Source organism: Poecilia mexicana, unplaced genomic scaffold, assembly GCF_051168715.1.
Source record: "Poecilia mexicana isolate PSO_F unplaced genomic scaffold, ASM5116871v1 scaffold_6, whole genome shotgun sequence".
Lineage (NCBI taxonomy): Eukaryota > Metazoa > Chordata > Actinopteri > Cyprinodontiformes > Poeciliidae > Poecilia > Poecilia mexicana.
Window position 1 is genome coordinate 15,353,230 of NW_028263375.1, and position 288,358 is coordinate 15,641,587.

Below are 288,358 nucleotides of genomic sequence, written 5' to 3' on the forward strand. Positions count from 1 at the left end.
ACAAATGTAGCTGGCGGCACCGAGGGAGAGTTAGCGAGGCAGGGGGAGAGAGATAAGCTAAAGGATGTAGAGAGAAAGGTAGAGAAGAGAGAGACCCTTTATGGACATTGCACATTAACAGCACAGGGGTTTTCAGGGTAGGATCACACATTTACTGACAGGTTGGAGATAGAGAGAGAAGCAACAGGAGTTTCTCACTGCCCTCTCGCCTCCTGCTTCAAGCTGCGTGTGTTTGTGTGTGTGTGTGTGTGTGTGTGGATGTGTGGGTGCATATATGCCTGCACACACTCCCACATTGCACACAGACTCTCTGTGTGCCTGTCAGTGTGCTGGGCTCTCTGGGTGGGTAGAGAGCTGTAGCTGAAGAAGAGATGCTCGCTCAGAGGATGAGACAGCGTTTCTAACAGGATCTATTTGCGGATTGGGATAATACACCGACACAGCTGAGGGGGCCCCGCAAGCCCACCGGAACCAAACGAATCAGCTATGGAGGGACTGCTGTCTCCAATGAGGACGAGGGTGAGTTAGCACGGGAATTTCAGAAAACGGCAACTATTGTTTCATCCATAAAAATCCACCATCGGAAAGACTAATGTTAGACATCATGTCTGGAGAGATGCAAAAGGTAGTACGTTTGCAGTGCGTGGGAGACAGAGATCCAAAATGCAGTTTACAAGCAGTGAGTGATTGCGTGTGTGTGTGTGTGTGGGGGGGGGTGTGCGTGTGTGTGTGTGTGCAAAGATTAACGAGGCAATGCTCTGAAAGAATGACTCAGTGTTTCAAAGTGGTGCCCATCTCCAGTCAGCACAAACTGCTGGCCTCTGGATTTAGGCAAGTGACAAAAAGGAGTGGAGACAAGGGTGCAAGGGAGGAACTGGCTGCTGATTGTCCAGTGATTTGCATGAATTTCTGAAAGTGAGGATTCACTATTGTTCTTGTACAACATGACCTTCCTCTGTATTAGGGACTCGCGTCTCATCCAAAATGGTGTAAGTGGGATGATGTGTTCAGCGTCAAGAGCTCAACAGTAAGGGTTGCAAAGGAAGTAAAACAACTGGAGATGTACCAGTCAATCAGAAAATAAAAAAAAAAGATTGGATTTGGACATTTTCACACGATCTGTTCTGATTACTGAATAGTATGTAAAATACTTTAATTGGCAGGCCAGTCCTAATAGAAAATTGGAAATAGGTTTCAAGCCAAAAATCCAGAAAATAGTCTGACAATACATTTATCTTTTCAATTTAATTCAGTTTGAACAGCGCCAATTCACAACTTGTCATCTCAAAGCACTTTACAAAAATTGAGCTTTACAATGCAATTACAAGTACATTCCAACTGATTAGGTATATAAAGCAGCGAATTAAGTTCAGTTCATTAATAAAATTGGTTTCAAAGCTTTCCATCTTTCCATCTAAGGGTTGTATTGAGTCACATGTTTGCAGCATTCACTCCTCCTGGATGAGCATGACAATCACTTGCTTTGTACCGTTGACTTTGCAGCAATCCCTCATGTCAACCATGCATGTAGCAGCAGTGGAGAGGAAAAACTCCCCCTTTAACCGGAAGAAAGCTGTTTATTTACTTGATATGCTAAATATTAAGTAATTTAAGAAGGTCTCCTTCTTTCTACTGCAAGAGCTGCTGTGTTTAATGATTTATGAATCTAATCTAAACCTCACTGTAAAGAATTAGCTTTTCATTTTACAGTATTTCTTTTATTATACTCCTTTTCTTTCAGCCACCTTATTCTTGCCCAAAATAAGACATTCTAAGTTTGCTTTATTTTTCGTGTATCTCTCTTCCTGTTTACCATTCATGTGTTATTCCTCCATTCACTGCTTCTGACAAAAAATTCTAACAAAAATTTAAATGTGAAAAATCACCTTTATTAGTTTATTAGCTCAGATTTTATTCTTGAAATCCTAAATATGCAGCCTTAGCCTCGTCTTTGTGAGTTTTTAAACCATTGATGGTGTCATCATGCATGACCACCATCTGCATCATCTCTCCTCTTTCACCTCTACAACTCGTGTTCCTTTTCCTTTCTTTTGTTTGTTTTAATCTCATTTTTTTTTCCTTTACTCCTGTGCTGTACATGCTACTCATTTCCTTTTTGCATTCAAGCCAAGAGTTGAGCTTGTCTGCCCACCTGTCTGTCATGTGGAGTGGGTTGGTGGTGGTGAGGAGAGACGCAGAGACCCAGGTTGTAGAAGAAAATGATGAATTTAATGAAGAGTGTAGCTCAAAGGCAGTCCAGATCTCAGGCAGCACAGCAGAGCGGAAACACAGAGGCTCAGCCTGACACGACGAGCTAATCCCGACACAGGACTACTTAACAGTTCAACTGTGCCGGCAGACGAACTATCATAGACAAGGACCCAACAAGAGACAAAGACAACAGGTGGGTTTAAATACACAGGGAGGGTAATCAGGTAACTAGACACACCTGGGAAGCAATCAACGGGGAAGACGCAGAGACAACAGAGACTCACAGGACAGAAACTGAACACAGAAAACCATTAAAAGTAAAAGCACAGAAACACGGATCAATACACTGTCTGTCTCTCCTTCTGCCTGTCTGCCCTTTGCCCTGCTTTTGGCAGGTAATATGAGCATTATAATTGGTGTTTGCAGATCGGCTCGTCATCTAATCCAAACAGAAGCGCTAGCAGGGTTTTTTTTTTTTTTTTTTGAAGATAGACTTGGCTTCTGTAATATGGCGCAGAATCAAGACTGTGCCGTCTGCGACTCTGGCCAGATTTTGCTCCCTGGCAAATCTGTCCGAGTCATTTTTAATAAGTAAATGACTTTTTTTTATTCATCTTCATCAGCTAGAATGAACTTCCCATAACCGGTAGATGATGTACGCGTATCTCGGCCTTAGCATCAAAGTGAGTTTAGCAGCTTTGCGAATAGGGGAATGATGATCAAGCAGAGGAGTCTGTCAAACTTTGCCCTGCGTAATCTTCTGTTAATGCCTTTTCACTTGGCTTCAGAGATGAAAGAAAGTATCAAGCGTGGACATGAATTTTAATTTTGGCGCTCCTCTGTTTCATCAAATTCATGGCGGCTACAAAGTTTTACAACATCATATTGGTTTATTTGCATTTAAGACAGAGTAACGTTTTGTCTTTGTGGAATAGTGAGGTGCAGGTAGTCAAAGAGCAAAACTGCTGTACATTAAATTTGTACTGTATTTAACAAAAAAGTGCAGCAGTGTGTTTTTTGGAACCAAAGGACTAACAAAAAGGCGTCTTTAGACCACACTTGACTTTTTCCTCAAATTGACAATAGAAAAATAAGCTCTTGCTGAGTTTTTGTTTTGTTTTATTTTGTTTTTATGGATCAATCCTGAGTCTTTTTTGCTTTTAGTAAATTTATTATTATCATTTCTGTGACTTTCTTTTACTTGCTTTTCTTTTCCTATTCCCTATTTGATTATTTACATGTTTGATGTCGCTTTTATCATCACATTTATCCATTTAGCAAAAGCAACAGTAAGGAGTAATAAGAACCTTTCTTTAAAAATTACATCACATACATTATTAACTTCTCTCTTCCTAACTTCACGCACTTTTCACTTTTATTGTAAACATGAAGGACTTGTTTACATCTCAGAACTGTAGATCTAAACAAACAGAACATCTAAAGACTCTTAAAAAAGAAAAGGCCCCCGGTGGGAACCCCTCTTGTGTCTTATTTATGCATATAGGTCAGTAGGACAAGGATCTGAAGCTTCAGAAAAGTCTTCTCTGGAGACCATGTAGGCTGTGAGTGAGTGTGCTGTGTATCAATTCTCTAATCGGCTCGTGTGTGTGTGCGCGCTAATCAATAAGGGAGTTGTTATCTAGAGATTAACCCTGTCAGTGTTCTATCAGTCCAATCAGAGAGATTCAGCAGCTTCTCTTTTGCTTCTGTTGCTCTGAGTCTCTGTCAGCACCTCTTGTTTTGTCTTCTGGTGTCTGTCACAAACCTTTCCATTACAAAAGAGGGTTTTTTTTTTAAACTATAAACTCTACATCTTCATGCATCTCTCATCTGCATATGCAGGTCATAATCACCATAACTCCTCCTCTCTTCTTTCATTATAATGAAATACAAATTTTATTCATTACTTCTCTTTTTCTACCTGCATCAAACCCTCCATGTGGTTCATTTCCAAAGTAGGCAGCTTGTCCTGAGACTTAAGGTCAAACTGAGCGACAAGGAGAGTGACCAGACCCACGGCCTTGAATCCCAGCCGCCTCGCTGCTCAGATGAAAATAATTATAGGAGAAAGGTAGAGATGGTGGGCTGGGGTGGGGGGGGGGGTGTCTGTCGCAGAAGGTGGAATCGTCTTTGGCAATGCACTCAGACACCAAGACACACACATTCACTATTTGCCGATGCACAGCAGGTTATCTGGCAACATTTAAAGGCCAAAGAAAACAGCAGAAGGATGTCTGGTGGCTGGAACCACATGGGCAAACAAACACACACACGCACGCACGCACGCAGTCACAGACACGGACACACACACTAATGCGCACACATATGCTTATTGAATATAGAGCTTCATGTCCCCAGCTGTCATCTCAGACACTAGCCTGTTAATTGTAGAGGTCAGTTTTGGATTCAGTTTCCTCTCTGAAAAGTTGTAGTTGTATTTCTGTTGCAGGTTATTTGCTGAGCATCTTCTGGCTGCTGTTTGTTGACCAATGTTTTCTAGCAAAAGCTCTGCGGCATTGTCAAAACAGGAAGGTTTATATAGAAAGTGATTACAAACAGGTGGAATCTATTTGCTAATTCAATAAACTCTGAGGGCAGCTTGTTACAGTGAATTTTACTTAGTATCCAAATAAACAGGACTGAATACAAATGAACTCTGCACTTTTGGGACTCTTGTACAGCTCATTAGGGTGAAAAAAAAAATATTTTTCTGATTACAATTTCACCCTACAATTCTGAGTAAAATACTTTTAAGTCATGGCAGTTTTCCATAACTGGAGCTGATTTTCTTAATATATATTTTTTAAATATCGTACCCCATTTTCTACCAATACTGACAAAAGAAGCAAAGGAAAAAAAAAACAAAAAAAAAAAAAAAAAACAATCGTCTTCCACATTTCATTCACATTGTTTGAAATTGTGTTGTGTTGTCCACACTCCCTCTCTCATCATGTCTGCGTGTGTATGTGTGTGCACCTTGCTGGGTCAAGCATGTCGAATGTTCTTTTGTCCCCTTGAAGCGGCATAAAATGTACGATCAACCAGGATAGAATTGAGCCCATGAAGGACGGCAACGATGGAAATTGTAAGAGTGCAAATGTTCCACTTCGTTTGCTGCAGTCAGTCTTCAGGCAATTGTAAATAATTTCCGGTAAGGAAGCAAACAAATGAATAGCAATGATAACTTCTCCCCATGCGAGCATTAAAGCATTTATTTTAGTGTATCACTGTTATACCCAGTGTTAAAAGGGCCTTCAACAATCCCATTATGTACATTGGCTCTATCTGTGTAATTGCATCAAATAGATTGTCCCAAGGGAGAGTTTTATAGGGCGGCCATGAGAGAATGGAAATTGCAAAGTTATTTCTTTTGTGCTGGAATGCTATTATAATAATGTCACATTCACACACAGAAATTTACAAGAAAAGTGACATAAATATAAATGTTGGTCAAATAGAAGACCAGGGTACAGTGATGCAAAAAATAATTTGTATGTTTTCATACTCTTATCATACTCTTTGAATATTTCCACATTTTGTTACATTAGATCCACAAATGTTAATGTATCTTACATTAATCACTCAAAAATGTGACACATATACTTATATGTGATCCCTCAGAGTCGATATCTTGTAGTTTGTTTGCTGCAAACGCAGCTGCATGACTTTTGGATCATTTTATTGGCCAGCTTTTTATATCTTTACATCCGTTCAGAAACTGCAGAACCTCAGTCAGTTTGGATGCAGAGCATCTGCAAAGAGCAAATCCAGGAAATTGTGAGAACTTTTGTCTGAAGTCCTCCAAGACATATGAATACATTTTGATCTGATCTCTGTCAGTGTAGCCCCGGCTGTATTGTAGGGTTGCTGCTCTGCTAGAATGTGATCATTTGTTCTTTTAGTGTGTTGTTTTTAGCTCTGTCCTTCTTCTCACCAGTCCAGACCAGCTTTCATGTCCCTACTGAAGAAAATCATCCCCACAGCATGATGCTACCAATACCAACACAGTCAGAATGATCCAGTCAGATTGATGCATGCAGAATTTTGCAATTTGGCCAAAAATGTCAATTTTCATTTTTAACTGTCCCCTGTGCATTGCTTATTCCACACAGGAAAAGACAAACTCCTTCTATCCACTGATTTCCCTTTTCCTTATCTTATTGGTCAACTGAATTTCCATTTTATTGCTTTTCTCTCATTCCAAACACAGATTCTATATTTTCTGGCTAGTATGTTCCACAATGTGAATGCCACCTTTAAACAACAAGTTTAGCAGCCGTTAGCACGCTGCCTACTTGTTAATGTTTTCTCAAAGAAGTGAATTTGAGAAAGAAAAGACGAAGATGGACCCATAACAGCTTCCTTTATCCTGGAACAGCACGCCGAGGAAACCTTCATCATTTGAAACACAACATGTAGCTACATTCGGTGTCCTGCGGCCACTGCTTTGTTCCACTTCTGACCTGATCACATGAAGCGAGGTATACTATTATGATTACAAACGCAGCCTGCAGCGCAAACTTGCCATCACTCTTCCCACACCATAGAGACTCAGGTTCAGTCCCTGGCTGCAGTGTTTCTAGCTCCCGGCTTTCGTGTTCTTTTGAGCGTAATGAGTAAAGTAGGAGACTTAAAGCCGCAAAGGAGTAGGTTTTTTTTTGTACTAATGGCCTCCACTAGTTGGATATAGGCATTAATGTGCGGTTTTACTGCCTCCAGGTGAAGCTTCTACCTGAAAGATGAAGTTACTTACCATGTCATTTTTATTACAGCTATTTTCAGATATACAGAGGGAGCGTGTTGCAGCAAAAACTGCAGTTCAGAGGAGAATAAGCTTGGATTAGTAAATGCATTAATATCAAAATAAGCTTTATGTTTGAAAGTACATTCATCTTTGTTTGTGTCCCATTTTTTTCCTTAACATCTTCCACATATACTGATACAGGTTGATGCAGTAATTCATGTAAAAGGAGACATGATCAGTTATTCTGACATTTCTGTTTGCACTCCCTTCTTATGGTAATGTAAATATTGGTTTAATTTTCTGAGAAACTGAATTTGGGGTTTTGACTATCTTATCTGTCACTCTATGTGTAATGAGTATCAGTTTTATGTTCTGAAATGAATGAAAAATATTGAACTTTTTCACAATATTCTACTTTGTTTTAAGAGCTTTGTTTCATTAAAAACGTCTTTAGCTAAAGCATCACATTCCCTTTTTGCATTTACAATTTTTATGCTCTGGTGCGCTAATGACTAATTTATGGCTTCCATACATGACTGGTCATGGAGACACTGAACACTGTACAGACGCATGGCATATTCAAATTATCTGCATCCAGAAAACACGGTGTGCATGTTGCTGCTTCGTTTGCATGCTCTGCTGTCTACAGGCTCAGCCCTCAGACATATGGACCCATATGCTCCCATCACACAACTTATCAATGTCGATTTTTCAGCTGCAGACTGGGTTGAGTGTATTCGGGGAGGTTAGAAGGATGGATTGATGGAGTAGAAAAAAAATCTGATTGCAGCTGAGAAGAGAAATAATCATTTTTCTTTATGAAAAATGCAATAGTAACTCTGGGACTTTCAGAGAAAATAACGGGGAACAAAAAACTAAAATTTCCTGTGCAAGTGCATAGCAAATGATTAATTTCATTTCAGAAAAACACTTTGCATCCTCTGGATAAATTTGGTATGTTTGCAGACTTGCTGCCTGATAGTATTTTACCTCTCTGGCAACACTTCATGTTTTGCTTTTTTTTTTTTTTTTTTTTTTTTTACATTAGGGAAGTGCTGCCACATATCCTGTTACCACCTCCCTCCCATGTGTAGACAGCTGCCATTTCGCTGAATTAAACCCAAATATGAAATCACAGTTGCCAGACGGATGCTCATCCATCCTCCCAGGGATACTTACATCATCCTAAATGTGTCTCTGACCCTCTGTGCTCTCGTTATGGCTTGTTAAAACAATTAAAGGTGACGTGTGTCAGATTTATAGCTCGTGCTCGTGTGTCTCTGGCTTTGCACATGTATGCGTGTGGGTTTTATTCTGAACAGATGTGAGCATCTGTCACTGCTGCTAAGGCTATTAATACATGTCTAGAGGTGTTTGCATGTTTACTGCTGCAGCTGTTGTTGTGTGATGCACTCTGATTATATGTACCTTGTCTTTCCAAGTTGTCTGACATCCCAGTTTTTAAATATACATTTAACGTTGCGGGACACAGACCGTTGGTGTCGAAATGTTATTTCACCTTGGAACTGGTTTAGAGATCTTCTCCTGAAGTAGTTTGCAAGTATTAAAGCTCTATCTTATAAACTGATCAAAAAGTTAAAAAATTTATTTGCAGATGATAATAAAAAGTGCCAAGCAGAATTTTTTTTTGTTTGTTTTTGCATGTTAAAGCCTCAAACTTCAATGAATATATGGATATTTTAGTGATTGAGCAAGAGGAAGTGGTGTCTAATGGTGAAGTAGAAGAAAAAACACATAGTTTTCACTTGCGCAAATAAAAATCTAATAAATTTGGTTTGCTGTCATGTCTTACCCTCTTAATACCCCTACAGAAAATCCCTTGAAACCACTTACTAGTCACTTAAGACAAAAATATTATTTCATGGTTTACCTGCAATATGCCATGTCTGAGGAATCCAAACACTGCAAATCACTCTGAAAATTTCATGCTCACAAAGAAAGATGAGCCTTACGCTTTAGAAATGTCTGTTATCACCAGGGACAAGTAGCCCTCTTATAAGCTGTAAAAGACTGACCTGCAGATTCACTTTAATCCAAGACTTACAAAACTATACAGTCAGAGCTACAGTTCATGGAATGATTTCGATCAAAGCAATTTCATTTAATTGATGGCCTATTCAAAGTCCTGACCTGAATCCAAATAAAAACCTGCTACAATAATCGACAAGAATTATTTACAGACATTCTCCCTTCAATAATTGAGCTTAAGCTACTTTGTGTGGAACAATGGACTAAAAACATCCTTGATACAAAGCACTGAAATGCCCAGTGACATATATTAGACACAACAAATTCTTGTAACAATCCGTCAAATAAAAATAAAAGATTGTGAAGCCTAGATAGAAGCTTGTGTCCTTTTATGTTAACAGCCCTTAAATGCATTTATCTGTTTAAATGGCAAAGCTGCCTGCCACTTGAACTCATTCCCCTTTTCAAGAATATTCTGTCAGCTGTTGTTTCCTCTCAGACCGCCAGAGGGCGCTGCAAGATGTCATTATTTGCTTTGCCTGAGGGTCCCGTGAATAATGAGTTTTAGCGCTTGAATGACCAGCTGATGCAGATCAGGTCCTTCGGAGCCTGTGGCGAAAGTGGCGTTTGTTTTCCTGCAGCTTCTCCTGTAAGGACAAAGCTGTAAGAGTCACCTCATGGCTGCAGTGAGAAGGTCGAAATGGGGGAGAGGGGGATCCTCATATTGGTTAAGATTTGCTACCGTCAGGTGCAGCCTGCCTTCTCTTTATTGTATCCTTTGTGATAAATGAAGACAATAAACTAGACCTTTGGCTCTAATGGGCAGTTGTCCGCTGCTTTGTTTGAGTGCTGGCTGTTTGGCCCCAGAAGACCCAGACAGCAGCAGAGTTTCTCCCATTCGTCATCGGAGCTCTCGCACATACAAGCAGAGGGATCAGGCGACAGAAAGAAGTGCGAGTGGCGACCAGGGATCTGGTGGGTATATAATTAATGACCTCATCCTGCTCCTCCGGCTGTCCAAGACACACACAAAGAGCAGCAAGCGAAGGTTTGAAATAAAGGGAAGGAGAGAAAAAGAGGGGCTAATACGTTGAATGGGGGAGCATATGTTAAAAGCTGAGCTTGATTAATAATTACGAGTTGTGTCAGTGACTGAGTGGCCTTCCTATTGTTCCTGCTGTCGACTTAAGGGGCAATTAAGGGGGCTATACCCCCCATGCTCCCACCTCCAGACATCATCCACCGCTCTTTCATTTTTTATGAAACTGCTTTAGCTCATTTGTTTTTGTTTTTTTTTGTTTGTTTGTTTTTTTAAAGAAATAGTTCTGTTCCAGTCATTAGAGGTGTACAATAAGAAAAAGAATATTTCACCCTTGCTGCAGATCGAGTCCGTTTGTTCTTTTCGTCTCGCATAAATTTTTCAGATCAAATGATTTTTCACATCAAGCAAGTGTAAGTGAAGTAAATACAAAAATCTGCTTTTAAGTCATGATAAAGTGCAAGTGAAGCTGTAGGAGTACATCATGTGGCAAACAACTGAGCAGGCAGCGAAGATATATTACAGGTTACAGTTACTTAAGATAACTTGTTATTTTTGAAGCAAAAAAAAGTCATTAAAACCTTATCCTAACCCAATGGAAGAGGGTCAGTGTACCTAATAAACCTAATAACTGCTTGGGCCACCCAAACCCTGCAGAGCTTTATGTGTTCTGACCTCGAGGTTGAGCCATCAGATCCCTCCTGGAGTAATTTCCCACAACTAAGAAGGCTCACCACTGTTGTACATTCTGTCCATTTGTGGATAATGGCGCCTAGTGTGGTTTGTTGGATCCCCAGCGCCTTTTAAAATGGCTTTGTAATGATTTCCAAATGGTTAAATGTCTCCCATTTATTAGGTTCAGAGTGCAATGACTTTTTCACATTTAGCTGGGATTCTTATCTGTTTTTCTATTGATTTGATCTTTCAGCATTCTTCATTTTATCAGACTCATACTATTAAAGTGATTTCTTGATTCTACATCATTGACAGTATTCAGGACCGGGTGTGGCTACTGAGCTAAAATATGTGGTTGATCATCACAATTAGTATTTGATTTATGAAAGGGGTCACGAGGGCAATTACTGTTTTTAAAATGGGGAAGCTAACTTTTCTTCCTTAATAATTTAAATGACTTTTTTGATCAATCAGCCAATCAATCAAAACTATGTTCCATAGTACTTTTGCAAACCACTGTAAATATTTGGTAAAATGTGTGAAGAGGCAAGATTTTAACGTGGAGGTGTTCCAACCTCGTCAGTCACTGCATCTCTTTGTTGTGCTGTCGTGAAAAAGGCACAGAAAGGACAAAGACAAGAGAAGGGTGGAAGGTAGATGGTCTGTCGAGTGGACAGGGACCGGCTCCTCAGGGGGTCCGCCAGCCCTCCATCCCAAACTCGATACAGTTCGACATCCTGCATTATTCAATCTATTTTACCTACAAGGTACAGAGACACAAATGAGACCAAAGTGATGGCTTGAAATGCACAGAATAGTGGCGAACTGTCAGTTTCAATTTAGAAAAAAAAAAAAACTTCATGTAAGGGCAAAAATAATGGCCTGAGGTAGTGTCAAGAGGTAGAGATGCACCGCTCAAATTACCTCTCCCTTTCCTTGAACCCCAGAGGCTCTCCTCCCCCTTCCACTTCCCTTCTCAGCAAGTCAACAAAGACAATAAGCTTGAGTGGGTTCAACCTTGGTTTGTGTGGCAGCTAAGGAGCTGCCGCACCTGTCCAAGGTGTGGGGCCCATCTGTACAGTAACAAGCAGATTAGCCTTCCGCCTCAAGCAGGAGGTGGAGCTACAGCAGTCTGGCTAGGGTTACCCCACCCCAGGGAGAAAGTGCGCATATGTGTTAAAGGTTAGAAAGAGTATTTCATGTTGTCTTGGTCAAAGATGGAGGGAATGTGAGTCTGAGTGAGTGTTGGGGGATGTGTGCAGGTGCAACCTCTTAATTGTGCTTGTTTGTTTTTGGAAGACGAGATCATATCGATTCTTTGTCTGTAAAAGGGAGCGTTCACAAACAACTGTCATAAAGACAGCTGCATCCTGCTTGCAGCACAGTATGAGACAAAAATCTTAAAAATGTGAACTATTCACCATATGAGGAAACGGTTACCTAGCACTAATATTGTTGTATAAGTTCAAATAAAAACCTTTGACCTGATTGACATGAAAAATAGCGGTCTTGGTCCACAAATGTCTAACAAATTTAGCATTTTGTAGGAGATTCAATCCATAATAATAAAACACGAAAATGTAAGCAAAGCTCAGGATCATGTATAAGTCATTTTCTACTATCATCTGGTCTGTAGGGTTTTAATATGTAACAGTACCATCAAATATTCATGGTTCACACTGCTACAAATCAGATTTCCTGTCTTGTGTGAAAAGTCCAGGATTCACATGCATTGTGCGTAAGCTGCTTACACGCTATTGTCAGTCCTAAAAGTTGTGAAGACTTGCTTGCAGCCATTAGAGTCTTTTTAACATAGTTCTTGACATTCTGGGTTTTTTTCCTTTCAGAAATAGATTCTATGCTGTGTCTATTTCTGGGCATGTTGTAGGCTGGGAAGCCTCCTCAGCACAGGATAAAGTGGGCTAGGTTTACTGGGGCAGAAAATGCTGGAGCGTGACTCAATCCAGTGCCTCCACACAACCAGTCTCTGAAATATGCCTCTGTCGCATTCAGTGTGCTCAGTACCTTTCAAACATGCACTCATTCTGCTGAAAGAGGCTTGTGCAGCATAGGGGAGATAAGGATAAGGTTAAAGCAACGCAAGTCGTATGCATATTTGTATTTTCAAGGCCGTGTTTACGTATTTAAATTTAAACTTTTCTCATTTACTGCCCTGATTTTTAAAGCTACTAGCTCTATTTTTTTTTTACTGTAAAATCAGTGAAACTCAATATGCAGTTTTTCACATATAGAACAACATACCATTGTCAGTTTTCACATGGTTTTTGCTTTTTTATTGTAAAAGCAGATCCCTCGTTAAGAAAGGTTTCAATGCTTAAATGCCTTTGGTTGCACAATACAACACAACAAATCAACAATGCATCCATTTGTAGGTAATGCGGGACACTTCCTGCTTTCGGTAGAAAACAAGTCCTACTGTGAAAACAGCAAGTGGCCATAAAACTGATTAACGGTGCACAACTAACTTGATGGAAAAATATCTTAAACGTCTTTATATCACATGGTAATTTGACCAAAATGAATCCTGACCAAGCTTGATCTTTGTCAAGGTTTGCATATGCTGTGGCATACTATTATAGGCTGACCAGACAAATACTCAATCTGTCACAATTCACTTGATGTGATCAGAATGTGAAGTAAAATGAAAGCAAAATAATAAAAAAAACAAATAGAAAAATATCATAGAAATTCTAAACAAATATTTAATGAATGAGACAAGAACTGTTTTTATTAGCTGTGCACCTTTGCTAATGAAAAGAAGTATTAGTAGGTATGTTTTTAAACTTTGTATGAACTTGTCTTTTAAAATCCCAAGGAAGGATGACGTTAAATGGAAGAGTGCACCTGTGGCCATCTCTTTGCATGGCTTTGTAAAAAAAAAAAAAAAAAAAAAAAAACTGGTCTCACACATGCACCCGATGACACTCATATTGCACAGCACCATTCACCAGTAATCAGGAGTGACAGATCTGGGATGCAGGGTGACACAGCAAACTTCAAATTACAAAGAGCACCGCAGAGAATGACTAAGCAGAATCTTTTTCATCCCCACATGATGTCCTACAACCTATAAGGCAAACAAAGATGGTATTTGAAAACTGGAAAAAAAAATATATAGAATAACAGCTGATAGTAGATCAGATTTATTTCTTCATCTTAGAAAAATGTTTGCCAAAGATACTACAGTATTCCGCCCAATGGGTCTCATAAAGCTTTTCTATGTCAAGTTTGCAAGAGTAGCATTTTTAGCACCAGCATTTCCATTTTGAAGACCGACAGTAAACCTTTTCACAGTTGGACGTGAACAGGTGCTTAAGAGGATTTATCAACATGTCTTGAGTCGATACAATCTTCAAGCATCTATGTGTGTGTGAGCCATGTGGTTGGGTGTGTGCAAGCTGAAATCACTTGGAAGACGTCCAAGAATTTGATTAACACACATCCCTACTTTCCACACCAGGTGGACATCACGATCAATCAGACTCTTAAAGATCTGCGCACCCCTCTCTTGCTGAAAATTAGATTTAAGGGGGAAAAGTGCCCAAGGAGCTTTTAGTATGAATCACAATCAGAGAAGCTTGTTGAGGCGATAACACCGCTGACATGCACTGCATGAGCTGCTGTGATGGTCACAGTTCTCATGTTCTCAGACCTGTTTGGATTACTGGGACAGTCGGCTTTCAGGAGGAATCTGGTGACGGCAAACAATGGAAATACGTCTCAGACCTCGACTTCTTCAGCATGATTGAACCCAAGGCGTTGAATCCAGTAAGATCATTTTAAGCTAATGCAAGTTGATACAGGGTAGTTGTTTTATGTGTACAAATAACATGAGGTGATGACGATCAAGTGTGGATTCCTGATGCTAAACGTTCAGCTGTATCAAAAATATCTAACAGCAAGTAAGCAATTTTTCAACCACAACTGTGCCAACACAGTTGCCACATTATAAATATAAATTGTTTGGTCCGAGGATTTCAGCTCATGATTGTGAAGTGGAAGAAAAAATAGATTCATGGTTAAAACGAGTTGTGCCTTTTACTCTGATATAAGAGTGTCAAGAAGAAGGTTGCTGTCATAAAAAATGTTCCTTTTGCCCCAAGCCATATAGGAGATCCAACAAATTATGAAAGAACCACCTCTGGTCAGCTGGATGCAAAAAATTAAGCTTTTTGGCTAATATAGAAAACAGCATAATTTTCTATGTGAAGTACTTAACACCATCCCCAATAGAAAAAAATATGCTGGGAGCAACTAACGACTAACATTGCTGAAGAGACACTTCTTTTTGGCAACGTCAGGGAAGCTATTCAGAGTAGTGGGACGTTAAATCGATATGAATCCTGTGAGAACATTAGAGGTTTCAAAAAAGACATATGAGGCTCACCTTCCACACTTCAGAATTTTATCTGGGTTGTCCATGTTTGCTGTACTTTGTGATGGTTAATTACATAAAGAGTTGCAAGGTGACAGTACCAATAGTTTTACAAGGATTCTCATTTATTCTGCATTAATATACGGCCACACAAATGCAGTTTAAGTATTTTGTAATTCAAGCTGCCTCTAAAATAATCGGGCTCATTTTTCATTTCCACTTTCTTTCCCTATCACCATATAAACTGTTTGGATTACAGACAGAAATCTGGGTTAACCCTCACCACTCCAACACAGGAGTCACACTGGGACATGCTGTCCTATCTTGGAGCTCTGTTGGGGGTTAAGCTCTTCACTACGGTTGGGATAAGCTACCTGCGGCTCCCAGTGCTCCTGTCTGCTTTCATGATCCACACGCTGTCCCCCGTACAAGTCTTAGTGGCCGCATACTGTCCATCTTCACGACGTAAAACACGGTATTAACAATGCATGAGCAACGTGCTTATGAGAATTAGAGGGATATTTCCCAGTGGTTAATGGCTGGTTGTTACATATTCACACAGCAGGCAGCAATAAGAGCAGCATAAGGAAGACGGGAAAGCCTCCTGAGGGCAACAATAAACTGATGGATGTATTCTCGTTAACACCAAATGGTGTGCGTTACAGTGTCAGTGTGTACATGCGTGTCCTAAAGGGTGCAGTGAGTCATGGCTGCGCAGAAGCTTCTGATACACCTCTCTGCTCTGAGTGCCAAGAACTGATCTGAGGACTGATGAGTGGCTGTTGACCTCACAGCTGTAAGGGGTGGGAGGCCAAAGGTCGCTGCCAGATAAGGCCTGTGCTGGGAAAAGAATAAGGTTGACATGAGATGAAACAGAAGGAGCAGACTGAAGGAGTTTTAAAAAAAATGTTAAACTAGGAATACAATGAATAATATGTTAGCTGTTAATCACTTTTCTGTACATGTTTTGTTGCTTTTGTTGCTACAGGAAATGCTGAAGTATATTAAAAAAAAAAAAAAACCTTTTGGGTTTATGGTAGGGGTAGCAGAGTCCCTAAAAAATTTTGTAATTGGGAAAAATAGTTTCCCTTTGCAGTGATTCAATACTTTGTGTTTATTTACTGCATAAAATACAGTGAACAATATTTAAGCTCGGACTTGTACATCACAAAATGTGAAAATGTGGTATGAATCATATTTTAAGTCACTGTGCAATGAAAAATCAGAGAATCCATTTTCTGATTTCCCCTCTGAATTGTTGGAATCTTGCATGCATGCAGTCACTCAGTTCCTCTCTCTTTACTCTCATATCCTGTTTTCTGCTTCAGCCCAGCTAGACTTCAGCCAGTCTGTTTCTTCCCCTTTGTATGTCATGTTAGTTGAGGGGGGGGGGTCACATTCCACCAGCACTTTCCAGAAAAACAAAAACAAGCCCTCTCTATAGACGTCCTGTCAACATCCTTCGTCCCCCTGCTTCCTTCTTCTTCCCCTTCTTCTTCTGTCCTCCCATTTAGCCAAAGCCCCTCCGTAGTGCATCATCATCCTCTTTGCCTAGCACTCTTCTTTCTCCCAATCGCTCCTCTACTCCACATGCCCTGTCTAGCACCCCTTCCCTGTCCCTCCCTGCTACTGTTACATAAGCTTCCAGTCATCGATTCAGGCCATATCGCTTTTGTTCTCTCTGTATTGGTGTGTTTGTGGGAGCCTCAGCAACCAGGGCCAAGCCTTAATGAGCCTGCCACAAAGGCCCATTGATGAGGGGCCCAGTGTTGGAGAGGATGACCCCAGCCAAGAGAACCCAGAACTGTGCATGAGCTGCCTCAGGCTCACCCTCAAAACAAAGAAGTGCACTGTGGACAGAGACCCGAAAAAGGCAAAGGGACATGAGGGAGACAGATAGAAGGAAAGAGGGGTGGGCATAACTGTGTAAGCAAGTCAAAAAATGTAAGACTAAAAGATGTTGGAAAAAAACCTAATGAGACACGTGACTTCAGGAAGTTGCTTCTCAGAATATTCCTTTCCCTCCGTTATCTATGCTCTTCCATCAGTCTCGTTCCACCGTGCATCCTAACAGGAACAGAGAGATCTGCCCTTTCTCTGCCAGGAACATGTGCGTGTCTTCATCTCAGTCATGGATCACAGATCAGATTTAGAAGTTTAAAAAGTAACCTAGGTTGACTTCTTTCTTCATCGTTACTCGTAAGTTGTTCAGGAAGCGGACCAAGCATTGTGACGGGAACCCTCACCCAGCTTTGGAGCGCCGACCGAAACACAGCCAGGTCCTGGAGCCAACATTGCAGGAGACAGATATGTTTCGCTGATCGCATTTGGTTTGGAGCAGCTGCATTTGGGAATCTGTCCTGGAGCAGAGAAAGAAAGAAAGAAAGCAGAGATAGTTAGAAGCCGACATGGCACAATTCTTTGGAGAAATTGAATTTTGTGACTGAAATAGTTTAACATTTAGGACTAATTTCAAGCTCAAATTTTTAGTTTTTTTAGCAAAAGAGTAATAGGTCAGACAGTTCTTTAAAGTTGAAAGGAGAGCTTTTTGCAAAATCAGCTGCTAAAACGGTACAAAGATGACTCTAGCAGCTCGTCTCGAAGACCTAGAAGTGACCCTGGAACACATGCTGTTGGACGTTTTTGTAAGTTAACCCTCGTTTCCTTTTAACGTCCTTTACTGTTTTATTAACTTTGAACAAGTGATATTTGATTAAATTTGCCATCCTTCCTCCAGCTTCTCTCTGTACTTCATCAGTATAATCTCTCCAGCTCCTAATTGTAACTAGAGACCAGAGGCCAACATATGTTCGTGCCTCATCCAGATGTTTGCTCAATAATTGGCATGGAAGAAAAAAAAATTCAGATGGTTAATCATGCAGCTCCTGTGCATAAGAAGGAGATCTGGGGTGAAACCAGCAATCCAGCCTGCAAAGAATGTCCTAACGAACACATGACTCAGCATAGGATTGGTCCTGCAAGTTCAAAACTGTGTGAGGAAATATGAAATTTATGATAAAAGATCAATGAAACTGAATGTGAGAGTCATGGTTAGAGGGAGATTGTTCTTTCCCCGGAGCTTCCTGAAACATTTGGGCACGCCAAGTGCACCTTCCCATCCCTTCATATCCAGAAACATATGTTTGTAGAGCCTTGCGTGGTTTACCTCTGCTCAGGCACATTTGCGGGCTTGGTAACAGCGGAGCCCCCGCTCGCTTTGATGTACCCGGCTGCTGTAATGAGTTTGGTCATTAAGCTGCTGTTTCCCTTTAACATTGTTTACAGGGACCGGCATCTGTTGGAAGCAACCATAATCTACCCTTATTCCTCAGATATGCTGAGCCTCTGGTGCGCATTAGCAAGCATTCAATCCTCTGCTGCAGGGGACTGAAATCTCACCGTTTCATGTATGCATATATAAGTACAGATCTGATGCTCCAATCCATCAACCTATTTTGGAGATTTGGCCATTTTCTCACATTTAACAGGCGATTTACGACCAAGGCGATAAAGATTAGCATTTACAGGCCACAACTGGATTTGGATTATTCGTGCTTTGCTTGTGACATGGAAAGAACGGAAAATGCTTCCTTTTTTCTGCTTTTCCTCTCCACTAATTAAATTGCTTATTTATTTATTTGTTTTAATTGTTGAAAAAGGCTGGAAAACAGATGCTTATCTGCCCACTTTGCATACTTAAATTAGAAATATTCAAATTTCACGTAACCTTTCCAGTCTGGTGGATGAACATACACGCATATGGCAGACACACACACACACACACACACACACACACCCACCCCTACATACACACACACACACACACACACACGGATGAAGAGATGAGCTCATTTTACTGAACCATCAAATTAAGGCAGGGAAAATTAACAACCATTATGGGAAAGCTTACCAGCAGACCATTTCTTGATGCAGACATCTAATTTTCATGAAAATGTTAACATTTTGGGGAGTTTTAAGGGACAATTACCCTTCCCCCAATATGTACTGTATATACAGGGGGAGAAAAAAAATCAGATTAGAGTATCTGTGACTCTAACTGTGTGAAACCGAGGAATATTAAGGGTCATTAGAATAATGACAGCGATTCTCCATCCTCCAGCGGAGAGGAACCCCCAAAGCCCTACATCTCTCCTCCTGCTGCTCATTGGCTCAGAGCAGCAGCAGCAGCACATGGCTATATCCAAGGGTGCACAGCAATTTTCATTAGCACACCATTGCATATGAATGATTCAGGAGTGCTGAGAGGTTGAGAGCGAAAGAATTTCCTTTGCAGCAAGAAAAGCGTGTCACTGATGTGTTGTCTCAGTAGGAATTTGTAGTAAATCTATTTTTATCTCGAGACAGACATTTTTTTTATGGACTCTATTACATCCCTGTAAAATTTTAAATGCTTCACTAATGGAATACTTAAGAGAGAAAATCCACCAGCTCTGGTATGATTAAGTTATGTTTGATTGCATTGATTGAATCTATCTGTCTCATCATCTATCAAAAAATGTAAATTTTGTAACTTCAGTATCAGACTGAAGGCTGTTTCCCACATCTTCATACCAAAATATGCAAATGTAGCATAAAAATCAGATAATAATAAAAAACTGACAGGTTTATTCAAGCAAGTGAGGAAAGTCTCTTGGTGAGTCAATCAGAAGCAGGTTTGGGGCAACATGGGACATACGTTATGTTTGATACTAAAAAATGTAAAAAAAATAACAAAATAAAAAAAAAGAAAGAAAAAAGAAAAGTGGTTTCATGTTTTTTTTTCCATAAATATTTATAGCTATACCTGATTATGGATTTTTTTTCACATTTCTAACTTGATGTCTTATTGCTGTACCAAATTTTCACACATTTAAATGTGGAAAAATACAACTTTTAATATCAATAGGGGAAGAAATGACATTAAGAAAAATGTTTTTGCTTTGAACCGACTCAAAAGTGATTTTACTGGCAGGAATTTTAATGGAATAAATGTAACTGAAGAATTTTTCATCCATCCATGGACATAGCCATTGGAAAGAACTGCTTCCCAGAGAGAAGCAGTTTTTTCCAGGTGAAAGGTCAGATCTGTGTGTTCTGTACAGCAAAGTTAAAATGAAATGGCATGTTTCAAGAAACATTACCCACCAAATGACATGAAAGCATCCTTTGACCTGAGTGAATAATGACAGTATCTGTCTCCGCTGATTGGATCGTTTGCCATAAAATGCCAGTAGGTGACGTCATCTCGCCCTCTGCCAAAGCCGCTTTGTGTTGTGTTGCCGATCCGCAGAGCTGTGAGGGCACGACAAACGGAGAAACGGGGAGGTGGCACCTCCTTTTTCCGAACACGCCTCACAGTCGCGCACAAAGGCTGACAGTCACACCGGGAAATGAAGCAGCTCTATTAAAGATGCATTCATTCCGTGTGTAGTTTAATTGAATCCCCTCCTCGCACCCCCAACAAACGTTGCAGCCTCCCAGTCATCTTCCTGTACATCTCCTCTGAGATGAAGGCCTGGGGGTGGGGGGGGCGACTCTGAACACGGCTTCTCTCGCTCATTCCCATCCCCCTGGAAAAAGACCTCAGCTGGATGGGATTGTTGCCATCACAGCTGTACTGCTCTGCTCTTTGCCTCGCTGTTCCTTCTTTTTCAGCGTCTCTGGAGCTTGCATCTCTGCGAGAGATTGTAAGAGCCTGTGGTGTTAAGAGAGAATTCAGTATGTCAGACGTTAAAACAGTGTGGAGGTCTGAGCTGTATTTTGCAACCCATATGTGTAAAGCACTTAATTATACTGATTTTACCATACTGCTATTCATGTGGTGTAGTGGCTATTGACTTTGGGACTTGTGTAGGAAAATTAGGTTATGTAATAGATTTGTTCTGCCAATAACTATAGTGCGGCGATCCTTCGCTGCCTTACTTTCTCACTTTCTCTGGTGACCAGTTGTCATATTTTTTAAATAAATAATAATAAAATTTATTTTCCTGGCTCAAATGTCTGTGAAATAAATGTAACTCAAGCATTTGTTTATTTATTCGTTGATCTTTTGAGCATAGTGTTTAAGAACTTTTGGCTAGAAATCCACTAATCAACATAGGAAAGACAAGAACACATGACATTTAAGTCAAGCTTATTTGAACAATATTATAAGCCTGTTGTATAAATAACAACAGGCATGCATGTAGATATATAATAGGAGAAGTTCCAGGGTTAAACCTTGGGGGTACATGACTTAATAAAGGACAATTGTGACGATATGTTGAAGGGGGAGCGTCAGAAAGAGCAGGAGCTTCTTAAAGAGACGGAAGCCAATTTTAAGGCGTCAAATTTCTTTTTGGTTATATTTGATATATGCAGCATTTTTATAACAACTGAAGGTGACATAGTTACTTGATTGTGCTATAAAATGGCACAATGTGCCTGGAAAATACATAATACTACCCCTTCAGTCATTCTGTTTTTGTATTGTGACACCGTTCTGTGAATTAACTTGAAGTGAAAATGCGTGGTCTGTGACATGGAAACAGAGAACAGAGTAGTGAAAAACATTACCATCGTCATCTGGTTTCTCAGAATGATGTCCGTCTCTTGTTTTAAATCTGATTTTTGTTTTGTTACAAAAACATTTTGCCAGATTTGTAATCCACTTAACCGTAATTATTATCATTCTAAGAAAAAGACCCAAAACATTTTTTGCCAAAAGTGATTTTTAGTTTTTTTTTTTTGTCTAAATTATCTTTTGACTAGCTTAAATTACAATATGTGAATGCATTAAATATGATTAAGTACCGTTACTTTTAATATTGAAAAGGGAGGGATGGTCATAGAATCAATCAGATTTGACTTTAGTGAAAAGAGAATAACGGTCAGCTTCATCTCTTTTTTTTTCACGTGCGCATCCAGAAACCATTTGGCTATGATCATTAATCTTTTAATTTTTATTACCTGCATAGTTTATATTCTGAAGAACTGTGTATATTCTCTATTTAACTGCCCCAACACACACAGCAGCTTTACAGTAAGCTGATATGAATAATTCAGAAGCTATGAATTCTATTCAATGGGGCAAAAGCACATCTAGCACCCCATTCAAATCTGCAGCTACCGACATAATAGACTGCTGATTTTCCCATTGGAATGATGTATTCTAATTCCAATATAAGGCATAGATGGCTGCATGATTGTGGAGTGTGAGTCAAGGTCCTATAAAACCATATCAAAGTTATAAACACAGTACATTCAGTATCAGTTCATTTTGTTGGTGCCAGTGTCTAACATGTTAATCAGCAGCAAAAATGCAAACCCTGATCCTCAGCCACACATGCGTCTCGATGTGTGGGGGAGCAGATGTGAGCCGCGAGCGGCAGAATTTGACCAGGACAACCTGTCCCAGAGATGCAGCAAATCTCCAAAAAATAAAAAAATTGTCCTAGATTTTTGCAGTTAGTCACACACATGTCCCTGATTCCTCGCGGCCTATCCGCAACCGTTTCTGAGCTTGTAAACTCCTTTCCGATGCCTTCGTATGCAGACGGTGCTTCTAGGACGGTAATTGAAGTGGAAGCACCCCTGCGGAGAAGTCACATTGATTGGTTCTGGACTGATAAAAGGGTGGCAGGCCCCCTCTTTCTGCTCATCTTGGTCTGTGGAGACGGAGGGGGAAAAAAACAACAACATGGAGCTAAAGAGCACAAATGGAGATGTACAGTGAACACGAATTGAATTACACTCTTGGGGTGGAACTGTTAAGACTGAGCTGTTTATCTCTTACCCTCGCAATGTTGCCGTAACACAATACCTTGCAATTTGTGGAGCTTCGAAATGCAAACATTTAGCTCAGCCCCCCTTTCCTTCCCTGATTGTGATGGGCAGAGTCTAACTATAGGGCAATTCCATAAACACACGCACTCTCTCCCACACACACACGCAATCAGGAGCTGGATGAGTCAGGCAGCCGTGGGCAGAGGCAGGCAGAGTTATCAGGGTAAATTAATGCAGAACAATGCCAGAATGGCACAATTTAGAACCATTGCGTCTTGTTATTACAGCTACAAACAAAGACTCAGCAGATACAAGGCAGAAATAAAACCCAAACAATCCAGCAGCTTTTTCCCCCCCTCGTTAACAAGTCTCATATTCAGGGAGTAATTCCTTTGTTTTCTTTTATTGTCTGTATCTGTATGTTATCTTTCTATTATTAGCTCAAGGTTCATTTTGAGGACAGCTGCAAGGCAAATGAAGACTCTGCAGCTTTTGGACGTTTTTCTGTTACACCACCAGGGTGAAACTAGTTTGCTTATTTTTTTTATTTATTTATTTTTTTTGTATATAAACTACGCAGACCTGTGTCGTCCTATGATCTCTGTGGAACAGCAGCAGGAACTGATCTTTGTTGAGATCTTTTTTAACTTCTTCCACAAACAGTTTTTCCACAAAGAATCAGAAATGACTCATTGTTTTAAGTTTGTTTGTTTTTGTTCCAATCTCCTCCACTTCAGTTTGTCTTTTCTGAGTTCTGTCTGTGTGCAGACCGAGTTTATAAATATCCCGTCAGATATTTTTCATGTAGGCCACAGTCACTCACTCACAGATGTAGGACATGGGTGTTGAATAAATAATGCTTACTGGGGATTACCACTGCAGATTATTTTATTCCTATCTGTTTGTCGCTACACCTTGGCAAAATGTGTGTTTGAGCCCCTGTTTGACACGCATAAAAGCATGTAGCCGTAGAGCCTCGGGCTTCTTATTTAGAGGAAGGAAACATGGGTGGCTTCGATCTGAGATCCAGCGGTCAGTCTTCTGCAACCAACCAAACTTTTGCATTCTGCAGTAATAGAATATATTCATTCTTCCTTATGTTTTGCCACAATACAAAGACAAAACTTTCATGTATTTGAATGGGATATTAAGAAACGGACTAACACACGGAAGCACAATAATGAAGAGGAAGGACATGGTTTTCAATTTCATTTTTAGAAATAATAAAAAATAAAAAAATCATACATTTTCAGAACTTTAACGCCATGTCTTAAACAGCAGCTATTACAGCTGCAGTTTTTCATGCAGCTCTAACTGCACATCTAAAAACAAGAAGTTATTTTGACTCTGCAAATGAGCACAAGCTCATTTGAACTGAACAGCATTTGTGAACATCAGTTTTCAAGTCTTGCTGCAATTGGCAATTGGATTTGGGTCTGGGCTTTGACTGGGACACTCTGGATGTAGCCTTAAGGCTTTTGTGCCACTGCATGGTTAGCCTCCACTCCTGTCTCAAGTCTTCTGCATCCTGTAGCAGATGACATCCATCCATTTTCCCCTCTGCTCTGACCCACTTCTGTGCCTCTGCTGAAGAAAAGTCACCTCACAGTATGATGCCACCTTCATCCCATTTCACTGTGGGGAGGGTGTCTTCAGGACTTTAGAACAGTGTCACTTTTTGACCTGTGTGTAGGCCAGTAAAGATAATTGGTTGCACTGGATTCCACGTAGGCAAATCAAGGAAAGGGAGTTTAAAACTCAGGCACACAGATGCAGATTTGAAAATCTCGTGTTGCTCTTCATCCACTTTACAGTTATGAACAAGCATGAGTTTGTCTCTAAAATATTCAAAAGTACAGTGAAGTCAGTGGAGTTCATGTGACGAGGTGAGAGAATTTAAGTTGTGAATACTTTTTTGTTCATACCATGCATTTGTTCCCCAGCTGTACATGCAAGTCAGCATCCAACATCATTGCCTCTGTGTAAGGTGTGTATCAATACTCGACTGTCAGCTGACTGAGTTTGGTTAATCAGCTGACAGCTGAGTATTGATGTCCTCAGGCGAACAGAGCCCACCAGTGAGTGATGATGGGAATATGACAGTAAGTCACTTGGAGTGGCTGTAACTCATGACTCCAATAGCTTTGATGGACCTGTACAGAGTACGGTGATGGATACAGGAGACTGACTCAGCTGAATGGGGTGCTGACGCTCCCTGCGGCTACCTGTGACCGGACGTACCCTGAAGCAAAACTACCGTCACTGCTCTTTGGAGAGCAACATACGGAAAATGTCTCAGTTTTTCCCTGAACAAATTCATTCTAGGGTCTGGTTCTGCTTTCATGAGTAATGGGCATGGTTCACTGCAGGGATGTGTGTTTGTCTGTATGTGGCATATTCCCCCATTGTGTCCAATAGCCTAGACAGTGCAGGGAGCGAAAGCTGGATGTGGGATTTCAGAGATAATCTCCCCTCCAGATGGCAAAACATCCCATATTCCTTTTGAGGTTCCCCACGTGATTTCCCTGTGTAAGGGTTGGGTGTGTGTGTGTGTGTGTGTGTGAGAGAGAGAGAGTAGTGGGGGTGTTTTTTTTTTTTGCTCCAAAAATTATTATGGTGTCATGTGACACAAGTGCGTATGCTAATAAGAGCTATAACGTCACATTAATCCAGTGACCTGGTTAAGCCCCCATCTGAAGGAAGTGAGTCTGAGTGGGAGGGAGGGGAGCTGTCGGAGCAGGAGAAAGAGAGAGGAGAAGGGAGACAAAGCGCGCTCCCTCTCCCTCCCCTGCAACACACTCTTACACACACTCATTCACCTCGTAAACGGCAGACTGAAGCAGAGCCGGAGACGGAGGAGAATGGCCAGTGTTTTGACACGAAGGGGAGCCGGAGCAGAGAGGGGCTCTCACTAGGACCAGAGTTGAGAGTTCTGCACATCCCACACTTTCCTTCTTGTCGCACACACACCCACGCGTAAAAACTCGCGTGAAGCACGGCTGTCAGGCTGGACGGGACGGCGAGGACACCCACTTCGTACACGCACACACATGCTCGCACTCCCACAGAGACGCAGACTCTGGAGCGTACCATGGTGGTCCAGGGAGCTGTGACACCCGGGAGGACCCGCCGGCTGATGCTGAAGCTGCCGGTGGGGACTCTCCGGAGGAACAGCGGAGAGAGGGTAAGAGGTTCATCTGATGTCCTTTCAACCTTCAGCCTTAACTTTGCTTAAGGGTTAAAGGTCCGTCTGTGTGACAGTGCTTGCTTGTGCTGCTTTGTGTTTGAAACGGGATTTGAAAAAGGTTCTTGGCTAATCCAGGGAACCGTATTAGATCTGAGTTGGTGGAAGGCAAGTGAAGAGCAAAGCTTTTAATCTCTGCTATGGACAATACTTCTCGGTGTTCCCTTCCTGTCAGGATGAGCCTGTCAGTCTGTGCAGCTTTCAGCCACTGCAAATACAACTGCTGTCCTCGGATTCAAGGTTACAGGGAACTCTCTCGGAGGGGAAGCCACCTCTGACAGTGCATATAAACAGGCTTGAGACATGAGATTGTTTCTTTTTTTTTTATCAACCTAAACCACACATAGCCTGAAGTGCAGCATGGCTCCGAGTGCTGAGCGCATTACATGCTGGAAGTCAGCTTGTTTCTGCTGTAGAAGAGAAGCTTCAGTGTTCAGGGGCTTTTTGTGTGTCTGGTGGGCGTGCTCTAAAGGCCAAAGATAATAGTTAAGCTTAGATACGGAATGTGCATTCACGGTTACCCTTTATGTCAGTTTCAAAAGACAGGTTGCAACGTGCAGTGGCTTTAGCTCTTTAGAAAACGTGTTTACTCCAGCAGAGAGCTAACTATGAGTGAGGAGAAGAAAAGTTTGCAGCTGTATGAGCGTGTTACCCCCAAAAAGGGTTCATTCTGTGATGCACACTAGTGCTCTTTCATGTTGTAAAAGCTGGTATTAAGTGAATCATAGTTAAATAGGGCTTGCGTCCAGGTGATGAGCGATTCGGGCTTAAGTTATACCAGACAGCTAGCTCTAAATCATGAGGTGCCTGGAGGATCAAGCAGAGAAGAACAGTGCCTTTCTTTTGTAATCCAAGTCTCTTGATGCATTGTAATGTGAGTTTGTTCATGTTTGAAGAAGTTCTGACTCCAACTAGCATTTTGAGGTCTGCAGTGTTTCACTTTGTGGTTCACACAAAGAATACAGTGGTACACACAAGAGCACACACCCACACACACACACTGTACATGTGATTATAAAATTTACTTTCATTTTAATAAGCACAGACTCGCATTCCCCTAACTTGCCTGCTTTCCTTCTTTGACACAAACGGCACTAAAGCAGTTATTCATCCATGAGCTGTGCTAAAGTAATTCAAGTTTTATACATAAATTATTCTTTTTTTTCTAAGAGTTACTGGTGAAGGAAGGAATAATGATTTGAACCAATCTGACCACAAATTTGATTGAAGTTGATTATTCTGTTTGATTCAATTGCATTTTCCATTTTAATGCAACTCAGCTTGTGCCTATAATGTTGTTAAAAATATCAGCATTTATAAATTAATTAATGATGCAAAAAAAATAAAAATGTTTGAAATTCTAATTTGCATAAAAACAATACACACTGAGTGTCTTCACCATCTGTGGCAGCAGTTTACCTGAACAGTGATGGTCAACAATCCAAACAGTGAGCTGGTGCAGGAGGTTACAAACTCTTTTACCATTGCAAGTGTGTGAACAGAAGATCGTTTGCAATTCTTTCAATTTTTTTAATCAAAAAGGAAAAACAAAAAAAAAGAAACATTAATAAGTAAAAAAAAAGTAAAGTTATGTAAAACACTTTATAATGTATGTGCTACATTTATTAACAAGAATAAATGTTTGCTTAGAGAGTCGAGCTGACAAAAACTGTCCAGAAATCACTTACTCTAATTGATCACCAAATAAAATGCGACACAAATGACCAGAAACAGAAATTGGACAGATCAATACAATTGCATTGACAAGGTCATTGTTTGCACTGTTGAGAAATCTGCTTTCCAATTACACTTTTAGCTGAATCTAAGGCAAATGTTTCCATGATGGACATTAACAGTGATCTTGTCTACAGTTTAGTTTTTATAACGTGAAGCCGCACACTTCAGTAAATTCCTTAATCTTAATAACTGCTGACTTTTCTACTACATATTTGGACTAACTAGAGTAATAGATTCAAGATGTTTATGAGAGAACAATAATGCTTGAAACAAATTTGGCTGTACTGCAAATGGTTCAACATTTCTGAATGCTGGTGCTGCAGTCGCTCTATTGAATATCGTCCACTCTGTCCAGTCATGTCACCTTAATGACCAGTCGGAACTGCTCAACATTTGAGTTGAGTAGCAGTAGCCATTGGCAATCACCTTAATTAAAAGAGAAAAGCAGATCTCCACATACTGAGAGGAAGGGTCTCCGTTGCTCTTTCACTGATTGCATTCCCTTTTTCTGCCTCCTATTATTCTTGTAACCAGCTGTGTGCTGACAGGTTGAAGACTTGGGTTATTTGCAATGATTTACATAAATATGTTTCTTTTTGTTTTTGTGCCAGAAGTGAAACTATGTTCTAGGAAGCATTTGCTTTTATAAACGGTAAACACTCAACTGACTATCTATATATTTTTAAATCGGCTCACACATGAAGCAAATTGTCCAATAAATTGATAAAGAGGTTCTTTCTTTGTTCTGCAGTGGCAAATAGCCTATGTGCTATGATGCACCATTCTGAGAGACAAGGAGGCACTATGTCTTTACTGAGTCACTTGAATACTTTCACTTTTATGCTTCACTTCAGCTTTGTCCTGCTCTGACTTGTCATGTTTGGTAACTTTGTTCGTTTTTGCCTAATCTCTGCCAATCTCGGACGTGTCCAAGTGCAATATGAGCAGTTTGTGGAGTGTTAAGTTGTATGTATATTACAACTTAACAACTTAACATGTATGTAATGTATGTATGTCTTTCTGTAAAGCAGTTGACTTGGCAGGGTGGGTGGTTGTGAAGGAAACATTAAACTCCAAGCTTCTCGATCATCAAATTAAGCTTTGTTTTTCATGTCCTTGAGCATTTTTCTATGAACATGCATGACGTTTTTCTCGGTGCTCATCCCTCTGGCTAAATACTTTGCTCTATCTCTCTAGCTTATTGGCATCTACTAGCTTGTTCAAACAACATTTAAAACCAAATCTTCAAGATTGATTTTATCTCCCAGACTGCAGGGAGAAATGCTGTGTTTGTCTTGTTATTTTGCTAATTCAAATAAATTGCCTCATGTTTCGGTCAGCATAGTTTGTGGTGGATGTTGGCTTCAAGAGATTTAATTGAGTTGTATATGCTCTGAAGAGCAACATTGTTCATAGTAGAGCTACGACACACTTCAGAAAAACATAGTTACCTCTGACTATAAGAGATTACCATCATTTTATTCCCCACATCATATTTTACAAAGCATCTTTTCAGCTTACATTTCATAAAATGTTCTTCAATCTCAAAGCCATTCATTTTTTTATGTGAAGTTATTATAATCAATAGCTCTCTTATATCACTTTAAAGCTAGTATATGTATACTATGTATAAAGTCAGATTTTTTTTTTAGTTCAGTTTAGAAAAGACAACAAAAACACACCTGAAGTCGGAATCCCCACTGGAAAAGGGGTCACCAATCAACTCTGAGTTCACTAATCAAAAGGCTGAATATAGTCAGTGTTGCAGTTATAAACTATTCATTAGCCAAGCTGACGTTTGTGTTGAATTATGCCAGGGTGTCACAAAGTTTTGTACAATTACGAAGCTTTTGTGTTCATCTATTGGACTAATCCAGTCGGAAGCCCCTGATAGCGTAACTCTAGAGTAGTAACAGGGCACAACACCATTTGTCACTCATTGATTGAACCAGCAGACTGGCTGGGTGTGGATGGCACAGCATCTCCAATGAAGCATCATTTGGACCAGTTCTGATCCACAAAACGCATTGTGTTAAATGAACTGGCAGGATTGGACAAATTCCAAGCTGTGTGTGTGATTACTAGCGTAATACATTTCCTCAGTAAATATTTGCAGTGGTTGATGAAATTATAAACTTAAACAGCCCTGAGACGTGATCTCTGACCTTGCTTTACTCTTCATTTCAGGACTAATTTCCTCCTATGACACCTTATCACTTCTTCCTGATCCTGACGTTAAGGAATGCACTCACACAAAAGTAAACAAACTGGCTGCTAGCTGGCAGGCGTCCACTGCTCCCAGAATTTACGTACGCTCCTACAAATTTGCAATATTTTCACAAAATCTCTCGCTGTAAAAAAGCATAGCTATTCCTTTAATTTTGCAGCATACAGACATTCAAGTAAAACTCTAACAAAAGCGACTTAACATCAACAAATATAGTGTTACATAATAATTCAGCATTATAATAAACATCTGCCAAAATGGTTGCAGCTCTATGACTAACCCATGTTACATAAACTCACGCAGGACATTTGTCAACTACAGACTGACAAGGACCTTTCAGAACCTTTAAGTAAGAGTGGCAACAGAAGAGCTAAAAGTGCTTAGATATTGTACTTGAAAAGCCCTAAGTGTTTAATATAATGACAAATTGTGCAGTTAGTGTTGACAGTTTAAAACAGCTCCTTTTAAGGGGGATGTTTTGTGTTTAGATTGCCTTTGAGCAGTTAGAATTAGGATTATCTCCCGCCTTTGTTATCCTGGTATCATGTTAAGCGTCTCAACTCTTTTTTTTGGGCAAATTAAGCTGAAAACAAAACAAACAAAGGGAAGCGGGGCTGCGATTAAGTCAGGCATGTGCGTTTTTATGTGCGTGTTTTTGTGTTGGTTTAAATTTTAGGATCAACTGCTCTCCATGGAAACATGTTGTTGTCAGGGCACCGAAGTAGCGGCATTGAGGGTAGAAAGGTGGGAGTTCCCTCACATACACATGTTTACGAGGCTCCCTTTTAGCTGGACAAATGCAGCAGACAAATGTGATTTAGCATTATCCAGAAGCAGACAGACAGGTGATGAGGCAGGAATACCAATCAATCCTTGTTACCTTAAAACGTGTTTTCTGCACCAATCGCAGAGAAGGTCAGCGCTGGACTCCGGCAATCCGCGGGTCAAGCCACTGATGTTATTGTCTCGACATTAGTCAGAATGCATCGAAGCTCCTGTAAAGTTAATGTGTCAGCTAACGCTCTGCAACAACGAGCTGCATAAGTTTAGGTTTAATTCATTTATCGCTCTCCCCACCCCCGTTAGTGTGGATCAGTTTCGAGCTGTTGGCCCTGCAGCTCTGCTTTGCCTTGCTACAGTATTGATTTCCTGGGATTTCAAAATGCCCGCAGGACTGTAGATGAGGGCCGTGGTCAGTCGGTCCAATTAAAAACAAAAAGAGAAGGCGGAGAGATTGTGGAGGAGAGAAAGAGAAACACCTCCTGAAGGTCTTGTACCACACCCTGTTTGGCATGAAAAGGGACCCCCCTTTTCTCCCCAAGGCTCAGAGGAAGGAATGTTATTGAGTCAGTGAGGGCAAAAAAAGAGGGGGGAATGGGATAGCGGGGACTCTCACCCTCTTGTCTTTCATCACTGTGAGGTAATGTTAATTCCCCCCCCATCCAAAACCAGCCCACAGACCTATAGGGACATGACACAGCTGCGTGCAAGTTCAAAGTAAACCCAAATGCTGCTCTAATAAATGTGGAGATGATCTCCTACTGACTGTGGGCACAGGCTGAAGGCGGTGAACTGCTGATAATGTGTTTTCTCTATGGAGACAGACTGCCAGCAGGGTAGCCATGGTGAGGTAGGACTCTTGTGTCCACTGCCAAAACATCCCCCAATGGATGGATGGATGGATGGACGGATGGATGGAAAGATGGCTGTTTTTGTGTGTTCTCAGTCACTGTCACCTTCATGCAGAGCTCAGAACAATCCCATCATTATCTCTGCTTTTATGTCCTCACACATGACAGCATGGGATCCTCTGAGCAAGAAGCCAAAAAAATTCGAAAGAGGAGAATTTGACGGGTTGATGGGAAAGAATCTGAATTCCATCTGTCCCGAAACAGGATGTGGAGAACCCGAAATGTTCCTTAAATATCCCCGGCACAATCTGTGCCCTTTGTTCCACAGAGATAACATGTCTCTGTGAGAACGAAGGCACTGTCTGTGACTCACCCACATGAAGGAGTTTATTCATAGTTGGAGTGTGTGTCAATCCTGCAATGACAGTGTACGGGGGATAAGAAAGAATAGGTGGAGAGGGGTGTCTGAAGAAAAAAAATATATTTTTATAAAGATTGCTCAGACTCAGCTGAAGATGGTGGAGGCAGCAGGAGTGTGTGCGTGCGCACGCGTGTGTGTGTGTGTGTGTATGGAGGGAACTGATTGGGTGACAAAGAGAAACAGAGCGGGGAAACGGTTGCAGTCTGTTGTTTTCCAGTGGGTGTACTGCAGTAACACGGTAATCCTCATTAATATTTATCTGCCAGGCAAAGTGGAGAGAATGATTAGCTCGTGAGGGAGAGTTTGCGTACGTCCGTGCAAGCATTTTCCTGAGTGAACCCCCTTCTGGGCGTGCTTGTGTTATATTAAAGACTGAAACACATAAACTAGGTCATCTCTGACACTTAGGAGGCAAACAACTCCCAATTCTTCAAAGGTTTTATGTCATCATGGGTGTGCTTTCTTACTCAAATTACTACAACCTGAAGCCGGTAGAAAATATTTCCTAAAAAATAAACACACAGAGTCCCCCCCTCCCCCGCCCCGCTGTCATGTTTCTCTTCAGCTGCATTATGTCATCGATTTCCCTGCTTGCACCTCTAATACGATCACATTTAACAAGACTGATTGGAATTGAATTTCAGCCCTGGCTCCGTGTCACTTGCAATCTTTCTTTACTTGACAGCTAACACGGCGTGGGCTGAGAACAAACTTATAACAAATTAAACCTGCTCAAGCCGGAGCCGTGCTGTCGCAGATAAAAGAAAGACAACTGTTCTGGTGGATGTGTGCATCTCTGCTGATAATTTTCTGTGTAGATGACCCATTTCCCTCTGCCGCTCTCCGGCGTTCGCCCCCCGTCTCTGACTCTCCTGCACTCCAGTGTAGCATGCATGAGTGGAGATCAGAGCAGGAGGAAGATTGAGAGATAGGGAGAGACGAGAGGGCCAGATTAAAGAGGCAAAGAGAGAGAGAGAGAGAGAGCACGGCAACGTAGGAGGCACGGGGAGATTACACAGTGAAAGTTAGCTCCTGGTTCTCCTGTGTCCTGTTTGTCATTCATCATAAAAGCCCAGATGTCACTGCTGTGTAACCCTGTACAATATGTTGCATGTTTTAAATACCATTCTGACTGTTTAATTGAAAAGAAAATATATGTACTCAGGATTTCAAAATATTTTTTCATTCAAACAAGAAATTTATCTCTAATTGGAGAATATGTTGATAAAATTTTAAAAAAGTACTTCCAAGGACAAGAAAACAAAACAAAGCAACAGACTCAATAAATCCAATTAATTTATCCAACCTCCAAAAATAAACAACTCAAGATAAAAAAAAAAAAACTAAACATAAAAAAAAAAAAACAAAGTATAGCGATAAAGCACAGACCATACTTATTACTAAATGGAGAGCAGCTGGTCTGTTATTGGACAGTGTGCATCAGTTTCTTCAGCTCATGTGCAAAACTTACTAAAATATTCCAGCTTCTGTGTTCTGAATATCCTCAACTGGTCTTCAAGCTGACATTAACTGTGTTCCCATCAACAATTTTTTATGTGCATTTTGAAGTATTACAATGCCACTTTTTAACGTGTTTGTTAAAGACAAAATTGATTTCTGTCAGCCACAACACTGGGCCATTCTAAAGCCCCAATAGTTGCCTTCTGCTCTTCATTTTGTTTCTATGGTCATAGTCAGTCAGCTGACACGCTGTCGCTTTAAGTCCCAGCCCTGTTTTGACCTTTCCCAGGATTCAGCAGGACACTGTAAACACATAGAATCATGGGAACGTTGCACTGTCATGCCTAAGCCCTCGTCTCCCTCCCCATCAGGGCAAATATTTACACCCTATTGTAAATTATAGCAGCCCAAAAGCATCTCCAGTCAAGGCCCGCTTCATTTTGGAAAATTCACACCGTAGGGTTAGGTCACATTCCTCATAGGCTTCTCAAGACCCTAATGATGGTGCAACAGAAAACAAGCCCCTAGGTGGTTAAATAAAAACATTAACTTTATAATTCTTTAAAATATACTGAAAAATATGAAGGAACCAAAAAAAAAAAAAAAAAACATCTAAAGCTATGTAGAGTCAGACTGGGTTTTATGAAAGAGCAAAAAATTACTTTATGGTACATTTAAAGTGAAATCTCTATAAAATCTTTCCTATAATACTATAGCAGAAGAGATAAAATAAATTCCTTGTTTGTCTTTTCTTTTTCTTATTTTAAAGGTTACAGCTGAAATAAAATAGATCCTACTGGCTTTCAGGACACGAATCCTGAGTTTGAACTCAGCTCTCAGTATTTCAGCCTTTTCACCACTCATAAAACAGAAACCATTTATAATTCAGGACATATTTTTTTAGCTGCACCATCAAGTCAGAGTTTACAACAGACTGGGAACAAATTTCACACATTACACAGGACCACCGATGTTCTGAGCACAGATCGTATATTGGGGTTTGTATTGCCTCCATGTGGCCATTGTTGCAAAATGGTGTGTGTAAGCTCATTTCTGTCCCAATAAACACAGTAATTATATAAGCCTTTTTCTCTTGGCTGAGATAATATACTTTCCTATTAAATAGGTCAGATGAGGATATTCAGTCCTGGGAATACTGACTGAGAGGGGAAGAAAAAACAAGTCCATTTTATGTTGCAAACATCCTGACGAAACTCCCAGTGCTGTCAGAAGCAACATGTTCTTGTGTTTGAGACTGGTAAGACATTGTTTGGGATTTTTTTTTTTTCCATTCGGCCTGCGTGAAGGGTTATGTTAAAATAGTTATACCTTTAAACATTTAAAATTCTCATAGATCTGTTGAAGTACTACAGCCTGAGCCGCTCCTGTTACACTAGCGCCATCATATGCTTGAGCAATGCGTTTCTCCTTGTCATCATTGAAAAACGATTATTCAGACGTTCCAAAAGCATGGTATCTATTAAATCACACACTGCACTTGCAAGAAAGAAAAACGGTCTTGGACTCCAGGCTGCAAATCAAAATATCTTAACACATAGACCAGCTGTGTCTGTGTTGAAACAACAGTGGTCTGTCTCATCGGCTTGGATGGCGACACATTTGGCAGTACTGGACTCATTCGATATATGTCCCCTGCTGACCGCCATCATGCACTCCAGCAGCAAATTCTGCACAGCTTTGACATGCCATTAAAAACAGCAGCAGTTTCCAGGTGCTCCTCAAATACTCCATGTACTGAGGCTAGAAAACCCACTAAGCCACAGAAAACACCAGAGCCCTCATCTTCATCTTTTTATTGCATGGCTAACACAAACACTCCACAGAACTTCACAAGGCTTGTAAGATGGGCAAGAATGTGACACTTTCAGCTCACCTGATCATTCTGCTGCCAAAGTGCTAGCCTATAACTTTAATCCAACAATGTGGCCACATTTACCTGCCCAAACTTTGAAAAATTTCACACAACTGTCAATATGGATCTTGGACGACCAGCGTCTCTACACCCTTTAGAAAAGGTGGTCCATACTGGTGGCTCCTTCTGTTCTCCAGGCTGTGTTATCTTTGTTACCATCAGAGTAAAACAAAATTTAGGGGAAGCAGCTTAAGGCACTTACAACCTCACAGTTTACCAGTCATAGCAACTCTGTGAAAATCCTTGAAAATATGCCCCTGGTGAAGAAACTGTTTGATATTTAATTTTGGTCTTGGTTTTCTTCATCGCCTAAACGATAAAATCAAAATTTGTTTGATGATACTATTGAGTTTCTCCAAGCATCATCTAGATTGACATTAAATGTGATTATGTGCACAATTACTGTTCAGACGTAACTGTATGACGTAATTATGTGGGTAGAGGTCGCCCTCTGGAACCTAAAAGTAATGTGTTTCTGTGTTTGAAAGGTGACAATAAATTGCATTAAAGTCATTCAGAAGGTCTGGGGTGATGAGGACTTTGACCTCTGCTGTCCATAAAGGGTGGGACTTTGCAGCGCAGGGTGTTACACTGACTGGACAATGACACTCCTCTTGAGTTGCTTGTTGCCCAGTGAACGAAACACGCATGCATAAAATCCTAATAGAATACTCTAATACTTGTAGCACTAACGCAAAACATAATCAAAAAGATGAAATAATGTGGATACTTTTTCAAAGACACTGTATGCCTGAGCTTGAAAATTTGTGAGTCCAATTGCGAATGTGTGTCACCATCGTAGTCTGAGAATGATGAACAAACAGTTATTGTCCAGTTGGAGCAGGTGCGTGAGAGGTGTTCAGCTTGTAAGCACATCCCTTTGCTCTGGAAAACAAACACCGTGAGAGAGAAAGTGAGAGGACCGCTCGCTCTCTGCAGTTTGACGGAGTGCATGTCACTTTAAAACCAAGTGCCCGTCAGAGAAAAACTGAGCGAGGAACCGCACTTCCTTAGTGGGAATGTTTGTGTTTGTGGCGGTGAGGCCAACGGGCAAAAGCTGCTTTGCTTCAGTTTAAGGAAGAAAGAAGAGAAAGAGGAGAGAGACAGCAATGACCACTAACTGTGTGAGACTGGGACTGTGGGAATAACTGGGTTTGACCTTGAGGACACATCAAATAATTCCCAGGGAGACGGAAGACCAAGAAGGACAGAGATGACCAATATTAATTTTGTTTCTAGGGTGGACGGAAAGACTATCTACTGGAGTTAAATGGCACCAGGAGGACACTGAAAACTGCTGTTACACTTATTTCATTGCCTGGTCCTCAGTGTATTTTACTTTGAGTTGCTCGCCTGGGAAAATAAAGCTCTGATATCTGGATTCCTCTCTGCCATAAACTCATCGTGTCATAAATGTCGCAGAGTTAGTTTGACAATGGAGGCTGTTTTATTGGGTCTAGACGACATGGTCTGTACGCGTCGAGGTCTGCTGTGGACTCTCACCTCCACAGCTGTCCAGCGAGTTTGTGTGCATGCCAGGAATCTTCCGGGGGCCCTGCATCTATTTCATGCACACAGATGTGTTTCAAGACCTCTTTACCAGGTAAATACCTCCAATACACAAGAAACATGGGCTTCCTCGTGGTTTCAAGTTGGCATCTCTCAGTACCCATCCACTGCCAATACATTTTTAATCAGTTTTCTCTTGGAAAGTGGTAAAATGACGATTACATTTGCTACAGTGGCACCTGGAAAACAAACTATTATTAATAGATGATGTGTCATTCTTGAGTGTCAATACTTGAGACAGAAGAAAACAGCAACAGAGGAATCAGAAAACTGAAGGCTAAGTTTATTCTTCAAGAAACTTGAAGAAATCAAACTTGGTTTGACTGAAGGACAGAGCCGGGTTCGAACTGTTTTTACTTGTGTCCATCTGCAACCCTGGAATCAGCTTTTGCTTTGCAAATACTGTCTGCAGAGTTCTTTTGTTGTTTGGCTAACAGGAAGTTGTGTTACCAGGCTCTTCATAAAGGAGCTTGTAACCAAGCTGTTAAGCTTGAATGTGTAACTATGGTCGTTAAAACAGTAGATACTTAACAATTGCATGGTTTTCTTGCCCGAAGTTCTTCTCCTCCCTGAAAACTTTGGATTCTTATTTTGCCTGTTTTCCTAAGTTTCTTCATAGCTTTTTCATTATTCTAATTTCATTTCTTGGAGTGACAATGTCTCCTAGTTTTTAGTTATTTCAAGCTATGATTCAGCAAAATGGCTGATCAGCATTCACTTCAGCATGTTCAAATCGGTACTTGCTGCTTTCATGGAGCAATTAGTATTCCCTGGGCATCCTAGCTGCCCTCTATGCAGATGGCACCACTAGAACAAACCCAGCAGACTGAGAGAGAGGCACTCTCTGGGTCTGTGTGAGGACAAGGTTGCACTGCTTTGGTCAGTCTGGTCATTAGAACATAAAGTTTAACCAGACATCTCAATACATCATGTATAAAAATACATATTTTTTCCCCACTGCCTGACATCAAATCACACCAAACTTGTTATAAAAATTTGTTGTTTGGTCAGTTAGAATTACTTAAATTATTTATTTTCAGTAAATGCAAGAATAATAGAAGCTTTTTCTCTTTTTCAATTCATTTGCTTGGTGTTTGAAGGAATTTTGAACATCAGCTCAGGTATGCAGGCCTACATTTCTTTACATGTTTTCTTTGGAACTGGGATCAGGGCTTGGTCATGGCCACTCAAAAAACACTGACTTCATTGTCCTTCAGTCACTTTCTGGCAAGATACTTTTGGTCATCAGAGACCCATTGGTGCCAAAATCTTAACCTTCAGGCTTACGACTAAAATATGATGCTTGGGTATTTACAAATAATGTCTATTTCACATGATACCATCTGCTTTGTTAATTGTGCCAGACCCTCCTGTAGCAAAACATCCACACAACAGGATTCTGTCACCCCTATATTTCACAGTTGGTTTGACGTCGTCAGGCTAGGGAGCTTATCCCTTATACTTCCAAATCTTCCAATTGTCATTTCATCCAAATATTTTAATTTTAGTTCTATCAGACCACTGGACATGTCTTTGAAGGTCTTTGTCTTCCTTGCTGAGTGACCTTTCAGTCCACGTTAGTACAAGACATGCTAACCAAAAAAACCTGAAGTTGAACCTAATTTAATGTCAAACAGTGAGGGAAAAAAATTGATTCTGTGCACAGTGTTTGTACATGTCTGGTTTCAACTGTACATGCACTCTAAGATAAACACACTCACACACGCACCCCCACCATGTGGGCTTTCCTGCTTTTTTCCTATGCATTCTTCTTTGCTCTCGAGAGAGGAGTAGCTGAGTTGTTGTTTTGACTTTTGCGTTTAAATGTGGTCCGATGTAGCTCCTTAGACTAAGCGTCCTGAGGGAGGAGAACACAATCAGAGGAAGCTGCAATTATTTTAAACATCATCCTTAGTTAACACCCCCTCCTACTTTAGAGACACGGCCAATCGGTAAATCGGCTTCCAGCTGCTCTTTTTGGACTAATTCCACTGAAGCGTTTTGACAAGTTACCCGCCTTTAATACAGAGAGATATATTCCAAGGTGGAGCGATTAATAGTGAAAAAAGTTGCATAGGTGGAGAGGGAGGGGGTCAATGCGTCAGGAAACAGGATGGAGATCCTCCTGCCTTCTATATAACAGTTAATGAGAAACACAGCCTTACAAAATCAAGACACACAGGAGAGACAGACTGGCATAAACTGAGAGGAGTTTAACTTTGTCAATTTTCACTCTGTCTTCTTCTCTTGTTCCTTTGAAGTGATCAGAGTCTTTCCATATTTGTCGTAATTCCTCCCAACAACAAACTTTCTGTTTTTCCTTCCTAAATTCTTTCACTTTTTTAGTCCAGACTGCCAGATAAATCCATCTCCGGCATCCAAGTAGCCCAGTCCATGTCCCTGGTCAAGATATTTTACTACACCTAAGGGTGTGCGTTACACCTGCAGTGCTTTGCATCTTTGTGTGAAGCAGCATCCCGTGTGATGAAGCTGCAGTGCTACACCAACCAGCAGATTTGTACCATTTGTAAAATGTTATTTGTTCGCACAGACATGCACTTATTTCCCTTTTGAGAGCTCGGCCGTGTGTTTACACTTTCATACATCAGACTGAGTAATATTGACTCAACAGCCTCCAGTCACACATTTTCCTCTTGTGTTGTGACCCTGTAAAGAGGGTTAGGACCAGCAGGCGTGCCAGGACGGTGTTCTGCTGTGCTGTGCTAGACAATGTCTCTAGGTACTTATTTGTCATTTCTCGTGTTGTTTGGACTCACACTGATCTCAGCTGTGTGCATTGTATCTGTCCTTTGTCTCGCTCCCTCCCCTTCTCCTTGCAACGCACCCCCCACAACCCACAGTCCCAAAGGAAGGATATCCTGCAAGCAGCAAGTGCAAGAACTATAACAAACACAGGTGGTTGGGCTTCCTTTGACTTGCAAGGATCATATTTACAGTGGCTGGCAAAAGTATTCATATCCGTTAATACATTTTTGTCAGGTTGCATGCTCCAACCTCTTTTCAATTTTTGAGACAGAGCAACACAACGTAGGGCATCATTTTAAAATGGAAGAAGGATACAAAGCTTTTTTTTTTGTTTGTTTAAACATTTTGGACCTTTTATGCTAATACACAGACAAAGAAGTTGAACAAGGTGCTATGAAGATAAATGGAGATGATGAGCAATCTTTCAGGAACACCTTGTACAAGCTGCAATTTTTAGCAACATGCAGACAACTGGTTTAGATCAATAGACTGCTCCAGTCAAATGTCAGACCTAAACATAACTTGTGCTAAGACTAGACAATTAATGGTAACAAATGCTCCTCCAGTCTGGCAGAGCTGGATCTATTTTGCAAAGAAGATTTGCAAATCAATTCAAACTGGTGAAAGACTTGCAGCTGCAACTGATTCTAAGCAAAACATGAAAAACCATGTGGGATTTTCTTTTTTTCCATTTGACAGTTATGTACTACTTTGTGTTGGTCTAAAACATAAAACATGAAGTTTGTGAATGTACTTAAATAGATGAAAAAGTGTGAATACCTTTGTAAGGTGCCGTACCTCAACGTTATCTTCCAGCTTACATGACCATTTTGTTCTTAATAAATTGAAGTGACGTGAACAAGCTCTAGAGGGTTCGTCATCCCCCTTTTTTTTAACTCAACAAGATAAACATCCTACTTACACTCATTTATTTCCTGTCACAACAATTACTAATAAGAAGAGCTGGCAGGAAGCTGGTTCTCCTAGAGGCCAAACAACAAACTTTGAGCCTATCTGTTTCCTAGCAACGGTACCCCAGTGGAAAGTTTTATACATATTTAAAGTCTCAAATCATGTCCCACTGATCATGCATATTCATTATTCCCTGCCGCTTGCTTGTAGGCTGGCCTGCATGACGTGCACATTGAAAAGCAGGCCAGTTAACTCCCACTGAACTCATCTGGTCTGGTTTCCTTTGAGAACAGCTCTGTCATAAATCATATTCCAAATCCCATTGATGTGCGCCACTACGATACAAACCAGAGACAAACAGACACTAAGCATCTGAGTTGCTCAATTTTTCTTCTGTCATGGTCTCAGCTCACTTGTAGCTGTTCAATTAAGTCCTTTGTTTTGTGGTCTGGCGAGCTCTGGGCTCTCAGTCAAACCACGGTGGGTTTTTCTCTAAGCAAGTGGATTTCTTTAATGTTGGGTGGTTGTCAGCAACCTTTACTCAGTTATTTTTATGTAGTCCATCTGCCTCTCATGTTCACTTTATCATTCCTTTGTTCCCATATTCCACTGAAGCAATGGCCAGTAAATGCCCCAGTGAGAGGTAAGTAAATACCCAGAATGGGGGAATCTGTGTTAATTCCCAGCTTTCCTCTGTTTTTTTTTTTTCCATGCTTCCCATCCAAGTAACTGTTGGACGAAGAATGACACTGAACTTGTGACTTCCTACTGAGGCATTTTGATCGTTACTGCCGTCTCCCAGCAGTCTTTACTCGCTCTGCCAGAGTCATGATCTGAATGTGAGAAAATTTTTTCCCAGAACCAGCAGTGGGAACTTTTCAAAAGGGAGGCCATTTCCCTCTGCTTTGTTTATTTTATCTGCAATTTTCTAATTTGTTGGCAACTACCTTGAGGCATGTTTGTGTTTGATATCCTTGCACATACAGACACACATACATGCCTGAAGCCCAGCTGATGGTTAAAGCCGTTTACAGTGTCCCCCCGGGGATACGGCTCTATTTGCATAGTTTGTCTGAAAAATATTTCCACTGGTCCATTCCCAGATTTATCACATGTTTAGTGTGTGACTGTAATTGTGAGAGATCGTGTGTGAAATTGAAGCCAAGGTTTACTGGCATCTGAAAACAGGGTAAAGAAAATGTCTCCTGTGGAGATTCCTCAAAAGCTAAATTGTGCGCTTTACTTTTTACAGGCCACTCAATAAATCATAAATTGTGATCAAACATTAATCTTTCATACATATTTTGTTGATATGAACTTGTTTTATGAATAGCCTGCCGATTTACAGCATCTCAGCATTTTAAATATTAAAGCAGCAGCAGCCCTTCAGTATAAATAGCTCACTGAGTCAACATAGTGGCTTCGTACTGTAAGCTTCTTAGTCATCACAGACTTTAATTTCTCTGGCAATGTGACAGTTTGTCAGATTGCTTGATGAGATGGCAACTCGTTTGATTAATTGCATGCTTGTGCACTTAAATCCATGGTGTGCAACCAGAATCAGACTTCTCATTCTCCAAGTTACACAACGAGTGCAGTCTACACAGACTGCACTGTGCTTTTGCTGGAGTGGTATACAACCAGACTTTACAGAGCATCCAAATTTCCGCATTTGTCTCTGCTTGACTTGAACTAGTCCCGTACTTTCAACCACTAGAATAAACATGTATAACCTTGCTCAGGTATTACTGAACCAGACTTTTTGTGTGCCGTGTTTGTTTTGAATCTGCTGTTTAAACAGGGATGACCAATGACGTCAAATTTGGTGTCAAATTTGGCGGACCTGTGCAATGAGCACTGAAGCTCTTGCAGTCTGCAGCCAGAAACCGTGTTTGATTCTGTTCGCATTTTAACATGATTTATTTGATTCACTATAAACCAGGTTAACATTGAGCAGCCTAGATGGTACATCTGGCAGGCACCCGTTTAAATCTTCTAAGCGTGTCTCAATCTTAGCCAAAGTGAATATAATATGAGGTTTCTTGAGGGTGGTCATCTCCTGTTGAATGATCTGATAGATTTAACTATGGCGTTATTTGTGGGGATGTAAGAGCTTACAATGTTTTAAGTTCAGAGGTTAGGGACTCAGTGTAGAATGGTAATCCCAGAGGATTACCATGGGAATCTGGTAAATATCTGAGGAAATCCCTCTGAGGGACTCCCAGATCCTTTATTTCCATTGATATCATGCCAACCAATGTTGGGTCTATGTGTGTTTGCCAAGTAGAAGTTTGGTCGGCTTTGAAAGATTGGGCAGCAAATTTTGGTATCTACATCTATAGGTCAGAAAAACACAATATGTACATGTGCACATTTTGTCAAAACCTGTGTAAGTTAAACATTTATTCATAATTTTAAGCTTTAAATAAACAGTTTGAAAAATGACAACCTGAAATGCCACTACTTGCATAAGAATAGAAAAAAAGTCAACCCCCTTCACATCTGCGACTGTGATTGATGGATTGTGTGTTTTTATTTACTGAGCTGACATTTTCTACCTATACCTTCAGACTCTGGCTCTCCTCGAGGCCAAATGGCCAAATGGAAGATATTTAATACCCTTACTGGTGACGAGATTCCCCTTAGACTGGAGAAATTGCGCCCACACTCGCACAGAGAACACACACAGCTGCCAAAGGGCTCTCCCTGCAGATGAGCCGGGTCATTTTTCATTGCCCCACCTCAGAGGAATCAGGCGTGCAGAAATGGAGCTCAGCTGCAACGAGCCAACACTATGGATTGATAAATCTTGACTGCAGAGCGCTGTGGATGGGATAACAGTTCCTTTTGGCTCCACTGTTAGTCAATACTTCAAAATAGATGCTGGAGGAAGAAGAAGAAAAGTCTCAGTCTGCACTCTGCTCACTTTGTCACATCAGATTTCTCATCACCAGCTGCTTTTTAATATTACTATTATTTATGATGTTCCCTCTATATGTCTGCCTACTTTATCTTCATTTTTTTTCTCTTTTGTTCTCTTCTACCCTCCTCAGACACTCCCCCTGTGAATTTCTTCTCTCTTTGTTTTATTGCTGAAACATGCATTTGTGTGGAGTAGGTGGAATGAGCAGAAGGGAGTTTATTTATTTATTTTTTAAATGTAATTTCAAGTGTCTATCGACAATCTAGACCAAGATTCTCTTTGCTATCCTGGGATTGTGATACTGTCATGAGCTTCTTTGTATTATATTGCGAGGGAATACTTTTCTGGGTACTTCTACTTTTTGTGTTACAGTGCCTCCTCCTGCAAGCGTCCTACATTTCTGGCACAGTGTGCATGCAGAGTTGGCTGGGCCTTCTGAAACATTGTCATGACAACTTTTGTTTGCCTTCGGGGGAGAGGCTGGCACTCGGTACATATTTGAACATCCCAGTGTGGATGGACTGATAGGTACTGTTGTTTGTAAATTCAGTGATTTCTATGTGACCCAGCGAAAGTAAGGCTCTTTGAAAGCATAAAAATGTTACAAGAGTTAAGGTTTAAAAACGCTGTACAAAGTCAGTGCATTGAGCAGTTTTGGCTTTTAATTATTCTAGTCATATGTGTAAGTTAAGATACCATATTCAATATTTTTGTTTTATGGAAAATTGTTCACATACTTGTGTCTTCTATGTTTTATTTTTGGCAACAAAAATTATGTCATGTCCATGGAACAACAAAAATTAACCTTGTAACCTTGAAGCCTTGAAAAAAATATTTATTCCATGAAGAACTTAGCACATCCTACACCTTAAAGGCCAACATTACCTCCTTTGGATGAAATAACTTCTTTGTTGTTTCAATTAAGTAGTGGAATGCATTAAAACTGTGACAGACAATTTAGATAGTGTCTACAATGATTTTTCACCATCTAGCAGTCACTAACGTCAGTCTAAGGAAAGCTTGACACAGTCCTCACTTTTAGCTGTGAGATGTTTGAGGGGTTTCTTGCATGTCACCGGTAAGGTTAAATCAAATCGGGTCAGTTCCGAAGCACTAGCATATTCCTCTGTGAATATCTGATTATTACCACCCACGTACATGCATATATACATTTAATCACACATGATGACAAAATCAGCCAAGAACAAAGCATGTCAGGATATTTTTCGCCTGTGCTTTTCTGCTATTTAGACCCCAGGGTACATGTTTAATTGGGTAGTGGAATGCATTAAAGCTGTGACAGACAATTTAGATAGGAGTATGCAGACAGTTGTATTTATTATTCAACAAGATAAATGAGTAGAGTGTTTGGTATTCTATTCAGTCAAAGGGTAGAAAACAGAGGCTGTCATAGCTTGACTGCTCGACTTCAGTCAGTGCCCTTGAGTTTGTGCCACAGGCTTTGTGTCCAACTTTGAGGGTGCAAGTGTGGGAGTAGGTCTATGTTGATGTATGAAAACAAGCTAAGACAGAAAACATTACAGTGAAGCAGAGGTCAAGAAGGAAGATTGTCCAAAGCTTCAGGTTTTTGTCTATCCTAAGAGAAAAGCATAGACATTTTACTGATTTATGTGTGACAATCAAAGATAGTCTACATCACCGTCTCTGTGCATGCATTGCCGGTGGTATCAGTGAACACCGGGTCACTGGGGTCTACAGTGATTTCTCCCTGTATGAATTATAGATGAAGAGAGGAGGTGTAGGGGTAAGAGATCCTTCCCCTGTGAACGGCTCAAACAGCCCGTCTACATCCGTGCAGATCAGCCCCAATAATCACTGAAGACTGTGTTTCATTTAGATAAAAGTCCAGAGTACATGACATCACTGGTACATGCTTGTCACAAAACACTGTGCTCACCTCATTAGTCTGTCTGGAGTGTGTTCACCCCTGCTACCTCAGCATCACTTCAGTACCCTCTCTCGGGTTCCCAGGTCTGCTCAGATCTATTTAATAAAAAAAAAAACACAGAGGATGGAGGATATATTATAATAGGAATGCCTATGTAGGCATTTAAAGAATGTGTAAGAGAAGAGACAAGATCAGGAGAGACAAAGTAACATCATAACACGACGTGTTCTCATGAAAATATAATTAAATTGAAGGAGACGTGGGTGGTGCTCATGTGCAGATCCTTAAAATTACAACAAGCTGCAGAGTCTGTGTGTGCACCAAAGTAGTGATTTTCACTTAGATGGACACACTGTGGCGCTGTGTCATAACGCTGTGCTCATGAAAGGCTTTTATGGGCTTGGATATCATCTCAGGAGACGTATGCTGTGGACTTGTTTGAATTTTTTTTTTCTCTATTTTAAAAATAAATCCAGGCACTGCATGAGTGTTTGTGCACATCTATGTGACCCAGTATTTGCTTTACCTTAGTGAAAGCAACAGAAACCATAGTCAAAACAAGATTATGGAACAGATACAGAATAAAATAGAGCATCTGTAGACATGAAAACACTCATGTACAAGGACAGACTTTTCATGGATGTGGTATAGCAGTGTCATTGCAATAGGATGTTCTAAAAAAATGTATTTTACGCAGACAACATAGTTATTGTAAACTAGAATCTAAAAACACCACAATTCAGTGAGCACTTAATTAGGAGCCACTATTTAAGAGCTTAATTAAATGGCATGAATAAACCTTATGACACCAATGCATAGACTCTTTGGGGGAGTAAAATGGGTTTTCAACCTCTGTCCATCAAAGGAGAAGGTGGATTAGGAAAAGTTGCCAACTTCATAAAAATTTCTACATGGAGGAGTGTATTTTGCAGGTAATTTATATGGAAACTGCTATTAAAAGTTCATAAAATCATAAAGATCTCAATTCACAGCAGTGTGGCCAGAGAAGAACATGAACGCCGCTAAGTGATAGCTTTTAATGAGAAATTATAATTAGCTAATATTTCATATCAGCAGGTCAAAACTTCCCAAAAATTCAGCTGGTAGTTCAGGGTCTTCTGGTTTCAAATGGCTTAAAAATATGGATCAAACAAAATCCACCGTACAAGGTGACTCCATATACCATGCTGGAGACTTCAACATTTTACAGCAGTATCCTCAGTGAAAGTGTCTGGGTAGTATTTTAAAAGGGATAATCATCTCCATCTGTCAGTTTCACTCAGTGTTGTGATTCTATGTAAAAGCTGTTGTGGGGGGTTGTGGTCGAACTCTGGGAATGGAGGTTTGTTGTAAAATGAGAACAAAGTAGAGCTGAATACAGAAATATCTCCAGTTTGTTTGAAGAGCCAGTATGTTTCTGATTTTCAAAAGGGGCCTAACTGGAACCATATTTCTGTCCAAAGGACACTCGTGGGTAAGGAAGGGTGGAGTGCAGAGACACATACACATGCATGAATGTGCACACTTGAACAAACAAAACAGATCTATCCCGGTCAGTCGTTTCTCCAGACATTCCTGGCTGCCTTTCCATGACCCTCCCTGCTCCTTTGCACTATGCCACCACCCGAAGTGCAACGTAAAGAAGGCAAGGGTTTCAAGCTCCTCTTTTTTTTATTATTATTATTAGATCCTATTGAATTGTCTTGTGCTTTTATGTGTCTTCTAATTTAATCTCACCTGCAGCACACTGGTTGTGGGAGCTGTACCATTAATAGCACTGACAAGCCTCTTCAACTCTGGAAATCTCGTTGTCATAAATTACATCATGAGACTGTGTGTATCAGACTCTGTGCTCGCTCGGAGTGTGAGGAGCTCGAAATTGTTTATTTGGCCTCCATAAATATGGACAACTGACGGCAGAGCAACTCGGAGAGCGAACAAGTGTGTCAGTCTCAGCTGCCTACCGCAGCGTCCCACAGACAGGGTTCAAGGGATTCCTCATACTGCCTCAATTAACCGTTCTGTTGTGTTTATATTATGCTTCACCGTTAAAAGTTAACTTTTCGAGGAAAGATCATGAGCCGTATTGACCCACCACGACTGCTATATGCTCCCATTGTTAATACCAGCTCACCATTCAGATCTTTCCACTCTGGACACAATCTTCTGTTGAAATATACCAGATCAGCACCTCATTACAACCGCAGTCTAGCCAAAAATAGAAGTCCACTGGCTCCATAACAAAAGTCAGTCACAACTGTTAGTCATTCACCCTAATACTGCCTGCAGGTCATGGAAAAGGCAGGCAGGGAAAAAGAAGGATAGAGGGTTAAACACTGAAAAGATTGGATTCTCAAAGTCAGAAGCATTTTTTACAGTTCCTTCCACCCGTGCTTCCTGCCTGTCTTTCCTCCTTGTTGTAGTTGCTGAATTTGCCTCCTCTCACTCAGACTCCAACTCTTATCCATTTCAAACAGGAACTACAATCCATCAGCTCACTTTGGCTTTTCCCCCTGTCCTCACAAGCCTTGTCCCATTTCCCCACAGAGAACCTTTCCCTCATTTCCCCCCCATCTTTCTCCATTTAACAACTGGGTCCTTGTCAAATAAAACCGAGGAAGCTACCAATAAAAGTGGAGATATGTATTTAGTTGGTGAATGAAAAAGAGAAGCCCAGTGTTTATATTAAAGCCAAAGAAAGAGTCATCTGGAGATGTTTAACTTGGACAGGCCAGTTTCCGGTGTCTGGAGCAGGCCAAAAATATCCAGAAACAGAAAAATCCATCAAGGGGGGGTTTGGGGGGGTGGAGGATACTCCTCCTCATTTCTCATGTGACCTGCTACATTTAGCAAACTAAGCTGAAATTTGGGATTGCAGAACGCTCTATGGCAGCGACAGCATGCCAAGAACATTAAATTTAACTGTGTCTTATTGCTTAACGTCAGAGAAGGAAATATTTCTGGTGAAGATTAAGTCCAAATTTCAGACATGTTGCAACTTTATTTGGCTGAAACGAATGAGTCTGAGAAGGCAAACAAATAAACTGGTCTCTGATGCTGCATGCTTTACATATGGCCTTGCACTGTTTTCCTAAGACAATGTCATTTTCATATATGAAAAAGACTTCTCGAGTTATTCAGACAAGCTTGTGTATTACAGGCTTAAACTTGCTTCTATCCTACACATTTCTATTTATTTGTCATACCATAAAACTGGTTGTATTTTGGCATTTTACCATCTTGTGGTTTCAACGGCTCCTGCACAGCCGTGTAAGGGGAAAACAAGTGCCCAATTTAGGCTACAGAAAAAAAAAAGAAAAAAAAAAATCTCAGACTAACGGCTGCAGTGGGATGAAGGCCAGTATTTAGCTCTAACCTGAGAGCAGGATTTGTGTTTTGGTGTAGACAGGACAAAATGAGGTTGAATTCTCAGCCAGTGAAGATGCAGACTGTGTGCATTATAAACAACTCTGATCCAGAGACTGTTTTTGAAATGGGAAACAAGGTTTTACTGAGAAAGGACAACGTTTTACTGAGAACGGCACAAGTGCTAATACGTTATCTGTCAGATGCAAGGCTAGGTTCACCACATAGTTGTACATGATATTGCTGTTGACACTGATGTTAGTGTCTGAGGTGTGTTTCCTTTTTGGCAGTAAATTAAACTTTTATTTTGCAGTTTTTTTTCATTTTTTTGATTTTCCAAGGAGATGCAGGGGAGTGTCAGGACTAAATTTGATCTAGTACCTCATATAATCAATTATACTCATTTTGCACATAGGGATTTTAGCCCATTTTGTATTTTCTATTGGGATTAAGAAAAATGTTTAAAATATTATTTTCAATTAATTATATGCAATTAGCAATGTGTGTATGTACCCTAACTCATTCCCCTTTACTAAACTTTGCTTCATACAGAGGGTCTAGACTCTCAGCTATGGAGAAACGATTGCTTCTTGAAGTTCCTGGAGGCATGGACTCTGTTGAAGTTTTAAATTTTACCCAATCGCTCATGTTTGTCTCTGAGGTATGTAAAGCGCCAGTTGGACACTATGTAGCTTACCGGAAATTGCCTGCGTTGTTAACAACCATTCTCTACTCCTGCCAAGACAGAAATGCCAATCTGAACAAGATGGCTGTTAATGTTGATTCAAAATTTGGAAGCATGGAACGGAGGTACTGAATGGCTCCGTTCACTTTTTCCACTGCCATTGCTGACTTCAGGCAGACAGCGCAGAAAATTGACGTCATCTTTCACAACTTCGGCCTCTTCGCTGATTGGCCCGGTACAAATTGTACAGGAGGGGATCCACACGACCGCCAAAAGACTGTCCTTAGAGCGGCATAGCGCAGGAAGGCAATTACCAAGCTAAGCCTCATCTAAACGGAGACATTAATCCAACAACTAATTTCACCGGAGTGAAATTAGTTAGTTTTGAAACTAACTTCACTGCGGCCAACTACCGATGTCCTTTTTAATCAATATCTTTCAAAAATACAAATGAAATTCAGTGTGGTTTAGGAGGCTACTTTTTTTGTTTCGTTTTGTTTTTTTCCAATACTACAAACTATGGAATTAAAGCTCGTTGTTATTTTAGTCATGTAAAAGACAGACTTGGTCCTCTGCAGACTCAGATGTCTGGGTGTGTGAGCACACACCTCTACACACACACACGCACACACTCCACAGAAAGGTCTGCAGTTTCTCATGGCTGAGAGCCGCTGCAGAAAATTCCCCCTCATCTCCTCCTCTCCCCGCCCCCACATCTTGCCTCCATTATTCCCGTGTTTTTGGAGCAACCTCCGGTGACAACGAGAAGCATCGCTGACAACCGCTCGCATTTTTTTCCCTAGCCACGCTCCCCCTTCCCTGCGCCCCTGCAGCTCTTTGACCGTTGGTACGGTCTCCCGGTTCTCCGGTGCGCGGTGCCGCCGCCGGTATAGCGGGGGCTGCCTGACCGGAGGAGGTGGAGGGAACTAGCAGCGTGAGGCTCTGTTTTCCGAAGGAGGGATGAGAGAGAAGCCAACCTCCTCTGCCGCGCTTAATTAGCGCCTAGTTAAAATATTTTTAAGTTGGAATGGGGAAGAATACATGAGGCAGCACTGCTATAGGACACAGCCAGCTTGTAACTAACGTTAACTAATGGGCTCAAACATGGATGCTGATGTGTCTCCTCCTCTAGGCCGGCCAGGAAAACGGATGTTTTTCGATGATTTTGTGGCTGGAACTCGACTCGTCTCTTTCTGGGATTAATACTCCAGGTTTTTCCTGTCTGTTTTGGTACAAGTGTTTCTGTTGGAACCTCGCAGGAAGCTTTTGTTAGCAAGGTAATGTGGTAATAACGTTCCTTTCTGTCGCAGATAGTCTCCAAGCAGCATCCCCAGTTTACTGTCCGTGTGTAGCTGCTATTTTGGTGTCAGCTTCAGGGAAATTATGAAACACTTCGAACATGTGTACGTTAAACGGTATTTCATGTCTATGCTCTTGTTGTCAAACGTTGCTTTTGAGGGTGAGTGTTTACTAATTTCTGTCAAGAAATGGCTGAGAAATGTACCACGAACCAGGATGAGGTGATGTAGCTTCTACATGCTTGTCACAATCCCAACAGTGACATTGCAATGTATTTTCGACCAGGATTCACAGCACATTTTGATGTGAGTAAAGTTAAGATGCTATAATCAGTGTTCAGTTAATCTAAAATTTTAAAAAAAGTCAATCTAATAATGTAATCTTTGATAGCTTTGTGGCATCAATAATTAGAAATATGCCTAATATTGTAGTTTAGTAACAGCAGAGTATTAATAAAGACTTCAATGCATTTGGTTTGGTGGTGGATAGTATATTAGGACCATGTGTCCAATACCACAAGACATTTTATTAAAGTAAAACCAGTAGGGGGGCTGTTTCTGGTAGATTGGACCCCCTAATTTAAGCCTTGGGGCAGAGAATTGTTACCTTGACATTAAGGTTTGCACTTTTCCCAGGTCCTTGGAGCTGATTGCCAGTGAGTGTGTGTGTGTGTGTGTGTGTGTGTGTGTGTGTGTGTGTGTGTGTGTGTGTGTGTGCGTGTGTCTGCCTGCATTGCAGTTTAACACACTACACTTTTCAGTCGTTTTTCAAGTAACTACTCATATTCAGTCTGATTTTGTATGCTTCTTTAATTTGATTATGACTTCTGCTTCGCCAACAGAATTGCCCTTCATTGCAGGTAGATTAGAGTGAAGCAAGGTTCAAAAATGTAAAAACAAAAATGGTGTACATGTCACTGACTGTGTGCACAGGTGCACCCAATCTAAGCCATCAAACCACATGGGAGCAGTGTGTGTGTGTGAGGGGGAGGTAGACCCAGTGGACATTTGCTCAGAGCATTCAGGACAGCTCACACTGGGCTGAGAAATAATACATCTAAATGGCAGTTCTCTCGCTACTTTTTTCCCGTCGTCTCTTTGCTAAATCTCACTCCCAAGCCTGACACTATTACGCAAGCAGAGATGAACTGTGAGAAAGTAGAAATGTGGTTTGGTTTAACTCTTACAGTAGTGGTGTTTTTGACACACCCTTACTAAATTACATATACCCCAGGTGCCCTCCTGGGGAGGAGTTACAAAGCAGTTGTACTTGTGTTTTTGAGGTCTTCTCATCAATTACTTGAGCTTTGTTGTTGTTTTTTTTTTACTTTTTCCTCATGCACTGTCCTCCACCCCACTGCATCCCCATCTTCCAGATGTGAAGGAAATGTGGGAGTAACTGGACGCTGTTTGTGGTCCTTGGGGTGCCCGCTTCCTGTTAAATCGTGGAGAAACTCCACATGTGCTGGAAGCAGCAGGATACAGATACGCATAGGCAGCAGCATGCACTTCACACTTCTTTGAGAGTTGGTTCATTTGAACTGTGGTTGCTGATTTTAAATTCTGCACAGATTTTTTTTTTTTTGTTTTAGTCTTTGGTTTTGTTTGGCTTTCAGTGTACAATGCAAACCTTTCTAGCAGCTTTGTGCAGTTGACTTTATCTACTCAAGATATTTGCTGTAAATTGTTGTTTACCACAATCGGTGGTGTCTTCTTTGCAACCTGTGTCACTGTTTACATTTGAACTTGGCACACATAGATATACAGTAGATATATTTTTGTCTCTGCAGTTCAGCAAACCTGATGTCAGCAACACAGACAAACACTCCTGTGAGCTTTGTCAGCATCACATACTTTAACTCTACAGTTTTTTAACTGTGGTTGCTAGTGTACTGATGGGTAATGGATTTCCTGCTCGCGGAGGAATGTTAAAAATGTGCGAGAAGGACAGAGAGTAGGCTACTGTCTCTGTTAGCTTATTGTGTGTAGTTCAGATAACCTTGTTAAAACTTCACTGGGACACAAAGTTTTCAGTTTGTGCCCCAGGTTGCAACATGTTGTTCTGCTTGGTGTTGAGACTGTTGATGTTTAATACACTGAAGTATGTGGACAAGTAAATCTAAAATACGTTTTTAATTCAGCGATTGGTTGATGAAATCTCTTTTGCCATGTTACACATTTTAATTCTAGTGATTTGCTGGAATCACAGTTTAATCGTACAATGTAATGTATGCAGTTTCATCAGTCCACAGTACTTACTTTGATGCACTTTTGTGACTGTTATAAGAATCAGATAGTTTGTGGGACATATGCCTTGATATGGAAATCTCTTTGCTCCATTAAGTACCATACAGCACATTTTTCTCACTGATTTAGTTTCTAGAAACTAACTCAAATCTGATGACTCCAGAAAAGGAAAGTATCCCAATTATCACACTGTTATTTTCTGAGCTAACTTAAGATATCAGTATTTTGTGCTTGAATGTCTGGATTGCTTAAATGTCTTGAAAAGTATATAATTTTGAAATGAGTAAATAGTTTATTTATAAGCAACAAAAGTAAAAGCAAACTTGTGTTTTTCTTTTTTTTTTATCTTTCCCAGATGACAGAGGGACGGCGGTGTCAGGTACATTTACTGGACGACAGGAAACTGGAGCTCCTTGTACAGGTGAGTTCCTTTTCTTTTTTACTGTTTTACAGATGCTCATTTATTTTAACACAATAGAGATGCAGTTCTCGATGTCTTAAGAGGTTTGACTATTGCTGACTAAGGGAAATTTGGTGAGCAGTAGGTGACACTGCACTTTCCTCCTGCTCATCTGATCTCTCTGTTCTTGGCAGAAGATGGACACTGCAACACAGATTCGATCCTTTGAGAGTTATTCTTCAGCTCTCATCTGTCCTGTTCTTGCATTTCTTCCCTTTCCTGAGGTTAAATTTGTGTCTTTTGTTGATTGCTAATCACTTCCATTTTCTCTTCTTACTTGCTGACTGAAAAGACTGAAGTATGTTCTGTTCTTTGGCTCGCTGTCGACTGGCTGTTACCTGATTTCTGTGGGAAGACTTAAAAAAAAATCAAAGAATTTCTCTGGAAAAACAAATGTAAGATGAATGCTAAGGAATGGAGAGAAAGGAGATGACACTAAGGGATGGAAATAGAGTGGAGAAAATGAAAGGCAGGGCTGAGGATAGGTCTGCTGACTTTCTGATTTGATTACTCTGCCAGAACTGATCCGCTCTTTTAAATTGGTAGTTTGTTCTGCTGCTCTCCCTCTTACTGTCTCTCTGTATTCCTGACTTAAGCTCTCATCACTCTCCGTCCCATACCACTACCACAGTTTGTCATTCTCATCTGATTTTCTCTGTAGTCTCTCACTGAAAATACCACTTATCTTTTATACTGTTCTCTTCTTATTCTCTTTACGATTAGAAGTTATCACTTTCTTACAAACATCATTTTTAAGTAGCATGTAAGCAGGCCCTGTTACAGATGTCTAAAGGATTAAAATGTCTTGTTTGCCTTCAGGGTATATAAAATAGCGTGGAACTACAATTAGCATTAAGAAGGAATGAGACAAAGGCCTGAAATATGGATAAAAAAAAAAACAGTTCTCCCTTTTTCTATTACTTTTGTGTCTCTTTGTTGGGTGAATGTTTTGTAGTTTGGCGCGCTGTTAGTTGGACCAAAGAGAATAATTTTCTTCTCTTCGCTTTTTAATGTACTAAGAAAACTTGGGTTAGAAACGATATTCTTACTTTACATTAGAAGCATTAAAAACAGTTGACAATCTATGCAAACCAAGAACCTCACTGACTACTTCAGAGCTGCAGTTTGTTTCTCCTACGAACGACGGGTCATCCACTTTACCAAATGTCCTGCTCCCTTAGATGCCATGTTTTGGCACACATTACACTAAAAACTGGAATGTTTCCCCATTCTGTCATAGTCATTGGCTTTTCATGCAACTCATTTTTATTTCCCTACAATGCTCTGTCTGGAATTTCTTCAATTGAGCTCAGTTTCTCAGTGGACTGACCAGGTTGAATTATGTGAATTATGCTGATGATTTTCTGTGCTGTTTTGAATTGTCGTCTGCGATGGTTGCAGTTTGTCAATAGCACTGGAGGAAATGAACAAACCCATCCAGTCCTTGTTGGCCATGGTCCTTCACGGCTGAGCTGGTGCTTTACATGCGTCACAGCCAAATGTTCGCGATTGGGTAAAATCAAAACTTCCAACAGTCACCTCAATCAAGCAGTCATTTCTCAGTAGCTCACAACAAGTAAGTTTTTAACAGGTCACTCATTCTTCTATGCAAAATTGCTAAAGCTCTATCAAGGTGTGTAGTATCTGTGTACATCATTTTATAAGTCTGGATTTTGCCTGGGCCATTCCAATGCATGAATATGCTTTGATTTAAACCCTTACATTGTAGCTGTTGTTCACTCTTTACAGTAGTTGCCCTGCAAGAATGTGAACCTCCACCACAGTGTCAAATCTTTTGCTCACTCCTTAGCTCTATCCATCTTTCCATCAGCTCTGACCAGTTATTTCACTTCTGCTGAAGAAAATAATCCCTAAAGTATATAGCTGCTCTTGCTATCTGCTACGGTGGAGATTATGTGCTCGCCTGTATGTGAAGTGTTAGTTTTGTGCTACATCGTTTTGCATGTAAGACAAAAGGTTTAATGTTGGTCTACTCTGACCGGAGCACCCTCTTCCAAATGGTTGCTGTTATTTGTTCAGAAATGTTCCCTTCACAGAACAGATGTATTTATACACACAGGTCGACTGTTTTTAACAGCTAGGCTACTTGTGAAGGCAGTGGGTTGCTATAGATTTTTATTTAGAGGTATCAGAGCAAAAGGGGATTAACAGCAACACATATCACAATATTTAGACATTTTGAATGTAAAAATTGGGAAATTATTATCTCAACATAATAACTTAAGTTAATAGATGCAACTTAACAATATTTGGAGAATTTCAAGGTGGTATGAATACTCCTGTATACAGCTTAGGACTCCAAGGATGCCACTGATAAGTAATTTCTGTTAGTGAATCATAAATCTGAGCAGCTCTGAAGGTACCAAGGGCATATAAGGCTGTTTGCTCAGACAGAGCAGCAACTTGCTGCCAATAAGGCAACTAAACTACATTTGTGCGTTGTCTGTTGTTGTCTGTTGTTGTCTGTTGGTAGTCTTGAGTGTGTCTCCTCCTCACACTCAGAGCCCTGTAATTCTCACACTGTTAATTACCCGTGATGCTGAGAAGGCACAGGCTGAATGTCTATTAGAGGTAATGCTGTCTAAGCTAGCAAGGAGATGTTCCATCTGATAAAAGGCTTCTGTGTTCGTGGGTCTGTGTTTGTGTGTGTATTGCCTGTCATTCACTGTCCATATCACTGTTGATATCTCTCACCATTACATTAAACATCTGATACGTTCAGGGCCACAAATCAAATTCAGAGCATGTTTGTGGAAAAAGATTGATATCGTCACCTTGAGAGGAACCCAAACTCAATTTAGCTGTCATGTGCTTTGGACGGGAATCCACAGCGTGCTTGGTATTTGTACCAATATGGAGACACAAAGCACCACAAAACTCAGGAGTGCTGTTGGTGCTTCTTTTCATCATTACTTATTTATTCTTCATGTTTAACAGTATAGTGGGGGGTTTTCTTCTTCTCTGTTTCATTTTTCCAACTGTGTACTCGTGTGTTTACGAATGTGGCTTTGCCTCCCTACTTGCTGGTGGCTACCATAGGGTTGGGGTTGTTTAAATGGTGCTGTTGCCAAGGCAGTCTACTGTTGTGCGGTAATGAGAGACCACCTCGATGTCTCTCAGACTGAACCAAAACATGTATTACTGCTAATACTGTAAAGATACCCTCCTTCCAAACCATAAACGTTTGAAATGTGTTGAGCCTCTCAAAGAGTATTTTGTTGATCTGCTATTTGGAGAAATAATAGTGCCAATCAAGATCTGGAGGGAAGTACCAATTTATGTTGAGTCTCACATACCAAACTTAAACCCCACAGTCAGTGCTCAGAATAAATAGCTGTTCATTTTCCTCTTTGCTTAGAAAAAGAAAAATGAAAAATGAAAGCATTGCTTCATAACCTTACTTTTAAGAAGAAGTGGAGTATGTGAAGTACTTCCAAGTATGAATTATCTTCCAGTAGACAATCAGTTGGTGTCAGAGGATCATGCTAAAATTATCTTGACAATTAAGGAAACTGCTTCTCATATCAAAGTTCATCTAGCACCAAATTTCCACCAAAGAAAATTTCCCAAATTCAGTTTAGTTTAATTGAATGCTATTATGTAAGATATTTTTGGGACCTTTCTATTTAAGTGTCATTCTCTACACTTGCTATGATCCTGGGGCTCAGAGACGAAGGGCAAACATTGTGTCAACTCCCTTGAACTTAAGTAAAGCGTTTTTCAGGCTACATCTCAAATGCCTCCCATGAACATGATGGATTTGACATATTTTGTCAATATCTGAGGATTTGAGGTTTTTCTTCATCTTTGTGTAATAAATACTCACATGTTGGACGGAATACGTTGTGTGTGGTCTTGTTAGCTTGTGGTTAGATTGAACAAATTGTAGAACTTGTTTTGACAGAGGGTGCTGTTGTGTGTTTTTGCAGTTCTAGTTTCACTCAGATACACAGTGTCAGAGGAACTGCCCACGTTAGCTGCACAATATCAGAAAATCATGCAATGCAATGCTGGTACTATAGGTAAATTGTAATAATTATATTAGTTGCGATTTCAAAATTTTCACCTTTCCTCGTTTTCCTGTGTGCCTTCAGTAGTCTATGACAATAGTTTCTTTGTCATTGTAATCTGTCAGGTATGAGGATATATTCCTTATGAGACTACATTCATCATGCTGAATATCTTCTTGGCATCCAACTAAACAAAGTTAAATGTACCTTAAATTGCATTTTAATGTATCATTATGCAATCTAATTGGAAAAGGCAAAATTTCAAGTTTCCACCTTTTAGGTTACATCTTATTGAAAGCCTTATAATATTTACCGAATATACAGTAATCATCTTCCATCGTTGTGTTACATTATGTTCAACTTTATTCTTATAATTGCATGTATAAAGGCACAATGAATGTGTATGTTATCTTCATCTTAACCTCTCTTCTTTAATTCTTATCTCTGAAGAGCCTTTATGTGTAGAAGATTAACAGTAATAACAGTAGGCATCGTTCCTTTATTGGATCTAGGTCAGTGCAGATGTTTAAGTGTGTGTGTGTGTGTGTGGGTGGGTGTGCGTGCGTGCTCGTGTGTGTGTGTTTGGGCTGTATGACATCACCTCCTTCTCTCTGAATAGCTCTTAGTAGCTTCTGACACTAAACCTAGTGGTGCAGTGAATGGATTGGAGGAGGTTATTGAAACCTCGCTCTTCTGCACTTTAATGTATTTGTATGGAATTTCTTTGATCTGTATGCATTATTTTTAGAGAGGATATATCCATCATGTTTTTTTGTTTTTTTCTCAAATATTGTAACACATGTTTTCCTTCTGTGCTTAGAGTGATGAGTGTTTGGGTTTAGATGTGTGCATGTGTATGGAGCTGTGTGTATGAATGTACTCAGCGAGGCACACCCATGGTTAACCTCAGGGTTGGGCGTACTGTTACTCAGGATGTGACAAACCAGTCAGCACATGGCATCAGTCCCACTCCTCTGCTTCACTCCAATATCATCCCGCTCCTTTTCTGTGTGATGACAAATAAATGTTTTTCTCACAAATAGCCTCGGCATCACTTCACTGGATTAGCTATTGTGCTAGCTGCAGCCATGTCTGCAACACAGTGATTCAGCTTTAAAGCATGACGCTGCAGTGGAGGTGTGGGTCAGAGAAAAGAGTAGAGAGAGGGATGGGGAGGGCATTGGTACCTGCACTGTCAGCAGCATCTACAAACTCCATCCATCTTTTTGTGCTCCCCCCTCCCTCTCCTTTACTTGTGTTCTCACACCAGCTCATTTACTGTTTCCCGTGGGTTTTTGTTTAATTGTATAGTCATTGCTCTAAATCAATAGCTGAAATGGCATCTACATTAAGGTCAGCCATGTACTTATTTCAATTAATTTATTAAGTGATAAATCACTTAATTGACACATGTGTGATGGTAAGTCATGACTGACAAAGGCAATCATAATTGAGCCCAAAATTGTGTTGTTGTTTTTTTTCTCTCTGCAGCCCAAACTGATGTCAAAGGACTTGCTGGACCTTGTGGCTTCCCACTTCAACCTCAAAGAGAAGGAATACTTTGGAATTGCATATACAGATGAAACGTAAGGCAAATTCAAAAATATCTGGCTAAGTCTTACCGTAAGTATTTTTCAGGGCTTTATTTAAATGGGAGTGTTTTTTTTTTATTGCCTCTAAGCCTGGCCACTGTAGAAACATCTGCAATAAATTCATACTGAGATCCTGCATTATACTTACAAATGTTGAGCCTTAGAAGTAGTAAAAACTCCAGACAAAATAGAATTTTGACTAATGTGCATTGACATAGAACACATCCTAATGTAATTCTGTAATGTAACTACATGTACACTTAGCTGTCTACAGTATAACTATGAAACTGTACCATTATAAAAATATTATTTTATTTATATATATATATAAATATATATATAATAAAGCCAAATGGACAATATATAATATTTATATTACAATTATTTTAGTCAAACAGAACTGATTTCTTTTTTTAAATAAGTGCATTTTTTACACTTGATGAAGAGTAAATTCCTTTTGAGATAAAACTTCTAATGTAAGCTCATATATAAAAACTGAACTCGAAGAAGATATGGAATATAGTTAGTGTATTGTTGCAATCTATGAAAAAAGTAAGTATAAAATAAAGAATTTATAAATAATATGAACAGTAATTGAATAATAAATAACTGTTATTTTCTACCAAACAAATTTATGAAGCAGACCTCCTTGTTATGAAATGCACCAATGGCATGGCATTAATGCTTTTAGGTTTTCTTTTGAATGTGGAAGATTGCTTTTGAATTGCAAAAGTGACATTCAAATTAGTTGTACTTTGGACAAAGCACAAAGGCATAGTAGCCATGCAAATATATCAGTGATTTACATACTCACAAACATCAGGTTTTTTTTTGTTGTTGTTGTTTTTCATGTTTTTTTGCTTATGTGCAAATTTTGATATCAAGTAGGATTGACCACAGTGCCCATTGACACATGTGATAGACACTGTTAGTAACGTAAGCCCAGCAAAGTAACACCAGCTGTCCACTGGAGGAATCCCATCATATGTAGATTTGTTACGTTTGTTCACAGAGAGAGAGAGCAGACAATTCAGCTCATTCTGTTCAGCTGTCAAGAAGGGTAGGGGTTGTGTTTGGTGGGAGGAGGGACCAATGACAGGAGAGAGAAGGAGGGTCGTTTGAGAGAGATGTTGCTCTGGAGACCATGTAGGGTTACCAGGGTGACAAGCCGTCACTGCAGTTTTTCTCTCAGTTGGAAACAGAAGGAGAACGTCTTACCTTCCCAACTTCCTTAACATTCTTACATTCACCTTAGCTTAAAAGTAATTGTGCACTGCATGAACCTCAAGACATGTCAGGTTGCAACTTGTTTGCTTTACTTTACATGTTGAGAAACTTGCATTCTTCAATCAGAACTTTCCAGAAGAAAAGCAAAGTTTTTACCATTTATAATGTTGCCATATTTATATAACCCTGATAATTTTAGGTGATGAATTGCTGTAAAATAAGTTTGTAAACAAGTCCTGGTTTGCCATTCTTGTCTATTGTGCCATTCTTTAAAATTCTTAAGGCACAACGTGTTGGGTAAAAGGCCAATATCGTCTTGTTCAAATATTTAAGAATATCTCTAAAAGTTGTTGTCTTAAAGCAATGACTTTACACAGGGCAATTCGTTTAATATGTTTAATCAGCTAATTACAATCCAACATGTTTTGCGTGGAAATTTTAACTTTATGAAGAGATGTTAAGGTGATTACTCTAACTGTAGTTTTTTTTTTTTTTAAGTCAGAAGGAAAGAAGTGAAAGATGCTAAAGAAAATATTCATGTTCTAAAAAGATTTGTCTGCAGCTCACTTTACTGCTGAATAACCTGGAGAATTACTGGCAGTTCATTTGTATGATTTGTTTGTATCTGCATTGAAAATAAAATTATATTCAAATACCTAGATAGGCAGACAAACCATGATATGTAGTCTTATTACAATCTGATTGATGAACACCTGTGGTTAATGGCATTGACTGGTTGTTTTTGTCTTCAGGGGCCACTTCAGTTGGCTTCAGCTGGACCGACGGGTATTGGAGCATGAATTCCCTAAAAAGTCTGGTCCTATTGTTCTCTACTTCTGTGTCAGGTGAGTCTCTCTTTCATCTTCTAATTAGCCCTGTGGAAAAAGAAGAGAAGACTGTGTGTGTTAGCATATGTGTGCGTTTGTGCATGCACATACACTAGATTCATGAATTGCAGGAACGGATTAATAAGATTAGTTATGAAATGGCTTTGACCTCGGTGCTTAACTCCCGCCACAGAGTCTCTCAGCCAATCATGAGCCTCTTAAACCTCATCAGTATGCTTTGCATGGTAATATTATGCAAATTGACTTGTGGAACCAAGGATACACTTTAAAAGAAGGCAAAAAATGTGAAATATAGGAAATTATCTAATAGATTTCATGATCAGACATAGATAAAGGCAGTTTTTTAATTATTTAGCACAGATAAGATCAGCCAAAATCAATGTTTTTCAGGCATGAATAATCTTTTTAAGGTCATGCAACAAGATCTCAGTTAAACATTCTAAAACCTTCATTATTATTTTTTTGTTGTTGTTTAGACGTAGACTTACTGGTGCGCTTTGGATCCTTGTCCTGTGGCAAAACCCAGGTGTGCTTGAGCTTAAGACCAAAAACTGAGGGGCGGATAGTCTATTTTAAAATTTTCTTGCCTCTCCTAGGAAGATTCACCACTAATCTGTTTTATCTATTTTTGGATAACCCTGACTTTGGCTTACTAGAATCTCAAAGCCTGGAAAAAGTTTTGTAGCTCCCACCAAGTTGATAGTGTTTTATTTTCCATCTTTAGATGGGGCCTGGTTTATTGTATTTTAGCCTAGTTGCTGTTGTTAGAGAGGTTTGTTTTTTTCATAACCTACAGGTGACGCAGTTAACAGCTCTGGATATGACTGTAGAAGCTGAACTTAGCTGTGTGGTTAATAACAGTTACTTTATAAGTACATATGTAACTCTGGGAAAAGGAAAACCTGAATGAATCTGGTAGGGGGCAAATACTCTCTCACAGTGCTGGATATAGAGGATATAATCTATATTGTAGGTTTTTCCAGTACAATATTTAAAACCAGAAAAGAGAAATGTTGATTGAAATATAATCACAAACAGATTATCCTGGAAAACCCTAAAAGTGAAACTGTTTGTCCTGGTATACCATTTATTTCAGAGTCTAACCCAAATAGTAGTCTTTGTTAAAAACATACCTAGTAGTAGCCTGATGCATTTTAACGACCTTGAACGGTGTTATTGTTTAGATACTTCCAGGATGACATTTACAACACAGCTAATGACACAATGAGCCTGCTGTGCACCATAGCTCCATTCTCTGCACATGCTCATATTTAGAGAACAATGGCTTTGGCACACAATGCAACTGCGATGTGGTTTAAATGTGCAGATTTCATTGATAACTGCTGACTCGAGACCCTGTCTGTATCAAATGTCAGGCACTGAATTGTTTTAAACAACCAAGTGTGTATGTGGCGGTGGCGGCTTGGGCAGGTTGAAGGATGAGGGTCTCTCTTTGTGTATTTACATAGACTAATAGGTGTTTGAGGTTGGGGTGGGGATGCTGTGAACTTTGACTCCATTTCGAGGCTGCCTCCCCTTTTCTCCTCCCAACACAGTTCAAGCCAGCCGCTAACCTCAATCTCTGAAAATGTCACACTGGGTGAAACCTCTTTCAAATACTTCCCAGCCGCATTTTTTAAATTCATTCAGTGGACATGCACACTCCAGGGATTGCTTGAAAAGCAATCATTCCAAATGTCAGACCTTTATCTATTATCGGTCTCACCATATAGTCCAATGGGCACAATTTTCCGGAATTTGTGTCTTTCTCTGTGCCTGACCGTGACACACTTTGCATGCTTATGTGGTATTTATGTTTTGTTTGCTGTAGCTTTATGTTGTTTTTCTCTTTGAAGAACCTCGAATAATGCGTTACAACAACATTTAATTTCCCTATGGGATTACTAATTCTTTTTTTTTAATTGAATAAATGTGCAGCATGCCTACCTCAGGAGGTGATCTTGTTGTGTGTCTCATTTGCACTGTGGCTTTAATTAAATGTTCACACAGAATATTGACGTAGCTCCTCTCATTCTCTCTTGCTGCTCAATAAGTAAAGCGATTCAAAACCCTCAACTATTGATGTCCACTGCAACCCTTCACACTCAATACCTATACACACTCATTCACATCTACCCACTGATTCAAAAGTACTTACAGCAATATGTGCATAGTTTTCTTCTTTTAGGGGGAGGGTGGGGAAGATCACCGCCAATTAAGTTTAGATGTTGGTCATTCTGAAACATGATTATTCTTTAATCTTAAACAAGTCAGTGGAGCTGTCACTATATGTTTGAGGTCTCTGTCCTACTGGAGAGGGAACCTTCACCCAGTCTCAAGTCTTTTGCAGCCTGTAGCAGGTTTTCCTCCAGGATTGTCCTGCATTTAGTTCCATACATTTTCCCATAAATTCAAACAAGCTTCAATGTCCCTGTTGAAGAAAATCATTCCTACAGCATAATGCTGCTACTGCCAGCTTGTCATGGGTCAAAACACCCAACCCATCTTGTCCCATTCAGTTTGCAGTACCGTATTTTCCGAACTATAAGGAGCACCTGAAAACCATCAGTTTCCTCAAAAGCGACAGTGCGCCTTATATATGGACCGATATTGAGCCACAACAGGTCTAGCATCTACGGTAAGCAGCCTCAGACTTCTTTTTCGCCCGTAGAAGAAGAAGCGTGCAGTGCATGCTGGGATAGTTGTCAGAACGTTGGTTTGTAATCTATTAATAAAGTTTGACTGACCTATCTACCTACCGACCGTCTAGAATCAGGTCGTCTGCAGGTCATTTAGCACCACATTCTCCACGAACATGCTGTGCGTGAATGGTGAAGGGTGACCATCGTCCGGCCACGCCCCAGCCCAGTCGCAGAAGGCTCTCCTCGCCGACCGGAGTTGGACTGTTTTGTTGACATTCACTTTAGTCCAGCTCCATCTAGTAGATGCATAACGTAACTCCAGCCTCTACTGTAGCGTCTATTCTATGCCCTTATAATACAGTGCCTTATATATGAAAAAAGTTTTAAAATAACCCATTCATTGAAGGTGCCCCTTATAATCCGGTGCGCCTTATAGTGCAGAAAATACGGTAAATATTTGCCAAAATTTCAAATATTGCATCACAAAAAATGCATTGAATGAGCTTCTCTAGACATTTAGAATTATGTTGGAGTTACAATGGCCGCACAAATGAGCACAAGAGAAATGCAACAATCAGGATTTCCATGTTTGTTTTCATGCTGGGTCTGTGCTCTGTCCTGCCCCCGTCATTTCTGTCCAGTGGGAGCAATGATCGGCACCCGCGTGGCTTTGTTTACAAGTTACAGTTCCCTTGCAAAAAAGCAGAATGTGAAAGCAAACTGCACTAAAAAAAGTCTACTTTTTGTCCGTACTGCCCTGGATGTATACACTCGTACATTCTTGTATTTGTTGTGTCACACCGTATTTCAAATTTTATAAGATTTCAACGCTTTTCTTTCAACAAGCCATTCTTTCATAATGCCAGATTTTGAAGCTTGTTCTCTGGTTTTGAAGTCGCTGTTTATTCACGAATGCTCCCTAACAAACCTCTTAGGCCTTCACAGAACACCTGTGTTTGTACTAAATTTCACTCGGAGGGATAACATTTACTGATTAGGTTTCTCTTAAAGGCATTTGGTTGCACTGGAATTTATTCAGGAGTGTAACATTAAGTGGGAGCCTAATACAGATGCAAACCAAATTCTGTCTTTAAAGATTCAAAAACCATGCAGTGTTATGTGAGGTTGCATAAAATTCCAATATAATTCACAGATGGTTGTATGTGCCAAAAATATGAACAAATTTAATTTATGAGTGCTTTTGCTGTGCGTGATTACTGTAGTGCACAAATTTATGCTTGTGAGAGACTTGATAATTCAAAGTGCAAAAACATGTGAAGGGGCATGCGAGAGCATCTGTAGTGCACAGAATCTTTTTGATACATTTCCACTCGAGTAGCTAACAATGTGTAGCCTCCCAGTGCACCACCCTTGCTCCCCTCTGGGTCTGCATGCATTCATGAGCTAAATTTAGTCGGCATTATTATGTTAGTACCCTGCTCACCGATCTGCCAGAAGTAGGTTACTGTGCTTCTCTCTCCAGTGTTGCTGAGAGTGTGTGTTTTTGTACTGGCTCACTCCTGGTGCTGCACAGCGGTAGAGATAATGTGCACATTTAAAGTCTATCAGCGTATGTGCAGGTGTCTCCATATTCAGATTGTGGGAATGTGCAGACGATAACAGGCTAATAGTGGATTACTGCCAACTAACATGGTGAGAGGGATACTTTGTGCAGAACAAGAGTGAAGAGATGCTTGTTGTACCGCTTTCGCCCTTGGTATGGTGTGCCCCCCTCTGGTCATTTTAATTGTTGCACTCTATCGCAATTGAATATAAAAGCCAAAGCATTTATGTTTTGTATTAGTTTTTAGAACTAATAAAGAAGAGAATGAAACTTGGAGATGTTATTCATCAACTTCACTGACATGCTTCAGAGTTTTCATGTTCAACTTTCTTTCTGTCCTTTTAGGTTTTACATTGAAAGTATTTCCTACCTGAAGGACAATGCAACAATCGAGCTGTTCTTTCTTAATGCGAAGTCCATCATATACAAGGTAAACAACACTTCACGTTGTTTTAATTTTACGTTTGAAATATCATTGACATACTATGTGGATGTGTTTATATGGGTCATCCAAACCCCTTTGTATTTAAGGTGTCATTAAAACGCTTTTGTGTACTCATCACTGACATGGCAAAACAAAAATATTTTGTTAAATATCCTTTAGCAAATTGCAGAGAAGTCACACATTTTCTGTATCTATCAACCTACATGTCTCTGTTTGTGTTTTATGAAACCTACAAATATTGCTACTCACCGTGTGAGTACCAATACAAGACTTCAGAAAATCTGTTTAAAATCCAAATTGGTATCATTAACTCATATTTTCTAAAATGATTTTTTTTGTTCTTTAATCATTCCGTCCTGAAAAGAACTATTCAAATTCATGAACAAAATTTTATTTTATTTTGGCAAGCTTAGTGTGCATTAATGTTGGACTGCAATTATTTAAAAAAAAAGTATTTGATTTAAAATGATTTTAGTCTCAGAAGTTGCTCAAGGGATGTTTTTAGGTGAAGCTTTGATGATGACATGGTGTTTTGGAGGCATGTTTCCTTTTAGTCTCATTTTTGACCTAAATGATGAGATGCCACATGAGGAAAGTTTGGCTTTTCATCCTGCATGCTGTGTTCATGGAGCAGAGAATGCGAGCAGTTTGCATCAGCTGTTAGCCATCACGCTGTGTGCTGCTCCACATTCCAGCAGCTAACGAATGACTTGACACATTTACTGCTGTATGGCACTGCTGAAGCACATTTATTCAGGCTTAGCAAATGCCAGTTGAAAATATATACTGGGGTTAACTGCGACAAAGAGCTACAAAGGTAGAAAACGTAAACTGCTGAAATCAAGTAGCAAATAAATTACTGCTCAATGTACCATGTAAATGTGGTCTGCCAAAACATCACTGCATTTATTGACAGCTGTGTCTAGCAGTTGTGTATTTTGTCCAGAAGAGGGCGTATGCAGCAGCTTCAAGACGTTATTCCTGTCACTTATTTAATTCAAAAAGAGAAATTCATAATAAATAGATTCCTTATTGCCAGAGTGATATAATGTGTTCCTGATAAGTTTTTTTTATTATTGTTTGAATCATGCATAAGACCAATTAGACAGAAGTCTTTTTTAATACAGAAATAGCAAACTAGATGGCATGACTTCCCTGATCATCACTGACTGTGGAAACATCACATTGGAGCTTGGTTTGTTTCTTTACATGTCCTCCAGATTATGGGATCTTCATTTCCAAATAAAAAGGGCAAAATATACTTGAAAATGCACAGAGAACTTTGAACCACCGAGCTGCAGTTAATTTCTTTTCCTCCTTAGGTCAGCTAAGGTGCTTCTGATGTTATCTCTGATTAAAGATTGCCTTAATAGAAAGAGTGTGAGAGTTTTTTTCAGCTTGTTATTGATCCACCCAAACTATTGAATAAAGTTCGCTTTAAAATTCACTCAAACCTCCAATTATCCCTGTTACTGTCCAGCTTTACCTACCACATTTTTTCTCCCACTCGACTTTCCAAAAAGCTGCGTGGATACAGCAGTCTGTAGAGCCTTCGTTAGTAGCAAACATTTGTGGCTTACCCACCTTGAGGAGGATATTTGTGACTTTCTGCCGGATAACTTTTAACCAGCTATCTTCATAATGTGTAGATGGCAACATAAGATTTATGTACTGAAATAGTTTTTTTTGGTCTTGTATAACACAGTAAATGTTTTTGAATTTATTTTTGTGCTTTTCTTTAACTGTTTGGCGTTAATAGCTGTAAAGTAATAGCAGTTAGTTGTGCAGCATGCACTGTATGTATTCAAAGCTGAACAGCAGCGTTCTTGCTTCCAGGTTCAGCAAAAGATTTTGATCATTCAAAACTAAAGTACTCTTAACATATACTGATCATTTTCTTCTTAGTTTTGACCATGGTAACATTTTGTTTCACCATAAAAGAATATGCACTACGGGGAAAAATGAGAAATGGGGTGATTTGTAGCCACCCTGGGTGGTACACACCACTGTGGGGTTTTCTCATTCTCGTATTTCATCAAGACTCTCTGAACTTCAAACCAATTAAGAAGTGGATTGTAAAGCAGCATTCCTAGCATGCCTCACCCACTACTCGCATCCTGTTGACCCTTATCCCTTTGTCCAGCTTTGTGTACGGAGAAGTTATCTCACACATTGTTGGTAAAAATGCTAACTAACCACAGACGGATACATTCTTTTACACTTGTACCCTTCTCACACCTCTTGGCCTGATTAGCACATTTGTCAATGTGTTTTATCAGGGCACACTTTCAAATAATGCCCACTTTACTTCTCCTCTCATCTCTGATTGCACAGATTAAAAAGGGAGAGAAATGTGGTTTGTAAAGCAAGGAGAATTTAACCATTTATCATGAATGCCAAAGTTTGCAATTGAACTGCTTTTTATCTGTCAAACAGTGCGTTACTCAACACTTCTGACTTCATCTTCTACTTTTTGCAGGAGCTCATTGAAGTGGACAGTGAGGTGGTCTTTGAATTAGCCTCCTACATCCTTCAAGTGAGATTTTGTTTTTTGTACAAGTTGATGCTGTATGTATTTGTGTAAATTTATACCATGATATTTATTTGTTTGGTTCTTTCTTAGCCCACACAGCAATTGTGGTATATTATAAAATAGCATAGTATAATATTTTACGGGATGTTGGATGAACATGAAGCAGTTCTGTTATAAGTGAAGCGTTTGTTCCCTATTCAAAATGTCTGACCTTTCATAATCTGCTAGTTTCATAATTAACAGATTGAACCCAAATTATCTAATGCGGTTGCCAATCAGTTTTTATTATGTGTGAGAGGGCGCTGTGGGCGTTCAAACTGTCTCGCCTGTAAGCTCATTTTCTTCTGACTAAATCTTTGATGTCATTTTAACGTTTCATTTATTTATTTATTTATTTTACTAAATATTACTGCATATAAAATATGCAAAGCTGACATTAAATATGTTTTTCCATTAAATACATTTCATAATGATTGGTAAAATTACACTCAGGTTCTGTCTTTAACGTCAAAACTCTTCGTCTTCCATCCTTCTCTCTCTCTTTCTTGTCGCTCCTTCAGAGTAGGTCAGTCCATTAACTGTGATTATGCAAGGTCATGTTACACAGCCTGGACTGAATGGTTTATATCTCTGTGTGTTTGAGTGGGCTCGCCTCCTGTGTGCAGGTGCAGATGTACAGTATCGGGTATCTCTTCTGCAGAGCTTCAAAGGTTCCCCTCTCAATGGATGTTTAATGTTCCCTCTTTAGTCCAGCAGTGTGGCCTTTTATTACTCATTCACTTCTACAAACAGACCATAAACAGAATTTATGGTTATTGTTCTGTTATAATTCATATGTTTCTAACATGTGTTTGTTTTGTTCCACAGGAAGCAAAAGGGGATTTTAGCAGGTAAGCTCCACTGCAGGAAGAAAATCCGTTTTGCATATCCAAACTATTCTGTTTACCCTTGTAGTTTTTATTAAGAGAGATTGGGCACTGAATACATGAAAACCCCTAAGACTAACAGTGTTTATAATAATTTTCCTGCAGTTGTAATGTCTGATTTTAAAAGTATGTGCAACAAAATGAATCTTCATCAGTGTGCTTTAGCTGGTCATTGTGTAAAAAATGTGTCAGAGAGTGTGACTCTCTGTGTGGTGAACCTGAAAGCAGAAGCCAACATGACAGTAGGGATGATGAGTTCAGCTGTTGCTCTGCTCCTCCTGCTGCGTTTTTATCACTCCTCAAGTGACTCACATCCTATGCAACTCATTTTCTTCTCAAATCGCTTAAGTTATTTAAACATTTATTTCAATATACAACAGTTTTACATTAGATTCACTCATTTTTCAGTCTTTTGTGTATCAAAAGCAAAGCTATGACTTCAAGAGTTATGTTGGAGCTAACTATTAACAGACTTCCTAATGTAAAGATAACTGTTGAAAAATGTGAAACATCATTCATTTTCCTTTAAACTTAAATTGAATTAACTCAGAAGCTGCTGAGCAATGTTTTCTGTAATATTTCATTTTGGTAGTGGCCATAAAGTGGATCCTCTTGTCACCCTAAATACACAGCATCCGTGATCCCTGCTTTGTTGTGGTGCTGATAACCGCAGTTACTCCTGTGAAAGAAGCAACTACACAGAGTATCCTACATAGGGCTGGAATGTAACACTCTGGAGACATTATTTTTGATTCGTCCCTCTTTATTCCCCGCCTCTTCCCACACACACAAATTTTACCTTTCTAAAGGTCCTTTGCAAAGCCGTACATTATCACATTTTTGTATTAGATTTTTTATAACTGGCTTTAACTGTAAATCTTTTCTAAAATGATAATTACATTACAATATCCAAATATGTCTGTGATGTTCTGTTTCTTTTTGCTGTAAAAGGGCCAAACTATGTCTTTCTTGGAACTGTAAAAATATATTTATGCATTGACTGTTTTCTTATCCATGGTCTACTGCATATTGCAGTAGACTTCTAAAAAAAAAAAAAAAGAAACCTGGCGTAGCGTTCTTTGACAAAATATTTCTGCCCCTCCAGGTTTTTCAGATTTTCTTGTCATAACTACAAACAATAAGGCATTTCATAGGGACTTTATGTAATATAAAAATGTCCAAATCCATACTGATTGTGATGGTATTATTGTACAATGTCACTTTTACCCTTTAAAAATAAAATGTCTTCCTACATAGTGACACCAACCAAATCTTTTACCTGCTGCAGCTACACTATTTTCCAACATCGTTTGGTATTTAGCTCAAACCACCTTTCGATCTGCTTTAACTGACTTCCTTTTCCCTGTGGGGATGAAGAAAGGCATTCCCACAGCATGATTCTACCTACACCATCCCCATGTCTCAGCATGATGGACAGTTTTACTTTCATGCACATTTAGACTTTTGATAAAGCCAAAAAAAAAAAAAAAGACTTCTTCCACCTTTTTCCTGTGTTTTTTGAGTGGCAAATTTTAATTGAAAATGGGACATTTATGTTTTTTTCTTGAACAATAACTTTCACCTTGCTTCTCTTTTATTGTTCCCAATTTTATTAGTGGTTTTAGCAAAGCAAATTGCGAACAAGTTCAGAGGGTATGGGTTTCTTTTCAAGGCATTGTACCTGGTAATTAGCAACACAAGCAGATATGAACAAAAGCAGACACAGCTGTTTTCACACATCGAAGAGAAGACATGCTGGGCGGATGGGATCTCTTCCAGTGCCTTAGCTCATAGGTTGTCATGTTCCCGGGGCTTTTCCCAATCTTCTGGGGCCTTTGGTGGAGGCTGGAGTGAGGCCTGGGGATTAGAGTTGAGCATTAAGAACTCTTGCCACTGGAGGTCTGAAAACTGAACCCGGGGCCAAGTGCTTGTAGTTTTCTGCATGGCTCCGTGTCTCATGTACTCTATCTGCATCCTAATCTGTTCCAGCTCATTCCCTGATCGTTTTTATCCCCTCTTATCTTTACTTATCGTTTGATTTTACATCTGTATTTCTATTTCTGTTGCTCTTTTTTCTTCCTGCAGCTGTTTAGACTTAGACCACACCCAGTGCTTAAAATAGTGCACATTTCTTGGCCATCAGCACTTATTCTTCTTTTTTGACTGGATGCAGTTCATGTACTCATTTTCACCCATGTTTCATTGAATATGATACATTTTGTATTCCTAATTGGGTGTTTGTATCTGTTGACATTTATGTGCACGTAAACTCATTTTCAACTCACTATAGAACTTGGAGAACAATAGGATGAAACAGTTTATATATATATATATATATTTCTTTTGCAGCGATGATGCAACCAGGTCTGATTTGAAAAAGCTCCCTGCTCTGCCCACTCAAGCTCTGAAGGAACACCCGTCTCTGGCTTATTGGTGAGAACCTGTTCAGTAAATCATCATGCAGACTTATTTACTATCTGTCACTGTAACAATGCCCTGTTTTCTTCTATTGCTTTCCTACAGTGAAGACCGGGTAATAGAGCATTTCAAGAAGCTCAGTGGGCAATCTAGAGGACAGGCTATTGTAAAGTGAGTATGTTTATCTGGTTGTGTTTATGTCCTGCATGTGAAAGACTTTCTTCTGTTTTTTGTTACATATCTGTCTTTCTGCTCCTTACAGTTATATGAGCATTGTGGAATCTCTGCCCACATATGGAGTGCATTACTATGCTGTAAAGGTACAGTTTTACTACGCTGCCTCGACTTCTTTTTCTCACACATGCACTGCACAGATTTTAGTTTCCTTGGGGCACGCAAGCAGATATCTGTGAAGTTTTGCTCTGTTTTTCAGGACAAACAGGGGATCCCATGGTGGCTGGGTTTGAGCTATAAAGGCATCTTTCAGTATGACTACCAGGATAAAGTCAAACCAAGGAAGGTGAGATTGTGCTTCCGTCTCTATATACTATATACTATGTGTGTGTGTTTGTGTGTGTGTGTGTGTGTATATATATATATAGTTTTTGGCCCATTCTTCCAATTGAATATGGAAAGGATGGTACTTGGTAATGAAAAACATGTAAGAACCTTGTCTGTAGCATGTTGTTTTCCCTTGTGTCCGTTTTCCAGTCAGTGAGTCTACACAATCACATTGTGTTGTGTAGACTACACAATGTGTAGGGACATAAGCAGGGATGACAGCTATCTGGAGACTCTGGTCTTTGACTGAGACATTCTGTCCTCAACTTATTTCTGCCTTTCTGAGGAAGCTTTCCTTCCAGTCAGTTTGTGTCTGGATGACGTGACTACCAGTTTATTTTACCTTTAACTTGTGGTCCTGGCCAAGGTTTTGAAGTCTTGCATTCACTAGTGTTAAGCTCATTAACATAGCTTTGCAAACTTACTGGCCGTCAAAAACTCACCAATACTAGCACTGATTACTTTGCTCAGAAACACAGGCAGGAACTTGTTGATGCGCATACACACAAGCATCAAACTAAAAGCTGAGCTCACCATCCTGAAGACCACTTCCTGTCTGCTAAATGTTTTCCTGTTTGCCTCTAACCCGCTTTGTGAGTGCGCCTGCATTTTAATTTGGACAATTTCAGTCGAAATTGTCTCATTAAAGAATCCTGATAATAGCGAGGTGTTAGATCATTGACATAATAGTGAATTTTATTCCTCTAATATTATATCCAATTTACAGACACATTAACACCAAACCCTGTTTTTTTTTTTTTTTGCTTTTCTTTTTTTGTTGTTGTTTTTTACAGAGAAATCATTGCATTCATCTTGTTCCAAAACAACACTGTAACATGATGATAACTGAGCAAGTATAGAAAGAGGACATAGCATTCCATCACAAGCGACTTGTCACGTATTGCACAGCCATGTCAACAGTCATTGTGAGTCACTGGTCCATTAAGCTTCAGAACTGACATACACAAGCTTTCACAAGCAGACGCTGGGATATTCTGTGCCTCTTCACAGCACACTGCTTCAGCATCACAAGTTCAGAACAGTCCCATTTAGAACAGTCCAGATTTGCCTTAATCAAACTGTTAGTAGCAGACTGTTCTACTTTCAGTTCTAAGAAGTGAAAGAGAGCGATGTAATCAGCTGCTTATTTTCGTTAGGCAGGTCATCACCATTAGAACTAGCAGAAAGCAGACAGTGGTCAGCACTGTGACTCAGGAAGGTGGAGTAAAATCTTTAGTCACAATAAAGTATACAGATTTAAAACACAGGATGTTTTTCTTTTTTCAAATAGTGAACTTCACATTGTCTTGTATAAAAAGTGCACATAGAAGTCATGTTTGTAATTAAATGTTTTTTGGGTTTTTTTCTTTTTACAAGAGTGTGAGCCGGTTGTTTTAAATGCACACCATCTACCACATCTATTTGAGCTGTTTTTTGTTTTACACAGGGACGTATGTTTATGCTCAGGTTTACTGCATAATCACACACTGTTCTGATGCCTCATTAGAGTCTTGTGATTCCTCTAGGCAACAATTATAGTGTTTGCAAGTTGACTAAGTACCTTTTAAAGACTTATTAAGACTAACCTGTGGGTACTGTCGGAAGGTCATCAGATGTTTCTGGTAATCACACTGAGCTAACTGTGGTTTTACTTTTTTTAAGTCCATACCCCTGGAGCTTTTTGTCATATAACTGGATGTGTATTTGGTGTATTTTATTAGGATTATATATCATAGATGAGCACAAAGTGGTTTGTAATTTTGAAGTGAAAAAAAAAATAGTAATTTTTTTTTTATTTTTTTAATCAAAATTAATAAGAATATGCAAAGTGAGCCATGGATTTTAACTGAGCTCTTTTCAGTGTGATAGCCCTAACTAAAATTCAGTGCATTCAAAAGGCACCTAGCCTGTAAGTTGAACCCGCATATTTGTAATTTAAAGAGATTTACGTTTCAACAGGGCAGGAACGCCTGAGAATACAACACAAGCTGTAATGATGCTGTTAAAAGTTCAAATACTGTTGCAAGGCATCATACTCTCTGTTTGCGTGTTAGAGGATGTAGAGCACGCTGCCTTTTAAACTGCATACTTTTTGGGGAAAAGGTGGATTGTTTTAAGTCGTAATTTATGCAAAGCCAAATTAATACATAAATAAAAGGAAATGCCTTAAGATTGATGTGAAGCTCAATCTTTGCGACGTCTAGATGCCACACAGTCGCATCCCCACCCATATACAAAGTCATTGTCTTCCTCGCTCACAGGTCCAAGTCCACAAAAGAATAATATGTTGCGTCACTGTAGCTGTCCTGACCTACGTTGTTTAAATGTTCTATTCTTCTGTAATCTCCAGGGAGTCTGCTACACCAGAGAAAGGCATTTGCACTCTATCAGAACTGACCTTTACATCTGTGATAGATGTGAGTTTGGTTGTGCTGACATTATTATGAGACAGGCGAGGGTCTGTACACTTGAGCGCTCTGTTCAGTGGTGAATCATGACCAGTCATTTCCTTTGCCTGTGTGTTTGTGCCATTGTGTAGCAGTAGTCTGCAGCCAAGAGGAAGAGGGTCGGCAGCGTGTGCACATGTACACGCACTACTCTTATAACAGAACCGCCCGGTGGCTTTTACATTAATCCTAGAGAGAAAAGTAGCTGTTAAAAAAAAAAAACACAAGGGCTACAAAGGTTTTTTTTTTAATTAAATAAATAGACTTATGTAACTTTGAAGTAGGTCAGAATTAAAAATAGATAACTACAAGCTTGTATAGGTGTACCAAAATAACACGACAGTAGTATTTGATACAACAATAATACTTCACATGTAAAACTTACATTAAAGGCTCGGCATGATAATAAACACTGCAGTATATGGAAACACTGACAAGTTGGCAGGCAGGGGAAGGTTTCCAAGTCCTGCTCTGTTGAAAGGCATTTCAGAACAGTAAAACAACACCTGGATTTGAAAAAGAGACAAAAATATGTAATCCAATGAAAATGGCACATTTGATTATGCTGTGCAGGTTAATTTGGCATTTGATTTTTACTCAAAAGTCAAAATTTCCAAATCTCAGGTTTAAACAGAAAACTATTTATTGAAGTCAGAACTCTAAGCAAGTCTCTCACAAGCCCAAAATCTCAAAAAAAGTTTCATTTGGACATTTGAGAGGATTGAATTGCTTCTCAATATCTGCTTCACATATAGCATGCTAAATCTGAATATGTTAATGAACGCATTCCTTTAGTATTTAATGAGAGGGGCTACAGCATCAGAAGATCAGACTGGGCACTACTCTGGTCAGCTAAAACCAGGATATCATGACTACAATCCATACTGAATTGCCAAAATTCAGCAATAGTAAAATGTAGGTTTAATGAGTCTCAATTTCACCTGTAACATTTAGATGTTAGGGTCAGAATTTGACGTATGCGTGGATTTATTAACAGTAAGTAAAACACGGTTAAATTAAAATTGTGTTTGTGTGGTAGTAGTTAAAAATGCTTCAGTGTCACTCTGAAGTTTTAGATTCAATTTATCCCAACTGTCTTTTGTCGGTTTGTGTGTATGAACCGTGCATCACTGCTGGTTAGTCTTGTGCACTGTAAATGGTTGATATAAAAATTTGTTTTGAGTACCACTAACTGCAATGCAAGTACCAGAATGATTAGAACCATGACTCTAGAAGACATATCTGATCTCCGCTGCTCCGGCTCATTTCTAACTAACGCACCCACACAAGCTGAATCTGCCCTGCCTGCTATTTTTAGCACCACGCTACATTAGCACTCCACACTCCACTGAATGTGTGGCAGGGGTTTTGATAAGGCAGCCGATTTTTATTTATTTATTTTTTTACCCTCAGACATTTATATCCTCATAGATGCACAGACATTCAAATTAGACATAATTGTCTTTTTTGTGCATTACTTTAGCAATTCACATCTCCTTCTGTTTATTGTTTTAATAAAGGGTTTTACCTTATATCTTTCACACTGTTTGCGACTTCTCTAATTCCTTGTGTCTCAGATGAACTGGTAGAAGCAGAAAATCCTCCTCCTTCTACTTTCTCTATTAAGAAGAATAATACCCAGAGTTCTAACTAACAAAGCAACAGCACTTCTATCACCAGGCCCAGAGAAAGCCTCACTCCTACTTTTCTAGCATACACACACACCTCACAGCCGCTACACCAACCCGTTGTTACACACACACCTCCCAACTGCAGCCTGGAGCTGAACACAGAGTCCCCGAGGGAGGGAGGAGGGGTCATGAGGAGGGGATAAACTCCCCTTCTCATTTCTAAACCCTCCCAGCAAAACTCCAGAAGAGGAGGAAACTTAACTTTACTCACTTTCTCTACACACACACGCACACATGGCTCCAGATGGTGAACACACACCACCTCAAGCCTCTCTTTTCCTCTTACGCTTGGAAGGACTGAACCTACACACTTGCTGCAGAGCTGGTCTTTAGGGAAGCTTTTCTACACAGCTGGCTTGGACTTTATTTCACAGAGCAGCAAATGGTTCGTGAAGGAGACGGAAGAGGATTAAAAAAAAAGAAAAGTCAAGACTCCTTCCGCTCACACTGTCTTACTTCAGAGTGAAGTCATCCAGTGCTGGGAGCCTTTGTGGAAAGACTGCCTGGTCTGGACCTGATCATAGACCTCCAGATTTGAGGTCTCCTTTTCCCTAACAGCTCCTTTCTTATCAGCTTTTCTTTTTCTCCCTGCTCCTCTGATTCATTTGCATGTCCCTGCCAAACAAAAAGAAGCATTCTGGGAAAGAGATCGGGCTAAAGGCTGTGAGGATTTAATGTGAAGCACGTTTCCTCCGAGCTCTTCTAAAGGCTGTCTGTTTTTCCTAAATCTCAGGTGTTTCAATGGCGTCAACTGGAGAACCTTTACTTCAGAGAGAAGAAGTTTTCAGTGGAAGTTCATGACCCCAGGAGGTAAATTTACATCACAAACTCAGTCTCTTAAAGCACTTTATTGATTTGTGTTTTTTATATTCTTTTGAGATTTTAGAGTGTCATTGAATCATCACAGTCCATTTTTTGTATCTAATTTAAATGACAGAAGTTTCCTAAGTTGTGGATACCTTCCCATGGCTTTTACTTTAAGTTAATAGTCAAACATATGGGGATATGCAGAGATCCACAGTATATTCTGTGTGGGGCAGGGAAACAGAGGTTGGAGTCGAATTTAGTCAAAGTAGTAAAAATTTGTCTTGGCAGCACAGCAGACGATGGGGATGTCATGGTGGAGCAGATTGATGGTCGGAGTCTTAAACATGTGTTCACACACACAAACACACACAGACTAAAGCACTGATAGATTATAGGAGACGGAGAGATGGATGTAGTATAGCTCTTTGTAGAGGAAGTGACCTCTCTTGTGTTTGTTTAACATGGCTGTATTTATATATGTATGGAGTGTTATTCTGCAGACAGAAAGGGAGGGAATGGGTGAAAAAGAGACAGACGGGGTGAAACAGGGAGCAGCGGTGTGTTCTTTAAAGGAAGCTGTCATTAGAGCGAGCTGGTCTGCTGCAGATGTGTGTTTAAAAAAAGGACGAGTAAACAATGTGGGACATTGTGTGTGGCTATTCTAAAATAAAAATAAAAACATCTTTATCATCGTTATTCGTTAGTTTCAGTAGCAGCAGGAGCCACTAGAGCAGTCGAACAATCTTTTGTTTTCAGTGTATATAAGGAGGCCTTGTGTCCGCTCTTACTGTAGGGCGTCGGTAACCAGAAGGACTTTTGGTCACAGCGGCATCGCCGTGCATACCTGGTACGCCTGTCCGGCTCTCATAAAGTCCATCTGGGCCATGGCCATCAGCCAGCATCAGTTCTACCTGGACCGCAAGCAAAGCAAGGTCAGTTTCAAAGCAGTAAGTCAGAGAATGCCGTCATTTAACAAGTTTGATTCCCAAGAAACAATGTTAAATTTTCTTTCATCTAAAAACTGAATTATGGACCACCGAATAACAGACCAGTTCTTTTGTCTTCAAAGACCTGATTTTATTTTATTTTTTTCATGAAGGTTCCTCTAGTATTTAGCGTAGTCCATGTCCAGGATAACTGTGTATGTGGTATCACTTGAAGAACTGACTCCAGCTGTTGTCCAAGAACTTGTGAACCCACCCAAACTCTTAAATGAAATGTATTTCTCTAATCTTCTCACAGATGTGGTTATCTCCATTGATCTACACTGTTTTCTACTATGTTTTCCTTCCATTAAACTTTCTAACATTATGCTTGGATGAGGCTCTTTGTAAAGACACCTTCTTTAACAACATTTTGGTTACCTCTCTTCTGACATTATTTGAATAAACCAGAGATTGGGTTTTTCTTTAGTTGTTATCCAGGATAAATTTAATAACTCAATGTAATAATTCTCCATAAGTTATTGATTATATCCTAATTTATCGAAATGCAACTGTATTTGTACACAATATGTTTTTACAAATCTTCCCTTTTGTTATCTTTCCAGTCAAAGATCCACGCTGCGCGGAGTCTGAGTGAGATCGCGATAGATCTTACAGAGACAGGAACTTTGAAGACATCCAAATTGGCCAACATGGGCAGCAAGGGCAAGATTATCAGTGGCAGCAGCGGCAGCCTGCTCTCCTCAGGTCTGTGTGTGTGTGTGTGTGTGTGTGTGTGTGTGCGTGTGTGTGTGTGTGTGTGTGTGCGTGTGTGTGCGTGGGTTTGAGTGGGTTTGAGTGTGTTGAGGAAAAAGAAACCAAAAGGGAAAGATTTGACGAACGCTGAAGGATTAATACGAGACTCTGGATGTGTTTGCATGCGTTGGTATAGGCAGTGAGGAGCTTTGGAAGGACAGAAGCAGCTGTCGCTGATGAATGTTCTCACGCATATACTGTACAAACACCCCACCCTGTCTTTCAGTATGCATGGGATATCACTCCCACCCTCCATGTCACAGATTCATCCTCCAGAGGCCCCTACCTCCTCTAAATTTAGGGGGTGAGAGAATGAAAGGGCGGCAGTTTGAGTACAAACTTGCCATTGCCTTTAAAACAATGCTTATCTGTGCTGAGCATGTAATGAATGGGGCAGAAGGTTTGTTTTCCAACTAAAATTAGAGTTGAAAGGAAAACGCCCTTTAGATCCCAGAAAGCCATTAGAATGTAATGAGGAACTCAAGAACAGTTATTTGTTTGGCTGCTACATCACTGCCTTCACAGTCCTGGTAAAACTTGATTGATTACTAAACCAACACAGCGGACAAAAGACTGGCAATATGGGTTTGTCTCACAAGTCACTTGTAGTTATTCATGAAGTTCTTTGTTTGAAAAAAAGTCTTCTTGTGTGAATTTTGATACTTTGTGTATAAAAACTGAATTTGGGTCATGCAAAACAACCATGTTCCAAACCACAGTAAATCTACAACGACGCATGACGAAAGCCACATGAAAGAAATGCTGGCACACTAGTGTACAGGCCAAAGTGAATTGTGCCTATACAATCACCATACGCACAAATACAAAAGGTTCAGTTTTAGATCTGTGTTCTTGGCAGTTGTTTTGAACTTTGACCTTAAAAATGATGCGCCTTAGAACTATAAGACTCTATTTTTGCTTTGCAGTTTATTTCGAACTGCAAAACGTTTTCCGTATTGGTCACGTCTGTATTGTCTGAAAGGTCAGCCACACATTGAAACACGTCAATGAGAAAGGAACAGGGTCTCTGTGTGTATGTTTGTGTTGTTTTCAACGTGGCATAGTACAAAGAAGGCTGGCACCATCTCCGGGTCTTGGCGAAGTGCGTCACTGACTTTGTCCTAAATTGCCCTTTCCTCTAAACACCCGCGTGCTCGCACAAACACAGCCCTAAAACTCAGCTCCCTTATCAAAACGTTCCATTCGCTTCCCTGTAAACATCCTGCAGGAGCATCAGGTGCACACGCAGATTTTCTGCCCCTTCCCCAATCTCCCTGACAAGACCTCTCCTGATGTTTTGTGTTGTCTGCGCCTTGCAGGCTCTCAGGAATCAGACAGTTCCCAAACTGCTAAGAAGGACATGCTGGCAGCTCTGAGGGCCAGGCAGGAAGCTCTGGAGGAAACGCTGCGACAGAGACTAGAGGAACTCAAGAGCATCTGTATCAGAGAAGCGGTATGAGAAAAATGGTCACAGAATTGGCAAATATTTTTGGAAACTTTAATACTTCCTGGAATTCCCTTTTTTTTTTTTCCAACTTTATTACTCTAATGTTTTTGCAGGAACTGACAGGGAAACTTCCAAAGGAATATCCTCTTGATCCCGGAGAGGAACCACCCACAGTGAGACGGAAGATTGGCACTGCCTTCAAACTGGACGAGCAAAAAATCTTACCAAAGGGCGAGGTAATGGCCCGATTCCCAGTTCCCCTCTCCGGCATTTTTTGTCTGTATTGTCCCGATCCTCCTCTTAACAAACAAGCACAATAAAAAATATAAGATCATAAAGTTAGGTTGGTTTGTTGAAAAAATCCTACAATCTGATACATTTTGCACCTAGAAGAAGTTTAGCTTTTTATTTTGCTTCCTTTTTGTGCCACGGGTAGTTTTTCCAGCAGAGCACAGCTTCTAAATATAGTGTGGCTGCTTTTTAACCACAGGAAGTGGTGATAGTAGGATTGTGTGCGTGCCTGAATGTGCGTGTGTTTCACTGAGTTTGTGTTCTTTGAAAAGAATCCAGGGACACAGTATCACAAAAACCGCCTTCCAAGCAGAAAGATATGTCATAATTTTACATAAGCACCTTAAACTGTGTACACAGAAATAGAAGCTACTCCAGCGGTGCTGCAAGGTCGCTGTTAGTGAGAAGGATTCTTAAGAACAGATACAGTCTAATATTAAGAGAGCCGAAAGGTAATATATCATTATCCTGTCTCTGTTGAGGTAACTGAAATCATATGTGTGTGCTCTCACACTCCAGTGCAGGAGAAAGCTGCTTTGAATCACAAGATGGCAATCCAATTTACCAGTCAGGGCTGTGCAACTCAGACTTTGCATGCACTATGTTTGCGTTTGCATTCATTTACTGTTTAGAATATGTTTTCTTTATTCAACCTGCTCTGTTCTATAAATCCCAGAGAGCTGCTGTGTAGGAGTGGATAGATTGATGCTGGACTGTTTTTATTGGGGGACACTGGGTCTTAATAGAGTGGTGAGAGACTGTGCAGCTACGGCATAGATAAATGATTTCCGCAGTGTGTTTTTACTGGCACGGATATCTCCCTGCGTGTCTGACCGAACGTGTGACATGGGAGAATTAGTATGATTTCGTGTCTGGAAGCGCGGGCTTGTTGCTTTTGGATTTTTCATTTGTTTCTGTTGCTACAACATTGAGGAAATCCAGCACCTTGTTGCTTCTTTTGTATAAAGTTTGCCCTTGTGTGTTTATGCCAGGAGGAGGAGCTTGAGCGCTTGGAGCGGGAGTTTGCCATTCAGTCGCAGATTACAGAGGCGGCCAGGCGTCTCGCCAGCGATCCTCACGTGAGCAGCAAAAAGCTGAAGAAGCAGAGGAAAACGTCTTATCTGAATGCACTTAAGAAGCTCCAGGAAATTGAAAACTCCATCAATGAGTATCGGGTCCGCTCTGGCAAGAAGCCGACGCAGAGGGCGTCACTTATCATAGAAGGTACCAATTTATGTGGAGATGTACCAGTCAGAGATTTCTTGTCTGTTTTCTGTTCATGAATTTCAATTTGTCTGAAAGAAAAACAGTTTTTTTTGTTCCTATTTTTTACATAAAAAGAATTAAGCTGTTCCAACAGTAAAATGTAAAATAAAATATTGCTTGCTGTCCCTGCATCCCCTCTTGCTCTGCATAAAACGAATCCCTACTAAATAAAAATAATAAATCAGCAGTTCACAATCTCTAGCCAATTTCTTAGTGAATCTCTGATTTTAGCCACAACACTTACATAAGTAGTATTACTCGTTTTATGTTCTGTCTCTTCTGTATAAGTAAAACACTCAACATACGTATATATATTTTTCTGTCTTTCTTTCCTGTAGAAGCCAATATATGTTCTGAAGACAGCTCACTATCTGATGCACTGGTCTTAGATGACGGTAAAACTTGATCTTTTCTTGAATGTTATACTTTTATCGTAATAATTATTAGAGTGTTGACCTCTCTTTTTTTATTTCAGATGATCCTCAAGTTACAGGTACCCCAACCTTCTCTCCTGTAGCGTCGCCTCATAAAGGCCTCCCTCCGCGACCTCCCTCTCACAGCCGGCCTCCTCCCCCGCAGTCCCTGGATGGACTGCGACACATGCACTACACTCGCTCTGACTATGATAAATCTCCCATCAAACCCAAGATGTGGAGCGAATCGTCACTGGATGAGCCTTACGAAAAAATAAAGAAGCGCTCTTCTCACTCCAGGTATTCCAACTCTCCTTTTTGTTTGGTAAGGTTTGATGAAGTGTCCACACTCCTTGAATCTTGCTATATATTTGTGAGCCGACATATTTGTGACATAGAAGGAAAAGCATCCATATTTTTTCAAGTTTTTAAAAAGTAAAAAAAAAAAAAAATAATACAATGTGTTGCAGGTAATATTTGGTCTGCTTTATTCTGATAACCCGAAACAAAATCCAATGCAAGTGGACAGAGCTAGATGCAGAGGAAGAAAACCTGTTAGGGTCTACAAAAGACTGGAGTGTGAGGTCTGCGGCTCACCTGTCAGCTGGACATTGAGCCTAAATATGGACTGGTTTAGACTAAACTAGATTCACATGTTAGATTTCACAGATGCTCTCCATTCAATTTGGCCAAGCTTGAGCTGTTAAACAATGAATAATAGGCAAGAGTTTTGGTTTCCAGATGTGAATGCAAAAGGCTTCAAACTGTAATTCCAGCAAAAGTTGGTTGAACAAAGTGTTGACTCCAGGACGGCAGAAAACTGATTACTATTTAACATTAGTTGGTAATAACGTTTTTGAAATAATTAATACTTTTTCTTTCATTTCACAATTATGTTTCTCCTATCAGAAAAAAATACCAATAAAATACAATAAGATTTGTGTCTGTGACGTCACAAAATATGCCTGTGCATGGGACTGAGTTGTGTATGTTAAATGTAAACACCTTTAAAGCAAACAGATGCACACAACCCATGCATGCGTGATATAAAATACCGTCTTTCCCTTCTGTTCAGTCACAGGCGTTTTCCAAGTTCTGGGAGTGCAGAAGCAGGGGGCAGTAACTCCCTTCAGAGCAGCCCGATCAGAAGCACACCTCACTGGAACTCTCAGTCCAGCATGCCGTCGACACCGGACCTGAGAACCAGAACTCCACACTATGTACATTCCACCAGGTCAGTCAGCATGAGTCTGAAACCTAGACAGAAAACCTCTGAACGTTGAAATGTCATTTGTGACCTTTTCTTAACCTTCGTTTCACAGGTCAGTGGACATCAGTCCCACCCGTCTGCACAGTCTCTCTCAGCACTTTAGGAACCGCAGCTCCAGCCTCGAGTCCCAGGGCAAACTGCTGGCGTCCGACCCCGATGCACATCCGCACACCCTGGGCAGTCCCGACTTTTTCCTTGGCCCGGGACGAGGCTCCAATGGCTCCGACCCACTGGATGACTGTTCATCCTGCACCAGCCAAAGCAGCTCAGAGCATTATTGTCCCTCCGGTGGACCCCCTGGCAGCAACCCCAACTACTCCACTCTGGGAGAGGACTCGCCCTCCAAAGCCAGGCAGAGGCAACGGCAAAGGCACAGGTGAGGGCCAGGCCGTTAGTTTTTATGATTATCTGTTCAGTTGATCAAACTCTGTCTTAATTAAGGCAAATGTCAATATCTTTTCCCCACAGGTCTGCTGGTCAGTTGGGTTCCTCAAACTCGGGCTCTATGCCAAATCTGGCAGCTAAGAACGGCTCCGTTGGAGGTTCGGGTGGAGGTGGGATCGGAGGTGGGCATCATGGAGTTTACCTCCACAGCCAGAGCCAGCCCTCCTCCCAGTACCGCATCAAGGAGTACCCTCTGTATGTGGAGGGCAGCTCCAACGGCGTCGTGGTGCGCAGCTTGGAGAGCGACCAGGAGGGCCACTACAGTGTGAAGGCCCAGTTTAAGACCTCCAGCTCCTACACGGCAGGCGGACTTTACAAGGAGGCCTGGGGTGGGGAGGAGGGTGGGGAGGGAAGCGGCCGACTCACGCCATCTCGGTCTCAGATCGTACGGACTCCATCGTTAGGGAGAGAGGGTGGCGGAGGAGGGGGGAGGGCAGCGGTGTCTGAGGAGCTGCGCTGTTGGTACCAGAGGTCATCAGGGAGCCTAAAAGAAAGAAGCCACTCACATTCAGGATCCACATCTTCTGATACTGGGTCACAGCAAGGCACTCTGGGACATGGACGGGGGAGCAGAGTTGGATCACTCGCCAAGGGCTCACCAGGTATGCTTTCAATTATTTTTTATTAAACTCCATATATCAGTGTTAACAGACCATCAGCTGTTTCCCATTACAGAAAAAGAGTCAGTTTTATTCAGCCTTGCTGTTAAGGACAAGTAAACATGATGAGGTATATAATAAAGACTGATCGACAAATTATGACTTGTTTTCTATTCTTCTCCTACGATTTAAAAAACCGATTTAGAGTTAGAACAAATTTATTTTAATTTGCTTTATGGGTGACTACATTTTACATTTCAAGAGAGGAAGGTCAGTTTATCCATAATCTTCTCCTCATCCTGAGCTGATCACAGGGGTAGCAGCCAAAGCAGGGAGACCCAGACTTCCCTCTTCCCAGTCCCTTGAGCCAGATCCTCATGAGGAATCGCAAGGCGTTCCCAGGCCAGCCGAGAAACATAGTCCCTCCACCTGTGTCCAATTGTCCCTGGGATTCCTCTGGATCTCCATGTGGTGCCCGGAACGCCTCACCAGGGAGGCGTCCTAACCAGATGCCCGAGTCACCTCAACTGGCTTTTCTCGAGGAGGAACAGCGGCTCTACTCTGAATCCTTCCATGATGACTGAGCTTCTCACCTTATCTCTGAAGGAGAGCTAGGACACCCTGTGCAAGAAACTCATTTCAGCCGCTTGTATCTGCAGTCTCATGTTTTCGGTCACAACCCAAAGCTCATGTCCATAGATGAGGGTAGAAACGTACATCGACCGGTAGATCGAGAGCTTCACGTTTTGGCTCAGCATCACTGCAGACGCCGCGATCTACCTGCTGATCTCCCATCGCATTTTTCCCCTTATTCATGAACAAGACCTAGAGACATGTGAACTCCTCCACTTGAGGCAGGACCTCTTCCCTAACGCAAAGAAGGCTGTCTACCATTTTCTGGCTCAACACCATGGTCTTGAATTTGGAGGCACTGATCCCCATCCCGGCCGCTTCACACTGAACTGTGAACTGCTCCACTGAAAGCGGAAAAGATGAACATTCAATGAGTAAAATATTAAATGTAACAATATTTGAACAGTTAGACTTTGAAGCTGTGACATTGTTGGCATGATACAGGAAAGCAAATAAGCAGAAATCTGGTTATTGAAACCTCACATTAGAGTCATCTGACAGTAGGGACGAAGTGAAAAACAGCATGATACAGAAAATAAAATAAAAATGCATACTTGCAATTCAACAATTATAAACTTACAAATTATTTGCTAGTACACAAACATTTGTGTACTAGCTCTAATTTTAATCTGGTTTTAAAACTTGTCTTATTGTGTAGTCTGCACATTTAAAATAAAAAAAATAAAAAACTATCAGAAGCAGCGTTAATTAGGGATGCATAATATCGAAATACAGAAATTTACCAAAAATAGCAGAATACAATTTCTCCCTTTTTCATTCCATTTTTCAGTGTCGAAAAAGTACTGAAATTCATATTTAGGTTTTTTTATAAGCCATATAAAATGTACTAAAGTTCCCAAACAAGAACCTGGCATACGATACCACAGGCCAGTAGCATGACCTCATTTAACAAGCCACAGAGATAAAGATTTTTTTACTCGAGCTGATCTAAGTTAGCGCAGATGCCCGAAATGCAGGGAAATTACCCTGTAAGACAAACAAAAAATCGGGAATTTTTTCCTCCGACCGACTCCAGAGGCAAAATGCATTTGTCACACTGAAACCACATCCCTCAGCCCCACATGTGAAGCATAGCTGGAATTCCTTTTGTCCCTCACCCCCCTTTTGTCACCTTTACTCGTGTTGCTTGACTTAACTGTCGGCTCTCCCTTCAGCTGCTTCCCCTCACAGCCAGAGGAGCCTGACGCCATCCAGTGAGCACCCAGCCACGCCCACCCCGCCCTGTAGCCCACAGCACATCATCAACTGGAAAAGCGGGTAAGAAACACTCGCAGAGTCTCAGGAGGGGACCAGAAAGATTTAGCTTCTGTGTCTTCATCTTTGTCCAAACCCGACCCGAAACACGCTCACAAGCTTTGGTTCTGTTTCTGTTTTTTTTTTTTTTTTTTTTTTTTTGTCAGCTGTTGTTGTTTTCACCTCACACTCTATGTAATTTTGGTTGTGTTTACAAAGCTTTTTCTAACTCCAGCCAATTTAATATGTCTTTTTTGGCATCTTCATTGCTACGTTTCTTTTCCTTCTCTCAATCTTTTTCATTTCTCAATCATATCCCCCTCACTCTGCTGGGCATCTCCTTTTGGACGTCCATCCCGTCACTTAATATTTGTCATCTCTCTCTTGTTTGTCTTTCTGTCTTTACTAACCCCCCTTTTCCTTATGTGTGTGTCCTCTCTCCTGGTTTAGAGGCACAGCAGACAGCTCTCCTACTGAGGACGTCTGTCAGTCTCCCCCTCAGCCCAGCTCTGATGCATAGAGGTACCGTGTAGCATTGGTAGTAAAACAGCAATAGCAAAAGAGGATTTTGGTAGTACCAAATTTTCTAAGAATCAGGCAGATAGTTTAGATCAGATATTAGAGATGCACCACTGTACATTTCGCAACCAATCTATATATATCTCTTTTTTTTAATAAAGACTTGACACACTAGTACCAAATGTAGCTGAAAAAATACTTTTTCTAGCTTAACTGCTGTATGTAGTTATTACTTAAATTCATCTTATCTATATGGAGCCTAATTAAAATTATATCCAGTTATATGGAAATATAAAATTAAATAAATCCAGTTATATAAACAGTTTTAAATTGAGATAGTTAGTCTCCATATAAATGCAGTGGTCTTAGTTAAAATACATTGTGGTCAATATAATACTCCCACTTAATATAAAATATATTGTACCTCATGCAACCGCTGACTTTAGTTTAGGACCAAAGGCAACTTCACATCCAAGCGAGTCCCCATAATCCCTACTGGGTTGACTTATTAAAATGACTTCAGCAATTTATGTTACCAGTGCTTAATTTATAATGATCCTTTAGGTATTTATTGTGATACCAATGAAGAGGATTAAAAAAAACAATTACAGTTTATTTGGCTATAAAAGCATAACTGCAACCCGTCAGAACCTCACAAAAAAGTGTTGCTCATAAAAGAAAATTGTTTCCGCTTCGCTTCTCACCAGTAAAGGCCGTTCAATGCAACACCACTTCCTGGTGCATCTCTACGTGATATACTGATAGTTAGAGTTCTGTAAACAGAGCCCTTCCTTATTACCCACAATAGGGGCTGACAATTGGAAGAGTTTACTTCTCTTGCCATGTATTGATGGTGGTAATGCATGCGTGTTGTGCTGTTTCTGTTTCTGTACTTGATCTTTGCATGTGCTCAGCTGTGCTCTGACTGTGATGCTTCACTTTGGTTAACTACTCACAGGATTTATTCATAAAATACATAATGGTGCACTGCTATCCAACATTAAACATAGAAACTCAGAAACCTGCTAGTCATTTTAGTATCTATAAAGTCATCTCTGCAGTCAGTGATCCTGTTATTTCTTCCTCTGCAGGTCTTTCAGTGACAGCTTTTTTCTCAGCAGCCCCTTGTGTTCAGAGCTGGCAGATGTGCAGTGGTACGGAAAAGACAAGACCAAACCCGGAACGTTGGTCTGAGACCTTCCCGTATGGCCTACAAACAACCTGTTCTCTACTTTGTCCCTCACTCCTACCCGTCGACAACCACACACCTCATCCAGCCCAGACCTGACTCCACGCAAGCCTCTTCTGTCCCTGCCTGAGTTTCACCGCCTGCTTTCATGGCCTACCTATCCAGAGCGTGAAAGGACAGAGCACAGAAGAATATCAGAAACACAATAAACCCAACATCAGCTTGTCCGCATCCTGTTTCATATCACATCCTGCATCGCTCCGGTGCACTGCCACTCGGTCAGAAGATACATGCTGGATTTGAACCACCGGTTTAAAAGGCATTTATAGCTCTCAATGAACTGTATTTCATTGCATTGTACCCGTAGACATTGTTTTTTTTATTTCTTTAATCATACTTACAAAAGCAGAAGATTTCAGACATGTGCAGGTTTAACTTGTAACATGATTCCCTGATGGTGTTATAACAGAAGAGTAAGTTAGCAATATGTGAGTGAACTCTTGGTAACCATATTAGATGGCTTTCCTTGACTGAGAAGGTTATAGCAATAAAGAACACTGGACAAGGTTTTTAATTGGTTTTAATCAACAGAGTGAAGCTGAAACAGGCCTTTTCCTTAAAGCCTTAGTGTTGGTAGAATTTGGAGTGGATCTTTTTTGGATATGATCTTGATCTGCAGTTCATTGGACCTGAAGTTTGGTCACAAGATTATCAACCGCAGAGCAGGAACATAGAGGTGCATCTCAATAAATTAGAATATTGTGTAAAATGGGTTTTTCCGTTCAGTAAATTTCATTTTAAAAAATTTAAACTCATCGATTTGTTACAGATCTGTTACGGTATTGTTAGTTTTGATGGGTATGGCCCACAGCTAAGGGTGCATTCACACCAGCTTTGTTTAATCCACTTCATTTGAACTCTAGTTCGTTTTTCCTGGAAAGTCCGGTTTGCTTAGGTGTGAATGTGCAGTTGAAGTCCGATGCGGACCAAAAACACAACCTGTGGTCCACCTACAAACCTAGATCTCAGTTTGATTGAAGTGAACTCTGGAGCGGCTCCGCTGTACATGTGGATGCAAGCGGACCGGAGTTTGCTCCAAAAGCAGGAAGCAGACTATCATGCCGGGCATTCTGGGTAAATACAAACAAAACAAATATCTCGTCTAACTCAAGCCGAAGAAACGGCTCATGCTCTATTGCCAAAGACACAATATAAATCCTACAACTGCTAAAATCTGACACCACCACATCTTTGTTTACATTCCACCAGGAAGGAAATTGCGCTAATGTCTTCTTCAGAGGTTTTCATGTTGTTTCCTTCATGTTCTTGGTGCAAGAACAACATGAAGGTTTTTCAAAGGGTTTGGATCATTTGACACTGCAGGGTGGAAGCGAACAGCACAAGCTGGAAACGTAACAAACGTTGCAAGTTTAGTCCCCAATCGAACCGAGTCTACCAGACTGTCAGGTGTGAACGCACCATAATGGAAACTTTGGGGTCAAAGTCAGTTGTTCATAAAATCAACTAAGAAGGGATTTTAAATACAGCACTATCAGCCAACTAAAAGGTATGTCTATTTACTGTACAGTATCTTCACTCAGTCCTTGGTTAGTTCTCATGTAGCCAGATTGCTTAAATAGGTCTTGGTTGGTGTCTGTTATCTTCAACCTTGACAATACTCCTTAGACTTTCTGTGTGGTTTAGATCCAGAGAGTTTGCTGGTGAATTAAGTATCACATTTACTAAAGCAGGTATTGGTACTTCTGGCAGGTGCCGAGTCCCACTGGACAAATGAAATCAGAAAAACAGGAGGTGCTCTGAAGTTTCCTGGTGGATGTCTGTGCCGACTTAACTCCAGCAGAAAACATGGCTCCCAAAATCATCACTGACTGTGGAAACTTCACAACAGACCCTGAGTTGGATTTCACGCTTCTCTACTCTTGCTGAAATGTAATAGCTTTTCAATAATAATATGTTTCATTGAGATGCACCTGTATGCGGTCAGAGCACAGGATTTATTGGAGACGTTGTTGTGGCTACATCCAGTCGCAGACGCTGCAGTGTTTGGTTTTAGTTCTGCTTTTTTTTTCTGGTTTTCCACCTTTTAATTTATCATCACCTCTCAGTGACGTGTAACTGTTGAAGTCTGTTTGTTCAACCTTAGAGTTTCATCTTGAAGCTGCTCAGTGACTGTGGTGAACTGTTTTTTATGCTGTTGCCTCTACTTTTTTCCACCAGTTTTAGTTCGAACCGGTTCTGCTGAGTGACCGGCAATCCCTTTACAGTGCTGTGTTTTCTGCCCATCCTCTGAGCAAGCTCCACAAAACTGGTGCTCTGCATTTGTACTGTAACATAATGAACCTATTTCAGACTTCAGACATACTCCATCCAGTCTTCACACTCTAAAGCCATTCCATTAAGCAGCAGCCAGGAAACACTCAACCAATTGAACTTGTTTATTTAAACATACTGTTGATTGAAAGCACAACATTTGCAGTATATTTAGGCTGGACCTGCAGTTACTGTGTTCTCTTTGCAAGTGTAACCATTAACAGTTTGGTCAGAAAAGGCCACACTTTTAATTGTGAAGAGGAAGATATGGCCGGAGGCCAGAGATGTTTGTAAATCCTTATAATTCTTGTCCCACATAGTCCAAATCAGACCTTCAGAATAAGGTTAGAAAAGCACACCTGGTCTTTAAACCAGTTTCCTCAAGTGTCGCCAACAAATCCCGGTGGTGCAGAATGATTCCCTCTATTGTTTGTTGTAGCACAAAATTGTAATTTATTAACTGTTTTATTTTACAAATATGACCATCACATGAATATGATTTAATCCTATTGTTCAAGTAACACTACAATAAGGATTTGTGAATGGTACGAATCCCATTGTTCCCACCATAATAACCTTTGTTATAAGTGGCCATAAGCACTTAAGAAAAACTTCTAACATTGTTTTGCAAGGAGGTGCAGCCCACTCCCTAAGTGCATGTCTACTCCTCCAAGAGTAATCCTTCCTTCGTCAATTTTAATACGTCTTTATGCAAGATTAGAACCAGCAATCTAGTTTACCATCTGATAGGAATTCATCTTAAGAGGTTTGATTTCTCCCTACTAATGTCTTAGGATTAGTTTGTGTGCTGAAGACCCGGCTCGTGCATGCAGACCCACAGACAAAAGACCTTTAAATGCCGCACCATTTTTCCTCCAGCTAAAATGAACTGTCATTGTTTAATGGAGTTGTTCAGACCCCCACAAAGAACTGATCCTATTATAATCTCTGAGCTCCTTGTAAACCAGTGTGAAAACCTTCTGTAGTCCCAAAAAGCAAACTTTTCCTGCTCCGTGATCATGTATGAAGAATTTTGTAATACTCCAACCCTGTGGAGTTTTTTTTTTTTTTTTTCATGTATGTTCAGAGGACAGCTGTTAGGGTCGATGGGATTTTTTTTTTAACTCACATTCATTGTTTTAGCAGCATTAACATTTTATATCAGCCAGTATGTCTTTTTTCCAACACTAAGAAACCCTTTCAGGTGCTACAAAACGACCAGTTACTGCTTTGTCTCGTAGGACCTCTAGACATCTCTCCGTTCTTACCGATACTTGCAAAATGAATTTATTTTAACCGGCAGTTTAATATTAGATCACCTCCTCAACCAGACAGTAGAGCATGTAACTTGAGTTGATCAGTTCTCTTCAGCTGTAATATTACATTAAAGGCGTTGTAGAGAAAAAAAAAAGTGGAATTGATTTAAAAACAATAAAAAAAAAAACTGAATTCCACAGTTAATTTATTCTTTTTTTTCTATTAAGAATTTGTATAGTAACTTTACATTTTGCAAAACTGTGTTGTTGGAAATTAATGATGAATTTTCAAGATGAGAAGCTGTGGTGGTTCTTGAGAGTAAGAAAATAAATTATTGATGAATGTTCTCAAGATGACGTCTCTGTGTGTGTCTGTTCTTTTTACTTAACGTGTATTTATAAAATATCTTCAGGGAGACCTTAACTAAAGTCGCACTTCTTAATAAAGGTGATCCCAACATGAATTCGTCCCTTCCAGTCCACCGGACACGCTCACTCTCGTGTCATCACGTCCAGGCTGGCTGCAGCCACTTCCCTCTCGCAGGATTTCCTACTGAGTCACAGGAAGAACCAACATAAAAGACGTGACTCTGCAGACCACAGAGCATTTCCACTTCACTCCCTTTTTACTCTGCTATGTGGATGTCAACAGCTTATTATCGTTAGACCTCATGTGAGCAGCAACTGCGCAGGTTTTAAAATTGTCGTCCATTATTCTTCCCGAACTTCCTGAAGCTCAGTCAGATTGAATGAAAACATCTGTGAGCATCAGATTTCCAGTGTGATTAGCACCAAGTGGCATGCAGATGAAATTATTTTTGTCTCACTGTCTGACAAATCATTTCCTGTTTTAGGCAAGTTAAAATTACCACAGTTGGTGCAATGTGCCTAATGCCATGATAATTACCAGGAACAGTTTAAGAAGGTTTTATTTGCTGACTTCAGGTATAAGTTTACCTACACTAAGACAATTAAACAATTAGAGGTTTTACCATCTGTTGATAGGTAAATTTGAAGCATTTCAGACAATAGGAGGCGCACTTGTGGACGTATTTTAAAAGGGCAGTATTTTGTGTTGATTGTGCCATTTTATAGCACAATCAACTATGTTAACTTCAGCTGTTAAAAAATTGCTACATATCAAATATAACTTAAAGGAAATTTTACTTTGTAATTTCACCTCTTGAAATTGGGCCTCTGTCACTTTAAAAACTCTTGCTCTTTCTGAAAATACAAAAATTGTAGAGTTTGTCCATAATGACCATTTGGGACAGGGGGAGGAGTCTGGGAGTAAGATGCTGTGGGACTTACTGCTGGAGGAGAAACTGGTGCATTTCACAAAATACACACAGACATAAGAGAAATGTGATCAGGAAGCAACATATCAAGACATTAGCCAGGAAGTTAAAGATTGGAAAGAAGTGGGTCTAGATGGACCATGACCCTAAGCATGACCCCTGTGACAGAGTGGCCATCAAAAAGTCCTGATTTTACTTCCATGGAGGTTTATGGGTAATTATGTGAACATTTGAATTTGAAAGTTTAACAGAATTTACCTCATTAATCACATATAAATAAATGTTGGTAATCCTACACTGGCCTAAACAAAAAGAAAAGCTTAGACTGATTTAATGTCATATAGTGAGAAAAAATGGCATTGCGTGTTTTCGAGATAGTGTGTATGAACATCTGTGTTTCTAGACTTTGACAGGGCCATTCTAAAACATGATTATCTGAACCACGCCATGGTAACTGTGGTTGCTCGAAGGTGAATCCCTGTCCCGTTCTCAAGCCATTTGTAGCCCTAAATTATTTTCTTCAGTTCTATCCGTCTTCTTATCAGATTTGACCAACTTTACCGTCTCCAGTAGAGAAAAGCATTCCCCCCATCATGATGCTGCCGCCAACATGTGGGGATTTTGTGTTCAGGATGATTTATAGAGTTAGTCTTCCCACAATTCTAAAGCAACAGGTTGATGTTGGCATTTTATTCAGATTTTTTATTTCTAAACAAAAAAAGTTTAAACCACCCACTTCACAAGTTTGAGTACACTGATGTTTGTGGTGGTAAAATGAAAAAAAAAATGACAATATGAAATTCTTTAAGGGGTATGAACACTTTTGCTGCACATCAACTCCTCATCCTGCTTTGGTTTGTACTACGGTTTTGTGTCCGTCTATGCATTAATCCCATCTTTCTCTTTGTACTCAGTGGGTTCCCATTGCAGCTCTCCCAAGCAAGCAACAGCTGGAAGCTGTTAGTCAGACATGTCGTGAGAAAGTAGCTGCACTCTGATTTTTATTTTTTTTTTCACTCATATAAGTCTGCGCATATCGCTGTGTGTATGTGGGTGTGTGTGCATACTTGCTACATGAATGGTCTGTGACCTTGTTATGTGCTCTTAATGAAATCCCCCATCACCGAAATGCTCAAGCACACCACACCCTTCACTACATCTGCAGCTTTACCAACTAATGTATCGCGAATTTCCGATGCAGATGTCTTCAAGTTTGACAAAAACATTGAGTATAAGCCCGTCCACTGGTTGTTTAGGGTTTTATTTAGAAGATTTAGACCAACTTTACCATTTTAGCTTTTGCACTTGCTCATCATTTTTTTATTCTAACACATGAATTCAGTTGAAGGTTTTGAAATAAAAGTTTAGTTTGAAAGTATGACAATGAACCTCGGCATCTACAACATCCAACATCACCAATGCTGCCCTCTAGTGTCAATATCAAATACAACGTTTCGGGAAATGAAAGCAATTTCCACACTTGCACCGTCTCAAATAATTAAACGGATATTTTAGCGACAAAATCAGCACATTTCATTTCATAACCTGTTTATGATTTGAGATGAATTTGCCTTGAAGCTTAAAGTTCTTGATTTCTTCTAGAATCCCAGAGAAGAGGTCTGAAAATATCAGACCTAAGTTAAATTTAAATTAACTTTTTTATGTCCAGATGGTACAAAAAATATAGTGCAACAATAACTTAGTTTACAAATGGTATGCACATAAAACTAATTTAAAGATATTTCATTGCATTGAGTTTTACAGATTCGGGTCTTCTTGTTCCGTCAGAAGCCCATTCGTGTCCTCTGGATCCTGTTAAGAAAATTGATCAAAACCACATTGTGATCAACGGTAAAAAGTCCAGAAGTGCAACAAATCAGCTACTTTTTAAATGAGTATTCATATGCATAACACTGAAATAAAATGAATGACTTCTTCCTCACTGAGTGGTCTGTTAGCCCATGCGGCACAGTATTCACTTCAGGTCGGAAAAGAACCTGTTAGCAGTTATCAGACTAAATGACGTAGTCAGGTTTGCGTCTTTTTACTCAGTGTTTAAACATGTCTGGTTTCCACTGTAAGTGAAACATACTTTGGTTCAGGAGACATTTGTACCTGTGAGATGCGGATGTAGGCCTTAACGTTGCGAGAGCTGTATCGGCGCAGACCTCTCCAGCACAGGAACAGGATGTAGAGTGTTCCCAGAAAACACAGGGAAGTGAACGCTATGTAGCTCGCCTTTGCAACATTTGAACCAGCCTTCTTATCACATGAAAACAGGAAGGGGACAGAGAGTGGGAAATGTCACAATCTCATTGATTACAGGAACATTAACAGTAATTCTGTAGATTTTACCTGCTGGTATGAGCTCAGGTCTGCAGCCTCCACTGATGCGAGGCTATTGGCCAGCAGAGCAGCAGATCCAAACAGCAGACTGAAAACGTTCAGCGCCATGAGAATGATGATCTGTTTGGAGTGAAAAACAAGTCAAAAAAGCTCATGATAAAAACTCTAACATATAACTAAATAATCTGTTTACCTTTACGTTACTAGCCTTCCTCTGAACCTCCACTGCCAGGCACCCAGCAGCTGCATACTGTAACGTCAACAATAGTTAGATTTGACGCCCCTCTCTCAAGTTCAGGTGCCCTTAGTGAAAACGTTGTAAAGTAGAAGCCGACTTACTGACAAGCTTGGCCAGACTGGAGTTACCATGACAACAGAACAGCCGTAACTCACACACGCATGGCTCACTGTGGTCAGAACGCTAGCCAAGGCGCTGAGGACCTGAATCACCTTAAGAAAACCAAGGAAATGAGCCAGACATTTACATACACTCATCACAGGCAGGGATTTCAAATCAATTTGAGCTTTTAAAGACATTTCTGTTCTGTTCAAAGGGATTGACGTCATTTAATACATTTAAGGCTTGCCTCTTCAATAAAAGACAATGTTGATGTGTGCTTTCAAGTCACTTTCAAGTCACACATAAGTGAATCAACTATCTAAATCAAGCAAGTAATTGTAATTGTTCATATTAATAAGGAGCAATGCAGCCATCACCCTGGTGAAAAGGCAATGCAAGATGGTGGAACAACAGTGTTACTGTCCAAAGTAAAACAAGTTTAACCCCAACATGGACAGAGAGAGTGTTGACTAAGAAAGAAGCTCCTGCTCCAAAAGGTGGAATTAAACTTCTGGCTAATTGTTTTAAGTAACGGAAGACAAAACAGATATTCGGTCACTATGAATTGAGCCAAAAGGAGGTAACATTATGCACAGCATTTGTTCTCGGTGCTAAGGTTACTGGTGCACTCCACAGATTGAATGGAGTGACGAAGATGAACAAGCTTTAAAATGTTACGCTTCCCTTCAAATCAGTGATTAAATGACTGAAACAGTAGGACAACGACCCAAGGACACATCAGGAGCATTACTATGCTGGACAAAAGCAGGTGAAAGTGGCCTGGACTGGCCTGAACTTAAACTCAGGTGAAGATGTGAGGATTATTCTTGAAAGTAGGGTCTGTGCCTTGAAACCAGACAATTGAAATGACTTCAACCGTTTTTTTTGACAAGACGAATGGGAAAATAAAAAATAAATATCTATTCAGGGGTGCTTGTTTAATTTTGACTCATAATTTAGAGTTGTGCACCGGGTTTTTATTGTTGTTGTTCAAATGCATCTTTTTAAAAACTTCAAATTAAGACGATGTCCCTGATGAACTTCTCATTTGTACTGTATTTTGGATGAGCAGAAAAAGACGACACCTTACCCCAGTGACCAAAAGTCTTGTGTTTACCACAGTCCCAAACCAACGATGAATCCTAACGTTTGTGAGCTCCTCATTATTGGTGTTACTGGTCTCAGTGGAGGGACTGGCTGGAGGAGTCTCCTTGAAGAAAACCTGGTACAACCCCTCCTGAAACATGTTCTGCATCATCTGTTGTGGATTAAAAAAACATTAACAAGGTCAAATTTTTTTAAAAAAGGTAATAAATGACACTTTTCACAGTTTTCCACACCTAATTTACCTTTTTTATTCTAACTTACCTTTGCTGAAAGTTGTTCCCTTTTATTCATTTCTTGCACAGGTCTTCATTTCAAAATAAAATACCAAATAACAAAAAAAGAATGGAGAGACAACCAAAACCTTTTCTCATTGTTTCTATAAGTCCTTGGTGTGGCACAGCGCTGAGGACTTTTGGTGTCAAAGTTCATCTGAGTTGGAAGATAATGAATGACTAAAGTTCATTCTTAAGACGGAGGTTCAGGACAATCATTGGTCAGGAATGAGGCTTGTCATCAGTATAAAGGGTGGGATTACTCAAGCATCGGAGTCTTGGTTTCAATTATGGCGTATTTTATTTATGCATCCAAATTTAAAGTACAAAGATTCAAAAATGTAGCAAAAACTTTGGTTCACATAATTCTATGAACCCAATAAAGGTCAGGATCTTGTAGGAGAAATCAAAGGAATATCTTGCAGAAGCTCAAGCTGCCATTCTTTAATCACCTGTACAAGTTAAATAATGTTATTTCTTTCGCATTTTCAGTCAACATTGGAGCCGCAGTAGAATGTCTAAAGAGGATTCAAAGCCCTGCTCTAAACTATAACATAAATCCTCATTAAACACATGGAAATTTGAAGCTGTCCTGTGGTAAAATTTAAAAAACTTCAGGGTATAAATATTTTCCCAGAAAACTTTAAATCACATTATAACTTAAAAGCAGCAAACAGGTATAAAAAAACAGCTGTAAATCAGAAGTGCATCAAAAACAATCAAATATAATTTCTGTTTAAATATTATTGTCAAATAATTCAGGAATAGCACACACAAAGCTAACAGAAAAAAAGAGTACAGCCTCTGTAAGAAATAAAACACACATGGTGGCAGAAAAAGGCCACCGATCATTCCCAGGGCAGACAGCTGTAAGTTTAGATGACCTCCACATATATTTGGGCATGTCAGACCCACTCTGATTTTCCTGGCAGTGTTTGGTTGTCATCGTCTTCCTCCTCTCTTCCCTTAGCGTACAAGTCTGCCAGTCTGCCGAAGCGTGGCCCCCACTCATTCAAACTCTGAAAATCCTGATCCTCGTCCGAATCTGAAGACTGAATGGAGCTGAGAGAATCCGCCTCAGAGCCTCCACCCTCATAGTCGAACATAAGAAGAGAGTCATAGGGAGGAGCTGCAGGGTCTCTGTTTGCCACTTGCAGGTTCTGGACAAAGCATAACAATGACAGATATAGATTCAGGACGCATTGAATGTTTTCGGGAACTATGAAGCAATTCTAATGTGCTGTATTTCGATCTTTTGATTTCTCACATGTTCAATAAAGTTGCAAACTTCCTCGTTGGCTTGGATTTGCAGACGGTACCCTGGTCGAGCCTGGACAGTGGGAAACACGTCTGTGTTGAAGACTTCAGGTCGATTGTCCAGCCCTCTGTGCAACTGGGACAAATCATAGTCCTGCAAAAAAAAAACAGGATTGGAACTTTCGTTGCTTCACATTGGGACACAAACTGCTCTTTGTAAGTCTTAAACTTAGATTAATCTGTTATAATATAAGATTTTTTTTAATGCAGAAGTCAGCTGAAATATTTAATTGTGGATAGTTAAGTAAGAATGAGCCATTCCAAACACTGTAAGTAAAAGTGGTAATACTTTTGTCACACACAGATGAAAAAATGACAACCTCTGAGGTATTATAATTCAGGGATGTCAGAGTTAAAGGAGGTTGTATGCACATGTTTGGCACACTTTAGATTGAATGTATAAAATATAATTAGAACACCATTTCCCGTTCCTTCTATCAACAATTGTGCACTATTTTGTGTCAGTCTTTCACGTCAATTTTAACTAAAGTACATTTAGGTTTGTGGATGTAAGATGACAAAATGGGGGTAAAGTTCAATGGGTGCGAATACTTTAACAAGGTCCTTTATGTATCTCAAAACATTTTGTCAACTGAAGGGCAAATGTGCACTGTTACGCTCCCTCTCCGCCTACCCTGTCGTCTTCACCTCCTCCCTCCTCGCTGTAGCAGATGACGTCATCACGGGTCAGATCTTCCAGGAGAGGGGCCTCCTTCTCCGCCCTCCTCCTTCTGCTGACCAGCAGCAACAGGAGCAGCAGGAGCAGCACTGCAATCAAATGCAAAGTAAGTCACAAACGACAAAACAGATTAAGTTATTTTAAGGATAAGATGGCCACCTACACAGAAGGCCAAAAATAGATCCCAGTAGAGGGGTTGCAAAAGAAGGGATGCTTTCACTCCTCAGCAAGCAGACATCTACTCCCCCTTTACAGTGGCACACCTCTACGGTCAGCGTACTGTCTTTGTAGAGACCCCCAACATCATAAATCCTCATGGTAACATTATAGGTCCCAGGAGATAGGTTTTGTTTGGGGTAAAGAGCTGCCACATCGCCTACGGGGAGGAAACAAAATATAAACTTCACAACACTTTAGTTTTGGATCACTAGTTAGCTGTCTGAAAACGGAGTTTATCCACATAACACTTCATCAGCCTCTCAGCCACTTTACTAGTAGAATTGGTTTTGAGAATCCAGTTCTTCTTATGTCCTCCTACAAGCTCCACGGTAAATGGCCCAGCATGACCCGGTCCATCCAGATCCACTATGTCCAGGAGTGCAGGAAAAGGGTCAGAGTTGCACAGAGTGGCAGTTGTCTGCCTGACCACCGGAAGATGGTCATTCACATCCAACAAACTCACAACCAGAGTACCGGTTCCTGTAGCTGGAATTAGATCTGTAGGAGTTAAGAAAGTTGTTTTCAATTTGTTCAGCAGAATTAACAAAGTGATGGTTCAGTAAAAACAATAAAAGCTTTAATTTACCGTCATCATAAGCCAAAACTAAGACGGTATATTTGTTATCCCTGACGTATTGCGACTCTCGGTCCATGCTGCTCACAACTTTAACTGATCTGGTGCTGTGGTTGGTGCTCAGCCACTGGGCGCTGTCGTTGTAGAGTTTGTATCTGAAATCAAGACAAACAGCTTGATTACTAAATGTATATAAAAATTTCCATTTCAAAAAGAGACCAAATATTTATGTAGGAAAAAGTGTGCAGCTTTTTCCATTTAAGACTTAAACAGGACTGAATTTTTACAATATCTAAAAAAAAAAAGCCTGAGAATATTTTTTGTCTTAATTGTAGTTTATTAACATTAACATTATTTGACATTATTGTTTAAAGTAGTCTATGAAAATTACTATACATTTCAAATATATAAAACTGAAAAACAGAAATAATTTATTATAAGGTTTGCATTTTCACCAGTGATTTACTTTTCAAGCTACTTTTACTGTATATTCATCATATAGTTCTGCTAGTTCAAGAGCTTATTTGGAATATGCATCATGTCTATTTGAATAAAAACAATAATTTCCCTTTTTTTAGTTCCGTTTTTGAAAGTACTTTATAGCTTTACAATAAAAATACGGAACACCTTTACAAAAAATACAAACATTTTATAACACCATTGGTAAAACATGAACCAACTTTCCCAAATATTAACACACACATTAAAATAACTGTACAATAAACCTTTGTAGTTTGTTGCTTCATGTCAAAGAACAAAACTAAACAAACCTCTCCTGAAAACTAAAGCGTTATTGTCTGATGTCACTGTTTGACTGGCTAAATGATGTAATCTGATTGGGCTTTTAGTTTTTATTCATTCCAGTTTCATTCCAAAACATTAGGGTGATGGGACAGAGGTCTTCCAGGCCCACCAAATGTAAGTTGTCAAAAAGCAGTAGAAACATGCAACATGCTGTTCACAGAGTTCAATCAAATGTTGAAGACACTCATAGGCAAGCGGTGTGTGTTTTGATTACTTTACGCGCTGTGCTCTGGCTCTGTCCGGGTCCCTTGCTTTGAGGTGAACCACAGGCGTGCCGACTCTCACATCCTCTGAGAGGGTTACATGGACCTCGGCTGGGCTGAAAACAGGAGGCTCGTTTCTGTCAATGACTTTTATTGTGACTGTGGCCGTAGAGGTGGACACAGGGACGGAAAACGGCGCCTCGTTTGTCACCACCACCAAGAGTTTGTACTCAGACAAGCTCTCAAAATCCAGCTCCTTGGAAAAGAAGGAGAGAAGAAAAGTAAACATGATGCTTATATGACTTGTGAATAAAACTTTAAGGGTAATTTCCTGAACCTTGGCTGTTGTGATTATTCCCTCCATCTTATTTGAACCAACAGTGACATTAAAGGCTCCACCTTCGTTGCCTTTGATGATGGAGTATTTGGTGTTTGAATTTGGAGATCCTGGCTCGTCCTTGTCAGTGACTTTGAGTCTTGCTACCTCGACTCCTATCTCGTTCTCATGGACTGTTGTGGACATCTTGGACAGAGCAAGAAACACTCCTCGGTGAGTTCAAAAGTTAAACTTTAACCACATTTTTAATTTCACCATATTACAGAGTACGTTTTGCAACTTACAGATGTGTCAGTGAAATCTGGAGCATTGTCGTTGCTGTCAGTAACGGTAATGATAGCAGTGCAGGTTGTGGGCTCCCCTTCCCCTTCCATATCAGCAGCAGTAATGATCACTTTGTATTCTGGGTGAGTCTAGAAGGATAAAACACGCAAGAAAGTTGTGGGGGAAATAAAAGATATATAAAAAAAAGGAATAATGCTCACACAGAAAGCCTCATTACCTCTCTATCCAATCCCTGTTCCTTCAGACTGATCAGTCCACTCACTGCGTTTATGGCAAACATCCCGTCTGTGGGCATTCGATACCTAACTATACCGTTGTTCGTATTTGGATCGTCCTTATCTGAAGCTGTTACGCTCAAGATGGATTTACCTGTTGAAGAAATCAAGTTACGTCTCCGAACTGAAATGAATATTTCGGTTCTGCTAGCTTGCTGTACTGACTCCTCACCAACTTTGGCACTTTCTCTCACTGTGCCGGTGAAAACTTTCTGAGTGAATTCTGGTTTGTTGTCATTTTGGTCAATGACGTTGATGATGATCTCAATGGGCTGCTCTGCGTTCTCTGACTCTTTCAGGGCATAAGCCCACAGCTGTAACAGAAACATCCAGAAGGATTTCATCTGCTCAACGCCATCAGTCTCGTATTAGGAATGACAAGAAAAAGAAGAAATGTTTAAATGTGGCTTACAGTGTAACTGGCTTGTTCCTCCCTGTCCAGTGCCTTGGTCACATTCATCGCACCAGACCAGTCATCAAGAGTAAAAATACCTTCAGGGGGCTGATCCGCACCTGGGCCACTGATCCTGTAGGTTATGGCTACTGTTTCAGCTTTACTTGACTTGAGCTTTGGGAAAAAAAAGCAAAACAAAAAAAAAAAAACAAAATAAAATCACAACTAAAACATGGAAATAAACTCCTGATTAAAATCTTAAGACCAGTCAAAACATTGCAAGAATTTGCATTTTGCACTATTGGATCTTAAGAAGGTTCTAAGTAGAGCTTCACAATGTTAAAAGAAGAAATCAGCCTAAGAGACAAAAACTTTTGAGCGGGCAATTAATTGAAAACTGCATTTACACTCAAACGTGATTTTTTCAGCTCATCAAAAGTTTAAGACTATAGTCTTTAAAAGCGAAAAGTTGTGCAAAAATCTGGATTCCACGTCATTTTCTGTCAAGTCTTTACACTGTCAAGACCTCCTAGTCTTGACAGTGCAAAATGCAAATTCTTGAAGTTTTTTAACTGGTCTTAAGATTTTGATCAGGAGTGTATTTTGAAGAGGAATATTTCAGAGCACACGTATTGACAGCAGTAAGTTTCTCAAACAAAAACTCACTCACCGTCACCAGATATTTGGGGTATGGTCCCCGGTCGTTTTCTGGAAAATTGATTTGTGGAATAACCCAGGCCCTCTTCACTCGCCTCAGACTGTCAGCCAGTGGATGCTCTGGCAGCTGCAGAACGGTGGCGGCATCATCCTGTTGGAATGACGACACCATGCTGCATTACAGGCATGATTCTCGCTCATTAAGTGATGAAAACGTTTTAAATGTACCTCATGTTTGCTTTCATTTGGACTGTTTGTATTATTGTGAATTTTGCCCAAGAACCTCAGTTGTGTCCATGCTGGATCTAGAGATACCAAACACTGTGGAGCAAACATTCAACAGTTATCCAAACACTTTAAAAGTATTTTTTAGCTGGCAGTTTTATGTGTCATTACTACACGGCAGTAATGCTCAATTTAGGGTCAGAAATGGGTGGGAAGAAATATAACAGCTATAAACTGTGTCCACGATGCATCTGTACTTGGTGACTCATCTTTGCTTTACTTTCCTCTCAGCGATGTGGTTATCAGCGTTGCCTGTGCATTACACTTTTCCTTCCACCAGACTTTCTGTTAACAGGCTTTAATAAGGTACTCTGTAAACAGCCAGGATATCTACCAATGGCCTCTTGTCACTTAAACTTCCTTGTGGAGGGTGTTGGCCGCTCAACTGTTAGGTCAGCCGTCTTTCCCATGATTGTGGAGATCAAAATATGTCTATGACATACATTTATGTAATAAAAATTCATAACGTTCAAATATTCTGAAAGTTTTGGGTGTTTGTTATGGGTGTGGTAATGAATCAATAATATATGATGCATTTCCCTTTTTTAAATTAATAATTGAAATAAAATAAACTCTGTCTATGTTATAACTCACTGATATATTCCATGCATTCATATTACATTAGTTTGTATTTCTCTGCTCTGTTTGCTCTGTCACATCTGACCCCGACTTGACCTTGCAATAACTTCTCCTCCCTTAAATTGTTTCGTTCAATGCTGTCATTGTGTTTTCCATGAAGTCTGACTATTTAGAGCATTCATCTGCAAAGAAAATATGACATCTAATTGATTTCACTTTAGTTTTAAAAAATTATTAAATCATTTGATAAATTTTTCTACATATAAATATATTAATGCAACTTAAGTGGTTTTTGAAACCTAAATGAAAGCAACCTACAACCTAAATCACAGAAAAAAGCTATTCATTTTATGAAAAAATTTACATATTAGCAAAAACAAAAACTTTTAGCTTTGAAGTTTTAAATTTTAATTTTAAATCGTCTTATTCTCAGAATGTACTGGGATAAGCTAGAAATATAAGATGGATCCAGATCGATCACTGCAGATGTTTCCAATACATCTCCAAACTCACCTAAATATTCTAACCTACAAGACAATAATATTTAATAGTAAGACAAATATTAAGTTGAGCTTATTCACCTTAAAACTGTGAGGCTCCAGGTAAACACAGCAATTATACACAAATGTAGAAAATATGGAACAACGATGAAATAAATAAATAAAAGAAAGAGTGAAACAAAAAAAATCATTTAAAATGTTATAGTAATAAAAAGTAAACAATGGGAGTAATATAAACCGCTTTTTCATGGCAACATATTTATATATATATATAATAGTTTATCGAGGAAGGCTTTTTTTTTTTACATAGTAGAGTTGCACATTTAAAATATAATCCCTTTTGTTTAGAAAAGACGGGTTTTCAAAACAACTAAACTAAATGTGAATTGCTCACCTTGAGTTGCCAGAAGATGAGAGTCACTATCAAAATCCTCCTGATTCCAGTCATGTCCTTCATTTCTGACACCCAGCGGATCTGTCCTGTCGCTGGATCCTCTCACTGTCCCCACTGCTTTGTGTGAGTCAAGTTTGTAATCTTTACCAAAGTTCCTCTAGTATTAGCACTTCCTCTAGTAGTGAACTTTCTTCTCCACCACACTACCGTGCTCTTACTGTGAAGTCAAACCGATGACCCTAACCCTGTGTTTACCGTTTAACACCAGTAATGCTGAGTTTCCGTATGACTTCATCAAGGGGGGAGACGGTTAAAAACAGAAACCAACGATGAAAGCCGGCTCAGCCAAACATAGAGGTGTGCGTATGGAGGCAAGACTTTCCACTTAATTTTTTTTCCCAAAATGTATTATCTTTCTGATATTTTATATATATATATACATACATATCTGTAAAATCTTCTGAAGTGTTTTAGTGATAGTGGTAAACTAAATTGATATTTTCCACTTGGGATTTGTTTGCAGAACAATCAAACTTGTCTGGATGAACTTTCGTCACTGAGGACAAACAGTCGTGTTTACAAAACAGCGAAGGATCGGATTTGGCTCCCATGTTCCCCAGCTCTTAAAAAACGTTCACAGTTTATTGTGAAAACTTTGAAAACTCTGCTGTTGATATGTTGAGATATCAGAGAATTGAACTGTTCTAAATTATAAACATCGAAACAAAACGTTTCTGCAAAAAAGAAATGATGTTTTTTGGTTTTCATTTATGTATTTATTTATAAAATAATATATATATATATTTTTTTCCCATTATGGAACAGATAATTTAAAAACATCAACAGTTGATTAAATCAACATGATACTCTTCATAGAAATTTTACGGTAAACTTCTTAGCCTCACATTAACACAAAGTAAACAGGGGGAAAAAAAGGCAAAGATGGATTGTCTGTGCAAGACACCAACAGGAATACTGACAAAGGTAAAAGTGCTGACATGAAACATTCTCTCCCAAAGGAAAACTGGGATTATATGTCTGAAATTTTAAAGGTAATCAACAGTGATTCATGTAAAATAATATCTGGACAGAATATGACATTGAAAAACAACCATTTCACTTCACCTCATCTGTAAAATAGCTCACGTAACACCGGTCATGACAAAATACTGACTGTACGTAACCAAGCGTAGCTCTGTGGTACGACTCACTGAGTCTGCTAACTGTGGCGGGGTCTAGCCAGGTCGTAGTTCAAATACACCACAGTAACTGTGATATCGTCCCTGTACATTCTGGCCAGGTCCTCCGGCAGAGCGAGCATTGAGGCCAGCCTCTCCTGGGACAGCTCCCCATACTCTCCAGTTCCAAGAGCGTGTCGGATCAGATGAGTGGCGGCGTTTTTATCCAGAGCCGGAGAGGCGCGAGCTCGCCGCTTCAGCAAGAGTTCGTGCATCTGACCCAGTTTCAGCTTCCGCTCCGAAGGAGAAACTGGAGCCTAAATGAGCAGAGGTTAAAAAGTCAAAAAGACATGACAAGATAGTTAGGACATGATAAATATGAATTGACTTGCTGTAAACAGTGATGTTTTCAGTCTGGCAACCTTTTAAAGGGATGGTATTATGTATTTTCCAGGCACATTGTGCCATCTTATAATTCAAATCCATACCATATTATCTTCAGTCGTTAAAAGAAAAATGCATTTGAGATTGGCTTCCTGCCTCTTTAAGAAGCTCCTACTCTGACACTCTGCCATCAGTTCAACATCACAACAATGCTTTCCGTCCTTTGTGAGAGCAAACATTTAGACACCCCCGAACGGTTGCCATGGGAGATTCAAAAATTCATCAAACACGCATGAAGAGATCAAATCAGCACTCCAGGTATGGTTTGGATGAGGGAGTAACGTTTCTGTACTGTTCTTTCTCAGTTGTTAAATTTAAATGTTTGGGATCAACAAAGAAATGTTAATATTCCTCAAAGATAACCGGAGTAAATACAAAATCTGTTTCCATTGATTTAATGAAAAAAGCTGTGTAAAGCTACCTGCACCCGTTTTAAAAAAATAGATAGAATATACCTTTTAGCTTAATTGTTTGTGCCACCCTTGGCAAAATCAGCACATTGTCCAAACACACATGGGCAGTATATAGTATTTAGGGGGTTTCCCTGAACAAACCTGTAAATGAATTCCACTCAGGTGTTCTCCAACTAGCCGCACTGCCTCCTCGCTTGAGAATTCGTCCCACAACCCGTCGGTGCCGAGGATCAGGAAGCGGTCCTGGGGTCTCAGCTTGTGATAGGTTATCTCCGGTGTCACTTCCAGGTACGGCGGTGTTAAATAGTTAGGCGGAGTGTACTGATACAAGTTCAGAGAGTCGAGATCCACTCCAGCTTCAAGGCTGGCTAAAATGCTCTGCTGCAGCTCGACGCTCCACTTGAATCTCACATCACCGAAGGCGCGTAGAGGCATGAGGACCTGAAAATGAGACAGAGAGAGAGAGAGAGAGAGAGAGAGAGAGAGAGAGAAAAAACCTAACTTATTTCATGAATCAGATTTTCTTTGTTTATAGCATTGAGGCACCAACTCACCCCCAGCAGTCTCTCTTCTGTGACCACTGTGTCTCTCTCTGAAGGTGGATGCTGTGCTCTGATACGCTCCAGCTCATCTTGGTTCTGTGAGTTGTGGTCTTTGGAAAGAGGGACAGCACTCCATGAACCGTCACTGTTCTGCACCCCTAAAACTGCGCGGCAGTCTCCTGCATTTGCCACGTGGATCCCATCGGTTCCAACGTGAGCCACACAGGCGGTGCATCCAGCAAACGCCACCTGGAAAGGAAAGTCAGAGAAGGGGAATGTACGTGTCTCTAGAACTCCCGTTTAAGGCTGCCTGATATCTGTGGATGTAAAACCACTAGAGTACTGACTGATTCCCATCAATGGGAACCTCAAAACATAGGCCCAAACACATCATGAAGAACTCAATTGAGAGGAGGAATGGCTGACTGACATTTTTCCTTGTGTATTATTCAGACTGCGTTAGCTCTAAAGCGAAAAAGACTTGTGTGTAGTTACCTGGATGGCTGTACTTTTCATAAGGTCACTGGGAAGTGGGACTTGAGCCTCCAAAGAGATGTCGGCATCAAGACGTCTAAAGGCACAACTCAGGGCCTCCTGAGGACTAGACAAAAATATTACAAAAATATCATTAAAAATATTAATATTGTCCTCAATGTTACCATTGAGGACAAAAATATTACCTCAATGAATCAATGGCTTGATTCATTGATATTCTCTCAATGAAGTTTCTTGTCAATGCATTCTAAAGGCTTATGTAAAAATTTTGTGACATAATAGATAAAAGTGTTTCATTAAAAGTTGCATATTCATGCCATCCAATTCAAGTTCAAAATTACACCAGTAATATTGTAACTCTAGTAATCCTAAAATATCTGACTTGTCATAACACAGAGAAACACTCAGATCCGGAACCAAGTTTCAAAAAAAGGCAACAAATATTTCACAAAAAAAACAGACAGGCACACATCAGAAAAAAAGCCATTTTCAAGAAAATGCAAACTGGTTAAAATAAAAAAAAAACATGCAGAGGTAATATGGAAAAAGATCAAGGACCTATGATAATTCCAATAATAATATAAATAACCTGTCAGCTGGCTGAACAAAGAATCAAATAGGTTTCCTTAGTTATAAGAAAAAGTCAAAAAAGTTAGTAAACATTAAAGATAACATTAATATAACTAAAAATTAGATCACATAGTTTTTTTTAGTAGCAGAAATATTTGGTTCTTTTCTGAAATAAAAGCAATAAGATCATGTTATACACTTGTGTTTGAAACTGTAGTATTTTCACAGAGTTTCATACCTAGCATGTCAGAACTACAAACATGTTAACCTACCTCATGCCTTCTTCATGCTCCTCATTGTCCAGTAACTCTTGCCAGAAGACTCTAAGATGTCTTATGTACAGGGGGGCGGATTCACGATAGTTAAAATCTGAATGATGTTTATACCATTGTAAGATGGGTGGGACAGGCCTGCCAAGTTCCATGCACTTATCAAGCTCTTCCAGGGTTTGCTTTGGCATCATTGCCACTGCTATATAGTACAGCAGCCGCTCGCTTACGGCCTGAGCACATGCCCAGCCCCCGTGGCCGTCAAACACTCCAAACAGCATGCCCTTTGACTGGGGATTACACACACACAAAATGTTGCATTTTAAAAATTGGGGAAAAAAATTAAAACATAAAAAGTAGATGCATACCTGTAAGCATGTGGCTGCACTACGACGATCCTCATTAGGAGTATTTGCAGGTAAATGGTTGCTGTTGAACTTTCTCACAGCGCTGAGTGCCCTCCCATCAAACTCAGGCACATTCACAGTCTGAAACCAAAAGGCACCTTCGTGATTAAAATCTCAGTCAATCTGCAGACATATAAATAAATCAGATTAGTATTTACGAAACTGCCTATTCCAAAAAAAAATTGTGCTCACGTGCACATTAAAAACATATTAAACATGTTTTCAATGGTATGATGTAATATTACGCTCTTAAATGCCATGTTTACATAAGATGGAAGCATAATATCCTTGTAATTAAGAGGAATAAAGATTTGAAGATATCTGTATGTATGTAATTATAATGCATTTCACTTAATGAATTAACTTACTGAAAAAAAAAAGTTTTCTTAATAATATTCATATTTACTGAATGTGATTCAGTAAAAATGTGAAATAAATAATAGATTAGACACCAACTTCTCAGCATTATTCAGCTGTAGGGCAAAATGCCTATTTTTATTTTATTTTTTTACAGTATTTACTCAGTGCAAAAAAAAAAAAAATCCTTCCACTAACTGGAAAACAAAAGAAAATGTGTTTTGGGAGCAAATTACATTTTTTCCCATTACGTGCTAATGACAACCCTCAAATAATGCTACCCAGGGTGGAGAGCCATATTAACCAAATAAAAAATTGCCACTGTTCCTTGTCTATCTGTGGAACCAGCTGAGCTACAGCATGTTTTGCTCCTAAATATTATTGTTATTCAGTGTGATTTCTCTTACCTGTTCATTGCTTCTTAGGATGCTATTAATCTGCACTAGGCTCTGCTGAAAGTCTAAATCCTCTCGTGTTGAGAAATGACAGCAACTTCGAGTCCAGACTCCAGATTCCTCCCCAGTGCAGAAACTTTGGTCTGATCGAGACGGACTCCAGGATGAAAAGGGACAGTTGAGGGCTGTCTGAAAGGAAACAATAACATAAGGCTACAAGTTTGGCGTCATAAACACAAAATACAAGAATTTTGATAGAATGTGCATATGAACAGTACAGTCAGACCAAGATACAAACTTGGAATGGGACTTTGCGATAAACCTTCAGCCTGTAGCTAGAAGCTCGATGGAGAATCCTGGAGTACACACGTCCATACATCGCTACAGAAACGGAGCTGGCGCTATGAGGTGCAACTTATTCAAATTATTCCGCTTTAAATCTGAGCAGAAAAGACAAACAAGTCACTATGTGCATGCATAGTTGTAACTTAAGTTATACAACATCAGATTTCTCTGTTGTCATTTAACACATGGGTTAGTCAGCTTGAAAGCTGCACGTCAGCTAACCAAAGGCTCACCTAATGACACGACCTTTGATTGTTATTACGTTTGACACACATTGTTGAGATTTGACGGTTTTACAGCTATTAGCATGCTAGCTCTTCCTCACTCTGCTAACGTTTGGTAATTTCCGAGACAACACTACCCAAGAATCCATTCTTAAAGACGCTACACACGAGCACATGTATGTAGCTTAAGAAATGTGTCAAATCCCGTGTAAGCAAAACTTACATGGTTGCGTACAAACTTTGTTACGAATGAAGCAAAGTCCGTTCACATGCAGCAAAACACCAAATATGACAAGGGGGACGTCCAGCAACGTGTGACGTAAGGATCTGACGATCACCTATTCAGATGATCAGAAAACTGTTGCTAGCGCCTCACATCCTAGTTACATCCACTTTTATGTGTTCTCCAATAACTTTCATTATTTATTTATTTGAAGTGGTTTATTTGTTTGTAAGGAATGGGCTTACAATGTCCGGTTTAGGCATAATTTTCAGGTTTTGTAGCGCAAACCAACGACAAGAGTAGTGGGGCGGGTGTTCCTCCGGGGTTTCCACGGCAACGCAGAGTTACGCTCACGAGCCTAAAAGAGCGGTTGACAGCTCGCGCGAAAACGTAATAGCAAAATATGTTCTTCACAGTTTGTGAAGTAACAACTAGAAAGTAGTTGCAGTTTTAGACAGACAATGCGATCATATTGAGAAACAGTGGGCTTTTACTGTAAGGAAATTGTTGTCTTAATGTTTTAGTTTAACTTTATAAATTACGTTACCGTTGTCAGGCTAACGCTAATCCCAAATGTAGCATGTTGGTGTAAACGTTTTTCTTTTAGTCCAGGGGTTGGTAGTACCCTACGAAATCATAATATTTAGAAAACCAGGTATAAGAAATTTCTCTGAAGAAGAGTGAAATGGATAGGGCAGGCAGTTGCAGGAACAACCGTAACAGTAAGTGATGCAAATACTAAGGATTACTGTATGTTTTTGAACATATTTTAATTCAGTTATAATATGGATTTACTTAGCTGACTTTATTTTTATTCCTTTCATTTCAGCAACAAAGACAGATCTCAGTTTGCTGCTTGAGTGTGTGAAGTTTCAGATGAAATGTCCAGATTCACAGAAGCAAGCACTTCTTACCATTCACTCCATATGTGAAAAGAGAGGTAACAATGAAACCAGAGCTTTTAGACTGTTCAAAAATATGAAGTATAAAGGCATAAATATTTTTGAATTGAATTACTAAAATAAAATTCATTTTGGTGACATTCTAGAACAGCACAGAATGTACCTCATAAACAATGCTGCAATTTCTGCTTCAGAAGGTTGTCAACATATTACACTTGTTCACAATCTAATGTTAACTCTAATTATAAGTGTATAAATTATAAGTGTGAAAAGAAATTAAGTGTGGCTCCGTATGGCATTTATCCACTGTCTGTTTTACCCGATGTTTTCTTCCTTTCAGAGGATAATGTGGATCTGCTGAGAGAACTAGGTGGTGTGTCATTTTTGTATAATTTGTCCAAATCCAGTAATGTTCATTCAGACGTTAAGGAAACTGCTCTCTTTACCCTTGGCACACTAGCTGAAGCTAATGGTGGGTACACTTGTCTCAGAGTTATTGATTTTCACATCCATCCATCCATCCATCCATCCATCCACCCACCCACCCCACCCATTCATTCATTTAAGTTGTCCTGTATTTGTGTGCACTGTAATTTCATATAAAATTAAATTGTTGACAATGCCATATATATGTTTTGTTTGGTAGTGTATTGCAAGAATTCACTGTGCAGAAAGGACATATTCATCGACATTGCTGGACATTTGCAAGAAGACAGCCCACTGAATAAGAAGAGGGTGTCTGTCTATTTGCTGTTTGTTCTGGTTGCACACAACAGTAAGATCATACCTCTTTAACTGAAAAAATAAATAAAACAAGTAAACAACAGGATTATTGCTTTATATGACATAACATATTTTTCTGACAAGTTTTAACTTGGTTTGTTTGAGAAGTATTTGCCTTTGTGGTTTTGCAGAATTGGGGCAAACTTTAGCACAAACCACAGGCTGCCTGGAAATTCTGATGGACCTTTTCAGGTACTGTGTTGTGCCATTGATGTGTAGATACATTTTTGTTTTGAAGAATACGCTCCTCTGACCTTTGTTTTTTTCTTCTTTTTTTTTTTGTAGGAGCACTTTCCCCTTCTCAACAGTAGATAATCTGAGAACTGTCAGCCAAAACTACCAACTCTGGACATCTGTGTCTAGTGCGCTGTGTGGCTCCGTCAACAATCCCCAGAATGGTAATATCATCTGACTTTGTCCCATGTAGTGATGAAACTGTTTTAAAAACATTTTCACCTCTGTTAGGTATTTATTTTTACTGTTTGACTGAAATCAAATAAATCTGATAGTGATGAAAATGAAAATGGAAATGAAAATGGTGCAGTAACCTGGCAGCACAAGTGTGGATGGATCTGTTGAAGGATAATTTGAGCCAATTCGGTCTTCATAGGTGCAAACCTGCTTTCAGTCATCGTGAAATATACTTTGGTACTGCGAAGACTATTATGAGTAATTTGAGAAAATATTCCTGTAACCAGTTTGGAAACTATGGTTTAGCCACAAGATGATTGAACAAATTTTGAGAAAATACAACTTGAACAGCTGAACTTCACTTCAGTTACATCAGATTTACAATAATTTATAGCAGAAGAATCAATTGGACACTTAACAAATCATTAGTTTAAGGGCATGGGGGGTTATGCAACCAGTTTTTTACAGTTTTTATATTTGTCATAGATAGATTTGTTTGTTTTTTAGGCTAATAATACGGTATGTGCATGCATCACACTAAAAGTTGAAAATGTTGGGAAATCAGCGGTTAATTTTTTTTACTTCTCAAAAATTTGGTATTTTAACAATGGGATGCAGACTTTTTACATCCTCTGTACCGTTACTTTAATACCGATTCTTTTCCCATGCTGGAAAATCCTTCAAACCCTCCACGAGACACAAGATCAGCTGTATTCCACCATGCCTTTGTTTTGTTTGCAGAGGAAGGTCAGCGCATTTGTGTTGCAGCCTTTCCCATCGTGAAAACATGGCTTCAGCAGATTTCTGTGCCCTCTACTGAAACGTTTCAGCCCATATGCTCCTTTATCGCCATGACAGTTTCCAACAACTGTGAGGAAACAAAACACAATGATTTCTGCTTCAAACACTGTTTGACATTTCCTAATGCCATTTAATAATTTGTAGTATTCATTATTTTTCACCTTTTACAGCTTATGTACAGGAGAGTTTTGCTGCCTGTGGAGGTTTGGAAACCCTTGCTCTGGCACTGCTTCGTGTTGTGTCTGCTGCAGGAACCAGCTTGCTGTCTCGTCAGCTGTCAGTTGTTATAGTCAAGACCTTGTCAGCTTGCATCACTGATAACCGTGAGTCCTGTTTTTAATAATGTTCAGATTACGTTTGGCAGTTTCATTTCAACAAAACCTCTCCTGCACGGTTTTCATTCCAGTCTCTTTTTTGTTTTCATTTTAGCCAATCTGGCAGCTGGTTTGGCGCAGTACGGTCTAGTCTACCACCTTTTCTTTCTGCTGACCAGCTCACACTTAGATCCTGATGACAGGCTCTCAGTTCTACTCGCCATTGGGGAGTGCACCGAAGCCTCAGGTGAGACTGCTCAGTAATGATGCAGAATTTGCTCTCAATACTTCTGTCATTTGGTTGAAATCCTCTCAATTGGCATGTTTTTGCAACTTTGTGTCTATGTTGTATTTGCAGAGGAGCACCAGTCTCAGCTGGTGGATTGTGGAGGCTTGCCGATTATGATAACTTTTCTCACAGAGGACTCAAGTGAGGACGTTAGGAAAGCAGCGACTTTCATACTACAGACTTGCAAAAAGGCCAGTGAGTGTAATTTATGTAATATTTCTTTCCACCTAATAAAAAAATATTTGGGGACTTTATGATTTAGTTTTGTTGGATGCCACACCTCTCAACTTCAAGTATATCTGCAAGTATAATGGGTTTTTTTTGACACAAGAGAAGGTCCAATATACTATTATCAAAAGTGGTTATAATGATATGCCTAATTGGAATAAGATTCCGTTAGATTCTTTGTAGGTTCACACTGTGGTCTTGGCAATATTTAATGTGTTACCAGTGTTACTATTTCACATGGTTCACTTTAAATGTATTTATTTCCCTCTAAAATGTGCAACTACTAAAAGTTATATTTTAATTAATAATACCAAGGTTTTAAAGTGACTTATTTTGTCTGTTGGCAAAGTGTTGAGCTTGGGAGTGCATGGTCTGATGGAAAAGCAAGCTGAAAATGAGGAGCCTCCTTTAAACATAGAAGAGTTTAAGAATTCAGCCAGAGAAATTATACGCAGGATTGAACTGTTAGAGAAAACACAGCTGAAGGTTAGTTGCATACACACACACACACACACACACACACATGCAATGCAGTTGTAAAATTATGGTCCATAGTGACTAATACTTACTTGTTGGTTTTTTTTTTAGGAGATTGGAGAGGAGCAAGAAGACATTCTTTGTCCAAATTCAGCTGAACTTCAGCCATTTAAGCCCCCACCTGTAAGTCTACCTGCCCAGAAACTGGAAGCCAATAAAACTACCAGCGTACTGAGGCCCATACACAAGAGCAGTGGCGACAACAGCAGCCTCCAACTTGTCAAAAGCATGGCTGAAGTAAAGAAAGTCACTTCTAGGTTGATTCCTCCAGGAGAAGAAACCAAAAGGAGTGGAGGAGATGTGATGCGTTCTGTGAAAAGTGGAGGACGAATCGGGATGTCTTCTGACGTTTGGTCATCAGAGGGAGGCAGTGAGCCACATATGGAAAACAAGTCAGTAGAGTCCACAGAAGTTACAAATCATAGGGGAAGAAAAGCTCTTTAATAACATCCTTTTCCTTTTTATTTTTGCTTAGTTCCTTGTTTAGTCATCCCTTGTCAGTGTGGCTGACAAAACCAAAAGGGATTAGGTGCTGTTATGGTGAGAGACAGAGTCATGCGATAACTTCTAAATACTTTATTGTCAGTTATTGTTGGATGCAGCTTCTATCAAGATTTTAAGTATTTGTTTTGTTTTAGAGTCACAGGGCAGTAACTTAAACGGGATGCGGAAGATTCCACCAGAAGAACACTCTGTCTCTAATGGTCGGTGTGCAGGTGGGGAAAAATATAAGGATCTTTCTTTAATTTGTTGCCTTTTTTTTATTATTATTTTTGCATGGATTCACTAGAAGAAATCCTCTGTGTATCAGTGCAACCTAATTGTTTCACCGTTAACATTGTTGTACACAAATAATACATTTTTGATATAACTGTCATTTTTTAGGCTGTGTGTTAACTTTTGAAGAAGTGACAAGCCGCTCTTTTGCGTCGGTTCAAAGCTCCTGTGTGAACAGCTGCGACATGCACAGAGTCCTCCAGGAGGCAACGGAGCGATTCAGAATGCATCGCTTTAACTTTGGCGTCAGGCGAGAACAAAAGAGCGTCACAAAAGAGCATTCTGACACCAACTCTGCCAGGGTTTCAACAACAAAGTTACACAGAAGCTGTGAAAACATGGGTGGTAGGAGGCTTTACAGTTGTAAACTTTCTTGCAAAATTTTAGTCCCTCAAAAAACATCCATCAAGCACATTAATATGTTGGAAGTAGTAAAAACTTGTTTGCCTTCTCCTTGTTTTTGTTTCTTCTGATTCATTCTGTGACTACGCCTTGAATCTTCTGAGTCATAATTTAGACATCACAATGTGCTAATTTTGTAAACTATTTAATTCCTGACAGCTGGGATTGATACGAGTTCTCTGCAGCAACACTCTTGGAGAAAACATAATGGTAAGAAAAAAAAAAAAGTCATATTCACATGAAGTAATTTGTTCAGTGATTATCTCAGATGATTTCATTATGCTTCGAAGCAGCTGCCTTTTATTGTTGGATGAAAAGAATATGTCTAATGTATGAAACTTATTTAATCCTTTATTTAATTTTTTTTTTCATAGGTGTCACTTTGACTCCCCGGTACAAAACAACCAGACAAGGCGCATTTCCCTCTAAGAGAAGGATTGGTATGTGTTATTAGTATATTTTTTAATGTTGATGCACTCATGAAATTTTTTTTTTTTGCCATATTCACCAACTATGACTCCATCCTTCCTCTGAGGTCCAAGCTTGACTCCCCTAAAAAGGCCACATCCACGTGAAGCCAACTATCAAACATCCGATTCTGGTATTTACATTTTCCGACTTTGTGTGTGAATGTTGTGATTGAGAGACGGCGTTGGGAGCTGTCCTCTGCAGTGTACTCTTGGCAGCAGACGATCCAGAGAGCAGAAGGAATGCTGAGCTGTCGCCAGCATTCTCACTGTTCGGGGCAGAGCTGGTTCAGAGCTGTGTTAAGCTGTTCCACAGTGTCTGTGCTATAAAATTACTACTACACTATAATGATATCTTGTAATGCTTTAGGCCAATGGAAAATACTTTAACTATTAGGATATGGTGTGTCTGTACTGTCAAAAAGGCTTTATTCATTGTTTATCTTTTTACTTTCTGGCCCCTTATTCTCATCTGAGGCATTTTTTTAGGCCATATGCTTGTGTACTGTTGAAAGAGGATTCTGTTGTGCTTTATTATTTCTTTCATGCTCTAAGCCAAATGTATTTTCCAGCACACTCTAAAAGTAGCAAAGTCCACTTTTTCAGCGTACTCTGACATTTTTCTGCATTCTGAACTCCCCTTTATGTTTTCCATCTAGTTTGGCTTCTCACTTTTTCTTTTTTTTCCCCTGACATCAAAAAATAGATTTTTGTTTCTAGAACAGCTGTTCTAGTTATAATTTTCTGTCACTCTGATGGGTCTCTATGCACAAAGCCTTATGCATGGATCCTGTAAGCAGAATGTTTGGGTAAACATTACCTGTATTTAAACTGAAACCTTTTCATGTTTCAAACACAGAGAGAAGAGGAAGAAATAGCAGTGAGCATTATGCTATTAAGGATCAGTCAAAGATAAGCACAGACCACTCTTCTTCTGTAAGAGCTTTTTAGAAAAAGGGTTTATGGGCTTTCTCTGTCTCAACAAATTGCCATTACAATACTAAACTCTTTATCTAGAGTAAAAACAGGAATCAGCTCAAAATACTTTACATATTTTCTTAAATTTAAGTGTCTTAAACTTGAATTAAACTGAGTAGGAACCATCAGTCATGCTGTTCTCAGAACAAGTACAGCTATCAGAAGCCATCTGAAAAAGACAAATTACAGTTGCTTGTTGGTAGGATTGTGGGATAAAACATTAAATCATGCTGAATGTCCATGTTTGTAGACTGCCTCATAATTCTCAGGCTCCTTTGACAGAATGGGAAAGTTGCTGGCAGTGTCCAGCATTATGCGAAATCAGTTCATATCTCATTTGGCAGATCAGAATTACTTTCTCCCATTTGCAGATGAATAAAAGAAAAACTGTTTACATGTGGTGTTCCACAAGGCTACACTGTGTCCTCAATTTCGGGTTTCTTAAACTCTGTTTGACTGTAAACAACTTTAAATTACTTTTTGCATGAATGATGCTGTACATTTGTTATTTGTTTGCCTTTCAGTTAATTTCTTATTGTTGCTTTAACCTTTCCTTCTGTTTATTTTTTGTTTTTTTCTTAAAATACCGGTAGAGAAGAAAAAGACAGGACTTCAGTGGTGAGGAGGTCCATCATTTGCTCTCTGGAGTAAGGAAATACGGCTACTCCTGGAACTTCATCTTGTGGTCGTATCCTTTCCAACCTGGACGCACCAATGTTGATCTGGCCAAAAAATACAGGAGGCTGATGAGACAACAAAAATCATAAAGTGATGTTTAGATTGCATAAAATCTTTGTCAGATCTTCTTATTTTACCTTCTACACTATAGAACGGTATTATTCTGTGTAATCTTACTCCTGCGACCGCAGGCCTCTCCCAGTCAGAATGTTCCTGTAAAGATTAGTTGATTTAATTGATCTATTCATTCATTCTTTAGAAATTATACTTATTTTACGATAATTTATATAGTAATATATTCTGAATAGTACTGTAATATATTGTACCATTAGGATTTATTTTGGTTTCATTACTTTGCATACAATTTTAAATCTTCAAGAAAATCTTCTTCACAAGAATATGTTCTATAAATATTGCCTATCTTTGAAAGTGTATGTTCTGCTAATTTTGAAACGTTATTTATGGGGGTTTTTTCAGCTTACTTGTAAATGCTAGATATTTGCTTTTTTTTTTAATGTTATTTAAGAACAAATCTTGAACCTGTTTGAGGTATTTGTGAGGATCTCTCAGATGAGGCAGTTAGATTTACAACCTTTGAGTCAGTTTACACTCGGCACATTGTGGCAATAAAAAGTTCTGTTCCAACACCAACCCTCAACCTTTTGCCTCAAAAATCTGTCTGACTTCTTAATCTTTAACTTTTTATCCAGGAAATTCATAAATAATTGATGCCAGCTTAAAGCTTGTCACGTCTGGAAATTCTAATAACTTAAGCAATAACTGCGTGTAAAATCCTTTTGGGAGGAGGACAGGAACATTGCAAAGTTAAACTATTTTTCTCCTATTTCTGATGCAAGCCTTTAGAAATGATCTAATAGTTCCTTCGTACACGGCCTCACGGAAGCAAATACCAGGTCCTGTTTTCTTTATGCCTGTGCTTTGGCCATCGCAGTCCGCAGAGACAGGAAATCAACAAGGGGAGAGGGGACCGTAAGCGCAGCACTTTTGTTTATTGAGACGAAAGCCTCTGGTATGACAGGAATCACAAATACTGCAAATCGTGCTGCTTATCTATTTTGTATGTGCATCAAGAAGCTGCTCAGTCTGCAAACTCTATCCTTCACTAAAGCCGAGCTGGACTGAGATCACTGTCTAAAGTATGCCTCTCCCACTCTGTGGGGACTCATCAGTATGTTAAAACTAGCATTTACCCATTTTCCCTGTCTCATGGCGGAGATTGTCAAAAGTACCCATTTGTGGTACTTTTGACAATCTCCATGATACTCGTTAACTTTGCGACTTGAAGCCCTTGTACTCTCATCCTTGCATGACTGTACAGTCTTTGTGGTTAAAGAAAAAGTGAAGGCTAAAACTTCTTTATTCCTTGTTTTCTATTATAAAGTTTCAGTTTTAGTTTGGAATTCCAATACTTGCCTCCTCAAAATGCTTGTACAAGATGCTGGGATAGCAGTGAAGGCAGGGGCACTGTGGTGGGAGAGACATCTGAAGAGCAGATTTCTCATGGACTGAAATGCAGTCAGACTGAAGACTTTTGACCCAGACCCCCGAAACCCTCCTTCCTCTGGAAAGAATGTGGCCCAGGCTCTCCCCCTTCTTGCTTTTTCTCTCCCTCGAGACGCTGGAAAAGCATTAGTTCTCTTACATGAAATGAAATACAGAAGCTATAATTTGAATAGCTCGTCTGACCTGCGTCACATGCATGTACCAGTGTGTGGCAAGATGTTTTCTGTCATTTAAGAAACTAAGAAATGTAATTAACCAGTTTACTTGCTCAAAAATCTGTATGTGCTTTTAAATAAATGGGCAGCAGGACCATAGAAGAGATATACCACTTTTATTTTCACAAGCAAGCCACTATTGAATAAAAAAAATTACAATCATTCCATTCAGACTAATATGTGGAAGTGTAAACACTACTTCTTTTAATGCATAAATAGTTGGTAGTTCTTTCCTGGTATGTCCTCCAGTCTTTAAACTGGTCATTTTTGGTTGGCTAGTCCTGTTATCTGTCGTTTGGGTAAGACATCGTTAGCTGGTTTATGATGACCAGGCTAAAGGACACCTACATTTTCCTTAAAAAGAATTAACTTTATCTCTCGTACACAGTGGTTCTCACTGAGATGGGTTTGAATATTTGGTTAGTGAGTTTGCACAGAGGAAGGCCTCTGTTGTCTTGCATTGTGTCCTTCTGTTTTGTGCTGTTTGAGCCTATTTACACCCCAAAGCCAAATCTACTGGCTACTTACATTTATTAAGAGCAAAAAACTAAAATAAAATAAAAAATTGAAGTCCAACGTGATGCATGGCTCTTTTGGTTCAGTTAAATATATATATTTGGCATTTGTCTTAAGAGCAGTTGGGGTGGAAAGTCAAAGTTTTTTACCCATTGAGAATATGGTTTCAATAAAATCTCCTTTTGCTTGTTTCATGGATGTCTTTGATGGATTCACATTAACTCCATGGATGAGCTCATGTCTGTGATTGAAGTGTCATCAGGGATCTTGACTTCTCTCGGAATGACGTCACTGAGAAGGTCATTTTCTTTCAGCCCGGAGTTTTTCAGGAGTTCGCTAGCATTTTCCACGTTGATGTCACTCCCCAGCGTCTTCAGACACTCTTCAGCCTCCACCCCTGTCGACTTCCCCAGAGAGTCTGAAGTGAGTTTTTCTGGCTCTGCTGTGGCACTGTGCTCACTTGCTGACACATTCAATGACTCATCTGGATCCAGAGGGATGGTGGTTGGTGAGGAAATCACATCAGGGACACCAAAATCAATCAGTGGTGGCGAAGAAATTACTGGATCAGTTAAAGACTCTTGGTCTTTGTGCTGCTCTACATCCTCGTCACTGAGCCTCGTCGGCTCAGAGACGAGGTCATCAGTGTCTGCCTCTGACTGCAAAGCAGAGTCAGGTTCTGGAACATCCTCTGGGTTCGGAGTGATGGCAGCTTCGGCTTCCTCTGCAGCTTCAGGTTTTGCTGGTGCAAACGATTCTGGTTCCAGAGGATTGGTGTCTGAGACCGCAGCTTCAAGCTGCACTGGAGCTGGAGTTTCCTTTGCTAGTAGTTCAGACCCTGCATCTTCTGGTGGGGCCAAGGTAACAGGACTTTCTTCCTCTTTCCCCTCTGGTGCACATTCATCTTTTGGTGGTTCTTCTACCAACACATCTAGAGTCTCTGTCCTAACAGCCTCCTGTTTTATCTCAGAGTCTGCTGTTGGTTTAGGTGTCGTCGATGACTCCACAGCAGGCTTCTGTTCACTGGCTGCTGCAGCAGCAGCAGCACTGCTGACAGGGGCTTCTCGCCTTCTGCTGAACTTGTTTCCCATGACGAACCTGTGCAATTCGTCAAAAATAAGAGTGAAATTGTTTGAAATAGTTATTGTAATGGAAATAAAAACTTTCTGATAGGCAGATTTTACTGAGATTATTAACTGATGATTAAGGAAAGACTTAAAAATAATCTAATAGAGACATGGATGATAAAGTGATCAGGAATTAGTTAACTGGAGAAGTTTTACTTGTTTTGTTTTACTTGCTTGATAGTTGGTTAACAAAGCCTAATATGTTATCTGAAAGTACTCAATATGAATTCACAACCTCGTGAGTACATCTGAGGCACAATTGACAAATTCCTTCTGGTTAAACTTTTCCAAAATACTTTGAACTGCATTTTTCCCTCATTCGAACGATCGACCTCATGTCCCCCAAACTCTTTAATTTGGCTATTTAAAGACACTGATAACTAAAAAAAAAAAATAATAATAATCTAATATTTTTATTTAATAAAGTAGAACGGAGAACGGAATTTTTCAGACGACCCCGCCTCCCGTTTTGATGGGGAAAAACATGTAATAGTGTAAAATCATAGTTGTTAAAACTGCCCAATTTGAACGTGCTGGTTAATTCACATACCACATAGCGATTCTCCACTAACCTTTAACAAACTCCTTGATGTTGCAGTTGAGTTAAAGCTGGTCAAAGTGCAGATGATCACTCAGCTCTCAGCAGAAGTCCGTGCGCCGGAGTGCCTGTTGAAGCGCGCACCAGCGGGGCAGAACCCGAGCCGTGCGCGTTCGTGGCGAAAGCGTGCGCGCTCAAACCTCAGGCCGCTGAGCTTCGCTACACACCGACTTCTGCGTGAACCCTCTTCCTGTGAAAGTAAGTAAACAACACACCAGAGCAAGACAATTTTGCTAAACATTTGATTGTGCCTACAGATCAACAACAACTTTAATTTATTTCAGGAAATTGTCCAGTTTTTGATGGAACAGTCATTTTCATTTTGTCCATGAAAAGAACAAATTTAGACGTTGAATCAGAATCATTACAGCACTGCCAAACAGTATTTTAAGTAAACTCAAACTATCTATCTTTAACGCATATTAACGTGCAACATTTTAAAGTGGTTGTGATATGAAGTAAACGCAGTGTTGTGGTACTCGAAGTTGGTCTTGGTCTTAAGACCGGTCTTAAGACCATTTTTTGATGGTCTCGGTCTCGTCTCGGACTCGACCGCATTTGGTCTCGGTCTTGTCTCGGTCTCGGGCGCTGAGGACTCGGCATTTTATTTCAAGATCAGTCAAGACCGCAACTGTTAAAATATCACTAAACATGCAGCATACTGTCCAGTTTATTTAACATCTTTGTTTTCAGTGGATGCAAAACGCCGATTAAAATCCAAGCAACTACGTGTTTCTGTTACTCCCCCTCCCCACCTTTCACTCTCCCTCCTCCTCCCCTCCCCACCTTTCACTCGCGTGCAGCGCTCCAGGACATGCGCAGTGGTTTCCTCTCAGCGGCTGAAAATGTTTGTCTAATCATCAGTAATATAATAGCGCTGCATAAATAGTAAGAAATCCGATAGCCACAGCTAACTCAGCAGCGCTTCGCTTTCACAGACGGTGGAGACTACGTCTAACCTTTTTTGTCACTTAGAAAAGTAGCTCAAAGAAGGTAAGCTCCGTTAACGTGATGTTAGCAAAGCTAGCTGTACAGAGACACATAAGCATTGTGATGAAAAATGTTTGTTATCACTCACTGTGCTGAATTATTGTGCGGAGATGTTGACTGACTTGTCGCATATATGGGACAACGCTATGTCCAAAAGTCTGCAATATAGTGAGGTGACATTCAGAAACAGTCGATTCTTCTCCACGGCTCTTTACTTATTAGATAGGACTGGAGTGTCACTCACTGAGAGCCGTTGTTCTATCAGATAGCCATACGCTGTCAGGATAGCATAACATGCATTAAGCATTAAGAAATCCGACCGTCAGAGGAGTTGTCAGTTCACCATACGCAGCAAGTTATGATGAACATAAGTCATTAAATTGTTTTCAATGATAACTATATAGATATACATGTGTTGTCATGGTTTCAGAGTGTATTTAAAGCAGGGTCTGGCTGCAGCTGGAGTCAGCTACAACACGCGCCCGTGTAAAACTCACTTAACCGCTAAGTCAGGATGCCATACAACTGTTAATAACAAAGTGTATGATGATCTACGTCATGATTCTATGTTGTTGATTAAATGAAATCTTATGGTAATGACGTGTCTGACAGATATAGCCGTTGTTCTATCACATAGCCATACGCTGTCAGAATAGCATACATGCAGTGAGTACCATGCCAACGCATGCGCATTAAGTCCGACCGTCAGTGTAGTTGTCAGTATACGCAACAAGTTATGACGAAAATAAGTAATTCAATTGTTTATAATATGACATAATGTGATAACTAGATGGATATACATGCGTTGTCGTGGTTTCAAAGTGTATTTAAAGCAGGTCTGGCTGCAGCTGGATGTCATACAACTGTTAATAACCAAGTGTATGATGATCTATGTCATGATTCTATGTTGCTGATTAAATAAAACCATATGGTAATGACAGCGTATGCATGTCTGAGCTAAGCGTACGACTATCTGACAACGTATGCTGATCTGACAGAACACCGTGAGTTCGTGCTAAGCGTATGACGATCTGACCTGACAGAACACCCGTTCTTTGTTCTTGTAATGCTCTGTGTACACTGCATCATTATTTTATTTTATTATGTACGTTAATATTTAAATTAACAAATAACTAAAACACAAGAACGAAAGAGCACGCAGAGCATGCACATTGCTCTTTGATTGTTTTTGTTCAAAGTGGCAGCTATAATGTCTGCCATGGTGTCGGACTACCTGGCTTCATGTACTGGGATAGAGAGTGAAAACAGTCACGATGAGCGCCTTCTGTTTGGTTACTTCTTGCTTGTTGCTCCTTGGTCAGTGTTCATGGTTGAGCGTTATTTACCGTCAGGGCATTCCCTCAATTGCTATGTTTAATGGTGCAGACAGTGGTGGCTTCTTATATGAGCAATATGGGCAAATGCCCAGGGTGTTATGTTTTTAGGGATGGCACGAGACCATCACACTTTTTAGCACAGAAATGGAATATTTAATATTGGTAAAATGTATTAAGTATTTAATATCTAGGTGTTTTATGGTAATATGGATCTTTCAGATTATTTTGAGAAGCAATTTCGATCATATTTTACATTTTATTGTGTCATGTAGCGCGGGCCGCTGGTCTTGGTCTTGACTCGGTCTCGACTTCCCTCGGTCTTGGTCTTGACTTGGTCTCGGACCCCAAAAGTCTTGGTCTTGTCTCGGTCTCGATACACTCTGGTCTTGGTCTTGTCTTGGTCTCGGGTTGGGTGGTCTTGAACACAACACTGAGTAAACGCAATCAGCTGATCTACATATGACTTGTGTCTTAGAGAACTATCACTTTCATAAGCCATATTTGAGGAACTGCGACGGTGCAGAAATTAGGGATTTTTTTGGAAATAATACTCTACTATGTTATGGAGGGTCATTAAGTAAATACATCAATGTACCATGAATAAATGTTGAAGTTAGTGTTTAAATAAATTATTTAATAGACAGTTTGCTTAGCGTGTCAAGTCATGAACATGCAAACTGATTCAGATTAATTAATTATTAATAACAATAATTAAATGTGTATTTCATTATTTTTTTTATAGTTCTTATTCCTGCAACATCACCATGAAATATTTTTATTTGTCAAACACACCCATCAAAATCGAGGAGCTCGGCTAAGCTGTGGAACTGCAGTAAGGCCTGGGTTTTGTGGTAAATTTCTCCCTACTTTGCACCTCTTTGTTTATTATTCTTCCCAAAATGGCTCAAGTCGCATTGAATGAAGTGATTTTCATGTCTTTGAATAAATTCTAAATAGAATTTAGGCCTGGACTTTGTATCTCAATATTATAAAGCAGCAACCAGCATTTTCAGAGCGGTTTGTTGCTATGTGGATTTCTGATGTGCGTAGACTAAAAAGATAAATAAATGTTTGCCTCCCCAGACCAGAGTGCCATTTCCAACCTTTGAGGTCTTCAGAGGACCTGAGGAGATACATTTGAAAGCCATGAACCAATTTCTTTTCATGTCATGAAAATACACCACTTTGTGTTGACAAATCATTTACATTCCCATTAAAATACATCAAAGCAACATGATAATAAAAAAGTTTAAGGAAAATAAGTCTCACAAGGCAGTGTGCAAACCTGACATTTTAGCTCCATGTATAATGACATGAGAAATAGTCTTATTAATTATTACACTCTTTTCTTTCTATTTACAAGTGCAATGTATCTTGATTTTCAAATACGGTTTACCATTTCAGGCTTGCCCATTTCGCATTTTATGAACTGCTGCCCTAGTTAACTACTGCATATTGCCACCTATTTTTTGAAGAAAGAAATTGTGACAAAAATAAAAAAAATAATAAAAAAAAATCACCACCTCTTTCTTGAAAAAAATTACGTTGTCAAAAATGACCTAGTCAATTATTTTAGGAAGGTGATAATATTCTACCTTATTGTTTTAAATGCCTACTGTCATTGATTTTTGTCAATATCTATATTAGGTTTACAGATCCAGAGTGCAGAGCCGGTCCACATGGCCACTCTTTCAATAAGGAGTCCAGGACTAAACTCTGTTGGGATTTCTGTGCTGCTTCTGGTCATCCTCCTTCAAGTCTTGCTGCTGCACTTTTTTGGTGTCTTCATCCACTCCGAGAAAGTCCTCATCGGCCCTGTAATCTTTTGTGAAAACAATCAATATGATAAATTAATTTGTAGTCACTCTGGTCAGAAAATGTACAGTATTGGAGAGATGCTCGCTCTGTGTTTTTATGTTCCAATCGTGCTTGTGGCCTTTGCCCTGCTCTGCATGCTGCTAGCTGCTTACGCCAAAGACAGAACAACACTCCGGTGCGGCATGGTCTGCCAGACAGCATCAGCCCTGCTCACTCTGGGAGGCATCATTACGTTTTTGGCATATTTTCACTCCTACTTGAGTTGGAAAGACATGACATTTTGGTTTTATTTGTGTGTTGGCGTGGAGGTACAGTTGATTGTCACAACTGTCCTTACAAGGGTTTTAGGACAGAAGCTGACTTCTGACTGGGAATAAACTGATTCAGGCTGCACTAGATTCCACAGGACCACAAGATTAACCTTATTTTATTTGTATTGTCCATGTTGAAATTGTATTGCTGATGTATGTTATTACCTCTGCTTGAAATGATGTACTTTAGTAGATCAAGTTTGTTTTTACTGCTGTACCAATGAGATGTCTGGACAAACTCATTTGTAAGAGGATAAGAAAGAAAATGTGACAAAAAACAAAAACAAAAAACAAAGCCATTATCAGTGTTGTACCTGCAGATGTCAAATGTTATAAACTGTTTACAAAAAAACCTCCTGAAGTACGCTGTCAGGCTCCAACTTTGTTTATAACAGTTAATTTATACTGCACCACTTAAGTTAATAGCTACTAGTGTTGTCAAATCATATACAATCTCAATAAAATACTTTGAAGTTTACAGTGACGACATAATCATATTAAAGGTTTATGGGGAATGAATGTACTGTGAAAGACTGACATGTTAGCTTCATGAAAATAATCTCAAGAACTAGTGGGAAACAGTAAAAATTTGGTTTATTAGCATTGCTAATGGTTAGAAAAGCAAATAATTAGAAATGTGCATTTCTAATGGTTTATATTTGACTTAAACAGTCATATATGACGTGTTTTAGACTTTCACCTGGCTGATCAGGATGTACGTAAACAATTACAGTTCACGTAAGAAAATTCATTCTTAGTGATCAGATTACAGCTTTACATCCTACAAATTCAATGACATTACAGTTCACTTTAGATTTGTCCACCGCAGTGACGTCCATGTCAATTATTGGACGTTTATTCCCAAAACTAATATTAATAACTACATTTGGTGTCATCTCTTCAATTAAGTAATTTAGCTGCGGCATAAAATACTTAAAATTTCCTTAAAAACGCTTTTAAAAACATATTCAGTCAGGTGAAAAATATTTCTCGTACAAGCTGCAAAGCATCGTCTTCCTCTGCTGCCGTCGACAGTTGCTCACTTTCTTTGTCAGCTTGCAAATTGTTGTTGGGTTCACAGTGACCTTGGGCAGATGCTGATCTCTCTCCTTCGGGTTCAGGATGTTGTGTGTTCCTGCAGTAGGGCACAGTTTCCACCTCTGTAATGTCCAAGTCTGTTTCTGAAACGTATGTCATTTCCAGGTCATCACAGCAGTCTGAGGACTCTTCCTCTAAAGGCGACGTCACTGGCTTTGATTTTATCTCCGAAGTGGCTGGGTCTACATCCTTTCTGGAGGTGGGATTTGCTTTTCCTTCAACCTGTGTTTCAGAGGGAGGGAGGAACATGTCAAAGTGATATTCTGCCTGGTTTTTGAATAAACTATGCACACACAGGAAGAAAGCATTCATCATTCATCAGACCAGGATGTTTTCTTCCCTTGTTCTGTGATCCAGTTCAGATGGCCACGTCTTCACGGACTATGTGCATCAGTGAAGCTTGGCCAATCACTTCTCTGTTCCTGGTTCATATTCTTCACTTGGTTCACTATTTAACAAATAGAGGCCGCTGCAGACTGGAGACATGTCAGCAAAGCTATAATTTTGGATATGCTTTGACCCAGTTGTCAATTTGGCCCTTGTTAAACTCATGTCAATCATTGCCCATTTTTCCTGGCTAACTTTGAGGACATAATGTTAACTTGATTTCTAATATTTCCCAGCTATTACCAGGGATTATCAGTGTTATTCCCATAACCTGTCAGAATCCATAATGTTGTATTCCCTTTCTAAATGTTGTGTTACCTTTCTAAAATAATGTCCTAAGTCGTTTTTTTTTTCCAAAAGCGATCTTGGCAAAAAAATAAATAAATAAATCACCATCTCCTTTTTTCCAAAATTATATTTGGGAAACATGAACTAGGCTATTATATTAAGCTATGTGCAAATTCATCATCAGATTTACACAGGTCACAACCTAACACCAAATATTAATACACTTCTGATGAAGAAATGATTCCAAAATACTCCTCACAAAAGTGGCATAAAACCAAAACATTTTGATTTTGTTTAAATTTTCTTATTGTTGTATTGTTTTATATTTTCCCTTTCTAAATATAACTGTTTTAAATTTGTTTTAATCAACAGTAATGTCCTTTAGTAAGTGATACACCCGTTTTAACAGATTTGGGCATCAAAAATAGAAGGAAAGAAAATCATGCAAAACAGTGCCACCTTCTGGCGAAGCGAGAACGACGCATCCTCGTAGGAACTCTGGGTGAGAAATGAAACAGCAGCTTCTACCAGCTCCGCCTCGTTCATACAGTAAAACGTAGCTCTGAGGACAAACCAGTGCATAGCTGTTAGTTGGACAAACGACAATTAACCACAACTGAATCCTAAAACTGGCGAACTATTGTTTTCTTTGTCGATACCTTGGAGCTCTTGTTTTTCTCAGACTCTTCAGTGGCGTCTTTGCTTTCACTTTAACCTCTTTCTTTGCCATCCACGAAGGGAGCGCCCGCTGTTTTTCCGCCATATTTGACGGCAAACAGGGCACATTCTCTTTCCAGTTTCAGAATTTACGTTCAAGATTGGTCAGACCGCCATTACAGTTCTGCCAGTGAAAGAATCAAATAACGTGTTCTGTTAAATAACGAGACAAATAGTCTCCTTAGCGCCACTCACAGTTGGATTCAGTGCATTGCAACGTGTTACCGCCGCCTTACGAAACTGGCTGAGACAAAACTCTTTCTTTAGGTTGCATTATAGTTATTTGCTTTTTGAGAAAAAAAAAATAAAAAATTTAATAAAGAAATTTAATCAATTTTGTTTTATTAAATTGACAATATACAAGGTTTCTGCAATATCTTAAAACACCGCATTTATTACAAACCAAAGTGCTGGAGGCTTAATCTCCAAGTCTCCAGCAGTTCTGTATCAGATTTTCACTTTCTGTCACTCTGCACACAGGGCTGCCATCTTGTACTTGGCCCTTTTAATTATCTCGCTTAAGCTTCGACGGGCAAGTGCTTAGGCCTTGATTGCAAAGAGCAGCTTTGTATATTTGACTAAATTAAAAACGGGGAAAGAAGGGTGGGGGGGAAAAAAAGAAGAAATCTCAAGTCAGCCAGCGTGTTACACGTACAATGTAATTTCCCCTAAAGCTTTCTAGTCAAGTGCATTTTAGGAACAACAAATAATCATTGGCTTTAACTGGTAAATACAACTGGAACGAAAATCCTCAGAATCTCTCACGACATCTGTGTTGTTATTTACAGCAGATAGCTCTTAGCAACTGAACCACATATCATGGATGACTATTTACCACAGTAGATATGCTAGACATGTGCAAAGCTGCATTCAGTTGAAAAATAAAAAAAAAAAGGCAAACATTAAACAGCAAATCTAACACTGAAAATATTGTCAATAATGCCTCACTGCTCAGTTAAGCACATAACAAAAAAACATCAATACATTAAAAAAAATCCATCTGTGCAGAACTGAGTTTAGCATGGGACTCATCCTCCCCCAGGCTTCCTGCCACATCCAAAGATCAGGCTGTAAGAAGATTTCTGTGCACTAATGGCATAAATCTTGTCGCTGCTTTTCTTGCATGCTGAATTTCAGCTCAAACATGACCAAAAAGTCTTAAAGTTACTTATATAAGAGCATCAGTATGACGGTTTGATTTATTACACATCTTATGTTACTGTCACAATGTTTAAGAACTGGAATGAAACTCAAAAGGTTATGCATGCAACTGTGCAAAAATTAAAACATATTAACATGTGTTAATATGTTTGTTTTTTTTTTTACTGGAAATTATAAATTCATTAGCAGAGTTCAGACATACATTTTACCTGATCTATTCTGAATCTAATCTGGGCTTCTGGTACCTTGATCTTAAAGTTATTGCAACAGACTTACTTACCCCTGCTGTGAGTAAGTGTCATTATCATTGGCCATCTGTCTCAGAAAACTAGAAAATCGGAAAGCCACATTGCGATTGGCCATATGGTGCAGAAGAGCACCGGCTTAGAAAGAGTTTGATTCATTGAAGGTTTTCCAGCTGGCTCAGATAAAAAATCATTTTATCTGTGCCAGCAAATATGTATAAAATCCAAAATTATATTATTGGATGTTGGTGCTAGTGTAAAGACAACATATTACAAAGACAACAGGACAAATCACTTAACACCTACGTAAGGAAAGCGACTTTTTTTTTTACCTACTTAGTTGTGAAAGCTGAGTTTTGAAGTGAACCTGTCCATGGTTTAATGCAACCTTAAAAAAGTCATATTCCGTCCTTTGTCTTGTCATTTTGTATATTTTCTCTTTTTCTGACCATTGGAAAAATCCTGTAGATTATCAGTTTCCCAAACATTTAGATTAGTTCAAAGTCACTTAAATCTCCTTTCTTCCTCATGCAAATGCTCAGTTTGAACTTCAGCAAATATCTTATATGCCTGAAAGGATTTTTGTTGCTGCCATTTGATTGGTTGAAATTAAACAAGCTTACCAAATAAAGTGGCCAATAAGTGTAGGATATATTTTCCTAGGCAGAACAAATAGCTCGACCCCTGCAACAGGAATTGAGCATAAAAAGATGCGATGAAGAAACGTTGTCAATTTAAAGACACAAGCATGGGATTACAGATAAGTCAGGGGCTGTAATCTCAAATATATATGAACAAGAAAACCTTATCCCACCAGTGATTTTACTTAAAAGTCCTTGTCAAGGCTTACAACGCAAGATTCTCTTTCTGATATTTGTTTAATATTTGTTGTATAACTTTTTTCTAATCTGCTGTGTTGTGAGGGGGGGGGAGTTCAAAATGAGTTCCTCGCGTAGCTTTATGGCACATCTGTGAAAATCAGTGTGGTTGATAGATTGGAGTGTAAGATGCTTGGAGGGCTCGCATTTGTTTTATGAGGTCAGTTATTTCCTGTCTTTGTGTAATCTATTGTCATACGGGCCGGAGATAAGAACAGAGTTTAGCAGCAGCTCGTCCTGCCTCATGATATGTCTGCATCTGTCTAAGAATCGGGTATTTGTGTTAACTCTCAGGGTCTCGACCTCCTGGGACAGCGCAGCTCTGAACTCTAAGCTGGGTATTACGCTAAGAATCATCAATGGTGATGAGTAAATTTCAAGTGTAAGTTCATGTGGATAATGGCGTTTTATTTAGCAAACAACTTTGAAGGTCCTCCAAGAAATATAAAAGTATAAATTACACATCGACTGTACAGATAAACAACTTGCATATTTGCAGCCATGCTGTTTTTTATGCATTTAAACACTGCCCAGAACGCATACATAAGAGCTATTAGTTTTGACATAATCTACACTGTAATATCTGATGCTCAGAGACAATAAAATCTGAAGGATTAAGACATGTGAGAAGAGAGAGCAGGGAAATGGGATGTTGGAAGCCATTCCACCATGTGGAAGATGGGATCTCTTGAAAAGGAGCTGAAACTGATCAAAAACAAAAAGGTAAAATGCACAGAGATAAACTGCTGGTCCCATAGAAGTTGCATTCAATGAATTAATTTTCTTTGGAACTTACTAAGTATTGCTTGTATTCTCTCAGTCTGAACAATCTGTTGACATGGCGAGACTGTCAAGCAACAGCTGTACTGATTCCAAGAAAGTTTCTTTGTCCCACCCCATTATACTGTCACACATGACTCAGCACAGCTTGTAATTCTCCTGTTGAGATAGTGACTGATCTGAGGGTCAGTCAGAAGTTGGAGGATGCATTAGATAGTTGAGACAAAACCTCCAAATCAGCTTAATTTGATCTAAGTGTGACTATTCAGGATCTTCTTTGGTTGGGTTGATATCCACATCACTTCTACTTACAGATTCAGCTGATGATCTTAAAATCTTTAGTTGTCTAGAAATGTCCTCAAAAGACTTTTCCAGCTTGTGTAAATCTATCAACCTCCTTACATATTCCTTATGTTCGACAAAACTGACTCAAAAAGATCATTTCAAAGCTCCAAGTTAAAGTTTCTTAGAAACGGGTGCATTTGTTTGCTTTTAATTTTAAAACACAGTGAAAATGCCTTTCCTTCCTGCAAATGGCTCCACTAAATACTTCAAAAAGGGAATTCCCAGCTTAAATAACTAACCCAAAGCAGGACACGGCTGTGTTATCAAATAACTTATAATACTGCTATGATGAGGCACATGCGCAATCATGGTTTCCCTCATCCAGCGCCAACTGAGCTCCGACTTAAAGCCTCCTGCATCTGCAGAGGGATCATCAGTTTATAGGAGAGCAGGAAGCTGAGCTTTGTGGGAGCTGTCCGTTTACCCCGGAAACCTGTTATGTCAGGGAATGCCGATTATGAATCCAAACTTTTACCGATGTTTCTTTTCACCCAAGGCCGCCTCACTCTGATGAAAATGTGGAAACCGGATTTTGAAAATCAGTAATGTCACCATGCGCTAATCCGAAGCCCAGACTTAAAAGGGGATGTGTGGGACACGCAGTTGGTAGAGTTTGAAAATAAAGTCCAGCTAAAATATGCATGCAGGTGAGTGAGATCAATCTGTTTTCTTTGATATGCTTTCTTGCTTGAGCGATTGAGGTGGATTAAAGAGTCGCGAGGGTTTCTTTAATCTGGCAGCTTTCTCTTTAGACATATATTATGTTCACAAACCTATATCTGTCATTTGCAGTTTAAATCCACTGGTCACAGGGCATCTAGTTTAAGCTTCTTAGATTCATTTATTTAACGTTTTGCATGATCTGATCTAAAAGTGGTTTAGCACCGCTTGTTCACTTTAAAAAGAGAATTTATTTTTTTTAAGTCAAGTGTTAATTGACTTATTTTAACTGAGTTAAAACTTTAAATTTTGCCTTCCATTTTCATTACTATCAAGTGTAAAGAGATTGTAATAGAAAGTTAGCATATTTTCCTTATTTTATTATTACTGTATTGACAGTTATTATCTTTTTATTTATATTTTTAATTACATTTGTGCTCATTTAAGTGATGCAGCACATGGCAGCATTACAGTGAATGTGAAGAAACAAGAAAACTGATTAAAAAAATATGTATAGTCATGCACCATCTTAATGTTGTCAGTAAAAAGAGGTTTAAAGCTTGTAGAAAATATTTTTGAATCGTTTGCACATTAAGCATAAAATAAGATCAGATGACTTTGGTCAAGATATTCAAAGGGCTTTTCAGCAACTTTTGGTCAGCAGGAAACTTACCTGTTTAAGTTTCATTTGATTATACAGTGCAGTGTTTGAATTATGCCACGTGATTTCTCTGTTTACTATGCGACACCCCTGCATTAAATCAAAGGTGGCAGATTTTCAACGGTTCTGGCCTTCATTTAAGCTCTAAAGCAAACTGAAGACAAAAATAAACCCACACACAAAAGAATGTTGGCAAACGACAGAACAGAGAAAGCAAACAGATGGTAGAAGCATCAAGGTCTTACGCTCCATGCGGGATATTGAACTCCTTACCTCTGACCTCTTATATACATCAAGAGATTCTGCTAGATGCACCAAGACATCAACCATGGGAAAGCAAATCCTGCTAAGCTCTCTCTATCTTTCTCTTATTCCTTGATTGTTCCCCTCCTCACTGTGGCATCGTGTGCTGATGGCTTCTCGTACAGTCTGGATATTCCTCCTATTCACCAAAGAGGGATTTTCTCTTGCACAGAAGATTAAAGGTAATTTTTGTCTTCTCATTAACGTTTATCCTCTTTAACAGGAGTGCACAAGTGTGTACACATTCCCAACTGACTGAAGAAGTTCATGTCATTTGTAGATGGAGATGCAGGAGCTAAAGGAAGCAGGCCCCCTGAGCAGTCGAGGAACAACCGTCACTGTGGGACCTGGGTTCGGAAATCAGACGGTGGAAGCTTCAGCTCCCCAAACTACCCAAACACGTACCCTCCGAACAAGGAGTGCCTTTATGTACTGGAAGGTAATAACTCTTGGTTATTGACTGTTAAAATGACAAGTTTTATAATGTAAAAAAAAGACTCATAAAATGTAAAAACTTTATACTCTTTCTTTATTTTGCATTTTGCAGAGTTTAGAAAGAATTAGAAAATATCTTAATGTGTAAATGTATCAGTCAGGAGGAGAGTAAAAACACATCAACAGCATTTTATATTTATTACTCAGAAAAATAAATACCATAAGAAAATGTGGTACATCAGCGTTATTACAAAGCTGTAAATTTTAATGTGCTGGATTCTCCACATGTGGAGAGAGAAATAAGGTTAGAAAACAAAGAAAAAGATTCAGGATTGTCTAAAAGCTTTTCAAGTCTTGTGGCAGAATGTCTGATGAAGTCAAGTTTGAACTTCTGTGGTTTTTGACACAACCTCACCAAGTATTTACATCATTCTCACAATAATGATGTGAGAATGATGCTGGGGATTACTTTTCAGATGAAACAGAGTTATTTTGTGCAGGAAGGTTGATATAATGAAACACTTTAATGCCAGTCAGCCTTGACCCAAGAGATTCCAATATTTCCCTAAAAACAGAAGATAAAGTGAGCTTTTGTTTTTGATCAACGTCATAGTGAATCCAAGCATGCATTCAAAATTAACATCATTGTCTGGCCAATCAGAGTACAGAACTAAATCTGAGGGAAATCTGACATCTTGATTTGCATTTTCAGAGAAATTGTACAGGATACATGTCACATTAAGTGGAAGAAGTTTTGAAATGATTATATTTTGGCCTCAGTTGTTTTACATAGCAAAAATATAAAATTCAACCAGGGTGTGTACAATTTTTGGATCAATTGTTGGTTTTTATTTAAGCATTTTGATTGTTCTTTCAATGCACTGTTTTATTAATAATGTTAAATCCCAGATTGTGGTTTGTTGCAGAATAAATAACACACTGCTCTGCTCATGTTTCTGCAGCCCTGCCCCGTCAGAGGGTCGAGCTTCAGTTCAGCAAGATCTTCCAAATTGAAGCGTCTTTTGAGTGTCGGTTTGACCACATCGAGGTGAGGGACGGTCCCTTCAGCTTCTCAACGCTCATCAATCGTTACTGCGGCACAGCCAATCCCGGCCGGGTCCTCTCCAGTGGACGCTTCATGTGGATCCGGTTCTTCAGCGATGATGAGCTTGAGGGGAAAGGATTCCAGGTCCAGTATACGTTTACTGCAGGTGAATGAAATGCATAAAGTCGGTTTGGTTGTTTCTTACAGAAACTTCGGTAACACTTTATTTGAAGGGATGTGCATAAGACTGACATGAGACTGTCATAAACATGACATAACATCTGTCATGAACATAAAGAAGTCTATATGAATGTCTATGACTGTTGTCATAAAGTGTCACTTGGTAAATAATGAGACTTTTAATGCAAAGTTGCCCTAAAAGTTGCATTAAAAGTCAATTAAAAATGCCAACTTTGCACAATTTTGTAAATTATGATAATTTAATGCAAAGTTGGCATTTTTTAACGGACTTTTAATACAACTTTTAGGGCAACTTTGCATTAAAAGTCTCATTATTTACCAAATGACACTTCATGACAACAGTCATAGACATTCATATAGACTTCTTTATGTTCATGACAGATGTTATGTCATGTTTATGACAGTGTCATGTCAGTCTTATTCACACCCCTTCAAGTAAAGTGTTACCGAAACTTCATTTTTATTTACTTATTTTTTATTTTTATACATTAAAAATACTCTGTTTCTGTAATTTTCTGTAAAGATCCTGAATTTCATCTCCATGTAGGAGGACTTTTAAACCCCATCCCAGGTAGGTCAGCCACAAGTCATATCTCCTTAGATTAGGCTATCGGTCAATGTCCTGAAGAAGTTAGATTGCGTCTGCTTATCTCTTTTTATGCTCCTTGATTATGTTTTGTGTCTGCTGTGGTTCAGATTGTCAGTTTGAGCTAACTGGGTTTGACGGCGTGATCCGCTCCCACCAGGTTGAGGAGGAGAACAAAGTGAAGCCGGACCAGGCAGTGGACTGCATCTGGACCGTACAAGCCCCAATGAAGAGCAGAGTACGGCATGTGGCATGTTTCGTTTTTGCATACACCAATTATCTCCTAAATAAGCGCTTCTTCTAACATATAGAAATACGGAGTAGCCTGAAAGCATAAACTCATGAGTGAGAGACAGAAATGGGGTTTATCTACAGTCTCCAGCCAGTGCGTACTTTATTCCAGCATTTTCTGTTGCGAAAATAGCAGGATTTACATGTTGTGACACCATATTACCTTAAATAGTAGCAATCCCACGGATTTTTCTCTTGTTTTAAAAATTTCTTTCAGATTTACCTTAAATTCTTGGAATATCAGATGGAAAACTCTAATGAATGTAAGAAGAATTTCGTGGCTGTTTATGACGGCAGTAGTGCCATTGAGGACCTCAAGGTAAATACCCCATCTAACATTTTAGCATATTTTAAACAGAGATGCACCCATCGATTGGCCAGAGAGTGGAATCAGCTTCTTTTTTTTTTTTTTATTATTATTATTATTATTATTATTATTATTATTATTATTATTATTATTATTATTATTATTATTATTATTATTATTTTTGATTGATTCTAATCACTCGCTGGTTCAATTCTGGAAAATCAATATTTTTCACTTCATTAAGTACATCAAAACTGGGCACTCCTACCACTCACAATGTTTAAGCTCATCAACTGCCCACTATGTATTTTGATGAAAGTGCTTTGCGGTTTCTTGCAGGCCAAGTTTTGTAGTACAGTCGCTAATGACATCTTGCTGGAGACTGGTTTCGGAGTGGTGAGGATGTGGGCGGATGAGACAAGCCGTCTAAGCCGCTTCAAGATGCTGTTCACAGTTTTCTCTGACCGTGAGTTCCTCCTTCACATTAATCTTTGTCTCTCTTTGCATTTTCCCCCATTCAGTTTAAGAAGCAGTTCAATGTATTTATTCAGAGATGTAACTATTAGATCTGTAACAATACATTCATGTGGTTACATTTAATCACTGCATCTTCGAGTGAGGTTAAGTTTTAGTAATATTAATTTAATTTACACTTTAAGAAGCAGTTACATATAATCATGTTTGAAACTAGTACACCCCACAGCAGTCTGTTTTACTAACATGTCTGGACATATAGATATTTATAGGGAGTAATGTTTACAGTAATGCAAACTTTTAAAACAGAATAAATAAATACATTTTAAAACCAACAAATTATAAATAAAATCTACAAATTTTACATAGGTATTTCAGTTAACCAATATTTTAAATTAAGTCCTATTTGAAACTCTGCCATTTACTTTGGTTTCCTCCTGACTGTTGAACTTTTCCAATGCTAAGATTGGAAAAGCTGTCTGAAGCATCCAAAGTTAGTGTTATAGATGGTGGGAAGAGAGTCACAAAGGCGTAAATAAAATGTTCAAATCAGAAATTATATTGTGGCTCCAAATGAAGGACATCTAAGATTGCCAACATTAACAGCACTGACTTTCTGAGCAAGTTCATCCCGAGAGCCGACTGCAAGATGCTGACAGAAATGTCTCACTTTTTTTAAGCGATAAAGAAAAACAATTAAACAGATATCTGAACATTTATTTTGAAAGTACTGAATATTAAGTGGGGCGCCCAAAGTTTTCTACCTGACGGATGTTCTTTACAAGTACAGCTGAACTTGAATAAACTGTCTATAACGGGCTTGTCTGCATACGTCCCATACAACACCACTGTGTCTGTGTTTTAGCTCCCTGTATTGGCGGTGCGTTCTTTTGCCACAGCAACATGTGCATCAACAACTCTCTGGTGTGCAACGGCGTACAAAACTGCGTCTTCCCCTGGGATGAAAACAACTGCCAAGGTACCGCAGTTCTGCCAAAACACTGCCAGAAACATTGCTTGTGCTGTTTGACAGATACTGGTGTCATGTCAGGCCTGTACTTCTCTGCAGTTCTAACATCAATCAAGATGCCAGAGTTGTGTGAAAAATTGTACACTGAATCTGCAGAACAACCAAATAGTAGGAATTCTTTGGAAAATTCCTCTGTGTGGGAAACTCAGAAGCTTATCATCTTGACCTGTTTTACATCTGAAAACAATAAAGATTTTCTGGGTCATTCGGGTCAGGGTCAAGATAAAGCGGACCCTCTGCCAGTTCTGGAGTTTTAACATTCAAATTTTCTGGTATTCACAAAGTTTGAGAGCTTTCAACCTAACTTCGTAAGTAGAAAACCACTCAGAGAAGATTCCAGAGTTACAATATTTAACAGTTGAAGAAAACATAAAGTATGCGACAAACTAAACCTGCAAAATATGTAAAACCCTAGAACTTCAGTTTTATTTTTACCATGAGTTTAAGCAGAGAACTCCTATTGAGGTGAGATTTACTGCAGATTTCCGCATTTTTATTCAGCCAAGGTTCCAAATTGATACTGACTGATATAAACTGACCTGTGGTAACAAGTCCATGACTGAAGTAGAACCTCTGATATTTTCTTGTCTTTACATTTTCCTTCATGTCTACATTCCAGAAAAAAAGAACAAAGTTGCTTTCCTTCAGATCACAAAGACTCAGGGAACAATCATCTGCATTTCCACCGGGGTAGTGATGCTACTCCTAATTTTCTCCATAATGGTGCAAGTCAAGCAACCACGAAAAAAGGTAATCAAAACCTTCTGTCTTTCATTGTTCAACCTTTTCAAATCAGGACATAATAAAGCAATCTAGTCTCATCTAGAGTGTGCTTTTTTTTCCCACACATACACATCGTTTCGTTTTGATGTTTCTTTCATAATGACAATGTAGAATTTGTTGTGTTTTTGAAGTTTGATGTTTGATTTAAACAGTTTTATAGACCTGATTATCACAGTTATGTCCTGATACATAAAGACAGAACTGAAAGAGGGTGTACTTTCTTTCTACCACAACTGCATGTATGAACTGCTTTCGATTATGTTTTCAAGGTAGTGATACGTAAGAAAAAACTGTTCCAACATCCTCACCTCCAGAAGATGTTTGACCCTCAGCACTACGAGCTGTTTTCTATCAGAGACAAGGTTAACTTCATAACTTTCACCACTTACCGACATACCTATAATTTTCTTTATGTGCATATTAAAATGATATGCCTGATATTTTTATTGTTTTTTAGGAGATCTCTGGAGACTTGAGGGATCTTTCAGAGGAACTTCTGTCCCTCCAGGCTCTGAGGAGATCTTCATCGGGCTCTCGTTGCGTTCACGAACATCACTGCGGTTCACAGGGATCTATCAATTCCCTCAAAACAGGCCACAGTTCAAATGTCTTGGGCAAGACGTCCTTGGAGCTCCCCCCGTTCAGAAGGGACAGTCAGACCGCTGGGCCGCCTTTCAGGGGCATAAACAACAACTTGCGGAAGAAGAGCTGGCCCAGTTTAAAACAGAGCCAAATGCAGAGCCACCCTGCTATCAGGGATCGAGTGCTGTGGCAGCAGGACAGAGTTATGGAAGAACATGACGAGGAAGAGGAGGAAGAGGGGAGGTATGATCTGTATGTCAGAAGAGCAGGAAGCCGAAGGGGAAAATATGACATGGCTCAGCAAAGATCTCATTCCATGGACTTTTAACATGAGAAACATTACAAATTACAGGGGTTTAGAGACAGTTTTTTGTGCTGATTGTGAATAAAACATAAAGATAAAAGCAGATTCACCTTGTTTGCCATTGTACTTGTCTCTTTTCATTAAGGTTACAGCACAGTGTTTGGTTAAAAACTGAACAGGTTTTAGGATTTATGAAACCTTCATGTGAGAACACCAAACAGAGCATTTTCAATGGTTTTATGGGATTAGAATAATTTTAAAGTGACTCAAGCATAAAAAAAGTACAGGATATAGATCAGTGAAGCCTACATGGGATTATTCTAAAGCACAGGTGTCTAGCTCCAGTCCTGGAGGCCCGCTGCCCTGCAACTTTTAGATGTGCCTCTGCTGCACCACACCTGAATAGGATAATTAGGTCATTAGCAGGACTCTGGAGATCTTATCTACACAATAAGGAGGTAATGAAGCCATTTCATTCCAGTGTTTTGTAGCTGTGGCACATCTAAAAACAGCAGGATAGTGGCCCTTGAGGACTGGAGTTTGACACCCCTGTTCTAAAGTGATTATAGATGCTTTTGTATAGACCTTACGACTTGTAAAACCCATGTGTGAAAAAATTGAGGATTCTTAGTTTCCACACATTGAGATGCTTGGTGTTCCTCTTTTTTGACAAGTGTGTTTAGGATGTTGAAATGAAGTGCAATTTTAATGGACAAATACCTCACGGTTTTTATTTGAGCCATCAACATGAATGATCCCAAAGTGTGTCTTCCAAGTCGTGAGAAGGGTTTTGATCTGGTTTCTTTTAACAAGTGTGTTTACAGGAATTTGCCCCATAAAAGTATTTGACCTAGTGTGTTAGATATCCCACTGGCATACAGATCTTTTTCAAAACATTATAAACTTGCGTTATATATTTCTCATTTCACGACTGACACAGTTTGAATTCGTGCCACTCCGCACGTGAGAAAAGATCATTTAACAATTTAGCAGGAATAATCAAAATGAAACCAAAATCCAGAAGTTACCTTGAGTTAGACTTTGTATTGTTGTTTTGGTCAGTTTTGAACAGGATGTGTAAACATTTAAAAAGTAGAACATTTTTATTGTTCTTTATTGATGACCATTCTAGGATTGTTTTCATCTGGTATTCAGGGCATCCGCAGCCACAGCATCTCTAAAACCTGTGAAGTTTTCAGTTGGGACGTTTCAAATTTGTCCAGCTCAGTTGCTATATTTAGCAAATTGACTTGGTGGAAAATTATTACAGCAACAGCTGTCAGGCAGACAAATTATCAGGGCTTTTTAGTGCCATTGCGTCTGCTCTTTATTATACAGGGTTTTGACCTTTGGCCTGTTGTGCCCAAGAATCACTAGTGTGTTGAGGTTGTTTACCAACATTAATTTTATTATAAATGAAAATGTAAATTAAAAAAAACACTCCATAGAGTTATCAGCAGTAAGAAGATGGTGTATCGGACGCTTTGGATCTCTTTGTTTGTATTCAAGTGTCCATGAATAGGCATTGAATCAGTGGAGCGTTATATAATAGACAGCACAGTTGAAAGGGAAACTAGGTCAACAGGTACACCCACTGCAACTGAATGACCTCTTTTACAGCAGGAAAATGACTCAACAATTTGATTCTGAGATAAGGTAAGCTTTGTACTTGAAGAATAGATCAACCTTTTCTCAGCGAATTTACTGTTCAAGAACTGCTTATGGTGTTTATTCAGTCTGAAAAACAAAAGAAAATTGGGATTTTGCCGTTGCCCTCGGTAACTTCTCATACCACGGAGGGATATCTTTGAAGATACTGTCAGTAAACATACACTAGTTGAAGTATTTTTCAGGAGTTTCAGCTGATCATGTAAAGAAGATTTTGTTACTCTTTTGACTCCAAGCAAATAATGTCTTTGACATAAATAAGAAGCCAGTCTTAAATTTAAATGTGAGTTTGGCTGACACTAATAAAAGTTTTAATCTTCATAAATCTTTATATCAGATCTATTCAAACTACTAAGTTGTGTTATTTTAGGCAAAAAATGCTCACAAAGAGCGTTTACAATGTAGAGGAGAGAAGTAAAGCCACAACCTTTTGTGATCACCGGCTTAAAACATGGTTTAATTTCAGTGTAGCTGGTGAACAATTTTGTAAATGATTGATGGCCATAAAACCTGCATTTACCTCAGCAGGTGAACACACCCATCAGCTACAAGTCAGGAAAGTTTACCTCTTATTAACTTTGATAGTGGCAAAAAGAGAATCATTGGTAAAGGTATGTTTGTCATGGTCAATACTAATGAGCAATTGACCTAACAGTCATGTTTCACCCATATATCTATTTCTAATATTTGACTGTGTCTATATTTTTTTAGCAGCTACGGTACTTTGCCAGTTCTAGGGTGGAGTTCATTTTGCTCTAGAGTTTCTTAATTCATTGCAACACGTTCAACAAGATGCCAAAAATCATTCTTTAAAGATGTTGATCCATGTTGACATGAGAGCATCAAGCAGTTGTAGTTTTGTCAGCTGTATGTCCATGATGCAAATCTCCTGTTTCTCCCTTCTAGATTGATATCTGGTGAGTGTGGAGGTCGTTGGAGTAATGTGACTGAGGTAGCCATCAGAAGATGGACACGCTATGGCACAAAAAAAAAAAAAAAGAAAGAAAAAGGTTTGGAAAACGCTGGAATTGAGCATGAGCAATTCCTTTAAAAAATACTGTCAAAGGAACACCATCACCTTAAAAAACATGCAAACATGGTCAGTGAGTGTACAGTACACCCAACATGTGCGTGTGTGTGTTTGTATGTCCCATGTGTGACCCTAGCTGCTTAAACATCCACAGCTCCTTTTATGAGATACGTTAACAGCTGTGGTTACACACGATTGTGACAGTGCAGATACAGTGTTCTCCTTCAATTCTGTCACAACTCAGCATTCCTGAGTACTCCAGCACTTAAAGAATCCAAACATTGAACTTACTGCCGTAGCACGTGTTTGTGAAATGAAATGACTTTGGCTACAAAGAACACACACATCACAGGATTCACGTGGATTCTCTTTTAACAAGAAGGCTGAAAACTCACAAGTCACCGAATGATTGGTCATAGAAACCTTTTAATGATCAAATGAATAAATACAAAATGACAGACATGCCAGTTACAAAACACTTTAAAGACAATAACAGACATTTTTTTTTAACTTCAAACATCTATACATCTGTATATACTGATAAAGAGAATACCATATATCCTCAACACATTTAAGCCTAAATTATAATGATATAAATATGACTTCAATCAAAGGATGACAAAATTCACACAGTGGTTTCATTAACATATGAATAAGCTTTTCCTTCATTAAAAATACAGTCTTTTTTGGGTTTTTTACATTTTCAGTTCACAAATTGAGTTTGCGTTTCAGGCTTCATAGCCAAGTTGTCATAAAGTGTCCAGTTTGATTTTCTCAGATCAGTGCTCCATGTTAGAGCATAACAACATCACTAAGTGCTTCTTCTTCATTTTTTTTTGTCAGCAATGAAAAGATTCCTCAAAGTAGGGAGTCTTTTGTTTATATCTCAGCAGAGGTGTGTTTTCCCCAAGAACAGCTTCTGTGAAGTTTGGTCGTCTCCAGGCATAGACCATGCTGTTCAGGAATCCTTGGAGAGACACGGTGGCAGCCTAAAAATAATAATAAAAATATACAATGTTATAAAAACAAACTCAGTTTAAATTCTAAGACCTATTTGACAAATGCTACCCATTTTTCAAATAGGTAGTAATTTCTGAAAGGTCTGTGACAGCAAAAAAATGCTTTTTAAACTGCTTATCACTCGAAAATGGGAACTGAGAAACATTAATGGATGAGAATGCGCAATCTATATCTACAGTGTTTAACAGACCATTGTACATTTAGCATTTTAAATGGGAATGTCTCAAATGGATATGTAGCCGATGACTGGCAAAAAGAAAAAAGAACTGAGTGAAAACTTTGAGTACAAAAGTCACAATCTGCAACAACTCTCTCAGAGTATACAACAGGAACTGAGTCACAACATGGACAGGAAGTGCAGTTAAATATCTCTGTAGGTTGCCGGTTTGTTAAATCTCCAAGGTATCCGCTCTAAGTCACAATTTCTCTCAACTTTCTCCTCCTCACTGAATAAATCACTATATAACTGTTCACTTTATGAAACAAAATTAGAGCTTCTATTGCGGTTGTATTTTTGAATAAGTTTGTCATTACAAAAGCAACTTCAACTCTAACTCTGCTAACTCTCATTTAGCAGCTTTCAGTTCAATTTTCCACGGCCTTCCTCATGCCTTTTTAATTTTCACCTTTTTTGCAGTAATATAAATTAATACATACAAGCGACAACTCTGAACGTAGCTGAAAAAGCAGTAAACAATTATGGCATTTTATATCACAATTATGGCATTTTATATCAGAAGCTCTAGCGATACAAACCTGTATCAAATACAGTCCATATAAACTGTCTTGTTTCACATTCATATGGATCATCAAGGGAGCAATCAGAAGAAGGAGGAGTGCTGCAGAAGAATCAAGTGTGAAATATTAGATTTCAAGCTAAAATACAGATGATTGTTAATTTTAATTGCACGTGTATCAAAGTACCTGGTGCCCAACAGAATAATATGACCATAACGATATTTCGTGCTGTAGAAAACACTCTTTTGAGTTGCCTTCTTAAATGCCCATCTCCGTCCACAGGGAAGAGTCCAACTTGCATGTACTGTTCGTGCCACTTCCCGATTTTCCAATAAATAACCTGAAGAAGACAGGAAATAACATCTGTGTCTTTAGCTGGTGTTCAAACCACCATTATATTTATTGGAACTATTTCTATTTGAAATAGTTTTTAATGATGATGTTGACATAAGCTGAGTGCTGATTACTCACAGAGCAAGACAACATTGCTGTTATCACTACAATGGCAAGGAAGACTCTGATGAAAGTATCGTGTATCTTATCCTAAAAAAAATATTTTTAAAAAGTTAAGGACATTGTTGGCAAAAAATTGTACATGACCTATGAACACAATGCAGAAATGGCAGGGGACAAAGTTTATAACAGCATGTTCAGGACACTCACCACTCCAACACAAGGGTCCTTCCAGACATGCAAGAACAAAATACAGCTGGAAAAAAAAAATAAAATAAGATATCAAAATTACACAAAACAAGTTCCAATAAATTAGCGTGAGTTTAAATTATGGACCTGCATGCTCACCTGCTACAGTACGAGCTACCGTTATCGCTGAGCCCGTCCTGCGATCTGGAACTTGCAGGAATTAACGTGGCAGGTTTTATCAACAGAGTGCACACATAAACAAAGTAAATGGCAAGTGGCGCCAACCTGTGACACAGGAGAGGTGAAGTCAGCCCCTGTTTGCTTATGAAAGCTTTGGCATGACAATGGAAAGTTGAAAGACTCACCACACTAAGACATACAAAGGAATCGCTTTGATTTTTCTCCTACACTGACTCTACAAGCCAAGACAGACATAGAAAGAGGCATAAAATGACTAAATCTTTCAACATTATGTAAAATCATGTAAATCAAAATAAAGGTCTTATTTTGCCTCACATGTTCATCTTCTTCATCTGCTGCTCTGTCCCTCCAGCCCTGCATGGCATTCCTCGACTTCAAGGCATAAACGATGGCCAGCATGAATGAAATGAAATAAAATGTCTGGAAGACACAGTTACACAAGAAATCATTCGCAATGTGCTCATTTAAGTTATTAAAAGGAATAATCTAAAGTACAGTAACGCATACAAGTATTTAACGCTTCAAGTCAGCTGGGAGATCAGAGGAGTTTCAGACATTGTTATGAGGATTGTGTTTATTACGTTCTTGCAGGACATTTTTACTCTTTCTACGATCTTTCTACAACTGTAACTTTGCGTGACGCTTTACCCGAACGTAAACCATGTCTGTAGACTAAATGCATAAGAGATGCTGAGTCTTCATTCATTTGTTTTAAAACTTTGAGTTAAGACCGGATAAGCTAGAAGTTCAGCAATAAATGACAAAAGCCACAAACGCTCAGTGTGAAGTGAAGCAAACTACAGTTATAAGCACTTTTGTTTGTCAGAGAGCAGGATAAACAGAACATGTCTTATAACATATTTATTAGTATGTTGTAAACAAATAATATTTTTAAATCATGCTATTTTGAAATTATAAATACATCGTTAGTCATTATTAAGCTATACCATTTTTACTAGAATTTTTTTGGAATCTAAAATGGTTACTTTAATCCATTTTACTGTATCTCTTCTTGTCTTTTAACCTAGGAGTTTAAGATTTCCTTTTGTAAAAAAAAAAAAAAAAAAAACATCTGCCCAGGCATGAACCAGCTCTGTAAATGATTGGCGTTGCTGAAAATGCAGTTTCTCACCAGTGACAGTGGGAGGAGGTATGGGCAGATGACGGCACTGAACGGGTGAACTTTGTTTATGACACTGGTACACATCAGGACGATAGCAGCCAGCAGGTCGGCCAGAGAGAGCTGCACCAAGAGGTGAACCTGTAAAGAAATACTCTTGAAACATGTGGACTTCCTGTAAAACTGTCCTGGTCAGAAAAACCCCAACAGCATCACGTTGTTGAGTCATTCTCCACCTAAAGCGTTCATATCCCGTGGAATTTTTTTTACAAGTTTTGTCATGTTCATCCACAAACGTCAAGATATTTTATTGAGGTTTTTGTGATAGACCAACATAAATTAGTCTATACCTTTGAAGTGAAATGATAATGATTTTCTTTTTTATTTTATTTTTTAGCTTATATTTAAAAGGGCTAGAAGCACTCTTCTTGTAAATTGCTTTGTTACTCCATTCCTTTCATGGTTTATCACAAAACTCCACTAAATACAGTACCTTAAAATTTGTGATTGTCTGGTGACAAAATGTTAAAAGGTACAAGTTGTATTAATGCTCTTTTAAGTCATTTCACAGCTATGACTTAGTAAAAAAAATAATAAAAAAATGCAACAACATAACATCTCAAAAATAAAAAATATAAGAACCTGAACTCACCTGTCCTCTTAGGTGTCTCCATTTTATTGTTGAAACCAGCAAGACTGAAAAACTCCCAGTTATACTGCGAATATTGAAGGAACAGTGAGATTAGAGGAAATCTTTTATTTTAATTTTAAACAAACCCTAAGCTTCCAAAAAGAAACATAAAGGGAAAAAGACCCTTAAATCTTTAAGTTAAATTAAAAAAAACTAAGATTACATCACTTGAAATGGAAACACATATTTTCAAATGACTTTCATAAAATTTGCCAACATGATAATTAAAATATTATACTTTTGGATTTGTGTGAACATGACTGCTAAAACTCATTTGTACGGTAAACATTTTTTAAGTCATGGATTTGAAAAATATCCTGTATATATTTAAAAAAAACAAAAAAAAAACAACCACACTTGATTAATTCCATATTTAATTAGAAGCTATAAGTTGACACTGCTAAGATAGAAACACACAAAGGCAAATTATCTTTTACATATGTGAAACTAAATTCCAGTGAAGCCAAAAATGTACTATAAAAGCAAAAAACACTAAACTGATGACTCTGTCACCTGATCTGTACTGAATCATGAACAACATTAACACACCTGTTTAATATGTAAAAGCATAACCCCTGGTTCAGTAAAACACAGTAATCTTAGAAGACAAAACATTGAATTTGACAGACTCTACTGGGAATGAGAGACGTACAATTCCAAGTTATGAAAGTCACACGGCCACATTATGTAAGCGCACTTCAAAAATCCAAAAACAGAAAGAGCATTTGCCTTCACTGAGCATGCTGCTATGCAGGTTTGGAAAATATGTGTTGGAGACGTAATAGATTGGCATTAATGAGCTGCAGACACAAAACCATGCTTACATCAGTTTTATTTTGAAATATTACAGGAAATATAACGAATAATCACAATACCTGAGAGAGAGCAGCACTATGTACAATATAGAGAGAACATCAATCTGAAAAACAAAATAAAAAAAAAGCTTTAAATCATAAGCAGAGTGCCCTTCAGAAACACTGCAAATGCCAAAAAATACTTTCTTAATTACCTGTTTACTGCCCAGCAATCCACTGAAATCCTGAGTAGAATTTGGCATATTCATATCGTCACATTCAGTATATCTGCTGCTATGAAATGTGTCTTCGTTACAGTCCTCTGTGAAACTGTTTTAACCTGTCACAGGGCACATTCTTTATAAACGTATCTGTCTTATCACATGCTGCTGCTTTGACTCCACCTGCACGGAGGTTTGTTTAGGTAAGAGCTGTTGGCATCACGGCATTCTTTAAGACGGGAATCCCCACATGAGCAGCCTTACTTCCAATAAGGATAATAAATAATGTCCACTGGAATATTTATTTTAAATTGCCTTAGCAATTGTATTTAATTGAGTAAAATAGTAGATAAATAGTAAAAATTATGTTTGCCTCTGCATGTTTTTCTGCTGCTATATTATGCAGTTGCACATATTACATAACGGTATATTTTAACAGATATAAAAGTCTCAGTAGGTCGTTGATATGTAGAAATCTATAACTTTATGTTTAGATTTCAATGAAACAAATATAGCTTGGTTTGTGCTGAATAAAGCTGAAAATCCTGTGAAACAGTGACATCTAGTGGTATGTCTACGGAGGTGACAAGTCTCGTAAGTGAATTAAAGTTTGGGGGTGAAACGTAACAGTACACGTTATTTTACGTTTTCTTCTGGATTGAAATGTATTTCCCGCCTTCAACCAATTAAATTGATATAAAACACTAGGTTTGTCTAAAAAACACTTTAAAGAAATATGTAAAATCTTTCGGGATGGCTCTGTGGACAAATAAAGCTGGTTCAGACTGATGACGCTGTGCCTTCCACGTTTACACCGGACGTGGCAGTCTGGAGTGAAATCACAGTAACTTCCCTCCCGCAACCGTGGCCGGACCCGTTTTAAATACATTTCGCGTTGCTGTTGTCGTGGTTAAATATCAGTTCTAGTTTTAAATAGTCAAACATCTTCGGGCAGCCATGGGGCTCACCATCTCGTCGATCTTCGGTCGGCTGTTCGGGAAGAAACAGATGAGGATTCTGATGGGTGAGTAAAAAGTTTTGTTTGGCTAACGGCAGTTAGCATCGCTTACTACAGAAAATTGAGATGAAGTAAGTTTAAAACTGCTACTCAAGGGTAAGAGTGATGAGCGGGATACAAAACGGGGTGCGCATTGTTTCCGGAAATAAATCTAATGTCCAGCTCCGAAAAAATAAACGGTTTTCGTTAAGATGTTTGGCGCAACAGGCTTTCAATGTGGCCTCCTTTATGGAATGCTAGCAATTTGTAAATAAAAAAGTTAAGCACCGAACTTTTAAAAAGTCACGGTTTCCAAAATCCTCCAAATTATCACGCAAGCAGTAATGTTCAAATCAATCCACGGTTTGACCCTGCTGCATAGAGATGGGAAAATATAAAAAAAGAATACACTGATCGCAGCAAACGACTAAACATAAATCTTCCCTGTTCTTGAAGTTTGAGATGCTTCTATAAAGGGTTTTATTTGTGGATTAAACGTTTTTTTTAATTAAATGGAAGTCCAGAAGACTTCCAGATGATGAAATGGGCATTTGTAAAATATCAAACCATCATTAAATTTGAATTGGAAGGTGATTTACAAAGTCTACAATAATTATTTACACAGGAAACAAAGGTGGGAGAGTGAAAAACATCTTTGAGTCATAATTTGAAATTGGTGTTTTAAAAAAACTTGAAATGGGCTGGAAGGAGATGTTTACAGTACAACCTAAAGTGACAATTATCCCTGTAATTTTGTAGGAACTCTTATAGTTTCCTCACATTGACTACCTATGGTTGTTTATGATCAGGAAATAGATTTGACAAAAAAATTTTGTTTTTGTTAGTGGGGATGAAAACGTAGTAGCTTTTTAAAAAAAAAATATATATATAGAGACAATCTAAGATACCAAAGAAGCAGGAAAGTGCCTCTTAATTTTGCTGTCAGAACAGCATTGATTCATGGTTTGTGGAATCTACATATAATACAATCAAACAACTGGATTTTATTTTATATTTTTGTATAATAAAATTTTATATGATAAATTCCAACAACTGGATTTTATTATATGTATTATAAGTGTTATTAAAAAAAAAAAAAAAAAAACTGAAAACGTTAGAGGTTTGAATTCACCAAAAATAAAATCTTGAGATATGTGTAGAAACATGACTCTAGCACAAACGGTATTACTTTAACTTCAGAAGTTGCTGTCTTGGCAGAAAATGTCAGCACTAACTAAGTACAGTCAAATACTGCTTTTGTTTTACTTTGATGATTAGGTGAAGAGTTCTTTCAATAATTTCTCATATTCTTTCTACTTTCCTCAGCTGGACTAGATGCTGCTGGAAAAACAACAATCCTGTACAAACTGAAGCTTGATTTTCCACATCATCTTAAACATTTAGACTGGTTACACTGGAATATTACAACTGAACAGATTTTAGGATTTATGAAACCTTCATGTGAGAACACTAAACAGAGCATTTTCAATGGTTTCATGGGATTAGAATAATTTTAAAGTGACTCAAGCATAAAAAAAAGTACAGGATATAGATCAGTGAAGCCTACATGGGATTATTCTAAAGCACAGGTGTCTAGCTCCAGTCCTGGAGGCCCGCTGCCCTGCAACTTTTAGATGTGCCTCTGCTGCACCACACCTGAATAGGATAATTAGGTCATTAGCAGGACTCTGGAGATCTTATCTACACAATAAGGAGGTAATGAAGCCATTTCATTCCAGTGTTTTGTAGCTGTGGCACATCTAAAAACAGCAGGATAGTGGCCCTTGAGGACTGGAGTTTGACACCCCTGTTCTAAAGTGATTATAGATGCTTTTGTATAGACCTTACGACTTGTAAAACCCATGTGTGAAAAAATTGAGGATTCTTAGTTTCCACACATTGAGATGCTTGGTGTTCCTCTTTTTTGACAAGTGTGTTTAGGATGTTGAAATGAAGTGCAATTTTAATGGACAAATACCTCACGGTTTTTATTTGAGCCATCAACATGAATGATCCCAAAGTGTGTCTTCCAAGTAGTGAGAAGGGTTTTGATCTGGTTTCTTTTAACAAGTGTGTTTACAGGAATTTGCCCCATAAAAGTATTTGACCTAGTGTGTTAGATATCCCACTGGCATACAGATCTTTTTCAAAACATTATAAACTTGCGTTATATATTTCTCATTTCACGACTGACACAGTTTGAATTTATGCCACTCCGCACGTGAGAAAAGATCATTTGACAATTTAGCAGGAATAATCAAAATGAAACCAAAATCCAGAAGTTACCTTGAGTTAGACTTTGTATCGTTGTTTTGGTCAGTTTTGAACAGGATGTGTAAACATTTAAAAAGTAGAACATTTTTATTGTTCTTTATTGATGACCATTCTAGGATTGTTTTCATCTGGTATTCAGGGCATCCGCAGCCACAGCATCTCTAAAACCTGTGAAGTTTTCAGTTGGGACGTTTCAAATTTGTCCAGCTCAGTTGCTATATTTAGCAAATTGACTTGGTGGAAAATTATTACAGCAACAGCTGTCAGGCAGACAAATTATCAGGGCTTTTTAGTGCCATTGCATCTGCTCTTTATTATACAGGGTTTTGACCTGTGGTCTGTTGTGCCCAAGAATCACTAAAGTTGCTGTCTTGGCAGAAAATATCAGCACTAACTAAGTACAGTCAAATACTGCTTTTGTTTTACTGTAATGATTAGGTGAAGAGTTCTTTCAATAATTTCTCATATTCTTTCTACTTTCCTCAGTTGGACTAGACGCTGCTGGAAAAACAACAATCCTGTACAAACTGAAGCTTGGTGAAATTGTGACCACTATCCCAACCATCGGTATGGATTTTATTTGAAACTTATCCCTTTTTTGAAGTATTTCTCTGTTTTTCATGATTATGTTTTTGGTCTGTCCCTTTTCCGTGAAAGGTTTCAATGTGGAGACGGTAGAATATAAAAATATCAGCTTCACCGTTTGGGATGTGGGTGGCCAGGACAAGATCAGACCTCTCTGGAGGCATTACTTCCAGAACACACAGGTATGAGACCAACTCTGGTTTGAAGTTACAGAGAAAACCCCGTTATGCAGCTACAACGTGATGTGAAACTTTTTCAGGAGGGGATTTATGACAGTGCAGTGATTCAGCTGTTAAACTCCCGAGATGTTTTATTCTTTCCTCCTTTCTTACTCTGTTGTTTTGCTTCCTTGTTTCCTTTCCTGTTGTTGACTTGGAGAATGTTCAGTTTGTAGTTTTTGTTTGTAGCAGAAAGCAAAACGTAGATATTAGATTAAAATAATGTACGCAAAAAGCAGAACATTCTAGTTCTTGGACAGGTCAAATAAGGCGAAATTGCTTTATCACTCAACGAGTGATTCCAAGGCAAATCTTTTCCTTCTGCTGCATGAAAAAGTTGCAACGTGATAAACAATCGCCGTTTAACGTGGTGAAGTCACACAAAAAAGTTTCAGTGAAGTATTAAAGATGATTGTTCTCTGTGCTTGATCTGAATAAAATGTTAGTTATGAGGAGATATTTTCAAATTTAGCTGGAAAATCTTGATGTTTTCCTGAAAAATAACTGAACATAAGGCTAATATTGGTTTGGTATTAGATCTAAACATGATATTAATTGTGCAATACTAAACATCTATTCCATTGTAATTCTTCTCTTTTTTATTTCTTAGGGTCTTATCTTTGTAGTGGACAGTAATGACAGAGAACGAATTGTTGAGTCTGCGGAGGAGCTCTCCAAAATGGTACGTTATCAAACACGTGACATTAAACCTGATGTTTGGATTTTTTTTTTTTTTGTCATTAGCTGAGGGTGTCCAAAAATTCCTTGGAGTTTACAAGAAAGGCTTGTTCGATGTTATCATTGCCAGAAGAGGTTTAGCTGGTTTTGTAGCTGCGGGAGTTCACAGCAGGATAAATGTCTAAGAGATGAGGTCATTAAAAGCAACAGTAATAATTCTCCATTCGTTCCAGCAGCATTTATGTATTCATGGCTCTGACTCAGCTCATCTTTGAGCAACAGTGACGATCAAAGGTTTCACTTTCTTTCTCTAAGTCGCCTTTAAGAGGTTTTTAAATCTTATTATGAGGTTAAATCATAAACGGCCCAGTTCTGAGTGGCAGCATTGCTTTGAATCTACTTCCCAGTGAAAACTTTTTTCACAATGCGTTATTTATTTTTGGCACTTTATTTTTTATTTTTTTACCTTAAAGCTTATAGTGATGGAAAAAGAATATCAAAGTGTAGATGTAATTTGTGTCAAACTGTTTGGGTAAATGACATTTTGTTTTTTTTTGCTGCATGGCCTCCAAAGTAGTCGGGCGCTTAAAGGAATTCTGGACTCTGTTCAGAAAACCTCTGAAGGATTTGGGCCTTTTTGATTGAGAGAAATGAGCAAAACCTAAGACAGGATTCAGACGCGTTTCTGGGGAAAGACTGAATGTAATCAATCAGTCGTGCGGCTCGTCGTGTTTCTGATTTCATAATGTTCTTTATGGACCCTTTTCTTTCTGTAAATTGGATAGTCGGTCAGATTTTTTTTTTTTTTAACCATCACCAATTTCTTGATGACTTTTAACAACTCATCTGTCTTTCATCAGAGAAAACAAGCCTGCCTGTTAAGTTTTACAGAAAACTGTTGAATTACAAACTTATCCTTATTTGTGCATCAAATCACTAAAGTCAAATTCCACCAGAAGATATGGCGGTAGGTCATGCATTAGACTGAAATTTGTCGTAGTTCTTAGTTTTGATGAATGTATAAATAGGAAAAAAATATATATATACATATTTTTCAGTATTTCACCTGGTGATCACAAATCAAGAGTGGACCGGGTCATAGTTTGCTATTTTTGACTTTTGGCCAAGTGAATCTGTGCCGCTGTATCTGACAGGGAATCTGTAATTCTTGCAGCTTCAGGAAGATGAGCTGAGAGATGCCGTCTTGCTGGTATTTGCCAATAAGCAGGACCTTCCAAATGCCATAACGGTCAGCGAACTGGCAGAGAGACTCGGCTTACATTCACTTCGCAGCAGAAAAGTGAGTAATCACCCTCGCTTTGAATCGGTGGACTTTATTGAGTTGTGATGGTCAACCCCCCCTCCCCCCTCTGAGAGCCACATGCCCTTTTCTCTCCACAGTGGCACATCGAATCCACCTGCGCCACCCAGGGCACCGGGCTGTATGAAGGACTTGACTGGCTGTCCAAAGAGCTGTCGAAGAACTAATGAAGGATCGGCTGGACGGACAGCAGAGTGTGACTGATCAACACGGGGCATGAGAAAAGACTCAGACGTTCAATCCAGAGCCAGTTTGTTTTAGCACCAATGTTTACAAAAAAAAAAAAAAAACCTCCAGCCTGTTGGACAGTTAACTCAGTTATGATAACCTCTGTTTTTAAATATATTCAGTAGTTTCTTTGTGCATGGTCTTTCCTTTTCACATTCATTCATGTACACTTCCTGTTTCATGGTGAGCAAATTATATGTTTAGAAATTTCACAGAAAGAAATGCATTTACAAATTTAGGGTTGACGGTAGAGGTCGACTGGTGGTCTCCCTCAAGCTGTTAATTGCCATACCCCCCCTGCTGTTATTTAATTTCTGGATGCTTGGTCTTTTGTTTTACTTCTGTGCCAGCAGTTCTGTAGCTTGATGAATAATTTGCTTGTAGTTTGGTGCCAAAAAACAACAAAAAAACCCAGATTGCCTTCTGGTCCCCTGTGGTGTAGACCTCAGTTATTCATTTCATGTTGCATTATTAGGTGAAGCTTCTCCTCGTGATGCATTTATGTCTTTGTGCTTTTGCGAGGTGAAGTTATGCAACTCTCCGCTTTGTGCTGCATTATATGCCATGTTGCAGCAGAACCACACCACTGTGAGTATATATTAATGTCTTGCAGCTTCCTTATAAACTCTGGATCTCACTTATCTCAGTTTCTTGTGAATTTGTTTTCACATGCTTTGTTTTTTTGCTTTAAAACCAGCAAAGTTTCCCCCCCCGTCATCTTAACAGAAAGTAGCTTCGGCCCAAAGGAGGAAGGAAGTGTTTTCTCAGTGTTGACACAGGACCTGAGACATTGCGACACTGTGAAGTCTCGTTTTATTTTCTCCTTTTATTTTTTTATTATTATTTCCAGCAACATATAATTTTGACTTTGTTGTACTGTGTATCAAACACTGTAAAGTATTAATTACTTTCCTCTTTCTCTTTAATAAAACACACAGCATACTGACCTATCAGTTAGTGTACATTCCAGCTTTGAGATATTTGTTGTCAGTGTCTTTTAAAACAAAAAGCTCTGAATAAAGCCACTGTTATGATTGTGCAGATCTGCACCTAAAAAGAAGTTTGGAGTTTTAATTTTTAAGCATGCCACTGGAAAGACCTTTGAAAACAGGGGAAAAAAAAAATCTGAAGAGGGAACTAAAGATTAGTGTTACGGCAAGAAGAGCATGAAAAGATGCAAAACGCTTCTCATAAAGATTTTCACACAGATTACTTTGAGTCTAATGATATTTATCATGCTGTTTTCAAATGCAAGCAAAGGCGAATTGGTTTTTTCAAAACTTGTACTCCTTTTACGCTGCTATCCACATTTCATATGAGGAATAAGCACAACTTCATTCCATCAGAGTTCTGAATAGTATTGGGCATAACTATACATACGCTGTTGCTCAAAAGTCCTGGTTATGAGAGAATCAGGTCAATTTAAATTATTTCATAAGAAGATTGTTAAATTAGCTATGTCTATTTTAAAACTTTATATAATACTTGTGCTTATATTTGTATTTTCTAATATTTTAACTCCTGGGTAGCGCTAACTTTCAATTAAGTGATTTTTTTTTCTACAGGATGAAACTATTTCTGATTCTAATTCATCTCATCTCATATGCCTTAGATCAGTTGATCGACTAATCAGCTTGATACATTTCTCATATACTTTATGAAGATTTGAAATTTCTCAACTAAAATGTATTTAGCACACGCTAGTTATGCATTTTGGAGATGGTCAAATCAAAAATACGTGTTATTTCCAGTACAAATACGTTGCTTCTTAAAATAAAACATTGACACTTGGCTCCGCAGTGTCTTAAACTGTGACTCAAACACGGCTGTTACGGGGAACTGAGCAGAGATGGGTGAGGTGGAGCTTACGGCTTCACACCGTCATGACCAAGCGGCTCCTGTTGCTGGATGCTGAGAGACGCTGTGTCCGGAGATAATCTTAATAAATGTAAAGTTTAAGAATGGTTGAAATGACTGCGGGGTTATAATCTCACCGGAAAACAACAGATGAGCTGCTACTTTTTTTTTTTTTTCAATTTCTTACTGCATTTAAATTTGCCCTGACTTCTTCCATGCAAACTCGGCCTGTGAGGCTATGGTTAATAATTCAATTTGTCAACATCACAAGCAAAGCGAATTCATATATGGTACCATGGCTATTTGCAAGTAATTAGGTCATTTGGAGGGGTGAAGGAATAAGCGTTGTATAATTGGCTTGCTACGCTGCATGAATGTCTTTTCTAATGTAATTATGACAGCTAATCAGGCTTAGTGGCGCTGGCTCATCACTCGGTTCTGTTAGTGTGTGAGCAGAGAGGGTCAAGAGAGAGGGGCACATGTGTGTCCAGAGCCTTTCTGTCCCTATTTCAAAGGTTTTATTGCTGGGGAATAAATTAAATGGGATTAACAGCTGTAGTGTTCATCGTAACAACTAAGGTAAGCCATCAAAGTAATTATAATATGAGCTGTCAGATCATTTTGAATGTTTGTTGGGTTTATTTTAGGGCTCGTATCCCTTGAACCCGTTCATGTTTTGTCAGATTAGAGCAGCAAACATCAAAGTATTTGATTAGGACTTTATGTGATGGACCAACACAACATGGCACATGATTGTAAAGTGAAATGACTTGAATTTGTATTCACCTCGCTTGAGGCACGGCTTTTGCATCTTCTAGCAGGTTGTAAACAAGGATTGCCCTGCATTTATCGCCATTCAGCTTTCCACTGATCAACTGGCCCTGCTGAGATAAAGCATTATCACATTCTACCACCACTGTTTTATCATGGAGATTAAACTTTTAGGGTGAACTTATTGTTAGTTTGCAAAAATGTAAATTGGCCTTCCCATGGGTTTTCTGACTTCTTCAACCTCATTCATGCTCGGTATGAGGAATTGCTGCAAATTAATGAATTGATGTAATCTACTGGGTTTTCTTCAACAGAAAACTTGTAAACCAAACTGAACTTGATGCACTGCCTAATAGGGACAATTGGAATGCATTTATGATTGGACTGAAATTACTTTTCTCTAGTAAATTGCCATTATATGGCGTGCTGTAAATCGGGGCTCAAAATTCAGGGCCAGGTCTGTGTTCGCAGGATGATGCCAAGTTCGAGCCCACATGTACCAGTTCCAAGGCCGTCCTACTCTCAGGCCAGGGAGAACCTGGTGAGAGCCATCCCACCCAGGCTCCTCTGTCTGCTGGGCTGTGGAGGAAAAGACTGTCGCTATGAGGGACCAGAATGCTGGAAATCGAACCAGCAAGTCATTCGAGGCCTTTTCTCCTCCTGGTGAGAAGATGTGACTGCAGTCTCAAAGATTATGGTGCAGAACATAAAATAAAGGATAGTTTGTCGGTTGTGAACCCCCAACTGTTCCAGGGTGACCGATGATATAATAGCAATGGCTCGTCCATCCAATCAGCTCATCAAGAAGTACAACATCATAGAGCAATTTCAAAGGTAATCGCTTGACTCACATTTTTGTCTCAAAATCCATTAAGACACATACAAAACGACTCGACTGGCTTCTTTGTTTGCAGGTTGAAGATCAGGTCCATCATCAACATGCAGCTCCCCGGGGAGCATGCTCACTGTGGGCCTCCTCTAGACCTTGACAGTGGTTTCACTTACTCTCCGCAGACCTTCATGGACAATAAAAGTGAGAAGCTAATACGCTTATTTTGAGGCATACATTACATTAGCAGGAAAAAGTGAAAGCAGCAGAGCGAGTTGTTATTGTGTTACACTGGGGAAAAGATATTATTAGACTTTATATGATATTCTGCACTGCTCCCCGCCCCCCCACAGCAGCCAGGGATAAATTCAAATCAAATGACTCTTTATTAAGCACGAGGCAGCCCTGCAATCCTATTTTAATCTATTCATTTTCAGTCTACTTTTACAACTTTGGGATGCCAGACTTCGGTGTGTCGTCTCTTGTTGGGATCATCGACGGGGTGAAGGTTTTGGCCTTTGCTGTGAAAGAAGGACGTGTAGCCGTTCACTGTCACGCAGGCCTGGGCAGGACAGGCAAGATTAAATATTGCATTTGGTTTTCACGTTCAATGCCTTGCACAAGTATTCTCATACCTTTTTTTTTTTCTTATTGTTTTTATTTTTACCAGGATAATAAAATCCTAACATCATCAAATTGAGTTTTGTTGTTTTACTGTGACAAAATGGGCAAACGTTTAAATGGTATTAATACTTTTGCATGACACTATTTGATGCTCAGAGTTCTTGGGTGTTTGTTGCTGTTCTCTTCTTGCTCTTTAAAAGGCGTCCTGATAGCTTGTTACCTCGTCTACACCCTGCGCATAAGCCCCAGCGAAGCGGTTCACTACGTGCGCATTAAAAGGCCTCGTTCTATCCAGACCCGGTCACAGATAAACCAGGTGTTTGACTTTGCCCGCCTGCTCGGCACGCAACTCACTCAGTACCCAGACCTCAGCCTGCGGCACGGGGCCCCTTTCACCCTCCAGCACTACTTAAACCGACAAGCTCTGCTGCTTCACGGCCAGGAGGCACGCAGACTCAGACACACTCCCAAGGTTGAGCCGTGACACTACGCTGGTCTTTCTACAATCAGACATCGCTGCACTGTGTCACAGTTAACCTGGACATCCTTTCTGACCCCATTTGATCAGGTGGTGTACCTCCTGTGTGTGCGGCTCTCCTGCCTGGCTCTGGGTCTGGCCTCTCCTCCGGAGGTCCACGCTGAACTGGAGAAGAGATCAGCTCTGAGGGTTCTGAGCAGGGCTGTGAGAGAGACTCTTGTGTCCAAGCAGTATTTGCCTTTGTTGAGCGAAGGCCGTAAAGGCTCGTGGGCCGGCTCAGGGTCAGTGTCCTCCTGGGACGAGCCTCTGGGGTTCCTAGAGAGGAAGCGCGAGGTGTTGCTGGACAAACGTAGCTACAGTGAATCTGATGTTACTAAGATCATAGTGTATGAGGTGAAACGCGTTCACAATTGTAAATATTTTAATAGTTTTGAGCCGGCTGCGGAGGTGATACTCACTGTTATGCCTTCTCTCTTGAAGGACCAGGAACTGAGCTCGTACTGCACCGCCGCTCTCGGAGATGAGAAGCACTGGTGCTTACAGGATCTCCTACATGCTGATCTCAGACCAGTTAGTCCAGTCTTTGGCACATTTTCATTTGGGCAACTATATCTCAGAAAGGAGTTCCACATGGTCAACACTGCAGCGACAAACATAAAAACAAGCAGCAGCTGCACAAAAATGCCAAAAAGCTCAGCTAAAAAGGAAATCCTGAAATGCAGCTCCAGCCAGGAGGTACAGTATTTTTTTTCCTTAAAGGAAAAGTGATATGTTTGTTCAAAATGCAGCAAAAATTCTCTTCTCTCTCATATAAAGTTGTACAGAAATCTACAGACCCCTGGCCCGACCTTGATTGCCCGACAGGTAGCCAAAGCAATGGCAGATCAAGGTCCTCCAGGTGAGACCGTTTTACAGAGATCGGCTCTGCTGCAGGTACAAATAAGAGTTCTCCACGTCTCTCATATAATTACATCACTTGTCTTTCACTGTATTAACTCCCATGCTTTCTGAAGGAGGAACTGAACAGCAGTGATTGTGGATGGGCCCTGCTTGTCACTGAGTCAGATCCTCAGGTCCTTTGTTGTCTCTTGTGGACCTGGTTGGAGAAGTTAAGGGTCAGTTTGTATCAAGCAAAAAAAAAAAAAACAAATTTTCCACACTGTCCATTCCTTTTTAGAACCCTAGTTTATATTTACCTCTCTGTCTCTGATCTAGGATCCTGTTCTGAGCAGTGAGGATGTAGAAAGGTTAAAAGTAGGAAACAACAGAAAGCCTCTCAGCATTCTAAAGAAGGCAAGTACCAAAACATATTTTCAGAAAAAATGTTCTCAGTGTGGATGTCCAATATTAATTTCTCTATCATTTCAACATCATAAAAATTAACATTTCCTGTCTTCTTCCCTATTTTTTCCCGATATTTACAGCCACAGAGACATACAATTTATTGCCTGCTGAGTTGTGTGAGTACAGTGATCAGCCTGTGTCCACACAGAGAGGATGCCATCCTCCGACGGCTCATTTGTACACTTACAAGGGTAAAACAACCTCAGAGTTAAGATGTTTACCTTAATATTAATGCTTTAAAACTAACTGTATTATTTTTTTCTACCCAACAGAGTCCTCAAGAGAAAATTGGAATCCTTGGTCCCTTGATGAAAGTCCTCCAGGCCAGTTTGAGAGAAACTTTCAGTATGCACAGAAAAATCAAGAGGGCCTGCAGCATCAACGCTACACTTTGAGGAGTTTAAATAAAAACAAACACAAGACAACTGAATGGACTTCAAAGATTTCCCTAAAATTGTTTAGTTAAGTAATTGGATTCAGAACATTTCCATAAAACATATGAATAAAAATGTGATATCAGAACTTTGTAGCTCCTTCATTTCTGTGTTGTCACTGTTACAGTCATGAAACAAAAGCATAACTGACAAAATTAATGCGATCATTTATACCAGCTTCTTGCATTAAGAAACAAAACAACATTTCTGGCTGTTAAAGTGAAGTCAGTTAATATTTTCTTTAAATGGTTAACCTAAGTCAAAGCCAAATCCAAGCAGTGCATCCACAGAGGCGGCCCAGCCTTTCATAACTAATAAATCATTTACAGGATCTGCATTTTGAATGTTTTTCTTTTCACATCCCTGACTTCCTCCGCACTTCTAGAAAAAAAAGAAAAAGAAAAAAGAAAACTCTAAACACATATTGAGCGCGACTGCAAGAGTCCTTTCCATGACAATGTTGCCATAGCAGCAATGCCGAGAAATACACAATCTGTGTTTGGGTTCACTGGACCTGCCGAGGTTCAGGATAAAGTATGAAACACACACTCGCAACTGGACGGGGAAATTTATCAGGTAAAGTCATCCATCTGTTTATTAAATTTAGTACCTGACAATAAAATGTTGTTTTCAATTTGTGCAATGTTGCAGTGGTGTTTGATTTTCTTTTTACAGCAGTTGTTCACTGTTTTTTGTGTTTTTTAGTCATTTCATAAGTGAATTTCCAGAATTTCCATTTGAACCTCATTATGTTGAAAATGGGGAATAAAAGACTTATGTAAATCTGTAGCAAATTTCACTGTGCATTTATGTAATTCAACTACACTGTTTATTCCAGATGGGAAAGTAAATATTCTACTCACATCATCCAAATATATTTAAAGAGTCTTTGTGGTGAAGCTGTGGGGAGAAATGATTTCCAGTAGCAATCAGTCTTGCAATGAATTTGAAGGAAACTCTGACTGAAGACTGTTGCTATATGACAGTGTTTTGACTGTCATGACATGCTAACAGCTGAATATCCTGGCAGCAGAGACAATATTTCACAGCTTACATGTCATGGATGGCACCAGCTATGGCAAACACTGCTATTCCTCCTCATGTGCTTTTTTAGCTCCTGCTTAAATCTCTGCCAGGCCACATGGCCAGGAAGCCAGGAGAACTTTATGGATGTTATGCATGTTGTTATATCTGGTGTAAAACTAACACAAAATTTCAGGAAAAGAACGTCATACCAACAGCCAGAAATTACAGGGCAGTCTGATGGACTATTGCTTTTGTTCTTTTTAAGTTTCTCAGAAGGGTTTAGTCAAAGTCTAGACTTCAATAATCTTGACTTGTGATATAATAAACTTTGTGCTAACTGAATATGTATGTAGCTAATATTGAAAACAGGAGAAAATTATAGAGTGGCAAATACTTTGAGAGAAAATAAAGCAAATTTCTGACTGAACGTCTTTTTTTTATAACTCAAATGCTAATCAGTTTTCTCAAAGCAATGCCAAGTGATGAGCTTTGGGTTGGATCTTGGAGGCCTCACAGACCAAGGGGGCCTATAGCTGCTCTCTATGGGAGCCCGGGGCCCAAATATTCCCTTCCTGGGCTTATAGGTGGGAGCAAAATTGAATATTCTATCAGTAGATGTATTATTGATACGTATGAAGGTAACATAACTGCCTCTGGTCTGAAAAGGTGCTTCTCAGCATGATCCTACCAAATATAAAGCACCAATGTTCTCCTTTGGTGCTCGTCATGAGGAAGCGCATACAAACTGCTCTCCTGGTCCAAGATATCTGATCCCTTCCAACATGACCATGAAAGGCAGAAGTAAAATGCCTGCATTTTCTCTTCTCGGCCGACCGAAGCAGCTTCAAATGTCCCATGTGCCCGGACCAGGTCAGTGGAGCTGTTTTAGAAATGTGTTTCGGAAATGCACACATGTACTGACATTAGCAATATACAACAAACTTATCTTTCATCTGGGTCTGTTTCTCATTTTCCTTGGCGTCTTATAGGCCAATATTCCCCAGAGCGTTCTGGAAAGATGACCATCCGTTCAGCTCCTGCTTATTCCCTGTATGGGAGGAGAAGAGATCGCATTAACACCCAAATGCCAGGTAGTATTTATATTATGGTGTATAGAAGTAGGTTCACCTCAGAAGGCAGATAAAAAAATATACATCTTACTAATACTGCAGGTCCAGCCACCTACACTCTGCCTCCCATGCTGGGCTGTAAAACTGCAGTTGCACCTTCAGCACCCAACTACACACTTCAAGGCCGCGGTAAAATTGGAAGCTTCCACGAAGACCCTAACAAGGTTTACAAAGAATACTTGGTCCCTAAATAAGACCTAACAAAACCCACAAAAAACCTTGAAATACTGATATTTCTGTCCTGTGACTTTTCCTCCAGACTCCGTCTCCAGGCCCTGCAGCCTATAAAGTTGTGGATCCCTCTATATATAGGCAGAAACCTCCACAGTACAGTATAAAGGGACGCAACTTTGCTCCTGAGGAAAACACAAGAAAACCCGGCCCAGGAGCACACTATCCTGAGCGTGTAAGAAACATCCTATTTTTATAAGAACAGGCTCCAGGTGTTATACTTGTTAAAATATATATCGTTTTCATCCTAGGTCACCTTTACAAGAGCAAAAGCTCCCAGTTTCACCTTTGGATTCCGTCATTCACAATACATTGCACCCCTCATTACAAACGCAGATGAATAAAGGAAGAAAGCTGGCTTTAGATAAAAGAAAGAAAAAAAACACAACTCTTGAGATCATGTTTGATCATATTTGCCCTGTCATGTTGTTCATACTTTAATATTAAATTATCAGAAGGATTTTTTTCTTCAAAATACCAACAAATTACATTTATTTTGGATGGATTTAAAATTTTAGTTTTAAAGATATTTAATGAACAAAAGGAAATCAGGAAATAATGCTTCGTGATTGTCTTTGAATCCTGGTTCTTGTTTTTTTCCAAAAACTCTACTGGATGTTTTTTTTTTTTTTTTTACACAATTTTGCCAGGAAAAAAGTACAAGAAATCTATGCTAAGCAAATGTTTGCTTTGGAGTGCACGGGCACTTCAAAAGCACTTATTAGAAAACTTATTAAGTATTCTAATACTGTCTATATATCTCACTTTGTCAGGTTCGTTAATAAGCTTACTTCTAAATTTAATTAAGTCTTTTTAGTTACAATTTTCTTCTTTTTTTTGTTGTTCTGTTGATTGTTTTGTTTATTGAATCCCAAATAAAACTGTGCGTGAGGCCCTAAAAAACACTGTACTCTGTCTAAAAGTATATGAATGAATGAATGAATGAATGAATGAATGACATCTAATTGAATTTAGTGGGTTTTCATTTTCAGACAGGCATTTGTAAGGACAGCTTAACAGAGATCAGTGGTCCTGTGTGCGTCCCTGTTGCATAGAAACGAAAATAGTCCGGGACGTCGTGCGTTCACCGAACAGTTTCCTCTCAGAAATTGGACCAGAATCTCTTCTGCGGTAAACAACAGCCGTTTTAATAAGCTCAGTCATTGTTTATTCTCTAGGTTGTAATTAGCGGAGTTGTTACATCTTTAACAGGGATGACCAATGAAACGTAATGTCCGAAAACTCATTACAAGCCTGAGCATGAAGCCAGTAACGGTAACCGTGCTCTCGTCAGTTTAGGTGTTGTTCTAATATGGCAAAATAAACACTGTTGAAGCAGTTGAGTAATCGGCTAAAGAAGCTAGCTGGCTGCTGATGGCAGGCTAACTATCGGGGTTCTATATTAACTCTGACCGAGGAGATTCACCTGGTGGTTCTCAAGTCCTCTTTAAGACGACACATTGCTGAGAAATCAGGGGGGGAAATGGCTGATCACATTGGCTGCATCCCTGAACTAGACCAAAAGAAATACGATGCACGCGAACAAGTGAAGATCATCTGCCTGGGAGACAGCGCAGTGGGTAAATCAAAGTGAGTCTCAGCTCAAATAACGCATTGACCTGCTTTCTTCCTGGCTGCCTGATCACACGAAACAACGATTCTGTCTTTTCCTCACAGGCTGATGGAGCGGTTTCTTATGGACGAGTTGTATCCTTACGTTGCTTTGTGCGTTTTAAATTTAAATGTTTATGGTCGAGATTATTTAGGATCTTTAACACTCTTCGCGCAGTCGTCCGCAGCAGCTGTCCACATATGCGCTGACTTTGTACAAACACACAGCGAATGTAGGAAACAAGACTGTTACAGTCGGTGAGTGTTTTTGCTCTTGTTACATTAGTTTTACCCAGATGAAAATCATCACACGCTGCATTCAAGAGTGGTTCCTGATTGTGATCCACAGATTTCTGGGACACAGCTGGTCAAGAGAGATTTCAGAGCATGCATCCTTCATACTATCACAAAGCTCATGCATGCATCATGGTAAGACACAGTTGCTTTTAACAAAATCAATCAATAACGTTTCATAATATTTGCTGATTTGTTTTTAAGTCGTAATTTAATGTGAATTCAGGAGATTTGCATGTGCACAGAGCTCTGTTAACATCAGCCAATTGATCACAGTTACTTTGTTCATTTCTACTTTTCTTGTTTTGTCCTCATTTGATTGTAATCGTATTCCTCCTTCAAATTCATTCTGTACGGCTGCAGCAAAACGTCTGAGATAAATGTGAGAACACTGCATAGACTCTAGGAACATTTTCTTAAAAATTAATACAGACAGAAGGGGTTGTAAAAAGTGATCAAGGAAGACTGAAATGGTCAGATTTATAATCAGAGATCTTCAGGGAACATTTCCATTTCCACATGAGTGTAAAAGACACATTGTTAGGTGAATACTTTCCATTAAGATATAGATTTTTTTCATTTCCAACAATGTTTCTTGTGAAACTGCATGATCGCTACTTCCACTGGATGGTTTACACTGTCTGGATACACATTTTTACTTGTTTAACTGAAAGTTGTTTCATTGTTTTTCCTCTCAGGTTTTTGATGTTCAAAGGAAGATCACATACAAAAACTTAGCCAACTGGTATAAAGAGCTAAGAGAGTACAGACCTGAGATTCCCTGTTGTGTGGTAGCTAACAAAATCGATGGTAAGTCTGGTTGTGACATTAAAACTCACAATTATTATTCAGCTGCTACAATAAATGAAGTGTAATATGTGGCACTGCTTTGTCTTACTTGTAAAAGAGGTTTTTCTTCTTGATTAGGAAAATGATTATTAGATTAAAGTGGTGTTTCTTTCTTTCATCTGCAGCTGACTTGAAGGTCACACAGAGAAGTTTTAGCTTTGCGAAGAAACAGGGGCTTCCGTTTTACTTCGTCTCAGCAGCGGATGGAACCAATGTAGTAAAGGTTTGGCTTTGTTGTTTTCTTAGCAGTTTGCTCTTCATTTTGTAGCAGTTTTAACATTAATGGACAGAATAACAGTATTCCATTTAGTCTGTAATAATAGTACAAATAATTAAAACTGTTACCAATCTGTGTTACTTCATGGTTTGTGGATGGTCTCCAAACAAATTCAATAAATCTAATTGTGGGCTTTAAAATATCTTAAATTAAACCAGAAAGAAATGTTGACATATCAGGATCTAGCTGTTTATTGTCTTAATTACAGAAGACATAATCTTGCCGTAAACTTGTTTTTAATTCAGTTTTGAACCTTACTGTATGGCAGTAAGGGCTGATGTTTAGAAATGTATTGGGTAAATTTATTTACCCAATAAATTTACCCAATTTATTGGGTAAAAATCCAATAAATTTAAGCAATTCAAGTTTACAAAGCTATATTCAACTTGCTCGAGATATAAAGACAGTTAAATATAAAGCAAAGAAGTCAGTCATTTTGCCTAATTCACTTAGGTCTTAAATTCAAATCCTAGATTTGCTGAAATTTAACTTGGGTCTAAACTTGAACTTCTCAATGACTCTCCTGTCGTTAACTGTCCCATCAGATGTTCAGAGAGATGATCAACAGAGCAGTGGACTACAAACAAAACCCCAGTGACTTCATGGATGAAGTGTTGGAAGAATTGGAGGTATGGCTGTCTGTTGTCCTACTCAGATACTTTTTTTTCAGATTCCTACCAAAGACTTGAAAATTTCCATCAATTGCCTTTTTAAATGTATTTTTACATGAAGGCATTTGCTAATCTAGTTGTAGGAATTAACAGTGCAAAAAAGAAATATCAGATTGAATCTTTCTGTCACATACCCTTCACAGAACTTTGCCCTGGAAAAGAAAGAGGAGAACTCTGAGGACGAGCTGAAAGCAGAGAGTCCAGAGCTGGCTTGAAGGGTCTGAATCAACTGGCACATTATTTATTCTTGTCTAATGTTTTGAACGTTTAACTTACTGGATTGAAAGTCTCCCGCTGGAAACGGTCATGTGATCAATTTCAATCACTGTTGTCCATCTGTCCAGTGCGAGGAACCGGGAAATGAACCCAATGCAATAATTTGGTTCCGTCTAGTTTTTCAGCTTCTGTGTTTTAGCCCCTGCGCTCACAATTTGAAACCCTTATAGCCATTGTTGCTTTAATAGAATGTTTTCTGGAGTGTGACAAAAGCTGTACTCTGTGTAATAACAATGTGAAGCATGAAAAACTGACACAGCAAAGATAATGTGCAATTATAAAGTGTATTTCCTGCTGTTCTCAGTGTTTGTGTGTAGTGTTGTGTGGAGCGCCAGCAGGCTGCCGCATCTGTTGGCTGCTTTACTTGCATTAATTTTATGATGTAATTTTTTTTTTTTTTTCTAGCGCCTTGTAAATGAAAGCCTAATGTACCCTATAACCAACTGTGATCATGACCCTCTGCATCTTGCTGTGATGCCGCGTAATCAACTGAACATCAGCGTTTTATAAGAAACAGCTGCTAGTCATACCCGAGTCTGTTACTGTGAAGATAAGCAACTTTGATAGGTATAAAGTTTTGAGATACAACTTTTGCCTTTTGTCAAGTTTTGTTTTGCATTTGTCCAAATTCTCAGAACAGAATCAAAATTGTAGAAAAGTGACATGCTGCCGAATGTATGTAGTTCAGTGAAAAAGGTATTTGCTCCCTTGCGGATTTCAGATTTCTTCAGGATTTTTTTGTTGTTTTTTTGTATTTTTACAGTTTCAGATCAAACAGATTTTAGTGCCAGATGAAGGTACCGTAACCTCAGAAAACATAAATGTTTTCAAAGTTTCTTTTGACATTTTAAGGTAAAGTAAAATCTTGACAACTGTTAGATGGACTTTTTTGCATTCTTTAAGCTAACCAGAGGTTTTGGAGACATTTTTGCCTGCTCCCTTAATGTTGTATCATGAACATTAGCTTTAATGATTAGAATGAGGCCCACAGTGCTACAAATGTTCTGGGTTATTTCAGAACATAACCCAGTGAGTAATTTTGTTAAATTGACAAATCCTGGAAAGGTCCACCACTGTCCAGTTTTCTCTATTTTCCGGAAAATCAGATTATTTTTTGCTTGGATATAATTTGCTAAGGGAGTAATAGATTTTTTTTAACATGGGACTAATTTACTTTGGAAAGTTTTTATTTTACCTTAAATACAATCATAATTTGATTAGTATTTTCTCTGGTTAACTTGTGTGATATGAAACACTGAAGTCTGACAAAGAAAAGGGAAGAAATCTCCACTGGGGAAATATTTTTTAACAAAGCATAGATTAAAGGTTTCCAACCTAAGCCTTTACTACTTCACTTCAAGAAGCTGCTGACATAATTTTGGTTCAAACTTTGGCCATTGCTTTTGGCAGAACTGATGAAGTTCGTTTTAATTGGTTGGTTTCCTATTATAACCAGATTTTTAAGGTTTAGAAATGTTCAACTTTCCTAGCGTCAGAGCATTAGAAAAACTTAATATTGAATTTACTCGCAAGTATGATCTTTGTCTAAATGTTAGTCAGTGCGTAAGTATGCATTTGACTTGGATTTAAAAAAATAAACACAATATAGACTTATCCATGTAATGTTAGGGGGGGAGGGGATAAAATTTTACAATATCATTCATGTTTTTTACGTGTACGATTTTATGTAAAAAACAATATTTCAAACATCTTTAAAACCCAGAGATTAATATTCTCATTGATATGAGCATGTACATATCTGCAGCTGAGTCAGTATCACTAAATTATTTACATCAATAACATTTTGTTTGGAGATCTTCAGATCTTTGAATGCCATTTTTCTGTTATCCGCTGTTTCCTGTCAACTTCATTAACATTATCTGGCCATTTCTAAAACAGCATATTTAAGTGTTTTGTGAGCCAAAGACATCACTGACTCATTTCCACTAATGAGACACTAACGCAGGAACAAAAATATGCCACCTCATGTTTTAATTATAAATTTATTACATAATATAACAAACATATATCTCTGTGGTGGAGATATCCAGGGCAACGTCTCAGATCTTGCCTCAGTCTTTACCATCGCCCTTGATTTTTTATTTTTTTTTACGTGGAGAAGACTAGGTAGCCTCTGGTTAGCTTGGGCTGTTAGCATAGGCTCTTATGTATCAGATATTCACGTCCAGAGGAAGAGAAGTTGTAGATGAGTTGCCTGGGTGATTAGAAGCCGAGAAGGGGATGTTCTCAAGTGAGACAAGGCTGAGGCGTTGCAGTGATACATCCACCGTTCTAAACTTCACAGTGCAAACAAGGAGAAAACCAACAATGAAAGAAACAAAACCTCTGATGATAAGATCACTGGTTCCAGTGTGTCGACGGGTACCAGGGAGTTTTTTTTTTTTTTTTTTTAAGAAAAGACACATTGCTTCTCTCCTCGACTGTGTAGATTGTGCTTTGTTGATTAAGAAATATAGAGCCTACCTCTTCGCAGAACTTATTTGACCTAATGATGTGTCAGTCTGTTACTTGCTGCTCATCTAAAATGTCTTTATTTGTTGTAAACTTCCACAACAACCCAACTCAACCATTTCTCTAATCAGGCCAGCCTGTGTCTGAGATCAGACTATTTTCTGGGAACAATAACTGTTATCAATCAAATCATGTAACTGTGTTGCCATGTCGCATAATTTAAGGACAAATGTCAAAGCAAGTAGAAGCACACAGGCTGTATAGATGTTTATACGTACGTAAATCTATATGGAGACATCTATATAGCCTGTGTCTTTACGAAGTAAGAAATAAAAGTGCATCTCAGTAAATGATTGTATTGAAAAGTTTGTTTTAAAAAGTTAGATGAGAAACTAAAACCCATTTATTATGTCGATTCATTACACACAGAGGGACATAATTCAAGTGTTTGTCTCTTGTAATTTTGCTGATTATACCTTACACCTAATAAACAAAATGTCACTTGAGAGCTATTAAACTAGATGCAACAGCTTGAGGTGTCATCTATAGATGTTGATTTTTAAGGTTTTATCAAGTCCAACGCTAGCGCATCCTTCTACCATATTAGTAACATTACATGCTTCTCTCTGCTGACAAGCTTCATGGAGATGTTGATTTCATTCTCCACCAGGACATGGCTTCTATCCAAATCCTAATCCATAAGTACCAGCACTTGGTTTAATGACCATGATATCACAGTACTCGACCTAGATAACGCAATCTATGAGGTTTCATCATGAGGAAGATGAGGTCCAACAACAAGCTGAAACCCTGTATTAACACAAACTACAGGTGGATCACCTCCATGCCACACAGCACTGATGCAGCGCTTCATGCAAAATCCAAAGTAAGCCCCAACCAGATATTGAATGCATAAGTTGTACACCAATCTAAAAAACACATTCCTTGTTTTGATTTTATGTAACATCTTTACTTTCAAAGAAACAAAATTGGGAATTTTATTTTATCCGTGAGCCACAATCGTAAAATGTAACCGAACTAAACGTTTGAATTATATCAACCTGTGTGTAATAAGTCCAGATAGAACATGAGTTCCACGTTCTCAAAGGACTAACAGAAATAAATAAACCTTTCAACGAACTTATTTGAGATGCACATGTACTTCCACCTGCAGGAAAATGCCAAAGGATCCAAAAAATGTCAGTTCTCAAGATTACCAGGAGATGGCACCATATTGTCGTAATACATAACAGCTTAAGAGTGCTGTAACTAAGATAGTCCTAAAGCAAAAGACAAATATACAGTTAAGTTACTTTTTGGCACATTTTTTTTTTTTTTTTTTTTTGTGTGTGTGTTGTTTGTTCCTCACTGGATCATCGCATATAGCATATTCAAAACTCAGAATCTGAAAGTCTGAAAAAGGAAAAAGGAGAGCTGCCAGACAGAGTGCAGCGGAGTGGAAATGCCATTTGGGAAAGGCTGTACAGAATTAGTGACACTGCATAAGAAGCACCTACGCAGTTCCAAGGTGAGATCTTCTAGTCTTGACTCAGGAGTAGAAAATTTGACAGTGTTTTGCTTATCTTTCTCTCTCTCTCTGTCTGTCTCTCCCTCTTGGGCAGAACAGTCCACATTTTGAAGACATAACTCTGAACAAAAACACAATACATAATGATGAGCTTCAGTGTTGAAGATGAATGCGTGTGCATTTTCCTGTGTGTGTGTGTGCGTGTGTATGCGTGTTTGTGTCTGTGTTGTTATGTGACACAGCCACAGCCGGCAATCTCTGATGGTACAGTAAGGCTATAAGTGGACTAACGCCAAAGATGTAAACCCCAACAATTAACCGCACTCTCACGGTCGCATGCATTCTCTGCATCTCACTCCCAAACAAATTACGCAGACTTGAAAACAAACAAACAAACAAACAAAGAAAACAAGCATTTGCACACATGCGCACTCATTCACACGCGCACGGTGAAGAGGAACAAGCACACAGAGAGATTCAGGGAATCCAGATGCACTCATGCGCTTGGACGATGGGTGGCTTTTATGTTAGCACCTTGTCACCTTGTTTTGTGCAAATCATCCCCTAGTTCATAGTTCAGAGTTCAAAAGTTCAAGAGTTCATAGAAAGAATAAAATCTGCTCACCTTTTCCACAGGTGGTTAACTATGCATATATGCCAAACATTCATATATAGATCTATATACTTTTCAAAAATTTATAGGAAATCTATTATATATACATTGCTTGTGATTTTAAAAAAAAAGCAAATATTTGTAGTTCTTTTTTTTTTCTTTTTTTTTTACAAGTCTAAGTATGTTCAGAACGGGCAGGAGGTTTATTTTTTTCTTACCCACCACTCTAAAATTCAAATGAGTAAAATATGATGTTCCACGCGCTACAAAATCTACCCACAGTGGCTGAAGGTAACAAATCAGCAACAGAAGAAGAAAGAAAGGAGAACTTAACACTGCAGTTACAAGGAAAATAAAGAGTGAGGTCACAGTGAGGCAGTGAGTGCTATTCCTACAGCTCCTATATAATGATTTTGTTCACCGCCTGCTTTTCAGAAAGGACAGGGGGGGAAAAAAAGAAAGATGCACACAAGTTTTTGCCAAGTGAAAGTGCCTTGGCTGAATGCTTCTGATGAGCAGAGGTTTTTAGTGGTAACAGACATTTCCTGGCATTCTGTCAGAAAAGAAGACAGCTAGAATGCCAAAATGCCTTTTTTTTTTTTTTTTTTTTTTTTTTCCTTTGTAGCATGAATAAAACTCACTGGTTCTCACTGCCAGCTGAAGCTGCTCATGAGTACAATTGCAGATTTGTATTGTTAAAAGAAAATTCAGCTTCCCTCCCCCCCCCCTCTGTTTTACAACCATTGTTTATTTTTTAATAGTTCTGGCTGATAATATTTCACTCACTAAGAGTGGTATACCTAAAAAGAAACCAGCTGCACATTCAGGTTGTAAAGTACTGAATTTTCTTTAAGACCTTTTACTGTCTTTCCCATCCCCACTGCTGAAGAAACGATGCACCTATTGGTGTATCGTTGGATAAAAATTTATGTTGCAAGGACGTCGTGTGTGTGAAAAGACTTCACTGGATATAAATCTTCATAATTTTAAAATAACTGTGGCAGCTCTGTTGGCTTTTGAGGACTGAAAAGCCTCTGACTTTTCCACCAGCAGGGAACTTTACTGTTAACTTTTCAAAGTTAAATCTTGGAGATTTCAACTTCTGAGAGTCAAACTGAATATTTTTTTTTTGTATGGTTATTTTACCAACAGAATTTCATTCTGGCCCATGCCGTTGTTGAATATTGTGTTTTGCTTTGTAAATCAATTATTTGAATCCTTAAAAGGAAAAAAAAAAAAAAAAAACTCAACTTAAAACTAATTTTCTCCAATTATTTGGCTCATTAGTCGTCTCTGGCGAAAGTCTGAGACTGAAGCAGCAGGGATGGGTTTCAGCTGGGGTCTTAGCCTCACATTACGGGATGCCCTTTAGAGTGACGGAAGACCATAAACAAAATAAAAACGTACAACAACATAATGCAACTTGTCATGCTATGCCTCAAGAAAGGTGATCACACGGACATTTCTGTATGTATGATAAAAAATTAAATTTTCTGTATTTATATCTTGTTTTCTTTCAAATATATATATATATATATATATATATATATATATATATATATATATATATATATATATATATATATATATATATATATATATATAACTGGTAGAAATGAGTAAACTATTGGTGGATTAGATTTAAAGACCTCTTTCTGTCTTCTATACTAAAACCAAAAACAGCTGCGAATTCATATTAATATATCTTTTCTTTGCAATATTGTCTTTTCATCTGAAAGCTATACTTAGATACATATATATTATATTATGCCATATAATAGTAATATATATAATATTCCCTTTGGAAAATCAGAAAATTAATTATGAAAAAAGCCACGAGTGTTGGTTAAACATTCTCCAAATATTATAGATTGCACAGTCTTGGTACCAAGGCAGAGGGGGGTTTTTCCTCCTGTGGAGCTCCGCCTCTGGGCTCAAAAGTCTTCAGTTTAAAAACGATAGCAGGTATTCAGAAGACACACCTTTTCAGAGCTGCTATTTCCATAGCACTGTGTTCATCAGAGTTGATTTCAGTATAGAAATATTTTTGAAAGGCAACTGAGTTTTCTGTTTGGAACGAGAGTCCTTCCTCCTCCTCTCTTACTCAAACTGCCGAAGGCTTTCAGAGGCCTAATACGAGAGGGGAGAGAGGTAGAGAGGGTGCAGTGAGAAAGTGTGGGTGTCATTAAGGAAACAACGCAACTTTTCAGAAACCAAATGATCTAATTGGAGCTCCCGTGATTCTTCTTAGCAAAAAAAAAAAAAAAAAAAAAAAGACCAAATATCCTTTTTGGGATGTCTGGTCTGATTTGCTCTAGGCAAGAAGGCTGAGCCGTAAAGTGAGTAGAGGGTAAGAAAAAAAAAAAAAAGGGATGAATGTATATTGTATGAGTATTGCCTCTGCCTCTTTAGTGCATTGCCAAGTGCGGGATATTAATGCAGAACAGAAAGTGTCACTAGGAACCACAGGAGAACATTTTTAACACTGAACATAAAAAGCAGCTGGAGTAACAGAGGAGTGGTGTTCAGTGGATCCCTTATTTTCATCTAATTCAGGCTTTGTGTCTTTCTTATCCTGTTGCTCTTTTTCAGGGCGAGGGTCAGCTCTCCAGCAGCAGTTTCAGCGCTCGCTCAATGTTCATACGGTGTCCGACCCGTGTCACTCCCAGCTCCGCAAAGTCATCCTTGGTTAGAGCCGGGAGGTGAGAGCCTTCGATCTCGTGTTCCTGAAACCCCGCTCTGTGCTCTCCCAAGTTGATGCTCTCGAGCCAGTCTCCAACATCGTACTTGTTCCACAGGTGGAGGGGCTTTTGGTGAAAGGGTCGGAGGGCTAAAAGCGGTGAGCCTAAGCCAGGGGAATGGGAAGGTGACGGAGAGCGAGAGCGAGAACGTGCGCTGGAGCTCCTCATGACAAAGCGCACCTCTTTAGGCTCCTGGGGTAAGCTGAGACTAGAGGACTTGAGGATGGTTTGCGGCGGTGTAGTTGGTGAGGTTGGCAGGCCGAAGCCTGAGAATCGTCCAAGGGGGTCGCCCCGATCAGGTGAGCCTGAGCCGGGGCTGGGCGCGCGTCTGGTGACGGGGTAGCGGCTGCCGGGGCGGATGGTGTATGTGGTTCCATAGCTTCTCTGGGAAAGGGTGTGGAGCTCGCCTAGGCTGCTAAAAAGTCTGGTGGAGACACAGAGTTTTAGAATCGTTAATAACAAATAGTTAAAGACAACTTTGAAGAAAGAGACCACGCTTTGGGGTTTACAGTGCCTGTCAAAAGTATCCATTCCCCACTATCACTTTTACATATTTGTTACATTAATAACCACAAGGTTCAGCGTATTTCATTGGAATTTTATGTCATAGAGTTGTGCTGCACAATATGTCATAAATGTATTTGTATTGAAATATCACTGTACAGAGTTTGCACATAATGGAGAACTGTCTGGACCACAATAAGGGTGCGATGCATTCAGGCACTCTGGGGTCTAGATCTGCTATGAACCCAAAGAACAAAGACATTAACACCTTTTATTTAGTTTTCTTTTTTACTAGCCATTTTATTCATTCACAACATTATTAATGAATGTCATATGTTTTTTTTTTTCTTTAATATTGTGCAGGTCTATGACAGGCTAACACAAAGTAACACATATGTAAGACGTGTAGGGAAAAATAAAACGTAATTTGATTTTTATTCTTTTAACAAATAAAAATGTGAAGTGTGGAATGCACCTTTATTGGGTCCTCTTTAATCTAGTACCCCTACAAAACTGTGGTGCAACCAATGCTCTCAGAAGTCGTCCAATTAGCAAAGTTTGGCAATGGGTTATTAATTTTAGCACAAACAAAGCTGTTCTGTGAATGCCGACTGAGAGCTACAATATCAAACAAATGCAGGCAGGTTTACAAAAAAAAAAAAAAAAAAAAATCTGAAAAGCATTAACGGGAAAGTTTAAGCATCACTGTATTGTATCATTACATAAACCACAAACTCACATAAGGCAGTTGTTTAATTAGAATCTTTTAAATGTTTTCTCCTTTGTGTTTAAAAATGCAAACATCTTTTTGATATATATATATATATATATATATATATATATATATCAAGAATTATAATGTGTAAAGACATCTATGTATTTAAGACGTACAAAGCTGTCATCTAATTGTATTAAAAAAAAAAAGGCTTATTTATCCTGGAGTTGAAGCTCAGACCTGATAAGATGACCATCCAACCCAGTCTTACCATGTGGAGCCTTTTAGAAGGAGTTTAAAAAAAAAAACATCTTATGCTTCTTCAGCAGACACAGTATCTGGAGCCCAACAAGAAGTACTCAACAAAGATACCTCAACACTGTTTAAAGAACAATAAAACCAAAGACTGAGATTCATCTATGACTAGTCTAATGGAGGGAAAGATGATTAGAAAGAGGGATGGAAGAGAGTGCAAAGCTAAAACTGAGAAAGATTGTCTTGGTGGAAGCAGGCAGAAGCAAGAAGGATATATCTAAATATCATTCATGCATTTTATCCCTCTACTCTATTTGCTTGGAGCTTTACTATGAGTGACGTTCGAAGAATGACAAAAATGTAATGGAGCAAAGGTTGCTCAGGCTGGAAAAAAATGATCAGATTACAGGGAGCCAACAGGGCTGGGATGAGCTTCATGCGCACTTACACAGTTGTCCTGCCCTCCTGGGCGCACAGTCAGTTCTAGACCAATCAGATCAGAGCAGCAGGGCGGGGCATGCAAGGTGAGCAGAGAGAGAGCAATGGGAGAGAATGTTAGCATCACTCCATGAGACGCAGCCTGCTAACCAGACCCAATATATGCTTTAGCCAACTCTGCTGCCTTCAAGGTCCGGTATGTGTGTGTGGGTGTGTTCTGATTCTGGATTTAGATGGATTTGCAAATGTGATTGTGCTTGATTACAGCAGCAGAGTAAGTTTCAGCACAACAAAGTCTGACCAGTGGGGCCATATGAGAGAAGTGAGCACACTGTTCACATGTAAAACACTGTACAAAAAAACAAATAACTAAACAAACAAACAAAAAAACAAACAAACACGAATGAATAAATAAACTGAAGGCACATGTCTCTGGACTTTTGTGACTGTTTCCACATAAAGCTCAACATTTGTGGGGATGTGTGCTCATTATCATGTTATGTTGAAGAAATACAATTTTTTTCAGCTTAAACATGATTTGAAAAACCTACAAGGCGAACCAGTAAGACAGTCAGGGACCATGGCCATTCTCAACACAAACACTGAAAAACAAAACAAAGCTATGTAGTGTACACAAACAGCTCAAAAAAATTAAACCAAACACCACAAATGAAACAAAATTAGAACAAAGGTCTGTCATATACAGGGTTTGGGAAACAGTAAAGACAGAATGGAGCATCGTGGTGTGTGGAGGGTGTGAGATGGAGTAGCATTACAATTAGAAGTGCTGGGAGGCCAATGACATACGAGACGTCCTCCAGCAGGTGAAAAGGATTAAATGTAAATGCAGAGTGATAGAGAAAAAGGGATAATGGTGTGTATGATCATTTTTATCACAGCCAAAGGCAATTAACTGTCAGAATGGAAATGGTGGGAGGGTGAGAGGAATCTGAACTGGATGTTGCACGATGTGCTGTGTTTGAAGTCATGGCCTTCTTCACAATCCACCAAATTCAAGAACTCATTTTTATACTTTTATACTATTCCCTACTTAATATTCTTACTAGTCAGAAGAATATGCAAGTCACTTTGACCATGAATACAATCTGCTAGTTAGGAACCTTTGTTAACAACAGTAACAAAATTCTGACCCCACAAAAAAAACAAAACATAACATCCAGAATATCTAAGTAGACTGACAAAATGAACCCAATCCTAAGGATCCCCATCTCAAAACCTAAAGGATGCACAAAAAAAAAAAAATAATAATAATAATGCAGTGATACCAGTGCAATGGCTGACATCACCATTCCCACCAGGTGTCAATATCCCATCCAATAACAGCTACAGGTGCCTCTCAATTAGTTAGAATATCATCAAAAATTTAATTCTGTTCAGTAATCCACATTGAAAAGTGAAACGCCTGCGTTATACTGATTTATTACACACAGCGATACATTTCAAATACTTATGTCTTTTCATTTTGATGACAATGGCTTACAGCTAATGAACTCAAGTTCAGTTCCTCAGAAAATTTGAATATCACATTAAACCAATAATAAGGATTTTAGCACAGAAATGTTGGCATACAGAATAGTATGTCTGTGCACTGTACAGTGTATGCATGAAGTGCTTGGCCAGACCTGAATACTGCATCTACGCAATGTAGATGCAGTACGGAGGCAAATAACTTGTGGTACTGCTGAGGCATTAGGAAATCCCAAGTTGCTTTGACAGCAGTGTTGAACATTGTTGCGTCTAGTGCCTCTCATCTTTCTCTCGACAATCCTTGATAGATTCACCATGTGGTTTAGGTCAGGCAAGTCTGCTGGTTAATCAAGCACAGTGACGCCACAGTCACTGAAGAAAGTATTAGCCAAGGGCCCACATCATCTCTATAAAACTTGTCAGAAGATAACCTAGTATTATTAGTAAAGCACTTGGTAAAACACAATAGGTCAAGACCAATAGATGACATAGCTCAACAGACTGCAGAACGTTTATACAGGACCTCAAGGAACTTGACTTGATGATGCATTTCTCCATTCTTCTTTGCCTCCAGACTTTAGGACCTGGATTTCCAAATAAAATGCGAACTTTGCCTTAATTGGAAAAGAAACCTTTAATGAGAGTCTAACAACAGTCAAGTTTCTGTTTCATATTAAAGACACTTCTGCACGTGTCACAGCTGCAGCCCATGTCTTGAGGACTTCTTTATGTGGTGGCATTTAAATCACCAGTAACAGTCCATGCCAATTTTTTGATGGGTTTGCTTTACAGTCTTCTCAAGGCTGCAACTATCCCTATTGTTAGTACACATTTTCTAAAACATGTAATTTCCTTCCACATAACATAACTTTACATTATTAAGCTTGAGAGTTAAGGTCTTGAATAATAATCCCTTTATGGCCTACACTCTTTGTGGAGGGTATCAATGACAACTGAACAACGGTCAAGTCAGCAGTTCTACCAATAATTTTGCTGGATAAAATAAAAGTAGATAAATCTAAAAACAAATTGCTTCACTTGATGTAACTTAAAATTATCAAAATAAATTGAACAAGTACACAATATAATGAATCAGAATAATATATGAGTTTCATTTTTTTAATTGAATTACTGAAATGAACTTTTTTATGATATTCTACCTCTTTGAAATGGAAATGTATTTTGATAGTTACACATTAAGAAGCAGTGGATTTTTATGTCATGATTAATCAGTGTACAGTAAGGATGAATAATCCATCCACCTATACTCCCTTATCCGTGCAGGCATGTGGAGGGTTGTCTATCTCCAGTGGTCATTGGGCAAGAGGTGGGGTAACTCTGAAACCAAACCATTTCTGTAGACACTTAACTACAACTCTGAGAAACAAGCTGAAAATATATATTTCCACATGCACAACATTACATGGAAATTTAAGTATGACATCAACACTTTTCTGAGTTTTCAACAAGAAGGGGCAAAAAATACATATTCACATAATGCAATTTTTTTTCCAGCAAATGCAAACCTCTCATAGAGGAAAAATAGATATCCCACCATTTATTTGACAGTTACGTAAAATGACCTTTGACAATGTAAGGATTTTTGCCTTTTGCTTGGGTGAGTAACAGGGGAAGGTAAATAAGTTTAACTAACACTTAAGTCCTGTTCAAATACTGCTTAAAAATGAATCCCCAAATCTTTGAAGTCATCATTTTGCATACCATGAAGGTGGCAATGATAAGGGAAAAAGCTGTATTTTCTGTTTTTATCAAGTGTGTATTGTGATGTCTGCAAAGGGTAGTGGATAGAGGGATGTATTGTGTGACATTTGAACAAAGACTTAGGAAAACGCAGGAAGGGTAGATACTAGCGGGTCATAGGTTAGAAATAAAACATAGCAGTGTGTAAGTAAGTGCATGCCTGGAATCATGTTACATTGTTTGCACTAGTAGTTCTTACTTTAAATACACATTTGTATGTGAGTAATCTATACCCACAGAAAAGTTTTACGACACTAGCTTATTGACTACTACAACATTTTATAAAAAGGTCAAAGATTGTGACTTTGACAAACTACTGCCTTTGAAACTACTTATTTCTAAAACAAAAAATTCATAACAATCATCACACCTGTGTTGTAAAACTTTTATGCAAACAAGGTAACAATGTTTTAAGGGAAACAGGTAAAGAGAGTTGCGAAAAAGGTTTCTAGATGTTATTGTGCTTAGTTTATAGGGTAATTGTGTAAAGTATATAAAAAATATATTTGGTTTACCCTAGAGTCTATAACTTTAAGGTCTAGTTTCTTCGGTGTCCCCACATCTGCAGAAATATAGAGGATTTTACATTACACTTTTAGGTATGTAGTAAAAAAAACACCCACAGAAAACAGACTAAACCATCACTGTGTCTCAGATGTCACAGATAACCTTCTATCAGCTTTGGGAACCATATGTTCTGTGCCACTGCATGAAGCTAAAACCAACTATATGGCACAAGGACAGGAATATGCTTGAGAGTTCTAATCTGGAAATGCACAAAAAAATCTGTTGATGATCAGAGTTATACGGTTTTCAGCTTGATTGGCTTAGAAAATAACAGTCCTATACAAAATCTAAAATCAAATCTATTTTCTATTAGTGAAAGAGCCACACTAAGAACTACTGTGTTGCACTGACATTACTTTTTGGTTTAGACACAATTACTGAGTGCGTTTTGGTATCAGTGAAATATACAGTAAGGCCTTAGACTATAATTGCTCAAAGTATCCAGTCATCTGCCTGCAAAAACTCAAGTTCATGAGTGAAATGTCATTCCTACTTCTCCAGAAAAGCTTTTTACAAGGTTAAGTTGTGTTTAAGGGAATTTTTGACAATTCTACCAGACGTGCACCTGTGAGGTCAGGCGATGTTGGCCAAGATGTAGTGTCACTTCTAGTTCATCCCAAACATTTTCTATGGGATAGAAGTCAAGACTGTATAGCCAGTGAAATATTTTACCCAAATGTGTCAGTCACTTTATGAACCATGCTTTGAATACCAGTGCACAGTGATGTTGGAACAGGAAGGGGCCATCTCCAAAATGTTCACGTAGTATAAAGAGCATGAAACTGTCACACAGTGCTTTGATATGTTTAATTATTAATAGCTCATTTCTCTTTAACTAAATGGTAGATATTAACCTCTAAAAAATAGTCCCACACCATATTTTCCTCTGCGCCAAACTTTGCACTTGACACATCGAATCCTGATCCAATGCTTTCTAATTGCACTTGGGTATTGTAATGCTCAGTAGCAGTAGCATGGATGCTAACCATGACAATTATTCAAATAAGGTGCTATAGAAACAGGTCCAATCTTTTTATTGTTGTAGAATAAATAAACAATTCCACAATGACTGCTCTCTCATCCTTATAATAAATTTACTCCCAGTATAAAAAATGACTGGCTGCTTACACAAAAAAGCCTATGAAAATATTTTGAATGTGTTTCTATTACCCTCTAAGTTTTGGTTCTTATAAAGGAGCAAAAATCTACTAAAAACTGTATCAGCAGGTCAAAACTTCACAAAAGTGGAGGTTGTAAATTCTCCATTAAATTTTTAACAGAAGATCACTACATGCCACTAATTTTCACAACAATGCATTAGACATCTGATCTTTATAACCATCAACAATAGACTGCTAATAGATTTACATGAGGTGAGTGCAGCAAGCCCAAACAAACAGCAGGAATCGACACTAGAGAGTCATGTATTCAAGGAGTAACAAAGGTGCTGACAAATGAGTAAACACTCATATAATGGTGGTTAAATTAATCTATAAATCTCCTTTGCTGCAATTCTCTAATGTCTTTAGTCACTCAGTGGTAAAGACATTCTTGATATCCTCTTACCTTGCACCTGCCACAGGTGACTTTCTCCCAGGGTCAAGAGAGGCTCCCAGCGGCTCCTCACCCAGTGACCTAGTGTCTTTACTTAAATGCTGTAGACGTGAACTGAGCTCTCCCATAACTGATGGTTTTGTGCTCTCATCTGCACCTAGTCCAAGTCCTAGCCCACCAAGATTGCCCAAACTCCCAATCCCTAGCCCTACCCCGGGTCCTCGAGGTTCTACCAGATCCCCCCACAACTTGGACCTCCGTTGGAAGAGATAGCGTGGCTTGGTCGGAGCTAGACCAGTAACCGAGGCGGAACCACCTGCAGGAAGCCCAGCTCCACCAGCTGCTGCAGCAGCCAGTGCAGCAGCCTGTTGCTGGGACAGCAGCTCACTATCAGAGCTCTGCTTCAGCAAAGGGTCCCTGAAGGTGACGGGGCCTTTACTGCCTCCTATCTGGGATTTGAGTCGAGGCTTAGGAGGCACTGGCGGCTTGTCAAGAACAAAAGTCTGCCCGTCAGCATAGGAGGTGTGCGTGGTGTGTGTGTCAGCAGGCTCGCCACTTTCTGAGGACAACGTAGACATGCTGGAAACTGTAGAGACGGTGCTGGTGGTCTCAAGATGGTGGTCTCTCTCTCTGTCACTGGAGCTGCGCGTGTCAGCCTCCTCCACACCTGAGTCAGCTGCAGAACCAGCCTCGCCCACTGGTGGGGGCTCCAGAGGGTCAGAAGTTTTCCCTGAGACAGCTGCTGCACTGGGTGGAGGTGGTGGCTGAGGAGGCTGAGGCTGGGTGGTTGTCACAGTTGGGGTTGTTGGGGTTAAGGGAGTTTGGGGTGTTGGTGTGGCTGGTGTAGCAGGAGACAGAGCAGCTTTAGTGGATGACACTGGCATCCCCTGTGCCTGGGCCAGCAACCCATTTGCAAACTCATCTGGTGGAGGAACCACCCCAATCTTACGTAGCTCCTCTCTTGTTTCCTCATCGCTGGAAGATAACATAGCCGGTGGTAAGGTGACTGTGTAGGCATCCACATCCTCTTCTGAGCTTCCCTGAGCCAGGCTCTTCTCTTGGGCGGGACTGGCAGGACGCTGAGTTTGAGGCTGAACCTGGAGTTGAGTTTGGGGCTGGGGAGCTGTGGGAATGGGGGATTTAGCCCATGGACTCTGTGATTTGCTGGGCTCTATGGTTGCAGGCACAGGTTTCTGTTCTATCCCTGACCCCACCCCAACAGCCTGACCATTGCTGGTCGCATGAACCATGATCAGCCCAGCTGTCTTCTGCTGTGATGTATCCATAATGCTGATCAACATGCTTTTTTTATCCTCTAGTCTCTTTTCCTCCTTCCTCTCCTCAATTCTAGCTTCCATCTCTTGACGGAATGATATTGGTGATGATGATGTAGACCACTGTGGTTTGATGGGTTGAGGAGCCAAAATATTAGCCGGGGAGGATGATGTGCCATACCCCGCTGCCTTGGCGCTTTTAGGTGAAAAAGGGGGCGATGCAGTTACTCCATCCCCGTGTGGAGACTCTTTGGTCTGAGTGTCAGAGAACATTACAACCTGGCCTACTCGCTCTTGTTTAGTCCGAGGCTCTGGGCTGCCAGTTGGGGACTGACTCTGAGAGGTCAGTGCTCTCTCCCTTGCGGCCAGCGCAAGAGCTAGTGGTGAATTTGGGTCCAGAGGCTTTCCTGTGAGTGGATGGATAAAGGTGGTCCCACTAGGTGAGGGGCTCAGAGCCAAGGCAGGGGGAGGAAGCTGTCCAAGCTCTCGAGTTAACAGCCGTTCATCGATGGAGTGAGACTGAGTCAAAGAGGGGGAGTCAGGGCTTGTTGTAGGCGACCCTTCCATGGTCCCAACAGAAAGGAAGACAGTGGATTTCCTCCGCTCTTCAAGGCGACGTTCACGATCTTTTACTGCTCCAGCAATAGCAGCAGCAAACGGGCCTTTACCCTGAAACATCATCTCTCCTTGGGCTCGCAATCGCTCTCGTTCAGCCATGAGCTGCTGCTGGTAGTAGTCGACACGGCTGGTGTGCGTGTGCCCATGTGGGTGTCGTCCTGAGGGTGAGCTCTCTCGCGAGTGGGCAGCAGCTAAGGCTAGACTAGCCTTTTCTTGTGCATCTTCTACCTACCATTGGAGAAATGAAAAGGAAGATTTAAGCTCAGAAATCCTTTGGCATTTTTTTTAAGAATAAAAATGAAACTGTTATTAAGACACAACCTACCTGTAGCTGTTTCACCAAAGGACTTTTCTTTCTTTGGGGCTTTGTGGGTGTGAATAGTCCAATGCTGAACTGACCCACATTTGCGTAAGGGTTGTCAATTACCCTCCCCTTTCTTTTGATTCGCTCTGGTGGAGTAGCAGCAGAGGGACGGGGAATTTCTGTAGGCTCTACAGGTAGGTGGGAGGAGTCCTGTAGGATGATCATTGAGCGAGCTTTCTTCTGTCTCTCGATGTGTGTGGCTTGCCGCTGAGCGGCTTCGTAAGGCAGGTCCAAGGAGGATGGCTTGAAGCTGGAACGGCCTCCAGGCTCATGGCCTTGACTTTGGGTCCGAGACGGGGGAGGAGGAGGGCAAAAAGCTGGAGGAGGACCCGTGTCTAAGTAGTAAGGAGGTGGAGGAGGTGCCGTCTGAGGAGGTGGAGGGATAGGATGGGGTTGTGAGTGGTCTCGGAGGCTGTCTGTCATAGAGGAACTACGTGGAAATCTGTGCTCGCCTGCAAGTGCAGACAGTCTATCCTCTTCTGTGGCACCTGTTGACAGAGGGAAAGGGACAGGTTATTTAATTATGTGGCAGGGCTTACTAACAAAGAATAATTTATTTTAAATATACCAGGTTCACAGTTAGTCAATTAAAAAAAATGGCTTTCAACTGGAAATCAGTTCAGTTTATGATTCCTTAACAAAACATCTTATATTATTATTATTATTATATTGTTAAAGTTGTTTTGAGAGCAAACAATTCCATCTGTATTTATTACAAAAGCAAAACATCTGCACAAACTAAGCCTTATATTTTCTGGGGTTTCTCTTGTTCATTTTCTACAGAACACTGTGCTAAATCTGCTTTATAGTCACCTGCTGTTTGGATGGTAACTACAGATTACAAATATATTAAAAGTGTTTGTATTTATTTATTTATTTTACAGATGTTTGTTTTACACTCTGATATAATATGCACACCAAAAATCGTGAGCATTATTAGATAATGTGAGGATTTTTGCACAATTTGTTCATATCTCCTTTTCAATATTTATTAATATGTACTTGTCTTTGTGTTGGGAAATTTTGACAATTTTCATTATTGTTATCGTATTGTGTTGAGTAAAAGCATGCTTGCAAATTTTCACACTTTTTACTGCACTTGCTTGGACATCTTGCAGCCCCTTCTGGACTCAATACAGTTTTGAAATCAAAATTAGCTTAGATTGTTTATGGTATTACCAAATTCTTAGTTTCTTATCAAAACCAGAAGATTTAACGTGTTTGATGTTACTTTGTTTAAAATTGAGATTTTCCATAAAACTCATACAAAAACAAAACAAAGTGTCTTTCAGATTTAATTAAGTACATCAGGAATGAATGTTTTACCAAAAGACTTGGTCCTGGACATGCCTTTAGGGAATGGTATGTGACCTCTCTCGATACCCGGGTGCAGACCTCCATGTAGCGTCATCCCTTGTCTCTCAAACAGTGACTGCAGCACAAAATTCAGAGCTGACAGTGTAATCAAAGCCACTTTAAAGAAACTTCAGTAAAATCTCTATAACCTTTAGCAGAAATAAGTCAGTAACTGTGTGGATTACTGCATGCTGTGACCGCCTTGGGTCATTTTTCTTTCTCTCTTTTGCTTCTAAAAGAAAAATACTTTTTAAATCAAACTTTTTTTTTTGTGCAATACTTTTTTCACAGGAAAGCCCCGACTGAATGACAAAAATAATGTAAAAACAGAATGAGGTTTTGGAGCCTGAACTTGAATCATTAAATCATCAAATTAAGGTACCGTAAACATGCTGTTTGTATGTGAAACATGGTTGTATTCAAACTATTTAAATAAGAGTGGAGTAAAATTCTTCAGCTGTGGTGTTGAAGAGTCATTACCGGTTTTCACAAACTCCTGATGTCAGCCATTGATATTGTGCCAAGACAAAATCTAGTTACAGTGTTTAGGGGGCAAACACTTTCTCACACATCGGCAGATTGGATTGGTAAGCTTTTGTCCTTAATAAATGAAATCATCATTTAAAAACAGCATTTTGTATTTACTCGTTTCATTTTTAAACAGTTTTAAAATTTATTTTCTAATCTGAATCATTAAAGCGTGACAAAAAAAAAAGAGAGAAAAAAACAGAAGAACTTTTGTATTTCAGGGAGAATTGGTATGTGGAGCAGCATGGCACAGAGAGCTGTCTGGAAGTGTGCTGTGTGTAGGTTCACTCACACTGATCTCTGCTGGTGTTATTCTCCTGCTGGTAGGCCGTTGTTTGACAGTGGCTGCTCTGTAATCTGCCTCCGGGGGCTGAGAATGCAACATAGATTCCTGCGATGCCAACATCTCATCTAGTCTTTCTGTTAAAAAGGAAATGAGCCAGAACTAAATGCTAAGATGTAAGACCATGGAAATGTTCTATCACAAGCTCCGACACGGATGTCAATGGGAGAGAATGAAAAGACAAAATCCAGAACATAGCTACATGCTACAGGGTGAAATCTTGATTTGTGTTTTGGGTGAAAAATGATTTGTACGTTTTTGCTATTTCTCGTTTCTCGAACCAAGAGGTGAAATAAACAGAGCCAAAGAAAGTCAGAAAGTCGCAGTTTAGGTGTTCTGTTGTCTGAATTAGTGAAATTCTTGCATAAATTATTCCCCTCTTCTGCTGCTCCTCACGACTGAAAATAAAAGCAGCAAGCAGGGGAAGCCTATACTGCAATGCACATGCACAACAGCGATAAAAAACTTCAGGGCACAACTGGTATATATATATTTTACTGTCTGGTGCACCCTTTGCTAATGCTGCCCTGGGCAACTGCTCAAATGGCTCGGATCAAAAACTGCCTCCGGTCCAAATCCGCACTGCTCTAATGACACAGCAGTGATAAGTCATGATTATGACGCTCAGAGAAGTGTCAAATTCTTGCCTCAGACTCACCTCCTCGTCTTCTCCGAGCAGATGCTTGGTGGGAAAAAGATAGCGTCAGCAGAGGAGGGAAAATGACAAGAACAAGGCGACACAAGTGACTATTCTAAAAAAGTTAGGAGACACGCCATATTTCAACGACAGAGTCAAGTAGGAAACATGAAAGAAAAGGAGGAAGAGAGTGTTGAGTTTGTTCGCCAGTTCTTAGGCACTCACCCAGTTCCTCCAGCTCAGCCGTCATGGACTTGGAGCGCAGCGTCAGGGTGGTGCTCGGAGCTCTCTTGGGTGGAGGGGGAGCTGTGGAGACAAGGCATGGAGTTGAGGACGATGTAGCTGTGGATGAGAATCCTTTGGCTTTGCGACTCAGTGCCCTCTTGGCGTCCCCCAGTCGCCCGGCCCATCTGGTTTTCACTGCTTTGATTTGCGTGTAATCGAGGGAACTGGAGGTCTCGCACTTGTTGGCGCTGCGGCTGAAGCTCAACTTCTTCATGTTTCTCTCTTTGTCTGATGGCTTATTAATTTGTCTTTCTTCGCAACTTTCAGGTTTGTAATCTCTGTGCTGCCAGAATGTCCCTCTGTTGAGGAGCCCATTGGCAGTAAATGAACAAGTCACTCGTCTCTGTGGCATCCCGAGCTGTTCGAATCCTTCCATTAAACACAGAACAACATAATTTGTCTGCTACAATAGTAGGCATAAGTGCAATGTGTGCATAGAGGAGAGGGAGCAACTCATCCATCTTCCCTTTAATATACTGCCTGCCTTGAATTTAGCAGATGTGCAATTGATAGAAACGCATTAACACTTCAGTTTACACTCACATGCCTGCACTCGCACAAAGAAAACTCCTTGAGGGAAGACATAATGACACGAGGGCCAACAGACAAAGAGATGACAGCAAATTTAACGGCTAAAGGAAAATGATGCGCTGCAGCCTTTACATTACAAGAGCCCTTGGGAACCTTCCAAGCTCACTACACACACAAACACACAAGGCAACTGGGCTGTTAATTCCCAGGCAAGGCAGTAAATCATATCTGCCAAACAATGGATTCAAAAACCAAACCGCAAAGTTGCAGGCTTCAAAATAAATGCAATTAAATATTGTACATAACTAAACTGGAAAGAGAGCAGACGATTTAGCAGCAACAGCAAAATATCATGCAGTAAGATAGTATCGGTAAAGCCACAGCCCATTAGCAGCCTTTACAGGATAACGTCTAAAAGAAACCAAATTTCTTGTCAATCACTCAGTCAGCTCGCTCTAAGACCAACCAGCTAACACTGAAAGCAGCCCTCTAGAGCCGTAACTCCCTAGATCGCACACAAGCCCCGATGCAGCAGCTGCACATCTACTGTACATACGCCATCCCGGGTACTGTCCAAATATCTTCATTTCCTCAGCAGCCTGCACACTCTGCTACAGAAGCAGGGAGCAGAGCAGATAGAGGAGGATGGAAAAAGAGAGGCTCAGATGGAGAGAGAGTGTTGCAGTTGCTGTAATGTAATGCTTAATTCAAACATGCATTGTAGTCACCATAGCAACGGTGGCAGTAGTGAGGCCACGCATGGTGCAGAGAAATTTGTATTTGTATTTGTGCTAGGGTGAGGCGCAATAAGGAGAGTTTGTCCAACCGGAGTCGGTGAGTGGCGACAGATGGTGTTCAGCGAAAAGAACAAAGGAAAGGTGAAGTAAACTACGGACAAGACTTTTGTTTTTTACCTAATCTGAAACAATCCATTTGGTCGATCACAAGACATATTTTTCAGCACTTTAATCTCTTTGGTTAAAGGGCAAATGTATCTTAGTGCCACCTATTGAAGCCTGTGGTTAAAACCGTGAAATATAAATAAATCTTAATTGGCATTTTGTTTTTCAACACAAATAAGTAAATTCAAAAACAAGACAGTTTTAACAGTAAGATGCCATTGGCCACAGCTCTCTTAAAAACAGAAATCGAATGCAGTATACCCTGTTGTATTTTGGAAATGGACTGTTTTCTTGATCCGAAAAGACCTTTATAGCAAAGAATCTTGAACAGATGTTTGACTGCTGTAAACCAGAACATAATGTAAAGGCACTTCAAACAAAAAGGCCCACAACATTTGACCACTCTCATTCAAAATTGTGGAGTTCATTTAAATAGATTTTAAGAATTAGCTTTTTTTTTTTTGACCTTAGTCGTCAGTTTAATTTTCCCATTCCTACACTGCGCTGCACCTCCATTGTAACCATCTAAAGCATGTTTGACAGAAGAAGTCGGACATAGTCCTTTGTCATTATTCCGCCCGCCTACTTTCTGCGATTCCCCCGTTCCTGTGGTAATAAAACCACCCACAGTAAAATAAAAACACCTCCATGCTTCGCAGCTGGCACCGTGTCCTCAGGTTCTACAGCCTCAGTCCAACTCCTACATCATCAGTTAGTTCAAACCTCAGGTCCAACAGACCACGATCCCAAACACACAGAGAAAGAGAACAGACAAATCAGGCTAACATTATGATGTAGAAAATTACCCATAACTCAACTCTAAAGTTTACCAATTTTGCTTAAAGTCTTAAACCTGTGTGGATTAGACTTAAACCTGTGTGGATTAGACTTAAACCTGTGTGGATTAGAATATGCCTTCAATAAAATGTGTGCAACTCATTTTTATTTTTTATTCTCTGAAGGTGTAAGTTCATCATTACACCACCCTGAAAAAAGAACAATTTAAATTAATCATTAAAACTATAATAAATATAATATTCGTGCTGATAATTTATATATGTAAACTTTGTACTTTACCTGGTTTAGGTGTAAGAAAGACAAAGAAATATGCAAACTGAGACCACAAATCAGTAATACAATTCAGCATAAAGGGCACTCACCTATCTTAGAGCAAACCCATTAACTTCTGTCTCTAAATTTCAACAATCACTACTATTCTAGCATGCTTTACAATGTAGATAATTGTAAAGTTCGGAGGTTACTGTGACAGGACTGTGTGGGTGCAAAGTAATGGCAAACTGTGGTTGACATGGAAACTACATATATTTACAACATGGAACTATTCCTGACAACATAGAAACACCTATATGTGTATAAAAGCCAATTACGCATTTCCATCACAACACGTAATGCACTGAGCTTCAGAATAATTGTATGGAGTTGTGTTTAAAAGAGCTTTATTTTCATTCACAACAATGTATTGAGAACACAATGCACTCAATATGAAATCATAACATGAAGAAAAGTATTAAACTCATTTTTGTTCACCAGAATGTGGAGAAAACAATAAATATTTGGGTGCTAAGAAGTTGAAGTCTGTGCTAAAAATGAACATCTCTTTCAGTGTTTAAGTTTATATTAATCTTTATAACCACTGTTTCAGAAAACGTCATGCCATCTATGCTGCATACCGCCGGACATTTCTGGCACTCGTGTACGAATGGCCACTCCCAAGACCACTTACGATGGTTCTGGGACAAAAATGAAAATTCAGCTCTCTTACTGGTGTGTTTGGGGTCAGAGCTATTTCCTTTCACCATGCTGGGCTTAACCTCTTCAAAGTAATTTGAGGTATTTTAACTTTTGTATGACTGCTATGTGATAAAACAGCATGAACATGAGAATTATCCTTGAACAGCAAAGTACCTAAGTACACTGTGACTTGAATACAGTGTTTAGGGGATGTCTGACAAACTGCATCTCCTAGATCCAAATAGAATGATCTCGTTTCCACCAGCGGAAAAGTTTTTCTCCATCTTTTTCAGTCCCTGTGTTCTTTAGTAAGTTACAATCTCTTCAGCACATTTCATTTTGTTATACAGAACTAATACCATCCACTCTTTTCCATGTGCCTTATCACATCATATATACTACAGACCTGACTCATAAACTTTAGTTTGGAAACTTAAACGTGAACATTTGCAATGATTTTTTTTTTTACACGTGAGTTGACATTATTAATTACATTATTACTTCCAAATAGCCTTACCTTTCTTTCGAACAATTTCTTCCGACTCTGGCTTGCGTGTGACAGAAACAACTTTCATTAGGAGTCGGCTCCCCCCTTGCCGGATTAAAGACACCACCTGCTTGTGGCCCACCTTCACTACATTCACCCCGTTCACCTGGACAAAATGCAAGAAGACAGAAACTAGGTCAATGCTGATGAAATTCTGATCAAATTCTGGTCACCTCACATGAAACATTTGCAAGTCACAAAATAAATAATAGAACTGAATTATTATTATTATTATTATTATTGTTTATGATATCAATTAATTATCTCACAAAGATTATTACAGTGTTACATCTAAACTAATTGAAAAAAAGACTTCTCTGTAGAATACACATACTAATGAAATCGGTTTACTCCTGTGTTTCAGAAATTACCTCCATCTTCAGTGTTTTGAATGAAGACACACACACACACACACACGCACACACACACACACACACACACACACACACGCACACACACACACTTTTTCTTAACTACCTCAATGAGAAAGTCCCCCGTCCTGAGACCAGCCCTCCAGGCCACTCCCTCCACGTCCACCGACTCCAAGTACTGCAGGGCAGGGAATGCTGGGGTGGGAGTGAACTCTTCAATAGGAGTTTCGGCTATAAAGAATAAAACAAACAACATTCAGAACTGCAATGTCTGTCTGGAAAGCATGGCAGTTAAAACCATACACCTCAGTGCTTCAGAGATTCGGAAAATAAAACTGCTGCACATTCCAAGCACCAAGCAATTACCAAAAACAACATTTAGGAAAATACTGGCTGGATTTTAATTGTTCCATTGTTTTCTTGTTTTGGGAAACCAAACACTGCTCTACAAAGAAGCAAATGGTTTTAATTACTTTATCTGGATAAGATATGTTGAGAAAGTGATACACACAATGTACAGAGGAGTCCAAAACCAGCAATGTGGCTTAAATATTATCTTTAAAACTTAAAACCTTAGAATGACATCCAGCACATCAATTTCTGCAGCCATTAGCGCTGGATGAGTCTTTTATATTTCTCCTTAGTGACAACTAACTATTTAAGAGGTGGACAATTTATTTAATGCTTAAATCCCTCCCTCTATTCTACGATTCAGTTGAAGGCAACATCCGTCCAGACCGGTCTGTGTCTGGACAGCGGGTGTGAAAAACCTGAGGACAAATTTGGCCTGACACTTTTATTTTCAACAGTTTAACAGTCTCATTCTGTCTCGGGACACACCAAAGGACCAGTCACTGACCTGATGTTACTCCCTACGCTCTTCAAAAAGCTACTTTGAAATCAGACACAGTTAAAATGATTAGACTCTGTGAGGAAATATTGTAGAGATATTTTTAAGTGTTCATTAACTTAACAGAATTTTGCTTGAAGGAAAAAAAGAAAAGTCACAATCAGAGATAATATATGTGACTTTTGTCTGTACGGTAATCTGCATTAAAACATTTTTAGAGCTCATTATAGGTAACCTGCTGCTATAGCTGTAATGTCCCATGTCATACAAATTTGAGCTTGATAGAAACACAGTGAAAGTATTATTTAAAGATATATCTGTGCAATGCAACCCAAATTATTTCCACCTATTTACAGATTTTCTTCTTAAATATTGGAAAGAAAATAAAGCTCGGGCAGCTGACATACCTAAGCGCAATGGCACTTGACACACAAGTGGCAAAGCAGCCAATCATTGTCTTGTCTGATTGGGCAAAAGTAAGATAAGGAAGACTCTTAGCTACTGTGGTTGTGCTAAGACGGTTTATTCACAGATCTTTGTTATTTGTGAGCCTCTGTGGGTCCTAACGTTAACAAGTCTCCCCTGATTGACATATATTTACTAACTAAACTACACAATACTTCATGCACAATAAAGGTGATTGGAGGAACCTAAAGCCTTCATGTGATTTTACTGCAGTGGAGCTCTTACCAGCTGCTGTCACATTTTCTTTCCTGCCTTGTATGCTGGCATATTAAAAGAAAGTGTCATGCAGGTCTGAAGAAGAGAAAATGAAAGAAATTTTGTGGAACATCAAGTACCTTCATGCCTTTAAAATGTCTGTCATACTTGATGTAGCCCTTTTCTGAAAAGTGCATTTGGATTAAAATCAAGGTGAGGTGTCCACAGTGTTCTGCTGAATCAGGATAACCTGTTCCTGAGACATCGCCGTCTTGTTTGCGTGACCCGAACCTACTGTGTTTACGTTCCACGTTTTCAATAATGAAACCAGAGAATTATAGTTACAACATTAATACTTCAAGTGAATATGCCAACTTATACTCGCTTCAATCCCTGAACAAACATGCAGCTCCGCCTGAAAACCCCCAATCTATATGCAGACGATCTATAGCAATATTTTGAGTGCAGCATAACAAATTCTGTTTAATCTCAAAGCAAGTGTGAGTAAATCACTGACACATGAGAGCTCTCAAAGAACTACTAAGTGAACCGCAGTGTGTGTGTGTGTGTGTGTGTCTGAGGGTGCTGGAGAGTAAAAGAACGAGTAAAAAAGAGAGTGGGGCGAGCCAAGATTCATGGTAGAGAGTGACAGAGCAGTAAAGCACACTCAGACTCCCGGCAAGCTGCCGAAGAGAGGCTGCCATGGTAACCACCACGAACGGGGAGCTGGCACGTGTGTGCTCGTAAAAGCGAATTTGCGGTTATGGAGTATGAGTCAAAAGGTGGATTTGGTTAAAAAGCGGGAGGGCTGACAGAATTCAGAGATAATCAACAGGAAGGATGAAGGAAGGGTGCATGGGAAGAAAAAGAAAAGGAAGAGCAAAAATGAGAGGAATACTAGAGATGATGTTTCTCTACTAAAGCCTAACGCCATGTGCGATGAACAGATGGGACAGCGAGCAGACAGCTCGGCCAAGGATGACGCTACCAGAAGGTCTACATGCTCTTTCTCTCTCTCTCTTACACACACAACACACACACACACACGCGCACGCACACACACACACACGCCTGAGTGCATCTGAGTAAATAAGCTGATTGTTGACCAAAGCCGCTTGTGCTGTTGACTAAAACAGTCACAATACTTATTGAGATGAACTCGATGACTCAGATCATCTAACTCCTTATGAGAACAGATCAATGTCACGCATTGAAAAGCACAGGCGCTGTGGACGGGAAGGTTCCAGGTGTCGGCGAGCTTAATAACTCACCTTTGGCTCCACGCAGGACAAAACCAAACCCCTCGCTGTCTTTCTTCTGTAAAACAGCATTCTTCTCTTCCACGATGTAATCACTGTCGAGAAAATAGCACAGGTAGAGCAGGGGTGAGTTCAACACCATCGTCGCACACGCAAACAAAGAGGGTAAAGGGTAGCGGCGTGAAGAGGGTCGACTGGTTGGGGGCTGAGTCGTTGGAGGAGGTGGCGAGGCACACACACACACACACGGATGAGCATGCACACACACACACACACACTTGTACTCTTTCCCAATGAGGTTAAAAGCAAAGCAAAAGATCACAGCTCAGGATTCCCTGGAGTTGCTCGAGTATTTTGAGACGGGAACGGGGAACAGGTTTGAGTGTGGGAGAAAATAAGCAGGTAAAAGGAAACCCCATGACTGAAGAATCGCTCGGATAAACTCTAAGACCTCCAGATGATCCCCCACTGGAGACTTACGCTGAGGAGTGTGTTTAGGGATTTCGTAAGAGAAACTGTCAGATTAAGCTCAGATGCAGCATTGTGCCCCGACTGATCACAGAAGAAACAGGACAGAAAAGTAAGCAAAGCAGTTTATCACCACCTGATTTTTCTGAGTGTTAAGGGATTAGGTGGTCTTACACTGTTGGTCCCCTCACACCTCGGAGAGTAAACCTCTCACATATGGGCTTGTTCAATTCTAAGCCAAAAGTTTGCTTAGCACAATAGCTTTGACTGCAAGCAGGGATATTTTCATAATAAAAAACTGCAGATATCATGGATATTCAACGATAGTCATGTGCCACTTAATTAGGCACACCTCCTCCATTGCTTCAAGCTCAAGCAGCAAATCAGTCAACCAACTCAGAGCCTTCAGGCATCTCAATGTGGTGAAAACAACTTGCTGAAATTCAAACCGTAAATCACAATGGGGAAATAAAAGCGATTTAAGTGACCTGAACGTTACGTGGTTGTTGGTCAGAAATGGCTGATCTGCCATTTTTGATTCACAACCTTCTCTCCGAGTTACAGGGAATGGTCTGAAAAGACGAAAGACTCAGTATGAGGAAAATCCTCACTAAAAATGTAACACATTGACCCTTGACGCAAATGGGCTACAGCACCAGCAGACTACTCCGGGTGCGGCTCCCGTCTGCAGAGAATAAGGAGCTAAGGCTATATTTTACACTGACTCACCAGCTTTCAACAATAACACATGGAAAAAATTATTTCCTGTTGTGCGTCTCAATTTCAGCCGCAGCGTTCAGACAGTAGGGTCAGAATTTCGTGCAAACAACATGAAAGCATAGATCACTCTTGAAAAGTGTGCACAATTCAGGCTGGTTTACATTTATGTTTATTGAGATGTCTACTAGAATTAGCAGCATACTGCATCAGCTATTCCTCCTGGGATAAAAAAAAGACATATTACATTTACAAAATAAAACAAAAAAATCATATTGCAGGTGGTGTAATGTTATGCTCTATATTTTGTTGACACTCTCTGGGTCCTTAGTACGAGTTGAGCATCATTTAAACACTATAATCTACTCGAGAAGCAGCAGTAGCAGTAGTTCCTGTCCATACCCATCTCTTTATGACTACGCTGCTCAAGTCATCTCAATCTGGTTTGAGGAACATGACAAATATATTTTTTTTGTACTCCAAAATATCGTATCATGAATGCGCAGTCCACAAATGTTGCCATGGACCAAAATCACTTGGGAACCTTGTTTAAGTACGCGCCTAAGAAAGTGGCAGGTGAGTGTACATTTAGATCATTTCTAATGTTCAACAGTAAAATTTGAAGAAGCACTTAATTTACTTACGTCTAGTGTGCACAAACAGGAGTAATGCATTTTTGTTTGTGTGTTAAACATAATTCGACTAGCACACACATGTCCTTCCAAGTCTTTGTAACATTTCTACAGTATCCTTGACAGCTGAGGCAGATATAGAGCAGAGATGTTCAAATTGGACAGCTGAGCTGCAGTTTCATTAGCTCAACCGAATAAACTCCTCTCAGACTCACAGAGCTCCTGCTGCTGGAGCCAGGAGATGGGGAACCAACCTTTCTGCTGGAGGGAGGTTGAGTCTGATTTCATAAAATGCCCTCTATCCACTTTATGCTAATTATTATGCACACAATGCTGTGCTGGAGAGGCAACACTAAGCAGCTTTTTCTTGTTTATAGCTTCACATCCTATATATTCTCACTTGAACTAAGACTGCATTAAAGCAATACAGGATTTTTTTTTCTTGCTTATTTTAACTTCTGTAACTGAAACACACATTTTTTTTCAAAAATGCAAATTAGATACGACTAACTACAACTTAAGGTAAGGCAATGCCAAACATACATGTAATTACATTACAATTAGGTAATGTAATTGTTTAACATGTGACCATTTTCACAAAATTTATTTTTATTCTATATCTATTACTTCAAATGATATAAAATTCCCACCAGATGTCACTAGCAGCCCCATGAGACGCAACATAAAGGTCAGAAACGCAGCAGCAGAGACATTTAAAGTGAGGTTTGATTACAGTAACACGTCCTAAACATTAAAGATCTCACAAAGAACTGTTCAGTCTATCATTAAAAGATGAAAAGAGTACCAACTAACTTCAAAGCAGCCAAAACAATGGCCTTCAATCCAAACTGACAGGTTGATCAACGATAGAATTAATCAGAGAAGAGGCCGATACTCTGGAGGAGCTGCATGAGTTTCACAGTTCAGGTTGGAGAATCTCTGGACAAAATAACCAAAGCTGAACAAGTATGGCTTTTATGCAAAAATGACAAGAAAAAAAAAAAACAAAATTTGGTTTAAACTTAGCCACATTCCATGTAAGGGACAAAGCAAATATGTGGGAAAAGGTCCTGATCAGATGAGACCAAAATTTAGCTTGTTGATCCTAACATACTATGCACATCACTTTGAAACAGACTGTCCGAATGTCAAAGCATTGTGGCGGCAGCATCATGATGTGGGGATGCTGACCACAATTGATTTAGGAAGCTTAATATAGCCCAGTCATAAAACACCATCAGACCGTGATGTAGACCAGGACATTTACATCATGAAGACGTTCAAAACACATATTCACTGTTGTTCAGTCAGACATTGCTGAGCTGTCGTCTCAGCAACGGAATAGTTTTTGGACGGTGACCTTGACGTTCTCCTCTGTAAAAAGCTCTCCCTGTTGTCTTCTTTGAAACATCCTGGGATCCTTGTTGACACCAATGATTATTTTTCTCTCCAAAGTTTTTGAAAAGAAACCCACCTAAGGTGGATGACTACTAATGCATGCCACACTGTTCACATTTTTCTTCCAAAAAAACTTTTGAAAATGATTTAAACTTTCCCTTAAAAATTGTGTGCTGCCTTGTATAAAAAGTAAATTCAGAAGTATGTTTCTAGTAACCTAGCCACACAATTCTACAGCAAAGAGATAATTATTACCACACATTGTATGACCTTCAAAACTTTTATTCCATTTAATTAATGGAATAAATTAAATTATTATTATTTTACTGATTTTTTAAAATATTGGTGAAATCTTCTCTTCTCTTGTGTCAATCTCATTAACCCAGTATTATATACTGACTTGTCTCATGAACTGAATATATTAATGTACGCCTTCTAAGAACAAATACAATTTTCATCTTCAAACATTTATGAATCTACTTATAACGATATCTCACATCACATATTGACTTTAAAAGTGTTGTTTAACTTAACAAATATGGTTCACCTGTAACCTGTAATTTAATCTAGCTTTGAAGTAAAATATGAGATGCTGACATTTTTCAAGGTTGGTAGAGTTGGTGGAAATAATGTTCATAGAGAATAACTCTTGCAATATATATATATATATATATATATATATATATTGCTACTCTTCTCCCTAATAAAAACTCAGAAGAGAGTGCAGTGACACCTACATTACTTTAGATGGCAGCAACCTCACTGCACTTCATCACCTTTTTGCATGGACTTTATTAGCCCAACAGGGAGAAAAGTTCCCTGTGACATTACCATTAAAGTTGCTGCAGCATAACATGCATGGCCACACACACACTGAAACCAAGGCAGTACCTGTATGAGGTGAAGTTGTCATAAGATCCCACAGTGTAGTGTCTGAACAGTCTCTTATTGCGGTCCTCCCGGGTCTCTGTGAAGAATAAAAAAGTTTTGTATACATTTGCTCATGTTGTCGTGACATTTATAGCAATAAATGTTGCAATTTTAAAAAAATGGATATAAAGATAAAAATATTTCCCCAAATATCCTATTTTCGTTTAAGCATGTTACTAATATGTCAGCCATAATTTATTTCAACAAACACACAGAGAGAGAAATTAAGCTACCACAGAGAAGTAATTATCATTAGCATTCTTCATCATTCATGCCATAACAGGATGTAATTCTTCCATGGTATTTTTTTTTTGTTTGTTTTTGCTTTTGAACTGTAACATAATTGCATATTTAACACAAGATTTTTTTTAATATCCAAGAAACAGAGCTCAATTTGTGTACAGTGTATGTGTGCAGTTTCAGCCTTTATGTGGATTTGCCCTCCATGCATGCTGATAGAGATCAATGCCCTCTTCTCTTCCCGATAATACAGGCAGCATCTACCCTGAACAGTAATATGCTGACTAAACAGCACACAACCCTTTGAGCCCACACAGAGGCTGTTAAATGAGAGAGGCTGTGAGAGCAGGGTCGTCCTGGTAGGTATGTGAAAGTCACAGCATGTTGCTGTAAATCTGCAAAAAGGACCCGGTCGCATGTCTGGCTTTGCGTTTGTTTCCTTTACTTCCTTTAGAAATAGTTGTGCAACATCATCATATCGTTGCTATAAATTGGTATATTACTTCAGTCCATAATTAAAGTGTATTATTTAACTAAAGACTATGCTTGTGTCAAATACTGCTATTTGATTAAATAGGATTAATAGCAATTAACTAATTGCAAAACCTTTGATGAATTTCCTAATTGTTTTAATCACATCTCTCCATTAACGAAAAGTAAAGCATTTCTTGAGATAGTGGAGATAAACAAAAAAGAGGTAAGTAAGAGCTGACAAGAGTTTTCTATGAACTAACATTTTACTAGCGGAACCACGGGGGAGTTATAATGAAGGAGGAGGTGTAATTAGTTGCGAAAGTTACAGATGAGAGATTAATCACTCCGAACTGTCTCACATGTTATAAATCAAGACAGCTGATCATTCAGGTGTGCATGTAATCGAATAAAAGGCTTTGCCTTAAATGGGGGAGGGGAGAAAAAGGAAATCAGCCAAATGACCGTGCATGTGTGCTGCCTAAAAAAGTGTTGTTTGTGAGCTGAATGCATTCCTGTGTGCGTAGTACATGCGTGTATGTGGAAACTGTGAGATCAGATGCAGTCTGAAAGTGTGAAATGTGGCTCATTCATCAGAACTGTCATGTATTCTGTACAGCCCAGGAGCATCTAAAAGCAGGGCTGTGATAGCAGCGATAACCTCAACAGCACCGTAATCCATCACACCCACATCCCCAAAATGGAAACAAAAGGACATCACAAAAGGTGTTCACTGTAATTAAAGAAACATTATTGATGCTAATATATAGACAAGTACATGTGCTGATCTTCCTCACTTTTATCACTCAAGAGTGAAAAAAACAAGTACGGTCACAGAAATTGTGAAAGGATGACATATAGGGAGATTCTAAGTCTTATATAGCAGTGACTGTGCTTTTTACTACCTTTACGTTTATTCATTCATTCATTTTGATTGTTGAAAAGTTGAATGACCCCAATGTTGTTAAACGTTCAACTTTCAGACTTAAATTTGACTCTGGGAATATTTGCAGACAAGATCATGGACAACTTAATCAATACACAGTGAGGCCCAAATTCTGAGCCTGCAAAAACAAGCCCATATCATCAGCCCTCCACCACTGTGTTTGACAGCTGACATGAAAAGTTCATGAATATTTTTTTTCTTTTGCGACTTCTTTTCATACTTGCTCTTGGCCAGGGCCTTGTTAATGACAAATGGTTCTTAATTAATTCACCTAAACGGCTGGCTACAAATTATGCATTTAACTCTTTAATGGCTTTTCTAATTATCCTGCTAATTTATTTCCTCTGTGGCATTGAGTAAAATATATCTGAACACTTTAAAGCAGTAAGGTATAAAATCATCCACTTGATCCTAGTCCCCTTAATTTTGTGTCAAAGGTTACATTTTTGGATAAATATTTGCACTACAACTGGCTGAGAGTGCACACTCATAAATAATTGACCTCAAATTGCACTTTAAAAAAGTCCAGAGAGAACAGCATTTTCATTAAACAACGTAAACCAAGAAATTAAGGGTAAAATTAAGCAAAGCAAAAAAGTTTTTCTTTACCTTGGGATTAGATACAGTAGATATTTTTGATATTGCATAACAATTTGTTTCTAAAAATATTTTTACTGAGTGGCTTGTTGTCCCGACAAAACATCCCAAATCACTGACTGGATTCAAAATTAATAGGAAGTAAATTCGAGTCTGTATGACTGTATATACATGAGTTCCTGGTGGAACTAACGCATAGTATCTGGTATCTGGTAATCCAAAATGGGTTGCCTGTTGTGTTTGGTTTGGTGGATTTGTGGTTTGCTGTTAAAACAATCTGGTAACGGAAAGACCATTCAGTAAGGAAATATCGCCCTTTCATTCATCCACCTGTATGAATGAAAAATACCAAACGTTTTTGAAGATCGCATTTCCTCTTCATGAATACAGACAGGTTTCCCCTGCAGCAACATCTACAATGGCAGTGGGTGTTGTGAGTCTAAAACTGAAGCTTGAAAGGCAACAGCATTCATGTTGATGCTTGAACTCGCTTGCAAAAGAAACCATGCTGCTAATGCATAACCGATAACCTTGACTTCAATGCTATACATAGACCTCATTTAGACATGAATCAAAATGAAGCAGGGGTTCCTCTAGTAAGACAAAGAGGAGGGCCACATTTTGTCAAACTACTTGTTCTTCCTACATATACTCCAAAAGACAATGCCTTGTGAAAAAAAAAGATAGACCAGAGACAATGGGTTCATAGAGTTAAGTCTTTGTATCATATTAAACCACATTTGCAACGATACAACATCATGCTTTCAGTCAGCATGTTAACAAGCTATCTTTCTGCTGCTCACACTTCTTTTAGGGCCCACAGTGCTTCTCCATTCAGGACAGATGTTAACTCTCCTACTGTCCTTGTCTGAAGGGCACAAAATCTCTCCCTCTTTCTCTCTCACACACACATACACACAGATAGATGAGAACACAAACCAAACCGGACACACAGTGAAGCCTGCTGAATAAAAAATTAACCCCTGGTGGTTTACCCAGATCAAGTTACACACCAACACTCATGTGCATTTGCACAAACAAATGCACATGAGAGAGCCTTATTGACTTTTTGATTCCATGCTTCCACACACTCACACATCCCAACTTCCCCCGTCATGTGCTCCAGCTGACTCTTTGTTCATGCAGTCTGTGTGTTGTCCTCCAAAACCTGGTGGATACAACATACAGCATGCAGAAACCACAGAGTACTAAAAATAGTGTTTAAAATAACACAGAGAAATTGGTAGAACTTCCACTGAGCCACAGAAGCATTGAGGGGTTGGGGGTGGGCGGCAGGGGGAAGGCCAACTCTGTTTTTCTGTTTGGTTTTTTTTATGCTGTCCCACAGTATGCCGGTTATTTTCAGGGAGCTACTGTGGTGTGCAGGTGGATACAAGGCAACATCACCTCCACTCTTTTTCCCCTCCGTTTCCACATCACCTAACTGTTGAACACACATGACCAGGGTTAGCATTTTATCATTTCATTTGAAGGTAGCACTTCTGGAATTAAGATGAGTTTGTGGAGCAAACTACGAGAACATCTTAACATTGCATTATCCGTGCCTACAACTGAGGTGTCCGATTGGTGCGCTTTTAAGGAAATTGCAGAATGAAGTGGTAATCACCCCAGTACCTCTCATGACCCTTGAAGTTACTTGGGTCTGCTTCCACAACTGTTACTGCTCCATCAATCCTACTACGCACCAGGGGCAGATCTGCGACCGTGACCGGACAGCAGTCCATTTTTCATCTGTAGTCATCCAGTTTTCTCTAAGACTTTGACAAGGGGTTTATCTCTCTTACCCATGACTTTCCCACCTTCCTGCATGAATCAGTCACAGGGACGGTCTTGCAGTTCATCTTCATCTTTAAACAATTAAAAGCACTCCTGGGAGGTCCATTTTGTGTAGGCAGCTAATAAATATTCCTTAACACCATTTTCTGTAAGAGGTTGTCATTTTTAGTTCTTTTAAAATTGAAATATGACTTCCAAGACAAATAGCACTGAAACTGTGTCAATGTCTGAGACCGCAAAGTCCAATTCTCTTTTAGCCGCAAGCCAAAAAACTCCAGCATATATTTCATATCTCTGCTTTTTCTGCTGCCGTTCCCCTCCTCCTCTCCCTCAGAATTGGTTCGTTTGTGGAAGAGCCTTCGGAGAGCTCGTTGTTGCCATGTAAGTATGAGAGGCAGAGACCAACGCCTATAAATACCTCGGCTCTGTCAAAGAGGAAAAAGCCTTGAATAATTCAGTTACAATCAGACAACAGAGGGAACTACTTTACACGAGCCTCAAACCCTGTGAAAACTTATTACAACACACGTGTGAGGCCAAGGTCAAGCTACAAATGCACACCAAAAACTAATTCTGCAACAAGAAAGGAGCAGAACGTGAAGAACAAATTTATCCCAAACAGAATCCTCAAAGGCTTTCAAAATCCCAGAAATGCAATGATTCATTTCCTCCAAATGATTTACTTTCTCTAACTGCCTAATCGTCCAATTGTAAATTTAGTAGCAGTATCTAGGTTCTGATCACCCCCGTTTCTAAAATTGATTGATTTGCACAATGTTACCCAAATAATGAATTTTTAAATAACCCTATGCCTTATGAAACATAATGTGGCTGTACTGTAACAGGACATCCTTGTGGCCGATGCAGGTGTGATGCGGTTGTTTTGAGAATAAGACACAGCAGACAATCCTGCTGTATCTGAACATTTAAGGAGTGATATGAACTAAACAGACGACTCAGAATATACAAACGATGACAGTTACAGTATCTAAATTTTACCTGTGTTAACACTTTTTATTTTTTAAACTATGTTCGAGGAGGATTCAGAATGGCATTTCTGTAGACTGACTGTTGTTTCTAGACTCAATAGGAATTAAGGCCCATTTTGATCAATGACAGAGTTTGAAACAAAGCTTCTACAAAACAAAACCTACATTTTAAAGGTAATAATCTCTGACAACATGGGACTTTTTTCCCCATGTCCTTCTCAAATAAAAGTGACGTACAGTGCACTTTTATTTGTACCACTTCATGTTCTTTTCATCACACAGCATAAGAGTGAAGAGTATTTAGTATTTTGAAAGTCTATATATGAAGTGACCAAAAATGTCAACATTTTACTTGAAGAAACTACAGGTAATATATTACAGACTTAAGGGTGCGTTCACACTGCACCCTGAAGTGACCCAATTCCGATTTTTTTGACGTAATGCGACCTGTATCCGATCTTTTCATGGCAGTCTGAAAAGCACAGGTCGGATTCTTTTTTCGAATGTGACCCATATCCGATTCAAAAGCGACCTAACAACCAGGCCGCATTCATCCGAACTGAACGTCACTGATACTCAATGAATCTCACTATTCTGGGCCCTGATACGCGCAAGCAAGAAGAAAAACAACAACCATGACGGACTATATTAGGATTAAGTTGTTAATATGCTGCTCCGGCCGGACAACAACTTCAAATATGTAAACTAAGCTCCACCGTTAGCAACTATGTTTACTTCCGCAAACACTGAGCACTTCTTCTTTTTATGGCGGTGGGCAGAACACTGAGAACGCTGACGCTATTGCGCCCTCTACTGCGCATGCAAGACACTTTCAGGTCAATTGCCCGTTCACACTGCAGAACGCATACAGGTCGCATTTACTGGCAGTGTGAACGGCCCCGGCAAAAAAATCAGAATTGCCAAAAAGTCTGAATTGGGTCACTTCAGGCTGCAGTGTGAACACACCCTTAGAGAGCTGCAGTAACCTTCCTGTTTAGTGTGCCTACATGAGCATGAGCGCATGAAACCCCCCTGTTCCCCAGTTAAGTCCTTGTCAAATGTGATGTGTCTCTTGTCCACCATCAGACTCGTTTTAGCATTGATTCATTCTTCAAATAGTATTGCCATCTATTATGATTTCATACGGATCTGTCCTCCACCAAGAGAGATGGCTCAACACACTTGACTGACTTCTGATGAAAGGTACAGAAAGTGGCCATCAGTCTGTGCCGAGCAAACAAACAAGAGCCACACACACACAAGCGCACACGCACTTTAAAAATATGTAACTTTATGGCACAATCTGCAGAGGTTTTATCAAGGGTTATATGGCTGGACTGTTCTTGTGCTGCCTGTCTATAATACTGACTCAGCTAAACTTTAATACCTAAGACATGTCCCACAACCTGTGCTTTATTATTTCTCTCGCTTTCTTTCTCTCTCTTTTGCCTTTTAATAAGATGGATTAGTTGGCAATGCTAATCTATCTGCTGACTCCACACAGAATATAGACAATAAGTAAAGTGTGTGTTCGTGTATAGGCACAGAGGTGAATAAAAGCGTGTTCATTTGCATGCACATACTCTGCTCCTTTGTGTCAGCATTTAAATAGTCACTCTGAATTTTACCTGTCAGCACTGGAGAATTACTTGCTGATGAGTGACTTGCCATCTCTTTCAAAAAAAAAAAAAAAAAAAAGAGTAATTCAGCCAAATAAAAAAAAGTTTTCTGAAAGAAGGTTCCACTGAATGGTAGCTTATGAACTTGCTTAGGTTAGAACTGGATAATGAAAATAATAATAATAAAAAGTATTCTAAAATATATACCTAAAACATGTTGAACAGAAGCAAAAGCAAACAGCTAAACATGTGGACTACAACAAACTGGAAACTTTCTTTGCAGTGTTTTTCTCCTGCATTTGTTTTTGTGTGTTTTGCATCATTCATGCATTTTCAGCATGTTTTGCTGTTTGCTGCATGTTTGCACCTGTTTGAAGCATTTTTCGCTATCTCTTGTGTGTATTTGCTCCTGTCACCCACTGTAGGTTGTTCTGTTGACGTCACATTGCAGTGTCGATTGAGAGCATTGAACTTTCATCCCCAGAGAGCCAGGCGATCATCTTGGGGGGAAAAAAACAGTTCCCACAAGTATCTTCCTCTGTCCTGACACAGTATTAAATTGCAACTTTTCCATCATTCGTCTGCATAAACCAAGGACAAATCATAAGAGACACATATACAGTTAGCCTTATGCAGAATTCTGGCTACAAAGTTGGGATCAACACACAAGGACTCAGATATATAGACATAAGACAACTTATGTGTTGTTTTTGTCTTTTACTTTGTGTGTCCTCTATCAGTACATACGCCTACTGAGTGAGTTATTTTACTGTCTGCCAACTGTGTCTGTCTGACAGCTGCTACTTAATTGACAAACCTATTCTGTTTGAGTAGAGTGACAGACTCCAACATCATTTCCAGTCCATGGAATCAGGCGTTGACAGCAAACATTAATGTTGTATCACTAAACACTTACAAGATAAACAAAACCTCACTATGTGTGGGAGAAGACTTTAGACGTTTACCGTTGCTATGTTTTAGCAACGGTAAATGTCTGGTGGACATTTAGTGAAAATCTAATTTTTACATTTGATTTTAATCAGTGATGATTAAACGCAAATGAAAAATGGAATGATGGATTGAAATAGTAAATGGGCTGCTTTGTGTAGCGCTTTATCAGGTCCTGAGGACTCCAAAGCACCTCACCCTACATTGATTCCATTCAGTCATTGCTGTGATTGAATGTAGTCACTCATTCACCCACACATTCACACAATGTGCTATGACTAATATAGACAGCAGTTTTTTTTGCCTTCTTTTTCTTTCCCTCTTTTTTAAGTACTCATTTGGTTTCCAGTCCCAGAGGACTTTGAGAACATCGTCTACTTATGTTTTCTTAGAAGTCCTTTGTGTATTTCTTTGAACTGATATTCCAAGACGACTTGGTTCCTCAAATGACAGAATTGCATGCTCCACAGTGGTATTGTAAATGCGTCCCACTTAACTAGTCACTAGTAATGATTCAGATCCTGCTTTCTCTCCTTTTTATTTTCCTTGACAGCAAGAGACATTAAGTCCCAAAATGAATTTCTCCAATCCTCCAGAATATGTTACTCAACTAGGGTTTAAACTAGGTTAAAACAAGCTACTATGTGGGGACGATGGTGGTGACGGCAGTAGGTGTTCTCCAGTTCGATTCCTGGTCCGCCTGTCCGCCCTTGTTGTTTGTGCCCTTGGGTAACACACTTCGCCTGTTGCCTGCTAGTGTTGGCGCAAAACTGCATCCTGGCTTCAGTCAGACTGCCCAAGGGCAGTTGTAGCAACAATCCTGTAGCGGTAACACTTTATTTGAAGGGGTGTGAATAAGACTGTCATGACACTGTCATAAACATGACATAACACCTGTCATGAACATGAATAAGCCTTCATGAATATTTATGACTGTTATCATAAAGCGCCATTCGGTAAATTATGACACTTTTAACTTTTAACTTGACATTAACCAAGAAATCATTACTGTTTAAACTTTACCTTTAATAACATAAAGTTACCTTATTTTTAAAGTGCAATCAGTAATACTTTTATAACAAATTTATATCAGTAATGATTTCTTGGTTAATGTCAAGTTGTCATAACAAAGACATTTTGAATTATGTCAACTTTGTATTAAAAGTGTGATAATTTACCGAATGACGCTTTATGACAACAGTCATAAATATTCATGAAGGCTTATTCATGTTCATGACAGGTGTTTATGACAATGTCATGTCAGTCTTATTCACCCCCCTTCAAATAAAGTGTTACCCCAGTAGCTTGCCATCATAAGCGTGTGAATTTGCCCTTTGAGATTTCAATTTGATATATAAGGGACACTGTAAATAAAATTGATTATGATAATGTTATAGCACACTACTTACGGCAAAAGTATAGTCTCTAACTACTTTATTAGGCACACTTTGCTGGTGCAGGTTGGGTTCTACTTAAAAATACCTTAAATCTTGGTGGAATAGACTCAAGTGTGAGAAACAAGGGTCCATATTGACATCATAGTATGACTCACTTGCAAATCTCTTGTTCCACCTCATCTCAAAGATGCTCCAGTAGTTTAAGACGATGTGAGATTTGTGGTGCATTATCCTTAAGGGAGCAGCCATCAGAAAAATAATGCACTGTAGTCAGGAAGGGATAAAAACAGAAAAGGTAGGATGGATCCATTACTCTGTGCAAGAAAAACGTAACTGATTCACTATTTGAGTTAACAGGAAATTGAACAGGTGTACCTAATGAAATGGATGGTGAGACTAGCTGAAAATAACCTTAAGCAAAAATGCCTTTCATTAAACTCACATTTATGTGTTGTTTAATTGATCTGTTGTAATTTTTTAAAATCTCAAATGCTGTGCTCTCTTTAGCTGCAGGCAGAAAATCATCACAATTAGCAGAAATAAAGGCTTTAATTAATCTTCTAATGTTTCACTCAGTGAATTAAATTACTAAAATAAATTGACTTTTCAGTAAGCTCGTGTCCTGGCCCAGCTAATGCATAACATCTTACTGAAATGCTAGCATGTTTGCTCGTTGTTTGAATATGATCTGTTGATTATGTGGCCAATAACGCGCAGTATTTCAGTGGAGTTAATGTTACTGCTTCTAGAGGAAAAACTGCTGAAAGAGACATTATTCCTCAGTATTAGCTTATCGCCACAACCATCAAACACATAACTCTAACTGTCTGTGACTAATGACGTGGCTGATTGCTTTGTACTGTTTGTTGTATATTCCACCTCTGGTACTTCCTAGCACTCGTTTTTATTTTGTTTTGTTTTTGCTCTATTTTTATTTTTATTATTTTTGCATTATTTGGGCAAAATAATTTCGCTGAAGGGATCAATACAGTGATCCTGAATCTTTTCTTTGAAACAAGGACAATTCATTGACTAGTCTTTTGGTTGCTCTTTGAAAACAGCTGTCTGAGCTCCAGCATCCACAAAAGTAACTCCTTGAATTGGATTCAGGTGGCATATAATCATAAAAAGTAAACCAAAAATATATATTTAAATTTAGTCCAGGAATAATGGTATTTTAACGATGCCTTAATCTGAATCCGTGGTCCGATACTTTAGATATTCCTTTTTTAAATTTTATTTTCTGGCTTTAATAAGAACTTCTCATTGCTAATTCTTTAGGACATTCTCATAAATGGTGGATGTGAGTCTTGCATATACATTGGAAATAAGAGCATCAGACTGTGAAGTAGATGTATTTCAGTAGGGGGCGGGGGGTCCGGTGAACACATCATTATTAAAAATATATTAAGCATTAGCATTACTTTAGAAATACAACCAGCACTACACCACAGTTAGAATATCTCCTACAATTATCAGAGTTGAAAATGGTGTTATAGATAATTGTGCCTGTTAGGATCAGTCATTTGAGACGTGTTAGGGAAGTGAACTGTGAGCTCCAAGTTAGTGACTCTTCTCTTGTCAGACTTTCACATTTTACAAACTCCTTCAAAAAGACAGAGACACCGGCCCAGTTCCACCTCTGACGACTGTAAAAAAAAAGAAAATTATGTTGCTTGACTGTCTAAAACTATGTTAGAAAATGTTCCTCTGATGTCATCATAACATCCTCGGCTCAAATAAAAAAAATAAAAAGAAGTGGCTGACAAGAGGCCTTCCAATATGATATTGAGCCAGAGAAATAAAGATAATGTTCAATTTCTTTCTGCTGCCTTCAGTGCCAAGAACAGGAAAAGATATGCCCTTTATTTGATGGCCTATATAACATGATGAACAAACCACAATCAGCTCAGTAATACCACTGCGAAGAGCAAGAATGCATTCAACTGTGCATCCTTCTTAGATGCACTTGCTTTTGCTCATAACTTCGGATTCCTGCTTACTAATGACACAAATTGCCAACACTTCACAGTCAAAAAAGATATGCAGATGCTCTCTATCCCACCAAGAGTCAGCATTTGGCATTTAGCTTCTACTGCTTATGCTGTCTATTCCCTTGGGTAGGAATGACCAAGCAGCTGTTTACCAAAGCGAGAACATGCATAAACTGTGTGCTTGATATATCGACTTCCCCTGAGTTAGTTGCTTTGCATCCAGTCACGCTCACTGAATGAAACCCAACATCTTGAGCAGCACCCTGGAATGAAAATCTAATGTAGAAACATGCATTGTGTTTGCCTTTTTTCCCAAAACCAACTTGTTTTAATAAATCTGCAAAGACAGAGGGAGGTAATCTACATTTCAACCTGTTGTTGGAGATCATTAAGAGGCAACACTCCAAGACTAAGACTCATGATGCCAGTCATGCTACTAGCCGTGATGATCATCAATTTAAGGAAGTAAACAGTTTCTCCCACCCATATTGCCTCATCTTCTTTATCACGACCTGGTACGCTACTACCACCGCCAAAAACAAGAGAGGGATGGAGTGTACCTTTCACTTTGCAAGACATTTCTGCCCCCAGGACCCTGAAGTGTGCTGGAAAGATTCTTGCCAACCCATCTCACGTCAGACATGGACTTTAATATCAAAGTAAACAACTGATTTTTACAAAACAATAATTAAATAAACAAACAAAAAACTGATTGCATAAATATTCACGCAGTTCAAATGCTTCACAAATGGTCTTGCTGTGGTGGGTCTGGTTGCAGGAATAAAAATAAAGGTATATTCCCCTTGTTGAGTAGTTCACCTTGTTAAGTTAAAGCCACAACAGACCAAATCCAGTTTGGGTTTGAACATTTCCTGTACACAAGCTCAATTGGATATAAAAATATCAATTAGGTTTCCACCATAGATGTGATTAAATCTAGAAAGAGAAAAGATCCTTGCTAATACTAAGTGTTGGCCACCGTGTGATCCCTTATGTAATCCAATTGCACAATTTCCCCATCGCTCTTTTTTTTTCCTTGGTACCCCTCACCTCCTTCTTCACGTCTGCTGCAGCAACACTGATGCTTAAGCATTCTAAGGGAGTGCAGACACACTCCAAAACTTCTTAATGGGCAGGCTAAAAATAGCTCAGGCTGGATCTGACTGGGCTGATTCAGGCAGCTGTGAGTCATTCAGCTGTGCTACTATGTAAAGAGAGCGAAGGAACATAGCTAATATGCACAAAAAGAAAGAACAAAAAGTGTGCACATCTTTATAACCACTGTAAATGTCAGGAGAGTTACAAATAGCGTAATGCTAAAAGACAGAGCCGTGCTCCTTAGGGACATTCATCGCTGCGTGACGCCAAGGAAGACAAATTAAAGCTCATTCTATGGAAATCATAGATGTTGTTTAGCATAAGGGTGGCATATTTGTCTTGGGGGAGCTACACAACATCTTCTTGCTGAAAGACAGAGAGATGGGAAGGGTGGGGGCTGGACGGTTCTGCTGGAGGGCTGTAAGATCCCAACAGATTGTCGACAACAGATTAACAGTGCCATTGCGAAAAATGAGTGTCATCGCAATTAGTTTGCATCATTAGAAAAGGAAGAGCAGTTCACAGTCACATCATTATCCCCTTCATTGCTGCAAGTAAACATCCACTATTAACCCCAAGTAACAGGCCAGCAGCATGTGTGCATATGTGTATGGGAGGGTGAGCAGAGTCTGTGCAGATGTTCAGTATATGATGTTCTGCTATGTTATATGGGCATATGATTTTTATTTTTTTAGCTAAAAAGCAACATTGTTTAACCTTAAGCATCTTATAGCCATGGCAAAGAGCTTGAGCACATATCAGCAGTTCGCCACTAAATGATTATTGTGCCAATCAATCGATAGTCGCTGCAGTTTTTTTTTATCTTTTTCCTTCATCAGCCATGTTTTCTCTGTTTCTTTTCATTTTCTGTTGCCTTTGACTCATCATCTTCCCCTGTCTGTCCCCTCGAGCACTAGCTGGAGATGAACTGCTACTCGCAGGTAGCTCTGGCCGTGCAGAGAGAGAGGAGCAGAGTGGTGACATGAGAACCAGGAGAACCGGTGATAGTTTAAACTGCCTCTTTCATGTGGCCACCTGCTTCCTTTCTCTGTCTTTCTCATTTTCTGTCCCTCTGACTGAAACTGTCCTCCCCCTTTTTTGTCTCCCTCCGGTTCTCCCATCATTGCTCTTTCAAACCTGGCAGAGCAGAGATGGAGGCAGGGGTAGATAAAGAAAGATACCACTTTCAGAGTCATGGCTCATGGTGATGTGCAGTGGTAGAGTGAAATTGGCCAATAGCAGGAAAAAGAGAGAGCACACTCAATAGTATTAAGGTTACTTAATTGTGGACTGGGTTGTCTTTTGTGCTTCGCTACGCTGAGACATATTGCCCTCGATGTCAGTAATGGCTCAATGGCTGCCTCCTGATAAACAAACCGTGCGTGTTTATGTGTGTCCCAGTGAATATCTTACTGTGTTATCCTGAGTTGTACTGCAGCTGGATAGCTGCCGATGGATGTTAGGGCGGAGGATGAGATTTTAAATGCTTCAGTAGATTCAGAAATTAGCAATTTGGTTAATGGCATAATGTAGTTCACTGGCTAGCTCATGTTTAATTATTACACGGGAATCTAAATACATTGACATTAAGAAGAAGTATGCAGTGTAGTCTACATTTTACATTTACCCCTTGTGAATATATATATAATTTTTTGAGAAATGGTGACTTACAAGTCTCGCCCATATTGCATGGTCCATATTATCAAAGAATTGTAAGACTAAAAGCTTCCAGTGACATAATTTTAGGAAAATTCTCCATTTCTGGAATTCTAGTTTTTCTTACATACATTCACAAAGTACCTTATAGGCCCTAAGTCAGAGTAACGTGACAAAATGTTAGGAGTAGTGAGGAGGACTTTTATTGAGCCTAAGCAGGGGCGATGGTGGAGAAACCGACAGAAAGGAAATATAAGGTCTGTAAAATGGACAGAGTTGTGCCAACAGCAGGCATTGCTTCTCTGTCCTGTTTGTTTTTTGCATTCTTTACTTTCCCATTTCATGATGTACAAACTGTTGGCCACCGAGTAAAATAACTGGTCTGTTTGTCATGTCATATGTGCACCAGGGAATCACTAAGTCGAGGTAAATACAGGTATTGGAATCTGTGGCAAACTTAGAAAGATAAGCTATGGTTTAGTTCAACTCAATTCAAATTCAGAGATACTTAATTGTTGCAGAAAATAAACTTGATAGATGATAGACTGATTTATTGATCCCAAAGGGATATTAAATATTGTTGTAAGTCATCTATCCATCCATTTTCCTTCACCCTTGTCCCTCAGTGGGGTTGGGAGGGGTGCTGGTGCCTATCTCCAGCTCACGTTCCGGGCGAGAGGCGGGGTACACCCTGGACAGGTCGCCAGTCTGTTGCAGGGCAACACAGAGACACACAGGACAAACAACCATGCACACACACACTCACACCTAGGGGCAATTTGGAAAGGCCAATTAACCTGACAGTCATGTTTTTGGACTGTGGGAGGAAACCGGAGAACCCAGAGAAAACCCATGCATGCACAGGGAGAACATGCAAACTCCATGCAGAAAGACCAGGGCCGGGAATCGAACCCAGAACCTTCTTGCTGCAAGGTGACAGCTCTACCAACTGCGCCACTGTGCAGCCCCTGTTGTAAGTCATATTAATTCAAATTCTTAAGTTAAGATTTGTTTCCATCACATTTATGCTAAAGGAATTGCTGAGGTAACAATGGCACTGATGATTTTGTCAAAAATACATAACATAAAAGAAAAATAAGAAAAGTATAAGATACTCTAATGTAAGGTTTAGGCGAGATTATCCTTCTGCAATAAGAGATTTCTTTATTTTAAGGGTTTTTACGCAATAACAATTATTTTTCATCGAGCTTGAATTTTCTTTAAGTATGAACCCATGTAAATGTAGGCTACCCAACACAAATTACAAAGCATACAGGCTGCAGAAGACATTTGTTGGATCCACTTCAGACTCCTCGCAGCACTACATGACAACAATCCGCTCAACATTACAGAAAAAAAAAAAAAACTTCACAAAAGGATGGATATATTGAGGTTGAGGATAATTTTTAATCCCTTAACTAGATCTCAAAGAGTTCCATTTTTCAGGATTTATGAGTGAGTGGACTTTAATATCGCCCCCTCTCCCATCATGCCTCCTTCCTTCTCTCTCTTCTTCTTTCTAACTGAAAGATATGCTCAACCGTCTCTGCTTCCCTGTCTCTTAGAGTATACTCCACCATCCGTCTCTCTGGCTATCTGGCCCCTTTCTTTCCAACCTTTCCCTATCTTTTTCTCACAATGCATTTAAATCGGGTATTTAGGGATTCCGGCTGTTCTCCCCTCTTTACACCTGCTCTGAAGTAACCTCAATCCCTCAACAACGCTTTTAACCAAGAAAATGCCCCAGCTGCTCCAGAAATAAGCCCAAGGAGACGTCTGCCAAATCACACAAGGAAGGGGGTGATATTTATGAGAGGAACAAAAAAGTCCCTGTCCCATTACTAAATGTAGTTTTTTGTTGCACTGCTAAACTACCTCACAAGACGGCCAACTGGTTTCCATGATGCCTCCTTATGAGACTCGGCGGAGTTTAGCACTGCACATGTTGCTGCCCTTGAGAACGCACCAAACAAAATGTGCCATCTGTTGGTTAAATGGCTGTCCAAACCGAAATGTGGTCACATTAATCTGATGTACTCCCAGTTGTTTACTAGTTACAATGTTTACATTGATCTCTGCTGCAGTAGCATGGATGATTTGGTAAGAAAAATAGCCCGGATGCTAAAAGTCGCCAGGCTTTGTTGTTCCAACTTGCTGGTGATAGTACATGGCATCCATTTTAAAATTTGGATTGTTTCTTTTCCGATCAGAGGATCTTGCATCAAGATAACATTAAGAACTATGTCTTTGAATTTACAAACAAAAAGAAGAAAAGATGATAAGTAAGAAATGCATCAATGCAAAAATATATTTGGCCTTAAACAATTAATAAAAGATGGAAGGAATTTAAAAGGAAAACAAAGCAGAACATCTTCCTGAAGGTGGAATCTGTGACTCTTATTTGATTTCAAGTGCCAATCTACACCTGCTTTTATCAGATGTGACAACTGGAAATAATCTTGAGGTGATAACAGAGTTTAAACCAAAAGTGCCCCTCACATCACAATGTTTATGTTTTGCATGTTATGCAAAATTAAATTCCAAATTATTTTAATCTAATTATGTTACTTTTTTTTTTTTTTACATGTAATTATTATATTTTAACATGATGATCTTTGTTTGTGTTTGTGCTGCTCCACTGTGCCCTCAACTTGCCCCCTGGAGACAAATAACGTTTCACTGAATTGAATTAACTAAGTTTTACAAACAAAAGCATTTAGTACAAGAAGTATACAATTTAGGATCTTATTGTGTTTCATATGTTTTACTAGAGCATTGCATTTGTAGCTTCAGGACCAACTGTTTTAATAACAGTTACTGACCTAATAGCAAGCAGAAAAAGACTGAAATATAAAATTAGGCTTTGTTTTAGTGTCTTTGTGTAGTAGAAGCAGTATCCTTCTTGCACTGCCTGGCACCAGTGTCTTTGGCTGGCACCTGTGTATTGTGTGCAGCCTGATAACAGGAGGATGAGAGCGTGCATCGGGCTGATAACAGCTGGCATCGAGTGGCAGATTGGTTGTGTTTCTTAGAAGGCTTTCTACAAAGCAAGGATGTGCAACTATGGTTGGAGAAACTGGAGGAGTATTTCTTCTGCCGTTTCATCTGTGAAGATATGGGTTGAGGAATAAAGGAGATCTTTCTTGTTGCAGCGCTGGCTTCCTTTTTCGTAAAAGATGAACAATACTGTATTCACATAGACATGTGTACAAGGAAAACTTTTTAACCTTTCAGGGTCCCTTAAAATTGTATGTTTTTCTTTAATTTTGCATAATTTGGGCTGTTTTTATGGAAATTTCACAAAATTTGTCCAAGATTGGTATTTTCAGTGGAAGTTTCCAGTTTTTCTATATTTGCTTTTACTTTACACATTTCATTACTAAATCAAGCAGTCTGTTGCCCTTTGGCCTTTTCTTCTGCAGCTCAGTTTCTTTCTAATTATGTACACTACCACTTAAAATTAAGACCAGCTTTTACACCAGCGTTTATTTGTCCCCTGAATAAAAGCCCTTTTGGAAATCCTTTCAAAACGTTTCATTTTTTTATGTTTCAGTGGGGAAGGGTATCTATTTTCTAATGCAATGTAAATCTACAAAGTGCATGCATGAAGAAAACAATCCAGTGAATAAAAAGTTATAAGAATCAATGTTATTGCCTATTTTTGAAACTCCCAGGCTTGGAGATAAAAAAAAAAAAATCCCATTTGGATTTCTGATTTCAAGTTAGGATTTCTGAGAATTATTGAATATTAACTGCATATGGTGAGGACTAGCTTGGCATGAAAAAATAAAGAAAAAAAATATACCTTAGATATATCATTGAGTTTACACAGGACATCAAGTCATTACTCTAAAAGATTGTTTAATTGTAACATTTTAAAAAGACAAATCCTTAAAAAAACAACAGATGAATAAAAAAAACGAAAGAGTGCATAAAAATATGTTTTAGGTAGCAGGATGTAACAGCTGAAAGGAAATTTCGCTCAGAACTGATGCTACTGCAAAATGTAATTCATTAAAAACAGATAATTTCAAATGTTTGAGATTATCAAAACAGTAATAACTGCTTAATATTACTGTTCAAATGCCTTTCAATTAATCAAAGGAGCTGACAAATATGTTCTCAAAAATGGACTATGTATTAAACACAGGTAGCATATTAAGTAAACAAAAAGAAAAGTGAACATTTGTTTGGAGTAAGAGTTTCTGAAGGGCTTATATTGGAGAGAGGTAAAAAAAAAACAAAACAACAAAAAAAACTGACTCAAAACATCACAGCAAGTCCAAAACATCTTGGACTGTTGTACTGTGTGCATGATACGCACATTAATTTGTACGAGGATGTGATTTATGATTTCTTACCAAGCCTTGGGTCATACTGTCTCATTTGAACTTCTTCCACACAGTCTGCCGGGAACCAGCCTGTTCTTCCTTTGACAGTGCCTTCCCAGAAACCTCCTTCACCTATACTTAGTACTGATGCAGAGAGAAAGAAAGGGGAATCGTTACTACTTACACAGAAAACCAGGGTCACGTGATATCACTGTGAGACTGCAGAGGCTGTGGAATGTTTTAACCAAAAGGCACACGCGGACAAAGAGCAGAGTGACATTAAGCATTTTATGAGCTTGTTTCATACAAAATACATCCGAAGGTGCAAAGACAACGGGGAAAACGACAAGGGAAAAAGTTTTTGCTTTAAAACTGCAAACGTAATATTGATGAAAACGGTGAAAGATACAAGCATAATTGCTGTTTGAATTCAATGGATTGATTACAGCATAGTAAGAGAGTAGGCTGCAGCTACTGACCCCCTGAATAATGCACTAAAAGTGACAAGATGCAGTTGAAAATGACCATCCTGATGTGGTTAAGCAAAATGCTAAGTGGTGTTATTTTAAAACTGCTAAAATTACATCTTTTACAAAATATAAGAATTCCTTACATAAAATAATCTGACTATCCTACCAAGTCGTGTTTACTGTCTAAGTCTCCTGTATAGTAAACATGATAAAGTGATCTACGTGAGGGAGGAAGTGTAAACATTTTACACACAAATAATATTTCATTAGTAACTCATAAATAAATGTGTTCACATTTTTTCCCCCCATTGATAATATATGGTTTTAAAATAGAACAAATTTATAAAAAGGCAGTCAGATACTTAAAAGAGGAAAAACCGTGAAAGAAAAACTGTGTTTTTGAAAGAAGTCTGCAAAAGACACAAGAGGGTGGGAAAGAGAAGAGAGAGTTCCCCCCCTAACTTCTCCCATGATAATTAGAGATGAATGTATAGCTGATATTGGTCTTCCCTGCAGGGCTGAGCTAGCACACTAATTTCTACAGCACTCATCTATTATCCCACCAAGCTAACAGACACACCCGCGTGCGTACACACATGCAGACTCCTCAGAGATCACCAGCTGTAACCGAGGCTTTGCCTGAGCGAACCCTTCTACACTGGTTGCTAGGATACGTCAGTACGATGTTGCAGCCGGCAGACAGCCCACTAAATGATGTACTCTACTTCCTCCAACTATATTCCACTCTGGCATGGGGACATGTTATGGTGATGTAACCTGGGGCTCTATAAAAGACAGCCTGCTGAATGGTACTATGCTCCCCATTCACATTGTTACACAGTGCTTAAAACCCTTACAAGATTTCCTGAAGATCACATTTGATTTCATCTAAATCTTGCGCAGAAACATACATGAGGAGGCCAGCTCAAACCAGCTCTGTTACATGATAAAAGCTTAGATTATTATATTAAAGTATGATTTATCCAAGTTTCTCTTAGTTGTCACCATCTTCTGGGAAATAGTTATCAAACGGCTATTTGTTTTCTGAAGAAAATAAGTAAGGTAAGGTCAGGTAATTTTATTTATATAGCACATTTTCAGCAACAAGGCAATTCAAAGTCAGTACCTTATTTATATTTTTGCAGTGAAGAAAGGTAAACCAGGGATAAAGCTAATTATTTTAGTGAATCTCAACATCTGATTGCATGTTAACCATTTCATTAGATTAAAAAGCAACTAGTTACAAGAGCGAACAAGTGTATCAAAAGAGCAAATTGGAGTTTATTGATTCCCCAGAATAAAAAAAACAGCATACAGATGACTGAGTAACCCTGTCTAGATTTCCCCTTTACGTAACTTTACCCTCCCTGTCACCTTAGTGGACCCGGCGACTCCATTTTTTCACGGTTAAACTTCTCATTTCTGTTTACTCCACACACCTTCTGTCCCCCGTCTCCTTCTCAGTGTTTCAAATGATTTCCCATTCTCCGCCTTGTTCTCTCTCTTTGTCAGCATGCCTGTCTATACTGCATAGAGGTCTCTGCAGCAGACAGGTGCCAGCTGTGCTCTCTGTTCCCCATTGGCAGGAATGAAAGAAAAGGTAAGACCTCAGATTGATCTTAAAAGCTGCCCTGGTTTAGTTCACTTACTTTCACATCCACCATTTTGTTTCAGGTCTTTGACACATGTGGCTCAGAACTTGTGTGTGTCACTGAGCGTTGAGTGTTTTAGAAAGCTGGAAAATTGCACTACATTGTGTCGAAAAAGACCTGTCCAAAGTTTTAAAGGGAAGTTAAAAAGATAATGTTTTATCATTTGTTTTACAAATACATATATGAAAAGTGTGTGGTGCAATTCATTCACAAACTGGGCAGAGAGAGGTTGTGAATGTCTTTTTTTTAAGATTCCCAATTGTGTTTAGGTTTTAACTTTGGCCCATTGAAGGGGCATCATTTTACAAATGGCAGCATTTTTAGGACCTCTGTCCTGCTAGATATTTTGTGACTAACAGTTTTTCTTCTAGACTTGTCTCACATATAGATTAGTGCCTCTCATGGTGGCAGTATGTTAGATTACCTCTGTTACATTAGTTCTTATTTGTTCATGTTTGGACAGTTATTCCCTCTGGCTTTGCATGCTGTGCAGCTGGAGTTATTACTGTCATCACATTTTAGCTTTTGGACAGATTATGTGATGTGTAACTGTTTAACTTGGATCTGATCCGTTTTTAAACAATGTCACTCTTCTATATAACAAAGTTCTGCAGAAATCAAGGTAGTCCTGTCAACAAATTTCTCAACTTGAGTTGTGCCTCTCAGGCTCCTCCAGTTTATGCATGGGCCTTTTGGATTTATTCAGTTCCTCTTTGAATACATTGGTTCTGATAAAATGTGAAAAATAACATAATTACAAATAAGTCTGGTTCATAGGAACAGCATTCAGAAGCCTGAAGGTGTCATATTTATTAGTTCAAACTAAAATTTAAGCGTTTAGCCACAGTGACCAGTATTTGCTGGAAAAAGAACATTTTCAAGCTTGGAAACAGTAACCCATATCGGACGTGGAACTTCACAAAACCACTGGTATCTTGAGGAAAGAACATTGAAAGAAAATATTGAAACAAGATTTCAAGGCACCAAGAAGTTAAAGCTAGAGAAAAATTGGGTTTTCCAAATGGACAATAACCCTAATTATACTCCCAAATTACTTCCACTGGGGAAATCAATGCCCTAAAGTGGCCATCACAAAGCCCTTTTCTACTGTAGACACATATTTACAAGTAAGTTTTGCCTACAATCTGGAAAGGTACAAAAAAAAGACTCTCTTTTTTTCTCTCTCAAAAAGGAAATTATTTAAGACATATATGAACTTCTACGTGGATATTCTATTTTTTTTATTTTTATTTACCCAAGTACACTTAGTGAAAAGAAACAAGACCAGGAAGACAATTTACTTTTCTTCCTCTGTTGCTAGAGTGCTTCATTGCTTGCTAACATCATCACGAATCTTGGAAATCAGAGGTTAGATCAAAGGAGACAACACAGTTCTGTTTTCACAAAGCAGATTTGAAATATATTCGCCATGTTGTTGTTTATATCCAACCAGGCAGCTTTGATAATGAGCATTAGTTGCACACAGAATGTATGAAAGCCAGTATTGAAAATATCTAAAGAGTTTTGGCAACGATCACACTGAACAATATGTCACAAAACATGCCAAGTATATCCTGAACTAAACTCTGGGGTTCATTAAATAAATTAGTTACATAAAAAAAAAAAAAGAGTCCTCCTTTTCTGTCAAGATTTTTCAGGGATTAGCTAAATTACAGTTCATTAATTCTGGCAATCAACACCTCAGCTGGACACATGCTTTCGCAGCACAGCCAGCCTCGGAGCCATAATCAACACCACAGGTCAACTAGAGAGAAGAAGGTCCCATTAATTGACACAAAGTCACACATGAACACACTATGCTGGACACTCAGACTGGGAATTCATCTAATCATGTTGCAGTCTGGACTCTCGCATCCATGTAACCTCAGTTATAATGAATGGAGATTTGGTTTAATGCTTGTTACACATTTATCGTTAAAAACCTGCACAACTTTTCACACCCTGATGATGGTAAGCTATACATTGTATAGCTACAGCTGTTCTGGGGCAGGCTGAAAAAAAGACCAACACACAGTCTGTGCCACTGGGCCCTTTGGACCACCACCAGCAGACAAGGTGGGCGAAGTGTCTTGCCCAGGAACACCACGACTGAGAAGGATGGGACAACTGGCAACCCACCAGTTAGCTGGACAAACTCCTACCTGCTGAGCCACTGTCATCCACAAGAAAGCAAATGAGATTGCATGAGAACATAACTTTCTGCAGCAAAGATCTAACAAAATGCGGCTCCAACTGGATATTTACATATGCTGTACAAAAAAGCCACATTGTCCGTCAGTCATGCAACTAATTGTCCATTTAAAAAATACACTTTCACTCAAGCTTTTAAGTTCCTATTGAAATGTGGTTTCAATATTTCCATATCATCTTCTTTCCTTGTGATGCCATCTGCTTTGTGAAGTGCACCAGTTCCTCCTGCAGTAAAACACTCAAAAGATGATGCTGTAAGTTGCTTTGGAGTAGTGGCTTCTTCCTCTCTGATTAGCCCATCAGCCCACGTGGGTATATTTCACAAATAATACATTCTTACAATCTGCAAACAACGTCTCCACAATGTCTTTTCCTTTTGTTCTGGAGTGGATACATAGCTGTGCTTTTAGTTATTCAAATGCTATAACTTTACCAATTACAATTTTGCAACACCTGTACATTATCATCAGGGCTATTTCAAAGGCATGCAATACTAAGACAAGGTATGGGTAATGGAAACACATCTTTTAATCATTCTGGAATTTAGCAAATGTAAATAACTGTATTGTCCTGACTTGTGTAAAACCGGTCAGACATTAGATTCAGATCTAATGTCAGACAGTGAAAACATTATCTGTCTCTTTATACAAGGCATGGGAATATTTGTTGTTTATTTTCTATCCAACTGACAACAGAAGCAGTTGGCTTAAGTTTAGAGAAAACTACCATCTGCTCACCTCAGCCAAACATATCAAGGTTGCTTGAATGTGCTTGATGATGCAGATAAATAAACCACACATGGTGGTAAAAGAAGCCAAGCATTTCTGAAGGTAGAAAAAGCAAACCTGCACCAGCCAAGACAATCTGATCTCATTCCAGGCTAACCCCGTCCAGCTCCCTCAGGAGAAATTTAAAAGCAAAAGGATCTACAGATATAACCACAGACAGATGCAGGAAGGCCCTGGCACAGCATCACAAAGAGGAAACCTATTCTTTAGTGATGTCTGAGAAGGTAACCCTCAGAGGACTTCAGGAAAGGCAACATAATTTTCTTTTTTTCTGAAAATACTAAACCCTTCCTCTATTGTTGTTTTTTGTGTAGAGCATCAATTCAGCAAAACCATACATCTATCTCATACACACACACACCCAGGCTTCCTTTTTGTACGCACACACAAATTGAAACATGATCTTGTATGAGAGTAATGTTGTTGGGTTATGCTGTTTCATGTAAGTGTAATATGATTTTGTGGCAAAACGCTGCTCTGACTGACTGCATGTTCCCATTTTTTGATTGTTTAACGTCTCACTGGGATCCCAATGGAAACAATGAAAAGACGAACCACAGAGCACGATTAGAAAACACGGTATCATTAGAGAGGGCCTCGGGGAGTGAGACACAGAGAAAGAGGCAGACAGAAAGAGGCACCGACAAAGAGAGATGACAGAAAGCAGGATGCAGACAGAAACTTACAAAAGGGAACAGCAATCGTTGAACAGACACATACTTATTTATGAGTTATCAAGAAGTCTGCCGTACAGTATTGTTCTCTCTGTGCCTCGTGCTTCTTCATCTTGCCCTTGGTTAAGGCAGTCACGACTCCTGGTTTAAAAATAGCATCAGTGAGGATGCAGAGCTATTTATACTCTTCACACGCCCTGCCTGCACGCTTCAATGCACCCCTTTACGCACGCGCGCATGTGCGTGTGTCTGTGTGTGTGTGTTTTTTGGCAGCGCATGTCAGAGGAGTGAATGAACTCTTTGATTCTCTCTCTACTTTGTTCTAATGCTTTAACCTTAGTCATTTATAGTCATTCATATAGTGTTTTTTTTGTCTTTTTCATTTAGCTTTTATTTATGTACACAGTGAAGGCAAGATAATGTCTTATGAAGGTAAATATAATCGATTAAAAAATAACGAGAACTACAAACAAACTTAACAACGTGGAAAACTTTGCAGAACGATGTTATTCCATCACAACAGTGGATGCATTAGAGTTTTGTTTTTGCCTGTAGACACAAAAACATGAAGGGTACATCTGAACTGATGTACCCTTCATTTTTTTTTCACTTCACTACCAAAAATTGGTGCTAAAGGCATTTGGCCCGTCAAAAATGCTGCACTGAATTTGTCAAACATAAAAAAACCCAATAAATTTTTATTTCCACAAGATAAAGTGATAGGATATCTTCAGTTTGAAGTTAATGCAGTCAAACATAAAACATGTGCTGTACCTGTTAAAGTTTCAAAGACGTCGTGTTCTTTATTGATTAAGGGGACGTGAGTCGACTGATTCCTCTGCGGGATTTATTAGGAACATCAGAACAGGGGCTACAGGTTTTAGCAAGGGCCAGTCGTAGACCGGAGAAAAGGTAATGTTCTAAGATTCAGATCTTAGTTGTGTACCTTAGAATGATGTCAAACAAGATAAAAATGCATCTATCTAAACCACTGACTTGCAGCTGATTTTCTATGTATTTCTGTTCTCTTAGACTTAGATAAGGATTAATAACCCTCTAATTTTTCTACCTTAACATACTTAACATACCTCTTATCACATAGTATATCAAAAATAGCTTTATTGAGCTACGATTATTAAGTGTCAACATACGTATCTTAAGCGTTACATGGCATTTAAAGGAGGCGTTTCTGAAACACCTAATGTTGCCAAGCAAACTCTTGTTGACACACAGTTAATAAATGTCCCTTCTGATTTTAAAAACGACTACAGTGGTTGCTGCATTAGTTTGATTATTTCTGAGCATGAAGTTGCTGAACTGCTTCTTTTTATTTTTAGCAGTCTCTCATTTTCACACTCTGAGACGTCTAAATAAAATGTAGCAACTTGATTCTCACAGTCATATTTCACACATTTATTGTGCAAACAAAACAGTAAGGCTCATGGGTATGGAAAGCCAATTTGGGAAATGGTCACATGTTTATTAGTTCCACGTTGCATTGAACAAAGAGCCAACCTAGTGTTTATTTAATGCCACTACATGTCCAATAAATGCCACCAGAGGCTTAAGAAGCACCACCTGCTGTTGGTGAAAAAACAGAACTTGGTGGTGCACAGAAAGGAACTCCACGCTCTGATTTTGTCAGCCAGTGAAACAGGCTCATTTTAAGAAAAACATACCTTTGTATTAAGGGTCAAAGCCAATAAAAGAAGCTTATAACATGCTTATAAACATGTTATAAACTGCTGTAAAATACACACACACACACACACACACACACACACACACACACACACACACACACACACACGTGTGTGTGTGTGCCTAACACAAAGTGTGTGAAGGTGAGTGAGAGCACTCCAATAAGCAGAGTGCAGCAGTTATTAGGTGTAGATCCCTGCAGTCTTTATTAAAGCTCAGTTCAATTTGGTGTAATAGACAGACACAAAACATAACACAATCAGAGACACGCTAGCATTAGCTTCCAAAAACGCACACGATGCACATGGGATATATATCAGCCATTTACAGCAGTAAACTCATACTGGTCACTGCATACAAAATATAAGTGGAGGAATAGCAGTTGGGGAAAAGAGAAGGCACTTGTTGAGAGGAGATAGGGCATTGTGTGTCAAAAGAAGTTAATATTGAAAACAAATACAAGGGCAAAACGGGGGAAGGAAATTTGAGTTTAATGAAAAAAATGAATGTGAACACAGGAGAAAAGGAACAAAGGTGACAAGCAATTAAGGAGGTGATGTGGAAAGGTGCAAGCGGACTCGAGAGAAGACACAAGGCTGAATAAAGCACAGAACCAATAAATACAGAAAAGGGTTGGTCACTCCGCTCTGAATCAAAGGTATACGAGGGATTTCTGCGTGCTCATCTTCACAGGACTTCCTTAGCTTAGAAGAGGGTGAGGGAGTGGTGCAGTCTGGCTCATCAGTATTCCACTGAGAGAGCGTCAGATGGGATAAAAAAAAGGAGAAATCCTAAAGACTACAAATTTAAGAAAGAGCATCAAGTATGGGAAGAACAAGAAAAGCTTTTGTGAATGACATGTGAATCAGAGGAAATAGCAGAACAAAGAAGAAGGTGATTGAAAAAAAGAAAAGAGCAGAGGGCGGGATTCTTGTAAATTATAGTGGGAGGAGGAGGAAGACAGGAGGGAGGAAAACTCCAAGGCTGACTCAGAGGGATCCCTCTTCACTTCTCATCTCATCTCCTCCCCTCTTGCATCCCTTACAGGCCTGAAGAGAGCTGCATGACAAGGCTCTTCTTTCCCTCTCATTTTATTTCTTATGCTTCCCTTCCTTCTATCAACCTGTCACGGAAAACAACATCATTAAAAGCCTGCCTCTGCTTGGACAGAAAGAAATGTGGAAATGATGTAGCATGACAGAAAAATCTGATCACCAGTTTCATAAAATTGCAGCTAAGGCGTGTTTGAATCTACCAACTATTTGGCTACTATCAGATGAGGCTTCAGATGGCGTATGTAAAACATGGCCCTACATGACTTACCACCAAACATGACAAGTCTGCTTCTGAAACAGATTAACAGCAGTGTTAAGAGAAGATCTCGTATATTTCTAAGTTTTAGAAAAATATACATTCGCAACCACATCTTTTATTATCAGCTAAAAAAACATGTCATTCCATCCTTGGCTGCACTGCAACCTGCTACTAAACACTTAACGTGCTCTTAGTGCTTCAAAAACTGTATATCCAAAATCGGTACTGAATTAAATTATATTTTTACCTGAATTGTTAGTCTGTGGAAGTGAATTTGACAAGGGAGACCATTATGCAGACATATGTAATGGCATATGTTGTTTGGGTCAGCCTCTGATTTGAAAAATGAAGGGATTGGTATGACAATTTTATCTTAAGATTTAAAAGCTGAAATTCCCACACATTTCTTTTATCCGGATTTGTCCTGTAGCTGACTACTTGTTGACATATTGCAATACTGGCCTGGAACATAATTCAAATGATGTATCTAGTGATTTAAGTATAAAATAGATGATTTTTTTTTAGTTGCTTCCTATTTTAGATTGAGTTAAAATAACTTACAGCAGTCCTAAATATAGAAGTCCTACAGTATTTACAATTTCTGCTGTTATTTCCTGTCGGTATTTCTTTTATATATAAAATGAAGCATGGTGTCATTTATTTAACTATCAGGAAAACTGTGGATAACAATCCTCTGCAAAAAAAAAAAGAGGTCAGGACACAGGGCTTTTCAAATTTGGTGAAAGCTACTCCATCTGACACCACCAGGTAAGACCATGACCTTTCTGTGCAGCTTTTCAAACCACTCACAGCGGCCACAAGTCTAATTGCACATGGCAGAAACGGAGTCGGTCCAGGTCAAACTGTGAACACGTCGTACATGATCGAGAGGTTGTTAGCAAAAAGCATATCAGTGTTGCTGTCGAATATGCATTTCCATCAGTCAATAGCTGCTGTTTATGCCACAGCAATCCCGTTCATGTTTATCCATACACTGATTAACTCTGCGACTGCTGTTTCTGCTCTGCTTCTAATTACCATTTTGTGTGAGGCTACATCTCACTAAGTTAGATGTATGTACTGCGAGTGGATCTTTTAATTTCAGTAAGAGGCTAAATGTGGGATAATCCTGTCAAGCAGGGCGCACCATACGGGAACGTTTGGAAAACAAGCAAGCTGGAAAAAACGTGTCAAAAAAAAGTAAAAGTGTAAGGAGAGGACAGGTGGTGTGGTCAGCATGGAGCAGGTAGGTGCGTGGGCAGGACTTTGCACCCTGCTGCTACTCTGATTGGACAGTAATGTCCTTGCCTAGAGCATGTGACCCTGTCCACTATCAACAACACACAAACACCTTGGGACATTGCAAATGACTAATGACAGAAACCTTTTCACAGACTGACATTAACATATTATCGCACATAAATAATTTTATGTGAACAAATATATTGGTGGTTGACATTTTTTTAGCATTTAGATGTTTAAACGTGGTACATTAATATATGATGTGTACTCTATATATAACAGTGCTTTTGGTTAGTCTTGTTAATGAACTATGAGTCACTGTTTGTCCTGAAAAGGCATTTTCTGAGTTCTTCATATGGTGGCATACCAGAGGAAACAGTTGCTGACTCACCCCAAACCTCAGGGGGTAGAATGATTTTATATATTTTGAAATTTCTTGTGTTTCTAATTCTAGCAAAGCTGATGTGCAACAGTGACCTGTCCCTGCTCAGACTAGAGCAGAGACAGGTAGAGAAGCCTTTCCTGTCTGGGACATAAGTACACATCTTAGCGTATGATATTTACAATAAGATGATATTACTAATAAAATAGTATTGTCATATTATTGTTATAACATGATAATACTTATTGTATTACATTTGGTCTTATCGTATTATGTTTGGTCTCTTCATAATGAATTGGTTTGTCTGTTTAGCTGGTTATAAGGTTGTCTTATTGAATAGAGTGCCAACGTTGTAGCCAAGGGTCAGATTACACTCAGACTTGTAACCAAAACAATAACACAATGGTCTATATCTCACAGCAAATCGTCAATATGGCAAACCTTCACATTAACAGCTAAATTAGCAAAATGCAAACATATTAAAATATGGTTAGAAATACTTTTTGCCCTAAATTATTGCCTGGTGTGTTTTTGTTTTCTTTAAAAACTATATTTTGATTTAGGGAATAAAATGGTAATTGATATTTTAATATATAAAAAAAATCTTACTGCCCATCCTAGTACCAAGTCTGTATGTAAGTCATTGTTGTTGCAAAACCATCCTCTATAAAAAAAAAAAATATAAGAAAACCCACAGATAGCAGAATCCAACATATATCTTTATATACTGCTCAAAAAAATAAAGGGAACATTTCACTTTAACTTTAATTTAATCCAGGCCTCCATTGGTTAATAAATTTGATTTCCATTGATGATTTTTGTGTGATTTTGTTGTCAGCACATTCAACTTTGTACAGAACAAAGTATTCAATGAGAATATTTCATTCATTCAGATCTAGGATGTTATTTGAGTGTTCCCTTTATTTTTTTTGAGCAGTGTATATCCTTTTCATTAATGACAGCCAGTTAAAACAAATATTTTGAGTAAACCGCAGGTACAAAAGCATGCTTTTACTAAAATAACAGAGGGCTTAAAATGAAGAAAAAATAAGGCAGAGCAGCATTTCTTCTAAGTGTGCCTCAGATATTCAGGCAGCTGGTTGTTGAATACTTAAAGGCTGCAGTTTATCTAACTTGTGGGAGGCAATTACTTGTTTCATGTTATGCAAAGCCAGTCACACATGCAGACACGTGCACACACACTTCCTGATGCAAACAACAATGGAGGGATGCTACTTCTTGCACATTAACAAAAAACACTGGAACACACCAAATGCTTCTCATGCCACTGCCGCATAGAGATAAAGTACAATTAATTCATCTCAGTCTCACTGTGGGAAACTAAACATTAAATTTAGTCTGCAACGCTTTGATCACATGGTTTTACCTAAACTGATGCATAAAAAAGGTTAACACAAAAACAAAAAAGACAAATAAAATTGAGACAGGAAGCAGGCACCAACTGTCCTATAGAATCAAATAGACTTTTTCCTAAATTCACCAAAAGCAAATTTTGTTCAAATTACATGCCAAAGCTGCAAAATACACTCAGTACCTGTTGCTTGGTAACTGTAAGATGCCTTTGCGTCCAGTATTAACAGTAGCTATTTGTATTATGAAAATGAGAGACACTCTGTGAACTTTATCATTTGCATAGAGGCTATTGATCTTGTCGAAAACCCATTTAAAAACAATGTAAAAATACGATTCAATAACTTTTAAAGCTTTTGAAATAAAACAGGGAATGTTCTTCGAATAAAAGGTTTAACAGAGATTTTCCAGTTGATGTAGCAGTGTGCAGAGTGTCTGCTAAAGTTAATGCATTACCTACTTTGTGTTAAGATCACAATAGGTCCTTCCATAACCCATGCAAAGGTAGACCTTGAAACCACCCAATGGAAGCCACAAGTGGGCATTTGGGTGTTTTTTGTTTCTATAGCTGATGTAGGTGTCCTCCGTTACACATGGCAGTGTTAATATTCTGCACACACAGGGTGCGGCCAAACCCCATTAATCATGTTTGTGAATGTCTAATCTCAACATTACTTGCACTGGTTTCATTTTCATGGCTGTCTGCAAGATTTATAATGGCGTTTTGAGGGGGTATATGTGCTCTGGTGTGTGTGTGTGTGTGTGTGTGTGTGTTTGTGCACACTAGATGTAATACACTGTTACGGAAGCATGCTCTCAAATGTGTCACCTTGTTGAGGTGAAGAATGTCCCAAACTTGCACTTATTGCCTTTAGTGGGAAATGAGGAGAGTGGGACGCAGGATGTTGACACACATTTATGTACCTTTAAATATCTTTTTTTTTGTGTGTTTTTGCTTGAATTATGAGTTTCAACAAATATATATGGCTATGTATATATTAGTGAAACTATGTGTGTATGTGTGTGTTCAAGTGTGCAGATGCTTCTGTGCGCACAAGTGTAAAAAGAGCTTGACCTGGTTACCACCTGTTACCATGGAGATGGTAAGTGGCCTTTCAAGAGATGTCCAACCGGATGATGAGATCAGATTACATCAGAGAAGGGAAAGAGCGGTAACAAACACTGAAGTGAGTATGATAAGGAGCACATGTAAGGAGGCTTAGGGATGGACCTTGGAGGCTTACAAATGGAGTGCCCCAACAGGAATCCTAAACCACAAACCCACAGTACACACTCTGTATGACAAATGCTGCATACACACATGGAAACATCAGATGTCAGATTAAAAACAGAGAATGAAAACAAATGCTTGCTAGTTTTGTGGTCTGGCGGCTGTCAGGAAGTGCTGAACTACCAACTGCTCAATTACCTATGACTAGCAGGCTGCTTGGAGAGCTGGATGTTGATGTAAATAGTGGACAGCAGGACTGTTTATGTAGCCAAAACTAGAGACACCAACTGGTGACAAAAGAGAAGTCGATGGATAGTAACAGGTTCATGACTAAGCTGGGAACAATTCTTAAATCTGAGCAAGGAGCTGATGAAACTTAGCTTCAGACTCTAAAATTTTGATTTATCCACACATTTATATCTTATAAACAGCTTTTGAAGCCTTTGTGGACTATTATTGGTTATAGTAAACTTTGTTTTACCTCAGTCATACTGCGATTTGACAACCCTGACAAACCTGAGTAAAAAATTCTAATGTATATTACAAGATATGATTTTAAGACACAGGTTGTAATAGTGTTCAGAATTAATTTTTTAGCCATTAGAAAACAAAAGAAAACCGTCAAAGTTACCTTCATGGTTATCGGTAAAGTCAGTGTAATCATCAACGTCTTCAATGCATGAGGCGTCAGCTATAGGGCATGTAAATTAATTAATACATACTTGATAAAAACAAGCACAAAGAGCAGAGTAACACTACAATGCTAAAGCTATAATTGTTGTTAAACTAGCTACAGTATTTTACTTTAAATCACATTGTTCTGAATAACATACACCTCTATCTTCTAGGGAGAATTTTATCAGGACAAAAAAATTAATTTTGGACATTTAGTTGGTGATTGCTCCCTACCAGTAGGAAAATAAAATAAATATAGAGGAAGTGTTTTATTTTTGAGAACTGTAATACTCCAATGCTTTCCCACCAGATACAATGAAAAACTTGCAGAGAGCAAAACCAACTTATGAGAACTAATATCTTATATAATGTAAAATACTTCTAATAATAATAATACTAATCATTTATCACAATCATTGCCATAATCAGTGTCATCTGAAATATTAAAGGCTGACATTTAAGTGAGATATGTTGCTACATTATTCTACTGGTATGTTAAATTATAGTGATTCAACACACAGGATTCTAACAAGAGGACATGGATTTACTCTATTTACCGTCGGAGTCCAGGCAGCCACTTTTTACTATGAGTAAATATTAAAAAAAAAGAACAAATGAATGAATTAAACAGAATTACCGTGCATGTAATGCAGCTAATATAGTGAATCATTCTCCCTCAAGAGCAAACAGTGTTCTGTACATGAACAGGTCACCAAGCTTTCACCTTAAAGTGCACTAACTATAGTTGAAAGTAATGTTTCAACAAATCTTTTTAACTGACATATAAACTTTATCCATATCTCTATTTAATCAGAAAATGACCAGATTCCTATGCAAACAATCCTCATAAAAGTCCAAACTTTCTAACACTATTCTGGAAAATATTTGCCAGTAGCTCTGACGCTACTTTGTCAAAAATATCAAGATAATAGAGACATGTTTAAATGTGCAGGGGTATCAGAAAAAACCCTGCACAATTGTCAGTTATGCTGAAACGGAAATATAAGGAATATCATCAATGCATTTTGTATATGTACTTATCCATTTTGTCAGATATTAGGTTGGACTTGAAGACAAAAAAAAATCCAAATTCAAATTGTTAAAACTGTTTTTAACGATTTGTAGTTAGGCATTTACTGATATGTGTATATAAGGATCATCCCCTTCCTCAAATCATCCACACACAGGAATATCATTTAATCAGATTTACCCAGTCTGTTCTCATCGTAGACATGGTCCTCTAGTAAAACTGGTGATTAAAGGAGTAATACAGAACACAGGAGAAACAGAGATTAGTGCTTTGCACTTTGCTCTTTAGGGGTTCTGGGGATGGGGCTGAAAATCTACTTAATAGGTAATTTTCAGAATCTCTGTGAACAGGGAAAACATTTTAGTTGAAGGAGCAAAAAGTACTATTAAAATAACCAATCATTTTCATCTTATAGGTTGAAAATTATTAGTTCTCAACCAATAAGATTAATTGGTTCACTCCTTGAAGACACGGGGTGGAAACACCCCTTGTCTTCTTTTCCAGTTAAGTTTTTATTTATTTATTTATTTTCACACTTAAATGTTTCAGATCAAAAATCGTATCTTATTTTAAAAAAAAATATTAATACAAAAGGCAATTTAGATAAGAATTTTATTTAGTAAGTTACAGTCAATTAAAAGTTCCAGGTAATTTTGATTCATTACCTCTTCATAAAAACTTTTAAAAAAAAACTTCTTGAAACAACTGTAGCAAAGCGGTGTTAATTCTTTGTTTTGTGTTTTAGTGCTCATTAATATATGCAGTTTTCTACATAAGACTTTTGCCATATTTTATCTTAATGCAACCTTTCTAGTTACATTAAATAAACACCTGCACGATTATGACATGTGATGCACACCATACCTACTGAACACTGCTATATAGTTCATATTATTGCATAAAAGATAAGATGTGGTTTTATCCAGGACACCCTGTATTGCTGTTGTGCTTAGTGGCTCCTCTTGTGCTATCATGATTGGGACCTTGGTAACTGTCTATCACATCAGACTTTATAGCTTCTTGTAGACCTTCTTAATGTCAGCAACCTATTGAAACTGTCAATGGCACATGCCATTCCAGGGCTTGTCTCTCCTTAATGGCTTCTTGTCATTCATTGGAGTTCCACTTTGCACTTTTATTTTTCCCCCGGTGGTTGTCAGTTTTGATTTTCTGAAATCCATGGTATGTACAGTAGTACAACACAGAAAGTTCACTCATTTAAAATTCAATATTTACTTCTCTAGGACTATAAAGAAAGAGAGTCGAGAAAGAGGATAGATAGATAGATAGATAGATAGATAGATAGATAGATAGATAGATAGATAGATAGATAGATAGATAGATAGATAGATAGATAGATAGATAGATAGATAGATAGATAGATAGATAGATAGATAGATAGATAGATAGATAGATAGATAGATAGATAGATAGATAGATAGATAGATAGATAGATAGATAGATATCACAATATAGTGATGGTCAGTATTGCATAACAGGACCAGATGGTTTTCTTGGCACTGCCATAGTGTTGGCTGCCATGATGCTGTAAGCTTGTTTCCTGTATGTGTCAACATGAGAGAACTACAAAACACTGGGTGTTCACATTAATAGCAGGGTTATGGATCCGGTGGCACCAGCGTAAAAGCTGGTGACAGCCGATCCATTCGACAGTTGGAGGTATACTACACTGCTGTTGAGTCATCACAACTGCATTAACTATTATGTCAACTTCAGTATCCATCACCTTTCAAGCCTGCTCGGCTATAATTCAGATTGTTTCATTTTTTCCCTGTAATAATATAGATTTACATAAAAAGTAAGAAGGCATGCTTATAATTTCTTTGTAGATTAGGAGAAGCAGGAAGTAAGTGATTATGTGTCTCACCCAAAGATTAGACAGACATTTCAAATTGACCCTTAAGCTGTAACTTCCTGTCCCTCTGTAGATCTGAAAGGAACATAAGAGGTCTCGGTATGAGTGCCACCCGACTCTTTCTGGACCTTCTAAGGACATGAGGGAACTGTTTCCATTAAGCTAATGTGGGTCTGATCCATGGTGATGCATGTGAAGTGACAGGATGTTGGGTGTGGGGTCAGTCTAGAATTGGGTGTCTGTGGACAGGTGATAAGAGGTAAGGGCAAGCAGAAAATCTGTTGTGCACACAAAGAGGAAGCACTCTCCCAAAGGTGGAAAAACACATCATATGTATGCACACCAACATCCAAAAGCACACAGGACCTGTTTGAATTTGCACGCTCTCCTTGCAGTGATCAAAGATTTGTTGTGGGAGTGTGCACATTTCTCAAGTGGATTCAAACAGGGCCAAGCTCTAATTGCTTTCATTGTGGGTGTGGGGTTAACACACTTAGGTTTGTTTGGGGGGGGGATTTTGGGTGAGGAGCATATTATGGAGTTTACCTTCTACGTCATTACAGTCAAAGTCTGGAGTGAAGCATGAATGGAGACAAAAGCACACACACAAACCCATGAAAGAAAAAAAAAAACAAACATTGCTAATAGCAGAAATCACCACATTCAAAAAAAAAAAGTTGGTGAAATGGTTATTCACAATGTTATGCTCAAAAATTATTGAAATGACTTCAAGGCTGAAAGTGAAGTATTGATATGAGAGAACAAGGTAAGTTTTTTTTCAAGTTCTGTCAATCATCATACACTCATGCAAGCCATATTTTGTCACATATTTTTGTACGACAACCAGCAGGCATAAATGTACATCCGTATAGATTGTGGTCATAATCCTAATAAATCCTAATAATGAATCAATTGAGACAGATAAAAACATTTAAAAAAAAGAAAAATCAGAAAAGACAACTCGCCTTTTACCCGTTCTCCACGGTTGAGCTGGATCTCTCCTTCCCCTTGTGGGGTGTAGGGCTTGACCACAATGAAGGTACGTCCTGGGACAGCACTGTAGAGTTTCCGTTTGGGCCCACGAGGGCCTGTCAGTGCAGGAGGTGTGTGATGAGGTGGGCTTGGGTCTCGCTGCACTGAGCCAGGGCTGTAAACAAACACATATGTTACTGTGGTGATTCCAGGGAGCTGGTAACTGAAGCCGGTTGTCACTGACATGGTCGTCAGTGGGACAGCGACCTGGTGACACCCCCTGGTTGTTAATGTTCCCAGGGAGGGATTCATAGGCATGCCTAAGTACCTGCCAATCAACAGTCAGTGTTCCACAGGAGAGTCATGAGAGGATAGTATTTTCCTCCAAGACACTCTTGTCCTCCCCCTGTTTCTTCTTCAGTAGCAAAGACAATATCCTTGCTCTCTTTTACCCTCTCCCTCTTAGGTGTCCCCTCTCTCTCGCATCCTATTCGAGGTAGGAGAAGAAAAATGTACCAGTAAAAGGAATAGCCCTGTTTCCTTTCCTGTGTGGATCTATCAGGTCCGACTGGCAGCCCCCATTAGTTAAGCACATCCTGAGTTTGGGTTCCATCAAAAGTCCCTCCAAAAGACAAACAGAAATCTCCCGTATGCCCCGTGCTCCAGATGCTCCAGGCTGGACTACAGATCCTCCCTTGTCCTTGGGTCCTGGTTTTCCTGCTGTGGAGGAGAAAGGTTAGGTCTGCTCCCCAACTCCCGCTCCCTCTCCCCGGAGTCCCTCCGTGTCTGCCTCTCCTCTCCCCTCCACCCCTCACACATGCGCTCACACACACTCACACACACTCTAGCAATGCTGCTGCTGCTGTGCTCCGTGCCTCCCCTCCGTTTTGACGGCTCGCTCACACTCTCACGCCACAAGCCCTCTATGTGCATTCTAGCTGTGCACCCAGGCACAAACACACACAGCCCCCTCCGCTCCGGCTAGCATTGCACCTTCACTGGCATGGCATACGCCACTGCCAGTATGTCGCTAACACATCGCTGACACACACCAGTCCCAGAGCACAACTGATCTCCTTCTGCCTGTCTGCCGAGAGTGTGCATGCGCCATAGCTCCCTGAGGCAGGCTGCGTAAGTATATGTGTGTGTGTGTGTGTGTCTGTCTGCGTGTACACTTGTGTGCAGAGGGGTGGCGGGTGGAGGGGAGGCAAAAGCTCCAGCCCATTTGGTTTAATTGTCGCTCCTGACTCATTGCCTCTTTGCCTTGAATCCCCTCCATCTCACTCTCTTTCTCTCTCACTTCCATTTCACCTGCTTTCATCCTTCTCCTCCACATTGCTTCACACCGCATCTCCATTCTCTCCTTTTCCTGCCTCTCTCTCAAGCAATGAATTCTAATACAGCAGCAGAGCTCCGCCTAGTCTTCATTCATCATCACCTCTGTGGCTGTGCAAGTTGCATTCAGCGTCATTCCGCTGCTTGTGCTGCCAAAGCTTTCTCTCAAGTATCTTCTTTTTTTTATTTAAGAGAAAAAACAATTATAATGTGCACTCACAAATACATTTAGAAAATACATCAGTTTTCTACGTCTTAACTTGATCTTGTGTGTGTTAACTGCTCATTCAGTATAAAAAGTCGCTTTATTATTCTCTGAAATGAAACACTGACACAATTAGCATTGATATTTACAGTCATTCTCTATCTCACATATAATCAGGTTACGACCACGAGCTTCAGTTTATTTAGTTCAGATTTTGCGGGTATAGACCAAAACAAAGTAGTGCACAATTGTAAAGTAAATATCAAATAATAATTTCCAAAGCTTTTGTTACAAAAGAGTAAAAAAAAAAAAAGTGTGGCATGGATATGTATTTAAGTGGCATATATAAATAATGAACCCTTCCGTTCAATACAAGGAAAGGCACGAGCTGTAAATACAAAAAGAGCTTCATTATAGCTCTTTTTGTGAATCTACAGACTGAAATCTTGCTCCATATCAGACTGCCCCAGGGCACCTGTGGCTACCAGCCAGTAGCCTGCATTCAATCTGTGAATGACTGGTTTCAAAGTGTCTGAGTGTCCTGAAAACTGCTATGTAAGTCTGATGTCATTTCATTCCGTATCTCTTTGGAAAGCAGCTCAGGATGAGTCAAATTGGATGGAGAGTATGAACATGAATTTTCAAGTTTTACCTCAGTCCTGATTGAATTTGAGTCTATGTTTTTGACTGGACTGGAAGAAGAAGCTTTTCCTTGGAGCTGCAGTCCAAGCTGGAGTGAAGGGATCTTTGGATATTTTAAGGAAGTGGTTTGGGAGGGCATAAACCAGATTGTAAAGTTTTAGTTATTTGCAGATTCTAAAGGTGGAGATTCAAAGTTTTCTAATTTTCATATCTTCTTCAGATGAAGAGCTTCCCGAGGTTAACATGTACATCACTTAGCAGTACGTCCACACTCCCAACATTGACTGTCAACATTTACGATTGAGAAGGAGTGGAGAAAAGAAATCTAACTTTTTGTCTGGCTTATCTAGTTAGAAATATCTATTTTTGGAAATCTTCAACTCGTGTCCCATTTTCCAATAAGGTTGTGAGTTTCTGTTTTGCAAGCCTTTGTCATGGAGTCATGTGTGAAGCTGGAATTACACCATGCCTATAATCCACATGACAGACAATGTCTTCTTTCAGCCTGATGAGAGCCCAACATATGTGTATTTTTACTTTAGGTGTTACTGCTACTAGATATAGCTTTCCAGAACAGCACAAACAACTGCTCACCCGCCTGGTCACTGTCATGGTGCGCCCAGTGCAGCCGCAGCAGAGCAGCACAGGGCTGGGCAGGCGGGCACAGATCCGTGTGGCGGCGGCATGGTATGTATCGTAATCGTGTTCTAAAAACAATAAAAGTTCTGAAACTCACCTCATGAGAAACTCCAATCATATAAGTGTTCCTGGTGTGTTTTCTTTTCACCAGTATCTCTCTGGTGGATGTTGTAATCCACTAAGTAAAGGCGGATGCCTGTTGACTTGTCACACTCTTTCTGCTGCTGCAGATAAAGGCGAGAGGATCCATAGCGGTATCGGATCAAAGGAGCTCATATGCTGTATGTGACTTTGAAAAATATCTCCATTTCCCTTCACTTTGTAATAAAGTGTTGCTTTGTGTTGTTCTGTCACATAAAATCCCAATGAAGTTTGTGGTCATGATGTAAGAAAATGTTGAAAACATCAAGATATTTGCATTGGCACTTCATCCGTGTCATAGCAGAAATTTTCAACTATATGCTCAGATACACTACATGTGCAATAGCCTGTTTTTCTGTTTATTTCTATCTGTTGCCTTAATTTCAATTACTGATATCTGTCTCATATTTTCTCATTGTCTTACTGTCTTCCTTGTTTCTTATTTATAGGCTTATTTATTTCCTTTTTCCTTACTCAACCCTTCCTTTTACCCCCTCAACCCACCACCTCCCCACAAAACACCCAACATCGAAACAACCATTTGCTGATGGCTTTCCAATTGCTATAGAATCTGACAGCCTATGGTGGCTCCAGCATATTAATGTCTGAGTCACAGCGTAGAACAACAGCAGCACACTTATCAAGCTTTAAGAGGGTTGCAGAAGGAAGATGAGGCTGCGCTATGCAGACACTTTATCATCCTCACCTTTACAAAAACCATTATAGCTGTAGTTTTAGGTACACAGCCACTTTTATTTTTGGCACAGATATCAATTCAAAATATTGTCAGAAAGATTTTCATCTATTTCAACTTCACAGCTGGATGAATGCCAGCCAGGAGTAATTTCATCAAGACATCTCGGATGTGGAGGGAACTGCTCACCTTTCTTTACAAAACCAGAGGCTGTGTGATGTAAAGTCTTTTGAAATTCAGAGGTACGTGAGAGATGCAAAAACCGTTGAGGCTTAACAAACATGCTCTGTTATACAAATTCAACCACATTTTCAACTCTCTTTGAAGTATACCATCACAGAAACTCTCTCACATTTGGATAACTTGATTAGCACAACATTTTTCCAAGTGAGGTTACATCTTCAGTCTGCTTTCATGATTACAGTATATGCAAATACACTGTCTATTTGAGTTCAATTTAACACAATATCTGAAAACTGTTGTGCTTTGAGCTTCAAATTGATCTCAGTAGTTTGCTTTGTTGTTTGGGATGAGCGATCGCTGCAATCAGACTGTATTTGATTTAATTGCAATTGAATTTAGTAGTAATGATATTTAAAATGAACTGATGAATTAAACTGCATGCTAAAATGGTTTTTAATTGAACTTGATTTGTTTTTTTTTTGTTTTTTTTTTTTTGCTTTCTTTACAAAAAATACTGGGTTGGAATTGAACTGAAATTCAGTGTATTTTAAAATAACACTTTTCATAATTGGTTTTCTAAGAAGAAACTGAAGTATAAACTTTAATATAACTTGTGCGACGGAGGCTTGGGTTGAAAACAAAAAAATAAATAAATAAAAGAAGCTGTTTCTATGTTTTCTGTTAGACCTGTAAACAGAATTATAGGTCTAACAGCTAATCATATGTCATCTTCTGAACAGCTTAGCAATGAGTTCAGCTGCCTAAGGTTGGGTTTATTTTATAAAGTGTTGACATAAATCTGAAGAAACGCCTCAAAATGTCATTTAATGCCATTTACCCAGATGCTATCAAATTAAGCTGCTTCAGTGAAGCATTTTTATGCATGAGTGTCTTGCCCTAGCAGGTAAATGGGTTTTTTCCTCAAATAGCCCACCTCTCTAAGGTGAGATGCGCAGTCCTAATCAGCATAACACTTTGCATTCTAATGATCCTCACTCTGCCCTTGCCTTGCTGCACATGAATGAATCCGTGTCCTTTCATTCTTTCTTCCCTAACATGGGAGTGTTTATGGCTATTAAGAAGAATGAAGATTGTGGACTTTGCACATGGGAAGAACATTTTAAGGTTATGCCCAGCAAATCCACAATTCAAGACAGTAAAACCTCATCTTAGCTTGTTAAGAAAGATTGAGTTTGGCTGGGCAAACACCACTTAGTTCTTACTGAGAAGCTTTACTTATTTACTTATTATTATTACTTAACATTAACATTTCTGCCATTTTTAAATATGTAGACAATAGTCTTACTGTTTAAAAACCTCCAGACCACTGTTCATATTTTATAAAGATTGCTGAAACAAGAATTTTTATGTTCTTTTTCACCTTGAATGCTTCCTACAACGTCCATCAGCACCGTTGAATAAATAGTTGAAAATGACACTGACAACGTAAAAGAAACTCGTTTAAAATATGACCTCTGAGAACTCACTGAAAACCTGTGAGTGGAGGGACTTTTATTCCCATGAGTCACTTAGTCTTCTCTTCAGGGACAGAATGAAGGGAAATAATAATGGAAGAAAGAGTAGAGTAAAAGGCATAAAACAAAACAGGTCCCTGAGGTACACTCAAAACTCAGAAGGCTTATAGTTGACCTTTAAGTATGATGGAACTCATGACCTGGAGGGACATGACTAACCAAACAAACATCAAACGTACCATGGACATCAAATTACTCTTGGAACTTATAACTGAGTGGGAGAAACTGCAGGGATAAGGGTAGCGTCTTGAAAGTCAAAGTAATGCTCTTCAGAACAAAAGAACAGAACATAGCAAAATAAGCTGCATGAAGGAGAATGTGACAAGAGAATTACTGATTTAACTTTTTTTTCCAGAAAATGTTTCTTCGTACGTTTCAAAAACCTAAACCAGTTTTGAATAGAATGTGGTTAGTGAATAATAATTCTGGGTTGGCATGTCTAAACGTTGCGATTTTCATGGTTGTCTCAACATAAAGCTGTCTTCATGCCAACAGGAATGTGTTGTCACAAAACGAACAATGATTTTATGACTCAAACTTTATTTTAAAAATTGGAACTTTTTGTGATCAAATCCACTCCAGTCACAGACAAGAGATACCAAATTTGAGCTAATTTAAAAACATCAATGAGAAATAATCCAAAAAGACTTCAACCAGTGATCTTCATTAATTATTACTGGAACACTGATAAACCCTAAAAAAGCTTGTTTTTCATTGTATGCCCACTTTAAAAAAAATCTGTAGTTTGGCAATCAGATAATCCTGAGTCACCCTGATTGAAAGACCCAAAGTGTGCAACTCAATATGTAGTGTCAAGTTAATACAATGAAACAGTGTTCCTTAGGAGATAAGGACCATTAAGTGGCTAATTAAAATATTGTGGCATAAGCAAATATTATTTTTCTAATAAAATTGTACATCACCACATGAAAACCTGGCAGTATTTCTAATTTTATTGTCTACTGTGTAAGATAGAGATCTTATTATGGCCAAACTTCTAGACCTTAATCTGATTTTATTTGTATTTCTTTGTCTGCTTTAATGAACACTACAGTAGTTGGTTTTATCCAGTCTCTCTTAATTGTTTTGAATCATTTTTTTATTAACTTTCTACCAAAATAAGGTCAGGTTTTGGAACCCCGAAAGCCTGTTACACAAATAGGGAGGAGGAAGTGACGGTGAGTTTCACAGGAGTCTGTTGTTGACCAGCCAAACTAATTTCACACTCCCCTGGCACCTATAATGCCGCTAGAATTACCACTGGCATAAACAGTAGGTCAGACAGTGAAAAAGAGAGAGGGAGAATATCATATAAAAAAAAATATTCAAGGACACCATCACTCTCACTTGGATGCAGGTTCTGGATATTGAGACCAGCTGGTCTTTTAGAACTCCATATACATTCTCCTTACTTTAATATATAGCGCCAAGGTTGGAACAAGGTCTCAGCTCCATGCTTAGAGGAGGCTTTTTACTCCAGGACTCAGCAGATATATTAACCCTGCTTTCTATTCTCTTAGTCTTTTGTTTTCTTTTCACTCCACCCAAACAACCTTGGACTGAACAAACATGTCCACAAAAAACATTGAGGCGATATCTGTTGCTAAATACCCTGTGCAGCGCTAATATTGTAGAAAATAATGAAATTCATTGAGACATAATGTTAGACCCCTAAGAGGGCTGAAGCCCTCATTAAACACAGTATATTTGATAAAAGACATAAGAAGGGAATTAAACATGAAAATAATCAGACATCAGACCATTTCACATGTACACTGGATATATACTGCATGTGGTTGAGCTCTTATAACCTAAGAGCTAATAAACCAATTACCTCAGAGATGTGATCTAGTTTGAATTAATCTATTGGTTAAATGCAAACAAATTAGATTTAGTCTGCCCTCACTTGACAGGACCTTTTGAACTGGGCTGGATGTCTTACATCATTACTCATAGCTCCAATTTGAGAATGAAGCCAATACATGAATCACTCTAACTCAAAATGTATCCAATGATCCAAACAAGCTGACAGATTAAAAGTTTGTTGCAAGGGAGATCATTATTAGCTCCTATCAGCATGTGCAGCCCTGTGCAAGCACCATTAATTAAACACAGTTGTATAGAATCGGGCCTTTATACACATTAAAACTTTAAAACACAAACTCCAAGAATATTCTTCCTCATCCCTTTGACAAGACAAACAGCATCTCAGCTTAGTATAATAAACAAACATGGCCATTGTTTATACATGACATGAACATGGCTGTTATTATTCCCAAATACCCAGAAGCATGGATCATTCAAAAGTTACACCAGACATAACCAGCAAACCTTTACATGACCAGTGTTCAGTTTATTACAGTAAAGCCAATATCAATATATAGACATCTTTTGGGTAACAATCCAAAAGATGTCTACTTTTGTAGTAGAACACATTTAATAGAAAATATATTTATGATGACTGACTGATGATTAAATGAAGATTGCATGATTCTTAACATGTTATGTTTTTTTTTTTGTTTTGTCTTGTTTTGTTTTGTTTTCCAGAATTTGACTGGAGCAGATCGAATAAGATGCGATGCTACCGATGACTAACAAGTGACTCAGCAACACCACATGGGACATTTGGGTTTTTGAAACAAGGCTTCAAAATCTAAATAGGTACATAGTCAAAAGACGTCACAAATTAGCTATTAGAGTGAATATGTGAAAAGACTGGCAAGGGTGAGATGAATTAGAGATGGGATGAAAAAGATTGGCAGTATTCATCAGCTGGTATTTGTTGAGTACAACCAGAAATAACAAGTGAAACCAGGCAGAAGAGATCGTCACAAACCTGAGTCTCCCACGAGGACCATGTCCATGAGGGTAGCCATGGCTGTGGGAACGTCTGGGAACCGGCCTGTCCTCTTCATGCATGTGATGTAATGACGGTGAGCGGGAATGGGAGGATCTGGAGCTGCCGGTACTCTGGAGACTGCTGTCAGGGATCTCCCCATGACGACCCTGACGCAAAGCAGAGGGACAAAGCATCACTACGTGATTGAGTAAATAACCATGCAAACAGTCTGCTTTAGTGGCATCACTGTTGGTTTTAACAACCTTTTATAATAGTCTTACTTCTCCAAGGCTGCTGTGCTGTTGCCCAAAAGCTGGGAGACTGCGCAGTGAGGGAACAGGGGAGTGACCAGGGCGGCCGCGGGATTCTCGAGGGCGCGGAGGGTGGATGTGATCATGGTCACCGTTAAGGTTGTTGTCACTTGCAGAGCGCAGCAAGGAACGCGGTGAGGGCAGGGTGCCAGCCACAACACGTCGACGGTTGGTGTAGGAGGGGGTCTCCCTGAAAGGCACTAGAAACGAAAAGAGGGAAGCCGCAGACTAAAGGAAGATAATATCACAGACTGCAGTCATAACCCTGCTTCAAAGATCTCTACAACTTTTTTCCTGATCTGTACAGTGTGTTTCTTGGTCTTCATGAAGCTGTTTGGTGCTGGATTTATACTGAGATTAAATTGAGCTCTATTTACTAACTAGGTAGCTTTTAAAGGCAACTGGTGGCACTGCACTTATGGAGCCTACATCCAAATGCATGCTACACTGTTCTGATATTCATTTATATAAAAAAGCACATGCATCATTTTGCTTCTACTTCACAATTATGTGCTATTAAATTCTCAGTAAAATATTGATCTTTTGGGGTTGTAATGTGACAAAATGTGAGAAAGTTTATGGCACCTTATTAGATTGTTAGACCATCATCCATCATCCATAAATGTCAAACTAGAAAGTACATTAAATAATAAATTCAGACTGGTGAGTGAAAGACAAAAAAATCTAAATGAAACGAAAGGAAATAGGATATAGGGATTTTTATAATTTTTATGAATATTAAATTTTAATCACCTGGAATGAAAATCACAGTTAAATCCCAACTTGCTGACAAAGATGGGTGTGTAAGCAACAATATCTAGCCTTTATACGCGATTATGGATTTACTAGGGTTGTTGCTTCCAAAGGAAAAACTAATTTGAGAAATTTGTCTTGGAGTGGGGTATTACAAGCTGTCCACACCAGATGGCAGAGTTTTCCTGTATGTTATTTCACAGAGAAACTGCTTAACTCATCACGGTCCAGTGTCCTCACACACCCTTCTTCTTTTTTATATTCTTCTTCAGTCTGTATTTTAAACTCTTGTCAGCTACATAAATACACTGGCACAAAGACTGCAGCTGGATATTTAATCAACTTTAGTAAAGTGACGTCTATTCTCAACTTACCGACATCTGATGCTTTGTGGACCTTAATGATTTCTGCAAGATCAAAGTTTCCTGCTATAATAGCCACCTAATGGACGAAAACAACATGGAAAGCAGAGATAATGTTTAAGTGACAGAAAACAAACCTAAGCACATACTCAACAGTTTTTGTCGTCTGGAAATGTTACGAAAAATATTTCCACATCATTTGTCTTTAATAAAGGGAATAATTCAATGTATTAAGACAAAGTTATACTTTATAAACATTAAATCTATGTAATATCACACAATTAAACTTGCAGCTACTATTAGACACCACACATACCTGAAAAGCAGTCTGGCTATTGTAGTTCTTTATCTCTTTATTGGCTCCTCGGAAAAGCAAGACACGTGCACAGCTATCCTAAATGAGGAAGAGATTCATGTGTTGAAATATCACCACTGTTTGGACATTAAAGACAGGACTTTTTTTTTTTTTTTTTTTTTTTTGCATCGCATCAGATAACACTTAAGGATTAATTCACTTCATGTGTGCTTGTGGAAGTATCTCTGCGTACGTCAAAAATGTTTACAAACGTTATTAGACTAAATATATATGTACTCTTATGTAAACATTCAGTATTCTAATGTCAAACCATTAGAGTACTGAAATACATTACTCATGTGACAACGGAAGTGAGATGACAGAGTTAAAAAAAAATTACAACTACAAAAACCGGGAGTGCAAAGGTCTTGAAAAGTCATACACCAAGAAGAGCATCATAAATCGGAGACATACACTGTGACGGTTATTGTGACTATTATTGCCTGGAGCAGCATTACCATTAACCTCTTGAATCCCCTCTAAAAGGAATCTAGCTTAGGTCACCATTTAAAAATGACTTTGACAAAACTGGTGGTGTAAAGTAATATGGTATCACTCTAAAGTTACACAGCTGACTGAATTTGTGAAATACATGGAAATAAAACAACAGATTGTGAAGTCGTAAGACAAATTATAAGAAATACTCCTTTGCTTGAGTCATTGTTGACAAGTTACTACATCTTCACTTGAAATGCCAGCAGTAGAGGCGCATTTCTCATTTCTGCAGCTGTGAACATATTTATTCTGCTTTTCATTCAAAAATAGTTAACAAGCAAGTCAGATGTTTTCTGTCACTCATTTTGAACTATCTAATCAAGAAATACAGCACACAGTTCTTACTTTCCTGAATGAACCAGAGTGCCAATATAAGACACAAAAAACAATGTAAAAAATTGGATTTTATAAAAGTATTCAACTTTCAATACAGATACCTCATGGCGTTTAGAGGTTTTAAACATATGCAGATATTTGCAAAATTGTACAAAAATATTGATACATATGAACAAAATAGTGCCTAATTGTAATGTGGAAATAAAAAATGGAAAATATAATAGAAAAGAATGTTTTTCCAATTTTTTAAAAATTAAATCTTAAAAACATGACCTGTATTTGCCACCTAATTCAATATACAAAACAATGACAAGCTCTACAAGCTTTGCAAATCTGGAAGCTTAAATTTTTACAAAGACTTCTTTTTTTCAAAGAGCTGAATGTTATATTGGATAAAGAAACTTGAAAAGTTAAATTTTCAAGTCCCAAAGTTTGGATTTAATTCTGGACTTTGACTTGGCCATTTCATTTTATGAAATGACAGTAATCTAAATAAATCCACTGCAATTGTGGCTGCATGTCAGTGTCACTGTCCTGCTGGAAGACAAATCTTTGTCCCAGTCTCAATTCTGTCTCTAACAGGTGTTTTTTTCTTGACTTGTCACTATTAAAGAGAGCATAAGGAGGGAAATGCGTGGTTTGAAGGATAATCGCAGTAAAATCACCATGAAGATGATATTACCACGAGGAAACCAGGAAAAAGTCGCCAGAACAGAAATTGAGAAAAATGATAAAATCCACCAATTTCTGAGAAAATAGAGATTTTTGTTATTTTGCGAATTATACTAGTTGAAGTTATAAAGACAACACCCCACGCTTTAAATGGCAGTTTCATATGCTTCAACATAGTAAAGTTTGTATTTGAATTTCACTTGTTTACACAGTAAATCTCAGCGGTTTTGGGTTGTAGGAGGAACTCACAGCTGATTAACACACCAGGCTTTATGGGGGGTCTGAGCAACGGTGTGCATCATACTAGTTAACTGCACCTAGTAACTCTACCACCTAAAATGAAATAATTTATGTTGGGCTTTCTTCGACCTGAAAGAAAACATCTTCCAACACATCGTATTTATCTTCCACTAAATAGGTTTGAGTTGCCAGGGCAGCAACCTAAGAAGAGACATAGACGTCTCTCGCCCCAGCAACTTGGACCAGCTCCTCTGGGGAAACCCCCAGGCGTTCCCCGGGCAGCCAAGAAACATCGTCCCAGCTTTTGAACACTGGATGGGTATTTTATTTAGGAATTTCAGATTGGCTATTTTTATTATTCTTATTTAGCCTGATAATACATTGTATATTTACCATGTCTAAATCCCATGTCAACATACCATATGTTGAGAGTCAGACCTTATTATAACCAAAAACAACAAATTCAACTTAATTAGGCACCAATCGATGTCTTCTAGTGTACAGCTTTTCACCTTTTGTTTTTCAGTCACATCTAATAGACGAAAGGCAACAGATGGTGCTCGGCATGTTTTCACACATAAGGATTTCTTAAATGCTTACCAATAAAGCAATCTTCGCATGTTTAAGTGAATGTACAATCACAGCTTACAAAACGCTGCCTCCTCTAAAGAGTTCATCAAAGGATTGTACTTTATGACTCCATGTCTGACTGTGGCAGACAGTCCGTGTGTTTATGCTGATTTGCTATTCACCACAGTTCTATAATCTCAATGACTTTTTTCAAGCATGTCTCGAGGATCTCTCTGCCAATCAAAAGACTCCTGCCATGTTCTCATTCACCAACACATCTGCCAGGCCCTCTATGCTGAAGCTAGTGGCCACAAAAGGAGCATGGATTGAATTTGTTTATTCTAATATTTCCTACTGAAAGCTATTTTTCATTCATTCAGTCTTTCACAGTCATTTATCTCTTCCTCTTGCAGACAGTCACTCTTCTCTCTACATATGGATCTATTGATCCTGCCACTGGACAACTACTTTTCCAATCGATCCTACAATCCCCTTTCTTACTGTCATTGTAGATAATCATCCGAGACAAGCCTGCTTCAGGCCTACTGGAACCCTGCTATGATACACGCTTTGTGAGATCAATCAGCTTACCGCAGCTGCTGTACCAGTCCACACTGACACAGTAGCTGTGGTAAGCTGATTGAAATGTCATTCTCATCAGCAAGGACCGACAAGAGCGACGACACGGTCCATTAACATGCAGGATGTAAAGTAAGTAGAACAAGGAGTTGAAAATTCAAGCCAGTCATCCAGTCTGTCTGATATTTCTTTACATTCAGAGCTGTTACTTTGCTGACCCTTCTCCTAAGCACATTATTTAAAATAAATGTTCACACTAGTAAGATGTAATATTCCTCAGTTTCTTCTCCAAATTGAAGGCAGATCCAGCATATTTACAGTATGTTCTGATGACATGAACAAAACCACTCTGGCTCTTCCTTCGCTGCGATGATAAACACAAAACAACTTCAGTCACGTGGATGTGTTACAAACTGTTAGTATTAATTATTGATGCTCTGCTTACCAAACACACACACACACGCACACACACAACTACCCCCTACTCCCGAGACTGTGGTGTTCCAGTTGAGCTGAAGCAGTTCATTCATCACAACTGAAATTAGCTGTGCAGCACATAGCACACACACACACACGCACGCACATGAGCGCTCTCTTTTTCACGTGAGCGAGAGGGCTCATTTAATGTTCATGAAGTGAGCACCACATTTTCCCAATGAAGCAGCAGAAGGGCATCTTTTAGAGTGCCAAGTTACATCCCTCACTTTGAGCAGACCCAAAACAAACAGTAAGCAGTCATACTCTTTATAGGAACCGTCATGATGTTCACAAGAGCACGCTGGGTTTCACAGACCTCTCCAAACCTTCGCCCCCTACAGTGTTTTACTGTACATCAGTCAAAAGTGAGCATGTTCATTCATATTTCAGGATCTCCACTCACTCTTTTTGATGCTGTAATGGCTTCGCAAGAACTGCAGGAAAAAGCTCTTATTTCTTCACTTCGATTACTGTAATCTAAGATCTCTGAGCAAGACACTGAAGTCCTGTGTGGCAGCTCATTCCCCTTTTTGCCCTTAACATGGTTAAAATACAGCAAAGCATAACATTTTAATTTGCCATATATTAAATTATGTAAGACAACTTGGGTTTTTTTGCACGCCGTAGCAAAACATATGTTAGAAGAACATCAAATAACCTCTTAGTTTATACCAAGACCACATGTGTGTGTCAGAAATCAACACAGCTACAGCTGAAACTCTCAATTTACATCGAAACCTGTCAAAGGTGATACAAAATCCAGATAAATAGCTTAATGCCAAGATAGCTGTGCAACAAAAATCTCTGAAAAATGTTCTTCCTTCTATTGGTCAGAGTAAATGTTACTTAATTCAAAAATACCTCATTCATTACTTAAGAATCAGATGTTGTGTAACCATTTAAAAACAGCAAAAGAAAAATATATATCTTATCTTATGACAAGTCGTTCTGCTTACATTCTTTTTGAAACATTGCAAATGTTTATGCCGTAAATGTAAATTCATAAATTCAAATAAAAATATATTTGTCTTTCATGAAAACTTAATCTTTTGTGGACTGAATAGGCATGTATTTACCTATCAAATCAGTAGATTTCTTGAATATAGTCACTTATGAATATTAACAGACAATTTTGAAAATCTGAATAAATCTACTCTCATCTCCAGATAAAAACCTTTAAGTTAAATCCTGAATATATTTATATTATCACAACAGCATTAAACAGTTTTTAAAAAGGTGATGGTATTAAATTACTAACCTATGACCCACCTGCCACAAACAACAGCTGCAGGCAAAAAGCTGTCACTTCCAAACCCACCAGAAAGTGAACAACAGTGCAAGAGTCATTTCAGAACAAATCTGTGGGTGTTTTTGAATTGCACAACCACAGACCATAAGTCTACGAATAGAGAAGTGCAAAGCCAAACAACATTTTCAAAAGCAATAAGACGTCTTAAGCCAGCGTTGCCCAAAGTCGGTCCTCGAGGGCCGGCATCCTGCATGTTTTAGTTCTCTCCCTGGTTTAACACACCTGGATCATTATAAGATGGCTCATTAGAGGGCCTAAGAGGAACATTGACTTGCTGAAAAGTTTGTTACCACCACCAGGGAGAGAACTAAAACGTGCAGGATGCCGGCCCTTGACGACCAACTTTGGGCACCCCTGTCTTAAGCATTTAACTGCTCAATATCTGGAAACATTGCCTGCCATCATGGACTTGCTTCTTCCGTTGCCATTGCCAAACTGCAAACATAAGCAGACTACAATTCTGCAACAGCGCAAAAAGATCAAAGTCATCATTTTTAGCAACTCCCTCTGTCCATTGATTGGCCAGGACGAAGTTCATTCTGAGAAATTTAGTTCAATGGCAAAAGAACTGAAGGGAGACGAGAATCAAGCAGAACTGCATAGGAAGGTAATATAAAGAAATACTAATTAGCAATCTGTAGTCTAATCTAAAATATTCGTTCTCATATTTTTCATTAAGCTGATGAAACTATGATACAGAATGTGAAAAACTTTCCAAAAATATATATATTACACTAAAAAACTAAAGCAAGGTGATGAGGCAAACAGCAAATAATAATAAGGATTCATTTAATAAATAAATTGTGCTCTTACTTTTAATTATTCAGCACAATTTAATATTTTACTAATTTATAGTTATGTGTTTTCCAGTTTAGATGAAGCACAAATTGACAGTAAATTTGAAAATAAATATAAAAAAAAACATTAAAAGTTATTGCAAAAAAATGTCTACTGATAGTCGAGACTGACTAAACTCTGCAGTGTTCTGCACTGTTTACAAAATAATCTCTGCAAGGTTTTCATCTGCTGGTCATGTGCATCATCAAATATTTACCATGTGATTAATTTTAGGCAACTAAAACCAAAAGGGAAAAGACTTAATATGTTTAATTATTTAGTTCAGTCAACACTGCAACACTGAAACACGAGACAAAGTCTAAGCATTTAATGCACAACATGCTCATACAGTCTTCATGTTGCTGCCCTGTGGGCACCAAAAGAGCCACTGGGTGTACAAGGAACAGATGTCACAGCCTTCTCTCAGGAAGAATTTAAGTCACAAACAGAAATATCATTTTGTTTCTGAGCGAATGTTACCTGATTGTAGAGAGCACACACATGTAGGGCAGTGTTTCCAGATGCATTCTGGGAACTCATGTCAGCTCCGTAGAACAGCAGGTGTTCCAAGTGCTGCACGTGGCCGTAGCGGCACGCCTAAAATGACAAATTAATAAACGTAACTCCTTTTGCTCAGTGTTTTTTATTAGACTATGTCCATCATTTGGACAGTCAGATGATAAATGAGGTGTTTTACAGAATGACATGAAGGAACCACATTCCTACAAGATATGAGGGACTTGGACAAATAAGAATAATAAAGAGTGTTTAAACACTGGAGAGCTGGGCTAAAGCCAGCGTCCATTACCAGAATTTCCTTTTGTCTACTAGTCATATTCAAGATGTTACTGTGACCTACATTTTCTATTTGCCCAATGAAATAGAACACTGATTCTGGTTTTTGGTTATCTAAACAATGGTTGAATACAGTAAATCACAAACCTTAGCAATACTGAGAGAGCTGAATTTTGAGTTTTTTCCTATATTTTCCTTAACTTTAATTTGTGGTGACTGCTCAGTCTACTGGGATGAAAGCTGTTGCAAACTATCCTGAAGCTGCTCCAGCCTTCCTTTTAACTACGTCTTATAGAAACTCATCTTTACTCACAACAACAGATACTAAAAGGATGAGAAAATCTTGTTTGCACCACCTGAGGCTAAATGTAAATGTGTGATGTTATTCTGGTAGGACATTTTCTGCACGGCTGCTGCTGCACCTAACTTGGAGCAATATATTTTTCATCTTTTCTATACTTTCCACTTGCGTCCTTTGTCATTCACATAAAGGAAAAAACTCTTTCCCCAGCCATTGTTCTCTCACTCCTGTGTTTTGTCTCATTGGAGTGCACTGTAGAAGTGAGAGAGCACACAAATGATGCTGGGATTTTTCTTAGTTACAAGCTATGTGCACTGCATTCTATTTCAGACAATATGTACTTAAAGATTGCTAACGCTAAAATAAATGCAAAATGCAGGAAAAAAAAATACACACCAACACACAGCAAAGAGTTGGAGTCAAAAGGCATAAAACTGATTAAAATGTCTTTGAGTGAAGGGCAGCACAGTTATTTGATAATGCAATATCAGTTCAGACATCAAAAAACAGTATCTGTTTAAAAGAATCCAGGCAATAACAATGGCAATGTTTCTCTTTATTGTCAGATACTTTAAATGTTTGAATGTCTTGTGCGTATCTCTCTGCTGACTGGTCTATAAATGAGGTGCACATTGTCCTATAAATTTTTTATTTTTTTATTTTTTTTTGCTGTTTTCAAGTTTCACTCACTATTTTCTTTCTTTCTGTCTTTCTATTTTTTTTGTTGTCCAATTCTACAATTTATTTGTATTATTATTTCAAATTATATGAGAAAAATGAAGGTTCATTTCCTTCTGTTTTTAATGCTAGTCAAGAGAAGCATTTGTTACAAATGAAATTAATTCTACAAGACTTTTAGTTAAATTAAAATCTGACAACCTTCAGACTTTTTTGTCAATTGTCAATTAGAATAAAAGAAGACCAGACAAACAAAAAACCTGCCAAACCTGTGATATTCATAAATAAATGTACATAAAATGATGGGTATTCTCTCAGTTGTCTAGATAATATTTGCACCAAAAAACATAATCTTTATGAAATGGACAGAAGTAAATGATTTTCATTTGCCTCCAGTGACAGCATAAAGAATAATTAACTTAATAGCAAATTCTGGAAGCTTCTGCTTTCTCCTTACATTATTGTTTTAATGGAGTTACAAATCTTTGAGCACAGTGGTTGTTGCAGCTTTCCTTGTTTATGAAGTACTTCCATGTTTTAAACAAATGTGACACGTGACCAGTAGCCAGGTGTAACGCAGTCCAAAATAAAGGTATTTTGTATTGAGTTAAGTTCATGGAAGGTGTGATAATTTAGAATGTGTTAAACATGTTCGCCTAAACATTTTAAAATTGTTATAAATAAGTGTTGACAAAAAACTGTTCTTATAAGTACATAAGTAATATGGTAGAATCAGTTTGAAGAATTTGGAAATATGTAGTTAAAACTTTACAGCCTTACAATGGATTTGTCTGCTTCACATTTTCAGTCTTAACGAAATGAAGATGAGGCCAACCATAAACTCCAGGCTTCACTGGATAATAAGGTCACATTTAAACTGGCCTGAAACCATTTAGAGTGTTCAATTATGGGAACATTCCTAGTTTTTTGTTAATTTGTTCTTTTCTCCCTGTTGTGTTAAACAAATGTTAACATTTTTACAAGTTTATAAAAGTCAGTTTTTTACCTGCTCAAGCCAAAGATTATAGTTTGTAGTTTCTTCTTACTGTCTTTTTATCTGTACGGTTTACAATGCTGTCAAAGAAAATTATTATATGACTTTCTACTGTTCAGCAACATAGAGGTTGTACATTTCCATAAGTGTAATTAAAAAAGGTGATTATTCATAAGAGCCCACCTCACTACTTTTTGAAAGCATCATGACCTTATAGTTTAAAAGTTATAATCATCAAGTAATGGTTCTCTCTGGATACAATTATGAACACTCACCTCTGCCTGAAAGCAATATGGAAGTGAGAGTTTGTCAGACTGATTGAGACATGCTGAAGTGTGTGTATGTATTTCTGGCTATGTCAAGTAGAGTTGGCATAGGCAATTAAAATGTTGGCAAAATAAAGAATTACACTGTCTGACAGACTGCATGTCCTCATTAAACTATGCTAAGGTTATACCAGAAAACAGCAGAGCCACTAAAGTTAAACATGAAAAAAAAGTGATTAACCTTCTGATGCCTCATAATAATATTCATCCAGAAATATTCACCAAAAGATGTTGTTAATCTTATTGTGGAAAGTAAAAGTGAATTTTTTAATGTTATGATGATTTTCCAAAGTTGAGTTGAATCTACCAAATGTTATATTGGACTTCTCTGCACTTCTGTTTAACTTGCAGTAGTTCTCAGGACATAACGTTCCTATTACATCTTGAGATTTTTAATATTCCTCGACTATGTAATTAAAAAGAAATAATAAAGATCCACAGTTGTGTTCATTATTGGTCTCTTTACATAAGCGTGTGACTGGGATATTTTATTAATCGTTGCATCACCAGTTGAGGCATTGCAGCATTTTTACCCTTAAAATTGCTTTTTCTATTTTTACATGCGCAAACATAAATCCACAGTTTACTAATAAATTGTTGTGATAAGCTGCCTGTTTTTCTTGCTTCATTAAAACTCAGGAATACCATTCTTCAGGAGATCCTAGTGAGACTTTGCATTTACTCATAGGGAATTCTGCCAAATGAAAACATTAAGTACACATGAAGAAAGAGCAAAGACTTTCAAAATTACATTGAATTGAACTTTGAAAACCAAACCATTTCTTTTCCGCAATCCAGCCTTTAAAGCTCTTAACACTTTGTGTGTGTCACATTGTATTTATTACCTGGTGTATTTCCTGCCAGCCGTTCTCATCCTCACAGCCGACCTGTGCGTGGTCATGCAGCAGCAGTTCACAGCAGTATGGGTCTCCTCCGACCATTGCACTGTGGTAGAGAGGAGTAAGACCCCTGCTGTCTTTATAGTCAGGAGAAGCACCCAAGTCCAACAGTGTCTGTAGGCAAAGTTTTAGTTTTAAAGTGTTTTGTTACCAGTTAGAAGATGACCGTCATGCATTTTAAACGTGAAAGCAAGACAGAAATGAAGTGGTGGTAGAGATGGGAATGTTGTAGTAAATTTCCTCATCCTAAAATCTATGTTATTTACATGCATGGAAAATAGACTTTGGTAATTTGTAAAAAAAAAAAAAAAAAAAAAAAAAAAAAAGTTAAAGATATATTTTCCCTTATTTAAAGAGGATTGCAGGAATATTGATTTATACCTCTTCAACTTTTTTCACATCTCATCACATTACGACCACAAATCTAAAAGTATTCCATGACGATGCAATGTGATATCACAAAGTAACACATAACTTTGAAGAAGTAGAATATATCTTTAACTTTATTTTTCTTTTTTTTTCTTTTTTTTTTTTATGACTAACCCACAGCTGGTTGAAACATGCCCCAAAAGTCTTGGTGCTACAGCAAGAGGTGCAACTGCAAAAGTTTGCATATACACATGCAAACTTTTCAGTTTTTGTGACAAACATTTTAAACTTCATCTCATTTTCCTTCCTTTCAACAACTCCATCTGATTATAGCAAGGCATATAAAACTCTAAAAAAAAATACATAAAGAATTGTTGTTGTAATGTGACGGTGTTTAAGGGTCCAAACGTAAAAAATACTTTTGCGCTGTAGCTTTTATCCATCAGCGCCAACGCAATCAACGATTGATTTTTACATGTTTGGGTAATGGATATAAGTGAATGCAAAACATTCCAGTTCAACCAGTTCTGAAACAAGAAAACAACATATGAATCATGAACCCCCTTCACACATACCAGGCCATCAGCTGGTTATGCCAGTTCATTCAAAGAGGGCATCATAATTGCTCAACCATCATTTCTCAAGGACCTCCACCAACAGGTTATCAATTCCCATCTTCACAAATAAATTCCCAAAAGAAAACATTGGAGGCAACCAATTGGACCACAGACATAAAACAGGAGAGTCAGCGTGTCTACTTCCTTTGCGAAATGTACTTACTATAAGTGCTGTGTGGTTCTTGCTGCGCACAGCCTTGTGCAAGGCAGTAATGCCATCCTTTGTTCGGAAGTCCAGATGTGCCCCTCCATTTTTAAGCACTTTGATGAGCTCGGCACATCCCTCCAACTGTGCTGCCAGCGTTAGTGGGCATTCTGTGAGATCCAAGGCTGAGTAAGCAAACTGTATTCAAAATTAACATTTTTCCAGTTATACTGATGCACATTCCTGGTGAAGAATGAGTTATAGCTGTCAGCAATTAACAAATAATAGTTAAAACTGTCAGTGACTCTGCATCTGCATAACTGCCTGGCTGTGGTAATTGTCACCCTCCTGTCTACCTAAATGGCAGCTTCCTGTTGGTGTTAAACTAAGCTATTTATATGTTCCTCTCACTTTGCAGCTCATCTGCGGGACTACAGGTCATCCAGCAGAGAAACGACCTCCTTTGTTGTGGGACAAACATCTGAATATACATAAGACGATTAGGAGGAAGAATAATCCAGCTTTCCCCGCAAGCGCTAGGCTTATTTCAGAAAATCCTTACATGGTCAGTTGTGTTGAGGACAGTATGCAAAAGGTAGAAAGTACAATGAAAAAAAAAAAAAAAAAAAAAAAAAAATATATATATATATATATATATATATATATATATATATATATATATATATATATATATATATATATATATATATATATATATATATATGAATTAAGGTAGATTACATACAGGAGAAAAACTCTCCACTATATGTATGTCTATAACTATTGAGTGATTTCTTACCTCCTGTGTCTGGATCATGGAAGTTAGGATCCAGGCCTTTTTCCAAAAACCGTGAGACCTTTTCAATGTTTCTCTGCTGCACATACTCCATAAACTTCTTCAAGTTTGCCTAATGGAGAGAGACAAGGGAGTAAGGTTAAAGGGAAGACGTGGAAGTCTTCCCTGTGATTGGGCGAAGTCAGACTCATGTGGATAGAGATGTTTAATAATGCAGTCCAGAGATGAAAGCTACTGCCGCTGCTCTTTCCTTCTATGTTTGAAGGTTTTATTTCTATTCTGTCATGCCAAGCAAATGGACCAGAAGATATGTAAGCTATAATAGGAGTGAGCAAAAAATAGAAGGGTGTAAAGGCTGGACAGCATCACTGAATCTCTTTCCCTTCTTGGGGAAAAAAAGAGGAAAATAAGATCCTCCAGCTTATTTCATATTTTCACTGTACATAACAATAATAATAGAAATAATAATCTTTTAAAGACTTTCTAGAAAGAACATCAGTAATATGTATATGGGTGGTAAAAAATAGTTTCATAACATTTATATCCACAGCAAATGATTCTTTTTTTATAATTAAAAATAAATGTCGACTTTACCAAAACTAGAGTAAACCGACAATAATAAATTGCAGCTGCAAAGAGTGCATGAGCAATGATGCTTTCTCAAAAATAAAAGCAGGTTAAAAATGCATGATAAAATTGTGAAGTAAAGAAAGAAAAAGAAAAATCTAGTCAAATGGAATCCTAGAGGAAAATAGGAACCTTTCATCACAATGAGTATGGTGGAGACACAGTTTAACAAAATCAGCAGTATTCCAACTAAGTTTAACAGGAAACTTGGATTACTTTTGTAGTCTTTCGAGGTTTCCTTTGCTTTTGTCATTACGTAATATTGACACAGGTACAAAGTAGATTTGCTATGACTCACTAAAGAAATGTGGAATTGCACACTTAAACACACTCTTCAGAAACATACACATACATATACAGGCAAACCAGAAAGCAGAATGAAGCATCCCTCTGACACTCACCATCATAAAGTGCCTGATCCAGTTTTAAAATGTTACCTCCTCCGACACTTCCCAGATTTCACACACAAGGCCCTTTTCATTTGCACCAAGTCGTCTGCAGTCCGCTTGCCTGTACAAACCAGCTTCTTGTTCACACACGGCGCACTGACATGCTGTAAGGATCCACCGACTGCTACACTCCGAGTCAAACTGAGTGAGAGAAATTCTTGTCCTTTTTTTTTTTTTATTTTTTTCACATGTGCTTTCAGGCAGTTGTTATGGTGATGGGATACAAAGACCGTTCTAGCAGCCAATGTACACAAGAGTGGGAAGAGCACTGAGGTTGTGTTTGTCTGTGTGTGAACGACACCTCTTTGTGTGTCCTGAATAATATCGTGGATAATGCCTTGAAGAGGTTCCTGGGATGATTTACCAATAATCAGGTGGGCTTGATGTGTGTTTTATTGCCTGCTGAACAGAAGGCTGATAAAAGGCTTCTACTTCATTTTCCTCAGCAAGGGCCTTAATGAACTCTTGATATTTTCTACCCGTGGCTATCTTTCATTGTCTGCAACATACACTGCCAATTTCACTTTTATGCAAAACACACAAAGCGTTTATTTTCAGAAACAACCAGAGCAACTGGCAAATCGCTATTAATTCTGAAATCAAACCAAAAGGATGACAGGGTGTAATAAATCATATCTGAAAGAGGAAAGCTCTTTTCAGGAAGAGCACAGTTACAAAATACTGAGCGTTGCTAGAAATCCCATTATTTTCCTAGTAGATCTACATTTTAGCAAATGCATGCATTGCATTGAATCACAAACAGATCCAGATCTATCCAAAATATTTGAATTCCGATACTATATACAATTGACAAATGCTATTAAATAAACTAAATAGTTGTGTTTGGGAAACAAAACTATGCTTTAAATTGATTGTGTGTTTATGGAATTTAAAGTAAGATAGAGATTTTGAAAAAAAAAATGAACCATCCATACTGTGTAAATAGATTTTTGATTAAAACCCCATTTCTCTGGATTCAGAAACATTCTCTAAATGAAGAAGAAAAAATGGACTTACAAGTACCTAAAAGATAAATTAATTCATTGTTGTTTTGTTGAAGAAGCATATCTGAGTGGAATAAAACTGGTCATGAACAGGCCTCTGGCAAACTTGACAAAATACAGAAAAAATAAATCAACTAATGGAACAGGTGCATAGCAAAGAACAGAAACATCTGGAGACAAAAAGCCCAGCAGGTCTTGTTCAAATAAAATATATAAAGTTAAATTAAATCTATAAATTACCACCTTATCATAGTTCAAGTCTATGTAATTATAATTATATTCAAGTTAGAAACAACTTTCATTTCAATTGAATGCCCTCCAATTCAATTGATCTATCATCCCACTTAATGCACTTAATTCATTAGTCAAACTTCTTGCACAAACAACATTCTCCATTTGTCTCAGTACTCACTGAAAATGGTTTGAAACTCGGACCTTATGAGAAAAATGTGTTCACATGCTGAAAAGAAACCTTGTATTTCTATTCTGTACCACAATTCTGAAAAATGATTTGTTTCCAAATATGCAAGCTCACACATTCAGGCAGAGAAATTCCTGGCAAACATTTGCAAATACACCTCCACAGTATTTCCCTGGTTAGCTTAAATTTCATTCAACCTTTTGCCAAGCCTGATTCACTAATGAATGTAAGCTTCCAAATTTACTGTCAATATTTACCATCCAGGCCATTCATTACTCCCTGGATGTTTATTATTTCCAATAATTCCCTAAAAGAACAATACATTTTTTACATAATAGAAAGAACAGGGAAAGTGGCCTCCAAAGAAATCGAAGCAACATAACATTATGAACACATAAGCAAGCGAAAACTATCCTAAATAATCATAGGGTTATTAACTAAACCTCATATCGAACAACTCAGCACCTTCTTTACGCGATCTCAAGGGCCAGGCTCAAGAAACACATACAACTAATAACAGCAGATGACACTGAGATGTAAAATCTCTCCTTCACAAATGATAGAAGGTTTGCTGTGACGCTAACAAATGTTCAACATGAAGATGTAGATGCTCTTCATTTCGTTAAAGCCAAGTTGTTCTGGCAGCCAGATAATATGATTCTCAGTGAGTGTGACCATTCTCTGGGTGTTTTGAGTGTGCAGAAAACTTGCACTGTACATTTGTGGGGGTTTAACATGCTGGAATCACATCGGTGTCCTGAGTGAGTGTTCACCGCTTGCTTGTAGCTTCATAGGACTCCATCAGTTCCGTGTTGTAGCAAATTTGAAATTTTGAACCTTTTGTTTCTCTTCTCTCTTTGCTCCTACGTCCGAATACGCCCTCGGCCAATCAGTGAACAGCAGTAGGTTTACGTCACATTATACCTGGTCGGCCCTGACCGACACTACTCCAGAGCAGGGACTGAAAAAGCAGATACTAGGCTGGAAAAAAGGCCAGTGGAAACGCTTGCAAAGCATACTGAGCAGAGTGGAGCTGGCTCCATTAGAGCCAGTGGAAAAGGGGCACTGGTGAACCATCGTGACTGCAGTGGCCCCATTACTTGACCACTACTTAATCCATTCTCTGCCAGATACTGAGGAAGCATGCAACGAGCAAAACACTTGTTAAAGTCTTTCCTCACTTCTACCCTAACATGTATACTATACTCTTAACAATGCAGATGTTGGCTGTTCTCCAGCCCTACTTTACACAATAGATGCAGCAAAAATGTATTGATTTCTTTGGCTGTTAGTCCAGGAACTGCATAACATTCTCTCTAACCTGTAATAACCTACTTACACCGAGAGGCAAATCAATCACATCAGTTTGTTTATTGATGAACTCAATGCCAGAAAACCAACATATGTGCAAAGATCTAATGAAAGCAAAATTCTGACTCGACAGAAAGTGGCCTCCTCTCCCTCTGCAGTCTAACAAATCTAGACATGTCTAAACCTTTTTCAGGTTAATTTGTATCCATTGAGGGCTCTCACTTCAGCTTTTAAAGATGATTGCCTGCTCTGGAGGAAAATGTAATTTGAAACCCTCACAGTATGTCATTCAGGACTCCTTAGAAAGCCTCCTAGAAAATTTCCAGTTTATCTTATTTCTTCTTTTGAAGAAAGAGGCGGTGTGAGCTGCAGTAATAACAAAGGGAGTACTGAAGTTTTTTTTTGTTTTTTTTTTTTTTCAGAAATACTATTACAGGTTAACAAAACAGCGTGTTCAGGTTGTTAAGATGACTTAAATCATTGCTGGTCAGAGAGCAAAACAGTTAATTAGACAGTTCCTAAATTTCAGTGTCTCTCTTCACCTGAAGGATTCATTCGCTCAAATGTGGCCGACACAAACTTCTCTTTCTGAAACTTAGCCTTGTGGTAGCATAAAAAGAGTCAGAGTTAAAGAAAAATATAAAATGGAGACTATTCTCCCTAGTGAAATGAGAAAGAAACTGTGAGCAGCAGCTCCCAGAACCTCTGTCCTCATTTATCTTTATTTCTGCACTTCATTTAAAACAACAACCTAGGTGCTATGCAGTATAAATAATAAGTAGTAAAAAAAAAAAAAAAGTAGATTAAAAAATTACCTCATAAAAGTAAAATTAAAAGGTAAAATATATTAAATATCTATGAGAGGTTGGTTTGTGAACCTTAAAGCTCTGGATGATAACATTTTCTTTTTAATTCAGTCATCTGAGGAGTTTTATGTACTTATAAGGAATATCTGCTAAAAGCTGATCAAAACCTGAGTAGGAAACCAGGACATACTGAGGAAACGCAAGTCCCAGAGCAGAGCTACTTATTTATGTTTGCTTTAGTTTAAAACTTTCATAATGTCACACACATGTAGGTAAATGTTTATCATTTAATTTATGTTGAGTTCATGTATATCAACATGGACTCATGGAAGTGTTGAAACCCCTATTACCCAAAGGCAAATGTGACCTGCGTATCAAAGACATAATAGAAAACACAGATTTAAGTAAATAAAGCTTTACAACCGGCTTCAATACATTTTTGGGTTTTTGATCATTTGCACATAACAAAGATTTTTTTCAGTTTTTGTTTTACAAAATGTTCTACTTTATTTTTACCTCTATGTGTTTTTTTTTTTAAATAAAAAAATAAAGTTAAGATTTAAATGTTATTAGAACGTGATAAGGGCCAGAACGTATACATATTAACCTGAGATAAAACATTTATTAATAGCGTTAGTCTATTTGCCCTTTTTTTTTTCTTCCTTAGCTTGTTGATGTGAACCAACAGCATTTGATCAAATAAACTCAAAATCCTTGTATCAGACTAGCTTTTCAGCGCAAAAGTTTAGTGTAATGGGTAACAAAGTATCTTCCCTTTCCACACATGAAAGCAAGCATGAAAGCCTGAACACAATTATCAAAACAAATACAGGCTTACAATAAGCTATGATCTGAAGTATCCAACCTAACCTGTATAATGCATGTGTTGATTTGAGGATGTACATTTCAATATTAACTGTTATTTAAACCAACCAATCAGAACCAACAGCAGTGTCAGAATGTACTGGCAGCTGAAAGTGAAACAACACAAGCATAAAATACCTTAAATATTCGTATGAAAACATACGAATACAGAGAATGGTAGAAAATCAGCTAGCCAATTTCAAGCCAGCAGGTTTGTGCACAGCATAGAACTAAAAAAGCAAAACAAACCAAAGGACACCTAATTCAGCAGCAGCCATAGTCCTGAAGATACAAGACAGATTAATGGGACACTGCTCAGTTACTAATGACAACTAAAAGTAGATTCACAGCAGTGTCCCAATTATCCGACCATGTTAATTACTGCAATCCACTGTAATTACTCGAATCTTTCTAGAAACCTGAGCTTCTAACTTTAATAAGTTGTCGTTCTATTAGCCTCAGTTGTTGATCATTTGCTTTTACTCTCTGGATCAACTGCACATTATAAAAGAGGGAGAAAAAGAAGAACTTAATCAGGACAAGATTAAAGTTGCTTGATGCCTCATATTTATTTTATAACAGACACACAATGACTAAATATGACTAATTATGTTAGCAAAGCTTTTTCACCTGGATCCATATAAAAAGCTCTGTAACCCTTCCATGCAAGTACAGCACAAGTTTTTACAATTACACTTACAATTAGTCACAAGGACAGGTGAGCATTTTAGTGTCGTTTTTAGGGATTTTTTTCTTTGGCTCTAATTTCCATAAAATTATCACAAAAATAAATACTGCACACTTCAAATGACCATAAAAAACAAAACCTCCAAGAAACCATGATTATAAAATTAAAATCCTTAAAATCCATAGATGATTTCTGATGTAAAATTCTAATTATCCAACAAGACACCAAATCTCTTCAACTTTTGCAACATTTTACAAAGTAAGTATAATTTGATATATGTTGCTGGGACTTTAGGTGAAAGACCAAAAGAAATAACAGGCTACTGAAGTTACCTAATTAGTAAATATAACTCAACTGTATGTCATTTAGCCTTAGCAGGTATGTAGCTGTTCTGTAAAAAGCCTGTTAAAGAACATTGGTGACAAAGCACAATCATGAAGACCAAGGAAGAAACAGACAAGTCAGAACTGAAGTTGTGGAGAAGTTCAAAGCACATTTGTGATAAAACTGTTTCCCAAGCTTTGAAAATGTCTCAGAGCAATGCTCAGTCTATCTACAAACATAGAAAACATTGTATCTACAAAGATATGGACATTCACCTAAACTGACAGAAAATAAAAGGAGACAGTTGCCCAGAAAAGCAGCCAAGAGACCCATAGCAACTTGGGAAGAACAGCAGAGATTCAAGGTCAGGTGAGGGAATCTGTGTACAGAACAAACACTAGTCATGCATTCCACAATGCAGGCCTCTGTGGAAAAGTGGCACAAAGAACCCGGTCATTAAAACAAGCCACAAAGTGTCAAATCTGCAGTTTGCACCTGTAGATTTTATAGCAGTGGAAGAACATGATCTAGACATATGAGAATACAATTAATTTTTGGGGGCTTCATCCTAAGCACAATGGGAGAAAGAACAATTACTGCACATCACCCTGAAAAAAAAAAACATCTCCAAGGTAACACATGGAGGTTGCAGCATCTTCTTGAGCAAGAAAAACTGAAGCTGCTTATAGCTGGAAAGGTAGGTGAAGCTAAATACCAGGTGAAACTCTTAAGAAATCCTCTCTGAAATGCACAAAAGGCTCTTGAGGTTGGAACAGATGATCACCTTTAGCAGGACTATGACCCCAAACATCTAGTAAAAGTTACTATTAAATATTTTGATCACAGAGAAATACCCCACACCTAAACCTAACTGAAAATCTGACCTGGAAATTGAAGTTCATAGACTCATCCATCCAATCACTCAGAGATTGAGCAAGGACAAGAGGCAAAATGTTAATTTAGCAATGCAGTGATGTTAAGAACATACAGTTCAAACCACAAGTTTACATACATCAATTTAAAAACTACATGTATTTGTTTTTCTCACTGTCTGAAGTTAACTCAGATCAAATCTTTTATGATTTAGGTCAGTTAGAATTACCAACATTGTTTCTGTTTTGCTAAATGCCACAAAAATGAGAGCAAGAATGTCAGAGATATTCAGAATCAGAAGTGTACATTTCCTCAATATTTGCAGAATTGCCTTTGTATGACTCAAACAATCTTCCCAAACTACTCTACGGTGAGAAAAACAATCATGTCTCAGAACTATGTCTAACTCATTTAATCTGTATTAATATGCATAAAATTAAACCTTTATACAACATAAACATATCTTAAAAAGTGAGCACAAATCAAACATGCATTTACGCATTCATGGTAAGAAAAACAAATAACTTATCTGGCATTCTGCATTCCTTGTTCTCTATCTACTTTTATTCAGACTTGCTTGCATAAATCTGGACCCTGATCAGCAAGGCCATGACCCCTGTGACCCCACGATTCAAACAAAGGCTGTCCCACTGCAAGGTAACTGCATTTTAATTAAACAAACAACCTGAGAAAGAAACAATGCAATACATGCAGTTTCAATATCAGCGTACTCATATCCCTCCTTTAGGCGCCTAATCAATAGAGCAAGTAAAGCAACTGGACCCCCATTTCATAAGTCGGCAGTGCAAACTTATGTTTTTGCTCCCCCACTTTTGACATCTGATCATTTCCTGTAGTCTGACTAATGTGCAAAGTCTCTGTACATTTTCATTGTACTGTTTTTAGCCAGCAAATTAAATGAATGCTGAAAATGCTTGCTACATTTTAGTCGTCCTCACCTCCCTCAAAGTTGACACATCTCCACATGATCTCTTCAGTCCGCAGATAAAAGGGTAAGAAAATAAAAAATCTCAATCATCTTTGCAAGTGTCACACCAGCACTGCATCTCTATCAGTTGCCATAAATTAGATAAAGTATATTAGAAAACTTCTCAAAAGACTTCAGTTGTGGGTTGTAACCTGTAACAGAACCAGCAGGCAGCTGCAGGTGTCACTTTCTTTCTACCACTTCCTTCCTAAGCAGCATCTCTGGGGCTGTTTTCGATATAAATTTAGCTGTAGACATGTAACAATCATAGCAACAACAAAAAAAAGATTACCACATTTTCCATATTTGCTGCCTTTTTTCGAATATATTCAGGCACCCATGTGCACTAGTGGTTGTTTGTTACACATACTTACAAACTACATTTTGAACTCTGTATTTTTTTTTAGTTTATATAACTAATTTGGATACATACAGGCACATTCTAAAAATCTGAATCTATGTCCGATGAGGCACTTCAGTCAGACTATCTGCAGCTTCTGAAAACAACAACCTTGAAGCCAAAACACTTTTCATTTAGTCCACATTTCTGTATTAACAATAATGTTTTTATTTTTGGTCTGATGTAATATTCTAATCTTAAAAGTCCTTTTGTCATTAACTGTAAGCGGAAAATTATCTTAATTAACAGAAATAAAGACTTGAAAACAAGTGTGGAGTTAATCTGTAATGTGTTTTACTTAGTGAATCTAGTTACTGAAATAAATTAACATTTTTATTTATTTACTATGACTGCACAGAATATTAAAATATATAATACTGTTTTTTTCAAATCCTTTTATTAGTTCACTATGTTTTGAATCTGCCCAGAGTATAAAATATGTACATGATTAATTATTATCATGCATGTTGATTAATCTCTACTTGAAAGATACAATAAAAGCAACACAGATCACCAAAAAGGAAAAATTATTATTAATATAGGTGACATTCTAATTCTATCTTTATAAGAAATGTACTGTACAGAAATGCAAACCTCCAAAACACAAACAGCACAAATAGGTAATAGACTAGAAGAAAGAAAATGTTCAAGATTTACATCATAAACTGATCAAACATATAGAGTGGCTCCATCTTAATTGTGAGGCAGTGCAGCCGTTTTTTTAAGTAAAAGAAGAAAAAAACAACAAAAAACAGAACTGAGTGTGTATCCAAAATAAGGTTGTGCATTTCAAATAGTTGTAAAGCAAAGCACAGCAGTAAAGGTCTGGAGTATATAAATATGTTGCAGCACCGTCTTTGTAAATTATGGCCTAAAGAATTTTCAGTTTTATCTTTTTTTTTTTTTTGTCTCAGTGATTTTATTATGAAGCTCAAAAACGGCCTTAAACCCATTTGATTAACAACCTGCAGATGTGACTGTGTCAAGCTTCAGATTAGTGAAGAGCTGACTCAAATGACTGCAATCATTTCATGATTAAAAACCCACTTATTGGCACCTGAACTGACAGAGTCAATAAAAGAAATCTAACACTACAACAACGAAGCTGATTGGTATTTACTCACCAGTCATCAACACCAACAAGCTAATTCAGCATCTGTCTTGTGTTTGTTTAGTTTGCTCTTCCCAGGAAATAAAAGCCTGATTTGATCTTTCCACTGATCTGTTCCCCAGATGCCCTGATTTCTTTCTTTGCACTGATTGTTTCCCTGGTTCCTTTCTTCAAATCTGCCAGGTTGCATCCATTCAAAGCAAAGATTTTCTTTTTTTTTTCTTTAAACATTTCTCTCTTTTTTTACCTTTTACTTAAACCTTTCCGACTTTGTCAATGTAGATATTAGATTCTGATTCAGAATATTATTAATTTCAGGGGGGCAATTCAACTGTATCTAGGCCAATTTGTTACAAAGTCGAAATTCTACATTATGGTTAAAAACACATCTAAACAGCCATCCAACAACACCAACAACTAAGTAACTGAAAGAGCCAAATAATGAGTCTTTTCCATCTCCTTGAACGTTTTCCTCCATATTTCTGAGTATGTAGTTCAATATGTCCTCCAAAAAGGAATGACCAGTTCCTGTGTTCCTTCTGAAGGCCTGTCATTTGACATAGAAAACTTGTGGATGATGTTGGTTTTCTGTGGGAATTGTGAGATCAGGGAGATGGGCAGTGTGACCTTTTTACCACACATGAAAATTGGCTTTTATACCGAAAATGTAAGGTTTCATCTGACCAGAACAGCTTCCTTCACAACCAGCTAGCTGCAGACCGGTACTTTAAAGCCTTAATCTACTAATTTAAAACTTTTATCACAGGAGTGCTCTTGAAATTTAGGCAAAGTACTAATTGTTTCTGGTTTCTAGGGGTTTCCATTGAAAGTATATATATATATATATATATATATATATATATATATATATATATATATATATCTGAGCTAAAGAAACCTGAATCCAGCTACAAACTCAAGCATGACGGAGAATAAGTGTGATGCTCTAAGCGACCAAAAGCTCAATTTCTAGTCTGACAGTGTGGATTTAATCCTAAGGAATAGGATTTTGTCTAAGAGGACTCTTCTGTCCTTAATGTATAGCAGCAAAATAAACCACTGAGTAAATTTAATGTACCAACAGGCCCCAAAACGGAGCGACACAACAAAGAAGTGCTGAAGACTTCAGAAGAAAAGTTACTTAATTTATTTACACACAATTACACACACCAAGAGGATGCTGCTGCTATAGCAACAACAAACAGATAATAAACCAATAATGGTACTGATTAGCAGACAATTCCCTTTCACACATCCCTTGTGAATGCTCAGCCTTTATTCATAGCTCGCTAGCTTCCAGTAAGACAAAGTCATTATCACTGTGATCAGAACATATTTTCATTAGCTTGCTTTCTTTAGTGTAATTCCAGTTTTAGGACTGTAAGATTTGTTTGCATTTGTCATTTTTACTTTTAAGCACCGTGTTGTTAATGTTGATGTGGCTTGACCAAAGAACTATAGGCAGACTACTTACATTGCTTTTAATTTTGATAAATTTGCACACACATTTTCTGATCAACTATAGTAAACAAAAATATTGTGGTCCAAAATAAAATGTGTTTCATTTTCAGTAACCAAATTTGACATTTATTGCATTAAACATTAAAGTAGAGTTAAGTGCTTATACCGTTTAGATATAAGGTTTCAACTAAAACATGACAGAAATGAGATAAATACATATTTAAATCTCTGTATTTACAGAATACATTTCTAATTTTAGTCATTAGTGGAACTCCAAATAAAAAAAGATCTGTTACTATTAAATGCTTGCAATATCCTAAAAATGTAATAATAAGGACTAACATTTTATGTAACATAGCTAGCAAAATGTAGTTATTTTCTGTATGTATTAACACATGCAACAAAAATCAAATGAAGGACCATTTGATTTACATCACAAACTGATCAAGCATATAGGGTGGCTCTATCTTAATTGTGCGGCAGTGCAGCCTTTAACTAACCAAATAACTATAAGTTTGCAGAATTAACTAAGCTTGCTTTGGCTAACCAAATAACCAGTAGTTTCCAAGTTATTTAGCATTTATTCAGACAAAAATGTAGCAGACACACACTATATCTTCCATCATACATTGAACAGTTTAGAAGACAGTAGTCTATTCTTTTCTTTCAGCTTATTAATAAAATCTTATGCTTCTGTGTTAAGTCAAGTAGCATGGCAGACCCTCTTTTTCGTAACCTAACATTAGAAATAAAAGGTTAAATCCTTTTGGCTTTTGAAAACTTTACAAGAAACTTTTATAACCCAGCTGCATGTTTGGATGGAGCTGATCAACGACTGGAGACGAAGTGAACTGAACCGAAGCGACATGCACACACTCACACACACACACACACACACACCCCACACACACACACACACACACACACACACACACACACACACACACACACAGGATGACTAAAGACAGCAGTCAGAAGTTATTCAGCAGTTATAGTTGTGTGGATAAAAAATTATCACTTCAATTAAAAAGGTTAAGCAAGCACTCAAAACGGTATATTATCATATCAACTAAAAATATTAATTTGGATGGATTATAGTAGTTGGCCTCCTCAATTATGTTTTGGGCTGAAGAAGCCCTTGTTGACAACTCACAGAACATGAACACATAGGGTTAGAGATCATATCTGCGGATGACGGCTGCTTGCTTTAACTAACCAAATAACCAGTAACAACAAGTAAAACACAAAGCATATAGTAAAAACCTAATTTAATACTATAGTCAGTGTAAATGTATAACTACACAAAGCAAACTAGAGTTCTGGCTTAATATAATTGCAAACTTAAAACTGTACTACAATTAAATATAAGCAGATTAATTACTATGTTGCCAGTATTTCCATTTCACGTTGTTCTAAATGTTGCAGCTGCTCTGTCGTGGCAGTAATTTGCTTTCAGGGCAAACCGCGTGGATGATTGTCGAGGTAAGTGTCTAACCTCTGTAGCCCGGTTCCAAGTAGCTCTCTCTGAACGCAACAGCATGATCCCTCAGGAGAAATCCTTTTCAGGAGAAATTCAATAAGATGTTCAGGGTAATATCTGGTATTCCTCCTGATGAAGCACAGTTTAGGCAGGCAGAACAGTCAAAGCTTTCTGAATTAGACTACGGGCTAGAACAAAACCGAATAAAGCGACAGCCTCTTCCTCACTCAACAACACAGTGACTAACTCAGAGAGTGCAGGTTTATTGTATAGTATAGCACCCCCCAAACACATGAACAAATAAAACAGTTAGTAGCACACAAAGGCTGCAGATGGATGATGGCGAGATGGATTCTCACAGATAATTACGCTTAATGGGTAGCACGAGACATTTTCACATTCATATGTAAAAAAAATACTGTAACTCACTATACCATGCAAATATGAAAACATGTTTTTTTTTTTTTCATAAGCATCTTTTGGATCTAAACTGACTGAAGGATTTTAAGTTGTGCAATGACATAGAGTCAGCATGTTTTCTTCTGTCACATAAGGTAAGACAATAAAAGTTGTGATTTTGTTTGTAAGCAGTGTAGTGAGATAGGATAGAGGGAATGCATGCTGTCATCAGAATCAAAGAGTCCAGAGAAAGAAAAAGCTGAATCAGGCCCAGTCATGTGCTTTCAAACTGACAGTAGGACAGAGATGCAGACAGCAGGGGTGGTGTGTGGGGGGCAGAGCTGGTGGATGAAACACAACCAAAGGAATCTGTGTTGAGCTGGATTTTAGCCAACTAGAACTTAAGTCAAAATAAAGCTGAAAATACATGAACAAAGACTGTTTTTGTGTTTGAACCCTGATGGCAAACATCCCTTCAGGCGACGGAGAGGGCAGCCAACACACTCCAGGCTGAGATGAGAGTTGTGTGGGTAGCTTATTCATGCAGCCTGATGATTATTAGTACTCTATTGTACTCCCTGTCAAAGAAACCTGATTTAACAATCATTTATTCATACAGACTTACCCACAACAATTGTTCTGCAGTCGGTTTAATGTATTTTTTTTTCTAATGTGAAATCAACTGTAATCCTACAACATTAAGACTGTAAAACCAGGTGGCTCAACAAGAGGGAAGGTGAAAAAGTATAGTAATGAATGGATGGATAACCAGGATTGAATTCACTCTCGCTGTTCATATTTTTCCTAGCAGCATCTTGGATGAGCTGCTGCTGACAGAGATTTGTTTACAGATTCCCCTATATACTTTAATCTAACAGACTGAGGTATACACAGGTTTCCTTTGCTGTAATAGACAACTCCTAATTCTGAAGATATTTCTAACCTCAGTAGGTTGATTTAGTAGCAGACTTTTCATGTTTAGTTGAACTGAACTGTCTATATCCATCCAAAGTTGTTGTTTTTTTTCATGCTCTTTGGTCTTTACCCTCACAGAGTCAAGCTTGAGACCTGATTTCTAATCTTTCATCGACCAACAATGACTTCTGCATTTTCAGAAGTGAACTTGGACCCATCGACTCCCTGATATTTTGGACACACGTCTCAGTGACAGTTTTAAATTATGATCAAATGGTGACACTGAAAAATAACAGTTCTACAATATCAGTAGCGCAAATATTGTAAATGATGAAGATGTAATTAATCTCAGCAAATGGGATCGTGTGGATGTTGAATGAGAGTTGGAAAAACAATATGGAGTCTTAAAAAACCCCACATGTGATCTATGTTTGCTCATATTTATAATTGCAAAATGTCACAAAGCTGTCCCAAGTGTTCCCAAAAACTGGGATTGTTAGAACAATTGTGAAGTGGGGGGTTGTAAAATGATATTAATAAACTGCATTAAAAAAAAAAAACTCCTAATAGCAATTTTTGGAGTAACAGCTAAGCAGTAAAAATATAGGCAGAATTAGTTTAATGGTTGTCAAAGCTGTATGTGTTGTGTGTTTTTTTTTTTCTTTACCGCATTAACTTATTTTGTGCATCTGAAAGTGAAAAGAATCCCAATGCATACATGTTCAACATAGAGAGAACTTACTGCATGTATTTTAAACAGCCTAGAGCTATAATTTCTACATGGCCTGGTTTCAGACTATATGCAACAAAACAGAATCGATTTCTTTTCTGTAATCCGCCGCTTCACTCTCCGTTTCTCTCTATCTTTTTTCACACACACCTCACACGGTTTAAGTGAAATATTAATGACAAGTGAAAATACAAAGATGGATAGGGGGGCAGTGCAACCATTTGTCATGAATAAATCTTTGAGATTTTTCCTGAAATTAGGTCACAATCTAATATCTAAAATTTAAAACTCTTTCAATTTGTAAGACATAATGAAACAACAGAAATGACATGGAGATGATCTCAAACTTTTAACAGCTCATAAATTCTGTATGTACAGAATCAATAATTGACCTGAAGTGGAGATGAAAACATAAAGCAGGCGACATCGCTGAGCAGTAGCTCATGTCAAACATTTTGCAGGGCAGAGAACTCCTGCTGATCTCTCTCTGACAGACTGTCAGATTTGATGCGTCAGTAACTACACTTATTATATATTATTTATAAAACACAAACTTTGATGGGCTAATAAATCGTCTAATTGTGCCACAGCTACTGCATTAGCACCATCATCCTGCAGCAAATTGTGAAGCCATATTTCATCGGTAAACATCAACAGCAATGTAAAGAACAAATGTATGTACTAAGCAACTTCAACAGTAAAGAATAGAGGACAATACTTTACTTTTAGAGCCTTATACACACATTCAAATAAATTTAAATGCAGAAACACATGGACATTTTTAGCTGTACCGTGCTGTCACTTGCAAACACACACATAGAACCATTTAGGCCATGTCTCCTAAAAAAAAATTTAAAAAAACAGAAGCAAACCACTGTCACTCACATTCACCAAATCTAGACACGCATCTAAAGATCTCACAACATACCAGACACACACAAACAGATAAAACCTCACATATGTGGGCCAAATGCAGCAAACGCTGAATAGCTGAACCAGAGCAGGGGAAAACATTAGCATTCTGTCGGGGTTTTAGATAAGGTTGCACCAGTTCCTCACACATCCAACATGCAGCAGAGCATAACAACAGAACGAAAGCCAAAGAGAGAGGGATTGGGAGAGAGGAAAAGCTTAGGCAGGTAGTGAGGGATGGACCGTGAAGTGTCTGTGAATGACAGGAGTATGGAAGTGCATGGAAAAGGCAGGGAGAGGTGTGCTTAAACTTCAGCTAATGGCTACAGTAAATAAAGAAGATGATGAGATCAGTCAGGGTACCTTACTATAGAGCCTGGCCTTCCTGGCTTCTTCACTAGTTTTGTCCTTTTTCTCAGCTTGTCGTCTTCTTCCAAGAGCAGATCCCATCTCACACACACGTGGGCACACTCCCCCAGCACACGCAAACTCCAGTGGGTCAGCTACAGTTTTCATGCCACTACATCCTCCATATGGCCATAACCAGACCCCCACCCCTCCGGACAGTCCCTCCTTCCTCCACCTCCTCTTCGTCTCCTCCGCCCCCTCCCCCTCTTTCACCGCCTTTCGTCTTGTCAAAGTAACACGTGGAGACTCACATGGTCGCTCACACAGACACTCACTGACTCCTGTTCATACACAGACCGATAGAGTGTTGGTAAAGGGTGATTGTGCTGGAGAGCAAGCCGAGAGATAAAGAGAGAGAGCAAGAGAGAGAGAGAGAGAGAGAGAGAGAGAGAGATTTATGGGGAGGGAGGAAAAACAGTGAAGAGAGAAGAACAATCAAATGAGAAAACAAATGAAAAGTATGGAGAATGAGGAACTAAACTAAGAAAAGGTAAATATACAAAAGTAATGGATTGTGTAAATCCCATTTCAACTTTCACATTAGTTACTGTTGAAATAACTTACTCCAATAAGTTCAGGATGAATAAACCTTCGGTGAAATCTGAAATCTCAAAATACCATCTACAATGAGCTACATTCTTCATATAGTTTCATTAACAAATGCAAAATAATGCATGACTTCTCATTCATAAACACAGCTATCAACAGAAGCTCAGTGCAGGAGGAATGCCATTACTCTGCTGAGAAGTCTGTTATGAATTGGTCTGTCTCACACTTGAAACAATCCTACAGATTGTTGCACTAATGCCTTATGCTCGTGAAAAACAAGATCATTATTATCCAGAGGAAATACATTATAGTTTTATGTTTAATTTTTAAAGACAAACACACAAAACATTTACAATAGCAGTTTATACAAGAATGTACTCCATGATATCCATGGCCACGTTATCAAACTGCATCACTAACTCTTAGAGACAAGTTTACCCAACTTGCTCAAATCACCAGCAATCACCATCCGTTTTATCAGATCCACTCTGCTAGTATCAAACAGTTGCCATGGATACATCGTGTGCACATCCATGAATGGAACTTCCACTACATCCCCTACTGGGATGATGTTTGGTGACTGGAGGGGACTGTGGTACCATACGCTCCCTCTAGGGTTTAATGAACCAGTTTCATTACATTAGATCAACATTTAGTAGAAGCAAGACGTAGAGAAACTCTTATTAGTTTACAAATATAGAATATACCTAGAAAGTACCATCTAGTTTTATCAGAACAAGAATCCAGAGAAATCCCTACTAGTTTATAAATTACGGACTTCTTATTCTTAAACACGGGGAACGAATTTGCCATTTTATACTTTTTTGTTTTCTTTTGCTCTTTCCTTTGGTTTGTTGTTTTGTTGTATTTGCTTCTAATTCATGTGAAGCACTTTGAACTGCCTTGTTGCTGAAAATGTATAAAATTATACATCAAATTATCTTACCTTACCTATTATCTGAATAGCGCAGCTAAAATTGATCAAACCAAAAAATAAAAAATAAAAAAAATAAAAAAAATAACAACAAGCCAGATGATCAACTTATATTCCAGTCTGTCATGTGAATTGTCCTTTTTTAAGATGTCATGAGAGGCACCCATAGAGGTTTCTACTACTGTAGCCAATACACTTTAAGGTTGGATGTGTTGTGCATTCAAAGGCGGTATTCTGCATACTTTAGTCATTAATAAATCTTCTTTTGCATTTCCATTACATCAAGTTAGCTTGTCCATTTACTTCTAACCTCTGAGGCATTTTCCTCCACACAGCTACTCTTCACTGGCACACAACGCTCTGTAAGCCAGGAAGGTGGTTTTGCTAAAAGATCTAAACTGATCAACAATTTCTGATCTACTGTTATCAGAAATTAAACATGTTATCTTAAATCACATGCTTATTCAAATGCCTGGTTTTAACTTCAGCAAATAATTTCTTAAGAATTTTTTTTTAGTGGCCTTCTTTGACAGTCACCAGACAGGAAATTGAAAGAAAAAGAAAGGGGGGAAAGACATGCAACAAAAAAGGTCTCAGGGTCAGGAATCAAAACCAGGACTGCTGTATTGAAAAGTATAACCCCTGTATCTGCTTCTACACCACGCAGTGCCCCTAGCAAGTCATTTTTACCACATCTAGATGCTGAAATGCACAGAGTTGATGCTATATGACAGGCTGATTATCAACAGAGTTAAATAGGAATACCTTATAAACCATGTGTTATTACTGTGTATTATTTCACAAAGCATTTCAGAAAACTGCAAATAAATTGCAGTTTTTTTTTTCAGCACTGCGCTTCGTGGCATTCATGACCACATTATGAAATGGTGCATTATTAACTTCTCTATTACTGTTTTGCCGCAAGCTTCATAAGACCCAACCGGCTTTGCTATCACTAACCTATATAACCTTTAGCTTTGTTTCTTTCTTCATACAGGCACAACATTTCGTTGTACCTTAAAATATCATCTGACATATGGATACTATGGTGCATTAAATGAATACATAATTTCTCAAACTTTACACAGGTGAAAGTGAACTTGAAATGTATTTTTTAAATCACTGGGTTAGTTTGAATACATATTCAGATATATTACTAATAGTTTTTTTTTGTTTTTTTTTTCACTTTGCTGAATTAGTTTTTTATTGCATAGTCAGAAAGCCATCTATTTTATAGGCCCAGCCTACATGATTAGCAATATAATCACTTGTACACATGCACTCTGTTGTTCCTGAAAGCATACTATGGAAATTTTCCATGTAGTTACCATGCATGGCTAACCAGGACAGTAACATAGTGACGAGGTCTGGTTCAGTCAGGCAAAGATAAAAAAATGAATGGCAAATTCCTAACAACTATGACCTAATTTTAAAGTTTAGCCTGAAGCTAATGAACACCATGGTAGCAAAGTAGGCTAATGCTTCACCTCTGACTTACATGACAGCATGTTGTGGGTGAACAGTGAGGACAGCAGCTGCAATGTCTAAAACAAGTTTTCACTCTTCACTGTTTATTCTATTACTGCACAAAAACAGTAATAGAATAAAAAACTAAAAGAAAAAAACTAAAAGAATAGGGAAAAAACTAAAAGAATAGGGAAACAGCAGACCTGCATTGTAAAACCAATGTTTGTTAAATATTAGCAAAGCCTGGGGCAAGAAATGCGGATCTTAAACATGCATGATTGATGACAACTGCAACAAAGTTCTCCGTCTTTTTCAGTATTAGATTTGCAGGGAATCTCATGTTTGACAAAGTCTGCAGGATCAATGCTGGTCTAAATCCTTATCCTACTTTTACACAGTCTGCTAAGATAAAATACTATTATTTTCACAGGTAATTGTTGACTCTGACTCTCCAAAGAAAGGATGTTTTCCCAGATAACTTCTTGCATAATTACCCCCCAAACACCATTCACTCATTTATGCTTTTACTCTGCAGGGCAGTATCAGATGCAGAGATGTCTTGAATGTTTTACTTGTTCTACTGCAACTGACCTGAGAGAAACGTAGATAACACCAAATGGTATCTAAATATATGATTTACTTATTCCATGAAATCCCTAGTGGCAGTAGCTGATCTATTTTGTGTGCGTCACTTCAGTACCACTCACTCATTCACTCTTTGACAAATCAAAGTAGAACAGGAGAAGGCAGAAGCAGGTCTCACTAGAACGGTTAGACAAGAGCAATATTTGAGAGCATGACTCATCCCTTTCTCGTTGCTCTTCTGTCTCTGTCTCATTCAGCATTTCTCACTGTTTCCCACTGAATCCTTTATCTGAAGTGCACAGCACAGATCCACTGGTCAGGAATATACAATGAGGAAATCACTCATCTGATCAGTCATTTTTTGAATAATTTATAATTACCCAAAATATGTTTCAATCAGACAAAGTTCTTAGCTAGTCAGTTGTTGCAAAGTTCATGATTTGTTTTAGAAATTCATCATATATTTCAAAATGTTATTTTCTGTGGTCAATAGTGCAAGGATTTAGAGAATTGTTTATGTCGATGTGTTGAGAGACAGGGCTTATGGTACATGCAGTCTCTGTGAGCACAGAGATTACCAGTCTGTATTTAGCTGACTGTCTGGCAATGGATGTGGACTGTGCTGAGGCACCGTGAGTGAGAATCCAGTTAAAATTAGTGGCCAAAGTTACTGCTGAAGCTGTTAATAAAGTTGAAACGGCGAGTTTGCAAACAATCCCTGTCTCCTGACTTCCTGTGTTTGCCACAGCATGTTTATGTGACCGACTTTGACTGAATTGTGCAGAAATAAAAGGCGGCTGAGTGAAACAACAGTGCTGCAGGGGAGAAGAATCCGAAATTGGAAAATAAAATAAATAACAGGGCTCCACAGTTTTGATAATAAATGAGAAACTTTCACACAAGCATTGGTTCACGTGGAAACAATTAAATAGTTTAAGGCTACTTTTTTGTATTATGAATAAAACTCACTTCAGGAATAATTTGTCATCTATGGAACAATACATCCAGGATATTTGTTTTAATGTGTTCTTGTAAATTATTGTTAGAGGAAAAGCTTCACTGATTTGAAGTCAGAGGAAGAGAAGTTGTTTTGGTTAGCTAACGTATTACGAACTCAAATTGCAAATTACAGACCAATCACAAATACTTAAAGGTGATACAGACAGAATACAGCATATCCTCATTTTATGAGTGACAAACATGGACTTCATTAAACTGAAAATGAAACAGATTTTTAAACAGATTTGTTTATATCTCTTGTTTATCTAAATATCACAATCCTGAATATCACACCATGCGCCTGGCAAGTAACTGATGCAAGAATTCACCCATCCTTGCTGGCTCAACACACGGGAAGTGACAAACGTCAGAAAAGGCCAAAGGTCACCTGGGGTGAAACCCACGCGATGGCAACAACGACGACAAATTATTTTCCAATGTTCTTGTGTCGCATCACAAACACGCGTGTGCACATCTACGTGGACGACCTTGATATTTCACATGCACAAATTTGGCAGGAGGAGCGCGAATGATTGGCACCTCATTGCACAAGTTCCTATTGAATGGAGAGACAGCGACATCGCCTTCCATGTGTCGAGCCCTTTACTGTAGACATGAATGGGAGGAGTCAGTCGATGCACAGAAATGAAGATTTTTGTCCCTTAGGAGAAAGATAAACGTGATGACATAAAGACAGAAAAGTAATATGCAAACTAGAACACAATGCAGAAATGAATTGCTTATTGTTTCCTTCAGAATAATATGCAGCATGGATAATATCTGATTAAAACCCAGCTGACAAAGTTTTTGTGACAAATAAAAAAAAAACAAACAAAAAAAACAGCAACTAGATAAATTCACAATGCTAATTCCTCTGGCCATCTGATGAGGTTTAATGCATTTGCAGTTAAATTTATCTGTGTTCCACTTATCACACCCACTTACAACATGAATATGCATTCAGGCCCAAATTGGGTTCAAATTCTCATCTAATTACACAGCTTTGCATATCCACAATGCTTTTTCACAATATTATACTGTATGTTTATAGCTTTTACGAGCGGTCAAACAACAGAACATCTGAAAAAGACCCAGAGCGAGAGAACAAACATACAAACTCCAAAGAGAAAAGGGTAAGAGTACCACTGAAACGGAAATCACAGAAATTGTCTTTATTTCACTTAGTGGAGGTCTTATTTTGAGCATGCTGGTTCACAGTCATGGTTTAGTGGGACACTGAAGGCAACTAAGCCATCATTAGTGTTATTAATTCCATCTGTGCATTTCCCACTGTGACAAATTAAAAAGTCTGCTGTGAGGAAGGTCTATGCTCACACTCTGCCAGACTGTCCAAAACTCAAAACAGAATTAAAGAGCTGGTCTACGTTCTGCTCTATGTTTTCCTTTCTGACCAGCTTTCTTTGTCGAAACCAGTATCTGGCAGAATTACCCCTTCGAATCTGTTAACCAAAGCCTGCAGATTTACAATGTGGAGAAAGAGATTACTGTAGCCGTCTGGCCCATCTGCGCTCTGCTCATATCTGAACTAACACACAAAAAAAAAACATAAAAAAAAAACATCACGCCACTCACCGCAGGTAGATTTCAAAAGATTAGAACATCATGAAAAATTAAAGGAAAAAAAAAATGTTTTACTAATTTTAAAAAGAAAAAAATCATATGTTATATTAATATGCAGAAGAAATTGGATTTTTGGTAGTCACTGCAGACAGCAGACTGGAGCAGTCTCAACAGATTGAGCACAGTTACAGTGATGGGAGGACAACCAGTTGTTATAAAACGATATTTAAATTATATACTCTTAAAATTAATTGGATATTGTCAAAGGGAAGATGAGAAAAGCCTGAACTAACAATGCAGATGAGCAGAAAGCCGCTATCAAAGCAACCTGGCCTTCCATTATACCTCAGGAGTGTCACAAGCTGAAGTACTCCAAATCTGCGTGCCATAATTATCAAAATTACAAAAAAAAAAAATGTTTGAAATATGTCATGAATCAATGCGAGTCTCTCTTTTGGAGGAAAAAAAAAGATATTTCTAGATTTCACTGCTTTTCACCAACTTAGTTCCTGAAGTGATGACCAAAGAACAAATCTCTGTTTTTCACATTTTTAATGCAAAAACCAGTGTTGTCCCATTTATATGTGATATCTAATTGCAGGGAACTTTGTGGAAGAGCACATATTGTCCTTATATAAGCCTCTTAATGGTTCACACAGCCTCAAGGGGCTAGTTCAATTACACATGAATGAACTATCAAATACAGAGAAGGGCTTTTACTATGTGGCTGTTGATGAGCAGCACATTAATGTAAGTAAATAAAACTTAACAAGATCCCTCAGGACACAAATATCTAAATGAAATTACAGATAAGCAGCAAGGAAATACTTTGATTCATCTTAAAGAGCAAAGCAAGTGTGGCTAAACAAATTGGAGTGTACTTGTTTTTGAGATTTTAAATGTCATCAGTAATATTTTATATCTTACACGTTGACTTAAGTGGCAAACATATTTCAGCAAATTTTCTAAAATCAGCAGAGGACTTGTTACTCATATATCTGTCCTTGCAGATATATCAGATATATCTTATGTACAGCAAAATGCCTTGTTATCTGAAAATCAGCATTAACTCTCCCGTAGGTCTTAGTGGGGTTAAGCAGTGGGGTAAAGATGGAGCGGGATGGGGTTGTCCCATCAGACCGTCAGTTTCCGAAACCACACAAAACAACAACCTTGTAAAAGCGCATGCGGGTCAGTGTGACCCTGCCGGACCGTGCACAGAGTAAAGCACATTTATACATTAATACATTTTTTACCCTGTCTCTTAAGAGCACCAAAATCTTGCTTATTGTGGAAAAATTGCATAAAACTGACAGGATAAGGAAAAATTGGAGAAAAATGTAATGCCAACCATGGCAGGTCAATGAAGACATGGGTAATGCAATGTATTATTACAAGCCCTCCTTACAACCTAACTGCCGTACACAAGCCAGACATCATATCCACACTTTTAACACACATTTTGTAATTATATAATATAAAAAGCATATAATTTTTTAAAATATTGCGTCTTAACAGAATAAAATATCTTGAACAGAATGGTTGAAAAAAAATCATCCATTCTCTGCAGCTTTTTGGTCTTACCTTAGTGTGAAGCTTAGACAACTGCTTTTCATCTATGTAGGTCTGTGTGTAGACGCGTCTTTTATAGCGGAACTGAAACAAAAGAGCAAAACACATTTGACAGTTTAGGTTTAATGTTTTTGTTTGTCTAGATTACTGAAATCATTCAGAATTAATTAAAGAACCCTTAACTTGTTTCCTAGACAAAATAATGAATGTAATTGTTTAATAGCTGGCCGTTGAAAGAGAAAGGGTAAACGGTGAAGAAGCAGGAAGTTCTCAGAGACATTTCTACTCTTTTAATGTGCTGGGGGACAACAAATATCTCACTGTAAACACCTGTCAGCCCTTTCCAGCATTTCCGTTTATCTTTTTTTTTTTTTTCCAAAGTCTATAACTCATAGAAACTTTAGTACAAAGGTTAATTGCAAAACAATAACAAACAAATTTCAACTTTACCAACTTAGTAAATCCAGAAGCGAACAGAGGATTTTTAGTTGCTAATCCAAACCTGTCAATCATCTCTGTACAGTCCCAGCCCGAGGGTCCAACTGCAGGTCAATCAATGGCACACACAGTGTTCCAGCAGAGCAGTGTCAGCGGTCATATACATACACACCCTGCTAGATCCACACCTATTCAACTTAACTGCAAGCTTTTTAAAGTTCAACTACAAACCACTCAGCAGACATAAAACAAGAGAGGAACATTTATATAAGTCCTGTGTGTCACTAATGCTCTGCTACCACAGAGCATTTCAGCAGCAACAACAAAAGACAAGCTTCACTTCTTCCTGGCATTTCCAATTGTCCACATAAACTAATTAAAATAAGGAGTGCAATTATATTGAGTCATAATATATGACCGGATACAGCTAAATGACATGAGGTATTTCCAAATGAAATGCTAGAGTAATGTTAAAAGTCATTAGTATTCTTATTTTTCTCCTTGATAACGCTCTGCCCCTGTTGACATGGGGGGTAATTCTGAAAATAAACATGACTTGTCGTAAAACCACCTGACAACTTTAGCCCCCACTCTGTGCATGATATTCTCTCAGATCACAAACTGTGACAGACAAGCACTGCAATTATCTCTGAGAGATGGCAGCTGCTCTAAACACCACACTGCCATTGAGGACAGCATTATTGTTATGAAGTTTGACTGACACGCCATGATAGCAGCAAACAAACAAACATGGGGACGGATGCTTTGTGAACTGGGGCGAGACAAAACACACACACACACACACACACACACACACACACACCTACACACCTACACACACACACGCACACATTTTATTGCAGTAATATATGCTATTACTGATTATTTACAAGATGGGCTTATTTTTTTTTAGAACAGATATTAATTATCAGCCCACTTGATAAAATGCCATGTTTTTCCAGTGTATAAAACTTAGTCCAGAAGAAATAATTTCAGTGTAATACATTTGACAACTCAGCTGTAAATTTAACAATTTGGTTCCATAAATATGCAGTTTGAGCATCCAGTCTTCTTGTGTTCATACAGTTGATACTAGTTTATATACAGACCAAACTTCTCTTGCATCAGTCATGTAGACTTGCAAAAACATACTTATAATGCCACAATAATGAGAGAGAATTTCCCAAATATTTATTTAGGAATGTCTTTAAATTCAGACGTTTATACACTGAACGATAACTATCTTTTCAAACAATGACACATCCTCAGTTGTCTGCTAGAAAGCCAAAAATAAAAATGGACCTTATTTATTTAACATAAAGCATGTAAAAAATAGCTTCAACCAGAAGAAAATGTCAGTGCTGGAATAGCTTTGCCACAGTACAGAACTAAATTTTGACAGAAAATGTGTGAGTTTACCTGAAGAAGGCTGATATATGTAGAGAACCTTTGTGGGACATAGTATATAAATAAATATTGCAAAGCCAAGACTTAGGATGCTAACAGACTCCTGACAAAGAAGACTGGAGGCTGAAACTGAAGGTTTACTTTAAGAGTGTGCAAACTTATGCTACCAGGCTGTTGTGTCTTCTTTAGTTTTTCTCTCAAACAAATCTGCTTATTTTTCCATTTCTCTGTATAGATTATAGGACACATTGAAGAGATTAAAGCTTAGATTTGTTTTTATCTCATATTCGTACAAGTTTGGCATTTAAACAGTGGCTTATATACTTAAAATCCCCTGTATGTGTTATGGATAAGGGACATGAAAAAAGACATGATTTGAAATAGTGAGGTTGAATAATTGTGGCTCTATCGTTAATCAAGGTTTCAAAGGTCTTGCAGTCAATTGGATGCATTTTGAAGAAAATTTAAATATCTGCTTTTTTTTAAGCAACAAGTTGAGCAGAAAAAAGCTTTTTTTTTAATTTAAGTTAAACATTAAAAAACATAATTAAAGATGGGGGGGTTCAAAACTAACTGAGATTTTTAAGAATTGACAATCCTGATTGGGAGCATGAGAGAAATGCATGATACAGTGATGTGCACCCCTTACTTTTCCTTTCCTTAGCTCTCTCCTGCTCACGGCCCACAGTGTTTCATGCATACACATGATCAGCACCTACCTCTAGGTACGGTACAGGAGCAATGGATGGGAAAGGGTATTCCCTAAGCTGTCTCTCCTCATCCAGAAACTTGCCAGCCTTGCCATTGTAAGCCGGCTGGAATAGGCCATAGTTGAGCACATCCTTCAGGCTCTGGTTGAGGGTACACAGGATCCGTTGCTTGGACAGCCAGATTGGTGCATCCACATTGAATTTCAAACATTTCTGCAGAGACAAGAGAAAAAGAAAACAAAAAAAGATTAATCATCCGTTCTTTTTACTATTACCCGGCTTTTATCGAAGACATTTCAGAGTTCCTATTTACTGATGTTCAAAGTGTTTATACTTAAAACTGCATGAAATAAATTTCGTTTGAGGCACATATTGAACTTGCTATGACTCAACCAGCTTGAATCATAACTAGACCTTTAGTAATGATAAGTAATTCACACTGGAGCAACTAGACCATCCAAAACAGATTACAAAAGGTCATTTTCAATGCCAGATGTGACTATTATACTGAAATAAACAAAACTAAAACAAAAAGGTTTTCATAGAATGCTCTTGCCCTTAGAGAAATTAAGCTGCAGCATATATAAGTGTTTAAGGAAGTTAATTATGCTTGCTGAAATAATAAAAGTATGTCATATTCTTATTATATTGCCGTGGCAGTAAAATAAGAGACAGATAATCTGGAAAAAAAAATCAAGCTCTTGTGCCTCCTCTCAGTCGTCCTGCCGCCAACTACAGAAATGCACGGCTCCGCATCAGAAACAACCAATCAGAGCCAGGAGGAAGGACTTTGCAATGTCAATCATGCTTGTGTATGCACTGCTTAAGATTGCCAGTTTGCTGCAACTAATGGTGGAAAAAACAACTGACTGATACAGGAAAATTGTTTGTCTGTCACAATCGGTGGCCGTGCTTACTACCCTGCACACTCACAGCAGGCTCCACGGTGGTGAAGGAGATGTGGTGCAGCAGAGCAGCACATACACAACTTCTGATTGGTTGTTTCTAACCAAGCGATGCATTTCTGCAGATTCCAGGGAGCACAGGAACAGGGAAGGGAGGGGAACCAGATTTTTTTTTTTTTTTTCAAATATGATCTGTCTCATATTAAACTGTTAGTGACAGTTTTAACAAATATCTACAAAACATCTTTTTAGAGTGTCATGGATACTTTCATTGCAGGAGATGTGTTTTAGTCACAAGTGAAACACTGCAAAGATGTTGATGACTGTGGGAAAGATGTGAACAAAGCAACCACTTAACTGGAATCAGATAAAACAATTATTATGTTATGCACAAAATGTAATCAAATTTATAAATACTCTATAGCTAAAGCCTTGCCAATATATTTATGCACTGAACATAAAAATATCTCCTGCTAAAATTTTGTTTTACTTTGTTTTAAGACGCTCGTCTCTAAAATGAGGCGTTGTGTTAGGCACAACATTTTCCAACTCGTACCACATCGTGGAGCTGACGCTACAGACGGTGCAGAGAGAGAAGAAACATAACCCATGAGTTATAAATCTACCAGTGTCGTCTGTGTCATCATCACAACTCTGGCCTATTCGACCAGACACAATAACTGAAAGCACATCTTTTCACCACATTACAACAGAACGACCCCATGCTGATGTCAACACAGCTGTGAATCCATTTAAAAACACTCAGCATGTTAAAACGAGATCACTACTAAAGGCAATATTCAAGCTATACTGAGATTTATAAATGACATATCCTGCTTAATTTGCTCAAATCCAACAAAATCACCTCAAATCACCCATTTTAAGTAATCTGTTGAATTCAATCAGTTTTTACTGTTGACATCGCTTGAAAGTTAATTGTGTCTCTTCACTCTTCAGTTCCTGGAAGTATGCTATGTCATCTTATCCCAGCTAAGAGCTACAAGATGACATTAACAACTGACATACGCTGAAAACTTTTACACCAATAAATCAAATCCCTATGTCTTGTTGCCTGCCAGCGCCACTTTACCAATTTGTTGACGTTGTAGGAAGTAAATAATGCATTTCTACAGATTTCATTTTTAGGGCACACACTTGTTTACTTATTTATTGATCTGTTGCTTGAAGCTAAACTAAAATTGTGGCACATTTCACAGTTGTTGGCAAATTATCCACCTTTCCTACAACTATGTGTCAGAATGGATGTCAGCCAGACTAATTAAGGAATAATATTAACGCCAGATATTTCTGAAACGGATAAGAACACATTTAATATTTTTATGGTGCCACTTTGTCTTGATTAAATATAGTAGACATAGCAAAATGTAATTGCATCCAACTCATTATTCCTTACCAATTAGCCCATGTTATTTTAAAGTGCAATTAGCCTTCTTTTAGAATAATACTGATGTAGGATAACCTAGATAAGTGAGATATGTGTATATTTTCATTATTTATTATCTCCAGCTTCTCTGGATGTGTTACAGCAGAAGGAAACTCTCTACATTGCCCACTATTTGTCATAGCACATTAAAAGTCTTTAATATTTATTGGACATTTTAAAAATGTGGACGGTACAGTATTTAATATCTGTTTAGCAGCAGGTGATGATTCGGGTTTTGAAGAAACAAAACTGCTTCTGTTACCTCTTATGGATAGCTAAATATTCATAAGGATTTGAAAAGATGTTTTTGAAGACATTTGTTTTGTATGTAGCATTAGAGAATTACATAAAGATGTACTTTTCTTAAAACTAGTGGTCTGTCAAATATTAATTTTTCATCTGCATGCTTGTAGCCTGGCTTGGAGTCTTTACATTTCGTTTACTTTTTTATGCTCTCATTCCTTTGACAGAATACCAAACACTATCAAACACTGCGCACAGGACAATTTTCTGGATGGACGGCAGAGGCTGCTGCCTGGTGAGAGAGAAACTAAACGCTCAGAACCAAAGGTATGCATGGATCAAACACTGATGTAATTGTTCTAAAGGGGGAACTCAATTAACATTTTTAATAATACTAATCGCAGGGTCTATAATTAGTCAAAGCGTATTGATTAATTATAGACAAATAAAACCCAATATATTTGAAAATCATATGTCAACAAAATAAACATTAATTTTTTCCAGTGTAGCAAAGGTGAACCCCCATTGGGGCATCACTCCAGAAACGCACAACAAAGGTTCTTTTGTATGATTAAAAATAAAACAATTAATTGCATTAAATGTTCAACACTATAAAATATATGTAATTAAATCATCAAATATAATGTGTTAAAGTCAAACCCAACACACAGTGTGTGGCACAACACATAATTCTTCAGCTTTATTAGAAACATAGACCGGCCCCATCAAAAGGATCAAAGTGGTATTCATGTGAAAGTCAGGAAGGATTCTGTAGCAGAAAACTGAATTAGTGATCATTTTTGTAGGAGGCATAGCCAGTGCTGATCGTAGACCAGGTGATGTATTACCTGCGTTCACATTGTTTTCATTAAGAGCTATGATTTTTGACTATGTCCATGTCTGAGGACATGCGTCGCGGCTGAAACAATGGAGTATGAAAGACGCAACGAGGCAAGTCTTTTCTCTGAGGAGAAGCTGTATTCGGTTGCATTTCATGACTAAACTCCATAGTCAAATAGTTTCTGGTTAACAAACTGACTACATTTCTAGGACAAAGTCTAATTATTTTATTATATTTAAAAAGAAATGGCTATAAAGACGAAAGTGTTAATATTCATGTGCTTTGAGCCCAGCACAGTGCTCTGCCCTGACACATTGCAAATCCCCGAGCTGTGTTACTCTCTCTGGTAACTAAACTAAAGGATCTTGAAGAAATTCAATTACAGTCTCAGAAAATTGTCAGCCAGGAAAAATGCTGTTTCCTTCAGCACCTACAGTGACTGTCGAAGGCAAACACTCATATTAAAAAACCACGACTTTGCGAGTTAAACATTAAAAATAGCTTTGAAATTTGGTTAAAAAGTTGTGACATGCTAAACAACTCGACTGAAAAACAAATCTTTTCAGAGAAAAACAAAAGAAACAAAAAGCAAAATGAACTGGTTGCATCATGTGCACAGCATTAAACCAATATTACGCCCATCTTCTACACCCCAGTGAGGGGTATAAACGCAATGAGGGGTAAAGAAGATGGATGTAGGAGGTTTAGCAAACAATTAACTTTTACCTGTTTAATAGAAGCATTTGGTACAAAATTAAATATAAGAAAATGCTTGGATTTTTCACCTGTTCAAATGAAGATGTTGTCATTAAAGGTCTCTGAGAATCTAGATAATCTAGTAGGTTGAGTAACTAAGTGGATCAAAAATAACTAACAAAACGTTTTAAAGTTTTATTTAACCCAATATGTCCAAATTATACAAAGTTCCATGCCTTTTTATTTATAATCGCCTTTCAACACTCTGAAGTTCGCTTTACTTCAACAGCATAAAAACACATCATTACCAAATATTGAAAACGTCCTGCATGGACAACAACATATGAAATACAAATAAATATTTGTGCAGTGATATATAGGATAGCTAAGTCAGGTACACAAGTGACTTTTGATGGATTTGAAAGAGTGTCTGATGATGTGGTTTGACAATCTAATCCAGACTCAAAGAGCAGAGCATCTGAAGGACCTGAGCCCCATGGTGGACAGATGGCTATATGATATAGAGAAGAAAGATTTTTTTTAAAAAGTGTACAAAGGGTGAAGGAGGAGCGCTGTTAGAAGGGCTTTGAAAGTTAACATGAGGATTTTGAACTCGGTATGAAAATGGATAAGGAGCGAATGAAGTTACTTGAGGACAGGGTGCAGCGACTGCCATAGCAGAATATATCAACATTTCTGTTGGAAGCTGCAAGGATTTCTGAAGCCCTGTGTAAGTGAACTTTAAAAAAGAGGCATATACTATTGTTTTGCTTTAGTTTCTAAGAAACAACTAAAACTGTGACCTAAAACTACCCCAGAGGTCTTAATGAATGCCGTGAATTAATTTTGCCCCTTCAGCAGATATGCAGAGGAACTGCAATGCAGAGCTACTTGATATAATACTTGGTATGAAAGTAAAAAATAATAATAATAATAGGGTGGAAAGTAGACAATTATTTCTCAAAGCAATGAGTAATAAAAGAAATAAACCAACTCAGCTACAGAGTTTGCAGTAATTGATATGGCAAACATTTTTAGAGAAAGTCAGGAATCAATCCAAAACCAAGCATCTGTGGAGTTGGAAGACAATCTCTTATGTTAGCTGGGATCAGTGACACAAAGATGAGAAATGTACATTTGCATCACTTTTATATAATCAATTAAATGAAATGACAATGGAGTTCTTATTTTACTGAATTAAGAGCTCCTCAAAGTAACAAATAAAACTGCTGACTTAATTTTTTTAGGATTATTTTCTGAAGGGGGAACTTTTTTTTTTCTTCTTCTTCTTTAAAGAAACCTTAATGAATAGTTTCCTGCATTTCCAAATGCTTTTTAGAATACCTGAGATACATTTTGGACGCAATAGAAAACTTTGGTAAAAGCTTATTATGACATAAGGTTTAGATAGGACTACAGTCAAGCAGGAGAGAAAAGGCTGAACGAGGAGCACAAAATGTGCTAATTTGATAACAAGGGCATAAATCGTTCATAAAAGTATTTTCATTCACCATTACTTAGTACTCTCTGTTGCCAGTAAAAATACATGGTAAAGAGGCAAGGTATTTGTATTTGCTTAGAGTTTTTGCAATATAAAAACTCCTATTTCTATATCTTGAAACTCCTAAATTATTAGACGTGTACTTCTGAAACATTTTGTTTGGTTTATGGTACAACATGTCCTTAATCTTGTATCCAATCTCCAAACACTAAGACATGGCTAGCATCTCTCCTGTTGAGGGTTTGTGGATATGTACAATGTTGTGTCTGATTCAAGGGGCCAGGTGACGTCACAGAGCACTGGAGGACACACAATAATGGATTTTAAGATAGCATAAGCATCCGCTGCTTCTCATGTGAAATCTGTACATCAAAGAGATGCAAAGATTTGGTTTCCTGAAGATTTTAAACTTTTCAAAATGCAAAAAAAAATTTCAATCAGGAATAAAGTATGTATCTAAATCTTTTAATAAATCACATAAAAAAATTGGGGGAGTTTAAGATTTGTTGTCTGAGTTTTACAAAAGAAGCCAGCATTTATACCACGATGTTCCATGCATTTCCAGCTTCATAATGATTTAACAGCTCTTTGCATGGTACTCATGAGCCCATGTGGTCGTATTGATCCCAGGGGCGTGATACATTCTCACGCTGTGCTGTCTAAAACCTTAAAGGTCAAATACTTCCAACGGCAACCTCCAGTCTGTGCGTTTACAGAGTAATATTTTTCTCAGACTACATGAATCAT

At 38.7% G+C, this 288,358-nt stretch overlaps 14 protein-coding genes across 24 annotated transcripts; 7 read left to right on the top strand and 7 right to left on the bottom strand.

Moving 5' to 3' along the window:
* Positions 1-25,367: 25,367 nt before the first annotated feature.
* On the top strand, positions 25,368-92,342 carry frmd4a (FERM domain containing 4A). 3 transcript variants are annotated; one of them, XM_088006303.1, is made up of 25 exons: positions 25,368-26,002; positions 53,503-53,568; positions 59,130-59,224; positions 61,210-61,302; positions 65,857-65,941; positions 68,436-68,492; positions 69,357-69,379; positions 71,765-71,848; positions 71,939-72,004; positions 72,096-72,153; positions 72,267-72,353; positions 77,266-77,341; positions 78,129-78,271; positions 78,889-79,030; positions 80,398-80,531; positions 80,639-80,761; positions 81,809-82,040; positions 82,421-82,477; positions 82,558-82,795; positions 83,571-83,729; positions 83,818-84,141; positions 84,234-84,811; positions 86,617-86,719; positions 87,146-87,217; positions 88,306-88,395. In XM_088006303.1, exons 1-24 carry the CDS (start codon positions 25,910-25,912, stop codon positions 87,213-87,215), a joined length of 3,186 nt encoding a protein of 1,061 aa, XP_087862429.1. In that variant the 5' UTR covers positions 25,368-25,909; the 3' UTR covers positions 87,216-87,217; positions 88,306-88,395. The 3 variants fall into 3 exon arrangements, with proteins under 3 accessions (XP_087862429.1, XP_087862428.1, XP_087862430.1); XM_088006302.1 differs by lacking the exon at positions 87,146-87,217 and having other exon boundaries at positions 25,369-26,002; positions 88,306-92,342; XM_088006304.1 differs by lacking the exons at positions 25,368-26,002; positions 87,146-87,217 and adding an exon at positions 48,366-50,879 and having other exon boundaries at positions 88,306-92,342.
* Positions 92,343-94,533: 2,191 nt separating this feature from the next.
* tmem253 (transmembrane protein 253) lies at positions 94,534-97,491 on the bottom strand. Its single transcript, XM_014971544.2, has 6 exons — positions 97,065-97,491; positions 95,974-96,084; positions 95,828-95,884; positions 95,644-95,754; positions 95,404-95,550; positions 94,534-95,100 (listed from the first exon to the last, which is right to left on the bottom strand). The coding sequence occupies exons 1-6, from the start codon at positions 97,230-97,232 to the stop codon at positions 95,047-95,049; spliced, it is 648 nt and encodes a 215-aa protein (XP_014827030.2). The 5' UTR covers positions 97,233-97,491; the 3' UTR covers positions 94,534-95,046.
* A 144-nt stretch (positions 97,492-97,635) lies between these two features.
* Positions 97,636-105,132, bottom strand: LOC106906182 (B-cadherin). 2 transcript variants are annotated; one of them, XM_014971348.2, is made up of 15 exons: positions 104,856-105,132; positions 103,326-103,418; positions 103,111-103,248; positions 102,459-102,614; positions 102,219-102,360; positions 101,989-102,140; positions 101,771-101,899; positions 101,487-101,672; positions 101,161-101,405; positions 100,155-100,297; positions 99,842-100,066; positions 99,513-99,725; positions 99,305-99,438; positions 98,621-98,764; positions 97,636-98,513 (listed from the first exon to the last, which is right to left on the bottom strand). In XM_014971348.2, the coding sequence occupies exons 1-15, from the start codon at positions 104,916-104,918 to the stop codon at positions 98,259-98,261; spliced, it is 2,418 nt and encodes an 805-aa protein (XP_014826834.2). In that variant the 5' UTR covers positions 104,919-105,132; the 3' UTR covers positions 97,636-98,258. The 2 variants fall into 2 exon arrangements, with proteins under 2 accessions (XP_014826834.2, XP_014826840.2); XM_014971354.2 differs by lacking the exon at positions 103,326-103,418.
* Positions 105,133-105,608: 476 nt separating this feature from the next.
* pdp2 (putative pyruvate dehydrogenase phosphatase isoenzyme 2) lies at positions 105,609-110,815 on the bottom strand. Of its 4 annotated transcripts, none has more exons than XM_014971425.2 (9): positions 110,718-110,815; positions 110,248-110,365; positions 109,938-110,114; positions 109,135-109,254; positions 108,770-109,056; positions 107,928-108,033; positions 107,445-107,681; positions 107,032-107,331; positions 105,609-106,350 (listed from the first exon to the last, which is right to left on the bottom strand). In XM_014971425.2, exons 2-9 carry the CDS (start codon positions 110,302-110,304, stop codon positions 106,075-106,077), a joined length of 1,560 nt encoding a protein of 519 aa, XP_014826911.2. In that variant the 5' UTR covers positions 110,305-110,365; positions 110,718-110,815; the 3' UTR covers positions 105,609-106,074. The 4 variants fall into 4 exon arrangements, with proteins under 4 accessions (XP_014826911.2, XP_014826904.2, XP_014826887.2 ...); XM_014971418.2 differs by having other exon boundaries at positions 110,224-110,365; XM_014971401.2 differs by having other exon boundaries at positions 110,212-110,365.
* Positions 110,816-111,110: 295 nt separating this feature from the next.
* On the top strand, positions 111,111-118,935 carry terb1 (telomere repeat binding bouquet formation protein 1). Its single transcript, XM_014971372.2, has 20 exons — positions 111,111-111,439; positions 111,547-111,657; positions 111,960-112,091; positions 112,266-112,394; positions 112,534-112,594; positions 112,688-112,800; positions 113,555-113,683; positions 113,785-113,937; positions 114,044-114,175; positions 114,287-114,412; positions 114,795-114,931; positions 115,034-115,374; positions 115,458-115,522; positions 115,621-115,698; positions 115,868-116,104; positions 116,321-116,371; positions 116,536-116,601; positions 116,697-116,762; positions 117,488-117,564; positions 118,200-118,935. Exons 1-20 carry the CDS (start codon positions 111,403-111,405, stop codon positions 118,371-118,373), a joined length of 2,415 nt encoding a protein of 804 aa, XP_014826858.2. The 5' UTR covers positions 111,111-111,402; the 3' UTR covers positions 118,374-118,935.
* A 1,187-nt stretch (positions 118,936-120,122) lies between these two features.
* On the bottom strand, positions 120,123-122,422 carry LOC106906242 (uncharacterized). The gene is made up of 2 exons (XM_014971437.2): positions 122,239-122,422; positions 120,123-121,637 (listed from the first exon to the last, which is right to left on the bottom strand). Exon 2 carries the CDS (start codon positions 121,628-121,630, stop codon positions 120,752-120,754), a length of 879 nt encoding a protein of 292 aa, XP_014826923.1. The 5' UTR covers positions 121,631-121,637; positions 122,239-122,422; the 3' UTR covers positions 120,123-120,751.
* A 4,875-nt stretch (positions 122,423-127,297) lies between these two features.
* On the bottom strand, positions 127,298-129,353 carry LOC106906250 (uncharacterized). Its single transcript, XM_014971447.2, has 3 exons — positions 129,153-129,353; positions 128,953-129,055; positions 127,298-128,040 (listed from the first exon to the last, which is right to left on the bottom strand). The coding sequence occupies exons 1-3, from the start codon at positions 129,254-129,256 to the stop codon at positions 127,693-127,695; spliced, it is 555 nt and encodes a 184-aa protein (XP_014826933.2). The 5' UTR covers positions 129,257-129,353; the 3' UTR covers positions 127,298-127,692.
* A 3,408-nt stretch (positions 129,354-132,761) lies between these two features.
* neto2b (neuropilin (NRP) and tolloid (TLL)-like 2b) lies at positions 132,762-140,386 on the top strand. Of its 2 annotated transcripts, XM_014971328.2 has the most exons (12): positions 132,762-133,266; positions 134,369-134,425; positions 134,524-134,682; positions 135,641-135,889; positions 136,448-136,495; positions 136,621-136,748; positions 137,019-137,120; positions 137,448-137,574; positions 138,448-138,561; positions 139,232-139,362; positions 139,665-139,757; positions 139,853-140,386. In XM_014971328.2, the coding sequence occupies exons 1-12, from the start codon at positions 133,257-133,259 to the stop codon at positions 140,303-140,305; spliced, it is 1,671 nt and encodes a 556-aa protein (XP_014826814.2). In that variant the 5' UTR covers positions 132,762-133,256; the 3' UTR covers positions 140,306-140,386. The 2 variants fall into 2 exon arrangements, with proteins under 2 accessions (XP_014826814.2, XP_014826807.2); XM_014971321.2 differs by lacking the exon at positions 132,762-133,266 and having other exon boundaries at positions 134,353-134,425.
* Positions 140,387-143,377: 2,991 nt separating this feature from the next.
* On the bottom strand, positions 143,378-149,224 carry LOC106906132 (uncharacterized). Of its 2 annotated transcripts, XM_014971269.2 has the most exons (12): positions 148,401-149,224; positions 148,267-148,310; positions 147,353-147,416; positions 146,713-146,841; positions 145,896-146,000; positions 145,745-145,794; positions 145,539-145,664; positions 145,401-145,446; positions 145,209-145,280; positions 144,924-145,077; positions 144,756-144,838; positions 143,378-143,968 (listed from the first exon to the last, which is right to left on the bottom strand). In XM_014971269.2, exons 1-12 carry the CDS (start codon positions 148,452-148,454, stop codon positions 143,819-143,821), a joined length of 1,077 nt encoding a protein of 358 aa, XP_014826755.2. In that variant the 5' UTR covers positions 148,455-149,224; the 3' UTR covers positions 143,378-143,818. The 2 variants fall into 2 exon arrangements, with proteins under 2 accessions (XP_014826755.2, XP_087862433.1); XM_088006307.1 differs by having other exon boundaries at positions 148,267-149,224.
* Position 149,225: 1 nt separating this feature from the next.
* LOC106906158 (ADP-ribosylation factor 4-like) lies at positions 149,226-155,767 on the top strand. 2 transcript variants are annotated; one of them, XR_015763050.1, is made up of 7 exons: positions 149,226-149,430; positions 152,164-152,244; positions 152,335-152,444; positions 153,091-153,162; positions 154,333-154,458; positions 154,560-155,182; positions 155,230-155,767. XR_015763050.1 is itself a non-coding variant. In XM_014971309.2 (6 exons), the coding sequence occupies exons 1-6, from the start codon at positions 149,364-149,366 to the stop codon at positions 154,644-154,646; spliced, it is 543 nt and encodes a 180-aa protein (XP_014826795.1). In that variant the 5' UTR covers positions 149,226-149,363; the 3' UTR covers positions 154,647-155,767. The 2 variants fall into 2 exon arrangements, 1 of the variants encoding a protein (XP_014826795.1); XM_014971309.2 differs by having other exon boundaries at positions 154,560-155,767.
* Positions 155,768-157,807: 2,040 nt separating this feature from the next.
* On the top strand, positions 157,808-161,455 carry LOC106906120 (protein tyrosine phosphatase domain-containing protein 1). The gene is given in 11 exon segments (XM_088006309.1): positions 157,808-157,998; positions 158,089-158,169; positions 158,250-158,368; positions 158,602-158,739; positions 158,989-159,659; positions 159,747-160,001; positions 160,083-160,199; positions 160,280-160,381; positions 160,482-160,559; positions 160,691-160,801; positions 160,883-161,455. Coding segments are annotated over 11 exon segments (1,986 nt in total). The 3' UTR covers positions 161,006-161,455.
* A 1,074-nt stretch (positions 161,456-162,529) lies between these two features.
* cimap1b (ciliary microtubule associated protein 1B) lies at positions 162,530-163,846 on the top strand. 2 transcript variants are annotated; one of them, XM_014971281.2, is made up of 6 exons: positions 162,530-162,654; positions 162,737-162,940; positions 163,060-163,161; positions 163,243-163,364; positions 163,460-163,606; positions 163,683-163,846. In XM_014971281.2, exons 1-6 carry the CDS (start codon positions 162,543-162,545, stop codon positions 163,773-163,775), a joined length of 780 nt encoding a protein of 259 aa, XP_014826767.1. In that variant the 5' UTR covers positions 162,530-162,542; the 3' UTR covers positions 163,776-163,846. The 2 variants fall into 2 exon arrangements, with proteins under 2 accessions (XP_014826767.1, XP_087862434.1); XM_088006308.1 differs by having other exon boundaries at positions 162,543-162,654; positions 162,737-162,961; positions 163,051-163,161.
* A 625-nt stretch (positions 163,847-164,471) lies between these two features.
* rabl2 (RAB, member of RAS oncogene family-like 2) lies at positions 164,472-168,287 on the top strand. Its single transcript, XM_014971300.2, has 8 exons — positions 164,472-165,021; positions 165,109-165,138; positions 165,221-165,300; positions 165,392-165,471; positions 166,035-166,146; positions 166,311-166,408; positions 167,008-167,091; positions 167,277-168,287. The coding sequence occupies exons 1-8, from the start codon at positions 164,915-164,917 to the stop codon at positions 167,346-167,348; spliced, it is 663 nt and encodes a 220-aa protein (XP_014826786.1). The 5' UTR covers positions 164,472-164,914; the 3' UTR covers positions 167,349-168,287.
* A 5,395-nt stretch (positions 168,288-173,682) lies between these two features.
* On the bottom strand, positions 173,683-202,466 carry shank3a (SH3 and multiple ankyrin repeat domains 3a). The gene is made up of 12 exons (XM_088006729.1): positions 202,349-202,466; positions 198,429-198,504; positions 194,335-194,417; positions 191,660-191,784; positions 191,153-191,288; positions 187,391-187,471; positions 187,187-187,210; positions 186,478-186,605; positions 185,628-185,733; positions 184,263-184,789; positions 182,058-184,165; positions 173,683-175,187 (listed from the first exon to the last, which is right to left on the bottom strand). Exons 1-12 carry the CDS (start codon positions 202,464-202,466, stop codon positions 174,623-174,625), a joined length of 4,077 nt encoding a protein of 1,358 aa, XP_087862855.1. The 3' UTR covers positions 173,683-174,622.
* Between the last annotated feature and the right edge of the window lie 85,892 nt (positions 202,467-288,358).

Excerpts from the sequence above, each read along its gene's own strand:
- frmd4a (XM_088006302.1), top strand. The coding sequence starts at position 25,910 with ATGGTGGTCCAGGGAGCTGTGACACCCGGGAGGACCCGCCGGCTGATG. Across the intron at positions 53,569-59,129 it reads AACTGGAGCTCCTTGTACAG|CCCAAACTGATGTCAAAGGA; the intron begins GTGAGTTCCTTT and ends TTCTCTCTGCAG. Across the intron at positions 84,142-84,233 it reads AGGCAACGGCAAAGGCACAG|GTCTGCTGGTCAGTTGGGTT; the intron begins GTGAGGGCCAGG and ends TTTTCCCCACAG.
- tmem253 (XM_014971544.2), bottom strand. The coding sequence starts at position 97,232 with ATGATGCAGAACATGTTTCAGGAGGGGTTGTACCAGGTTTTCTTCAAG. Across the intron at positions 95,755-95,827 it reads GGAAGGCTAGTAACGTAAAG|ATCATCATTCTCATGGCGCT; the intron begins GTAAACAGATTA and ends CACTCCAAACAG. Across the intron at positions 95,101-95,403 it reads CCTACATCCGCATCTCACAG|GATCCAGAGGACACGAATGG; the intron begins GTACAAATGTCT and ends TTTTCTTAACAG.
- LOC106906182 (XM_014971348.2), bottom strand. The coding sequence starts at position 104,918 with ATGAAGGACATGACTGGAATCAGGAGGATTTTGATAGTGACTCTCATC. Across the intron at positions 103,419-104,855 it reads TCATCTTCTGGCAACTCAAG|TGTTTGGTATCTCTAGATCC; the intron begins GTGAGCAATTCA and ends TTTGCTCCACAG. Across the intron at positions 102,615-103,110 it reads ACCCCAAATATCTGGTGACG|CTCAAGTCAAGTAAAGCTGA; the intron begins GTGAGTGAGTTT and ends TTTTTCCCAAAG.
- pdp2 (XM_014971401.2), bottom strand. The coding sequence starts at position 110,304 with ATGTATGGACGTGTGTACTCCAGGATTCTCCATCGAGCTTCTAGCTAC. Across the intron at positions 110,115-110,211 it reads CATTCCAAGTTTGTATCTTG|ACAGCCCTCAACTGTCCCTT; the intron begins GTCTGACTGTAC and ends GTTTCCTTTCAG. Across the intron at positions 109,255-109,937 it reads TCCTAAGAAGCAATGAACAG|ACTGTGAATGTGCCTGAGTT; the intron begins GTAAGAGAAATC and ends TTTTGGTTTCAG.
- terb1 (XM_014971372.2), top strand. The coding sequence starts at position 111,403 with ATGGATAGGGCAGGCAGTTGCAGGAACAACCGTAACA. Across the intron at positions 111,440-111,546 it reads TTGCAGGAACAACCGTAACA|CAACAAAGACAGATCTCAGT; the intron begins GTAAGTGATGCA and ends CTTTCATTTCAG. Across the intron at positions 112,092-112,265 it reads CACACTAGCTGAAGCTAATG|TGTATTGCAAGAATTCACTG; the intron begins GTGGGTACACTT and ends TTTGTTTGGTAG.
- LOC106906242 (XM_014971437.2), bottom strand. The coding sequence starts at position 121,630 with ATGGGAAACAAGTTCAGCAGAAGGCGAGAAGCCCCTGTCAGCAGTGCT.
- LOC106906250 (XM_014971447.2), bottom strand. The coding sequence starts at position 129,256 with ATGGCGGAAAAACAGCGGGCGCTCCCTTCGTGGATGGCAAAGAAAGAG. Across the intron at positions 129,056-129,152 it reads AGAAAAACAAGAGCTCCAAG|AGCTACGTTTTACTGTATGA; the intron begins GTATCGACAAAG and ends GTTTGTCCTCAG. Across the intron at positions 128,041-128,952 it reads CGTTCTCGCTTCGCCAGAAG|GTTGAAGGAAAAGCAAATCC; the intron begins GTGGCACTGTTT and ends TCTGAAACACAG.
- neto2b (XM_014971321.2), top strand. The coding sequence starts at position 134,353 with ATGGCTTCTCGTACAGTCTGGATATTCCTCCTATTCACCAAAGAGGGA. Across the intron at positions 134,683-135,640 it reads GTGCCTTTATGTACTGGAAG|CCCTGCCCCGTCAGAGGGTC; the intron begins GTAATAACTCTT and ends ATGTTTCTGCAG. Across the intron at positions 138,562-139,231 it reads GGATGAAAACAACTGCCAAG|AAAAAAAGAACAAAGTTGCT; the intron begins GTACCGCAGTTC and ends TCTACATTCCAG.
- LOC106906132 (XM_088006307.1), bottom strand. The coding sequence starts at position 148,454 with ATGAATATGCCAAATTCTACTCAGGATTTCAGTGGATTGCTGGGCAGT. Across the intron at positions 145,665-145,744 it reads CCTTTGTATGTCTTAGTGTG|GTTGGCGCCACTTGCCATTT; the intron begins GTGAGTCTTTCA and ends CCTGTGTCACAG. Across the intron at positions 145,281-145,400 it reads AGGACCCTTGTGTTGGAGTG|GATAAGATACACGATACTTT; the intron begins GTGAGTGTCCTG and ends TATTTTTTTTAG.
- LOC106906158 (XM_014971309.2), top strand. The coding sequence starts at position 149,364 with ATGGGGCTCACCATCTCGTCGATCTTCGGTCGGCTGTTCGGGAAGAAA. Across the intron at positions 152,245-152,334 it reads GACCACTATCCCAACCATCG|GTTTCAATGTGGAGACGGTA; the intron begins GTATGGATTTTA and ends TTTCCGTGAAAG. Across the intron at positions 153,163-154,332 it reads CGGAGGAGCTCTCCAAAATG|CTTCAGGAAGATGAGCTGAG; the intron begins GTACGTTATCAA and ends TAATTCTTGCAG.
- cimap1b (XM_088006308.1), top strand. The coding sequence starts at position 162,543 with ATGCCAAGTGATGAGCTTTGGGTTGGATCTTGGAGGCCTCACAGACCA. Across the intron at positions 162,655-162,736 it reads TTCCCTTCCTGGGCTTATAG|GTGCTTCTCAGCATGATCCT; the intron begins GTGGGAGCAAAA and ends TGGTCTGAAAAG. Across the intron at positions 162,962-163,050 it reads TCAGTGGAGCTGTTTTAGAA|GTCTTATAGGCCAATATTCC; the intron begins ATGTGTTTCGGA and ends ATTTTCCTTGGC.
- rabl2 (XM_014971300.2), top strand. The coding sequence starts at position 164,915 with ATGGCTGATCACATTGGCTGCATCCCTGAACTAGACCAAAAGAAATAC. Across the intron at positions 165,301-165,391 it reads AAACAAGACTGTTACAGTCG|ATTTCTGGGACACAGCTGGT; the intron begins GTGAGTGTTTTT and ends TGTGATCCACAG. Across the intron at positions 165,472-166,034 it reads AAGCTCATGCATGCATCATG|GTTTTTGATGTTCAAAGGAA; the intron begins GTAAGACACAGT and ends TTTTCCTCTCAG.
- shank3a (XM_088006729.1), bottom strand. The coding sequence starts at position 202,466 with ATGGACTGCTGTCCGGTCACGGTCGCAGATCTGCCCCTGGTGCGTAGT. Across the intron at positions 187,211-187,390 it reads GGCTGAGCTGGAGGAACTGG|CATCTGCTCGGAGAAGACGA; the intron begins GTGAGTGCCTAA and ends TTTCCCACCAAG. Across the intron at positions 184,790-185,627 it reads GTCCAGGACCAAGTCTTTTG|GTGCCACAGAAGAGGATAGA; the intron begins GTAAAACATTCA and ends CTCTGTCAACAG.